We start from the raw sequence: 288,358 nt of genomic DNA, 5'->3' as shown, positions 1-288,358 counted from the left end.
ATAGAACACCAACATGTCAGAAAAACAAACAAAAAAAACAATCACAGAGTTGGAAAAAGGTTCACCCCCCCCCCCCCGCATCAGTATTTTTTTGGACCACTGTAACAGGAGTCACTTTAAGGGCACAGATTGAGCCAGGAAATAAGGGACATATGTTGGATTGTTTTAGCAGGGACAGTAATCCTCGATACATTCCTTAATGTCGGCAAAGAACTAATATTGTGACTCTACCGGTCAATAATGACTCATTCCTCTGTGTAGCACAGGCTGTTGAGATGGTAATTGAGTCTGCTCCAAGACCTGTCATTAAGTATGCTAATACTGTTTTATGTGTGGAATGTGACTTCTCAGCTGTGGTAATTAGGTCATGTTAGATCGGTGACATAGAAATGTGTATTCTGCAGGTGAATCACTTATTGTCGGAGACGGAATGTCTGGGGAATAATTAGCTCGGCTTCTTTCAGCATCTCGTGACGCGATGTATGCGTCGGTCGGATGCCTGTCCATCAATTAGAAACGCCCATCCCCACCATCGTACCCGGAAGTGGCGATGAGAACGCATATAGCAAACGGTACTTACGGAAGTTTTTTTTTTATAAAACCAGCCGATTCTAATTGTCATTAATGTGGGAAATGCAATGTTAAAAGTTTATTTTAAGGGGAACCACCCCTTTAATTGGAGTGCGGCTGTCCATCATCTCCTCCCTCTTATTAACGCCACGAGATGGCGTCTGGTGTGCCCATCTCTGACAGATGAGGCGAAACACATCCGGGTGCAGAGATCATTCTCCCAGAATAATCACTCCACGAGCCAGCAGATCCTGAACTGCCCCGAACAGGGCTGCCAGACGCTTCGGCTGCAGCTGGAGGGAAAAAAATCTGCTCGGAGGACGAGAAAGAAACCATCTTGTACCCTGAAGAAACCACTTCGCAAACCCATCGGTCGGAGATCAGAGACGACCACCGAGTCGCGGTTTCGCGAAGACGTCCCCCCCCACCCGAGAGATGGGCGGGGGCAAACCTTCATGCAGACTGTGGTTTTGCCACAGGTTTGCAAAACCAAGGTCGCTTCTGACCCTCAGCAGGCGCTTTGTCAACCTGGGAGTGTTTACCCGCAGCACTGGGTGGACGAAAAAAAACACGATTGTTCGCAGTGAAAGAGGGGCCTTGCCTGCGGCGTTGCTCCTGACTTTTTTTGGATTGTGGGAGCAGAATGCGCTTGTCCCCGTAGCATCCCTGATAATATCATAAAGAGAAGTACCAAACAGTCTGTCACCCTTAAAGGGCAAATCCATCTCAGATTGGTCCGCCGACCAACACTTAAGCCAGATCAGGCTTAAGTGTTGGTGTTGAGAACTGCGGTCTCCCCCGCTGTTTCTATAGGTTTAAATTGTGCCATTGAAATGGTATCTCCCAGAGAGATACCTCCTACAATAGGCGCGTTACATTGGAGCAATGTAACTCTGTATTAAACACCATACCTGACCAATTGCCCCCGGAAGCTGGAAATCACTGTATACAGTGCCATGAAAAAGTATTCATACCCCTTGAAATTTTCCACATTTTGTCATGTTCCAACCAAAAACGTAAAAAAAATGTTTTTATTGGGATTTTATGTGATAGACCAACACAAAGTGGCACATAATTGTGAAGTGGAAGGAAAATGATAAATGGTTTTCAAAATTTTCTACAAATAAATCTGTGAAGTGTGGGGTACATGTATAAGGCGCCCCCCGGAGTCAATACTTTGTAGAACCACCTTTCCCTACAATTACAGCTGCAAGTCTTTTTGGGGATGTCTCTACCAGCTCTCTACCTTGAGCCTTTAGAACAACTTTAAGTTGCAAAGGCAGTCTGATGAGGATTTGCACATGCTGCAGCATAAATTATACCCCGCCACTTTTGGCAGGCAATACCGACACTGGACACGACTAATTGAAGTGATTGACGTTGTGCCACAACCACGTGCTTTACATGGTTAAAACAAGCGGTGAGGAGCTGTATCACTTCATCACCTGTTAAATGCCTTTGAAAGCAATCCACCACAGATAGCTTTTCAAAAACAGGGAAAAGCCTGCTGCATGTGTACGCTTGGTCCAAGAGTGTAGTTACCCTTCCAAAGGAAGTTGCTTTCAATTACCTCAATTGGAAGGATCAACAGATTTCTTTTTACAGAGAACAAAAAAAGATCTGTACGCTCTAGAACAGTGGTTCTCAACCTGGGGGATCGGGACACCCTCTGGGTTCAAATGACAATTTGCCAGGGGTCAATTAATCCTGGGATGTTCCTAAAGCACGCACCACTCTTCCAGCCTTTTCGCGGCCGCCCAGCTGCTCTGTTCCTTGAGCCCGCGGCCGCCCACTCAGCTTCTTCGCAGCCGCCCATTCAGTTAACGGCATGGGTGGGGGGCAGAGGCTAGAGGTCAGCTGACTGGTGGAGAATGTGAAGTGGGAGGAGACCCCACCTCCCGATTTCAGCATAGGTGTGAGACACCACAAGGCTGGAGACACCGTGAAGCCAGAGACACAGTGAGTAACACTACCTGCGATTAGAGTTGCCATTAAAACTCCTCACTTCAGTTCTCAGATCAGCAGATGACCTTGATCAAGAGCACCTAAGTTTGCTGATCTGAACTCCCCCCAGCATTGCCACTCATCCCAACTTCCCGCCAGCACTGCCACTCATCCCATCCCAGGAACAAAGGAAAAAGGAGAGAAAGAATAAGAGAAAGAACAAGAAAGACGGCTAGCGAGAGTAATGCGAAAAAAATTTATAAAAAGGAAATTGGGATAAAGAAAGAAAGAAAGAAAGAATGGTACATCCGAAAATGTACCATAAGGGGATTTAATACTGTACGAGTGGAAGAGACTCAGGGAGCGCTAAATGTCCATGGGTTAGGGGCGCAAATAACTTGTCTTGCCTTGGGGGTGCGGACTACGAAAATAATTTTACTGTTAGGGGTCCCTACAACTTGGGAAATTTTATCAAGGGGTCACGGCACAAGAGAGGTTGAGAACCACTGATCTAGAAAGTTTAAAAAACATTTTAGGGAAAGAGTGGAAGAGACTCAGGGAGCGCTAAATGTCCATGGGTTAGGGGCGCAAATAACTTGTCTTGCCTTGGGGGTGCGGACTACGAAAATAATTTTACTGTTAGGGGTCCCTACAACTTGGGAAATTTTATCAAGGGGTCACGGCACAAGAGAGGTTGAGAACCACTGATCTAGAAAGTTTAAAAAACATTTTAGGGAAAGATGGCTGGCTTCCTCAAGCCACAACAGAGTAAAAGTTGCTTTAGCCCCCGATCCCCAGTAGCACGTTTTTTTTTCCCCCATCTGCCCTGCCTCTCTGTTCAGCTGCCCAGAGCAAAAAAAAACCTCAGTACTTCTGGGTATGTGCACTGCATACAGGGCGAGTCCAAAGTACTGTGTAAGCTACCCTCAAGTGGGCCACGGGTTACACAGGGTGGCTTCTGCTCCTGGGAGTCAAGGACAATGGAGGGGGGGGGGGGGGGGGAGGAAAGAAGCATATGGTGCTGGCAGAAGAGAACATGTAGCTCTGCATGGGCAAAGTACAGGTTCATATTACAATAGAAGAAAGGGCTAAACCATAAACCAACTTTAAATGTTGCCTCCCTATTGACCTGCATACATTTTATTGCCTAAATTGTACTTGCATGCCATTTTTTAAAATGCGGTCTGGCTCCTTGGTGTAAAAGCTCATCTGGTGGCTGGGAACACTCTTTCCCATAAACAATACCCAGAGCATTATGATATCATCAAAGGCACTGCTGGCGTCTGAAGATTTGGTGAGGGCACTACTGTGCTGCTCATTGTTCTTGTTGGAGAGGAAGCTGCACCTGAGGACCTGCGGTGCAAGTCACACCCCCCCCCGATTCATCCATTCTGTGGATCTGTGCTCCGTCTACCCCCTACCCCGTTCTGCTTCTTGAATTTTCCCCACCAGTTATCCAAAAGCCAGTTCTGACATGAGGAAGCAAAGCCCTGCCTCTGCTGTGATGTCCACCTCCATACAGAAACAGTGCAAAAAAGAGATTTTTAATACAGCTTACCTGTAAAATCTTTTTCTTGGAGTACATCACGGGACACAGAGCGGCATTCATTACTATATGGGTTATATGGAGTACCTTCAGGTGTAGACACTGGCAATCTCAAACAGGAAATGCCCCTCCCTATATAACCCCCTCCCATAGGAGGAGTACCTCAGTTTTGTAGCAAGCAGTATGCCTCCCAAAATGGTCCTCAAAAAAGAGGGGTGGGAGCTCTGTGTCCCGTGATGTACTCCAAGAAAAAGATTTTACAGGTAAGCTGTATTAAAAATCTCTTTTTCTTTATCGTACATCACGGGACACAGAGCGGCATTCATTACTATATGGGATGTCCCAAAGCAATGCTTACAATGAGGGGAGGGAGAACATCTCCAAGACAAAAGGATTTAATTTAGAGATATACTCAAATCATAATAAATCCAATTTAGTTGAGAAAAATAATTTTAAATTTTAAATTTAACTCAAAAAAGAGGAGCCCCCGGAATCCGAGGGTCTCAAACTGCAGCCTGCAGCACTGCCTGCCCGAAGGCAGTATCAGTATTCCTTCTTACGTCCAACTTGTAGAATTTTGTAAACGTGTGGACAGAAGACCAGGTTGCCGCCTTGCAAACTTGAGCCATAGAGATCTGGTGGTGTGCTGCCCAGGAGGCGCCCATGGCTCTAGTAGAATGAGCCTTTAATGATACTGGAGGAGGCAACCCTTTCAAGCCGTAGGCCTGAGTGATTAATTGCTTAATCCACCTAGAAATGGTGGACTTTGCAGCTGCCTGCCCCTTCTTGGGCCCATCCGGTAGAATGAACAGCACATCTGTTTTTCGGATCTTCTTTGTAGCTTTAAGATAGGCCTTCATGGCCCTGACAATATCCAAGGTATGCAGCAACCCTTCCTTTCTGGAAGTAGGTTTAGGGAAGAAGGATGGTAATACCAAATCCTGGTTCAAATGAAAACTGGATATGACCTTCGGTAGGAAGGAAGGATGAGGGCGTAGAACGACCCTGTCCTTATGAAAAACAAGATATGGTTCCTTACAGGATAAGGCCGCCAGCTCCGAAACTCTTCTTGCGGAAACTATGGCAACCAAAAATACTAACTTCCTTGTCAGTAGAACCAAAGGAATATCAGCCAACGGCTCAAACGGTTGTTTCTGTAAACTTGACAGAACAAGATTTAAATCCCACGGACAAAGCGGGGATTTAACTGGAGGTCTAATACGTAAGACCCCTTGAAGGAAGGTCTTAACCAGCGAGTGGGTGGCCAGCGGCCGCTGAAACCACACTGACAGAGCAGAAATCTGTCCTTTGATTGTGCTTAATGCCAATCCTTTATCCACTCCTAGCTGGAGAAAACTTAATACTCTATCGATGGTAAATTTGCGAGAAAGCCATCGCTTGGACTCACACCAGCCTACATAGGCCTTCCAGACCCTGTAATAAATCACCCTAGAGACCGGTTTCCTGGCTCTGATTAGGGTAGAGATTACTTTCTGAGACAGACCTCTACCCCTGAGAATCAGGGATTCAGCTTCCAGGCCGTCAAATTTAGATGCCGTAAGGCAGGGTGGAGGATCGGACCTTGCGATAGCAGGTCTGGCCGTAGAGGAAGAGTCCAAGGGTCTCCCACTACCATCCTTAAGATTAGTGAGTACCCTGCCCTTCTGGGCCATGCTGGAGCTACCAGGATGACTGGTATGTGCTCCACCCGGATCCTGCGCAGCAGGCGGGGTAGTAACTGGAGCGGGGGAAACGCATAAAGAAGTTTGAACTGATGCCAAGGGCAAACCAACGCATCGGTTCCGCAGGCCATCGGATCCCTTGAGCGGGATATGAACCTGTCTAGTTTCTTGTTGAGTCTCGATGCCATGATATCCACGTCCGGCACTCCCCATCTTTGGCAGAGTGCTTGAAAGACTTGTGGATGCAGAGACCATTCCCCCGGCCATAGAGTCTGGCGGCTTAAGAAGTCCGCCTGAAAGTTGTCCACTCCTGGAATGAATATTGCCGATATGCAGGGCACATGAGCCTCTGCCCATAGGAGAATCAAGCTCACCTCTCTCTGAGCGGCTTGACTCCTGGTTCCCCCTTGGTGATTTATGTATGCCACGGCCGTGGCATTGTCTGATTGAATTCTCACCGGGAACCCCTGCAATTTTGACGTCCAAGCCCTGAGGGCTAGTCGAGCAGCTCTGAGCTCCAAGATGTTGATGGGCAACTGCTTCTCTGGCTTTGCCCAAGTACCTTGGCGAGTGCAACCATCCAAAATTGCTCCCCAGCCCGTCAGGCTGGCGTCTGTGGTCACTATCTTCCAAGCCACTGGGCTGAAAGACTTCCCTTTCAGTAGATTCTGAGGGTCTAACCACCAACACAGACTTTGTCGGACTCTTGATGAGAGCGGCAACGGGATATCCAAGGCCTGTGGCCTTCTGCTCCATGCTGACAGGATGGCTGCCTGTAGGATGCGAGTGTGGCTCTGGGCGTATGGTACTGCCTCGAATGTGGCCACCATCTTGCCTAGTAACCTCATACATAGGCGAATAGTCGGTTCTTTCTTGCTTAGAACCAGTAGGATTAATTCCTTGATGGCTTTTACCTTCCTCAGAGGTAGGAACACTCCTTGTTGTTCTGTGTCTAATCTCATGCCGAGATATTCCAACTGCCTTGTGGGCTGGAAAGCTGACTTTTCTCGATTTAGGACCCAGCCGAACCTCTCGAGGTATTGGACCGTGAGGGCCACTGCTCGCTCCAAGCCGGGAGACGAGTGGTCTATGACTAGGAGGTCGTCCAGGTATGCTAGGATCGTGACCCCTTGGATCCTTAGCTTGGCTAGGATCGGAGCTAGGACCTTCGTGAACACCCGGGGGGCCGTAGCCAACCCGAAGGGAAGCGCCACGAATTGGAAGTGACGCGAAGCCACCATGAAGCGTAGATATCTTTGATGTGGCTGATAAATTGGAACATGAAGGTAGGCATCCTTTATGTCTATGGACGCCATGAAGTCGTCCTTCTGGAGTGTGGCAGCTGCTGACCGCACGGATTCCATCCGAAATGAGCGGATCTTTAGATATGCATTTACCATCTTTAGGTCCAAAATTGGCCTGACATCTCCATTGGGGATGATGAATAGGTTGGAGTAGAAACCCAGCCCCTGTTCCAGGCTGGCCGGAATCCGAGGCGGATCGTTTGGAATCCTCGACTCCTGGAAATGAGGAGGAGGAAACCTTAGGAAATCTAATTTGTAGCCTGTGGCCACGGAAGACCGTACCCACTCGTCGGGAATGCTGGCTTCCCAAATCTCTGAAAAGAGTCGCAGCCTTCCCCCCACCTTCGTGGGTGGGGGCGCCCCTTCATAAGGTTGGCTTGGGGGCTGGTTTTGCTGGTTTGCGAAACCACTGCCTTTTGCCTCTAACAGCCTGTCCTTGTGACTTGCTGTTGAAGCCGAAGTTTGCTTTTGCAGGAGGCCGTCGATACTGCTTGGCATTAGAGGGCCCCTGCCCAGGGGAATACTGTCGTTTAAACGCAGGCCCCTGAACCTTCTTCTTAGTTGGCAAGAGAGTACTCTTGCCGTTTGAAATGGTCTGAATGTATTTATCTAGGTCTTCTCCGAAGAGTCGTCCTCCATGGAAGGGGAACCCTACCAGGAGCTTCTTGCATGGGGGCTCAGCCTCCCAGCTTTTTAACCATAAGAGTCTTCTCATATGGATAAGGGATAACGATAAACGTGACGCTTGCTGGATAGAATCCTTGATTGCGTCTACCGTAAAACATATGGCCTTAGGGACATCCGAAAATTCTTCTGCCTGCTGGGCAGGAATAAGTTTAAGCATCTGCTTAAATTGATCCGATAATGCTTGAGCGACCCCAATCGCAGCCACAGCTGGCTGTACTACTGCCCCTGCAGTAGTGAAGGAGTTCTTAAGTAGTGCTTCCAAGCGCTTATCAACTGGATCCTTGAACACCTGTATGTTTTCTACAGGGCATGTTAACGATTTGTTAACACATGAGATGGCTGCGTCCACTGCAGGAGTAGCCCATCTTTTGGAAAATTTTTCTTCCATAGGATATAGGACAGAGAACTTCTTAGGTGGTAAGAAGATCTTATCTGGCTTGTTCCAATCTTGGAACAAAACTCCCTCTAATAGAGGATGGATCGGAAACACAGCATTGCTTTGAGGCGCCCTCAGTGAACCCAAAGCTGAAACCGTCGATACCTGGAGATCTGGTACTGGCAAGTTGAATGCCCTATGGACCAAGTCCGACAATCCTTGAATCCACCAGCTCTCCCTCAGGGAGACTGCCCCAGACTCCTCTGTATCCGGATCTTCGATTCCTGAACCTACTTGGTCCTTGTCCAAGAGGTCGTCCAATTCCCCTGAGGAAAGGACCTCCTCTTCTGAGGGTCCGCGCTCGGGCGACGGAGATCTATTCCGCTTACTGCCCCGCATAGCTGCGGATATCATTTTTCCCATGCTTTTCTGCATCTCTTTTAAAGAGGTGAGTAATACCTCCTCCGTGACCATCTTAGGGTTGGACTGACCCGCGTCAGCTCCAGCCCCAGATCCCGATGGCCCCAAGGCTCCCTGTGGGGAAAGCAGCGGCATAGCATTGTCCGAGACCTCAGACTCTCTGGGGGAATCCCCACCTCTTGTACCCTTGTTTTTTGATGCCATGGTACAATACCGAGGTACACCTGCTACTTATTGGTACCTGGGACTTATAAATAGTTAAATGCCCAAACACCTGTTTGGGGGATAAAAAATGCTTCCTCTCCCCTAGATGACACTTCTCTTTTTTTTTTTTTTTTTTTCAAAAAAAAAAATCTTTTTTTTTTTTTTTTTCAAATCTAGGAAAGAAAAAAACATTCTGTCCCCCTGAGTAGTATTGCAAGAAAAACTATGAGATGGAAAAGAAACAGCCTATTCCTAGGCTTGAAAACAGTCTTTCTGAAGACTGCAATATTCTTTCTGGCCACTGTGTGTCCTCGGCGCCCCGTGCTTGCCGTTCTGGTCTTTCCTCCTCAGTTCCAAAGTATTGAATGAGCTATATGGAACAAACAAGGAAGGGCCGCCCCTTCCTTAAGCCACTGACCCGCCCTTCCCCCCCAGCAATCTCAAACAGGAAATGCCCCTCCCGACAGGGGGGGGGTGGGGTTGGGAGGAAGGGACCTCTCTGCTCCAGCAAACTGCAGCCATGAGGAGGTCAGCGTTTTGCCTGCTTTGCAGGCCGTGAGGAGGAAGACTGAATGGAGCATCGCCTGGAGGCTTGCAGGTAAGCACAGCTCTCTGACACACACATATATTTTTATATAACACAGGCCCCACTCAATGCTTTTCCAACACTACAAGGGAGGTCACATCTTATGGGGAATAATACATATAGAGCCATCCTATCTTTATGATATGTGACTAGTTTGCCAGATGCAGTGCATAACTTTAGGCATGTCCCCTGTGACCCCCCAGAAAAAACCTGCTAAGAACCAAGTTCCGCAAGTTTTCCCCTCACTTACCTGCTCCATGCCGCAGGACTTTGCCAAGCAAGAGGCCCAATCTTCCCCCATCTCGGTGGGGATGTCTAGACCTTCAGGCCCTGGGTTCCTATGAAGGATCCACTGTCCTGGGCCCATATAGCACTCTGGCAACAGAAACATTAGGCACCCAAAGGTTTCTAAGTTCTGGGCCCAGGGTCCAGCTCTCTAAAAAGACAAGCATTATGGGCTATACCCCAAGGGTTTGGGGTCCGGTTACTGACCACTTTAGCGCTGAGGCTTTTTTGGACAGAACCGGTTAGCTCACCTAATCCCAAGGATGTGGAGGCAAGCTAAACCATGACTAACACCTAAGACACTGGCGGAAAAACTGAGGTACTCCTCCTATGGGAGGGGGTTATATAGGGAGGGGCATTTCCTGTTTGAGATTGCCAGTGTCTACACCTGAAGGTACTCCATATAACCCATATAGTAATGAATGCCGCTCTGTGTCCCGTGATGTACGATAAAGAAATGAGACATGGTGAGTAATGGGGAAAAGATCAGCTGCGGAGAACCTCTAGGCAATACTGGAGATTGGTCCTTTACCCTCAGCTTGTTTCTGTTGGGGGCTCAGCTTTCCGGTCCTCTTTGAGCTGAAATAACCATTTATGATATAGAACACAACTAATTATTTTTTTATATTAAGTTATGTTTAATAAAAAAAAAAAAAAGATCTTCACCAAAAAAGCACATTAAATATTTTCTAATGAGTTCACATCTGTCAATCCAGAAGCAAAAATAGAAGACTAATACGGTAACGTCACAATGGATGGTTCTGAGACGGTTATCTGTTCCGGGATATCGCAGTGGATGGTGTATTGGGAATGAGAGTCAGGATGGAATGTCATTCTAGAATTATTTCATATACTTTTCTTGTTGCTCGGCAAGTATTTTGGCAGACGATTTGGCATCGTAGAAGAGTTCGCTGATTTCTTCCACGTGCTCTTTTTCGATGCTGTCTTTGCCATTGATTTTGGCGAGGAGGTTAGCTGGGGTCAGTAGCTGTACGGAGTACCTAAAAAGGGAATAAAAAAAAAATATGAATATTTTTTTTGTCTGCATTGTTTTTATTTGAACGTTAGAGACCTCAAAAGAACCTGAATGGAAGTCTTGTTGCTCTGCAGGTTTCAGAAGCCACAGCATCCACATCTTGTACTGACAGCTAAGCTAGAAACATCTGCATGCCAGTTAACAGACTATCGGTGCGATTCAGTAAGGTTTTTCTGACACAACTGGTGGTGCGGATGCTGCCTGAAGCAGTGTGTCAATTCAGGAAGGCCATGCTAAATTCAAGTAGTTCATAAAAGCAATAATTTTATCAATTGCCTGTAATGCTGCAACAGATTCCATAAGGTATATCGCCATATCGAATGCAAGGAAAGTGGAGTACATTAGGGCATCTTTCATGTTGGCGGTAACCGTGTGAACTTGTTCTTCCAAGATTATACAGTAATGAATAAAGTACCCAAATATTGTGTATATATATATATATTTGTGTGTGTGTGTGTTATATATAAAATAATAAAAAAATAAAAATGAAATATTAAGTACCATCATCTCCACCCCAAGCTCTCACCTTGACAGGAGTCCACCCAAGTACCGCCCCCTTTCCACCCTGAGATTTTTCCTTATTTTAAAGAACAGGTTTACCTTTATAAAAAATAAATAAAAATGCAGGTAAAAAGGCCTGCAAAGCATTGTATTCGTGATCAGCAGATCACAGATGCAATCCCAGGCTCCTGCTGACTGTCAGTGTAGCCGTCTCTACCTGCACCTTGTACGGGCAGGCAGTTACTAAATGACAGCGCTTATCAGCTCCCTGGTAGTTGATTGAGAACTGCAAACCGTCAGCCGCAAAGGCTGTGGGTAGTTGTAGTGCATTCCTTCCCAGAACTCTGAATGAGTGATGCGGATGGGTGGGCAGATGCCCCGCACGGCTGCGTTCTTTTCAAATTGTGACAGCGGGTGCGGGGAGAAGATCCCCAGCCCGCTGTCAAAATTAGAAGGGAGATTGGGGAGAGGCTGCAGGAGCAGCAACATGTTCCATGATAAAAACGGGTGGAACATGGTACCAAAGGTTAACTTGTCCTTTAAGCCTATACAAGTACCACCCCACCCGGTACACTCTCCTCCTTGTAAGCCTACCCAAGTACTGTTTGTCCTCTCCATCCCTGAGCTCTCTCCTTCCTGTAAGCCTACCCAAGGAACTCTTCCTCCCAACCCTTCAAAAGAGAACCAGTCACTTTGTCCTGAATTTAAGGCACATGTAAACTTTTTTTTTTTTTTAAGTTTTGAATGGAGTGCAATGAGATTAGATCCCCGTCACATTTTTATTGCTGTATTTATTTATTGCTTTAACTCTGGGGAGAATTATCCTCTCCGTCTTGGAAAACAATGTCTACGTCCACAGAGTGACAAGAAATCCAACATTTTGCGCAAAACAGCAACAGAAGGAAAAAACTTGTTCAGGCGATAGATAACCGACTACACAAGGGGTTTACCCTCAATATAAAGAGATTAATTTTGCCTTTCTGGTGTGTCTACAGCAAAGGAGGTGAAATCCCCTGAATGTGACAGGTTTAAAAAATATATATATATATATATATATATATATATATATATATATATATATATATATATATATATATATATATATATATATATATTACAAATTTTTATATATAAAAATAAATAAAAAATAAAATATATATATATATATATATATATATATATATATATATATATATATTTTATTTTTTTTTATATATAAAAATTTGTAATATATATATATATATATATATATATATATATATATATATATATATATATATTCGACAAACAAGAAAAAGAGAAAAAGACTAGCTAAGTAGACTAGCTAAAACAAAGTAATTTTCTGAATCTATATAGGGTGTGGTTTTAGTTGTTGGAACGCTCCTTTAAGTTAGATAAACATTAGAAAGGAAACTATGTGGTGGGGAATCTGTCGGTGGTTTCACAAAGTAAAAGAATGGCACTCAGGCCCGCTGCCATCAGATGAGGAGGATAACACACCTGAGCTGTTCCTATCACTGACAGCCAACATCTGTCTACCTGAGTGGTGGGGTGATGCCGATGTGTCTCAGCTGCCTTGTCCTCCTGTGTCCCCTGTTGTAGGAGAAGAACGACCCTGCGGGGCCGAAACATTACTAACCTCAATGTGGTTTTAGTGCCGATCTCGCCCAGGTGATTTAAGGCTTCTTCGCTGATGTTGATGCCCTCAGTCTGCGCTCGAATCTTTATAATCTGGATGGAGAAACAAGGAAGCAAGATGAGATGGCGGCTTTACTCAGCGGGTGGTTTAATTCTCTCTCCCACTCCCTTTAACTTTATTTATAGAAGGACGCTGGCAGTGAATACCTCTAATAAAAAATGCAACGATCCATAATGACAGGTGGGAGGGAATGAGACTGAGGTCTGACCGAAGGGGTCCGAGAAGAGCTTCTAGATTACTTCAAAAATATTCTTTAAGTTCCATCTTGTTAAATGGAATCCATAGATTTTTTTTGAAATACTATATACAGTGGAACCTCGGATTACGAGCAAGCATAATCCGTTCCAGGAGAACGCTTGTAATCCAAAGTGAGTTTCCCCATTGAAGGTCAATGGAAACAAAAATAATTAGTTCCGCATTGACTTCAATGGCATGCAATTCCACATGCAGCCAGAGGTGTGTGTGGCTCTGGGGCACCAGAGAGCCTGGGAAATGGCCGGAAAGGCCCGAGGACACCTCGGCTGAGCTCGGAAAGACTCTAGGCCTGAGACTTGGCGAGGTCAGCCGAGCTGTCCTGGGGCCTTTCTGTGCATTTCGGAACGGCGCCGTTGGGCTCTGCCCCCCCCTCAGGCGAAACGTGGTACTGCACACTGCTTTGGCCTGAATCGTGCACAGAGTTAGGATTTTTAAAAATACAGTGATCGTATTACGAAACGCTTGTTAACCGCGTTATTCGCAATCCAAGATGCCACTGTATTCTGTACTAAAAAGGTAGTTATTACCTCCCAAAGGATTTGTATTTCTGTCCTTAGTTTTGAGATTTACACAGCTCTATCTAGCAAGGTGACCTTTTTCTCTGCGGCAGCTCAGAAACCCTTACAGGTCTAGCCCCTCCCACAGTCTGGGGGCATAGAAATTATATATATTTTTTATTTTTTTCCTTCTCTGAACATTATGTTTGCTGCCATCTAGTGACCCTTTGTGATAATGCACCCGTTTTTAGATGTTTCTTTCTGCTTGAATGTCACCAAATACTACTAGTTATGAGCTTTATGTTTGCCCTCTCTTAGGCCCCGTTCACACCTTTGCGAATTGGTTGCGGCTTAAACCGCATCCAATTCGCATAACATTATAAAATACATTGATTTTAATGAGGCTGGTTCACATATGTGCGATGCATTTACACTGCGCATTGCCCAAAAATCAAGTGCGTTTTCTAGGCATTGCGGTGCGGCTCAGGTGCGAATTCAGGCCCATTATCTTCTATGGGCACGCATCTGATTCGCAGATTCAGGATTTCTCTCATTCACCTTAATACACTTCCCCCCCCCCTCCCCTCTCCCAGGTCTCCAAATTCGCAGCTAAAACGGAGATGATCTGCTGAACAGCTCTCTTATCTCTTTGCACAAGTGTGAACCCAGCCTTAAAAGAGAAGTATGTTTTGTTTTTTGAGGTGGATGCAGCATCAATCCCCTGGCGCCTCTAAGGCTGCATTCACACCTTTGCGTCGGCGATATGCGGCGACATTAAATAGGCGTTTTGTCCCGCGATTTGCTGCGACAAAACGCGTCGTTTTTCAGCCTTGTTTTTTGCTGGAGGGGTGATTTTACACTGTCGGCTATGCCCGAACGCCGAAGCCGCCCAAAAAAAAGGGTCCGGTACTTGTTTTGAGCTTCAGGCGTTTCGGCGTTCGGCGTGGAGATGTGAACCATCTCCATAGCCGACATTGTAAAATTCCCCCTCCAGCGTATTGCACGCTGCAATAGCGGCGGGCGTCTGGTGTGAAAATGCCTAGATGTGAATGGAGCCTAAAGCTGAGAACCGAGCGATCAAACACTGCTGATCACTCAGTTCTCACAGCTCCAAGACAGTCAGCAGCTCTCTACTCTGCCCCGCTCACTGGAGCACTAGGCTGTGGAGGGAGCTGCCGGCTCGCTAAGAGGCTGAGCTGGGTGTCGGTCTAAGGATCTGGAGGGACCCCGATTCTATGGTCGTGATGGCGCCCGAGCCTGGACCAACTCTGACGTCAGCAGAGTTCAGACTTCAGCCCGCTCTCTGCTGGAAATTGGCAACATGCATGCAAAACAAACTGCACTCTTGGGATCCTTAGAAGCACAGCCAAACGAGCTTTGGCTGTACTTCTCATTTAATACAATACACGACTATTTGCCGACTTAGGCTACATGAAAACAATAGTACCTCTATTAACTACATTTACGGATATAAACTACTATAGGGGGAAATTTACAAACTGTATATACTGTAAAATGCAATCATATAAATATGGCACAGCAAGTGTGAAAAAAATGTAAAAGTCGCATCCAATCAGTCTTTGGTACTCCAAAATGTGTACCAAAAAAAGAAAAAGAAAAAAAAAAAAACCACTGCAAAATACCTTTAACATCTGCATAAACTGCATGACAAGGTGCTGTGCATGGAGCGCGGGGAAGCTGGCACCATGCGCTGCCTCTCTTCGCTGAATGATAAGGGGCAGCTTGGATAATAGTGTTGTGTGTTGTACTGCTGAGATAGCAGGTCTCATATAATACAGGTATTTTTCACTTTGGCAGCTCTGTAAACAAGATAGCGTGAGGCGCCTGCATAGATGAAACCTGGGAATGCACAGCCAGCAGACCGGCGCAAGCTCTCCTGAAACTTTACTGACAGCCGTTCAAGGATGAGATAATGAATGCAATGGTCTTCATTCATTCCCAGCATTTGTGAAGGAATTTATTAGCTAGAACTGAAGGTTTCTTTTATATTTAAAGATACAGTGACCCCTTACAATGCAAGAGGTGTGAAAGAATGGATGCACTGCAGCAACATTTAAAATATCAATGAAAATCAAGCTAAATACCAATAGACAATGCTTTTTTCCCCCTTTGGAGATATAGCAGTATTAATCCCAAAAGCCCAAAAAAGAACAATAAAATAAATAATATATATTGTAGCTTATCAAAACCTAGATGTGATGGCTGAATTTTTTTTTTTTTTTTTAGGCTTTCTTCCATTTTCAGAAGCTCAAACTCTCCAGCAGAATGCATCCGTTTACAGGAATGAGACAAACCACTAAACACTGACAGGGGTGATTCAAAAAATCTTCTTTTCTTTATCTATGCAAAACCTTTTTTCACCAACAAGGAAACCTGCTGCTGTAACTGATTATAAAGTGTGAGCTGGATTTTGGCTTCAGTTTTAGTCTAAATATGCTAATCTATTTAAAAGGAGAAGTCCAGCCTGAGCTTGTTTGGCAGGGCTTCTCCTATGGGTCACAGGAGTGCAATTCGTTTTGCACTTGGTTACCTGTTTTCAGTAGAGAGCGGTTTGAAGTCCACTCTCTGCTGGTGTCACAGGTATCCGCCCAGCCACCCAGTCATTACGACAAAGTCTGGACCTGCCAGGTGCCTGGACTAACACCTATCGTGGCTCCCTGCACTTGGTTATGGCTACAACAATCAAAACAAATTAAACAATTATCACACAAACCATCAAGCTGTCCTTACCTGCTTCATTTCCTGTGGTGTGTACAGCATGGTCCGGATAATCATCACTCTGTCCAGGAGATCCAGGGGTATCCCATGTGGGGAGAGGATGTCTTCTGTCCCCCTGAAAAGCCATAACAGTGCACGGGATCAGAACACTGCACACAGTAATATTAGTTCACCAAAACACTTTTCTTGTATGAAAGTGTCTGGCAATCATAGTACCCAATCAGCATATAATGCTGGTATGCAAATGGTTTGATTGCGAGCAGATAGCAGTTGAACAAACATGCGGGTAGGTAAGAAGAAGCAGCTTCCGGTTCCACCATTAGTGGAACCAGTGGCTTTGACCTGCATGGACAAAGCACAGGTTCACTTTGACTGGCACCAGACCAATCATTTAAACAAGAATCTATGTTTTGGGGCTTTTGCATAATCTTCAGGGAAAAAATTATTTAAGCATGTGTGCAAAAATGACTTTGGCAGCGAAAAGGCTAAATAAATACTTGATATATTTCTTTGCTTCTACCTGATATATTTTGAAATCGGTAACAAGGTCTCAAAGGCTAAAAATATATATATATTATACACACACTTTTTTTTTACACATAAAAAAAAAAAAAAAAAAAAAAGGACATACATTTGCAACATAAAAAACATTTTGATCAGTAGATTGTAGACAGGGATGCAATTTGGTCCACTTGCAACCAGGTTTCATCTCAAAGATGGGTGTAACACAACATGGTCTAAAAGGTGACGTCATCCTTTAAAGCCTTCTGATCCAAGCCACCTGAGTTACAAAGACTCAAAAATATCCCTGATCTTAAAGGGGTAAGAAACCTAACATTTAGAGTGTGTGTGTGTCAAAAATATTGTGAAACACAAGTCATAACTTTAGAAAACAAGGGATTCTCTCTAGAATCTATTGGCTGCACCCCCTTAGCAAGAATAAAAAATATGAACTGGAGAGAGAATATTATATTTAAAATTTTTCATTCTTGCCAATGCCCCTTTGACACAGGGGCAAGGGTAAAGCGACGCTATTTTTAGCGGCGCTTTCCCGTCAATTATGTAATCCTATTCAGCAGCTAGCGGGGCGGTTTTACCCCCGCTAGCGGCCGGGAAAAGGTTAAAAACCACCGCAAAGTGCCTCTGCAGAGGCGCTTTGCCGGCGGTATAGCCGCAGTGCCCCATTGATTTCAATTGGCAGGAGCGGTATACAAACTGCTCTAAAGATGCTGCTAGCAGGACCGTCCTGCTAGCGCAGGGGCTTTCACACTGGAGAGACAGCAGCGGCTGTTTCGGGTTGGTTTGCAGGCAATATTTTTAGTGTTATAGTGCCTGCAAACTGACCCAGTGTGAAAGGGGTCTAAGGGGGTGCAGCCAATAGATGTCAGAGATAATCACTTGCTTTCTAAAGTTATAGTTTGTGAAACACAAGATATAGATGGATATCAAAGATAAAGTTGAGACAAGATCTTATATTTAACCCGCCCATTCCTTTTAATAGGCACCCAGTACCTGATGAGGCAGTTTCCTCTGTTAGTGGCGAAAATGACAATGGGGGCAAGCGATGACTCCAGGGCACGATGGAGGTAGGTGAAGCATTCAATGTCCAGCATGTGCACCTCATCAACGAACAGGACGCCAGGAACCAGTTCTGCAATGCCCTGATCGATGTATTTATTTACCACCTTGTTGATTTCCCCTCTTAGTTTGTCTGGGGAAAAAAAAAAGAGAGCGTCTTATATAACACAAAACACTGACACGGCATACACCAGCCTCTCTCATCACCTTTAACTTGGACAAACCCTTGAAATAATTTTTAGCCCACAGGGAACCTCAAGTAAAAATTGTGTCTACAGTTTCTGGTATATTGGTACAATCAGTAAATTGTAGATATAAGAAGATAATAAACAATGTGCTGTCCCTAGAGAATTTCAAACCAAGAGCAGATCATTTTTTTACGACACCCACTTGTTCTTTATGACAAATTATTTTCAATAATCATTAAAATCTTGAAGGGCAGCCAGAAAAGGATTGATTCCTCCTCCTTTGTCAATCTGTAACTTAGCTGCACTTCCTCCAGCCAGATCTCTACCTCTATACAAATCCAAAGCTGGAGGTAAACATCGACAGAGCCCCTGAATTACACACCCATGATGTACTGATCTGATGTGCAAATGCATATATATAATTTTTTTTTTGTATCAATGATGATGAGCTTTAGTTTGATACCATATAAAATAAGAGAAATTCTTGGAATTACCTGTAATCTCAGTTTTCTTTGGTTTCATCAGCTGACCCATCATCGAAAGAATGTCTTGGCCTCCCTGTAATCAGAAACACCAATGTGATCAGGACCACATCATTCTGCTTTACACTTTGTCTTTCGTGAGATGTAGTTGTCTCGTCATATCCTAGTTAAAAGGCAGCATCAATGGGCTTTTGTACTGCTTTTATTCCCATACAAGTCTATAGAAAATCAAAAGCAGGCGAAATACACCTGCAAAGAATGTTTAAAGTGACTGTAAAGTCTCTTTTTTTCTATTAAAATAACAAACATGTTATACTTGGCTCCTCTTTGCAGTGGTTTTGCATAGGGTAGCCTTGATCCTCCATTTCTCGGGTACCTGGCACGAGCTCCTGGCCCCTCACTCTTGTTGAGTGCCCCCACAGCAAGCAGCTTGCTATGGGGGCACCCGAGCCGAACTGCAACTCCGTGTATCAATTCAGACACAGGGCTGCAGTTCTTCCCCGCTCCCTCTCTCTCCTGGCTAACTCCCGTTGCTGCGTTTCAGCTAATCAGGGGGGAGAATCCCAGACTAACGAGGCACTTGTGGACATCACTGGATCAAGATGGAGCTCAGGTAAATATTAGTGGGGCTGAAGGGGGGAGCTGCACACAGAAGGCTTATCTCAAACAAAGAAAGCATTAAGATAAACAAAAAATCTTCTGACTTTACAACCACTTTACAGAATAGGTTTAATTTTGTATATCTCCAAAACAAAAACAAAAAAAAAAAGTTTTACTTTTCTGCTCCGTTTAATGATTTTGCACTGAACTGTGTCAATCCTCCTCTGAGGTCACCACCAATCCTCCTCCTCTGCATCCCCCCTAGCAAGCCTCTTGCTATTGGAGCACATTTGTGCAGGCTCGATCCTGAGCCGCACTGTGTGCGTGCATCTATTGACAAACACAGTGTAGCTCAACTCTGCACCCACACTGCTTACAGGATTTGATAGTCGGCAGCAGAAGCCAATTACTCCTGCCTCCGCCAAGCCTCCTGTGAGAAGACAGGCACAGTGCTGATTTGAAGGTTGGGCTAAGGCAAGTATTTCAGGGGGGAGTCGACATGAAACGTTTTTTTTTTACCTTAATGCTGAGAATGCATTAAAGGTGAAAATTCAGTCTTGAAGCCCATCGACACAGACCTCAAAACACGTTTGCTCTAACAGAAGCCACGGAGCCTCGGATGAAATCAGTAAAATGGTTCCGTGCATCACAGCGCCATCTACAGATAAGCCTGCTGAACAACACATCCACTTATCTCCGAGCTGCTTTACACCTGATCACTCATAGCTTAAAGTATAACTAAAAGGCAAAAACTTCTTAGTTTTGGATAAAGGGAAGAGGGATTAGAACATCCAAGTTTGTATTGCTGTCTGTGCCCCCACTAGGGAGACTCACCCTCTGTTTACCGTTATCATTGGAAGGGAAAGTAAAAGAAATTCCCCAGAAAGTAATCAAGGGTATATCTTCCAATGGGAACACTAGTTCTGGTTACCTGGGACCAAGGAATTTCCTATTTTGCAAGGATTTCTCCTCACTTCCTGTTTAGCTATGGGAGAAGAAGTAAAGTGAAATCTCTGCAATAGGACACAGATGGCAAAATAATAAAAAACTGATAGGCGCTACTTGCCCCAGGATAGTCACCCGGGGGCCCCACCCAATTCTGGGCCACATGACACGGCAAAGAGTATGAACACGATCCACCGCAGAATGTGTTATTGTGTACTGATACCTATTGTACCAATGATTTGTGATGCTATACTCATCTAAATCTTATGTTTATGTATATGTTTACTTCTTCGATTTGTATTGCATGTACTATTTTCTAATGAAAAATTTAATAAAAAACTATTGAAACTAAAAACTGATAGGCGTTTATATCCCTCCCTTACGCCTAAAGGGGATACAAAAAAAGTTTTGTCTGTATTTCTACTTTAAATCACTGTACTGCTTCCCGATGTCCATATCACTATAAAACTCCATCTGTGTTTCCATCTAATAAAACCGCCCCCTCCCAGCATGTTCCACAAATGAAAAGACAAAAAATGTCCCCAACACCAACCTGAGGCCTTGCATTGGCCACATCCAAGTCATGCAGCGTGACATCCTGAATCACTTCTTTCTTCTTATGGACGTCTCCCTTCGGGAGCGGGACGTACTCCTCAGCTTCAAGGTCAAACTCGGTGGCATAGGTGTCACACCTGCCCTGCCTCTGTTGGGTGTAGAGAGAACAGTGTTAGAGGAAGGGAACAGGTGCGCTGTCCGCATGGCTGCCAAATCCCCAACTGACAGGCTGCTGATAACAGCCAGAGGGAGCCGTGCACCAATTACTGCCCTGTTGAAAGCTAAGAAAAAAAGAAAAAAAGGACTACAATGCTTCTGGGCCTCTCTGGTGAATGCCAAGACACCCAAAGCATGTGTCACTGTGCAGGATAACAAAAAACTAGAATGCTGCAGAAATATTGCTGGGAGGTAAAAACACCACCACACAGATGATTACAGTCTAACTTTCTATTTTAATATTTTATTCAAGTACAGTGCCCAGCATTGCCAGCCATAATCAGTGTTTTAGCCACGGAGATGGTCTAATAGACGTCTTTAGAACAGTAATGTGCATGGAGAGGGCAGTGAAGACTTGTGGCCCTTGATGTAAACATACAGCACAATCACGGCCACTGGACTAAGGTGCAAGTATGCATCTGTGGTGGGGGTGGCTGAATTAGCTTAGGGGGACAAAAAAAAAAAAAAACTGCAGCTTGTTGTAAAAAGTGTGGTTATCCTTTAACTTAAATTTTATGGGTCACAATGTTAATGAACTGGAGATAAAATTTAGTGTGGAAAATATGCAATCTGCAGCCATTTATTAGTGATGCATTGCTAATGCTGGAAAACAAATTGAAATATCAGATTGGCCTAAAACAGGTGAAATCGCAAACATGTTTATAAAAAAAAAAAGTTCCTCTCCGCATAAAAATGAAAAGAAAAAAGTTAAACATTTTACCTTCACTGCTCCGCTGTTTGCCTCAATGTAGATGACATCCCCAACTTCTACTCTCTCCTTCTGTAGACTTTCATAGATGCTGGGGTCCAACTGGGGGTGAAAAAAGTGCATTTATGAACTCTGTTGCAGCACATTGATTTTTAGAGCAGATGTAGGCGAGATCTTACTATAATTTTCAAGTATGCACTGTATACATGCACTTAAAAAGGCACACTTACCTTACAAGTGGAGTGTGCCTTCCTCCAGTGCTTGGTCAAACCTCCCCGCCACATTGTCCTCTTTGGACAGTTTTTTTAAAACTGAAAAAAGTTGATGATTGGCACAGAGCAGACTAGATCCCCCTCTTTGGCTCTCATGGCCCCTCCCTCCTGACAAGTGACCCCACAGCAAGCGGCTTGCTATGAGGGCACCCGAGCTAGGCTGTAGCTCCGTGTATCCATTCAGACACGGAGCTGTAGCCTGGTCTCTTTCTCTATTTGGCTGGCCAACTTTGACTTACAGCAGCGGGAGCCAATGGCACCGCTCTGCTGTTTCAGCCAATGAGGAGGGGAGTCCCGAGCAGCCAACACAACATTGCTAGGGGCTGCTGCACAAAGAAAAAGCTGATACATACTTTATTTCATCACGTACCCCGGCGCTCACATGACTCCTTGGCTCTCTCCTCTCCCCGTCTAACAGATACAGTGGGGAGGGAACTCCCACTGACGTCAGCTGCACGGAGAGAGCCAAGGAGTCATGTGAGCACCGAGAGATGCTCTGAAATAAGGTAGATAGCCAATAAAAGACATACAGTGGGGCATGTTATTATCCAACAGAGGGGATTGTAGAGACATAACACTATTTTACCAGCAGGAGGTGAGGATCGTGGAGTGGCCGGAGCTTACAGGGGATGGCGAAGGCACGTAAACTGACCACGGTGTCAGGGCTCAGCAGCCACAATAAACCCTGATCAGTTTACTGGGGGGCTGGGCAGAAACTGGCAAGAGCAGACAGATTTTTTTTTTTTTTATTTGGTGACACAAGGGGCCAAATTATACAGCACAAGCACGGTGCTGTATACAATGCTTTAAAGGAACGGGATGCAATGTTTTTTTGATTTTAGGATTACAAACACTTTTATTCAGTTGTAAAGTTCCTGCAGTTTGCTGACCTCAATTTCCCCGCAGAATTTTTTTTTAATGCTAAATTCTGAACGTGGACCCCATTACACTCACCTTCAGCTGTTTGGTTCCCTTGGCGGTTTTCAGGCCTATAATAACATGGCTGATGGTCTTGCCATAACCACCCATTGGATTCTCAGTCTCGCAAGGGGTTAACTCTGTCACTTCTCCTTCATACACTTCCTTGGTCTCTCTTATTCTCAGTCCTACAGAAAAGAATACAAATTAGAGATTTATTTTTTTACTATAAAAAGTAATGCAAGATTTTCATTGTGTAAAGTAGGCTTAACTTTGTGGAGATTTCTTGGAGAAAATGCACATCTAAAGGATCTTATTCCTCTACTGGCACATCACTGTGTGCTCATGATCATTGTTATGTCTGCATTGGATTTGGAAGCAAAATGAGAACACTGAAAGGCATACTACTCTTGTCTGCCAGTGCATCCTGGGATCTCTCATACCTCCAAAGCAAAGCTCTGAATAAATGCCCCTGAAATTCTGCAGATGCTGTTAGCAAGTGTTGCGATAGACATCTATGGAGGCTTTGGAGATGCGTTGAAGCACCAAGGCGACAACATTGCACAAAACAGTAAAAACTGTAATGTAACCATTTAGTGTTAAGTGCTCCGATTGGCTTTCAGAGTGCTTTACAAAAAAAAAGTGCCACATTTTGCAGCAAGTGTAAACAAGTCCTTGGTGCGAACAATAGGGGGCGGTTGATATGAACTTTAAGGAATGGGCTCCCCAGTACTACAAGGGAAGTCATGCTGGTACTGGTAGTACCTCCACAGTTGGCTTACATACTTGTTCAAAAACAGAATCAAAGTTTAAAGTTTATTTTTTATAATGCCGGTTTATTCAAAGCGTTAAGACGAACGAGATAACAAGGGCCCGACAGAACGCGCCACCTGAGTTACAACTGCTGTAAAATTTCTGAGGGTAAATAAGACCGTGGACCAGCCTCCAACAGACAATTCATTACTGGCGCTTGAAAGAGGCTTAAATCATTGGCGAAAACAATTTTCTGTTGCCCTTGTGGAGAAGAAATACATCCCCATATTGGAAAAGAATAATCCATGCATGAAGTATAGAAAATTCTGATTTGTTCGACATTTAAGAGGCACCAGCTCCCCCCCCAACATTGTTTAAATATCACAAGAACCATTATGTTTTTCAGTTTTATTATGTACCTCCAGCGCACAGGCTTCTCCAAGCAAGCAGTGCAGTTAGATCAGATAAGGAAAAAGTCCCCAATAATGAATGTGAACATTAATAGGAGGCTATAAAGAGAGAAGAGATGGGGATACAGCCTAGAGAAACAAAAACTCATGAAAGTTAAAGCATTAAGGGAAATGCCAATGTGCAAGGTGCAGTAACCCATAGCAACTTAAACCCGATACATTATTACAGGATGTGTATGGGGTATACCTTTGGCTTAAAAAGGACCTGAACATCTTTACGAAGGTCCTCTCCCTCCGCTTAAACGTAGTCTTACCCTCCCTGGTCCATAAAGACCAGGTGGGCTTTGTCCCCCTCCGCCAAGCGGGAGACAACACGAGAAAGGTGATTGACCTAATTGACGTGGCGGGCAGGGAGGGCTCGGAGTCCTTGCTCCTGAGTCTAGACGCAGAAAAGGCGTTTGACCGCCTTGGCTGGCCCTTCATGCTCGCCACGTTAAGACACATGGGTTTTGGGGGACCTTTCCTCCAGGCGGTCCGACACCTCTATACTAATCCGATTTCACAGGTGAAAACTCCCTTTGCCACTTCATCCACCTTCCCCGTTACTAATGGCACTCGCCAGGGGTGCCCTCTGTCCCCCCTCCTCTTCGCCCTTTGCATAGAACCTCTAGCAGCAACGATTCGCGGCAACCCGGATATTCGGGGTATCCCAGTAAGGGGAAGGGAATTTAAAATTTCCCTCTTTGCCGACGACATCATTCTGACCTTGACGCGTCCCCGCATCTCCTTACCCAACTTACAAAGGGAACTGGAACGCTACGGGGTCCTTTCGGGTTATAAAACCAACACGTCCAAGTCTATGGCCATGCCAATTAATATGCCCGGACCCGAGGCCTTGCACTTACAGTCCGTTTTCCCGTACCACTGGGAGCGAACCTCCCTGAAATACCTGGGGGTCCAGCTCACCCCGAACTTCGCATCCTTGTACCAGGCCAATTTTCCCCCCCTATACAGCTCAATAAGGGCGTTGATCCATAAATGGAAGTCTCACCAGATATCCCTTTTGGGCCGGATAGCAGCCATAAAGATGGTGATCCTGCCAAAACTGCTGTACCTTTTCCAGACCTTACCAATCCCGGTCCCGTACGCTCACCTGCGCGCCCTACAAGCGGACCTCCTCCGGTATGTGTGGAACTACAAGCGCCACAGGATCCCACGTTCGGTCATGACGGCCGCGCGCACCGAGGGAGGACTGGCCTTCCCTGACCTGGTCAAATATTACCAGGCCTCGCAACTTCGAGCGGTGGCATCTTGGTTTCCCCAGAAGTCCTACAACAGGTGGACGGAGGTGGAAAAGATTTGGCTGGCCCCAATACACCCCAATAATCTTTTATGGAACGCAAACGCGACGGTGGAACCCGGACGCTTGCTGGGTTCCATGCGGCAGCTGCAAAGTACCTGGAGGAGGCTAGCCCAAGACTGTCGACTCACGTCTGATAGCTCCCTGCTGACCTCCTTCCTCTATAACCCTAAACTACCGACGAGTCTCACCCACCAGATGTCATGGCCCTGGGCATCGCGAAATCTGTTTCACTTTGGTCACCTAGTAGACCCCAGATCCCGCACCCTGCACTCCTTCACTGAGCTCCAAGCCAAACACGACATTCCACGACAAGCCTTTTTCAGCTACCTACAGATCCGCCACTACGCCCACACGATGGCCCCCCGGCTCCTTTTCTCAAAACCGACCCCATTTGAGCGCATCATACTCGAGGGCACAGCCCGCAGGGGCCTCATATCAGATATCTATCAAATTCTAAATGAATACCCCTTACAAACTAAAGGCAAACACACCTACATGCTCCGTTGGGAGAAGGAGCTGGGAGGGGAGCTCGAAGAGGATGAGTGGAGGGCGGTCTGGAGGCAGGCGGCCAAGAGCTCAATCTGCACCCTCTATAAGGAAAATACATATAAAGTGCTGTTCTTTTGGTACCTGACCCCAGACGTCCTCCACAGGATTTATCCTTCCACCTCTGACCGATGCTGGCGGTGCAACCAGGCCAGGGGCACATTGTTCCACATTTACTGGACCTGTCCCTTGATAGTCCAGTTTTGGACTCGGGTGCAAGAGCTCCTGACCCGCCTCGTGGAGGCACCCATACCCCTCTCCCCGAAGCTGTTCCTACTGGGCCTATCCCAACCCCGCATAGCTAAACCCTATAAGAAACTCCTGAGACACATAACCACAGCTGCGAGGTGCCTGATAGCACTTTATTGGAAGAAACCAACGCCCCCACCCCAGGAAGCCCTTTATGCTAGGGTCAAGGATGTAGAGCTTATGGAAAAAATGACAGCTAGGATTCGGGATAGGCTGGAGGACCATGACCTGGTCTGGGAGAGGTGGCATTCGGTGGAGGACCCGCCGTGAGCTGACAACAGACCACCAAGGTACACTACCTCACCCGACACTCCTGCCTGCTCCCCCCCCCCCTCCCCTTCCCCCAGTCTCCCCCCTTCTCTTTCTTTTTTCTCTCTCTCCTCCCCCCTTTTTTTTCTTTTCTCTTCCTTCCCCATCTTCTTCTTCTACTCTACCCTCTCACTTCTTCTCCTCTCCTCTTTGCTACCTAGTTGTTTTATACGTTACTGAATGTATAACCAAGGATGTGGCCGCTGTGTAAGCACATTCAGCTGGAATTTTTGTATTACCTCTATTATCTTACACTTGAAATGCTGCTACATTTTGTATTGACCTTTTTTCGAAAATAAAAAATTGTTATTTGGAAAAAAAAAAAGGACCTGAACTCAAAAAGTGAAGATTTGTCATGTTATAGCAAACATTTAGAAGTGTTCATTGTGCTTAACCAGTACCCTGAAAAACCTACCCTTGTCTGCAGATTCCTGTACCTAGAGTCATAGCAGTTTATCCACATTGGGAGATGCAAGTCTCTGCTTCCTCTGACTGCTAGTCTCACCAGATTTGGAGTTTAATTTTGGCGAAGTCACCACTGTGTTGCTGTTTTTCTTGCAGTAGGCTCTGATACAAAGGAAGCAAAGCCCTGCTTCTACCAAGATGACTGCCTCCATACATGGCAGAGTAAGGCATGGTGAGCCAATAATTGGGAAAAGGGTCAGCTGCTAAGAGGAGAGGAAAGGGAGAGAAGGGAGGGAGGGAAGAAGAGAGGGAGGAAGGGAAGAAGAAGAGAGGGAGGGAGGGAAGAAGAAGAGGAAGGAAGGGAGGGAAGGAAGGAAGGAAGGAAGGAAGGAAGGGAGGGAGGGAAGGAAGGGAGGAAGGAAGGAAGGAAGGAAGGAAGGAAGGGAGGGAGGGAGGGAAGAAGGAAGGGAGGAAGGGAAGGAAGAAGAGGAAGGAAGAAGAGGAAGGGAGGGAAGGAAGAAGAGAGAGAGAGAGGGAGGGAGGGAGGGAGGGAGGGAGGGAGGAAGGAAGGAAGGAAGGAAGAAGAGAGGGAAGAAGAGAGGGAGGAAGGAAGGAAGAAGAGAGGGAAGAAGAGAGGAAGGGAGGGAAGGGAAGGAGAGAAGGAAGAAGAGAGAAGGAAGGAAGGAAGGAAGGAAGGAAGGAAGAAGAGAGAAGGAAGGAAGGAAGGAAGGAAGGAAGGAAGAAGAGAGAAGGAAGGAAGGAAGGAAGGAAGAAGAGAGAAGGAAGGAAGGAAGAAGAGAGAAGGAAGAAGAGAGAAGGAAGGAAGAAGAGAGAAGGAAGAAGAGAGAAGGAAGGAAGGAAGAAGAGAGAAGGAAGGAAGGAAGAAGAGAGAAGGAAGGAAGGAAGAAGAGAGGGAAGAAGAGAGGAAGGGAGGGAAGGGAAGGAGAGAAGGAAGAAGAGAGAAGGAAGGAAGGAAGGAAGGAAGGAAGGAAGGAAGAAGAGAGAAGGAAGGAAGGAAGGAAGGAAGGAAGGAAGGAAGAAGAGAGAAGGAAGGAAGGAAGGAAGGAAGAAGAGAGAAGGAAGGAAGGAAGAAGAGAGAAGGAAGAAGAGAGAAGGAAGGAAGAAGAGAGAAGGAAGAAGAGAGAAGGAAGGAAGGAAGAAGAGAGAAGGAAGGAAGGAAGAAGAGAGAAGGAAGGAAGGAAGAAGAGAGAAGGAAGGAAGGAAGAAGAGAGAAGGAAGGAAGGAAGGAAGGAAGAAGAGAGAAGGAAGGAAGGAAGGAAGAAGAGAGAAGGAAGGAAGAAGAGAAAGGAAGGAAGGAAGGAAGGAAGGAAGGAAGGAAGGAAGGAAGAAGAGAGAAGGAAGGAAGGAAGGAAGGAAGGAAGGAAGGAAGGAAGGAAGGAAGGAAGGAAGGAAGGAAGGAAAGAAGAGAGAAAAGGGGAGGAATGGGGAGGGGCAAAAAAATAAATACAATTAAAAATATGCCCACATACGGCCACTGATTTCTATGGGTGGTTCTACACAGCACCCGTGGCTCCCAGGCAGGGAATTAGACCCCAATTTTACATTGTATGGCCACAAGCATCCATGTGCTCCACACCTAAAACAAATCCTTTTATAGCAGAAACAATATTTAGATTTAAAACTTCAATTAAATAAATTAGTAAAACGTAAAAAAAAAAAAAAAAAACAGACCCAAAACCATTATGGTTTCCTTTTAAATTGGTATTACAGCACATTACAGCCAAATCTGATAGCAGTTATATTCCTTGCGGGCCAAAAGGGGACTGTATATTTTTCTGATCCATTATTTGTATAATTTATTAGAATGCCCACAACTGATTTTGAAAAGCCTTGCAAGTACACCATGCCAGCAGCAATCTCCCCCCCTTGTTTTTTTTTCTTGCCACTTGATCAACAAGTCTAAAAGAGACTGTGCCATCGCTTGAACAGATCGGCTTAACGGCCATTGCTGCAATTAAATGTGTTCCAGACTCTGCTAGCACTGAAGGCTTTCCCCAGAATGAGATGCTTCATTTACAAAGGCAGGAAGAATCCTATTAGGATGTTTGCTGCTAATCCCAATCCATGTAAGAAATTGAAAATTCCAGAAGAGAGTCCCCCCAGTCTTTCAGTAAATCCAATATTTGTTTAGAATCTTCCTGTGTGCTGACATTTAGAGAATGTACCGCGGCTCACAATAGCGGCGGCTGTTAGTGATGATTTAACTCTCGGGCTCTTATCTCGCCGAATGACAACGGGGATGACATAGGTTTCAACTGTTGGTTCAAATTTCCACCTGCTTGACAGGCAACTTCATCACACGAAGGAAATATTGCAGACGCCTTTCATTTGTGCTCCAGAGGTTTTTCTCTGCTGCGTTCCCTCCCCGCCTTGGCCCTGACTTGACGGAATTTAAAGGCTAAGATAATGTTGACTGCCCCTTTCTTTGGTAAAAGGAAAAAAGAAAAAAAAAATCAATAAAGGGTCAAGCTTTATTTGACTTTGGGATTAAAAAGGGGGAGATTTGTCTCCTGCAGCTGTGCTCAGAAAACGATCGCCTGTGATTTCAATAATAAAACCTGCTCAGTGATCCTCTTCGATCGATGTGCCGGCGCAACACCTTTTCACGGCTCATTACTTTTAGCTGCCTCGTCACCTCCTGTTGCCACGCTGCCTTATGGCAGGCCATGAAACGACGCAATTTTTGGATTTAGAGAGACACTATACCAAAAAACAGATCTCTCATGTCAGGGTGAAGCTTGACAGGGTTCAATCATCTTAGATTTGCCATTATCTGTATATACAAATGTGTTCTGCCCCACTTTTATGCAACAGTCCTGTGTTTTATTGAACTGCATGAGGTTTTTTAGTATTCTGCCAACTAGTGGCGGTTTTGGGCCACTACAACATGTTTACTAACGTGATTCCGGTTTCTCCTGTCCTTCTCTCCCATTTAGCACTCATAAGTTCAGTCTTAGCTAGACCCCCTCCATTTTTCTTCCATGTTCTCTCAGTCAGTGTCAGTACTTTGCAGAGACAGGGCTCAGGAAAGTCATTTGGGTTGATTTACTAAAATTGGAGTGCAAAAATCTGGTGCAGAAACCAACTTCAGCTTTCAGGGTTACTAAACCAACAACAGTAAAATCAGTCTATATATGCAGTAAAGCATGCTTGTTATACTCACTGTGGAACCCAAGGGGTTAATCCTCTACATCGGGGATATACAATTAGCGGACCTCCAGCTGTTGCAGAACTACAATTCCCATGATGCATAGCAAGACTGACAGCCACAAGCATGACACCCAGAGTCAGAGGCATGATGGGACTTGTAGTTTTGCAACAGCTGGAGGTCCGCTAATTGCATATCCCTGCTCTACATTGTGTAAAAAGGCTGTTAGATCCTGTCTTCCCTGAGCCTCCCCTTCAACTGACCCCTGATAATTTCCTGATAACACAGAGCCTATGTAGACAGGCTGCACATGCTCAGTTTGGCGTGTATTGCTAAAAAGGATTTTTTTTTTCTCTTGGTGATCAGCACAGGGCCAATCAGCACTGTCCAGAAAGAGGATCAGGGGCCTCACAGTCTAATAGGACAGCGAGAAAACTCATACAAGCTTTAACCGGTACTTGGCTGGACACTGATAGAAGTCACAAGACTGCTATATATACACCGCTAATAAGAAAAGGTACTTTGCAGTTTATATTTACAAAAATAATTGCATTTCCATGTTCTGTGTACTGTGGGAGACCAAATATAGTGAATGCAGACTCTTTACCGAGATCGGGGATGCACCGTGTCCAAAAGACACAGCACGCTGTGATCACTGCGCTGCGTGCCGAGAGTGGGATGATGTCATCCCAGAACGAGAGAGCCACCTACCCCCCGCTGTCATTTGTCTACATGTTGAGCAGGTGGTGGTTAGTTGGACTTTGACGGAAGGGTCATAATGCTAAGAGTGAAAGGACCACAGCAAGTCTCTTGGGCATTACTTACCAATAGCTCTTCGGAAATTCTCCATTAACACTTCTGTTTTCTTAATTTCTGTAGAATAGACTTCGCTGCCAACCATGGGACAAAATGGCACTTTGCTGCCCAACTCCTGTGCAATAGCAAGGGCCAGAGCGGTCTGCAAACAAATAAAAGCATCAATTAAAACCGAGTTACAAAGAACGGTTCATCTACAGTAAGAGCCCTGGAGTCCAGCTTTACAGGAACAGTCTCTACTTCCATTTAAATACGATCTCCAGGTTTTAGTGAAGTTTAAATATTTAGTTTGAACCAAGCTGGTCCAAATCATATATATAGTTCAGTGACTGGGAGCACTGTATAATCCTCCGCTACATACAGTTCTGTGCTCTGGCAGTGAAATGCGAACTTCCCGTCCCACTCCCAGAAAAAAAAAATTGAGTTGGGCTGAGCATGGCTCAGCCAGTCACAGCAAGCTTTGTATTCTATGAATGAAGACAAAGCTTCCTCTAATTGGTGGAGTAAGAGATGACAACGCCATCTGCCCTCCTCAGCCAATCAGAGGATACTTTGTATTCATTCATAGCTCTCTGTTAATGGCTGAATAATGTTCAGACCACATTGATTTTGTTCTGGGGTGGGTCGGGAAGTGCCCCAGCCCACTGCTAAACACAGCGCTCTATACTACACGTAGCTGAGGCTACATACAGGTAACGCAGCACTAACAGACACTGGCTGGGAGGGTCACTAGTGACATTAAAGCGGGGGTTCACCCTAAAAAAAAAAAAAAAATTCTAACATTGCATGGAGCCGACCTATGAGACAGACAGTATGCTTTTTTTTTTTCGTACATACCATTTTAGGGCTATTTTCACCCCCAGCTTTCCCACAGGAGTGGGCGTTCCTAATCACAGGCTGTGATTGACGTGCTTCCGACCGGCGCATACTGCTCATCACGAGTTCCCGAAGGAAGCCGAACGTCGGTGCGGCTCTATACAGCGCCTGCGCACCGACGTTCGGCTTCTTTCTGCAACTCGTGACGCGCAGTATGCGCCAGTAGGAAGCACGACAATCACAGCCTGTGATTAGGAACGCCCACTCCCGCGGGAAAGCTGGGGGTGAAAATAGTCCTAAAATGGTATGTACCAAAAAAAAAAAAGCATACCGTCGGTCTCATAGGTCGGCTCCATGCAATGTTTTTTTTTAGGGTGAACCCCCGCTGCATTCTATGGCTCTCCCAGCCCCCCCCCTTTATTTTTACCTGAGCCTGAATATCTTCCAGCGATGTGCACGAGTGCCTCGGCTCTCCGGAGGACACTCCCTCCTCATTGGCAGAGACAGAAGTGGAAGCCATTGGCTCCCGCTTCTGTCAATCACCGCCAGTAAGGAAAGTTTGTGGGCCGAGCTGCGGCTGTGTGTTAAAAGACAGAGCCGCTGCTCAGGAGTGAGCCTGCTTGGGTGCCCCCATTGCAAGCTGCTTGCTCTGGAGGCACTTGGCAAGAGGGAGGAGCACCGACTGAGAACCCAAGGAGAGAATAATGGCAGCGCAGCCACTGGCTCCCACTGCTGTCAATCAAATCAATGATGCGGCAAGCCACGTCATTGGGAGAGCGCTTCCCAAGAAGGCGGTTAGCCGCCGAGGGGCCCCAGAAGACTAAGATAGGGCCACTCTGTGCAAAACAAACTGCACAGTGGAAGTATGGTATGTTTATCATTAAAGAAAAAAAAATAATGTATCTTTACAACCCCTTAAAGGTTACGTTAAAAAAAAAATTCAATAAAAAACTGCTCAAAGCTATAGACATAGCAAAAAAAAAAAACTATGTAAGGCCCAACATGCAACAGAGACAGAAGGCAGCTAAAAGAGAAAAAAAAAAAAAAAAAAAAAACACAAAACACACAAACAGGAGACATCTGTCAGTTTTACTTTAGAAGCCATTATTATTATTATTATTAGACAGCTTGTCTCTGTTTCAGGATACAACCAACCTTGAAGCCTTTCACAATGGGCAGAGAAACCCTTTAAGACAACAGAATGATGTTCCCTGGAGGGAATCTGCATTTTCACAATGTGGAAAGCCTAAACAGCGTATCATCAATCACAGCGCTGCCCCCATGGTAATTTTATTCACATTAATGTCCTTTAATAAGCATGGATCAGTGAAACGTCAACTATGAGTTCTGTAACGAAAGCACGCTTAATTGTTCTCATAAACGCAGAGCTGATTCAGAGGACGCGGTGGAAGGGGAACATTTCAACACATGGGGGCATTGCCAGCACTTGTACTTGTGATGAACATTCTGACTTTCATGCTCGACATTTTCCACGGCTAAATAGGATGCAGGTGAAATCGCCCGTTACCTTGCCAGTTCCAGGAGGTCCAGCCAGCAGAACCGCTCTCCCGGCCATTTTCTTGCTTTTAATTAGCTCTACTATTACGCCACACGCCTGCAATTTGAAGGGAAAAAAAAAAGAAGACATGGTTAAAAAATGGTGGATATGCAAGAAACATGAGCTCTGAGTGAGTGAGAAACTTATATAGCGCAACACATGCGAACTAAATCGCCTCTGGGCTCTGATTGACCAAAAAAGGTTAAGGCAAAATAAAAACAATGTTTTGACAGCTCGCTATTGAAGCCACTGGTAAGGGTGCAAAGATACCCAAAGAAGTAAAAAATAAATGCTGTGATGGCTTGCTGTCTTTACAAATGACCCTTTCACTGCCACAAAAACAAAGACCAAGCATGCAAAAAATAAATTGTATAAAATTAGAATTCCAGCTTGTCATACACTTTTCCAGGTTAACCCCAACAAGGGATGCACCGATAAGATTTTTCTTTTACCAACACTTTTTTTTTTTTACTCCTCGCTGATACCAATTATCGATACCTACTGCAACGGTTTTGTTTACACTTCAGCTGTCAAGCATTAAAAAAATAAGTCATTTACAAATACATTTTATTTTGTTAAAGCGGATGTGCCACGGGAAAAATATATTAAAAGCCAGCAGATACAAATACTGCAGCTGCTGACTTTTAATATAAGGACACTTACCTGTCCTGGAGTCCAGCGCCGATCGCAGCAGATGACGAGCCGATCGCTCGTCACCCTGCTGCTCCCCCCTCCATCCTCGGTGAGGGAACCAGGAAGTGAAGCGCTCCGGCTTCACTGCCCGGTTCCCTACGGCGCATGCGCGAGTCGCGCTGCGCCCGCCGATTGGCTCCCGCTGTGTGCTGGGAGCCGAGTGTTCCCAGCATACAACGGGGGACGGACGGGAAGGAAGGAAAAAACCCGTCCTTTGCCCGTATCGTAGGGCCGGAAGTGGGTGCAGATACCTGTCTGTAGACAGGTATCTGCACCCCCCTCCCCCCTGAAAGGTGTCAAATGTGACACCGGAGGGGGGGAGGGTTCCGATCAGCGGGACTCCACTTTAGAGTGGAGATCCGCTTTAAATTCTGTCCTTTTTTCAAAAGGTGTAAAAATATTAAAGGGGTTGTAAAGGTAAAAAAAAAAAAATCCCTAAATATCTTCCTTTACCTTAGTGCAGTCCTCCTTCACTTACCTCATCCTTCCATTTTGCTTTTAAATGTCCTTATTTCTTCTGAGAAATCCTCACTTCCTGTTCTTCTGTCTGTAACTCCACACAGTAATGGGAGGCTTTCTCCCTGGTGTGGAGTGTCGTGCTCACCCCCTCCCTTGAGGGGGCGATCAGGACACTCTCTACATTGCAGATGGAGAAAGGAGCTGTGTGTTAGTGGGCGTCCTGACTCACCTGTAGTCCAAGGGAGGGGGCGAGCACGACACTCCACACCAGGGAGAAAGCCTCGCATTCCTAATTTACAGGCTTGTTTTCCACACCTGCCTAAAACTTTTGCACAGTACTGTATATAAGGTGGTTATCATTTTTAGGGGTTATTTTTTTTTCATACCGTTTGGACCAAATAAATGATTGCGCCGGTTTCATGTTTGGTTTGTTCTGGCCGGCACGCCAAGCGGTGCGGTTCTTGCTTGGGTTGATGTTTATTAATACAGTACAGGTGCTCTTTATGATCTACTAGGACACCAGTCCTATTTATATATTGACTTTGATGCTCCTGCTCCTGTCCGCTGACATTTGAATTCCACCTTGAACGGCCCCGTGATACTCGCACAGTTATGAGGACGAAGCTTGAACTGTATACATAAAAGTATCAATGGAATATGCTGGTGGAGCTTTGATCTCCCTCGAAATAGAAAGCCTCCAATCACTGGTTCACGGCAAGTTTTCTGCCGCAATCAGATAACCCCACAGCATGGTCCACATGGGCTAGACTTGTCAGAGGCCTTTCCAAATTGCGCACTGCTCCACTGACAGCGTTCCCACACATAGCACATCAAATGAAAACCATGCCACAGGAACAGCTTGGCCAGTAAATAAAAATAGCTGTGAAAAGCAGCCAAAAAAATGGAGAATTTCTAAAAGAGACTTAACTCATTCAGTGGGGAAAGGATTACAGATCTCCTGCAAGAGCTCTAGAGATGAGAGCCTGGTACATAGTGCTGACCAATCACGTGTCCTTGTGTCGTCACATGGGATAGACTTTAAGTAAATCATATCACATCTACTGTGTTTCCCTGAAAATAAAACCCCTTTCACACTGGGTCGCTTTGCAGGCGCTAGAACACTAAAAATAGCGCCTGCAAAGCGAACTGAAACAACCGCCGCCCTCACCCCAGTGTGAAGGGGGCCTAAGCGATACCCCGAAAATAAGCCCTAGTTTAAAATGCTTGTAAAATCCACTCTATTACGTATTATATAATGTACAATGTGCGTGTTTCTGCAATATAATTGGGGGGAAGAGAGCTCCGGAGGAGCGCAGAGCGGCGCTATAACGAAGGTATTTGGCACAATTATATTACAGAAACACACATTGTACATTATATAATACAGTAATAGAGTGGATTATATAATTTTACAAGAACTCAGGCTTTCACACTGAGGAGGCATGAGAGGCGCTTTTCACGTGCTATTTTTAGCACTAAAAAGCCCGAAAACCCCCGGTGTGAAAGGGGTCTAAAGGGTAGTGTGTAAAGGTCGGCCTATATATCGGCCATTTTGGATAAATCGCATTGGCCGATTTTTATTCAAATTAGGCCAATATTTAACAATGCCCGCTAGTGGTGCAATGGATTGCTGCCGCGGCCATAACATCAGGAAAGGCCACGGCTTCGGCCTAGCTCCGGAGCCGTGGCCATCTTGGTACACCCGGCGGCGGTCCTACTCTCTGTTTACACCCACAGAGGAGGAGGAGCCCGCGCTCAAGGGACACACACACACCGCTGTCTGAGGTCTGTAAGGGGGGTGTCTGCCTACAGAGAGGGGGGTTGTACAGAGAGGGGGGTTGTACCGAGAGGGGGGTTGTACCGAGAGGGGGGTTGTACCGAGAGGGGGGTTGTACCGAGAGGGGGGTTGTACCGAGAGGGGGGTTGTACCGAGAGGGGGGTTGTACCGAGAGGGGGGTTGTACCGAGAGGGGGGTTGTACCGAGAGGGGGGTTGTACCGAGAGGGGGGTTGTACCGAGAGGGGGGTTGTACCGAGAGGGGGGTTGTACCGAGGGGGGGGGGTGTACCGAGGGGGGGGGTTGTACCGAGGGGGGGGGGTTGTACCGAGGGGGGGGGGTGTACCGAGGGGGGGGGGGCTGTACCGAGGGGGGTGACACCATTTTTTTTGCACCAGTGCCACCATCCAGTGCTTACTAAAGCCATCCAGTGTCACCTGCCAACCATTGCTATTTGCCAGTGCCAACTATTGCCATCCAGTGCCACCTGCCAATCAGTGCCACCTGCCAATGGTAACTAGTGCCATGCAGTGCCACCTGCCAGTGCCAATAAGTGCCACCTGCCAATAAGTGCCAACCAGTACCACTTGCAAGTGCCACATGTTAGTGCCTGCCAGTGCCATCTCCCAATCAGTGCCAATTAGTGCCATCCAGTGCAACCTGCCAGTGCCAATTAGTGCCACCTGCCAAAAATAAAAATCGGCCGCAAAAATCGGCATCATATATCGGCCATCAGCCGCCCTGATTTCTAAATATCGGCCAGAGAAAAAAAAACATTGGTCGACCTCTAGTAGTGTGCAGCGCAATCCGGCTAAGAACAGCACAGTGATGAGCTTGGCGGATCGCACTTTTTTTTTTTTAACTATCTTTATTGAAATATCACCCTGACATCTTAAAGATCAACTACTGGCCGCAAAGTGTGAGGCACTGGAATGCTTAGCACTGCACAAAAAAAAAAAAAAGTACTTTTCTTTTCAACGCAATGATCTGAAGCGGGTACATAGGAGACATGCATGTGGTGGAACTGCGCTGGAACAGCTGCCCAAAGCAGACCCAATGCATCTGGTGTAAACCAGACATAAGACGTACTTGAAAGTGAATGAAACAAAATAAAATGCAGTGCTCCCTCTAGTGGTCAGTTTAAAGATTTCTATATTAATGCCCAAAACATTTTTATTTTTAGTTTAAAACAAGAGCTTCAATTTCAGTCTACATTGTACTGCTATCTATAGAACAATTTGGGAGATTTCTCCTCATTGTCCTATCTGATGGGTGTCGAGGGGAAAATCCTAAGACAAAATAAAGAGCAAAGTAAATATAAAAGCCATCTCAAGAACCTCTCCAGAGTCCCAGAGCGGCTTTTCCCCTTCTACTGAGACTACGTCGTTTTGTTTTCCTCCTGTCGTTCCCTTTACCTGCTGTTGGAGTACCTACCTGGTACTTCTCAGTATGGTAGAGCAGGTTTGTGTCTCCCACAATGCAGTTGCTTGTCTTTTACCAGAAAGTTGGGTATTATATTATGTCTGTGTGCGATAAAATTCATGTGTTTAACCACTCGCCAACGGCCTTCCGCACCTATACTGCGGCAAGGCAGTTCAGCTGCGCATCGAGGTACCTGTACACTGGTCAGTACATTGTGGTACCAGCGGGCGGGAGCTTGCCCGCGGGTCGGCAGACTCAATGTCCGCTGGACACCAGAACAGGGATCTGCCAATTTAAAAAAGCAGATCCCCGTTCTGACAGCAGAGTACAGCGAGATTGTCTGTTCCTAGTGATTAGGAACAGCGATCTTTCTCTACTCCCTGCCAGTCCCCCCCCCACAGTTAGAAACCTCTCCCTAGGACACAGTTAACCCCTTGATCGCCCCCTAGTGTTAACTCAGGGCTTGACAAATTTGCTTGGAATCTAGGAGCCAGCTAATAAAGTTAGGAGCCAGGAACGCACCCCGTCCCGCCGAGCTTGCGCGCAGAAGCAAACGCATACGTGAGTAGCGCCTGCTATGTAAGAGATCGCCACGATTGGTAGAGCGAGAGCAATAATTCTAGCCCTAGACCTCCTCTGTAACTCAAAACATGCAACCTGTAGAATTTTTTAAACCTCGCCTATGGAGATTTTAAAGGGTAAAAGTTTGTCGCAATTCCACGAGCGGACGCTGGGTGTTGGGGATTAATTTACTCGGCGTAACATTATCTTTCACAATATAAAAACAATTGGGCTAATTTTACTGGTGTCATATTTTTTAATTAAAAAAAAGTGTATTTTTTCCCAAAAAAGTGCGCTTGTAAGAACGCTGCGCAAATACGGTGTGACAGAAAGTATTGCAATGACCGCTATTTTATTCTCTAGGGCAGGTATATGCAATTAGCGGACCTCCAGCTGTTGCAAAACTACAAGTCCCATCATGCCTCTGCCTTTGGGTGTCATGTTTGTGGATATCAGAGTCTTGCTATGCTTAATGGGACTTGTAGTTCTGCAACAGCTGGAGGTCCGCTAATTGCATATCCCCGCTCTAGGGTGTGTGTGTATATATATATTAGAGGGAAGGAGGTGGCAGTGAAAACAGACAGGGGAAGCCCCATTAGCATTGCTAGTTGTCTTGTCATACCAACGGCCACCACAAGATGGCGCCAGATCACAAAAGGAACCATAGGCCTGCAGAAGGCCGCGGCCTCAATTACCAGCCGGTGCGGGCGCTAATTCTAGTTGCAATTGCGACCTGGCGCCCAGGGTTTGTCGAACCCTGCGTTAACCCCTTCCCTGCCAGCGACATTAATACAGTAATCAGTGGCTATTTTTAGCTCTGATCGCTGTATAAATGTCACCGGTCCCAAAAAAGTGGCCGATCCATCCCCACAATGTTGCAGTCCTGCTAAAAATCGCTGGATTCTCCCCCCACCCCCCATTTTTTTCTTGGTGGAGCTCCGCTTTAAAGTGATGCAGTGCTGTATCCCAAAAAAGGGGCCTTGTCATAAATCCTTCCGGATTTAAGTGATTAAAGCGCAGTTCCACTGAATTTTTATTTTTTTTATACAAAGTCAGCCGCTACAAATACTGCCGCTGCTGACTTCTAAAATAAGGACCCTTACCTGTCCTGGGTAAGGATGAGCTCCAGCGTGTTCGCGTGGTACACGTGCAAAGCCCGCCAGGAAGTCTGCACGGCGCTGGGCTAATCACAGCCAGGGAGACATTTCCCGATCTCTGCAGTGAGCATCGGGACAATGTCTCCCTGGCTGTGATTAGCGCAGCGCCGTGCACACTTCCTGGCGGGCTCTGCACGTGTACCACGCTGGAGCTCATCCTTAGTTCAGGGCACCCGAAGCTGATCTCTCCCTTGGCTCCGATCCTCGGGAAGGCAATCAGGCAGCAAAACCTTGCGCCTTCACTTCCTGGTTCCCTGCTGCGCAATTCCACTAGTCTTCTGGGACCTGTGTGTCTCCCAGAAGACAGCGAAGGGGGAGGGTACATACCCGCGGGTGGCTCGGGTATCTATGCCCAGAAGTGGGAGCAAAATACCTGTATTACACAGATATCTGCTACCCCCTCCCCCTTAAAGGTGTCAAATGTCACACCGGAGGGCGGGGGGGGAGGCAGGTTCTAAATTTTTTTGGGTGGAACTCCGCTTTAAAGCGACACAGCACTGTATCGCAAAAAATGGCCTGCTTATTGGGGGGGGGGATCCTTCCTGCACTTAAGTAGTTAATAAGCTGCTGTGTAAATATTGTTCCACCATTTTATTCTCCAGGGCCTCCGATTTCATGGTTGGAGGGGGTCTGATTTTCTAGTTCAGATTCTACCCATGTGTGCGAGAACTGATCTGATTGGCTGTTCTAGTGAATGGAGCCCAGGCTGTAGCAGAGCTCAGACAATGCGATCTCCATAGAGAAGGGAATGGCCTTTTGCTCACCTCCCGGGCGTTCTCCTGTCCCACCAGCCCGGCGGCCGCCTGCTTGGCCATGCCGCTCTCATCCAGGCCCAGACCCTTCACATGGCTGTGTGCGGCGATACGCTGCGTCTTCGTGGTGCTCTTCACCTCCTCGATCTTCATGGTGCCGGTGCTCTAGGTGGTCCTGCGCGCTCTCGGTTCTCCTCACTTCCTCTATGCGCACACCGGAGCGAGATTCCCGGGCTCCAAGGCGCCCTAGCATGCGGTTGCCAGAGAATCTGTCAAAGCCCGCCCACCCCGATGTCTGATTTGTCAGCGGCTGCTCGTTCTGAGCGCTGATTGGGCCGATCAAGTGTCAGTCTCCCTGGAGGCAGCGACTTCCGCTTGTGTTGCTGTTGAGCACCTTTTGGCCTTAGCAACGAGGCCTAGGGGGGATACAACAGCCTGAGCTGTAGTGATGGGGGGAGGGAGCTTATAGGAGGCAATACACAGAATGAGTTTATATTGTCCATCAGAAATAAATGTAAATAAAAGTTATAAATCCATAAACTGCTTCAATAATCATCTACTGCTCTATTATACCTCATGAGACTCACATGTCATTGACTATTTTTTTTTTTTATAAACGAATTAAAGAGGAACTGCAGTCCGCTCACATAATTTTTAATAAAAACATCTTTGCCATTCTGAAGCTTCCCTCCAACCACTTTGCATATTATTTTATATATACTGTGATTCTGTACTTGCCAAATATGCTGCAGAAATCTCCCTCCACTGATACTGGCTGCAGTAGGGTGACCACACTTCCAAACTGCCATTCAGGGACAACCCCCCCCCCCCCTAAAAAAAAGATAACTTTTATAAAAAAGAATTGTGACCCCCCCCCCCCCCATAGCTTTCACTGGTTCATCCTGGGACCTGTAGTTCCTCACTAGTTGGGGGGGGGGGGTCGCAACTTCATGGAGGGGTTCATGGTGGGACCTGTAGTCCTTCACTTTTGGGGGTCACATTTCCCCCAAAAGTGAAGGACTACAAGTCCCAGAATGAACTCCTAATATCTAAATATGTGACCCCCCCCCCCAATTTGAAGGACTAAGACACCCAGCATGAAACCCCTGAGATCTAAGGGTGTGATCCCATAGATTTCACAGGTTTATGCTGGGACCTGTAGTTCTTTACTAGTTTGGGGGGGTGTCACAGCTTAAGCTCTGAGGGGTTCATGCTGGGACCTGTGTCAGTTTCATTCCGGGACACTGTATTGTCCCAGAGTGAAGGTGCCCGGTACAGACCTGCAGAATGCGGGACTGTCCCGGGCAATCCGGGACATGTGGTCTCCCTAGGCTGCAGCCATTTTAACTGTGGGCAGCTGAAGCTGCTGCCTGTTCACTTCCTGGATTTACACAGACACACCTCCAGCTCTGCAGCGCTCATTAGCCCTCTTATCATTTCTCATCCCCTCCCTTACTGGCAAACTCTCACAAGAATGAGAGAGAGAGAGAGAGCTGTGCATGATGTCATAAGCCTAGGATAATTACCAGACAAGCAACAGGAAGTGGGCTGTATGTATATATATATATATATATATATATATATATATATATATATATATATATATATATATATATACTGTGGGTATAAAAAGTCTACACACCCCTGTTAAAATGTCAGATTTCTGTGATGTAAAAAAAAAAAAAATTAAAAGAAGATAAATCATTTCAGAACTTTTTCCACCTTCAATGTGACCTATAAAATGTACAACTCAGGGGGAGTAAAAATAAAATGTGGTTGTATAAGTGTGCACACCCTCTTATAACTGTGTTCAGAATTAAGCAATCACATTCAAACTCATGTTAAATAGGAGTCAGTACACACCTGCCATTATTTATAGTCCCTCTGATGAGTGGCGGTGCGTCCATAAAGGGCGCAGGAGCACCGCCCCTCTTTCCTGCACCGCTCTATCACCAATAAATAGATTCATGCATTGCATGGATCTATCTACTGTCACCGCTGCCGCCCCCTATTCAGGTGTCCGGCCCCTTGCCGGGGGCCGGGCATCTGAATTACAGCTGCTTTTTTTTTTTGAGGAGCCTGATTAGAACCATGGGCTCTAATAGCCGTCCTGATTAAAGCCATAGGCTCTAATAGGCTTCCAAATTAGTAAACAGTGGGCACAATGCTGTGCGGTCACTGTGTTCTCAGTGTTGTGTTAGGTAAGCAAATAAATCGCTTTCCGAACACTGACCCACCTCTCAGCCAATCAGGTGCTCGGGTCTGGTTACCTTTCACCTGATTGGCTGAAGCGACAGGCGCTGTGATTGGACGCCTATCAGGTGTCCAATCATAGCAGAAGACAGGAAAAGGACGGGAGAAGACATCAAGGACTCGGAGCGTGGAGGACAGCGCCGTGACTCAAGACAGGTAAGTGCCGACGGGCCGGGGATGCACACTGGCAGTATTTGATGGGGCACAGTAGTGGCAATTGATAGGGCACACTGGTGGCAATTGATGGGGCACACTGGTGGCAATTGATGGGGCACACTGGTGGCATTCGATGGGGCACACTGGTGACAATTGATGGGGCACACTGGTGGCAATTGATGGGGCACATTGGTGGCAATTGATAGGGCACACTGGTGGCAATTGATGGGGCACATTGGTGGCAATTGATGGGGCACACTGGTGGCAATTGATGGGGCACACTGGTGGCAATTGATGGGGCACACTGGAAAACCTGCACTGGAGTGGGAAAAAAAACCTGGACTGGAGTTGAAAAAAAAAACCCGGACTGGAGTTGAAAAAAACCCGCCTGTCAAATACTCTCTGAAAAGCAATCTGAATAGCTGATTACAGGCTCTGTTTACATCACATGATCAGCTGTCATTGGCTGTCAGCTGATCACGTAGTGAGGGGTCGGGACCGGCCCCTTACGCCGATCTGTGATCAGCCGAGTCTCATAGACTTGCTAAACACAGAGCGCGCTGCGGACGGGAAGTGGTTTAGGAGGTGGTGGGCGGTCACCCGCTCCTTAATAACTGGCTATTCAGTTTGTTAAGGAGCCTTTCCTTTTAGGGGAAAAAAAAAGCAAAATGCATCAAAAACGCAACACTTTCGGTGCGGGTCCATTGAAGTCTATAACACGCAAAACGCAATCTGCTGCAGGGAAAGGGAGTCCCTGGCCCTTTCGAAAAAATGCAGCTCTGAAAAACACATAGATGGGAAAATGTCCCATAGGAAACCATGTTAAACGGACTCTAATGTGTTTCTGCAAAAAACGCATTGGTGTGAACCACGTCTTAATGCACTCAGAATGTTTGACCACATATTTGAAACGTATTTTGATGGAGCCACACATACGCTTTGTTTCAATTGTACTTATGCGATATACAGACAGCCACTAGAGGGGGCAGCACTCTAATTAAATCTGATGATGAAAATATGAAAGACAAGCAATCAAAAATGACGACACCAAAGCCGGCCATATACTCCGGTTGTACAATTTCTGCACAATCTCTGTTATGGCTGTATTAGGGCCAGGGCAGCCATCACAAACTGTGGGGCCCCTTACACAGGTTTAGGCAGGGCCCCCCTGGAGCAGAGAACCGATGAAAAAAAAGTGTAATCTCTTATCTCCTGACGCGAGATAATAAGCGGGGTCCAGAAGTGCGGGGGCTGTGTAATGTAAAGGGGTCCAGAGGTGCGGGGGCTGTGTAATGTAAAGGGGTCCAGAGGTGCGGGGGCTGTGTAATGTAAAGGGGTCCAGAGGTGCAGTGGCTGTGTAATGTAAAGGGGTCCAGTGGTATGGGGGCTGTGTAATGTAAAGGTGTCCGGAGGTGCGGGGGCTGTGTAATGTAACGTGGTCCAAAGGTGCGGTGGCTGTGTAATGTAAAGGGGTCCAGAGGTGCGGGGGTTGTGTAATGTAAAGGGGTCCAGAGGTGCGGGGGCTGTGTAATGTAAAGGGGTCCAGAGGTGTGGGGCTGTGTAATGTAAAGGGGTCCAGAGGTGTGGGGGCTGTGAAATGTAAAGGGGCCCAGAGGTGCAGTGGCTGTGTAATTTAAAGGGGTCCAGAGGCTGTGTAATGTAAAGGGGTCCAGAGGTGTGGGGGCTGTGTAATGTAAAGTGGTCCAGAGGTGTGGGGGCTGTGAAATGTAAAGGGGCCCAGAGGTGCAGTGGCTGTGTAATTTAAAGGGGTCCAGAGGTGCGGGGGCTGTGTAATGTAAAGTGGTCCAGAGGTGCGGGGGCTGTGTAATGTAAAGGGGTCCAGAGATGTGGGGCTGTGTAATGTAAATGGGTCCAGAGGTGCGGGGGCTGTGTAATGTAAAGTGGTCCAGAGGTGCGGGGGCTGTGTAATGTAAAGGGGTCCAGAGATGTGGGGCTGTGTAATGTAAATGGGTCCAGAGGTGCGGGGGCTGTGAAATGTAAAGGGGTCCAGAGGTGTGGGGCTGTGTAATGTAAAGTGGTCCAGAGGTGCGGGGGCTGTGTAATGTAAAGGGGTCCAGAGATGCGGTGGCTGTGTAATGTAAAGGGGTCCAGAGGTGTGGGGCTGTGTAATGTAAAGGGGTCCAGAGGTGCGGGGGCTGTGTAATGTAAAGGGGTCCAGAGGTGCGGTGGCTGTGTAATGTAAAGGGGTTCAGTGATATGGGGGCTGTGTAATGTAAAGGGGTTCAGTGATATGGGGGCTGTGTAATGTAAAGGGGTCCAGTGATATGGGGGCTGTGTAATGTAAAGGGGTTCAGTGATATGGGGGCTGTGTAGTGTAAAGGGGTCCAGTGGTATGGGGGCTGTGTAATGTAAAGGGGTCCAGAGGTGCGGGGGCTGTGTAATGTAACGTGGTCCAGAGGTGCGGTGGCTGTGTAATGTAAAGGGGTCCAGTGGTATGGGGGCTGTGTAATGTAAAGGGGCCCAGATTATTATCCTAATTCATTAGCAGGTAAATGCGGCCCTCCATGCATTCACATACATTGAATCCGGCCCGTAGGTGAAAAAAGGTTGCTGACCCCTGACCTGGATGATGTTGGACTTCCTCCAGCCAGGAAATGAGGCGGGGCTTTATCTGACTTGTTGCAGCTTCCAATGCACAGTGTAAGAAGCTCACAGTGTGCAGTGTTATATGAGTAAGTCATTTCCATAAAGTAGAGGATTCTGTACAACACTGAAGGGAAGGAAGTCTTGCATTCCGATTCAAATTGTCCCATGTGACCTTATCCTATCTCTGAGCAGCCAATCAGATTCCAGCTGTGGTTTTTCAAGCGCAGGTAACGAACGAAAGCTAATAAGATGGTAACTAACCAAACCAATCGAGTAATTAATTCAATATGGAGGCACACATGACGAAACGTGTTCTCTTCCCTCGGTCGGTTTTCCTGCGTCCTCATAAACCGCCTCGTTCCCCGCTCTCCCCGTCACGTGACCCCGGCGTGGGACTAGGGGGTCTCGGTTGTTTTTAAAGTGGAAAATGGTCGGATTTTCCCGGCGCGCTCGAGTTCCACTCAACAGTTTAAATATTGTTAAAGGGTGATGGATTTAAACTGTCAAGAGCGCTGTTTTCTTTGGAGTGCGTCTCGCGTCTCGAAAACTCGGAAAAGTGCGTGTGTGAGACCTGAACGTTTAACCCCGAACGTTTTCCTGGCAGTATCACTTCCTAACTCCCCGAGTGTGATTATCCTCTGATTGCTGGAGGAATGAAAACAAAGCCTTGATGATAAAGGGAAATCGTTTTTACAGGTCGGCTTTACATCTCTCCCGGGGTGAGACTTTTTCACGGGCTAAACATTTCCAACGTATCGCCGTCCCCGGGATCGGATTTCCACCAAGGAAAGGTCCGATCGATGGACGTGGACCAAGGTCTTCGGTGATACTCCTGAGTAATGAATATTGCTTATTTAAGGGCAAACAATTCAACTTGGATGTCTCTAATGCGTTTCACTTAGTCGTGTTCTTGCTTTAAAGTGCCAAAAGTTTTTGGACGGAGTAGCGAATGTTTAAAGCTAAACTTCAAACACGAAAAACTTTTAATGAAATATTCCTCAAAAGTCGCAGAAGATATACACCGACTTATATACACTATGGGCCGGATTCAGATACATTGGTGTATCTATCCGCGGGGCGTAATGTATCTCAGATACGTTACGCCGCCATAAATTAGGGCGCAAGTTCCGTATTCAGAAAGAACTTGCGCCCTATGTTACGGCAGCGTAACGTATGTGGTCTGGCGTAAGCCCGCCTAATTCAAATGTGGAGTGTGACCCCACGTATTTGACGTTTTTTACGAACGGCGCATGCGCCGTTCGTGAAAGAATCCCAGTGCGCATGCTCGAAATTACGCCGCAAATCGTCAATGCTTTAGACGTGAACGTAACTTACGTACAGCCCTATTCGCGAACGACTTACGCAAACGACGTAAAATTTTCAAAATTTGACGCGGGAACGACGGCCATACTTAACATAGGATACGCCTCAATAGAATACATTTTTATTGGAATAGAATACAAAAGGATAGAATAAAATAGAAAAAAAAAACAATAGAATGAAATTCAAAATTTGAATAGAATAAATTCAAATAGAATACATTTGAATTCAAATAGAATACATTTGAATTCAAATAGAATAGAATAGAAGAAAATAGAAATTATTATAATAGAATAGAAAATAAAATAATAGATTAGAATAGAAAAGAATAAAGCAGAACAAAATAGAAAAATAAATAAAAAGAACAGAATAAAATAGAATACAAAATAAAGGTTTACACATTAATAAAATAAAATAGAAAGAATATAACCATCTTCTGAAATTTGAATTTCAAATAGAATACATTTTTATTGGAATAGAATAGAAAAGGATAGAATAAAATAGAAAAAAAACAATAGAATAAAATTCAAAATTTGAATAGAATAGAAAAGGATAGAACAAAATAGAAAAAAAACAATAAAATAAAATTCAAATTTTGAATAGAATAAATTTGAATAGAATAAATTTGAATTCAAATAGAATAGAATATAAAATAAAATAATAGAATTGAAAATAACATAATAGAAAGGAATAAAATAGAAAAGGAAAAAACAATAGACTAGAGAATATAACCATCTTCTGAAATTTGAACTTCAAATAGAATAAATTAGAATTTGAATAGAATAGAAAATAATAGCCTAGATTAGGAAAACAATAGCATAGAATGGAATAGAAAGAATATAACCATCTTCCAAATAAGACATTTGAATTAGAATGGAATTCAATTCAAATTTTAATTTCATTAGAATTTAAGAGTTCCTTCAAACTGAGCTCAGTTCAACCGAATGCAGACAATTCAAATTGAGTTTGAATTCTAATAAAATAAAACGAATTCCGAAAATTACCGTAATTAAATTAATTTACTGAATTTAACTAAATTAATTTATGCAAATTTATATCAGTGTCCATCAGTGCCCACCAGTTCAGCCTATCAATGCCCTTCACTGCCACCTCATTAGTGCCCACCAGTTCAGCCTATCAATGCCCTTCACTGCCACCTCATCAGTGCCCACCAGTTCAGCCTATCAATGCCCTTCACTGCCACCTCATCAGTGCCCACCAGCGGAGCGCTCACGGTGTTCTGTCATAAAGTCCAACCTGTCAAAAAGGCTCAGTTCCGGCCCCTCCCCTGGCTACAGACAGAAGAGGGAGCTCCATTCATACCCTGTCGTCAGCAGACAGCGGCCGTTTTTGTCATTGAAGGTAGGTGGCCTGGGGGGAAATTTCCACCCTGCCCCCCGGCCCAGCCTGCCCCTAATGTGCATAATAATCGGCCGACGCGGATTTCTTAAAAAAGGCCACATGTCGGCCAAAATATCGGTCGACCTCTACTCATGTGCTCATTGCAGTCACTTTTGGTTGTGGATACAGGTCAGCATGGACACCCTGACCGGTTTTTAGCTGCACAGCCCCATATACAACAAACTGCGATGCCCATTTTTTTCTGCTTTCAAAACATCAACTTCAGGGACAACATGTTCAGTTGCTGCCTAATATATCCCGCTCACATTCAGAAGCCATTATAATGAAATAATCAATGTAATTCACTTTACCAGCCATAAAGTCGAGGCTGATTGGGGACACCTGGTGACAATTGTCTAAGAGGGGATATCATTTTACTTTAAAGAGATCTTCACTTACTTCCTGCTCTGTCTCTGAAGCAGGAAGTGAAAGGAAATCTTGGCGAGACATAAACACCAATACAAATCCGGGCAGGGGCCTGAACCATTCCCTTCTCCACCCAAAACAACACCCGGACAACCTGGACTCAGAGGAAGTGGATTTAATAATCCTAGCTATCAGACGAAGGACATCTAGTGGTAGAAAAAAAAATTGCGCAAGAAATTCTCTGACATAAAGGTGAATATTGCAGCAAAAGCTGTTTTTTTTTAAATATTATATCTTTTAATGAACTATTCATTTTTTATCTTTTTTTTTGGCTGCAGTTCTGCTTTAAAGTGAAAAGCCGACTGTAAAACATGCCAGTCTCCAGAAATATAACTTTTTGTTTACAATAATAACTCACAATGAGTAGTCACTGAAAATACACAGGAGAGAAGGAGAGAAGGTCTTTGCAGTTCATAAAATTGGAAATATCTCTGACATGATCTGCATCTGATGTCCGGGGAGTTCTCCGATTACTCCATGGCCGTGTTACAGGAAATGCGCGTGGAATTCCAATTTCATATTATTGAAACAATTGTTGTCCGTTTTATAGATGAGTTCGGAATGTTTATCATTACAACAAAAAAGGTTGGATTTCAGTAAAAACAGCCCAGCGCGGGAGATTTGCGTTTTAACACGTGTAACACAAAGGTCGCATGAGAATGGGCATTCTGGGCAAAGATGAAAACGTAACTTGTACTTGAACCCAGAGGGCGCCGTGCGTCACTGTGATGTGTGTGATGTCACTGTAATGTGTGTGATGTCACGGTAATATGTGTGATGTCACTGTGATGTGTGTGATGTCACTGTGATGTGTGTGATGTCACTCGGATCTACCCTGGTTCTCCTCCTTTTTGGAAAACCAATCACAGATAGTGAAACTAGGTCCTTTCACTTCTGAAAAACGCATGGTGTCATGCGAAGTCCCTCAGGGGTCACCCTTGTCGCCCGTACTATTCAATATTTATCTCCGCCCTCTCCTCTAACTCATCAGTAACCAGAATCTACTTTACCATTCCTACGCGGATGACACCCAACTCTATTTCCGTATCAGCAACAAAAAGGATCATTATCTCGGACTAGAGAAATGCCTTACTCTGATAGAGAATTGGATGACGAAGAGTTATCTTAAACTCAATGGCTCAAAAACAGAACTCCTTCTGTTCCACGCCAAACGGAAAAGACTCGCTACAACAACATGGATGCCCCCGCCCATTTTGGGACAAATCATCACTCCTAGCACCAAAGTCAAAAGTCTTGGAGTCACTTTTGACTCCGACATGACAATAGATGCACAAATAAGTTCAGTAGTCAGCGGATCCCACCATCTGCTGCGCCTACTACGTAGACTTATTCCCTTTATCCCAAGAGAAGTCGTGGTGGGAACCATAATCAACTCCAGACTTGACTATGCAAACGCCCTTTACCTCGGACTCCCAAAATACCAAATTGCGCGTCTACAAGTCGTCCAGAATACAGCGGCAATCTCTCCCTCACTTAGGTCCCTTCACTGGCTGCCCGTAAAAGATCAAATCACGTTTAAGGCACTCTGCCTGACGCACAAATGTGTACAAAACAGTGCACCCTAATATCTATGCGAAAAATTAAAATCTCATAACCCAAACCACGTCCTCCGATCTACCAACCAAAATCTACTCCAAATTCCCAAGGCCCGATACAAGTCCAAAGGAGAACGACGATTTGCAGTCCAAGGACCTCGAATATGGAACTTTTACCAACCAGCATCTGAATGGAAGGGAATCATCAGGCCTTCAGAAAAAAACTCTACTCTATTCTGAAGGCAAAAAATAGTAGGAAATGGATACCAAGCACCTTGAGGCGATTCAGTTTGCATATGTAGCGCTATACAAGTTTTTCACTCACTCACTCACCGTCATGTGTGTGATGTCACTGTGCAGTGTGTGATGTCACTGTGATGTGTGCATTGCTGCAAAGCACGGCAAAGTCGTTGATGTGATGCCACTCATTGTGAATGGCACTAGATGTGTTGAATGCTGGTGAACTTTACTGAAATTCAGGTGCCGACTCCGAACCCCATTAAAGTCAAATGAAAAAAAATAGAAATTGTTAATTACTAGATTCTAGAATAATAGGCAAGGGATTGTCAAACAATTGGCATGATGGCTGGGCACTGCCCTAGGGGGACATGTTCCGAGGGGGGGGGGGGGGGGAATCCTAGCTGAGGATTTGGTATACATGTTAATGAGGAACTCATACAGCATTGTCGTTTGGTATATTGCAAACAGCATTTTTGGTTGCTAGGATGCAGGCAGCTAGGCCATTAACACTTGCTATGGTGCTGGCTGCTGCACAGTATCACTGGTTGCTAGGATGCAGGTGGCTGGACCGTACAGAGTCATTGGTTGTGATGTGCAGGAAATACCAGCGTCTTAGCAACCAGCTTAGAGATGGTAGTGGGGTCTTACAGCATTGTTGGTTGCAGGCGGCCGCACAGCATCATTGATTGCTATAATGTAGGCGGTTAGGCAATGCAGTTTTATTGGTTGTTATGGTGCAGGTGGTCACATAGCATCATTGGTTGCTAGGATGTAGGCGGTTAGGCAATGCAGCACTGTTGGTTGTTATGGTGCAGGCGGCCGCACAGCATCATTGATTGCTAGGACGCAGGTGGCTGGACTGTGGTTGTTAGGCTGTAGGCAGCGTCAGCGTCCTACCAATGAGCCCAGTTTGGCTACCCTGTGTATACAGGACAACATTACTGAGCTGTGGTGAGGATGGAGTGTTTATGAAGGACACTCCGGCCTCATTGCTGCCCCTCACTCCACGATTGCCACCTAGGGCAGTTGCCCCATTTTCCTTCACTGGCAGCACGCCCCTTCGTGAAGAAAGTCTCTTCAATGGGGTCACATAAACACAGAAATGTTAATTCCTTCTCACTATTCAAAAACAAAGTGTCTGGAGTCAGGCTTACATTAAAATAATAGATTTAACCAGCCTGTGAGGAACTGAGTGTAGGAAATTCTCCTTCACACTACGCGGAACCAATATTCACCTCTACGGTACCTGGGAGGGGAGATTAAGCAGCGCACAACGCGGAAGTGCCCTGCAACCACGCTGAAACGCATTGCCGCTGCTCATGGCTTCTGCCGAAGGGAAGACCCTGAACTTCAATGTCGGGGTGCTCGGCCACATAGACAGCGGGAAGACGTCGCTGGCCAAGGCGCTGAGCACCACCTCCTCCACCGCCGCCTTCGATAAGAACCCGCAAAGCCGGGAGAGGGGCATCACCCTGGACCTGGGCTTCTCCTCCTTTACCGTGCCCGTCCCCGAACACCTGACACACACCGGATACTGCCGCCTACAGTTCACCCTAGTGGACTGCCCGGGACATGCCTCCCTCATTAGGACCATCATAGGAGGTGAGTGCACCCTGCTGGAGGGGGGAGGGCAGCATGGTCTGATAGGGAACTACAAGTCCCAGCATGGCCTGAGAGAGCACCACAGGACCCAACATGGTCCAAAAGAGCACAACAGGACCCAACATGGTCCAAAAGAGCACAACAGGACCCAACATGGTCCAAAAGAGCACCACAGGACCCAACATGGTCCAAAAGAGCACCACAGGACCCAACATGGTCTGATAGGGAACCACAGGACCCAACATGGTCTGATAGGGAACCACAGGACCCAACATGGTCTGATAGGGAACTACAAGTCCCAGCATGGCCTGAGAGAGCACCACAGGACCCAACATGGTCTGATAGGGAACCACAGGACCCAACATGGTCTGATAGGGAACCACAGGACCCAACATGGTCTGATAGGGAACCACAGGACCCAACATGGTCTGATAGGGAACCACATGACCCAACATGGTCCAAAAGAGCACCACAGGACCCAACATGGTCTGATAGGGAACTACATGACCCAACATGGTCCAGCAGAGCACCACAGGACCCAACACAGGATCCACCGTGGTCCAAAAGAGCACCGTGGGATCCACCTTGGTCCAAAAGAGCACCACGGGATCCACCGTGGTCCAAAAGAGCACCGCGGGATCCACCGTGGTCCAAAAGAGCACCATGGGACCCAACTTGATCCAAAAGAGCACCACAAGATCCACTGTGGTCCAAAAGAGCACTATGGGATCCACTGTGGTCCAAGAGAGAACCATAGGATCCACTGTGGTCCAAAAGAGCACCATAATATCCACTGTGGTCCAAAAGAGCACCATAGGATCCACTGTGGTCCAAAAGAGCACCATAGTATCCACTGTGGTCCAAAAGAGCAACATGGGACCCAACTTGATCCAAAAGAGCACCACAAGATCCACTGTGGTCCAAAAGAGCACTATGGGATCCACTGTGGTTCAAAAGAGCACCATAGGATCCACTGTGGTCCAAAAGAGCACCATAGGATCCACTGTGGTCCAAAAGAGCACCATAGTATCCACTGTGGTCCAAAAGAGCACCATAGTATCCACTGTGGTTCAAAAGAGCACCATAGGATCCACTGTGGTCCAAAAGAGCACCATAGGATCCACTGTGGTCCAAAAGAGCACCATAGGATCCACTGTGGTCCAAAAGAGCGCCGCAGGATCCAGCGCGATCCAAAAGGGAGGGCAGCATGGTCTGATAGGGAACTACAAGTCCCAGCATGGCCTGAGATAGCACCACAGGACCCACCATGGTCTGATAGGGAACCACATGACCCAACATGGTCAGCAGAGTACCACAGGACCCAACGCGGGATCCACAGTGGTCAAAAAAAGCACCGTGGGATCCACTGTGGTCCAAAAGAGCACTATGGGATCCACTGTGGTCCAAAAGAGCACCATAGGCTCCACTGTGGTCCAAAAGAGCACCATAGGATCCACTGCGGTCCAAAAGAGCACCGCAGGATCCAGCGCGATCCAAAAGAGCACCACAGGATCCAGCGCGATCCAAAAGAGCACCGCAGGATCCAGCGCGATCCAAAAGAGCACCACAGGACCCAACATGATCCAAAAGAGAACCGCGGGACCCAGCTAGAACTACAAGTCTTAGTGTGCTTTACCAAAGAACAACAAGTCTCCAGCATGTTCCATCATCTGAGGGGTTCTTTGACTGTCAGGTCACAGTGGGACTACTACTTCCTTATCCAACAGCCCGCTGGTACTTGTAGTTCCCCATCTGTCAGAGCACACTAGCACTAGTAGTACTCCACAGGTTGGAGCACACTGGAGCTAGTAGTGCGCAATTTTAAGTTACAGTAACGTGGTACCGTATCGCAAAAAATGGCCTGATCATGAAGGGGATGGTAAATTTTCCGTTGGTTAAATGGTTAATTCCGCCTTAACCACTTAAGACCCGGACCTTTAGGCAGGTAAAGGACCCGGACAGTTTTTGCGATTTGGCACTGTCGCTTTAACTGACAATTGCGCGGTCGTGCGACGTGGCTCCCAAACAAGATTGGCGTCCTTTTTTCCCCACAAATAGAGCTTTCTTTTGGTGGTATTTGATCACCTCTGCGGTTTTTATTTTTTGCGCTATAAACAAAAATAGAGCGACAATTTTGAAAAAAATGCTATATTTTTTACTTTTTGCTATAATAAATATCCCCCAAAAATATATAAAAACATTTTTTTTCCTCAGTTTAGGCCGATACGTATTCTTCTACATATTTTTGGTAAAAAAAATCGCAATAAGTGTTTATCGATTGGTTTGCGCAAAATGTATAGCGTTTACAAAATAGGGGATAGTTTTATTGCATTTTTATAAATTTTTTTTTTTTTTTTACTACTAATGGCGGCGATCAGAGTTTTTTTTCGTGACTGCGACATTATGGCGGACAATTTTGACACATTGTTGGGACCATTGTCATTTTCACAGCAAAAAAATGCTTTAAAAATTCACTGATTACTGTGAAATGAACAATTGCAGTTTGGGAGTTAACCACAAGGGGGCGCTAAAGGGGTTAAGTGTGACCTCATCTGTGTTTCTAACTGTAGGGGGGCGGGGCTGGACGTGTGATGTCATTGATCGTGTTTCCCTATATCAGGGAACACACGATCAATGACAGCGACACAGTGAAGAACGGGGAAGGTGTGTTTACACACGGCTCTCCCCGTTCTTCAGCTCCGGGGACCGATCGTGGGACTCCAGCGGCGATCGGGGTCCGCTGGTCCCACGGCCGCGGTCACGGAGCTTCGGACCGGGTTGCGGGCGCGTGCCGCGACCCACGGCTGGGCACTTAAAGAGGACGTACAGGTAGGTGCATGTGCCCAGCCGTGTCATTCTGCCGACGTATATCTGCAGGAGGCGGTCCTTAAGTGGTTAAGTTACAGTATGGCAAAATATGTGTCACAATTGTTCTATTATTATTATTTTTTATTTGCCAAAGTGGAGTTGCCCTTTAAAGCGGAGTTCCGCCGAAAAAAATAAAATAAAAGGTAGCTGCTGACTTCTAATATAAAGACACGTACCTGTCCAGGTCGCCCGCTATGTCGGCACCTGAAGCCGCTCTGTCCCTCGGGCTCTCAGGTGGATGTGCCGCCATCTTCGGTAAGGGAATTATGAAGTGAAGTCGGCTTCACTTCCTTGTTCCCTACTGTGCATGCGTGAGTCGCACTGCCTGATCCCACTGGTCCCTGCTGTGTTCTGTGACCTGTGTGTCTCCCAGAAGACAGCAGGGGTGACCTATGTCCGGAAGTGGCAGCAAATACCTGGGTTACACGGGTATCTGCTCCCTCCTCCCCCTAAAAGGTGCCAAATGTGACACCAGAGGGGGGTAGGAATCCGAAAAGCAGTTTTTGGGTGACTTTATTTTTTATAAGTGTATTTTTTTGGTGCGTGTACTCGAGAGAGGAGCCGGACTGCAGGAGTTGGGAGTAGGCAGGCCTCCCCCAGAGGCAATCTGCCACCTTTCTCCATGCCCCGGGTGGCAATGGCGGGTGTGTGAGGGGGTCCTACCACACAGCCCGCCCTACCTGCTCCGCTTTGAAGCCCAACGGGGCAGAGGGACTCCCCCTATAAGGGAGTGAGAGGATTAGCCCGCTCAACCAGCCCCGTTAGTCCTTCGCCTCTCTTTTTAGAGACCGCGTGGTCAAAGTGCGTGCATGTTAACCCAATTTCGAGTGCGTGTAAGTGTGGTGGTTTTTGTGGGAGGGGGGTGGGCGTACTAACCGCAGGCTTACTTCGCATAGCACACCCACCGGGAGCCGGGCTGAGACCACCAAACTCAATTCACATGTAGCCGAGACCGGGATCCGAACCCCTAGCTGCAGAGGTGATTGGCTTGTCGGCGCAGTGCCAATCGCGTTGAGCCACCGCAGCTCCCGTTGGGTGACTTTATTTTTTATTATGGATAATGGGTGGAGCGTTGAACTCATGCAGACTTGCAAAGTTACTAAAACGTCCACGTTAAGGACTTGGTCCGTTATGTCATACTCCAGCTTTATTAATGCCGTGTTTTTATTGACATTTTTTCTGACACCGATTTGTAGCAGAGATGCGGATTTGGCTACTAACTGGCAACTTGCTGCCGTCCCATGTCATTTTTTTCTTTTTTCCCACGGAAATAAAATGCGCCCACACGATGAGACAATGGGCCATTCTCCGGAGCAGCCCGTCTCTCCTGAGTGGGTGCAGGTCACAGTGACACATCAATGGGACCTTCTTGCTTGCTGGTTCTCTTCTTTGTTTTTTCCTGCATGTGATTGAATTTTAATCAGTTTCAGCCATCTTATTTTGTCATTATTTTTAGTTTTGTTCTTTCTGCCAGCGTCGGTTTAAATCGTTTGGGACCGGGGCTGGACGGGTGGCATGCAACGTTGGCGCTCCCTAGCCTGCCTGACTCTTTGTCTACTAAGATTAATTATAGAGGCCTTAAAGGGAAAGCTGCTATTGCTTACATTCATGTAGTTTTTAAAGCAGAAATCGGTGATAAGAAAATATTGTCTGTATACAGAGGGGAAAATAATTTTTTGATCCCCCTGCAGATTTTGTAAGTTTGCCCACTTACAAAGAAATGAAGGGTCTATCATTTTTATCATTAAGGGTTGTCCCAATACCACTTTTTTAGGACTGAGTACAAGTACCGATACTTTTTTTTATGTACTCGCCGATACCGAATAACGATACTTTTTTTAAATGTGTCCCCAAATGCAGCCATGTCCCCCCCCCCCCATATGCAGCCATGTCCCCCCCATATGCAGCCATGTCGGCCACATATTTCAGCCATGTCGGCCACATATTCCAGCCATGTCGGCCACATATTCCAGCCATGTCGGCCACATATTCCAGCCATGTCGGCCACATAATGCAGCCATGTCGCCCACATAATGCAGCCATGTCGCCCACATAATGCAGCCATGTCGCCCACATAATGCAGCCATGTCGCCCACATAATGCAGCCATGTCGCCCACATAATGCAGCCATGTCGCCCACATAATACAGCCATGTCGCCCACATAATACAGCCATGTCGCCCACATAATGCAGCCATGTCGCCCACATAATGCAGCCATGTCGCCCACATAATGCAGCCATGTCGCCCACATAATGCAGCCATGTCGCCCACATATTCCAGCCATGTCCCCCACATAATGCAGCCATGTCCCCCACATAATGCAGCCATGTCCTACATACCTTGATGATGCCGCACATGCCGCCGTTAATCAGCGTGCGGGGAACATTACAGCTTTCATTTGAATAGCTGTATCCCCGCCGCGTATAGACACTCCCCCTTGTGCGGGATTGGACAGATCATCCGTCCAATCCCGCGCAAGGGGGAGTGTCTATACGCGGCAGGGATACAGCTATTCAAACGAAAGCTGTAATGTTCCCCGCACGCTGATTAACGGCGGCGGCTTTGCGGTTTGCGGCGACGGGTTTGTGGCGGCGGCGGGGGAACAAGTATTCTATTTGAGTATCGGGGGTATTTGCGGGAGTACGAGTACTCCCGCAAATACTCGGTATCGGTCCCGATACCGATCCTGGTATCGGTATCGGGACAACCCTATTTTAAATGATAGAAACAGAATATTAACCAAAAATCCAGAAAAAAAACTCATGATACCAATGTTATAAATTGAGTTGCAGTTCAGTGAGTAAAATAAGTATTCGATCCCCAAGCAAAACATGACTTAAAGGAACACTAAAGGCAAACTTAAAATGTTTTAATAAATAACAAACATGTTATACTTGCCTCCACTGTGCAGCTCGTTTTGCACAGAGTGTCCCCTAACCCTGTCTTCTGGGGTCCCTTGGCGGCTGTCTCGGCTCCTCCTTGCAAAAGCTTTCCACCTTCATGCATGCGAGCGAGCGAGCGAGCGAGCATGGTGGAAAGCCTTTGCGAGCGCGCTCCCGTGATACGGCGGCGGGCATAGCTGCCGACTGTATCACTCGGCCCCGGCGTGCCGCGTTATCCGCTGTGATTGACAGCAGCGCCAGCCAATGGCTGCGCTGCTATCAATTTGTCCAGCCTAGCCAATCAACGGCCAGGCTGGGAACCGAAGAGGATCACGTGGACGCGCGCTGGACTTTCGAGGGGTCGGGTAAGTAAAACCTGCAGTTGGAAAATGTACAGAAGCAAGTCTGTCAGAGGCAGCTCATCACTCTCTACTTTCTCAGAAGCTTTTCCTGCACCTATGGCTGGTTCTATTCATGAGTGTGGCTATATGGGGTGGTCATGTAGATATACAGCACAGCTGACCAGAGGCATGGACACTGACAACCCAAAAAAAGTACAAGTTTCTCTCCTTTGCCGGCCTGCCTGTGTCCGGGTTACAGTTCTGTTTATCTCTAGAAATGAATAAATCTGGAGTTCCCCTTTAACCACTTGCTTACTGGGCACATAAACCCCCTTCGTTCCCAGGCGAAATTTCAGCTTCCGACACTGCGTTGCTTTAACTGACATTTGCGCGGTCGTGCGACTTGGCTCCCAAACAAAATTGACGTCCTTTTTTCCCCACAAATAGAGCTTTATTTTGGTGGTATTTGATCACCTCTGCGGTTTTTATTTTTTGCGCTATAAACAAAAAAAGAGCGACAATTTAAAAAATATATATATTTTTTTTACTTGTTGCTATAATAAATCTCCCATTTTTTTTTCTCAGTTAAGCCAATACGTATTTTTCGACGTATTTTTGTAAAAAAAAAATCGCAATAAGCGACTGGTTTGCGCAAAAGTTATAGCGCCTACAAAATGGGGAACAGAATTATGATTTTTTTTCATTATTTTTTTTTACTAGTAATGGCGGCGATCTGCGATTTTTATTGGGACTGCGATATTGCGGCGGACGTATCAAACACTTTCGACACAAATTTGGGACCATTCACATTTATACAGCGATCAGTGCTATAAAAATGCACTAATTACTGTATAAATGTGACTGGCAGGGAAGGGGTTAACACTAGGGGGTGAGGAAGGGGTTAAATGTGTAGCCTGGGTGTGTTCTAACTGTGTGGGGGGAGGGGGGTGACTGGGGGAGGTGACCGATGCTGTGTCCTTATGTACAAGAGACACAGATCGGTCTCCTCTCTCCCTGACAGCACGTGGAGCTCTGTGTTTACACACAGAGCTCCACGTCCCTGCTGTTACCGGCGATCACGTGTACCCGGCGGACATCGCGGCCGCCAGGTACACGCATCGGGTCCCCAGTGGCGCGCGCGGGTAATGCATTTCAAATGACGTCCAAAGACGTCCACTTGGCACCTGAGGACCGCGCTGTTGACGTCTTTTGTCAATAGCGCGGGTCTCAAGTGGTTAACCATGGCCAAATTACATGGCGTTGGCCTGCACAGTAACCAATATTTGATGCTGATATCTGAGGGAATCCATTGAAAATTGATGCCAATTCAGCCTTTTTTCTTTTTTGCAACAAGTCTCCAGTGATCTCGGCTCTATAAATCCAGTAATGTCTCTGTAGTCGCTGCCTGCAAGAAATTAAGATTTAAATGGAATAAAGGACAACTGAATCAATGGCCTCCGTGATTTAATTTCTCATATCTCCTGCGCTGTGCAGAATCGCCGTCTGGCTGTTCACCGGCAAGGCTACTTCTTGGCCGACGATCACAGGGTCTCTTGATTAGAGCATATGTCTCGGGGTAACTTAATTTATCAGAGTTTTTGTTGTGCACAAGTCATGTTTGCCTGTAGGCCGGATGTCTGGGCTCTCCTGTCTCTGTCAGAAATTACTTTCTTTTTTTCTTTTAAGATCCTTTTTTTTTTTTTTTACTGATGCATTTTAAGAAATATTACCTTATCTGCAAATAAACTGGTTTCAATATGCTCAAAGTACATTGGTCTTTCTGCAGTGTTAAACCCCCACTTCAGGCAGAAAAAAAATACCCTTGTAGTTTGCCTATTTACAAAGAAATGAAGGATCTATCATTTTTATCATGGGTGCATTTTAACCACTTAAAGTGGGAGTTCACCCGAAATTTTTTTTTTAACATTAGATTGATGCTCATTTTGTGAAGGGGAATCGGGTGTTTTTTTAAAAACGAAGCAGTACTTACTGTTTTAGAGAGAGATCTTCTCCGCCGCTTCCGGGTATGGGTTTTCGGGACTGGGCGTTCCTATTTGATTGACAGGCTTCCGACGGTCGCATACATCGCGTCACGAGTAGCCGAAAGAAGCCGAACGTCGGTGCGGCTCTATACGGCGCCTGCGCACCGACGTTCGGCTACTTTCGGAAAATCGTGACGCGATAGATGCGACCGTCGGAAGACTGTCAATCAAATAGGAATGCCCAGTCCTTCAGCCCATACCCGGAAGCGGCGGAGAAGATCGCTCTCTACAACGGTAAGTACTGCTTCCTTTTAAAAAAAACTACCCGATTCCCCTTCACAAAATGAGCCTCAATCTAATGTTAAAAAAAAGGTTTTCGGGTGAACCTCCCTAAGCCCCGGACCATTATGCAGCTAAATGCCCAGAGGTGTTTTTACAATTTGGCACTGCGCTGCTTTAACTGGTAATTGCGCGGTCATGCAATGTTGTACCGAAACAACAAAATTTGCGTCCTTTTCTTCCCACAAATAGAGCTTTCTTTTGATGGTATTTGTTTGCCTCTGTGATTTTTATTTTTTGTGCTATAAACAAAAATAGAGCGACAATTTGGAAAAAAATGCAATATTTTTTACTTTTTGCTGTAATAAATATTCCCCAAAAATATATAAAAAATGTTTTTTTTCCTCAGTTTAGGCCGATACGTATTCTTCTACATATTTTTGGTAAAAAAAAATTGCAATAAGTGTTTATCGGTTGGTTTGCGCAAAATTTATAGCGTTTACAAAATAGGGGATAGTTTTATTGCATTTTTATAAAACATTTTTCTTTATCGTACATCACGGGACACAGAGCGGCATTCATTACTATATGGGTTATATGGAGTACCTTCAGGTGTAGACACTGGCAATCTCAAACAGGAAATGCCCCTCCCTATATAACCCCCTCCCACAGGAGGAGTACCTCAGTTTTTACGCCAGTGTCTTAGGTGTTAGTCATGGTTTAGCTTGCCTCCGCATCCTTGGGATTAGGTGAGCTACCGGTTCTGTCCAAAAAAGCCTCAGCGCTAAAGTGGTCAGTATCCGGACCCCAAACCCTTGGGGTATAGCCCATAATGCTTTTCTTTTTAGAGAGCTGGACCCTGGGCCCAGAACTTAGAAACCTTTGGGTACCTAAAGTTTTCTGTTGCCAGGGTGCTATATGGGCCCAGGACAGTGGATCCTTCATAGGAACCCAGGGCCTGAAGGTCTAGACATCCCCACGGAGATGGGGGAAGATTGGGCCTCTTGCTTGGCAAAGTCCTGCGGCATGGAGCAGGTAAGTGAGGGGAAAACTTGCGGAACTTGGTTCTTAGCAGGTTTTTTTCTGGGGGGTCACAGGGGACATGCCTAAAGTTATGCACTGCATCTGGCAAACTAGTCACATATCATAAAGATAGGATGGCTCTCTATGTATTATTCCCCATAAGATGTGACCTCCCTTGTAGTGTTGGAAAAGCATTGAGTGGGGCCTGTGTTATATAAAAATATATGTGTGTGTCAGAGAGCTTTGCTTACCTGCAGGCCTCCAGGCGATGCTCCATTCAGTCTTCCTCCTCAGAGCCTGCAAGCAGGCAAAACGCTGGCCTCCTCATGGTTCCAGGCTGCAGGCCGCAGTTTGCTGGAACAGAGAGGTCCCTTCCTCCCAAAATCCCCCCCCCCTCCCCCTGTCGGGAGGGGCATTTCCTGTTTGAGGTTGCTGGGGGGGAAGGGCGGGTCAGTGGCTTAAAGGAAGGGGCGGCCCTTCCTTGTTTGTTCCATCAATACTTTGGAACTGAGGACATAGACCAGAGTGGCAGCACGGGGCGCCGAGGACACACAGTGGCCAGAAAGGATATTGCAGTCTTCAGAGGACTGTTTTGTCAAGCCTAGAAATAGGCTGTTTCTTTTCCATCTCATAGTTTTTCTTTGCAATACTACTCAGGGGGACAGAATGTTTTTTCTTTCCTGGATTTGAAACAAAAACGAAAAAAAAAAAAAAAAAAAAAAGTCATCTAGGGGAGAGGAAGCATTTTTTTATCCCCCAAACAGGTGTTTGGACAATTAACTTTTATAGTTCCAAATACCAATAGGTAGCAGGTGTACCTCGGTATTGTACCATGGTATGCCGCTGTTTTCCCTACAGGGAGCCTTGGGGCCATCGGGATCTGGGGCTGGAGCTGACGCGGGTCAGTCCAGCCCTAAGATGGTCACGGAGGAGGTATTACTCACCTCTTTAAAAGAGATGAGAAAAGCATGGGAAAAAAAAAAAAAAAATGATATCCGCAGCTATGCGGGGCAGTAAGCGGAATAGATCTCCGTCGCCCGAGCGCGGACCCTCAGAAGAGGAGGTCCTTTCCTCAGGGGAATTGGACGACCTCTTGGACACGGACCAAGTAGGTTCAGGGATCGAAGACCCGGATACAGAGGAGTCTGGGGCAGTCTCCCTGAGGGAGAGCTGGTGGATTCAAGGATTGTCGGACTTGGTCCATAGGACATTCAACTTGCCAGTACCAGATCTCCAGGTATCGACGGTTTCAGCTTTGGGCTCACTGAGGGCGCCTCAAAGCAATGCTGTGTTTCCGATCCATCCTCTATTAGAGGGAATTTTGTTCCAAGATTGGAACAAGCCAGATAAGATCTTCTTACCACCTAAAAGGTTCTCTGTCCTATATCCTATGGAAGAAAAATTTTCCAAAAGATGGGCTACTCCTGCAGTGGACGCAGCCATCTCATGTGTTAACAGATCGTTAACATGCCCTGTAGAAAACATACAGGTGTTCAAGGATCCAGTTGATAAGCGCTTGGAAGCACTACTTAAGAACTCCTTCACTACTGCAGGGGCAGTAGTACAGCCAGCTGTGGCTGCGATTGGGGTCGCTCAAGCATTATCGGATCAATTTAAGCAGATGCTTAAACTTATTCCGGCCCAGCAGGCAGAAAAATTTTCGGATGTCCCTAAGGCCATATGTTTTACGGTAGACGCAATCAAGGATTCTATCCAGCAAGCGTCACGTTTATCGTTATCCCTTATCCATATGAGAAGACTCTTATGGTTAAAAAGCTGGGAGGCTGAGCCCCCATGCAAGAAGCTCCTGGTAGGGTTCCCCTTCCATGGAGGACGACTCTTCGGAGAAGACCTAGATAAATACATTCAGACCATTTCAAACGGCAAGAGTACTCTCTTGCCAACTAAGAAGAAGGTTCAGGGACCTGCGTTTAAACGACAGTATTCCCCTGGGCAGGGGCCCTCTAATGCCAAGCAGTATCGACGGCCTCCTGCAAAAGCAAACTTCGGCTTCAACAGCAGATCACAAGGACAGGCTGTTAGAGGCAAAAGGCAGTGGTTTCGCAAACCAGCAAAACCAGCCCCCAAGCCAACCTTATGAAGGGGCGCCCCCACCCACGAAGGTGGGGGGAAGGCTGCGACTCTTTTCAGAGATTTGGGAAGCCAGCATTCCCGACGAGTGGGTACGGTCTTCCGTGGCCACAGGCTACAAATTAGATTTCCTAAGGTTTCCTCCTCCTCATTTCCAGAAGTCGAGGATTCCAAACGATCCGGAAAAGGGAGCCGCATTAAGATCGGCATTAGATCATCTACTTTCCCAGGAAGTAATAGTAGAGGTACCAGTCCTGGAACAGGGGCTGGGTTTCTACTCCAACCTATTCATCATCCCAAAATCCAATGGAGATGTCAGGCCAATTTTGGACCTAAAGATGGTAAATGCATATCTAAAGATCCGCTCATTTCGGATGGAATCCGTGCGGTCAGCAGCTGCCACACTCCAGAAGGACGACTTCATGGCGTCCATAGACATAAAGGATGCCTACCTTCATGTTCCAATTTATCAGCCACATCAAAGATATCTACGCTTCATGGTGGCTTCGCGTCACTTCCAATTCGTGGCGCTTCCCTTCGGGTTGGCTACGGCCCCCCGGGTGTTCACTAAGGATCCAAGGGGTCACGATCCTAGCATACCTGGACGACCTCCTAGTCATAGATCACTCGTCTCCCGGCTTGGAGCGAGCAGTGGCCCTCACGGTCCAATACCTCGAGAGGTTCGGCTGGGTCCTAAATCGAGAAAAGTCAGCTTTCCAGCCCACAAAGCAGTTGGAATATCTCGGCATGAGATTAGACACAGAACAACAAGGAGTGTTCCTACCTCTGAGGAAGGTAAAAGCCATCAAGGAATTAATCCTACTGGTTCTAAGCAAGAAAGAACCGACTATTCGCCTATGTATGAGGTTACTAGGCAAGATGGTGGCCACATTCGAGGCGGTACCATACGCCCAGAGCCACACTCGCATCCTACAGGCAGCCATCCTGTCAGCATGGAGCAGAAGGCCACAGGCCTTGGATATCCCGTTGCCGCTCTCATCAAGAGTCCGACAAAGTCTGTGTTGGTGGTTAGACCCTCAGAATCTACTGAAGGGGAGGTCTTTCAGCCCAGTGGCTTGGGAAGATAGTGACCACAGACGCCAGCCTGACGGGCTGGGGAGCAATTTTGGATGGTTGCACTCGCCAAGGTACTTGGGCAAAGCCAGAGAAGCAGTTGCCCATCAACATCTTGGAGCTCAGAGCTGCTCGACTAGCCCTCAGGGCTTGGACGTCAAAATTGCAGGGGTTCCCGGTGAGAATTCAATCAGACAATGCCACGGCCGTGGCACACATAAATCACCAAGGGGGAACCAGGAGTCAAACCGCTCAGAGAGAGGTGAGCTTGATTCTTCTATGGGCAGAGGCTCATGTGCCCTGCATATCGGCAATATTCATTCCAGGAGTGGACAACTTTCAGGCGGACTTCTTAAGCCGCCAGACTCTATGGCCGGGGGAATGGTCTCTGCATCCACTAGTCTTTCAAGCACTCTGCCAAAGATGGGGAGTGCCGGACGTGGATATCATGGCATCGAGACTCAACAAGAAACTAGACAGGTTCATGTCCCGCTCAAGGGATCCGATGGCCTGCGGAACCGATGCGTTGGTTTGCCCTTGGCATCAGTTCAAACTTCTTTATGCGTTTCCCCCGCTCCAGTTACTACCCCGCCTGCTGCGCAGGATCCGGGTGGAGCACATACCAGTCATCCTGGTAGCTCCAGCATGGCCCAGAAGGGCATGGTACTCACTAATCTTAAGGATGGTAGTGGGAGACCCTTGGACTCTTCCTCTACGGCCAGACCTGCTATCGCAAGGTCCGATCCTCCACCCTGCCTTACGGCATCTAAATTTGACGGCCTGGAAGCTGAATCCCTGATTCTCAGGGGTAGAGGTCTGTCTCAGAAAGTAATCTCTACCCTAATCAGAGCCAGGAAACCGGTCTCTAGGGTGATTTATTACAGGGTCTGGAAGGCCTATGTAGGCTGGTGTGAGTCCAAGCGATGGCTTTCTCGCAAATTTACCATCGATAGAGTATTACGTTTTCTCCAGCTAGGAGTGGATAAAGGATTGGCATTAAGCACAATCAAAGGACAGATTTCGGCTCTGTCAGTGTGGTTTCAGCGGCCGCTGGCCACCCACTCGCTGGTTAAGACCTTCCTTCAAGGGGTCTTACGTATTAGACCTCCAGTTAAATCCCCGCTTTGTCCGTGGGATTTAAATCTTGTTCTGTCAAAGTTTACAGAAACAACCGTTTGAGCCGTTGGCTGATATTCCTTTGGTTCTACTGACAAGGAAGTTAGTATTTTTGGTTGCCATAGTTTCCGCAAGAAGAGTTTCGGAGCTGGCAGCCTTATCCTGTAAGGAACCATATCTTGTTTTTCATAAGGACAGGGTCGTTCTCCGCCCTCATCCTTCCTTCCTTCCGAAGGTCATATCCAGTTTTCATTTGAACCAGGATTTGGTATTACCATCCTTCTTCCCTAAACCTACTTCCAGAAAGGAAGGGTTGCTGCATACCTTGGATATTGTCAGGGCCATGAAGGCCTATCTTAAAGCTACAAAGAAGATCCGGAAGACAGATGTGCTGTTCATTCTACCGGATGGGCCCAAGAAGGGGCAGGCAGCTGCAAAGTCCACCATTTCTAGGTGGATTAAGCAATTAATCACTCAGGCCTACGGCTTGAAAGGGTTGCCTCCTCCAGTATCATTAAAGGCTCATTCTACTAGAGCCATGGGCGCCTCCTGGGCAGCACACCACCAGATCTCTATGGCTCAAGTTTGCAAGGCGGCAACCTGGTCTTCTGTCCACACGTTTACAAAATTCTACAAGTTGGACGTAAGAAGGAATACTGATACTGCCTTCGGGCAGGCAGTGCTGCAGGCTGCAGTTTGAGACCCTCGGATTCCGGGGGCTCCTCTTGTTCGAGTTAAATTTAAAATTTTTTATTTTTCTCAACTAAGTTGGATTTATTATGATTTGAGTATATCTCTAAATTAAATCCTTTTGTCTTGGAGATGTTCTCCCTCCCCTCATTGTAAGCATTGCTTTGGGACATCCCATATAGTAATGAATGCCGCTCTGTGTCCCGTGATGTACGATAAAGAAAAAGAGATTTTTAATACAGCTTACCTGTAAAATCTTTTTCTTGGAGTACATCACGGGACACAGAGCTCCCACCCCTCTTTTTTTGAGGACCATTTTGGGAGGCATACTGCTTGCTACAAAACTGAGGTACTCCTCCTGTGGGAGGGGGTTATATAGGGAGGGGCATTTCCTGTTTGAGATTGCCAGTGTCTACACCTGAAGGTACTCCATATAACCCATATAGTAATGAATGCCGCTCTGTGTCCCGTGATGTACTCCAAGAAAAAGATTTTACAGGTAAGCTGTATTAAAAATCTCTTTTTTTTTTTTTTACTATTAATGGCGGCGATTAGCAATTTTTTTTCGTGACTGCGACATTATGGCGGACACTTCGCCCAATTTTGACACATTTTTGGGACCATTGTCATTTTCACAGCAAAAAATGCATTTAAAATGCATTGTTTATTGTGAAATTTACAATTGCAGTTTGGGAGTTAACCACAGGGGGCGCTGATGGGGTTATGTGTGACCTGAAGTGTGTTTACAACTGTAGGGGGGTGTGGCTGTAGGTGTGACATCATCGATTGTGTCCCCCTATAAAAGGGATGACACGATCGATGACGGAGCCACACTGAAGAATGGAGAAGCTGTGTTTACACACAGCTCTCCCCGTTCTTCAGCTCCGGGGACCGATCCGCGGGTCCCGGAGCTTCGGACCGGGTCGTGGGCGCGTGCCTGCGACCGGGCACTAGCAGAGGACGAGCCTCAATATTTTTAAGTAGGCAGATATAAAAGACAAAACTAATGCTGCAATGGCGCAGGGGATGGGGGTGTCCTCATGCTGCACTTGCAATGCTTTGCGCCTGTGCCAAAAATGATCCCCCCTGTTGCATTAAGCAAGCAGTACAGCAGCCGAATGTTCCCTATTCAAGTGAATAGGGACACACCTCAACTGCGCACAATGCAGGGGGTTGAAGCATGGTGGAGAGGCACTTGCAGTGTCTTGAAAAAGTATTCATACCACTTAAAATGTTCCACTTTTTGTCATGTTAACCAGAATAACATAAATGTATTTTATTGGGATTTTATGTGATAGACCAACACAAAGTGGCACATAATTGTGAAGTGAAAGGAAAATGATAAATGGATTTTTTTGTGTGCTGAAAATGCCTCCCTCGGCTTATACTCGAGTCACCTTTTTGCGCCTGATCTCGCGGCCTTTGGGGACCCGATGCTGGCCGTGGGTTCCCTGGATGCCAAACTTGTCACACATGTAGCCGCACTCTTCCTCTACAAGTGTGCAAAGGTTGTTGTCCGGGGGACCTACGGCTGAGGAGCACCGATTTCTTTTTTTTTTTTTTTTTTTTTTTTAAAGCCAGGCACCCCTTCCATAGACTCCCATGTTAATCGTGAGGCATGGGCATGGACACAGTGAGGCATGGGCATGGACACAGTGAGGCATGGGCATGGACACAGTGAGGCATGGACACAGTGAGGCATGGGCATGGACACAGTGAGGCATGGGCACAGTGAGGCATGGGCACAGTGAGGCATGGGCATGGACACAGTGAGGCATGGGCATGGACACAGTGAGGCATGGACACAGTGAGGCATGGACACAGTGAGGCATGGACACAGTGAGGCATGGACACAGTGAGGCATGGACACAGTGAGGCATGGGCATGGACACAGTGAGGCATGGGCATGGACACAGTGAGGCATGGGCATGGACACAGTGGGGCATGGGCATGGACACAGTGGGGCATGGGCATGGACACAGTGGGGCATGGGCATGGACACAGTGGGGCATGGGCATGGACACAGTGGGGCATGGGCATGGACACAGTGGGGCATGGGCATGGACACAGTGGGGCATGGGCATGGACACAGTGAGGCATGGGCATGGACACAGTGAGGCATGGACACAGTGAGGCATGGGCATGGACACAGTGAGGCATGGGCATGGACACAGTGAGGCATGGACACAGTGAGGCATGGACATGGACACAGTGAGGCATGGACACAGTGAGGCATGGACACAGTGAGGCATGGACACAGTGAGGCATGGGCATGGACACAGTGAGGCATGGGCATGGACACAGTGAGGCATGGGCATGGACACAGTGGGGCATGGGCATGGACACAGTGGGGCATGGGCATGGACACAGTGGGGCATGGGCATGGACACAGTGGGGCATGGGCATGGACACAGTGGGGCATGGGCATGGACACAGTGGGGCATGGGCATGGACACAGTGGGGCATGGGCATGGACACAGTGAGGCATGGGCATGGACACAGTGAGGCATGGGCATGGACACAATGAGGCAAATTGAGGCACAGCAAGGCATGCAGGTGGACACCCTAGGCTTATACTCGAGTCAATACGTTTTCCCATTTTTTTGTGGTAATATTAGGTGCCTCGGCATATATTCTGGTCGGCTTATACTCGAGTATATACGGTAATTGTTTTTCCCCGAAAAATTGCTGCGCAAATACCATATTCATAAAAAATTTCAAATTCCACCAATTTATTTTCTAAGGCCTCTGCTTTAAAAATTATATATAATGTTTGGGGGTTCCAAGTAATTTTCTATTGAAGAAAAAAATAAGAAAGAGAGATTTTTACATGTAAAAAAAAAATTGACAGAAAAAGCGTGGTCTTCGAATTGTTAACACTAACTTTTTTTCCTTTTTTGAGTATAATTTTTTTTCTTTTTGCAGGACACATCTGCGCCTGTTATATTTTTTTGTAATCCATACATCCGGGATTCTGCTAAGCCGGCGACACGTGCAAAAGCGTTGGATGTTATTCCAGATCTTGTCTTGCGAATACGAGTTCAACTTTTGCCCTTTTTTTTTTTTTTTAATATCTGTAGGAAGGACTTCCTGGCAGGGAAAGGGTCAATGAAATCTAGATTAGAAATTCCTCGAATAATTGAATCTGCCCCCCCCCCCCCCCACTGTCCCCAAATGATTCCCTCGCGTCGTATTCACCAGACGGATCTGTTTCCACTTTCCGGCGAAAAATCTCCAAAAGCCGCGCGTTGTTTTCTGCCCGATACCGGCGGTGGGTTTTGAACTCGTGCGAGCGCTCGGGGGAGACGAGATTAGGGGGGGGGGAGGGCAGCTGATGTTAGCCGGTGCATCTGTGTGTTCGTTGTGAACCGGGTGACGCAATGAACGCCGTGCCTCCAGATCAAGGGATCAGCGGCCTCATTAGAGGAGTTCAGGACCAGGCCGCATTAGGAAAGCTGAAGATATTCAACTTTTTTTTTTGGAGAATGAAGTTGTATTTCGTGAGGTCACAGAGGAGCCAACTCCGCAATATTGAACAATCTGATTGTGTAGGTCAGGGGTCTTCAAACTACGGCCCTCCAGTTGTTCAGGAACTACAATTCCCATCATGCCTAGTCATGTCTGTGAATGTCAGTGTGTTACAATGCCTCATGGGATGTGTAGGTCTACAACAGCTGGAGGGCCGTAGTTTGAGGATCCCTGGTGTAGGTGCTCAAAACCAAGTCAATAGACTAGTGCCAGACTATCGCAGTCACTTCAGACTCAACTGAACCTTCGTTTTAAATCGGCTAAATGCGTTTCAAGTGTTTCAAACAAAAGGTGCTCAATGGCTTACAGTTTTCTTCCTAAAGCTGCCATGTAGAAAAGCCTGTCCCCTGCCAGCATGCTGAAAAAAAATGTGACCATTTCTGTCTGTAAGTGGGTAAGCAGTTGTCTCTCTGTAGAGGTACAACACGTCCCCAGGTGAGGCAGAACAAGAGCTCTCCAATCGACAGGTAGCAGAAGATTTGTCTGTAAGTGGGTAAGCAGTTGTCTCTCTGTAGAGATACCACCCCCCCCCCCCCCCAGAATACAATACAGAACCCCCTCCCCCCTACAATACAGAACCCCCCTACAATACAGATCCACCCCTACAGTGCAGACCCTCCTACAATACAGAACCCCCTCCCCCCTACAATACAGAACCCCCCCCCCCACAATACAGAACCCCCCCCCCCCCACAATACAGAACCCCCCCACAATATAGAACCCCCCGCTACAATGCAGAACCCCCTCCCCCCTACAATACAGATCCACCCCTACAGTGCAGACCCTCCTACAATACAGAACCCCCTCCCCCTACAATACAGAACCCCCCCCCACAATACAGAACCCCCCCCCACAATGCAGAACCCCCCTACAATACAGATCCACCCCTACAGTGCAGACCCTCCTACAATACAGAACCCCCCCCACAATACAGAACCCCCGCCACAATGCAGAACCCCCTCCCCCCTACAATACAGAACCCCCCTACAATACAGATCCACCCCTACAGTGCAGACCCTCCTACAATACAGAACCCCCCCCACAATACAGAACCCCCCCACAATACAGAACCCCCGCCACAATGCAGAACCCCCTCCCCCCTACAATACAGAACCCCCCTACAATACAGATCCACCCCTACAGTGCAGACCCCTCTACAATACAGAACCCCCTCCCCCCTTACAATACAGAACCCCCTCCCCCCTTACAATACAGAACCCCCTCCCCCTTACAATACAGAACCCCCTCCCCCTTACAATACAGAACCCCCTCCCCCTTATAATACAGAACCCCCTTTCAAATGCCATGCAATTTATTTATTTTTTTGCCTGTGCGATTTACGCCTATTCATTTTGTATTGATGCAAATCGCACCGCAAAGTATCGGTAGCATTTGAGCGAGTATCGATAATTGCCCAATTGCTTGGTATCGGCCCTCGGTGCATCCCTGGTATGCAAATATCAAAACGCCTTAATGGATGGGGGGGGGGGGGTCAGTCTGGAGGAGTGGTGCATCCCTTGTACTGAGGCCGGGTGATGTGATGTATTCGGGAGGTTATGTACAGCACCCTGCTGGCCCCTCCCACCTGCCCTGCATAGAGAAGCACAGAGAGCTAGTTATGACATCACTGTGACTAAAATAATGTATGTAATAAAGACATAAAGTTTTTTTCTTTTTAAATGTCATTAGCATGTTTTTTTGCGGAGGGGAGGAGCCAGCTTTACCAAAGTGAATGGGAGGGGTGCAGAGAAGAGAACTTTCTGGCACTTCTGGTGTCTAATATCGATCAGAGAAATTTACTTTTAAAGGTTTAAAATGGCTGACAGGTTCACTGTACACCCGACTCCTGTGCAGGGGCCGCCGCCGAAATCTCAGACGCTCCTAAAATGCCGCTGACAGTAATTGCTTCCTCTCCATTGCTGATCATCAAAGGCGGAGGTGACAGCGAGGAATCCCCCCCGCCCTCCCCCGCTCTGACCTGGAGAGTGATTACCGCCACATTCCCTCCCTCACTCTGAACTTGGTTCTCTTTAGGGCTCATTCACATGTGCCCGCAGACCTTGCTGCCCCCCTCTGAAAAGCGATCCACAGCTGATCACTTTTCAGAGGCTTTTAAAGAGCGATGAGCAGGCGATAGGTCGCCTCCTGATTAAGGGCCCATTCACACCTGAGCATAGCATCTTTGAGCGCATTTCCGGAATTTTTTCGCGCAGTTGTCGTTTTTGGACTATTTTTTTTATTAGCCAATAGAGAAAACTATTATCTGTTGCATCATTTGTTGCCGGGTATTCCAGCTATTTTTTATTCTTTTATTATTATTCATTTATTATAATGTTTTTTCGTTGGGGTGTAAGGGAGTTCAGTTCAGTTTAGGTTAGGGTTAGGGTTAGGGGTTATTTATTGTTGTTTTATTTCGTTCAGCCTACATCTGACATTCGGAAAACGCACATGCTCTATTGCACCTGCATGGTCTGAGCGGAACCTAGAGAAGAATTTGTGCAGGCTGAACGATACATCACCGTAAGATGGTTAAAGCGGGAGTTCACCCGAAATTTTTTTTTAACATTAGATTGATGCTCATTTTGTGAAGGGGAATCGGCTAGTTTTTTTTAAATCGAAGCAGTACTTACCGTTTTAGAGAGCGATCTTCTCCGCCGCTTCCGGGTATGGTCTTCGGGACTGGGCGTTCCTATTGGATTGACAGGCTTCCGACGGTCGCAACTATCCCGTCACGAGTAGCCGAAAGAAGCCGAACGTCGGTGCGGCTCTATACGGCGCCTGCGCACCGACGTTCGGCTACTCGTGACGCGATGTATGCGACCTTCGGAAGCCTGTCAATCGAATAGGAATGCCCAGTCCCGCAGCCCATACCCGGAAGTGGCGGAGAAGATCGCTCTCTAAAACGGTAAGTACTGCTTCGATTTAAAAAAAAACACCCGATTCCCCTTCACAAAATGAGCCTCAATCTAATGTTAAAGTGGAGTTCCACCCATAAATATAACATTACATCAGTAGTTTTAAAAAAATGTCATTAGTCCTTTACGATTTTTTTTTTTTAGATGCCTTCAAAGTGTTGTTGCTAGGCAGAATAGTTAATCTTCCCACTTCCTGCACCTAGGTGCTTAATGCTTCCTAACCTACACCGCACAGACTCCTGGGAATGTAGTGGGTGTAACTTTCCAGGAGTCTGTGCACTCCCCAGTCTCAAAGAATCATGTGACTTGGACAGCACAGGTGCTGAATCCTGATCTGACACTGCTTGTGCAGCACTGAGCATGTGTGAGATCTGCAAGGCTGAAATCCAGGAAGTCATACAGTCTGGCTTCATGATGCCCACACTTAAGATGGCCCCAGTCAATTTCTATTTTATAAAGTGTCTAAATGCTGTAACAACCTAACAAAACGGACCTTAGTTTACAGACTAACTTTACTAGAATACATTAAGCTTGTGTATTACAGGGGTATTTATATTTAAAAAGTGAAATTGTGGCCAGAACTCCGCTTTAAAAAAAAAAGGTTTTTGGGTGAACCTCCCCTTTAAGAGATGAATGCCTGTATCATCAGCTCCATCTAGTGGCCACTTGAGGCCAATCCCTTCACTGGGTATAGGTAAGGCTCCATTCACACCTGGGCGATTTGAATCGCAGGTGGAATCGCTGTGATTTAGAACAGCGACAAAACACAGGACGCGTTTGCACTGCTATTATTTTTTTCAATGGCACCCGGTGCTTTGACCGTCCAAATCGCATAACAAATCGCAACCCTATTGTTAATTTCAGGTTTCCCATCAAGATCCATACCAGACTCAAATTCGGGTCCCGTTCATTGAAGTCGCATTAAAGTCGGACATGAAGTAGCACGGGGGCAAAGTCACATCATGTCGGAACAATGTGAACCTAAAACCTGGAAGCTGATTGGTTTCTATGCAGAGCTGCACCAGATTTTGCACTCTCTAGCAGGGATCGAGAAATCCCGGGCGCCAGGTCGCCATGGCGACTAGAAATAGTGTCCTGGCGACTTGGCTTGGAAGGTGGGCAAAAAAAAAAAAAAATTGTTTTTTTTTGTGAGCTGGTGCCACCTGGTGGTGAGCCGTTGGTATTAAAAATGATTACCACCAGATGTGAGCTGGCGCCACCTGGTGGTGGCCGTTGGTATTACAAGTTAAGCATTACAAGTTAAACAGCAATTCTAATGTCGTCATTTTTCACTATTTTCACTGCCATCTTCTTCCCTCTAATTAGAACCCCCAAACATTATATATATTTTTTATCCTAACACCCTAGAGAATAAAATGGCGATTGTTGCAATACTTTCTGTCACGCCGTATTTGCGCAGCGGTCTTACAAGCGCACTTTTTTGGGAAAAAAATTACACTTTTTTAAATTTAAAATAAGACAACAGTAAAGTTATCCCCATTTTTTTTTTATATTATGAAAGATAATGTTACGCCGAGTAAATTCATACCCAACATGTCACGCTTCAAAATTGCGTTTGAACACCGTTTACATATGCGGGCGCTGCTCACGTATGTGTCCGCTTCTGCGCGCAAGCTCGTCGGGACGGGGCGCGTTTTCTGGCTCCTAACTTTTTTAGCTGGCTCCTAGATTCCAAGCAAATTTGTCAACCCCTGCTCTAGTATTAGTAAATGGACCCCCACTGTTGGAATACATCCATCCTGTGTCTTCTTCCTGGAATCTCGGTGTGTTTTGTGTATTTCTTCCAGATCTGTCCAGTAATCCAGTGTGAGACTTCCTGTAATAAAGACCGCTCTTTGCTGCCCTCTTCTTGTGCAGAGCGACTGGTCTTGTCTCCGCCCCCTCCTGCGTTTTTCTGCTGGGGCCACTCCCACAGCTCTGCTCTCTGCACAGTGATGATGTCACTGCTACTTCTTTACAAAGTAATTTCTGGGTTTGGTGCACACAAAGGGCCAGATTCAAGAAGCAATTGCGCCTGTGTAACCATAGGTTACACAGCGCAATTGCTTACTTGCTCCGGCGTAGCGAATGCTCCTGATTCAGGAACATCGCTACGCCGACTGCAGCCTAAAATCTGCGTGTCATAAGGCTCTTATGCCACGCAGATTTTAGGCTGCATTCTTGCGTTGGCCGCTAGGGGGCGCTCCCATTGTGATCTGTGTATAGTATGCAAATTGCATACTAACACCGATTCACAACGTTGCGCGAGCCCTGCGTACGCAAATTACGTAGTTTGCGTACGTCGCGTTTCGCGTAAGGTTACACATCCTAATAGCAGGCGCAGCCAATGCTATAGGATACCCACGTTCCCGCGTCGCAATATTTAAAATCTATGTCGTTTGCGTAAGTGAATCGTGAATGGCGCTGGACGCCATTCACGTTCACTTTGAAGCAAATGACGTCCTTGCGACGTCATTTGCCGCAATGCACGTCGGGAAAGTTTCCCGACGGAGCATGCGCTCTACGTTCGGCGCGGGAGCGCGCCTAATTTAAATGATTCCCGCCCCAGGCTACTGCTCCGTGAATCGAGGGCAGCGCAAAATATTTGCAGGGGCGCGGGGCAAAATCGTTGCCCTGTGCCTCCGCAAATAAAGCGCAAATGTACCTGAATCTGGGCCAAAGTGGATTTATATCCTTGCTGGGTATTGAGAAATATATTTCCTTTTTTTTTTGCATTTTTATTTCGGCTTTAAAAGTTTGCAGACGGATATTTATTTCTCATAGTGGCTGGAGAACGCTCGTCTCGCCGGGCTTTGTGTGCGACCGTCCTGCAGCCGTGTCGCCAGCCTGTCCTGCTTCTCGCAGGCCCCGTCCTGTCCTAACAATGAGCACATTCAGGTCTCACTCGTGTTTTCACTTATTAAGAAAACACTCCCCTGTGTCTGCTGCTGAGGCTGGATTTCACTCTGACCCCCCCCCCCCCCAATTACAATTGTCTGGCAAGAGTGCTGGAAAATAATGCCTGGACACCGGCAGCCGCGAACTTCACAAAGCACAGCGAGCGTCTGTCCCTGGATTGTAACGTCAGGAAGCGGGGGGGCCCTTCTGTGTGATTGTATGGAGGTCCCCCGCGGCTCGAACAGTCCTACTTATATGGGGACACATTTATAATCTCAGCACCTGTAGGTGACCGCGCCTTGTCTCCAAACCTGGGCAGGTGCAACGTCAGCGGGAGCGAATCTCTTTTTAACCACTTCGATACCGGGCGCTCTCACACCCCCGTCCTGCCCAGGCCAAGTTTCAGCTTTCGGCGCGGTCACACTTTGAATGACAATTGCGCAGTCGTGCTACACTGTACACAAATGACACTTGTAACACAAATAGAGATTTATTTTGGTGATATTTAATCACGACTATGTTTTATAACTTTTTGCTAAACAAATTAAAAAATACATTTTCTTTTTTTTCTTTGTTTTTTGTTATAACATTTTGCAAATAAGTTATTTTTCTTCTTCACTGATGTGCACAGATAAGGCTGCTCTGATGGGCATTGATAGGCACCATTGATGCACACTAATAAGTGGTCACTGATAGGTGGCATTGATAGGCGCCAGTGATGGGCATTGATAGGCGCCAGTGATGGGCATTGATAGGCGCCAGTGATGGGCATTGATAGGCGCCAGTGATGGGCATTAATAGGCGCCAGTGATGGGCATTGATAGGCACCAGTGATGGGCACTGATAGGCGCAGATTAGGCTGCTCTGATGGGCGCAGATAAGGCTGCTCTGATGAGCACTGATAGGCGCCACTGATGAGCACTGATAGGCGCCACTGATGGGCACTGGTAGGCGCCACTGATGGGCACAACTGATGGGTGCCACTGATGGGCACAACTGATGGGTGCCACTGATGGGCACCACTGATGCGCCACTAATGGGCGCCACTGTTGGCTAGTGATGGGCGCCACTGTTGGCCACTGTTAGGCGCCACTGTTGACCACTGATAGGCGCCACTGATAGGCATCACTGATAGGTGCTATTGATGTGCACTGATAGGCGCCACTGATGGGCGCCACTGATAGGCACCACTGATGGGCACTGATAGGCAACACTGATGGGCACCGATAGGCGCCATTGCTGGACACTGATGAGGCACCACTGATGGGCACTGATAGGCGGCACAGGTGGGGCTGCACTGATAATCGGGGGAATGATGATTAGTGTCCTGATTATCTGTGTAAATGTCCCCTTTTAACACTGTACAGCTGGGATGGCGTGTGAGAGCAAAAAGCAGTTCATGTGCTGACAAGAAGCATGCTGATATGTGGAGAGAGCAGAGTGACAAAGATCTTATCACGGTGCTGCTTCTACTTTCACTGTGCTGTCTCAGGCTGGGAGTGGCTCCAGGATGGCTCAGAGTAATGCTGGCCTTTAGACTGAGGAACATCTAGTGGCTGAATAGAAGTACTGCGGGGGAAATCTCAGAAGGTGAATATTGCAGTAAAAACGCATTTTTTTGGTTCGTTTAGCTTTGAATAAACTGAGTTCCATCTGATTTCCTGCTGGAGTTCTGCTTTTAAAAAAGGTTGCAAATGGCTTTTGAATTTCTACTTTTAAACCCTCCAGTCCAAAAAAAAAAAGCATCAAATTGGCTATTTACATTCTTGGAATCTTACGTAAACTGCACTAATGTGGCATTACAGCAAATAAACATTGATTTGGCCGAGAGCAGCTTTGCCTTTTGTAATTTCTTCCATAAGTGTAAAATCAGAGACTACAACTAGAGGGCAGGAAGGTTATCCACACTCCATGGGGAAGATTCAGGTATGAATTACGCCGGCGTATCCATAGATACGCGGCATAATTCAAAAGCTGCGCCGGCGTATCTATTTTCTGTATTCAGAAAGCTAGATACGCCGACTGTAGCCTAAGATACGACTGGCATAAGTCTCTTACGCCGTCGTATCTTGGGGTGCATTCTGACGCTGGCCGCTAGGTGGCGTTCCCGTAGTTGTCAGCGTAGAGTATGAAAATTGCATACTTACGCCGATTCACAAACGTAACGCGCGCCCGGCGGAAGCTTTTTACATCGTTTGCGTACGTCGATTTCGTCGTAAGGCTGCTCCTGCTATTAGAAGGCGCAGCCAATGGTAAGTATGGACGTCGTTCCCGCGTCGCGATTTTCAAAATTTACGTCGTTTGCGTAAGTCGTTCGTGAATGGCGCTGGACGCCATTTACGTTCACGTCGAAGCGAATGACGTCCTTGCGACGTCATTTGCCGCTATGCACGTCGGGAAATTTTAGAGACGGCGCATGCGCAGTACGTTCGGCGCGGGAACGCGCCTAATTTAAATGATCCGCGCCCCCTACGGGATCATTTGAATTACGCGCGCTTACGCCGGCTCTTTTTACGCTACGCCGTCGCAAATTACGGAGCAAGTGCTTTCGTGAATACAGCGTTGCTCATGTAATTTACGGCGGCGTAGCGTAAAAACGATACGCTGCGCCGCCGTATCAGTGCGCGCCCCTACCTGAATCTGGCCCCATGTTTATTCCCAGATATACAGCCGGCTCTCTGCATCCTTAAAGGAAATCTCCACTCAGAAAAGAAACCCGCTCAACGTCAAATTATGAGCACTTGCTTTGTAAGCTAAAGAAACTCGCAGGTTCATTTTGCTGCAGGAGATAGCATCTACGTTTTTTTAGAGGGTCTTTTCCTGTTACCAAGGGAAGGGCTTGGTGCCAGGGGGCGGGGCCAAACATAACTTTTACAGGAGACATTGAAATTGCGTGGACTGTAGGGGCTTATATCTGTGGATCTACAAATCATTTTTTTCTTACTGCAATTCTTACCTAAATCTGCAGCTGTCCCCAGCAGTACTTCTTGTCCACCACAAGATGTCCCCAGTCTTCTTGGTTGAGCGATCCCGGAAGACTGAGAACAATACTGTGAATGCAGGGCGTCATGGACCCTCCGTCCATTCTAGAAGATCCTGGTGACCGATGCTCCAGATCCTGTGCTTGTTTACATCGGACTGCAGCTCCTCGATTTTAGTAAATGGGGCCCAAAATATATTTTTCTTGCGTAAATTGCATAATCTGTTGGCAGTCGTATTCATTCCACATTTTGAAGTTGCTAAGTGAACGTTTAAAGTGAATAATTAATGCAAATTGTGTAAAAATTGATTAATCTTTTTCTGGTTTTGAAGTCCGCTTTGCTGTTTGAAGTGAAAATTATTCTTATTAATATATATATATATTTTTTTTGTTAAACAGAAAATTAAATTAAAATTTTGCCCAGCATCCACCACAAATAGACTTGCTTTATATATTGTATTCATTTGCATAGTGCTGACACATTATGCAATGCTTATTTTAAATCAACAGTTTGATGTTTTTTTTTTTTTTTTTTATTTAATCTGAGCACTACCCTATTCAGAGCCCATTTTTATTTTTCAAGAATGAAGTGAAAGAATTAAAGATCCAGCTTTGTGCAGGAAATGCAGTACATTAGTTGAGAGAGAAAACCAGGCTCTTGATGGGAGTGTATGCAGTGTACACTGATGGGTAATGGGCCGTACAGACGACCGAACATGTCTGCTGAAACTGGTCCGCGGACCAGTTTCAGCATACATGTTCGGTCGTGTGTAGGCCCGAGCGTGCAGGATTCCAGCAAACATTTGCCCGCCGGGCCTTTTCCCAGCGGGCAAATATTTCTGGACTTGTTTTAAAACAGTCCGTTGGAATCCTGCCCGCTCGAACATGTTCGGTCATCTGTACAGACCTACCGTACATGTCCGAGCGCCCGCCATCCCTCGCATGCGTCGAATGACTTTGACGCATGCGTGGAAGCATTTAACTGGCAGGCCCGCCCACGTTGCCGCGTCATCGTCGCGCCGACGGCGTGGCCACCCCCCATGTATTGTTTACGCGCGGATTTCTGTACGATGGTTAGTACAGCCATCGTACAGAAATCCCCGGGCAGACATGTACGGTGAAAACGGTCCGGTGGACCGGTTTCATCGTACATGTTTGCCCGTGTGTACGCGGCCTAAGAGGAAGGGGTGTAATATGGAGAACCCGGGATCACCAGCCAGCCACTTGTAAAAGTAAGCAGTCTTTTATTGATCTTTCTAAAACAGTATAGCGAAAACAATAGAATGGCTCACTGCCAGTGTATCAGTCCTACACTAGGGTCTGGGGGTCCCCGTCTGCTTCAGTGTACCACAAAGTCTGCAGGAGTGCAGCAAAACAATATCTTGCACGTTCTCACAGCTGTGAACCACTTCACTCTACCCTACCAACAGGGGCTGACTCATGTCTGCTCCTTTTCAAGCCTCCCTTGCAGGTGGGTAACCCTCTTGGGACCAAAGTCCCTGTAATCAGGGTTTGTAGGCTCTTTCCTATTCAAAAACTCTCTGAGCCTCTAAATTCTGGATCCCAAATAAGAACTTGCCAATCCTGAGAGAACTGACAATCATTCCTTTCTTCTCCAATCAGACTACCTTGGAACCCCTCGCCCTGTATGAGTGAAATCCCTTGGAACCCCTCGCCCTGTATGAGTGAAATCCCTTGGAACCCCTCGCCCTGTATGAGTGAAATCCCTTGGAACCCCTCGCCCTGCATGAGTGAAATCCCTTGGAACCCCTCGCCCTGTATAAGTGAAATTCCAAGAGTACACAAAATGTCGCTTATTCTCCCTTGCAGGCAGGTTACCATTTTGGGACCAAAGTCTCTGTAATCAGGGTTTGTAGGCACTTTCCCACCCAAAGTCTCTCCGAGCCTTAAAATTCCGCGTCCAAAATGAGAAATTGCCACTCCTGAATGAACTGCCAATGATTTCTCTCCTCTTCAACCAGACTACTCTGGAACCCCTCACCCTGTGTGAGTGGGATACCTTGAGTACACAAAATATTGATTATCCTCCCTTGCAGGTGGGTAACCCTCTGGCGACCAAAGTCCCTTTAATCAGGGTTTGTGCGCTCTTTCCCATCCAAAGTCTCTCTGAGCCTCTGAATTCTGGACCCCTAATGAGAACTTGCCAATCCTGAGAGAACTGCCAATCATTCCCCCTCCTCTTCAGCAAGACTACCCTGAAACCCCTCGCCCTGTATTAGTGAGATCCCCTGAATACACAAAATGTCTCCTAGCACCCCACAACCCAAATAACGGGGAAATATACCTGCTGTCCAGGAACCATCCCTGGCGTCCTGTATATGGGATACTTAGATGAGCTTTCCAGAATTAAGTGAGCTCTTCGTGAGCATCACCAGTTCTAAAGCGATACAAAGAGGCAAGCAAGAGGTTGGGCAATGGCACAACAGTATGTGTATTTCTTAAACTGGAAAAAATAAATACAAATGTTTTCCTTCAAAGAAGATAGTCAATACTTGCCTATCCTGCCACCCATGTCACTTATCTATGGTGTACTGAAAATAATGGTTCAATCCACAGACTCTACTTTGACTGCTGTGTCCTATAGTGGCCGCCACAGGGCATTATCGGTGACCAGGAATCCAGCACTCCTGAAAATGTACCTTTCCTAAGAGTCTTAAAGGCATTTTTTTACACCGTGCAGATTGACACTTCAAGTGGCAGGAGAGTTGGGTAACTACTATCTTCTTGGCCTTACTAGATTTCACTCTACTGCTTACACTCACCCAGGCTGGACTTTAAATGAGTCTTCCTCTCTATATCCATTACATGTGGCGTGATTATTAGTTTGCAGAAGAAATATAACATTGTTTATGCTTTCAGATCAGCTCACGGGAACAAGAAATCTGTGGCCAATGCGTTGGCGTCCAGTATTCCTGTCGATGGCTTTTCGACACCCAGAGACCCTTGCCAATGGCACACTGGTGTCTGTAGTGTTTGGCCTATGGCACACCAGTGTCCAGAGTCTCTTGGCAATGGCAGATGTGCACCTGAAGTCCCTAGCCAATGGCACACCTGCCCCTGGAGGCCCTAACCAATGGCGCATCAACTCTTGGGGGCCAGTTGCACACTATAGGGCAGCATTTCTCAACCTTTTTAACACTGAGGAACCCTTGCAATAACCTTCCAGTTTCAGGGAAACGCAGGTAATTATTGCTAAATCTACAGTTCGTGTAACATTACTGTGATGGTCATTGGGAAGAATGCTCCTTACATTGGTCCACAGTCTCTGGCCATCTCTTGTAGAAGGTCCACAGTCTCTGGCCATCTCTTGTAGAAGGTCCACAGTCTCTGGCCATCTCTTGTAGAAGGTCCACAGTCTCTGGCCATCTCTTGAAGAAGGTCCACAGTCTCTGGCCATCTCTTGTAGAAGGTCCACAGTCTCTGGCCATCTCTTGTAGAAGGTCCACAGTCTTTGGCCATCTCTTGTAGAAGGTCCACAGTCTCTGGCCATCTCTTGTAGAAGGTCCTCAGTCTCTGGCCATCTCTTGTAGAAGGTCCACAGTCTCTGGCCATCTCTTGTAGAAGGTCCACAGTCTCTGGCCATCTCTTGTAGAAGGTCCACAGTCTCTGGCCATCTCTTGTAGAAGGTCCACAGTCTCTGGCCATCTCTTGTAGAAGGTCCACAGTCTCTGGCCATCTCTTGTAGAAGGTCCACAGTCTCTGGCCATCTCTTGTAGAAGGTCCACAGTCTCTGGCCATCTCTTGTAGAAGGTCCACAGTCTCTGGCCATCTCTTGTAGAAGGTCCACAGTCTCTGGCCATCTCTTGTAGAAGGTCCACAGTCTCTGGCCATCTCATGTAGAATGTCTCTAACCATTTATTGTAGAATACCCAGCACAACTGTCGCATCCATTCTTTTAGTTCTCAATGGAGCACTTTTAGGGTCCATGCACATTGGCTTAAAAATCGCTGCTTCTACAGGAGTTTTGTGTTTTGTCTGTAGAAGCAGCTCACGTGTCCATGGACATTAGGACGATTAGAGGCATATTTTTTAAGCTCCGCTTTTAGAGGCATAGAAAAAAACCTTCTGGTTTGCATTTCTGATTGGAGCTTTCTGGCAGAAAAAAAGGCAAAACTCTCCTAAACTGTGTACAAAAAAATCCTATATAAGCGTTATATTCTGTAATAGGAACTGATGTTTTTTTTTAAGCCCAGTGCGCATGGAGCCTTAGTATGACATAACTGGTGTAGACAAACGTACACAAGCATGTACACAGTTTACTCAATTTGGAAAGCTTGAAAAAGAGTTCAGACCAGAATCATCTTAGCCAGGAAGGAATTAAAAATTGATCTGATTTTTAACATATATAATCCTAAGAAACAATAAGAATGACAACGCTGCCCAAAGGATTACAAAGCTTGGGTACTATATTATGTGAAAATGTTACATACTATATTATACATTTGGTAGAACTGATTATTCTTTGCTGCTCTGTTGCGAAGAGAAATTGCCTTCCATTGTGTCTTACTTTTGGCTTTTGTTGGTTTTTCGTAATAAAACTTAAACTGTGACTCGTGCTTCAATGAACCATAACTAAGCCTTATAACCCGCATTGATTTGCTGCGCCGTGCCTTGTAAGGGAAGTGCCACAAAGGCTCAGAAAATTAGAGAACAGCGTTGGAATGATCTGAACGACAGAAATATTATCTGTGGATCTCCATTTTGTGTTTTTTTTTTTTTTTTCCTCTCCTTTCCCCGTTTTCAAAACCATTACAACCTGGCGACTGTGCCAGGGCATCATTAGCAGAGCGTGGTCTGTTCCCAATTCCCCTTCGATCAAGAGGATTATCTTATTTCAAGGCTGGTAGTCATGGATGGTTAGGAAGGAATAACAGAACCGGGACTGCATTTCACCAGACCTCTGCTTTCAATCAGTAGAGGTTTCTCAGTTTGGAATTTGTTTTGCTGTAGAAATTAACAGCCGTGTACTGTTATTAAGTGGTTGACATGACCCGGGCAATTTTGGCTGTAGTATGGCGGCTCATGCTTGGCAGTGCATTGTGGGTAAGCTGCAATTTACATAGTTAACCTCATTTATCAAAAGTATGTTCAGAAAGGGCTGTTCTTCCTCCCCAAAGTAAGCAATTTGCATCTTAGGGCCAGATTCACAGAAGAAATACGCCGGAGTATCTACTGATACTCCGGCGTATTTTCAAATTTGACGCGTCGTAGCCTTAGTTTGAATCCTCAAACCAAGATACAACGGCTTCTGGCTTCGTTCCAACAGGCGTACGGCTTCGTACGCCTTCGGATCGTCCGATGGGTGGAGTTTGCGTCGTTTTCCACGTCGGGTATGCTAATTAGCTTTTTCCGGCGATCCACGAAGGTACGCGAGGCCGTCGCATTCTCTTACGTCGTCGCTAGTCGGCTTTTCCCGGCGTATAGTTAAAGCTGCTATTTCTTGGCCTATATTTAGACTTGCCATGTTAAAGTATGGCCGTTGTTCCCGCGTCGAATTAACATTTTTTTTTTTTTGCGTAAGTCGTCCGTGAATAGGAAAGGATGTAACTCATGTCGACGTTCAAAAAATTACGTCGGTGCGACGTCATTTTGCGCAAAGCAAGGCGGGAAATTTCAAAACGGAGCATGCGCAGTACGTTCGGCGCGGGAACTCGCCTAATTTAAATGATCCACGCTCCATTTGAATTAGGCGGGCTTGCGTCGGAGGGATTTACGCTACGCCGCCGCAACTTTACAGGCAAGTGCTTTGTGAATCAAGCACTTGCCCGTAAAACTTGCGACGGTGTAACGTAAATGCGATACGTTACGCCGACGCAAATGTCTGTGAATCTGGCCCTTAGTTTTATTATTCTTGGTTAGACTGCACCATCCTGGGATCCCAATGTCTGTGTGCCATTGTCCTAGAATGGCATATGGGTTGCGTTGCTGATGCTGTTTGACCCCATGTAGGTGTACAGGGTTTCTTTTGATATCCCCCATATCATGATTGCTGTAAAACAGAGTTTCTCAACCAGGGTTCCTTCAGAGGTTTCTAGGTGTTCCTTGAGCAATAAGACATTTCTGCCTCTTGGATAAGTTCCCACTGACACAGTAGGGCTCAGATTGAGATACAAATGTGTATCTTTATGCGGGCGTAGCGTAATTTTGTGAGCCGCGTATGGTATTCAGAAAGATTCTGCGGCCGACGTTACGGCGGCGTAGCGTATAAGGGCCGGCATAAGCCCGCCTAATTCAAATGTTGAAGATGTGGGCGTGTTTTATTTAAATTAGGTGTGACCCCACGTAATTGACGTTTCTAACGAACAGCGCATGCGCCGTCCGTGAACACATCCCAGTGCGCATGCTCCTAATTACACCGCAAATCGTCAATGCTATCGACGTGAACGTAACTTGCGCAAAGCCCTATTCGCGAACGACTTGCGTAAACGACGCATAATTCGACGCGGTCCCGACGTCAATACATAACATTGGCTGCGCCTCCTATAGCAGGGGTAACTATACGCTGGAAAAAGCCTAACGTAAACAACGTGAAAAAATGCGCCGGGCGGACGTACGTTTCTGAATCTGCGTATCTACCTAATTTGCATATTCAACAAGTAAATATACGGAAGCGCCACCTAGCGGCCAGCGTAAAATTGTAACTAAGATACGACGGCGTAAGAGACTTACGCCGGTCGGATCTTAGTCAGATCAATGCGTAACTGATTCCAAGAATCAGGCGCATAGATACGACGCCGCACACTCAGAGATACGACGGTGTATCTGGAGATACGCCGTCGTATCTCCTACCTGAATCTGGCCCTTGGTCTTTTTAGCTGTCCTTTAACTGGGTAACGACCAGCTCACGCACTTATACGTCGGCAGAATGGCACGGCTGGGCAAAGTGACGTATATTTTTGTCACTTTGAACTTCCTGCCAGCGGTGCACGTGCACCCCTGCCGCGAGCTTCGTGACGGTGCCTGCGGGACCCGCGGACTCTATGTCCACTGGTATCCTGCGATCGGGTCACAGAGCTGCAGAACGGTGAAAGGCCAGTGTAAACAAGGCCTCTCCCTGTTCTTCCTAGTGGCACAGCACTGATCGTCTGCTCCCTCTCATCGGGAGCAGCGATCAGTGACGTGCCACTCGTAGCCACGCCCCCACACAGTTAGAATCACTCCACAGGACACACATAACCCCACCATAGCCCCCTAGTGGTTAATCACTTCACTGCCAGTCACATTTACACAGTAAGCGGAGCATTTTTATAGCACTGATCGCTGTATAAATGTCAATGGTCCCAAAATGGCGTCAGAAGTGTCCGATATGTTCGCCATAATGTTGCAGTCACGCTGATTGTCGCCATTGCTAGTAAAAAATTTTTTTATAAAAATGCCATAAAACTATCGCCTATTTTGTAGACGCTATAACTTTTGCGCAAATACATATCGGCCTAAACTGAGGGATTTTTTTTTATATATATTTTTTGGGGATTTTTATTCTAGCAAAAAGTAAAAAAAATTGCCTTTTTAAAATTGTCACTCTATTTTTGTATATAGCACAAAAAAAAACAAAAAAACGCAGAAGTGAGTAAATACCACCAAAAGAAAGCTCTATTTGTGGGAATAAAAGGACGTCAATTATGTTTGTGAGCCAGGCCTTCTCATTCAATATCAGTGCCTGGCCTCACAAATGCTCTTCTGGAAGAATGGTCAGACATTCCCATAGACACACTCCTAAACCTTGTGGACGGCCTTCCCAGAAGAGTTGAAGCTGTTATAGCTGCAAAGGGCGGGGCCAACTCCATATTGAACCCTACGGACGAAGACTGGGATGCCATTAAAGTTCATGTGCGTGTAAAGGCAGGCGTCCCAATACCTTGCTTATGTTTATCCTTCCCCCTAATAGATTTTTTTCAACACATTTGTTGATTTTTTTCTTTTTTTTTACGCTTGTTGGCATTCTGTTCTGTTCATTTATTCTTTATACACATGGAGGGTTTAGGCAATTATGGACTTCATATCATGTCTGTGACAATTTTTAGTATGTCAATGGCCTAGATCCCCCAAGAATTTGTTTGCCATTCGCCATTTGACGTCATGCACTGGTGTGCCATTGACTAGGGACCTTGGTGCCAATGGCAGGGTACTTTTAGTGGACGTCTACCACAGGCAGGTTACTCCTGGCACTGGTGTGCATTGACTGGGGACTCCGGATGCTGGTGTTCCATTGGCTAGGGACAAAAGTTAGCCATTGACTGGGGATCCCTGGAGGCAAGTCTGCCAAAGGCAGGTTACTCTGGACACTGATATGTCGCTGTCTAGGGACATCGGCACCAGTGGACTATTGGTTGTGTATTTCTGGCGGATGTTACTTTGGTACTGGTGTGCAGTTGGTTGGGGACTCTGGATGCTGGTGTTCCATTGGCTAGGGACAAAAGTTAGCCATTGACTGGGGATCCCTGGAGGCAAGTCTGCCAAAGGCAGGTTACTCTGGACACTGGTATGTCGTTGTCTAGGGACATCGGCACCAGTGGACTATTGGTTGTGTATTTCTGGCGGATGTTACTTTGGTACTGGTGTGCAGTTGGTTGGGGACTCTGGATGCTGGTGTTCCATCGGCTGGGGACAAAAGTTAGCCATTGACTGGGGATCCCTGGAGGCAAGTCTGCCAAAGGCAGGTTACTCTGGACACTGGTATGTCGTTGTCTAGGGACATCGGCACCAGTGGACTATTGGTTGTGTATTTCTGGCGGATGTTACTTTGGTACTGGTGTGCAGTTGGTTGGGGACTCTGGATGCTGGTGTTCCATCGGCTGGGGACTCTGACAAAGGTTAGCCATTGACTGGGGAATTATAGATGCCAGTGTGCCATTTACCACAGACTCCTTGTGCCATTGCTTTGTATCTCCAGTGCCAATCAGTCATTGTTCCCGGGTTGCAGCAATTTTCCTTTACTCTGGTCCTAGTTTTGTAGAACTTTTTTTGTGTTTAAAAAAAAAAAAAATTGGTCTTCTCAAACCAATGTCTAACTTAAGGCACATCGAAGCTCAATTAATTAAATTTTGATTTTCTGGGATACTGTGTGTAATCCTCTCAAAAGCTGTTTTTCACCTGCTACAAGAGAAACAAAAAAGCCCCCTTTGTACCGGTGTCCTCCACTATTTCTGCTCCTGAAAAGGTTTCATTTTCTTTAATCCCGCCAGTGCTGCTGTCAGCGAGGGAAGTGGTTTTCGGATGCTCTAAGCAGGTCACTGAATGGGATGTGTATTATAGTTATCTGTGTGGTCAGCAGTTAAAGGCTGACCTTAAGCCGTTGCTCTATCCTACTCCTAGAGCCTTATCTTCTCATGACTCATGAATTTTATTCTCTATGATGGATCTCTAGAAATTGGGAAAAAAGCCGCTGTGAAAAGTGAAACCAGAGGTGAATCACTCGGTGCATCAAATACAAGTAATTCACAGCTGATTATATATACAGTATATATATATATATATATATATATATATATATATATATATATATATATATATATATATAATTACACACACATACACAGGCCTGGATTTACAAAGGAGTTACGACGGCATATCTCCAGATACGCCGTCGTAACTCTGAGTACGGGCCGTCGCAACTCGGCGCCTGATTCATAGACTCAGATACGCCTCACAGTTGCCAAGATACGAGCGGCGTAAGTCTCCTACGCCGTCGTATCTTAGGGTGCATATTTCCGCTGGCCGCTAGGTGGCGCTTCCGTATATTTCCGCGTCAAATATGCTAATTAGCTAGATGCGCCGATTCACGAACGTATGTGCGCCAGGGGTATCAAGATACGTCGTTTACGTAAGAGATACGCCGGCGTAAAGTTACCCCTCATAAAGCAGGGGTAAGTCATGTTCGGTATGGACGTCGGAAACGTACGAACAGCTTCGTATTTTACGTCGTTTGCGTTAGTCGTCCGTGAATGGGGCTGGACGTAAGTTACGTTCACGTCGAAAGCATTGACTATTTGCGGCGTAATTTTGAGCATGCGCACTGGGATACGTTCACGGACGGCGCATGCGCCGTTCGTTAAAAGCGTCAATTACGTTGGGTCACGATTCATTGGCATACAACACGAGCCTACTTTGAATTACGCGGGCTTACGCCGGCACAGTTACACTACGCCGCCAAAACGTAGGGCGCAAGTTCTTTGTGAATACGGGACCTGCCTCACTAAGTTACGGCGGCGTAGTGTATCTGAGATATGCTACGCCCGCCTAAAGATAGGCGAGTCTATGTGAATCTGGGCCCCAGTGTCCAGCATAAATGAGTGCACCCCCTTTGAAAGGTAAGATTTAACCACTTCAGCCCCAGACCATTTGGATGCCCAAAGACCAGAGCACTTTTTGTGATTCGGTACTGCGTAGCTTTAACTGACAATTGCGCGGTCGTGCAAACAAAATTGTCGTCCTTTTTTTTCCCACAAATAGAGCTTTCTTTTGGTGGCATTTGATCACCTCTGCAGTTTTTTTATTTTTTGCGCTATAAACAAAAATAGAGCGACAATTTTGAAGAAAAAACAATATTTTTTACTTTTTGCTATAATAAATATCCCCAAAAAAGATATACATTTTTTTTTTCTTCCTCAGTTTAGGCCAGTGTTTCTCAATTCCAGTCCTCAGGCCCCCCCAACAGGTCAGGTTTTCAGGATTTCCATTATTTTGCACAGGTGATTTGATCAGTTTCACTGCCTCAGTAATCACCACAGCCTTTTCATCTGAGGGAAATCCTGAAAACCTGACCTGTTGGGGGGGCCTGAGGACTGAAATTGAGAAACGCTGGTTTAGGCCGATACGTATTCTTCTACCTAAATTTATAGCGTTTACAAAATAGGGAATAGTTTTATGGCATTTTTATTTTTTTATTTTAATTTTTTTACTACTAATGGTGGCAATCTGCGATTTTTTTTTTTTCATGACTGCAACATTATAGCGGACACATTTTTGGGACCATTGTCATTTTCACAGCGAAAAGTGCTATAAAAATGCACTGTGATTACTGTGAAAATGACAATTGCAGTTTAGGAGTTAACCCCTGAAGGGGTTAAGTGTGACCTCATATGTGTTTCTAACTGTAGGGGGCTGGGCTGGACATATGAAGTCAGTGATCGTCTTTCCCTACATCATGGAACAGACGATCGCTGACATTGCCACAATGAAGAATGGGGAAGGTGTGTTTACACACACCTCTCCCCGTTCTTCAGCTCCGGTGACCGATCGCGAGACACCAGCGGCGATCGGGTCCTGCGGGTGCGGTCACGGAGCTTTGGAGCGGCATGCTATTCCATCCGGTTTGCGTTTAGTTGGACCATCATTTATTTTTCAACAGGACAATGACCCCAAACACACCTCCAGGCTGTGTAAGGGCTATTTGACCAAGAAGGAGAGTGATGGGGTGCTACCTCTTGAAGCTCATCAAGAGAATGCCAAGAGTGTGCCAAGCAGTAATCAAAGCAAAAGGTGGCTACTTTGAAGAACCTAGAATATGAAATATATTTTCAGTTGTTTCACACTTTTTTGTTATGTATAATTCCACATGTGTAATTTATAGTTTTGATGCCTTCAGTGTGAATCTACAATTTTCATAGTCATGAAAATAAAGAAAACTCTTTGAATGAGAAGGTGTGTCCAAACTTTTGGTCTGTACTGTGTGTGTATATATATATGTGTGTGTGTGTGTGTGTGTGTGTATATATATATTGTTTTGTTTCTTCTTTGATTAGACTGGTAAAATAAGTACCGTAAAGGGCATTACCAATTTTTAATTCAGTTTCCCTTATGAAAGTTCAGTTTTAGACAAGAAGCAGATGTCACAAAGAACGATAGTCGTTAAAACACCTGTCTGTCCTGAGGTGACCATTGGGTCTTGCTGCCACCCTGTGTGCTCAGCCATTAGTTGAATGCAGTTCACACAATTACAATAATTGCCTTTGGAGCCCTGGATGGATTTAATTGCAAGATGTTTTCCTGTGCCGTGGGGAGAGAATGAATTTTAAAAGCACACGGAAGAAGAAATGTTATGCTTGCCCGTCCAATGGGTGGTGAGTTAAATCTTCACTCTTTTGCAAAGCTCCAATCGCTGCTGCTCTCTAAAATCACAGGACACAGTAGTGACCAGGGGTGGACTGACAACTCATGCCCCCCCCTGGGCAATAGAAGATTATAGGGCCCCTGGGCTTACAGATGGCCACCACACCAGGAGGCAGTGCAGAGGCAGGGCAGCTAAAATCTCAGGATTTTCACATCAAAAGCATGTCGATTTCGGACATATCAGGGACAGATGTAAAAAAAACACAGATTTTTACATACTGTCCCTGGTTTTATTGAGCCTGGCAACCCTGATGGGGCCCCCTAGTGGCATGGGGCCCTCGGGCAGTGCCCGAGAGCCCCAATGGTCAGTCCGCCCCTGGTAGTGACGTAGGGGTTGACAGGAGAAACCGCAGCTCTTATAGAGGGGCACACTTTCCAACACAGTGTATCACCTGTGTATCACCTCAGGTGATACACAGAGATGAAGCAAATCCTCCTACATAAGTTTTACCTGTTTTTCTGAAGGCCTTCTCTTCTCTGTATCCATTCAATGTGCCAAATTATAAAGCTTGTCTGAGAGTTTAGGAAAAAATGGGCGGAGAGCTGAAGTTACAGTCTGCAGAGCTTAGCGAGGAGAGCTCTGAGAGCTGATTGGAGGGAAGGGAAACGCCCCACTCCACACAGGAACAGAGATGAGGCTGTCACTATTTTGGCGTCAGCATGGTGTAAGGGAAAACTTGTCAGAAGTGATTCATGCTCATAGCAGAGGAAGGAGGCAGGAGACAAAAGTGCCACTTAGTGCTCTTAATTGAGACAAGTACACACTATAGAGGGATATGCTTTGTTCATATTTCATGTCTGACGTTTACAATCACTGTAGATTTCCTGCCACATGCTCTGGACAATGCTGCTCTATTGCGAAGTCTGCAGGGAAACCTACGAATTAAGGATGAGCTCCTGTGTGTTCGCACAGCCCATGTGCAGAGCCCGCCAGGAAGTCAGCGCTGCGCTGCGCTAATCACAGGCAGTGAGACATTTCCCAATCTCTGCAGCCACGGATCGGGACAACGTCTCACTGCCTGTGATTAGCGCAGCGCCGACTTCCTGGTGGGCTCTGCACGTGGGCTGTGCCAACACACAGGAGCTCAGAATTAAAAATCAATGGACTGTCTGGAAGCATCATACATGGCACAAACACTATGCACCAACAGACCAGGGATGTACAAAGTGGTTCTTAGTCTTAACTTGTTCCTCTTTACTAATGTTGGCAGATCTAATCTCTTTCGGACCAGTTTTTTAACCAGATAAATGAAGCCTAAAAAAAAAAAATCTATATATATCAGTGCTTGTAGATGTCCCTCACAGAATTTAGGATGGTAACTAAACCTATTTTTCATCATAGTATAGAACTCTGAGAAGGTTGCTCCTTACTGCTCCTTGTGATATTTCCACATTGTCTCCTTCTGTAGCTGAAGTTCTGACAGTTCTTATTGTCTCTCTTCCTGGGCAGGTGCACAGATTATCGATCTGATGATGCTGGTCATCGATGTGACAAAGGGAATGCAGACGCAGTCGGCTGAGTGTCTGGTCATAGGTCAGATTGCCTGCAAAAAGATGGTGGTCATCTTGAATAAAATCGACTTGCTTCCAGAAAACAAGAGGCAGGCAGCTGTCGAAAGGATGACCAAGAAGATGCAGAAGACACTGGAAAGTACAAAGTAAGTAAAGCTTATAGAAACGATTGTGAGAAAATGGTGGGGGAAAAACTGCGCTAAACCACACAAAAACTGCACTAAACCAAACAAAAACCTGTAGCTGCTAACACTCAAACAAAGTCAAAGTGAAAATGGAGAACAAATAGTGTAGCGCTAAATAATCAAGTAAAAACAATAAGCGAGTGAAAACTAAATGGTGATAGACCACTAGTGGTCAATATTGTGAACAAAATAGGGTGTTATGCCATTTAAATAACAATGTAAATACATGAGTGAGTATAAGTTCAAGTTCAATCAAAAATATGAGAAAATGGTATGAGTCCACAGACAGTAGATACCAAAGTCCTGTGGGACACAAAATGTAGGGGAAAAAGAGGTTCCCAAAGTAAAGCTGTGTACTCTTAGGCCTCGTACACACGACCGAACATGTCTGCTGAAACTGGTACACGGACCAGTTTCCGCGAACATGTTCGGTCGTGTGTAGGGCCGACCGGACAATTTTCCGGCCGACCGGACAGGTTTCCAGTGGACAAATGTTTCTTGGCATGCTAAGAAACATGTCCGCTGGAACCATGTCCGCCGGACATGTCCGATGGTCAGTATGACTCATCGGACATGGATGCTGGCCCGAGAACCCGCGCATAACGTCGAAGTGATTCGACGCATGCGCGGAAGCATTGAACTTTGGCATCAGAGAACGTTGGTGTCGTATACGTCACCGCATTCTCTGTCCGCTGGGATTTTGGTTTGATGGTGTGTACAACCATCAGACCAAAATCTGCTAGCGGACATGTCCGATGAAAACGGTCCGCGGACCGTTTTCATCGGACATGTCCGATCGTCTGTACGAGGCCTAACCGGATCAGACGGACACATATACCATACGGCAGTGTGTCAAACAGACACTGAAACCTTGGTTCCTTACTCTCCATGGCTGTGTAGATGAAGAGGCCAAGTGGGGCCGGATGCTGGATCTCAGGACTCCAAACCACACAGGGAAGCGTTGATGGCAAACCAGGCAGAAGGGTCAATCCCAGGGAGATGATGATGTTCTACCCAAATCCATGGTCAAGTAATGCACTGGTTATTAAAGATGAAGTGTAATCTGATCAAAAAAAAAAATGCTTTCCCTCAACCCCCCCACCACCTACCTAATGCTATACCTACCTGTGCTACAATTGGATTAATTATATTTGTTAGCATCACTTTTATCTTACTTTTCAACCTTTTTTCCTTCAGTCAAGACTCTCCACTACTGAAGTTGTTCCCTCTGATTGCAACTATCTAGCATGGCCAGCCTCAGTCTGGCTTTTGGCTCGCCACATCCAGACCATGCTGTCCAGAATCTATCTGGGTAACAAGTTAGCTGCAGTAAGTTTTTTCAGGTCCAGAGCCACTGCCATTGCCTCAGCACTTACCCTGTCTGTTAAGACACACTTTGTGAGTCGGCCAGTAGGCCAAACAATAGCATCTACCTCAAGTACATAGGACTTTGGGTGCCTTTTTGAAAATTCATGTTTCCTGTCAGCTTTCACTGTGGAAGGGGTTAGAAGGACTGAGTGCTGACGTCTACTGCTGGGGGAAATGTTGCCCGTGATTTTTGTGCTTATTCCTGGTTTACGGCATTGACAAAGTATCTCCTCAGTTGCTGGTCTTTCTTTTCAAACAGCTACTAGGAATTTCAATCTTCAGTCCATTTCTGTTGCCCGCCTATAGTAACTTTGGTCACCTTCAGCCGTCCAACATCCACCTGCTACAGCTATCTAGGTTTCATGAATACGTGAGGTTTTGCCTTGTATACAGTCTTTTTTATTGCTTTACTGCCATGTGGTTGCAGCACTTCAAATCCTAGACATGACAGGGGAAAGGCAGTCCCACTGTACCGGGTGCCCTAAGCCTACACTTTACTAATGACTTCAGGGCTGCTTGCAGGGTCCTTTCTAATGCAACCGGCGTCTGCGTCATGGAATCCTGTTGTCTTCTGCTAAAGTCTATTCCATCTTTGTTGTCTTCCTTATCTTGTTGTGTGTGGTCAGTTCCTCTTCCCCCTTGGCTGAAGCTTCGACTACAGTCATACAAGACTGTGGCCGAAATCAACCAGTTATTTGACTCTGACCACAGAGGCAACAAGTGTGCTCCTGCGTCTTCTCATTTCTCATGATGGATGCCAGCTTTTTGGGCCGAGGAGGAGTTCTGAGCAGCTTATCAGTGCAGGGATATCCAGGCAGGGAACTTGGTTGTCATTGAAGTCTTGTCTCACAATCAACATCCTAGAATTTCATGTGGTTTGGTTTTCTCTGCAGCATTGGACCATTCTACTGAAGGGTCATCTGATCCAGGTTCAGTTAGACAATGTCACAAGGTCCCTACCATTAGGTAGGGACCAGACAGAGCCTTGCTGTGGCAAGACAGGAGAATTGCATTCTTTGCTGGGCAGAGCTTCAAATTCCAGCCTTGTCCCAGGCATAGACATTTCAAAAGGGGCACATCAAAGAGGCTACAAATCCTATTTATACAAAGCAATGAAGGGAACATCACTGACTCTGGTGAGGCAACTCCGCATGAAACAGCACTTCCCTTCAATGGGTTCCGAGAGGCGACTCGAAGCATAAACAATTTAGGACAAATCCTCTTCTTGCTGCAGCCTGATCTGGTTTGGCTCTCAGTACTATCAAAGGTCAAGTTTCTGCCCTCTGTCTTGTTTCAGAGACCAATGGCCTTCTTGGAGTCTCCCACAAAGCCCCCCCCCCCTATCCATTCCTCTGTGACTCTATGGGATTTAAATTTGGTTCTCTCTGGGTTAAAATGTTGGCTTCTAAAACAATCGAGACATTCCTCTCTCTACTCTTACCCACAAGGTGTTTTTTCTTTTAGACATCACCTCTGCGATGTGAGTGCCTGAAATGATGGCCTTATCCTGCAAGGAACATGTTCTAGTTTCTTTATCGTACATCACGGGACACAGAGCGGCATTCATTACTATATGGGTTATATGGAGTACCTTCAGGTGTAGACACTGGCAATCTCAAACAGGAAATGCCCCTCCCTATATAACCCCCTCCCATAGGAGGAGTACCTCAGTTTTTACGCCAGTGTCTTAGGTGTTAGTCATGGTTTAGCTTGCCTCCGCATCCTTGGGATTAGGTGAGCTACCGGTTCTGTCCAAAAAAGCCTCAGCGCTAAAGTGGTCAGTAACCGGACCCCAAACCCTTGGGGTATAGCCCATAATGCTTTTCTTTTTAGAGAGCTGGACCCTGGGCCCAGAACTTAGAAACCTTTGGGTACCTAAAGTTTTCTGTTGCCAGGGTGCTATATGGGCCCAGGACAGTGGATCCTTCATAGGAACCCAGGGCCTGAAGGTCTAGACATCCCCACGGAGATGGGGGAAGATTGGGCCTCTTGCTTGGCAAAGTCCTGCGGCATGGAGCAGGTAAGTGAGGGGAAAACTTGCGGAACTTGGTTCTTAGCAGGTTTTTTTCTGGGGGGTCACAGGGGACATGCCTAAAGTTATGCACTGCATCTGGCAAACTAGTCACATATCATAAAGATAGGATGGCTCTCTATGTATTATTCCCCATAAGATGTGACCTCCCTTGTAGTGTTGGAAAAGCATTGAGTGGGGCCTGTGTTATATAAAAATATATGTGTGTGTCAGAGAGCTTTGCTTACCTGCAGGCCTCCAGGCGATGCTCCATTCAGTCTTCCTCCTCAGAGCCTGCAAGCAGGCAAAACGCTGACCTCCTCGTGTGTTCCAGGCTGCAGGCTGCAGTTTGCTGGAACAGAGAGGTCCCTTCCTCCCAAAATCCCCCCCCCCTCCCCCTGTCGGGAGGGGCATTTCCTGTTTGAGATTGCTGGGGGGGGAAGGGCGGGTCAGTGGCTTAAAGGAAGGGGCGGCCCTTCCTTGTTTGTTCCATCAATACTTTGGAACTGAGGAGAAAGACCAGAGCGGCAGCACGGGGCGCCGAGGACACACAGTGGCCAGAAAGGATATTGCAGTCTTCAGAGGACTGTTTTGTCAAGCCTAGAAATAGGCTGTTTCTTTTCCATCTCATAGTTTTTCTTTGCAATACTACTCAGGGGGACAGAATGTTTTTTCTTTCCTGGATTTGAAACAAAAACGAAAAAAAAAAAAAAAAAAAAAAAAGTCATCTAGGGGAGAGGAAGCATTTTTTTATCCCCCAAACAGGTGTTTGGACAATTAACTTTTATAGTTCCAAATACCAATAGGTAGCAGGTGTACCTCGGTATTGTACCATGGTATGCCGCTGTTTTCCCTACAGGGAGCCTTGGGGCCATCGGGATCTGGGGCTGGAGCTGACGCGGGTCAGTCCAACCCTAAGATGGTCACGGAGGAGGTATTACTCACCTCTTTAAAAGAGATGCAGAAAAGCATGGGAAAAATGATATCCGCAGCTATGCGGGGCAGTAAGCGGAATAGATCTCCGTCGCCCGAGCGCGGACCCTCAGAAGAGGAGGTCCTTTCCTCAGGGGAATTGGACGACCTCTTGGACACGGACCAAGTAGGTTCAGGGATCGAAGACCCGGATACAGAGGAGTCTGGGGCAGTCTCCCTGAGGGAGAGCTGGTGGATTCAAGGATTGTCGGACTTGGTCCATAGGACATTCAACTTGCCAGTACCAGATCTCCAGGTATCGACGGTTTCAGCTTTGGGCTCACTGAGGGCGCCTCAAAGCAATGATGTGTTTCCGATCCATCCTCTATTAGAGGGAATTTTGTTCCAAGATTGGAACAAGCCAGATAAGATCTTCTTACCACCTAAAAGGTTCTCTGTCCTATATCCTATGGAAGAAAATTTTTCCAAAAGATGGGCTACTCCTGCAGTGGACGCAGCCATCTCATGTGTTAACAGATCATTAACATGCCCTGTAGAAAACATACAGGTGTTCAAGGATCCAGTTGATAAGCGCTTGGAAGCACTACTTAAGAACTCCTTCACTACTGCAGGGGCAGTAGTACAGCCAGCTGTGGCTGCGGTTGGGGTCGCTCAAGCATTATCGGATCAATTTAAGCAGATGCTTAAACTTATTCCGGCCCAGCAGGCAGAAAAATTTTCGGATGTCCCTAAGGCCATATGTTTTACGGTAGACGCAATCAAGGATTCTATCCAGCAAGCGTCACGTTTATCGTTATCCCTTATCCATATGAGAAGACTCTTATGGTTAAAAAGCTGGGAGGCTGAGCCCCCATGCAAGAAGCTCCTGGTAGGGTTCCCCTTCCATGGAGGACGACTCTTCGGAGAAGACCTAGATAAATACATTCAGACCATTTCAAACGGCAAGAGTACTCTCTTGCCAACTAAGAAGAAGGTTCAGGGACCTGCGTTTAAACGACAGTATTCCCCTGGGCAGGGGCCCTCTAATGCCAAGCAGTATCGACGGCCTCCTGCAAAAGCAAACTTCGGCTTCAACAGCAGATCACAAGGACAGGCTGTTAGAGGCAAAAGGCAGTGGTTTCGCAAACCAGCAAAACCAGCCCCCAAGCCAACCTTATGAAGGGGCGCCCCCACCCACGAAGGTGGGGGGAAGGCTGCGACTCTTTTCAGAGATTTGGGAAGCCAGCATTCCCGACGAGTGGGTACGGTCTTCCGTGGCCACAGGCTACAAATTAGATTTCCTAAGGTTTCCTCCTCCTCATTTCCAGAAGTCGAGGATTCCAAACGATCCGGAAAAGGGAGCCGCATTAAGATCGGCATTAGATCATCTACTTTCCCAGGAAGTAAGAGTAGAGGTACCAGTCCTGGAACAGGGGCTGGGTTTCTACTCCAACCTATTCATCATCCCAAAATCCAATGGAGATGTCAGGCCAATTTTGGACCTAAAGATGGTAAATGCATATCTAAAGATCCGCTCATTTCGGATGGAATCCGTGCGGTCAGCAGCTGCCACACTCCAGAAGGACGACTTCATGGCGTCCATAGACATAAAGGATGCCTACCTTCATGTTCCAATTTATCAGCCACATCAAAGATATCTACGCTTCATGGTGGCTTCGCGTCACTTCCAATTCGTGGCGCTTCCCTTCGGGTTGGCTACGGCCCCCCGGGTGTTCACGAAGGTCCTAGCTCCAATCCTAGCCAAACTAAGGATCCAAGGGGTCACGATCCTAGCATACCTGGACGACCTCCTAGTCATAGATCACTCGTCTCCCGGCTTGGAGCGAGCAGTGGCCCTCACGGTCCAATACCTCGAGAGGTTCGGCTGGGTCCTAAATCGAGAAAAGTCAGCTTTCCAGCCCACAAAGCAGTTGGAATATCTCGGCATGAGATTAGACACAGAACAACAAGGAGTGTTCCTACCTCTGAGGAAGGTAAAAGCCATCAAGGAATTAATCCTACTGGTTCTAAGCAAGAAAGAACCGACTATTCGCCTATGTATGAGGTTACTAGGCAAGATGGTGGCCACATTCGAGGCGGTACCATACGCCCAGAGCCACACTCGCATCCTACAGGCAGCCATCCTGTCAGCATGGAGCAGAAGGCCACAGGCCTTGGATATCCCGTTGCCGCTCTCATCAAGAGTCCGACAAAGTCTGTGTTGGTGGTTAGACCCTCAGAATCTACTGAAGGGGAGGTCTTTCAGCCCAGTGGCTTGGAAGATAGTGACCACAGACGCCAGCCTGACGGGCTGGGGAGCAATTTTGGATGGTTGCACTCGCCAAGGTACTTGGGCAAAGCCAGAGAAGCAGTTGCCCATCAACATCTTGGAGCTCAGAGCAGCTCGACTACCCCTCAGGGCTTGGACGTCAAAATTGCAGGGGTTCCCGGTGAGAATTCAATCAGACAATGCCACGGCCGTGGCACACATAAATCACCAAGGGGGAACCAGGAGTCAAGCCGCTCAGAGAGAGGTGAGCTTGATTCTTCTATGGGCAGAGGCTCATGTGCCCTGCATATCGGCAATATTCATTCCAGGAGTGGACAACTTTCAGGCGGACTTCTTAAGCCGCCAGACTCTATGGCCGGGGGAATGGTCTCTGCATCCACTAGTCTTTCAAGCACTCTGCCAAAGATGGGGAGTGCCGGACGTGGATATCATGGCATCGAGACTCAACAAGAAACTAGACAGGTTCATGTCCCGCTCAAGGGATCCGATGGCCTGCGGAACCGATGCGTTGGTTTGCCCTTGGCATCAGTTCAAACTTCTTTATGCGTTTCCCCCGCTCCAGTTACTACCCCGCCTGCTGCGCAGGATCCGGGTGGAGCACATACCAGTCATCCTGGTAGCTCCAGCATGGCCCAGAAGGGCATGGTACTCACTAATCTTAAGGATGGTAGTGGGAGACCCTTGGACTCTTCCTCTACGGCCAGACCTGCTATCGCAAGGTCCGATCCTCCACCCTGCCTTACGGCATCTAAATTTGACGGCCTGGAAGCTGAATCCCTGATTCTCAGGGGTAGAGGTCTGTCTCAGAAAGTAATCTCTACCCTAATCAGAGCCAGGAAACCGGTCTCTAGGGTGATTTATTACAGGGTCTGGAAGGCCTATGTAGGCTGGTGTGAGTCCAAGCGATGGCTTTCTCGCAAATTTACCATCGATAGAGTATTAAGTTTTCTCCAGCTAGGAGTGGATAAAGGATTGGCATTAAGCACAATCAAAGGACAGATTTCTGCTCTGTCAGTGTGGTTTCAGCGGCCGCTGGCCACCCACTCGCTGGTTAAGACCTTCCTTCAAGGGGTCTTACGTATTAGACCTCCAGTTAAATCCCCGCTTTGTCCGTGGGATTTAAATCTTGTTCTGTCAAGTTTACAGAAACAACCGTTTGAGCCGTTGGCTGATATTCCTTTGGTTCTACTGACAAGGAAGTTAGTATTTTTGGTTGCCATAGTTTCCGCAAGAAGAGTTTCGGAGCTGGCAGCCTTATCCTGTAAGGAACCATATCTTGTTTTTCATAAGGACAGGGTCGTTCTCCGCCCTCATCCTTCCTTCCTTCCGAAGGTCATATCCAGTTTTCATTTGAACCAGGATTTGGTATTACCATCCTTCTTCCCTAAACCTACTTCCAGAAAGGAAGGGTTGCTGCATACCTTGGATATTGTCAGGGCCATGAAGGCCTATCTTAAAGCTACAAAGAAGATCCGGAAGACAGATGTGCTGTTCATTCTACCGGATGGGCCCAAGAAGGGGCAGGCAGCTGCAAAGTCCACCATTTCTAGGTGGATTAAGCAATTAATCACTCAGGCCTACGGCTTGAAAGGGTTGCCTCCTCCAGTATCATTAAAGGCTCATTCTACTAGAGCCATGGGCGCCTCCTGGGCAGCACACCACCAGATCTCTATGGCTCAAGTTTGCAAGGCGGCAACCTGGTCTTCTGTCCACACGTTTACAAAATTCTACAGTTGGACGTAAGAAGGAATACTGATACTGCCTTCGGGCAGGCAGTGCTGCAGGCTGCAGTTTGAGACCCTCGGATTCCGGGGGCTCCTCTTGTTCGAGTTAAATTTAAAAATTTTATTTTTCTCAACTAAGTTGGATTTATTATGATTTGAGTATATCTCTAAATTAAATCCTTTTGTCTTGGAGATGTTCTCCCTCCCCTCATTGTAAGCATTGCTTTGGGACATCCCATATAGTAATGAATGCCGCTCTGTGTCCCGTGATGTACGATAAAGAAAAAGAGATTTTTAATACAGCTTACCTGTAAAATCTTTTTCTTGGAGTACATCACGGGACACAGAGCTCCCACCCCTCTTTTTTGAGGACCATTTTGGGAGGCATACTGCTTGCTACAAAACTGAGGTACTCCTCCTATGGGAGGGGGTTATATAGGGAGGGGCATTTCCTGTTTGAGATTGCCAGTGTCTACACCTGAAGGTACTCCATATAACCCATATAGTAATGAATGCCGCTCTGTGTCCCGTGATGTACTCCAAGAAAAAGATTTTACAGGTAAGCTGTATTAAAAATCTCTTTTTTTCACAGAGACATGGTGCTGTTTGGACCCATGACTTCCTTCCTGCTTAAGGTAGATTCCGCCTTTCACCTCAACCAGGACATAATTCTTCAGTCCCTCAGTCTGCCTCCAATTTGCCAAAGGAGATTCCCTCTGTCCAGGTGTGGTTCAGACTGTTGCGTCTTTCAACCCCTGCTTCTTCCGGAAGGACGCTTTTTCTTTTTTTGGCATTCCAGATGGTCCCTTAGAGGGTTCTAGCTCCACCATCTCTAGTTGCTTCAGACAAACTGTCCTAGAAGTTTATGGTCTCAAAGCTCAGGTTCTTGTCAAGGCTCACCCTTCTAGAACGCCTGAGTGCTTTTTGGGCTTTTCGGCGTCAAGCAACAGTTTCCTTAATTTACAAGGCTGCAACCTGGTCTTCTGGTCACATATATTAAGTTCTACTAGGTCAATGTAGAAGCCTCATCTGATGGCAGCTTGGGACGTAAGGTCCTTCAGATGGTTGTTTTAAGCTGCGGTCATTCCCCCGGTTTTCTTTTGGGCCTGGTAGCAATTGTTTGCTTTGAAGCCCATCTTCAGATGGACTGCTTTTGTACTGAAAGTAAAAGATTTCTTGTGTTCTTCAAAGAACGAGGGGAGAAAAAAAGTATTTTTGGACATTCATTGATATCCTTTGGATTACATTGAGAGTCCCACCCCTTGTTCTCGATACTGCTTTGTGTCAGGGCTGGGCTCGTCCCTTCCTTCTCTGAGCTGGCCGCATAGCTGTCGGCTAATTGCCAGCTCCTATCTCTTCACAGTGACTCACCTGTTGATAATCCTGCTCATCAGTCCTGCCTACTTAAGCCTTCCAGTTCAGATAATCGATGCCTTCACCTTGGTCAACAAAACAGAGACTTTCTCCTGCGTTCCTGTTGAAGACTTTCCTTGGCTGACATCCCTTCTGGCTCCTGATCCTGCTTGCTGTTCTACGTTCATCTCTGGCCCCCTAATGTTTGGCTTGTCTGAGTATCTGATCCGGTTCCTGAACTCTGGCTATGTTTTGAATATGTTTATTCTGTTTATCTTTTTATTTTTATTATTGTTAATAAACAAGTGTGATTTAAGAGTTGGTTCACACTGGGGCGACACGACTTCCAGCGCGACTTTCAGAGGCGACTCCGACACGACTTGAGCATGAACCACAGGGCGATCTGGGGCGATTTACAACACGACTTGAAGTCGTCTCCAGGACAGGAGACTTTCCAGTGGCCAATCAAACAACAATCAGCTCTGGGGGAGGGAGGGGGAGGGAGGGGGAGGGAGAGGTTTGCCTGAGAAATGCATGTTATCTTCCTGGAAAGTCGCTTCAGTTAAGACAGTGATCAGACTTGGATCAGACTTGGATTAGACTTCCATTGAAATCAATGGGTACAAATCGCCTACAAGTCGGATTGAAGTAGTACAGGAACTTCTTTTGAAGTCGTGGCGACTAGAGTCGTGTGTATTAAAACCGCTCCCCTTCACTTGCATTGTTTTTCTCGACGGCGCGACTTGGGACGACTTGAGGCGACTTCAAGTCGGATCCCAAGTCGCCCCAGTGTGAACCGGCTCTTACTGTACTTCTGTCTCGGTCTGATTCATGGTTTCTGACACTGCTACTAAACTGAGACATGCTAGTAGGAGGGGTCATCCTTGGGTGTCCTACACTTGTTGTTTTAATTCTTTATTTATAGTAACACATACACACAACAATGATGGCGAACCAAGTTAACAAGGTCTTTTGTAGCAGTTACATGGCATAAAATATAAACAAAGGAAGCTAGAGGAGTAAAATAACCCAGAGAATAGAGCATAGCTAAAGCACTGAGAACGCAACCAGGAGGTAGACACTTGCTTAAAAGTCATGAATTTAAAAATGGTAGGCTGTTGAGTCACTGAGGAGAAAGCCTATGCCGTTAACGGGGAACCACGAAGGGTCAAGTGGCCTACACTTTTTAGTTTTGCCAGCGTCCAATCCTTCTGTAAGCAGCAGTATGGACCCGTAGGTAACAGACTTCCTGTGTCCCTCAACAAAAATGAAACGCTAAAAATAAAAAAGATTTTGCGGTGTGTGTACAAAAATCCTATTTTTGCTTTTTCGATATACTTTTCAATAGAAGTGGCTTAATATCAGCTTTATAGAAAGTCCTAAAACCCTTTATAATGGAAATATCTGATCTGTCGTCTTTTTTTCCTGCTGAAGTACAGTTGATCTCGTCCTCGGTGGCAGAAAAGGATTCTGAATACTAAATTAGTTTTTGGCAGTCCCTCTAAAGAGCAAGTCTTCGTCGTACGAGCGCCGAGCATCACCTAGCTCCAGTCATTCTTCCCCGAGTCCGTTCAGCGGCTTGTTATTATTATTTGTTAAAATGAATACACCTGTTTCAACAATTGTTCCTCTTCACGCAATGTTCGTTTTTTTTGCTGTTTGGATTAAGTGTAATTGAATTTCCCCAAGCTTTGTGGTTAATCTCTTTTGACTCTCCGTATGAATGTTCCCAATCAGAGCCGTGGGCAAACGGATTACACTCACTGGAAGTCACTGTTGTAGGCTCACGCTAAAAAATTCAATGTGTATCAGAGAGGCTGAAGCCTGTGGAGACCCCCCTCCAAATCACAGGGGATATTCTGCTCTTGCTCGGACACAGGAAGGGTGACCCCCCTCAAGTTCACTAGAAGCCTTGACACTGGGAAGTAGTGTTTAAACCAATATTACTACAATTTCTGTAATCTAAAACCCAAACCTGGGGCCAAACAATATTGATTACCACCTATACAGCACTAAAGTATACAAATTGTAAATAAAACAAATAAATGTCGCCCAAAAAGATCCAAACCATTCAGCGTTCAGACCAAGACACTTCACCTAGCATCGTGGCAAGTAATGTTGAGCGTGATGCAGCCCTCCTCAGACTGGGTAATCTTCAACACATTGTAAAAAAACATGCATAGGAGGGTGCAAACACCTAGGGCATTACCACCATAACCATTTATTAAAAATCATGAGCAATAATATACTCACAAATGTGAATAAAAACAGGCTCATCGAACAACAACTCCAACCGTAGGCCGCGTCTTTTGTTTCAGAGCCGCACGGTTCGGGGTTTATGTGTTTTAGGGGACAAGCCCTCTTCCTCAGAGCTTCCTCAGCGTATTGAACAACAACTCCATCCGTAGGCACTGTCTTCTGTTCCAATGCCATACAGAGGTTTACGTATTTAGGGGGATAAACCACCTTCCTCAGAGCTTCCTCAGATTATTGAACAACTCATCCAATGGGCACCATCTTCTGTTCCAATGCCATACGGAGGTTTACGTGTTTCGAGGAGATAAAACCCCCTTCCTCAGAGCTTCCTCAGCTTATTTAACAACAAATCCAGCCATAGGCACCATCTTCTGTTCCAATGCCATACGGAGGCTTACGTGTTTCGAGGAGATAAACCCCCTTCCTCAGAGCTTCCTCAGCTTATTTAACAACAACTCCAGCCATAGGCACCATCTTCTGTTCCAATGCCACACCGTTAGAGATTTACATGTCTCAGAGGGACAGTCCCCCTTCCTCAGAGCTTTCTCAGCTTATTGAACTACTCCAGCCTAGGCACCATCTTCTGTTCCAATGCCACGTGGTTGGTTTACATGTTCCCGGGGGGTAAACCCCTTCTTCAGAGCTTCCTCAGCTTATTGAACAGCTACTCCAGCTTTAGGCACCGTCTTCTGTTCCAGTGCCACGCGGTTAGAGATTTACATGTTTCAGGGACAACCCCCCTTCCTCAGCTTATTGAACAACCTCAGCTATAGGCAACATCTTCTGTTTCAATGCCACGCGGTTGGAGGTTTAAGTATTTTGGTCTACAAGCTCCCTTCCGGGGGTTCCTTAAGCTTATTGTAAAACAGCTCCAGCCATAGGCACCAGCTTCTAGTGCCACACGGTTGGAGGTTTACATGTTTCAAGGGAAAAAGCCCCCTTCCTCAGAGCTTCCTCAGCTTACTAAAAAACTGCAGCCATAGGCCCCGTCTTCTGTTCCAATGCCACACGGTTGGAGATTTTCATGTTTCGGGGGACATCTCCATTCCTATAAGAAGTTTCCATAGAAAAAACAAAAGCCTCTATTATTTTTATTATTATTATAATTGTTATTATGATACAGGATTTATATAGCGCCAACAGTTTATGCAGAACTTTACGACTTGAGGGTAGACCGTAAAAAATCAATATATTTTAATACAAAAGGGCTCAGAGGGCCCAGCTCCTTAGAGCTTACAATCTAAGACTATAGTGTGCAACCGTGGTATATTTTTTTTTTTTTAAACTCTCCCATTTAAACACATAGGTAATACCCACTCACATTATAAAGTGCTTTTCCCTGCACAAAGGTAAAAAAAAGCGCCATCTCCTGCGGGATGCCAGCTCAACAATCATCCTCTACGAGTGGCTTCCTATTCGCTACTTCCAGGTTTACCAGCGGCACTTCTGGGAGTACCATGCTGGATGACATCACCTGTTTCGTTGTCCTGACGTTCTAAAGAGACGTCATACTTTGCATGGACAATATTTATGCATGGACGTTTTTTTTTTTTTTTTTATGGTACCATTTGTACTACAAAAAAAAGCAAAATACATGTGCAAAATCCTAAATGCCCCCTTCCACAGCTCTGCTATGCGGTCACGTGATCCCCCTCCACTTTCCCTACCTGGTCTAAGTTGAGCAGCGGGAGGGGCTGAGATTCTCCTCTGATGTATGCCAGCCAGCAGAGGATGGTTACGTGACTGCATGGAGGCGCTGTGCAAGAAGGTATTTAGGATTATATTTTTAAAAATAAAACTAACATACTGTGCTTTTTATCTTCATTAAACAGAGGGTATGCAATTGTTTTATATACATGACTTTACAGCCATGACAGAATGGCGGCAGGAGGAGAGGAGCGGGGTTGGGGATTAGTTCTCACTACATGGACTACTGAGCCGACAGTCAAGGAGGGGGTAGAAGGAGAGACTGACCCTGACCACACAGCGGGATGATGGAGGGACATAAACTGACCACGGTATCATGGATCAGCAGCCATGATTACCGTGGTCAGTACACATAGGGGGACACAGAAACAGGCAGTATCAACCAGGTCTTTTACAGCATAGAATGGGACAAATTACACAGCACAAGCACTGTGCTATAGATCACGCTCTAAAAAGAACAGGAGCATTTAATTATTTTTATTTTATTTTTTATTTATTTTTTGTTTTATGGTTACAACTGCTTTAGTTCACAAAATTTATGTTTTTGTAGGAGTTTATATATCGAAGTGGCGTTTTCCTATTTCAAAATGGTGCCTTTGACTGTTGTAAATATAGTCGGGTAACTTGAAGCTCCATACTTAGTTTAGAGTGACTCAGCCATGTTTCTTTTTAATAAGAAAGGCCATGAGGTCCTAGAGGATAACAACGAGCCTGACATTGGAGACAACATTCACATGCTGAGCGCAAATCATCATCTGATACCGAACGTGGCTCCCTCTCGTCTCCGTTAATATTGTCAGATAAATCCACATGTGGAGTCAATAAGATGCAGAGATCCAAAAATAATAATAGATTAGAGGTTTTGACCAATGTGAACAAGGGCTTATCTTTCAGGGCTTTGTCACAGCACAATCCCCATTTTTTTTTCTTTTCTTCAGTAACGTATATATGTTTATATGTGTTGACATGCATTTTTAATGTGTTTTTTAAATGCATTTTTTAGGGTTGCACCGATACCGTTATTTTACCGGCATGTATGAGTATTGATACTTTCAGTAAAGTACTTGCCGGTACCCAATGCCTATTGCGGTGCGATTCCTGTCTGAATCACATGAGGTTTTCCCCACCGCTCCTGTGTGAACCCAGGCTGAAGTCACTATTGACAAGCTTGGGTGGACACAGGAGGGGTGGGAGAAACCGCAATCACACCGCAATCCTGTTCAAATCGCATGCAATTCTTTGCAGTACGATCTTGAGCCCATTAATTTTATACGGGTGCAAATCGCACCGCAAATGTTTTGGTTTTGGATCATTTTCAAAAGTACGGGCACTTGTAAAATTACTCGGTATAGGCGCATGTCGGTCCCGACTTCGGGGGGCGATTTCAGAGACATCTGTGCAGAGTGCAGAGTTTCTGCACAGACGTAAATGGAAATCACACCCCAAAATTAGTACAGAAACTACTTTTGGGAATCGGTGCGGTGCCCCAAATGCAGCGTCTCACCGATTCGGATGCTGCCATTGCCGGCAATTGCTGCCGATTTGACATGTCAAATCGCATGCCAAATCGCATCAATGTGAACCAGGGCTCAGGAACCTGCAATCCTAAATTCCTAAAGAGCAGTGACTGATGTAAATACACAATGGCCCGGATTCACAAAGCACTTACGCCGACATATAACAAGTTACGCCGACGTAAGTGCAAATGTGCGCTGTCGTATCTGTGCGCCGGACCCACAAACTAAGATGCGCCTAAAAACAGGCTTCACCCTGCCGACGTAACTTGCCTACGCCGGCGTAGGATGGGCGCACATTTAGGCTGGACGCATGGTGGCGCTCCTATTGATTTAGCCATTCAAATATGCAAATGAGGGAAATACAGCGATTCACGAACGTACGTGCGCCCGACGCAGGCTACGCGAGGTGCGCGTACGTCCGGCGTAAAGTTAATTCCCCATAAAGAAGGCGCAACCCAGCAGCAGACATGCAAAGGTCTGCACCAGGGAACACAAGCCAACGTATTTTGCTTTGGACGTGTGTCTGGCTGGGCGTAGGTTACGTTCACGCCGTACGCAGTGATCCAGGGTAGTTTAGGCAGTTGTTCCGACGTGGTTGCGAGCAGGCGCAGGGGGATGCGTCCACGTCACGGCACATGCGCAGTTCGTGATACGTATCTGTCTGGCGCTCGGCCCATCATTTGCATGGGGTCACACCCCATTTGCATGGGTCACGCCCAATTCCACGTACGCCTTCGAAACCCAGGCCACGCTGGCGCAGCGTTGGGAGCACTGGCTTGCTGAATTCCATGCTTGCCTCTCTGCGCTGCGTTGGCGTAGCGTACAGTGTTTACTCTACGGCGGCGTAATGTGCGCCGTGCTCTCTGAATCTGGGCCAATGTTTTTACCTTAAAAAAAAATAAAAACGTTGTTGCATCTCAATGAACATTAAAGTAGTCAATATTTATCCAAATATATATCGAAGTTATAAACTTTTAATTAAATATTGCAGGAACGGAATAGGTAAAGGGGGGGGGGGGAGGGTGTAACAAGGTGGCCTAATTCTATGGGAATGACAATAAATAATACTGAAACATACTAAAGTAAAAAAGTTACAACAAAATTGTATTGTATATAAATATATAATAAAACAACAAAGGTAAAAAAATAAATTTTAAGGAAGAAGTTATTAAAGGTGATTAAAAGCAGTTGAATCTTCTGACCATTTTATATTTGTGGGTTCCTAAAGACAGCCAAGGGGTCAATTTATAAATGATTTCACATGTGATTCACACACTTTTCACGCAAGATTCTTACATTTTTCTTCTTAGATTTAATTGTGTAAATCCTGTGTGGAAAAATAATGTATAAATGGACCACCAAGGTTTATGCTAATTTTATATTATATCAAAATATATTATTATAATAATTAGGGTTGTCCCGATACCACTTTTTTTAGGACCGAGTACAAGTACCGATACTTTTTTTCAAGTAGTCGCCGATACCGAATACCGATACTTTTTTTAAATGTGTCCCCAAATGCAGCCATGTCCCCCCCATATGCAGCCATGTCCCCCACATATGCAGCCATGTCCCTCTAGCCATGTCCCTCACATATGCAGCCATGTCCTTCTAGCCATGTCCCTCACATATGCAGCCATGTCCCTCACATATGCAGCCATGTCCCTCTAGCCATGTCCCTCACATGTGCAGCAATGTCCCTCTAGCCATGTCCCTCACATATGCAGCAATGTCCCTCTAGCCATGTCCCTCACATATGCAGCCATGTCCCTCTAGCCATGTCCCTCACATATGCAGCCATGTCCCTCACATATGCAGCAATGTCCCTCTAGCCATGTCCCTCACATATGCAGCAATGTCCCTCTAGCCATGTCCCTCACATATGCAGCAATGTCCCTCTAGCCATGTCCCTCACATAAGCAGCAATGTCCCTCTAGCCATGTCCCTCGATGCGGCGGCAGCGGCGGGGGGGGGGGGAAGGGGGGGGAAAGTATTCTATTTAGGTATCGGGGGTATTTGCGCGAGTACGAGTACTCCCGCAAATACTCGGTATCGGTCCCGATACCGATACTGGTATCGGTATCTGGACAACCCTAATAATAATGTTTTATTATATATTTCCTTATGTTCGGTTCTCTGCATTAAAAAAAAAAAAAAAAAAAACGCATAAAAAAAAAAAAAAACAGTTGGTGCAATTTTGAGTTAAATAACCAGGACAAATACCAGGGTAAAAATAAGTCATACTGTTAATGAGCGCTATATACGAAAAAGAGATCAAAACAGTGCAATGGAAAGGTAATGTAAATGGTACTCAAAAAAACATTTTTGATGCCATTTCAGTGATCACTGGTACAGTGGGCCAGATCCACAAAAACCCGGCGCAACGTAACTTTTTCAATTTAAGTTACACCGCCGGAAAATTTCTACCTAAGTGCCCGATCCACAAAGCACTTACCTAGAAATTTTCGGCTGTGTAACTTAAATCTGGCCGGCGCAAGGCGTTCCTAATTTAATGGGGCGAATCCCATTTAAATTAGGCGCGCTCCCACGCCGGCCGTACTGCGCATGCTCACGACGTCATTTTCCCGACGTGCTTTGCACTGTTTTACGCTGCGCCGGGTTTTGAGAATCGCGACGAGCGTAAAAAAAAAAATACGAGTTGCGGCGGAAAAAAAAAAAATTTGAAGAAAAAAAGACGGCGACGCGGGATAGAAGGGTCTACTTTTACAAGGCCTAAACAGTTTAGGCCTTGTAAAAGCAGCCCTAATATTGCGACGGCAAACTAATACTTACGGAGAAAAAACGAAGCGTAAAAGCTTTGTGGATCTCCGTAAGTGCTAATTTGCATACCCGAAGCGGCATTTCGACGAGAAATGCCCCCAGCGGCGGCTGCGGTACTGCATCCTAAGATCCGACAGTGTAAGTCCCTTACACATGTCGGATCTTCTCCCTATCTATGTGATTCTGTGGATCAGTTCCATAGATAGAAACAGGGATACGCCGGCGTATCAGTAGATACGCCGGCGTATCCCTTTTGAGGATCTGGCTAAGTGTGTGCAATGCCTTAAAAGTACACTTTGAAAAAAATAAAAAGGCAGAGGTGGTCATGGGCCCTAAGTAGGATTGACGAGATTGCTTCTTAGAATATTGCATTTTTATTTTATTTTTTTATATAATTTTTTGCCCATTTTTTGTAAATCCTTTTTTTTTATTTTATTTTTCATTTTCTTTCAATCATCTATTGCTGTGCACACTCCCCCCCCCCCCTTTCTGGCTGGCAGAAGCTTACTAAAATCCAATCATTGTGCGTTTCTCCATGATAGATTCCACGGGTCTCCTATCATTTCTGTTGCTGCTAAACCAGGAGGACCCGAAGCTCCGGAGTCTGCGACTTCTCAGGGAATATCCGAGCTTATCGAGGTGAGTCAAGAGACTACTAAAGTGTTGCATTTTTATTTATTTTGTTATGTTCTATAGCTGGAGTACCCAAATTTTCTGTGCAAAGGACCAATTTACTGTCCTTCAAGCTTTAGGGGGGCTAATGGTTGTTGAAATTGATCTGTCATCGGCACCCCATTATTGGTTTTCATGGGAGAATAAGTGCCGCATTAACCACTTAAAGCGGAAGTAAACCAATCGATTTGATGGTTTAAAAAACAGTTAACATTCCAGGTATGCCAGAAATGTTAGCTGTCACATGGGTTGTGCTCTCAACCAAACTTTCACACCATCCAATGATTGGTGTCATAACTTAATCACATGTGCAGCATCATGGCAGTTGATGGTTAAACAAAGGTCTAGATGGCAGCTTCCTTGGCTGAAAACGATATGAGGGTTTACTTCCACTTTAACCACTTGCTTACTGTGCACATATACCCCCCTCCTGCCCAGGTGAAATTTCAGCTTCCGGCGCTGCGTTGCTTTAACTAACAATTGCGCGGTCGTGCGTCGTGGCTCCCAAACAAAATTGGGTGTCCTTCTGCGGCTTCGGGTGTCCCTCTTCGGCGGGTCCGGTGTCCTCTTCGGCGGGTCCGGCGTCCTTCTGCGGCGTCCTCGCTCGTTTCCCGCGCCGAGTTTTGAATACTGCGCCGACATATACAGAGCGCAGTATAGTCGGGCAATCTCGGCAACTTCCGCGCTCACATCCTGGACGTACAGGACGTCAGAGCGGGGTAGCCGAGCATTGCCGACAATACACGAGTGTACAGCGCTCTGACACTCGTGTATTGTCGGCAATGCTTGGCCACCCGCGCTGATGTCCTGTACGTCCAGGACGTGAGCGCGGAAGTTGCCGAGACTGCCCGACTATACCAGAGTGTACTGTGCTCGGTATATGTCGGCGCAGTATTCAAAACTCGGCGTGGGAAAGCGGGTATCGGCGTATACCGCGCACCCACGATTTTGCCCTGATTTTCAGGGCAAAAAAGTGCGCGGTATACGCCGATAACTACGGTAAGTTAATTCAGTTCACCGACTATAGAGATGTAGAGGACCCCGGAGGCCGATGGCCATGGGGTCTGTACGTATATACTGTATATTGACATCTGTCCCTGCCCCCAAGGAGCTTCCAATCTAAGGTCCCTAACCCACATTCATACATACACATACTAGGGCCAGTTTAGACAGGAGACGATTAACCTATCAGCATGTCTTTGTCATATCTATCTATCTATCTTGATTTCTATCTTAGCACTCGATTTCTATTTCTATCTATCGATTGATCTCTATTTTCATCTACCTATTGATCTATATTTTTATCTATCTACCAATCTCAATTTCTATCTTATTCGTTTATTTTTATTTCTATCTACCTATCAGTCTTTATTTCTATCTATCTATTGATCTTAGATAGATACAAAGATCCATAGATAGATAGAAATAAAGATTGATAGGTAGATAGAAATAAGGATCAATGCATAAGATGGAAATAGAGATCGAGAAATAAGATAGAAATCAAGATGAATAGATAGATATAATCTACTTGTATATGTTTCTATCTATCTATCTATCTATCTTGATTTCTATCTTCTCTCTCGATCTCTATTTCCATCTTATGCATTGATCTTTGTTTCTATCTTACCCATCTATCTTTATTTCTATCTGTCTATTAATCTTTGTATATATCTAGGATCAATAGATAGATAGAAATAAAGACTGATAGGTAGATATAAATAAAAATCAATGGATAAAACAGAAATTGAGATCGGTAGATAGATGAGAATATAGATCAATAGGTAGATGAAAATAGAGATCAATCGATAGATAGAAATAGAGATTGAGCGCTAAGATAGAAATCAAGATAGATAGATTGATAGATAGAAACATATATAAGTAAATTGTATCTATCCATCTTGATTTCTATCTTATCTCTCGATCTCTATTTCCATCTTATGCATTGATCTTTATATCTATCTATCTATCTATCTATCTATCTATCTATCTATCTATCTATCTATCTATCTATCTATCTATCTATCTATCTATCTATCTATCTATCTATCTATCTATCTATTTACTTAGATAGATAGAAACATATATAAGTAGATAGATAGATAGGTAGGAACATATCTATCTACTTTTATATGTTGCTATCTATCTATCTTTCTATCTTGATTCTTTCTTATCTCTCTCTATTTCTATCTTATCCATTGATCTTTATTTCTATATATCTATCTACTTATAAATGTTTCTATCTTATCTCTCGATCTCTATCTCTCTAGCCATTTACCTACCTATATATCTATTTACTTAGATAGATAGATAGATAGATAGATAGATAGATATATAGATATGTTTCTATCTATCTATCTATCTATCTATCTATCTATCTATCTATCTATCTATCTATCTATCTATCTATATCTATCTTATGTGTTTCTGCTGAATCAAACCCCATTATCTGATCAAATCACCCCAAGGTGGTAATAGTTGTTACTATTTGCAGCTTTGCATTAAATTAAACAAGCCTGGTGGTCTTTTTATATTGATCCCCAGGAGAGTCAGGGAGCAGGCAAAGGTCGCCGACCTTTCCAATTACACCCCGGCTGGTGCCCTGCACTCTACAAAGAAAGTCACAACTGTTCTTGTGTATCACGCCTGGATCTGACATGAGCCACGTATAGCCCCCCCTCTGTGTGCTCAACCCATTGCAAAGCATTCTGAAAAAAAAAAAAAAATGGCCTCAGGGAACCAAATGGCTGCCATCTTTTTATTATACAGGATCATCCTAAAAGCTTTAACAAGTTAATGTAATTTCAAATTATGATTATTTTTACATCTGCAGCTTTTATTATAATGAAAGCAAGATAGATAATCCTGCCATGAAGCTCCTTGTTCAGGCACTTCCTGTTATAGGGTGACAACGCGCTGTCTCTGTCACCCAATTGCTTCACAGTGTTGCCACACTAAGGCCGCGTACACACGGTCGGTCAAAACCGATGAAAACGGACTGAAGGACCTTTTCATCGGTCCAAACCGATCATGTGTGGGCCCCATCGGTCAGTTATCCTTCGGTCCAAAAATGTAGAACTTGCTTTAAAATTGAACCGATTGACGCCTAACCGATCGGTCAAAACCGATGGTTAGTATGCAAAAGCATCGGTTAAAGGTCCACGAGTGCTCGGAGTCGAGTCGACGCATACTTGGAAGCATTGAACTTCGTTTTTTTTCAGCACGTCGTTGTGTTTTACGTCACCGCGTTCTGACACAATCGGTTTTTAACCTATGGTGTGTAGGCACATCAGACCATCAGTCAGCTTCATTGGTTAACCGATGAGAACGGTCCTTAGGACCGTTCTCATCCCATGGACCGACCGTGTGGACGCGGCCTTACGTTTTTTTCTTGAAGACCTGCTATGATTTTGTGAGAATATTCGGTGTTGCCACACTTGTCACATGTGCTTCTAGTGGACATTATACTGATGTACATGACACAGGATTTTTCGTCATTGTCCCCATCAGGAAGCCGGTGTTTCGTCAGATTTGGCGGCCCATTAGAATTGACGTTCCGTCGCCGCCATCTTGCTACACCCCGCACTCCTCCATAGTAAGGATACCTTGAGAAGGGGGAGAGCGGACATCTTGTTACACCCACCGGAGTTTTCCATTTTACACGTATTTTTAACAGTAATGTGAGTTTATATAGTGAAATGCAGTACTTAGAAGTCCGTCTGACTGGTTAGATATTGAATTTAAAGCGGTGGTTCACCCTAAATAACAAAATTCTAGCATTAAATCAAGCATACCAGCGCGAGCTACCGTATGCCTTTATTTATTTTTTTTGGCGCAGTACTCACAGTTTAATCCCATAGTGAAGTTTCAGACTTTGTATAGCGCCGTAAAGAGCCGAGACCTACTCCGGCTATTTTCGGGAAGCGTGACGCGCCATAGCCGGCCGTCAACAATCTTCCCTCTCCATAGGAATTGGCGTTCCTATGGAGAGGGAAGATTGTTGACGGGCGGCTATGGCGCGTCACGCTTCCCGAAAATAGCCGTAGTAGGTCTCTGCTCTTCACGGCGCCTGCGCACAGACTAGGCGCAGGCGCCGTGAAGAGCCAAGTCCTATTTCGGCTATTTCCGGAGAAGCGTGACGCGCCAGAGCCGGCCATCAATCATCTTTCCTCTGCATAGGAACGCCCATTCCCCGCGGGGAGTCTGAAACTTCACTACGTGATTAAACTGTGAGTACGGCGCCAAAAAAAAAAAAAAAGGCATACTATAGCTCGCGCTAGTATGCTTGATTTAATGCTAGAAAGAAAAAAAAATCTTTTTAGGGTGAACCCCCTCTTTAAAAAGCGGCAAACTTCTGACAGATTAGCCACCCTGTGAGATGAGCAGGCTTGCCGCTGCTTTTAAAATTCAACATCATAACAGTCAGACGGAGTTCTAAGTCCTGCATTTCACAATATAAACTCACTTTACTGTTAAATATAAGTGTAAAATACAAAACTCCGGTGGGTGTAACAAGATGTCCGCTTTTCCCTTCTCCGAGTATCCTTACTATGGAGGAGTGTGGGGTGTAGCAAGATGGTGGCGTCAGAACGTCACTTCCGTTACCAATTCTGACGGGTCGGCATATCTGACGAAACACCTTCCCTGACCGGTGACTGCAGCCTGTGCTGTAGCACATGCATGTAGACAGGAAGTGACTCGCAAATGATGTCATACATCCCAGGAGTCTTCAGTAGGGAAGGGGGGGCTTTCTTAGCCAAGCACATCCTCTCCTGCTTGCATGCCTGAGCTAAGCGCAGGTGGATTCCAGGAAGTAAATGCTACATGAATCACCTGCCCTTACTCAAGATGGCCACGGCTAGAAGTGCTAGGTATTTTATTATTTTTTTTTAAATTGATGTTTTAACAAAATAAAGCATGGAGAACATGGATGGATGGGGAAATTGCGTTGAATAACAAAAATTAATTAAATCGCATTTTTGGTTTGTGATGCTCAGATGAAGTGTAGTTCCACTTTAAGGGCCAGATTCACGTAGAATCGCGGCGGCGTAACGTATCCTAGATAAGTTACACCGCCGCAATTTTTCATCGCAAGTGCCTGATTCACCAAGCACTTGCGATGAAAACTACGCCCGCCATGCTCCGTTTCCTAACTCCCGCCGTGCTTCGCGCACCGTGACGTCATTTTTTCGAACGGCGACGCGCGTAGCGTACTTCCGTATTCCCGGACGGCTTACGCAAACGACGTTAAATTTTGAATTTCGACGCGGGAACGACGGCCATACTTTAGACAGCAATACACTTGCTGACTAAAGTTAGGGCACCCAAAAAAACGACTAACTTTGCGACGGGAAACTAGACTAGCGGCGACGTAGCGAACGCGAAAAACCGTTGTGGATCCACCGTAACTGCTAATTTGCATACCCGACGCTGGTTTACGACGTGAACTCCCCCCAGCGGCGGCCGCGGTATTGCATCCTAAGATCCGACAGTGTAAAACAATTACACCTGTCGGATCTTATGGCTATCTATGCGTAACTGGTTCTATGAATCAGTCGCATAGATACTCTGAGAGATACGACGGCGTATCGGGAGAAACGCCGTTGTATCTCATTTGTGAATCTGGCCCTAAGTTTGTATTTTATTCTATGCACTAGAATTCTTTTTTTTTTTTTCCAACTTTTTTGAGACTTGTTGCTGTCATCAATTTCAAAATTCCTCTTTTTTTTCCTTAAAATGTTACATGTTCTCAGTTTAAACATTTGATACGTTTTGTAAATAATATTATAAGATTTGCCAAAAAATATAAAAAATATTTTTTGGCACTTCTTGTAAGATGATATTGCGGAGCTCCTGGCGGCGACGTCGCTCATTTGGCCTTGCTCTCTTGCACTCTGAATGAACTCTTGTGTGTTTTCTGCCTTCTTTTTCTGCAGCTCTTGAAGTCTCAGGCCTATCTTCCCCGCAGAGATCCCTCGGGGCCTTTCCTTATGGCAGTTGACCACTGTTTCTCCATCAAGGGTCAGGGCACTGTGATGACAGGCACCGTCCTCTCCGGCTCCGTCAGTCTAAATGAGAACGTGGAAATTCCAGCCTTAAAGGTAAGAAAAAACTCTTCGGCCACTAGTGGGCGGCATCGTACAAGTAGATACACCCGCGGGGAGGATGTAGTCACTGCCATGTCCTTGATACTATTATTCATGTTACATATAGGCACAATGTTTTTGTAAGGCATTCATAACTGCAATTTTAAAACTTGCCTCCCAGGTTTTTTTTTAAATAGTTTTCTAGTCTGGATCTCCAAACTGTGTCGCTCGTGAGCCCGATGTGGCCCTTTGCTTGCCTTTATCCGGCCCTTGGTGCACTACTCCAACAGACACCATTTATTATTATTATTATTATTATTATTATACAGGATTTATATGGTGCCAACAGTTTGCCAGTGTTAATTTCGTCGACTAAAACATTTTAGTCAACTAAAATACGACTAAAACTAATATGCCATTTTAATCAAAAGACTAATTGAAATTTGACTTCAAAATGAACACTGGTCTAGAGTGCATGTTCATACCTCAATACCATAAGGGCTCTTTCACACGTCCGTTCCGTTCATCCGTTTTTTTGGACGTCCGTTAACGGACCGCAATGCTTTCCTATGGGTTAGCGGATGAGCATCCGCTAACGTCCGTTAACATCCGTCTCCGTTAAGCTCCGTTTTTTTTCAACGGAAGAAAACCCTATTTTTCTTCCGTCAAAAAAACGGAACGGACGAAAAACGGACGTTAGCGGACGATCCGTTTACCATCCGATCCGCTAACATCCGTTTTTCATCAAAATATGTAAGGGCTCTTTCACACGGAGCGGACCGTTTCCGGGTCCGCTCCGTGTGTCTTCGTCGGCTCAGCGGGGATCCCCGCTCAGCTGTCGGCGGATAGGGCGGTCCCCGCACACAGTGCAGGGACCGCCCTGTCTCTGCTCCGCTGTCCCCTATGGGGAACCTGATGCAGACGGACCGTCTGTCCGTCTGCATCAGTTCCGCTCCGCCGAACGGAAGAAAAATAGGGTTTCTTCCGTTCGGAAAAGCGGATCCCGACTGACGCGGACGCTAGCGGATGCTCCATCCGCTAACGGACGCGTCCCCATAGGGATTCATTACAAGTCCGTTAACGGACTTGTAATGAATGGACAGACGGAGCGGACGTCTGCAAGGGGCCTAAAAAGCCCCCCCAAAAAAAATGGATGGAAAAACGGACGAAAAATGGATGTTAACGGACGAAAAACGGACCGGAAACGGATGTAAACGGACGAAAAACGGACGAAAAAACTGATCAACTGATGAAAAAAAAAATGATCTAAAAAACTGAGCGGACGTGTGAAAGAGCCCTAAGTAATAGGGTTATCCCGATACCACTTTTTTGAGACCGAGTACAAGTACCGATACTTTTTTTCAAGTACTCGCCGATACCGATACTTTTTTTTTAATGTCATGTGACAGTGGCAGTATTTCTTTTAAATAAAATAAAAATAAAATAAAAATCGGATTTAAAAAATGAATAAAAAAAAAGAGAACTTTTTTTCTTTCGTAGTATTGTTTCTGATCTTTCATAATACATTGAAAAGCAATGAATGATTTTGTTCTTTTATGGCTTGAGATACAGAAGCGTACGAAGGCCAGACTCCCCGACCCAGGTCATACAACGTCACGGCCCCCCCCTGTGTTTACCAAACACCCTGGACAGTGAGTGACAGGAGGTGCCCACTGGGCATTGGGACGCAGCTTTTATAAAAAGAAACTATTTGGGAAAGGAAAACAAACCAAAGCGTCCGCCATGGAAAGTGGTTACCTTTCCCTCAACAGTCGCTAATAGTTTGTGACATCTCTGACCGTCTGAACCCGAGTATGGAGAGGTCAGCGTGAAATTTCTCCTCCTGACTCCCACCTAGTCTGCGCTTTTAAAGGGTAAGAACACTTATAGCGCACTTATCCTTAATGGGCCCTCCGTCCCGGTGTTACCACTTCCTCTGGAGATTCCCATCGTGCAACATTGGACAAAACCCGACATTGCACAGCGTTCCCAACCGGAGAGTTTGCTCTTTTGCATGTGAACGACTTGAACATCATTCATCATATATAAAAAAAAAAAAAACTTTTAGCTTTGTAGAACGCCACAACATCAAAAATCATTTTAAAAGCCATTTCAGTATTTTTGATTTTGTAGCCTTCATTAAAATAATACATTTATCGTGGTATAACGCGCTCCCGCGTATACCGCGCACCCCTAAAGTTGCCCCCAATCCTGTGGAAAAAAAGTATTTTTTTGTACTTACAGTTTTGGTGTCTTGCGCGGCGTCCGTCGGCGGCCTCATCGGGTCCGGCGTTCGTCTGCGGCTTCGGGTGTCCTCTTTGTCGGGTCCGGCGTCCTTCTGCGGCTTCGGGTGTCCTCTTCGACGGGTCTGGCGTCCTTCTGCGGCTTCGGGTGTCCTCTTCGTCGGGTCCGGCGTCCTTCTGCGGCGTCCTCGCGTCCTCCCCGCTCGTTTCCCGCGCCGAGTTTTGAATAATGCGCCGACATATACAGAGCACAGTACACTCGTGTATTGTCGGCAATGCTCGGCTACCCGCGCTGACGTCCTGTACGTTCAGGACGTGAGCACGGAAGGAGCCGAGACTGCCCGACTATACCCGACTGTACTGCGATCGGTATATGTCGGCGCAGTATTCAAAACTCGGCGCGGGAAAGCGGGTATCGGCGTATACCGCGCACCAACGATTTTGCTCGCGCGCAGAAGCGAACACATACCTGAGCAGCGCCCGCATATGTAAACGTTATTCAAACCACACATGTGAGGTATCGCCGCGATTGGTAGAGCGAGAGCAATAATTCTAGCCCTAGACCTCCTCTTAAACTCAAAACATGCAACCTGTAGAATTTTTTAAACGTCACCTATTTCATGAGCGGACGCAATTTTGAAGCGTGACATGTTGGGTATCAATTTACTCGGCGTAACATTATCTTTCACAATATAAAAAAAAAATTGGGGTAACTTTACTGTTGTCTTATTTTTTAATTTAAAAAATTGTATTTTTTCCACAAAAAGGTGCGCTTGTAAGACCGCTGCGCAAATACGGTGTGACAGAGTATTGCAACGATCGCCATTTTATTCTAGGGTGTTAGAATAAAAAAAATTATATAATGTTTGGGGGTTCTAATTAGAGGGAAGGAGGTGGCAGTGAAAACAGTGAAGAAAACACATTAGAACTGCTGTTTTACTTGTAATGCCAACGGCCACCACCAGATGGCGCGAGGTCACAGAAGTAAGCTTGGGTCTTCACAAGTCTGCAAAGCTTCGGCCTCAATTACCTGCGGGCGTGGGTGCCAGGTCACAATTTCTTGTCGCAATTGCGACCGGGCGCCCGGATAATGTCGAGCCCTGATTAAAGGGGTTGTAAAGGTAAATTTCACCTTTCACCTGTCACTGCCAGAAGTTTTTCACCCTAATGCATAAGATGCATTAAAGTGAAAAAACACAAGGGTTTACAACCCCTTTAACCCCTTGCCGACTGCCTCACGCATTTATATGTCGGCAGAATGGCACGGGCAGGCAAAGCAACGTGTGTTGTGTCTATCACACAAGCTGGTCTAGGAGGAGGGCGGGACTTTTATCACAGCGCGCCCAAACCTTTAACAGTGAGCTCCGTGACACAGCAGTCTGCCGCTGTGTTACAAGTGGCCCGCCCCAAAGCCTGGCCTGTCAGGAATCCATCCCTGGGTGGGGTGGGCCGGATAAATGTCCTCGGTGGGCCGCATGTGGCCCGTGTCAATACTTGTGCATGAATTACTGCATCAATGCAGCATGGCATGGAGGTGATCAGCCTGTGGCACTAATAGCACACTGGTCCAATGCTGGCCCGGAGGCTGGACTTTGTTTGACATCGGCTGGCTATTCATATACAAGCCGGGTCTCAGCGGGAGATCCCAGCTCTGTGTCCTCCGGATGCATGATCCTTCTGACCGTTTCCTGGCTGATTGCTTCTGCCAGAAGTGGTGCTGACTTTTTTTTTACAGGGCATCAGAACGGCCCGGGGGGGGGGGGGTCAGGGAACCCCCCCTCTGGGCCGTTCTGATGGCCGCACAGCTTCTGGCAGAAGTGATCAGCCAGGAAACTGTCAGCCTGGTCTGTCTGTCATTTGCCCTTCGCTAAATTCCACTCGCAAAATGCGAGCAGGCGAGTGGAATTTATGAGGGCTGATAATTCTATACACTGTCACTGTACTAATGACACTGGCTGGGAAGGGGTTAACATCTATGGCAATCAGGGGGTTAAACGTTTGCCTAACTATGTGCAATGTGTGTGAAGTGTGCTGCAGCATATAGAGATTCGAGAACCCCAGTGGGGGGGGGGGGGGGGGGGTCCTGGCAAATAGCTATGTGAGGCAGTCTAATTTTACATAATGGTAGGCTGTAGGCTCCTGCAGCTAATTGCGCCCGCTCACATGTTCTTGCTATGCAGCGACCACCTGCATGCAACTGGCCGTGGATGCAGACTGGGGTCAATCACTCCCAAGTGATCGTTGCATAGTATTTACATGCAGGTGGCAGTGAGGTTGACGGCCTTCTATTGCTTTTATTGGGGCTGCCTCCTGCGGCTAATCGCAGGGGCCCCCCACAAGAGTTCTCGCATCTACACTCTGTCAGGTCAACATGCAATTGTGAATGTAGCCTTACCTGCCTGCTTGTTTCCCTCATTAATTGGACATTACCCGCGGTTGGTCAGTTTCTATCACATGTTTTAGCTGTCATCATATATATTTAAAGTGCGTTTTCTTTTGTATTAGCCATGACTAAGCACTAATTGGAGTGTGAAACGCGTAGGCTGTTTTCCTTGAGTTCTGCTTGTTTTGTAGTGCATTTTTTTTTATCCTTTTACAATAAAGACAACCTTGGGGCAGATCCACATACATAGACTGCGCCCGGCGCAGATGTGAGATACGCTACGCCGCTGTAACTTACCTGGCTTTGGTTTGAATCCTCAACGAATTTGCGCCGTTAGTTACGGCGGCGTAGTGTATCTCTCGCGGCGAAATTCAAATTGGGCGGGTAGGGGGCGTGTTTCATTTAAATGAATCGCGTCCCCGCGCCGAACGAACTGCGCATGCGCCGTCCGTAAAAACTCCCAGGGTGCATTGCTCCAAATGACGTCGCAAGGACGTCATTGTTTTCAACGTGAACGTAAATGGCATCCAGCCCCATTCACGGACGACTTACGCAAACGAGGTAAAATTTTCAAAAATAGACGCGGGAACGACGGCCATACTTAACATTGAGTTTGCCACCATATAGCAGCTTTAATTATACGCCGGAAAAAGCCGAACGGAAACGACGTAAAAAAATGCGACGGCCGGTCGTACGTTCGTGGATCGTCGGAAATAGCTAATTTGCACACTCGACGCGGATTACGACGTGAACGCCGAAGTATTGCATCTAAGATCCGACGGCGTACGAAGACGTACGCCTGTCGGATCTAACACAGATGCCGTCGTATCTTGTTTTGTGGATACCAAAACAAAGATACGACGCGCAAAATTCGAAATTACACGGCGTATCAAGAGATACGCCGCGTAATTTCTTTGAGGATCTGCCCCCTTATGTTTTTTTTTTTTTTTGGAGTGCGGCTGTCCATCCCGTCTTTCCTCATATCAATTGCTTCGTGCATTGCCAGTACCCTTGATTTCCTGAACTGTTGCTGATCTTCTCAACATACCAACCTGGAGCGGTTACTCCCTTCTCTTACCTGCCTGCTTGCGGTTTTCTATGTAAGATGCACTGAGCTGCGACTTCCTGGAACACTCTGGCCATGCCGGAATGGCTGACTCCAGTGCGCATGCATGGAATGATATCACCCCCCCACTGGCCAATCAAAAGGCCAAAAACCCACCACCCGGGAAAGTGAGCATCTTCAGAAGTTTAGTTCCACTTTATTAAACATGTAGGGCCAGATTCTCTAACATCCTGCGGCGGCGTCGCGTAAGCCATTTACACTACGCCGCCCCAACTTAGGAGCAAGTGCTGTATTCCCCAAACACTTGCTCCGTAGTTTGCGGCGGCGTAGTGTAAAAGGCCCGGCGTATCCCCGCGTAATTCAAAGGGGGCGGCTTGTATTTAAATTAAGCGCGTCCCCCGGGCCGATCGAACTGCGCATGCGCCGGGCTTTAAATAGCCCAGTGCACATGCTCCAGTTCTCGACGGAAAACGTCAATGACGCCGACGTGTGCGTCATTGACGTAAAGTCGTATTCAAGAACGACTTCGAAAAACTGCGTACCCGACAGGAAAAGACGACGCGGACCCGACGCCATACTTAACATGGCATACGGCGGACTGGCGTAAGGTTACCCCTCATATAGCAGGGGTAACCTTACGCAAACGACGTAATCGACGGCTATGCGATGCTAATTAGTTCGGGAATCGGCGTATCAGGCTCATTTGCATAAACAAATGAGACCTGTACGTAAACGCCACCTAGCGGCCGGCGGCGAATTACATTTAAGATCCGACAGTGTAAGTCACTTACACCTGTCGGATCTTGGCCGTATCTATGCGAAAATGATTCTAGGAATCACTCGCATAGATACCCGGGCCAAAAAACAGAGATACGACGGTGGCCCATATTCTCTCTAAAAATCCGCGGGCTGCGCTTAAGGCACTTACACTCCGCTGTCCCAACTTACAGGAGCAAGTGTTGTATTCCCCAAACACTTGCTCCATAAGTTGGGACGGCGGAGTGTAAATGCCCCGGCGTAGCCTGGCGGATCTCCAAGGGGGCGGCTTGTATTCAAATTAAGCGCGCCCCCGATTCTAATGAACTGCGCATGCGCCGGGCTTCAAAAAGCCCAGTGCGCATGCTCCAGTTCTCGGCGGAAAACGTCAATGACGCCGACGTGTGCGTCATTGACGTAAAGTCGTATTCAAGAACGACTTACGGAAACGACGTACCCGACGAAAAAACACGACGCGGACCCGACGCCATCCGTAACATGGCCTACGTGGGACTTGCGGAAATTTACTCATCATAATAGCAGGACTAAATTTCCGCTTACGCAAACGACGTTAGCGACGGTTACGCGACGCGAACTCGTTCGGGAATCGGCGTAGAAGGATCATTTGCATACGCAAATGAGTCCTTCACGTAAATGCCATCTAGCGGCGGCCGGCATCATTACATTTAAGATCCGCCAGTGTAAGTGACTTACAGATGGCGGATCTTAAGTGTATCTATGCGAAAATGATTCTAAGAATCAGTCGCATAGATACACGGGCCAAAAAAGGGAGATACGATGGAGTATCCTGAGATACTCCATCGTAACTTCTATGAGAATATGGCCCGGTGTTTTCTGAGTTACACCGTCGTAACTCTGCTGAGAATCTGGCCCGTAGCCATCTGAGCCCGTCCGTCAGCATGAAGCTTTTTCACACCACCGATTGGAAAGGTCATAATGTGTCATCATCACCCTATGCCACGCCGGGGTCACAGTTCAGTGGCGTCAGAAGGGTTAAGAGTGTAAAATTGGCGTCCCCTTTAGGCACGTCGATTGTCTCGGGCCTTTGAAGACCCAACGTAACGAGCAACGTTATAAGGTTTCTGAATCTTGGGAAACAAAACTCTTGCTTGATGAGATAAAAGCAGTGATGACCCGCTAATTGGAGCCATTACAGAGGAAAATGATTTTCGCCTCCTTCACATCTCTGTCCACTGCCAGTTTGGGGGGATTAGTCGGAGGGATGAACTCATGCGAGCGATTATACAACTCGTAGCCTTGACAAAAGGAGCCGGAGCTTGCGGCCCGCTGCTCTCCAGAAGTTAAAATAAAGCTGCGCGAGAGAATGGGGTATTGTATGAGCGTTCCGGACATGAAAGGCAGATACAATCAGATACAATCACAAATGATAGGAGCATTTTGAAAGATTGATTGTCCATCTATGGGAGAGGATATGGAGGAGGCAGGCCGGTCTCACTCCTTCCTTTGTGTTCTGGACTGGAGATTACAGCAGAAGCTCTATCTGGTTACACCGCGGCCTCGGGATCAAGCCGCACAAAATGGCCTATTTGCCCTTCCGATGGGTCTTGCGGCGTCTCGACATCCGTGCCAGCACGCAATGTAGAATGATGCGGAAAAAAAAAAATTACTAACTGGCCGAATTTCCTGCGCCCATTTAGACGTCTCTGTTATTATTTCAATTAGCAAATTGTGTTTAATTTAATATAATTTTAGTCCACAATGGCATATAGGGAAACTGCAAAAAATGTTCATACTGTAGTTTTCTTTTTTTTTTTTTTTTTTTTTTTTAAGGATAGTGGATAGCTATATTCCCAAACTCAACAGGCCACAAAGCATCCAATGTGACTTCAGACCAGCAGCAACCTTTCCTGGTCAATAAACATTGGTTCCATTGGTTGCAGATGAACTATTTTAACCACTTAAAGTGGAAGTAAACCCTCCTATAATTTTCAGGCAAGGAAGCTGCCATCTTGGCCTCTGTTTAATCTTCAACTGTCATGATGCTGCACATGTGATCAGTTATGACACCAGTCATTGGATGGTTTGACAGTTTGGTTGAGAGCACAACCAATGTGAAAGTTAGCAATCCCGGCATGCCAGGAATGTAACTGCTTTTTGAAACTGTTAAATTGATGGGTTTACTTCCGCTTTAAGGACCCATTCACGCCGATATACGTCGGCAGAATGGCACGGCTGGGCACATCCACGTACATGTACGTGGCTCTTTAAGCCCAGCCGTGGGGTCGCGGGTCCGAAGCTCCGTGGCCGCGGGGCTGGCGGACCCAATCGCCGCTGGAGTCCCGCGATCGGTCACCGGAGCTGAGGAATGGGTAAAGCTGTGTGTAAACACAGCTTCCCCGTTCTTCACTGTGGCGCTGTCATCGATCGTGTGTTCCCTTTTATAGGGAACCACAATCGATGACGTCACACCTGCAGCCACACCCCCCTACAGTTAGAAACACAAATGAGGTCATAAATAACCCCATCAGCGCCCCCTTGTGGTTAACTCCCAAACTGCAATTGTCATTTTCACAGTAAACAATGCATTTTTTATGTATTTTTTGCTGTGAAAATGACAATGGTCCTAAAAATGTGTCAAAATTGTCCGAAGTGTCCGCCATAATGTCGTAGTCACGGAAGAAAATCGCTGATCGCCGCCATTAGTAGTAAAAAAAAAAAAAAAATAATAAAAATGCAATAAAACTATCCCCTTTTTTGTAAACGCTATAAATTTTGCGCAAACCAATCGGTAAACGCTTATTGCAATTTTTTTTTTACCAAAAATAGGTAGAAGAATACGTATCGGCCTAAACTGAGGGAAAAAAATAATGTTTTATATATTTTTGGGGGATATTTATTATAGAAAAAAGTAAAAAATATATATAGATTTTTTTTCAAAATTGTCGCTCTATTTTTGTTTATAGCGCAAAAAATAAAAACCGCAGAGGTGATCAAATACCACCAAAAGAAAGCTCTATTTGTGGGAATAAAAAGGACACCAATTTTGTTTGGGAGCCACATCGCACGACCGCGCAATTGTGGCCCATGTGTACGGGGCTTAAAGGAACACTAAAGTTAAAAAAAAAATAACAAACATGTTATACTTACCTCCACTGTGCAGCTCGTTTTGCACAGAGTGTCCCCTAACCCTGTCTTCTGGGGTCCCTCGGCGGCTTTCTCGGCTCCTCCTCGCAAAAGCTTTCCACCTTCATGCGAGCTCACATGGTGGAAAGCTTTTGCGAGCGGGCTCCCGTAATACAGCGGCAGGGCATAGCCACCGACTGTATCACTCGGCCCGGCGTGCCACATCATCCGCTGTGATTGACAGCAGCGCCAGCCAATGGCTGCGCTGCTATCAATCCGTCCAGCCTAGCCAATCAACGGCCAGGCTGGGAACCGAAGAGGATCACATGGACGCGCGCGGGACTTTCGAGGGGTCAGGTAAGTAAAACGGGGGTTCGGAGGGGGGCCGGTACCGTCGGATGTTTTTTCACCTTAATGCATAGGATGCATTAAGGTGAAAAAACATTTACCTTTACAACCCCTTTAAGCCTTGAATCTAGAAAGTCCAGTTCTTGGTAAGTAAGGTGAATTGCTGTAAAGCTTGCCTTTAACAAGATTCCAACTTCAAATTAATTTATGTTCAATACAAGACTAATCCATTTATAATAACCTTGGATCTAGCTTACTGAAAATTCCTGGAACCCCTTAAAACCTTATTTCTCTATTTCCTGTATATATTTTTATTTTTTCCTGAACGTAGCACTTATGAAATTCGCTGTCCATATCAGATAAACCAGCGACACCGCCGACTGGCGCAAGCTTCAAAACAAGACAAAAACCATCCATCGCTGACATAAAACAGCTAGATGAAAACAGCTGCGGGAACACAGGACCCCCCGGTAATTAAAGCACTGTCATAGATCCATGGATCATTATTTTATTTACTCCTCGCTCCCATTTTTGTCTTTGCTGCATTTTAAGATCCATTAATTTTATACAACACTGAAAACTCAAAGACGTGAACTTCAAAGGCCGACGTCCCATGTTTTCTTGTTGCTCTGTTCGTCCTTTCTTTTTGTTTTTTCCTTAAGTGGTTTCTTCCTTTTTAATTCATTTTTGTAATAAATTGACTTACTGTCCGGTTCAGGCCTTTTAGATTTTCTCTTTGGGGTTTAACATTTTCGGGTTGAAAGTTCAATTTTTTTTCATACGCTTGATGGTTTGCACCAGTCATTAATATAGTAGAATGTTCTATGTATTGGGCTTGATTAAAACACTACTCAGCCTGACCTCTGATTGGATGTAATTGCAGTGGCATTCCGTAAAATTTTTCTGTTTTCTGCTTTTTTGTAGCTCGCAATGAACATAAGGGGCGATACTTGATACTGCTAAAGTTTTAGAGCAACTCTACCTTACAGAGACATTTGTTCATTTATTCCTTAATTGGTTTCCAGTGGTTTAAAGTGAACCTGTCATCACGGGGTCACTTCTAAAAGAAGGTTGGCCCCCGTAAAAGAAGTCTGTTATACTTACCTTTCTGAGTGAGTGAGAAACTTATATAGCGCAACAAATGCGAACTTAATCGCCTCAAGGCGCTTGGCATCCAGAGTTGTACAGGTCTTTCAGAAGAGGTGGGTCTTCAGTTTTTTCCTAAAAACCTGATGGTTTTCTTCCAACCGGATGGTCGTGGGTAGAGCATTCCAGAGCCGTGGTCCTTGGTCTGAGAATCTACGTTCTCCCTTAGATTTGTAGTGAGATTTGGGGATTTGGAGAAGGTTTTGGTTGGTTGATCGGAGCACGCGCTTGGTGACGTAGGGTTTTATTTTCTCGCTTAAATATTGAGGAGCTTTACCCTGTGTACATTTGTGGGTGAGGCAGAGTGTCTTGAATGTCACCCGGTCCTGTACGGGCAGCCAGTGGAGGGACCTCAAGGCCGGGGAGATTGGTTCCCACGTTTTTTTACCAGTTACCAGTCTGGCTGCCGTGTTCTGGACGACTTGTAGACGTGAAATCTGGTATTTCGGTAGTCCTAAGTAGAGGGAATTTGCGTAGTCGAGTCGTGAGTTGATGATTGTTCCAACCACTACTGCTGTGTCCTGTGATTCTGGTGGCCCATGTCTTCAAACAACACCACAGCTTCCTGGCTGTTTGCAGGTATTTAATACTTCTGGGTGTTTTAATACCTGTTCTTCCACATTCATTGGTTCCTCTCTCTGGTTCATACATTAACCACTTAAGGACCCCTTCACGCGATATACGTCGGCAGAATGGCATGGCTGGGCACAAGCACGTACCTGTACGCGTCTCTTTAGGCCCGGCCGTGGGGTTGCGAGCGGTCCGAAGCTCCGTGACCGTGGGACCCGCGGACTCGATCGCCGCTGGTGTCCCACGATCGGTCAACGGAGCTGAAGAACGGGGAGAGGTGTGTGTAAACGCACCTTCCCCGTTCTTCACTGTGGCAGTAATCGTCTGTTCCCTGATATAGGGAAAAACGATCACTGATGTCACACGTCCAGCCCAGCCCCCCTACAGTTAGAAACACATATGAGGTCACACTTAACCCCTTCAGCGCCCCCTAGTGGTTAACTCCCAAACTGCAATTGTAATTTTCACAGTAATCGGTGCATTTTTATAGCACTTTTCGCTGTGAAAATGACTGGTCCCAAAAATGTGTCAAAATTGTCTGAAGTGTCCGCCATAATGTCGCAGTCAGGAAAAAAATCATTGATCGCCGCCATTAGTAGTAAAAATGACAATGGTCCCAAAAATGTGTCAAAATTGTCCGAAGTGTCCGCCATAATGTCGCAGTCACGAAAAAAATCGCTGATCGCCGCCATTAGTAGTAAAAAAAAATATATTAAAAATGCCATAAAACTATCCCCTATTTTGTAAACGCTATAAATTTTGCGCAAACCAATCGATAAATGCTTATTGCGATTTCTTTTACCAAAAATAGGTAGAAGAATACGTATCGGCCTAAACCGAGGAAAAAAAATAAATTTTATATCTTTTTTGGGGATATTTATTATAGAAAAAAGTAAAAAATATAGCTTTTTCTTCAAAATTGTCGCTCTATTTTTGTTTATAGCACAAAAAATTCAAATCGCAGAGGTGATCAAATACCACCAAAAGAAAGCTCTATTTGTGGGGAAAAAAGGACGCCAATTTTGTTTGGGAGCTACGTTGCACGACAGCGCAATTGTCAGTTAAAGCGACGCAGTGCCGAATCACAAAAAGGGGCAAGGTTCTTAACCTGCATAATGGTCCAGATCTTTAGTGGTTAATACAGGACACAAAAGGGTTGAATACCTGCCAATGCCAGACTCCCTTTTGCCTAACAATGCACTTGAACTCAACCTTTGGAAATTTAAAGGGGTTGTAAAGGTACTATTTTTTTTTCCTAAATAGCTTCCTTTACCTTACCAAAATGGAAGGATGAGGTAAGTGAAGGAGGACTGCACTAAGGTAAAGGAAGCTATTTAGGAAAAAAAAATAGTACCTTTACAACCCCTTTAAAATGTACATTTATCCAGTCTTTTATCTTTATTTTTTACCAATGAAAGTAGTATTTAGTTTGCCTACTAATGTTCTTTTGCCATAAATACAATAAATAAAGTAGAATGAAGAGTGCCAGACAATATGGTTGACAGTCCAGTCAAATTTTTATTCATCATAAGAATAAAAAAGATAAAAAGAATAAACAAGTTATTCAACATGTTTCAGGGGCTTCACTTATCCCTCTTCATCAGGGCTTGTGCAGGTGAGGGTTGGAAAAGATCTGGACAAAGAATGGGAGTGGAATTTAAAGTGAAAAGTAAACTGTGATAAATTGTAACAATACGAGGATAATACAAGCATTACGCTAGCGCGCCTGCTGGTGTAATGTGGCCCTTAATGCTTTTAAAGGTTTTATTCATGCCGCCTCCTCCTTCTGTTTTTTCTTTAAAGCGGATGTGCCATGGGAACAAAATATTAAAAGTCAGCAGCTACAAATACTGCAGCTGCTGACTTTTAATAATAGGACACTTACCTGTCCTGGAGTCCAGCGCCGACCGCAGCAGAGCACGAGCGATCGCTCGTCACTCTGCTGCTCCCCCCGCCATCCACGCTGAGGGAACCAGGAAGTGAAGCGCTGCGGCTTCACTGCCCGGTTCCCTACGGCGCATGCGCGAGTCGCGCTGCGCCCGCCGATTGGCTCACACGCTGTGTGCTGGGAGCCGAGTGTTCCCAGCACACAACGGGCGACAGACGGGATGTGACGGAATGCCCGTCTTTCGCCCGTAGCGTGTGGCCGGAAGTGGGTGCAAATACCTGTCTTTAGACAGGTGTCTGCACCCCCCTCCCCCCTGAAAGGTGTCAAATGTGACACCGGAGGGGGGGAGGGTTCCGATCAGCGGGACTCCACTTTAGGGTGGAGGACCGCTTTAAGACTTGTTACATACGGAGTACCTGTCGTCTCTCCTCATATGCATTATTAGTGCTTTCACAAGTTGTTTGCCTATCTCGTCTTATTTTTTCAGTATGTTTTTGTAAGTAAGATCTCCAGACCTGGACACCGTATTCGAAATGAGGTCTAACAAAAAAATCTATATAGGGGAATCAGGACCTCCTCCTTGCTGCTGGGGATCCCTATATTGATCTATATAGAGGAGTTTAGGACCTCCTTCCTCTTGATGAGGATCCCTCTAGTGATAACTAAAGATCCATATAGAGGAATCGGAGCCTCCTTCCTCATGCTGTTGATCCTCTAGTGATAACTAAAGGTCTATTTAGAGTCAGGATCTCCTTCCCGCTGCTTAGGATCCCTCCAGTGATAACTTTAGATCTAAAGTATATAGCGGAATCGGGACGTCCTTCCTCCTGCTGGGTATCCCTCTAGTGATAACTGAAGATCCACATAGAGGAATCAGGACCTCCTTCCTCCTGCTGGTGATCCCTTTATTGATAACTAAGGATCCATATAGAGGAGTTAGGACTTCCTTCCTCCTGCTGGTGATCCCTTCATTGATAACTAAGGATCTTTTGAGAGGAGTTATGGACCTCCTTCCCCCTGCGGATACCTCTATTGATAACTAAAGATCTACAGTATATAGAGGAATCAGGACTTCCTTCCTCCTGCTGGTATCCCTCTATTGATAACTAAGGATCTATTGAGAGGAGTTAGGGACCTCCTTCTCCCTGCTTAGGCTACCTTTTATTGATATCTAAAGATCTACAGTATATAGAGGAGTCACCTTCCTTCTGTTGGGGGTCCCTCTAGTGATAACTGAAGATACACATAGAGGAATCGGGACCCCCTGCCTCCTGCTGGTCATCCCTCTATTAAAGTGGTTGTAAACCCTTTTTTTGTACTTTTACCTACAGGTAAGCCTATAATAAGGCTTACCTGTAGGTAAGGAGAATATCTCCTAAACCTGCACGGTTTAGGAGATATTCCCCTAGCAATGCGGCGCATGCGCAGGGGAGATCTACGGCGAAAGGACCGGCAGCCGCCGGACCTTGCCGAATTTAAATCTCCCGCGCGCACGCGCGGGAGTGACGTCATCGCCGCTCCAGCCAATCACAGCGCTGGAACGGCGATACCCGGAAGACACGCCAGGCAAGAGGACATCTCGCTCGGCGTGGACCAGGTTAGTGCTACAAACCTCGTTCCGAGGTAAGTATTTCATAATGAGCTAATATGCGGTGCATATTAGCTCATTATGACTTTTGCCTTGCAGGAGAAAAAAAAAAAAAATTTTTTAGGCGGGTTTACAACCGCTTTAATAACTAAAGATCTATTTAGAGAAGTTAAGGGTCACCTTCCTCCGGCTGGTGATCCCTCTAGTGATAACTAAAGATCTATATAGAGGTGTTAGGACCTCCTTCCTCCGGCTGGTGATCCCTCGAGTGATAACTAAAGATCTATATAGAGGTGTTAGGACCTCCTTCCTCCGGCTGGTGATCCCTCGAGTGATAACTAAAGATCTAAATAAGGGAATCAAGACCTAATTTCTCTTGCTGGTGTGCCCTCTAGCTTTGACCAATTTTCCAGCAATGCCAAAATCATGTTCCATTATATAAACACCTCCAAGAATATCAACCCTATTACACACCTTTGTGTCATCAGTAAAAAGAAATGCCTTGTCCACCAAACCTTCAGTAGGATTAAAGGTAATCACTAAATTTGGACCATGAAATGCACATCAGGGGCTACTATAAACATCTTCAGTACTTCAAGCTGTAGACTTTGTGTTGGAATTTTACATCACTATATTGTTCAGTTCCATCTTTAACTGGTTCTTTCTGAGAGGCTGCGTGTGTAACATCTGAACTCCCTTAGGGGCTCCGTGTAACCTTTTTGGTTGAACTGACTTGTTAAAAAAACTCTTACTGAATGTTCAAAGAATGTGAGCAAAATCTAAACAATTTGGAGAAAGTAGTGGGACGGTATAGAGAGGGGAGAAGGGGTTATGTAGGGGTTGCCCTCATGGCGACACATAGCCCACAGGCAGCAGTTGACCTCAAGCATGGAGACAAGTCTAAGTACAATTATAGAAGCTAAAGGTTGTCCAGCTCCTTAAGGGTTATACCACTATATGTGACCACAAAACTGTGATAGCGGGGCTTTGGGGAGTAAAACTGAAGGAGAAATGTTACCTGTTCTGTACATAGACTCTAGTTAGTCATAATTTTCTTGGTAGTCTCCATTTGTTCTAGAAGCTTTATCTTGTATTTTCTTTGACTACACATAGTCACCCATTGTTAAACACTGACTTTGGAATGGATTTCCACATTTAATGCATTTTTGGCTGTTTTTCGATAATTATAATTCCTAGACACATTTATAAATAGTAATTAAGGAAGGAACACGTCATTATGCCCAAAGAACAAATATGGCAGGCCAGGGACGGTGCAAATTTATTTCCTGCAATCATGGGTAGCCAAGGCTCTCGTGCACATCGCTGGAATGATATCGGGCTCAGGTTAGATGCTATACCCATTTTCAGGGTGTAACATGTAACGAATGGAGCGGCACCCACACCTCCCCATTCCCTGCTGTGATGGCTAGCAGGGTTCTTCTCTCCCCCCACTAGCTGTCACAATTTGAAAAAAAAAACATGGCCGAGCGGGACTCCGCCCGGCCGCGTCACTGACTTACAGGACTATGTGCATTGAAAACTTCAAGGTCTAGCAGCCTTTGCGACTGGCAGCTTGTAGTTTTAAATGAACTTTCACAGCGCTATGGAGCCCATGGTAGTTCATTTATCCTTCCTCTCTTATATCTGCTTGGCCGTATGGGATGTACTGGGAAGCAGATACACTGGCAGATCAGCAGGAGACCTGTATGGCACCAGCGATCTACTGATTGTTGGTGCAATGCTTTACAACAGTGGTCTCCAAACTATGACCCAGGGGCCAGATGAATCCCTTTTCTTGCTTTTATCCGGCCCTTGGGGCACTATTTCATAAACTGATATGGACAATGGGGCATAATGAAGGGGCACAGTTCCTCCCAATGGTACCAACAACGGGACACCATTCCTCCCAATGACACCACTGATGGGGCACAATTTCTCCCAATGACTCCGATGATGGGGCACAATTCCTTCAACTGACACCAACAATGAGACCCACTGACACCAATGATGAGGCACAATCCCCCTCCCTCCCCATGATGACACACCGTTCCTCCCCATGACCCCAATAATGGGGCACAATCCCTCCTCCCCAATAACATCAATGATGGGGCACAATTTCTCCAAATGGCACCAACAATGGGACCCAATGACACCAATGATGGGACACAATTCCTCCCACTAACCCCAATGATGGGGCACGATTCCTCCCACCGACACCAAAGATATGGCATTGTTTTTTCCACTAACGTTGAAACCTTTTCTAATTCCACAGTCCGGCACCCCTAAAGTCAGGAGGACTGTAAACTGGCCCTTTGTTTAGAAAGTTTGGAGACCCCTGCTTTACAGGCTCGAAAAATTTTAAAAAATGCATGTTTTTTTTTTACCTGCAAAAAAAACGGGCATTTTTAATTTTTTTCCAAAAAGTGAACTTCTCCTTTTAAGATTTACATTTACTCTAATAAATACTTAGACACAAGTTGTAAGACTTCTGACTGCGAGAATCGAAAATGATGACATTGTTAGTAATTGTTGAACGCCACATGAACTTTGTGAATGTCCTCGGTGTTATTGGGTGTATTTGATCAGTAGTGACGAACAGACCAACTTGTCATTCTTGAGTACCAAGGCTGGAGGACAGGAATGCCGATTTGTTTAAATTTTTGCAAACATGTGTTGGGGCGAAAACAGGACCTGCCATAGAGAATATCATAGTTGGCTGTTGCATGCTATGGACTAGACTTGATTTGAACAGAATGGAACAGCTAAAAGCTTGGTAGTACCGGGTCCGATATGCTACCTTATGCCTGGTTAAAGAGGGATTTTGCACTGAAATTAGATGGTTGCGGAGTGGCCCCCATGGGGCATGGCATAGTGGCAGACAGTATCACCTACCAACAGCATCATGTTGTTCTTTATTTCTTTCTTTATTTTTTATTCATTTTTTTTTGCTGTGCTTCTTGGCCCACAACAGTGCCTGGTTTTGACAGGCGGCTGAAGTGAGTTAAAAATGCACTGTTGGGCATTGTTGCCCAACAATGCCCATGTGAAGGGGGCCTAAAATCTCTTATAAGTTTCAGCGCGTTAATATCATCTCAGAAGTCTTTTTGAATCTGCAGCTTTCTCCTGCCATGAATGGCCCTTGTTAAAGCACTGCCTGTTATTGGGGCGACAGTTGTCTCCCACAATATACAAGGGTTGCCTCCTTTTCTTCTAGCCCAACCCAAACACTTGAGCATCACATGGCAATTTATTATTATTATTTTTTTGTAGTAAACACTATGCATGAATTTTTTGTGATTAAATAAAATGTTCTAATCATATGGAGTTAATCCCAATTTTCCAAATAATTTACTGTAGAAAGACACTATTTGGGCTTTGAAAGACTGTCTGTATACAGGGGTCAGTATCACCCCCCCTCCCCCATAATACAGGGGTCAGTGTCGCCCCCTTCATAATACAAGGCCCCACCCCATAGAGACCACCATTAGAGACCCTTAAATCAGTGACCCCCCTTTCCTTAGAGACCCCCCATTAGATCAGAGACCCCCCTATATCAGTGCTCCCCCTTAGAGACTGCATTGGATCAGAGTCCCTTATATCAGTGCTCCCCCTTAGAGACCCCCTCCATTAGATTAGAGACCCCCTATATCAGTGCTCCCCCTTAGAGACCCCCCCATTAAATTAGAGACCTCCCTATATCAGTGCTCCCTCTTAGAGACCGCATTGGATCAGAGTCCTGTTATATCAGTGCTCCCCCTTAGAGACCACCCCATTAGATTAGCGACCTCCCTATACCAGTGCTCCCCCTTAGAGACCCTGATTAGTTTAGAGACCCCTTATATCAGTGCTCCCCCTTTAGAGACCATCCCCTCTATATCAGTTCTCCCCCTTGGAGACCCGCATTGGATCAGAGTCCCTTATATCAGTGCTCCCCCTTAGAGACTCCACAATTTGATTAGAGACCCCCCTATATCAGTGCTCTCCCTTAAAGACCCCCCATTAGATTAGGGACCCCCCTATATCAATGCTCCACCTTAGAGACCCCCCTATATCAGTGCTCTCCCTTAAAGACTCCCCATTAGATTAGAGACCCCACTATATCAGTGCTCCCCTTAGAGACCCCCATATATCAGTTCTCCCCCTTAGAGACCCCCCATTAGATTAGTGACCTCCCTATACCGGTGCTCCCCCTTAGAGACCCTTATTAGTTTACAGACCCCCTATATCAGTGCTTCCCCTTTAGAGACCCCCCCCCCTCTATATCAGTTCTCCCCCTTGGAGACCTGCATTGGATCAGAGTCCCTTATGTCAGTGCTCCCCCTTAGAGACCCCACCATTAGATTAGAGACCCCCCTATATCAGTGCTCTCCCTTAAAGACCCCCCATTAGATTAGGGACCCCCTATATCAATGCTCCCCCTTAGAGACCCCCATATATCAGTTCTCCCCCTTGGAGACTCCCCATTAGATTAGAGACCCCCCTATATAAGTGCCCCCCCTTAGGGACCCCCTATATCATTGCTCCCCCTTAGAGACCCCCATATATCAGTTCTCCCCCTTAGAGACCCCCCATTAGATTAGAGACCCCCATTAGATTAGAGACCCCCCCTATATCAGTGCTCCTCTAAGAGACCCAACAAAATTTTTTTTTTCAAAATGCAGTACAACCTCCCCCTATAACTATAATATTTCATATGTGAAAAAATTGTTGTGTATGATGGTGGAAAGCCCCAAGGATAATCCCATATATTAATACACTCCAAATCTTATTTAAACATATATACTGTGCAATTTTGATACACATACTACTATAAAAATAGTGGTGGTAACCTCCCATCCATTCCAAAATGTCTTGTGCTAATATCCAACTTATAAAGTCCTTTTGAGACTCCATCCTCGGGACAGATCAACTGGATGGATGGGACTGGAAGCACCCATGTCTGTGTCACAGGCAGACAGAAACCCGGGCACAAGTGTCTAAACCCGGACTGTCCGAATCAATACCGGACAGAATGCATGAAGGTAAAAAAAACTTGTGCCTTTACAACCACTTGTTGTAATTTGTATTGTAACTGTACTTGTGTTGCAAAGCGCTGCGTATACTGTTGGTGCAAAAATAAATCCTGAATAATAATATAATGCCCACCCTTCTAGTGACCACCAGCTGGTAAAGAACTACAAGCCCCAGCATAAGTCCCAGACAGCAGGGTTATCCAGGCACAGAACCTGGTTCTCGTACAGAGCTTGGCTCCTGTCTCCTCTGGCTGCAATAATTCAGGCCTTGTTGGCATTGGTGTGTGTAAGCATGTTTCTGCATTAGTACAGCAAGGAAGGTCACAGGTTTTACAAGCTCTGGGTCCTCGGTGAATAGGACAGAGCCAGCTTAGAGTCTGGGTGGTTGTAGGAACACAGGATGAAAAGGTAACCAGGAGATTCGGAGAAGAAGGGGGGGTTGGGGGACCGAGGGAAGAGGGCCAGAGGCAAAAAGTCAAACTCTAATGCAAACCATACGTCCTCTCCCTCTCTTCAGTCCGTGTGGTACGGATGGCCTAGGAACTCGCAGGGGTTTCTGACTTGGTCACTGCTGGTTTAAATAAGCGAGAAACACAAGACTTTTGCCGTTCAAAGCCGCAGCTTACCATTTCGCATTGTTTAATTTTTCGAGCCGTTAATCTGCTAGGCCGCTTATTTTGCAGGAGCGACAATGTTTTTCATTACGGAGTTCCTTCCTCAAACTTCGGAGGAGAAACTGGAAGGCCTCACGGGGTTGAGGACAATAGAAAGACTTGGCTGATTTTGTTTAAAGAAGAACTCTGGCTTGGCTAAGGAGCGTGATATCGTTTCGAAAAACAAAGCGTTGTTCAAATCGATATATATATATATACAGGAAATTAACACTTCTTTGACTTTCATTAGAGGAGCTGGTAATATGTTGTCCATGGTGACAATCTGAGCTCCCATCTGCTTGGGACATATAGCAGTGAATAAATTGAGGTCAGGTCTGCCTTGGAAAAATCCCCATCCTCCGTGTTTGGCAGGGTACAGTATAAAGATTCTTCTTTACAGGGTATGCTTTTCTCTGAAAGTGTACTATAGTGACAGGGGGCCATATTCTGAGTAAAGTTACGATGGAGTATCTCAAGATACTCCATCGTATCTCTCTTTTTTGGCCCGCGTATCTATGCGACTGATTCTTAGAATAATTTTCGCATAGATACACTTAAGATCCGCCATGTGTAAGTCACTTACACTGTCGGATCTTAAATGTAATTACTCCGCCGGCCGCTAGGTGGCGTTTACGTTCAGGTCTCATTTGTTTATGCAAATGAGCCTGATACGCCGATTCCCGAACAAATTTGCGTCGCGTAACCGTCACTTACGTCGTTTGCGTAGGCGTAAGGTTACCCCTGCTATATGAGGGGTAACCTTACGCCAGTCCCACGTAGGCCATGTTAAGTATGGCGTCGGGTCCGCGTCGTGTTTTCCCGTCGGGTACGTCGTTTTACTAAGTCGTTCTTGAATACGACTTTACGTCAATGACGCACACGTCGGCGTCATTGACGTTTTACGCCGAGAACTGGAGCATGCGCACTGGGCTATTTTAAGCCCGGCGCATGCGCAGTTCGTTAAAATCGGGGGCGCGCTTAATTTAAATAGAAGCCGCCCCCTTGGAGATACGCGGGGATACGCCGGGCCAAATGCACTCCGCCGCCCCAAACTACGGAGCAAGTGTTTGGGGAATACAGCACTTGCTCCTGTAGGTTGGGGCGGCGGAGTGTAAATGGCTTACGCGCCGCCCGCCGGAAATCTACGAGAATATGGCCCAGGGTCGCTTTAAAGGTACAACACACCTGAAGCCCATGGCCTAGCTCCAAGGTACGCCAGCTCCCGATGTATTCTATCTTTTGCTAGGAAAAAACTCATTTTTTTTTACCCTAAAGCTGAACTCCAGGCTTTTCCATTCAGTCTTGCACAGTTGTAACAGACTCCTCTCCTGAACTGAAATGGTTTACTCTGATTTCACTGCACAATGTGAGCTTCTAGGGTTTTGTTTTATTTTTATGGAAATAAAGAAAAAAATACTGCGCTAGTCTGCGCTTATTTTATTTTTACACTTTATTGTTACAGTGATGATTGTTACAGTGATGATAAAATTATTAACAGCTGTGATTTTTTATTGTGTGATTGGCCCACAGCTATCACATAGTGTACAGGGTGCCCAAGTACCATTTGATAGCTGTGGGACAATCCCAGCATCAGAATAATAAGCACAGCTGTTATGAATCAAACCCATTTGTAACCTTTGTGTTTACATTGTGATCACCTGATTGCATAGCAACCACGTGATACCCCGGCCAGTTTGAGGGGGAGCCACAATCTAGTGGACACAGCGGTCACGGGAGGGGCACGCTGCATGCCCCAGAAGGCGTGCTACGTGGCATTAGGCTGGTGACATACATGTACGTGATCCAGCGTACATATTGTTTTATCTCCTGGAGTTAATCTCCTTTTTAATGCATGCAAATGGTCTGTTTGATTTCCAAGCAGCAGCTTGGCATTGCTATTGCTGAGCCTGTCATCTACTAAGACCTTTACCATACTAGATTCTACCAGAGGTTCTTCCCCCCCCCCCCAGTGTATAGATTGCATTAGTATTTTTGCCACCCAAATGCATTATTTTACATTTTTCTACATTGAACCTCATTTGCCATGTAGTTGCCCACCCCATTAATTTGTTCAGATCTTTTTGCAAGGTTTCCACATCCTGCGGAGAAGTTATTGCCCCGCTTAGCTTAGTATCGTCTGCAAATGCACTGTTTACCCCATCCTCCAGGTCGTTTATGAACACATTAAACAGGATTGGTCCAAGCACAGAACCCTGGGGACCCCACTACCGACCCCCTGACAATTCCCGTACTCCCCATTTATCACCACCCTCTGAACTTGCCCTTGTAGCCAGTTTTCAATCCATGTACTTACCCTATGGTCCATTCCAACAAACCTTATTTTGTACAGTAAACGTTTATGGGGAACTTTGTCAAATGATTTTACAAAATCCAGATACACCACGTCTACGGGCCTTCCTTTATCTAGATGGCAACTCACCTCCTCATAGAAGGTTAATAAAGAATGAATGAATCCATACTGATTACTGCTAATGATACCGTTCTTATTACTAAAATCTTGTATATAGTCCCTTATTCCCTCCAAGAACTTACATACTATTGATGTTAGGCTAACTGGTCTGTAATTCCCAGGGATGTATTTTGGGCCCTTTTTAAATATTGGTGCTACATTTCTCCAATCAGCTGGTACCAGCTGGTTCAATTGTTTTCATTTATTTTTTGTGATGCATGAGACCAGGCCGCTGTTCACAGCTGATATTTTGTGGCACAATATTTGCATAGCACATAAAATAATGCATACTGGTAGATACACTTCATGGCCAAGTGTTTGTGGACACCTGACCACCACACCTACTATGTGGCCAAAATTAAGTGGAAACCCCTTAAAATGACTGGGTCCAGGTGTTTCCAGTGAAAGGTACTGGAAATGCTACAGCATACAAAGTCATTTTAGACAAGTGTGTGCTTCTACTCCGACCCTAACCATATACATTTAATAAACTAAAATAATAAATAAATTAAATTAACCCCTAATCATAACAAAATAAATAAATAACAATAAATAAAACAAATTAACCCACAACCTTAACCCTAACACCTAGCCTTAACCCTAACCCCTAACTCTAACCACTTGTGGCTTGGTTTGTTGTAGGTCCTTTTCTGTTCCAGCATGACTGTATATCTGTGAAGAACGTCGGCTCCATACATCCAGACATCATAAATTGTGTGACTCAATCATGTGGAAGGCAAATTCCTGCTTACTTTTATTTCACACAATTGGAGAATTCAGTTTATTGTTTGTTGTCAGCTTAATTTAGTAAAGCACCCTAGAGGTTTGATGAGTTTTGGTGTAGAGAATCTTGACCTCAACCCTACTGAACAACATTTACATGAATTTGAATGCCAATTGTGAGCCAGGTCTTCTCACCCAACATACCTGACCACACATATGTTCTTTTGGTTGAATGGGCACAAATTCCCACAGACATATTCCAAAATGTGGTGGTAAGCCTTCCCAGAAGAGCGAAGGCTGTTATAGCTGCAAGGGAGAGGGCATGGCCATGGTTTTGAAATGGAATGTCCAACAAGCTCATATACAGTAGGTGTGATGGCCAGGTGTCCATTAATATTGGCCATGTATCCAATATATAGCTTTGTAGGGTAATATGAATTTTATGAATTTTTCTTAAAGTTTTCAAATTGCATTAGACTGAAACCATTGGCGTCCAATTTTTTTGGGGGAGAAAACACAACCACATTTATATAATTCCATCCTCAAATATAACATGTTTTTCACTCAAACCTCTGCTAGAAACTCCGAGACACCTTCTCTACCATCTCATTGAATTTTACCAAATTTTCAATTTTCTAATCAAATTCTAGGGTAATATGAATATTTTTTTTTTTTTACAGTTTCCAATTTGCATTAGAATGAGACCATTGGGTCCAGTTTTTTTTGGAGAACACAAACCCATTTATTTAATTCCATCCTCAAATATAACATGTTGTTCACCTAAACCCGAAACTTTGAGGCACCTTCTCTACCATCCTATTGAATTTGACCAAATTTAAATTCTCTAATCAAATCAAAGAACCTGTAAAATGTTCTTCTGGGATGTGTAGAATTAAAAAAAAGTTGTTGCAAGGGGTTTGGAATTTCCACTGAACTCGCAAAAGGCTAAAGCACACGAATCAAAAAAATAAAAATAAAATGCTCCAACACGATCAAACTTTCAATTTCAAAATACCGCTGCAACATCTCTGCATGTTTGAGGAAAATAAAGTGATGGCGAACAATATTTGTATATGTCGTTGTCGTGAATGTTTGATCCTGCCCAGATATCCAACACAACTAAACCCTAACCCAAAAGTAGAAGAGAAAACTGCAGATAGTTGAGAGAAAATTCGCTCTATCACATGCATTATGGGAAAGGATAAACAGTTGTTCTAAAAATTGGACGTGGGGGGAGTCTGGCGCAGTTTGTTCTGTAAACAGATTAAATGGATTCAAATCTTTGAAGATTGCCGTACTGTGGGGCAGAGGGCGAAGCTCTGGAAGTTGTTTTCAGGGAGGTAAAAAAAAAAATGAAGCGCATTTGTAAAATTAATAAGAAAAAATTCTTTAGAGATGACAATATACAAATGATTGGCTATTAACATCTCGCTGTCCAAGTAAGTCACATGTGCAGCGGCAAAGAAGGTGGGCTTTCTGTGCTTAGAGTGCAATCACAGCACAGTGACAGGCTCCCAATCATGTGACAACTGTGGCAGCCAATCACAGTGGGCACATTGACTACCCCCCCCCCCCCCCCCCCGGCCTAAAGACCCTGTAAAAGGGTTGCCGCGGACATATGAGAAGTGGTTAATGAATTACCTGCTCTTTGCAGTGGTTTTGCACAGAGCAGCCCAGATACTCCTCTTCTCGGTGACCCCCACCGGCGCTCCTTCCCCTTGACCAGTGCCCCCCCCAATAGCAAGCCGCTTGCTATGGAAGTACTGGTGCATGCTCGCTCTATGCGTTAATAAGACGCATAGAGCAGTTGCTTGGCCCTGCTAATTGCTCTCTCTCCTCATAGGCTCGCTGGCTGTGATTGGCAGCAGTGGGAGCCATCCCAGCCAATAGTCCTGGGTCAGCTGAGCTCTCGTGCATATCGCTGGATCGAGAGGGGGCACAGGTGAGTATTAGAGGGGGCTGTTGGGGGGGGGGGGCAGCACACAGAGAATTCATGGAGGTTAAAAAAAAACTTCAGCCTTTCCAACCACAAAGCAATATACCTAAAGAAGGATTCCAGGTAATGGTCAATCCAGCTTGGATCAACTTAACTTTATATATGCCACGTGTGCCATTTCATTTGGCCCTGGCATCCCCCCCCCCCCCCCCCCCTCGTCTCCTACCTCACCAGTTAAAAAGAAGCTTGGGCTACGTAGGAAGAGGTTAATAATTATTATATTTAGATTATTAGAGGCTATGTGAGTTACACTCTTGCCTTGCAGCGCAGGGGTATCGGGTCATTATAAACATGGGGCGTGTGCATTCTCCTTTTGTTTGCAGTTCTTTGATCTGACATTGTCAGAAAATAGAACATTAAATGTGTTGGCTCCCAAGCAAACTGGTCCTTGCGTGCGATGGTGCGAGCCCAATGAGCCAGCGTGCGATGGTGCAAGCCCAATGAGCCAGCGTGCCATGGTGCTATCCCAATGAGCCTGCATGCCATGGTGCTATCCCAATGAGCCTGCATGCCATGGTGCTATCCCAATGAGCCTGCATGCCATGGTGCTATCCCAATGAGCATGCATGCCATGGTGTGAGCACAATGAGCCTGCATGCCATGGTGCTATCCCAATGAGCCAACGTGCCATGGTGCTATCCCAATGAGCCTGCATGCCATGGTGCTATCCCAATGAGCCTGCATGCCATGGTGCTATCCCAATGAGCCTGCATGCCATGGTGCTATCCCAATGAGCCTGCATGCCATGGTGCTATCCCAATGAGCCAGCATGCCATGGTGCTATCCCAATCAGCCAGCGTGCCATGGTGCTATCCATGAGCCTGCATGCCATGGTGTGAGCCCAATTAGCCTGCATGCCTTGGTGCTATCCCAATGAGCCAACGTGCCATGGTGCTATCCCAATGTGCCATGGTGCTATCCCAATGAGCCTGCATGCCATGGTGCTATCCCAATGAGCCTGCATGCAATGGTGCTATCCCAATGAGCATGCATGCCATTGTGCTAGCCCAATGAGCCTGCATGCAATGGTGCTATCTCAATGAGCCTGCATGCAATGGTGCTATCTCAATGAGCCTGCATGCCATGGTGCTATCTCAATGAGCCAACGTGCCATGGTGCTATCTCAATGAGCCAACGTGCCATGATGCTATCCCAATGAGCCTGCATGCCATGGTGCTATCTCAATGAGCCTGCATGCCATGGTGCTATCTCAATGAGCCTGCATGCTATGGTGCTATCCCAATGAGCCTGCATGCTATGGTGCTATCCCAACAAGCTATTAGAGTTCCTATTGGGAAGAAAAGAATGTTAATATTTCTTTGCAATCTGAAAATTTTATACAATATATCAGCACTATACTGGATAAATGAGCTGCAAGGTAAAATATTCTTGGATTTTCAGCACAGTTCTCTTAGGTCTGTCTTGAGAAATTCGTCCAGCAGATGGCACCAGAGACCTGAGTTTGCACCCTCGCCATCCTGCGAAATTAGCTGTCACAGCCCAGGAGAGGAAAATCTCTTTGCGGTATTAATCATGCGTTTCATGCTCGGCTGCCCCGGCACAATGCTGTTTATACTATTAGAAAAATACTGAAGAACATCGGCAGAAATTAAATTTACCACTTCATTTCTTTCAAGGTGTGTTTTAATCAATGACCGGGAGCGCTTGTGGCGCAGCCTCTGCCGCGTGCGTCCTTTGTAGGCGATTTGTTACGTCGTCCAGTAACATCCGTGTTGGTGGAAGAGTTTCACAGCAAAATATGCAACATTATTCTTTATTATTTTTATTATTTTATTTTTTAATACACGTAATATCTGAATATATATCGGTATATATTTTTTCACTTCTGATAATTTTGGGGCAGATTTGAGCGCAATCAGCGAGTGTCAGCGAAGAGATTATTCAACCCTGAGAAAGCAAAATGTAATATTTACTAACCCTTTACCTGAATAAAAGAATATAACTAAACCTAACGCTTAGGGGTCTGTTTATAATGCAGCGAATATGACTTTCATCAAACATTCTCCAGTGGTGAATCAATCACAGGGACACTAAAATTTCTGATAATATATACCGTGTATATATATATATAGATTTAATTTCTGGTCAAGAAAAATAAATAAATATATATATATATATATATATATATATATATATATATTAGTGTGTATAGACAGTATGTATACAGTATATACTGTGTGTGTGTATATGTGTGTGTATATATATATATATATATATATATATATATATATATGTGTGTGTGTGTGTGTGTGTGTGTGTGTGTGTGTGTGTGTGTATATATATATATATATATATATATATATATATATATATATATATATATATATATATATATATATATGCACACATACATATAATAACCAATGTTTGCCACTACACACATATCAGAGATACACACATACACGGTGCATACATATATACACAGTATATATATATATATTTTTTTTATTTACAGTATTTTATTGACCAGAGTTTTTCATTTTTTATATATATATATATATATATATATATATATATATATATATATATATATATATATATATATATATATATATATATATATATATATATATATATATATATATATATATATATTATAGAGTGAGTGTGTATGTATACAGTATATAATGTGTATAAATGGACAGTATACAATATATACTGTGTGTGTAATATATATATTTTATTTAAACTCTGGTTAATAAAATAAATAAAAAAAGATATATACTGTTTATATTTGTATACAGTGTATATAGTATATATTGTGTATGTGTGTATCTCTGATATGTGTGTAGTGGCAACCATTGGATATTATATGTATGTGTGTGTAATATATACATACTATGGCCCAGATTCTCGTAGGAGATACGACGGCGTATCTCCAGATACGCCGTCTTATCTCTGAGTCGTCGTATCTATGCGCCTGATTCTTAGAATCAGTTACGCATAGATTTCCCTAAGATCCGACCGGCGTAAGTCTCTTACACCGTCGTATCTTAGGGTGCATATTTACGCTGGCTGCTAGGTGGCGCTTCCGTTGTTTGCAGCGTTGAATATGCTAATGAGCACGATACGCAAATTCACGAACGTACGCCTGGCCTAAGCAGTACAGATAAGCCGTTTACGTTATGCTTTTCCCGGCGTAAAGTTACCCCTGCTATATGAGGCGTAGATGCGGCGTACCAATGTTAAGTATGGACGTCGTTCCCGCAGCGAATTTTGAAAATTTTACATAGTTTGCGTAAGTCATTCACGAATAGGGCTGGGCGTCATTTACGTTCACGTCGAAAGCATTGGCTTCTTGCGGGTTAATTTGGAGCATGCGCACTGGGATACTTTCACAGACGGCGCATGCGCCGTTCGTAAAAAGCGTAATTTACGTGGGGTCACAGTAAATTAACATAACACACGCCCACATCTACCACATTTGAATTAGGCGGGCTTACGCCGGCCTATTTACGCTACGCCGCCGCAACTTACGGAGCAAGTGCTTTGTGAATACTGCACTTGCCTGTCAAAGTTGCGGAGGCGTAGCGTAAATAGGATACGCTACGCCCGCACGCAAATACGCGCTCCCTACCTGAATCTGGCCCTATGTGTGTATCTACAGTATATGCGTGTGTGTGTATGTGTATGTGTATGTGTGTATATATATATATATATATATATATATATATATATATATATATATATATATATATTTATATTTAAAATGCGTGGTCAATTAAAGAAAAAATAAATATTATAATAGAAGTTATACATTTAAAATTTGTGGTCAATAAAAAAAAAAAATACAAATAAAAAAAAAAAAAAAAAAAATATATATATATATATATATATATATATATATATATATATATATATATATATATATATATATATATATATATATATACATAAAAACAATTCTGGTCAATAATGAAATAATTTAAGATATGTAGTGTGTGTGTGTATATGTATACAGTATATACCATGTGTGTATCTCTGATATGTGTGCAGTGGCAACCATTGGATAATACATATACATCTGCAAATTTCCTCCTAAATATTATTTAGATAAATGTTTTTTTTTTTTTTTTTTTTTAAAGTGACCCTGCCTTGGAAGTCCTTTCAGCCACGTCCTGTTAGGGGGTGACAACTCTATTCTAACTGTGCTCCTGCGTTGTCACTCTATCACACAGTCTTCTGATGCAGGCGACAAGTGGCCTTTCAACACACAATATACAAGCATGGCCCACTGTTATCTCCATCAGGAAACCCAGCCTGAGTAATGCCACTGAGCCATTGCTGGAGCGCATGTAGATGAGAAGTGGCTGCAAAGAGGTTACGGGAGATCAACATCACTTGGATAAAAAATTGTTGAAAACAAGAATTTTCAAAAAAAAAAAAGGAAGGCAACTGTTTGTGATTCACGGTGCTTTAGCAAATGTCAGGGTAAACATCAACATTACCACAATGGCAATGCCAAGGCTGGCATTTAAAGTGGGCCTCATGCTATTATTAGATGGACAAAATGATTGTCATCACAAAGAAAATACAACTAAAGACAAAACTTGCGGTCGCTCTAAAATGAAAATTCATAAGTGTAATAAGTGAGATCTATGAATAGAAATGTGGATGTGCCACAAAGGATTTCTGAGAACTTGTGATCTGTTCTGTAATATGAATGGTAATGATGACAGCATATTGGAGAGAAATGAAACCCCAAAGTTACATTTTTAAGCGACCCCATTGTCTTAAATTCTTAAATCCTGACCTTTGTATCTCTCGGGGGTTCCAGTGACAGAGTATCTGACCACTCAGAATTTTACAGACTGCAAAAAAATATTTTTTTTTTATTTTTTTTATTATTATTATTTAGGGCACAGGGATTTATGGTGGATCGCTTTTCAAAGGGCTTTTGACAAGCGCCTGGGAGGGGTTATGTTGCCTCCTCACCGCTTGTTTGAAACCCTAAATGCCCACAGCACTGCGCTGATCACATGAATGGGTTGTGTTGGGCGGGCAGCACCCAGTCATGGTCGCGGCACTGCCCCTTTTACTTGAATCGAACAACATAAATATTACCAGCACACCACGGATCTTCAAATAAATTCCAGAAATTGGAGTCACGTCATCACGTGCCTGGTGAAGAGGGGGGAGGGGGTCCTGTGCGGCTCCAATATGTTGCATTCGTCCGCTGTCATCTGATCATCTTGAATACAACTTTTTGGAGGTTATGTAAAGATTCTCGATGTACCGCCAATTTGTGCGCTGTTCCATCATAACGGTAACAAAGATTCAGAGCGCTACCACCCTGCGTCAAACACGGCTAGATATGTTATTGGTGCCCCAGTCAAAGCCTCTGCACACACTCAGGTAGTACCACTTCCTGTGGGAGGGAGTTCCACATTTTTACTGCTCTAACAGTAAAGAACCCTTTCCACAAACAAAGGTTAAACCTGCCCAGGTCTTTTGACTGTCGAATACCTATGGCTTTTAGGTATACAACAGTCAAAGCAGCCGGCAACTGAAAAGGTTAAAATCCAATCTTCTTTATCGAAACGATGTTGAGGTAAAAATCCAGGAACAATTTAGTCGACGCGTTTCGACCTATACAGCTTGTCCTTAGGTTGAAATGTGTCAACTGTCTTGTTCCTGGATTTTTACCCCAACATTGTTTTCAATAAAAAAAAATATTTTTACCTTTCAAATTGCCAGTGTTCTGTCGAATAATGCCTCTGATGGGTCTGCGCATGTGCAGTACGCAACGTCACTCCAGCTGATATGTTGATTAGGTGGCGTGACTTCAACACGGCGCATTGCTTTGATCGTCGGAGGCAGTATCCGAGGATCTGCAAAGAGCCAAGGGAGAACCTAGTTGTCAGATTCTGCCTCACTGTTGCAAGATGGGTTTTGTGTGTGTTGCAACCCGCCCTTACACAAAGCCAAAACCCGCCATTCAACACGGTGAACATGCCCTGCAACAGACAGAAAACCCGCCCTACAACAGACAGAAAACCCGTCCTTCAATACACCGAAAAACCCGCCCTGCAACAGACAGAAAACCCGTCCTTCAATACACCGAAAAACCCGCCCTGCAACAGACAGAAAACCCGCCCTGCAACAGACAGAAAACCCGCCCTGCAACAGACAGAAAACCCGTCCTTCAATACACCGAAAAACCCGCCCTGCAACAGACAGAAAACCCGCCCTGCAACAGACAGAAAACCCGTCCTTCAATACACCGAAAAACCCGCCCTGCAACAGACAGAAAACCCGCCCTGCAACAGACAGAAAACCCGTCCTTCAATACACCGAAAAACCCGCCCTGCAACAGACAGAAAACCCGTCCTTCAATACACCGAAAAACCCGCCCTGCAACAGACAGAAAACCCGCCCTTCAATACATCGAAAAACCCGCCCTGCAACAGACAGAAAACCCGCCCTTCAATACATTGAAAAACCCGCCCTGCAACAGAAAGAAAACCTGCCCTTCAATACGTCGAAAAACCCGCCCTGCAACAGACTGAAAACCCGCCCTTCAATACATCGAAAAACCCGGCCTGCAACAGACAGAAAACCCGCCCTTCAATACATCGAAAAACCCGCCCTGCAACAGACAGAAAACCCGCCCTGCAACAGACAGAAAACCCGCCCTGCAACAGACAGAAAACCCGCCCTGCAACAGACAGAAAACCCGCCCTTCAATACACCGAAAAACCCGCCCTGCAACAGACACATGCTGGGGGAGGAGACAAGGTATGTAAATGTTACTAAACCTTTTGGCGGCGAGCGCACGTAAATACGTGGCCTCTCGGCGACCGGGCCATGGGGCCGAGCGGTCGCATATTTGTATGCAAGAGCGCACACTCCCAGCACAGTGACCGTGGACTCATGGAAAGCTCTTTTCTGATCATGTGACAGCCAATCACAACAGTCACATGGCCATAAGCCCCGCCCCGCATCCCGGCATAGAAAACCCCTTAAAGCGGAAGTAAACCCATCCATAAAACGGAAAAGTAACACTCCCATTGGTTGTGCTCTCAACCAAACTGTCAAACCATCCAATGGCTGGTGTCATAACTGATCACATGTGCAGCATAGTGGCAGTTGTAGATTAAACAGAGGCAAAGATGGCAGCTTCCTTGGCTCAAAACGATAGGAGGGTTTACTTCAACTTTAATGGGCTGGCGGCAAGGGGCTAAAGTGGTTGTAAACCCTTACCGATATCCATTGAAGTGACTGGCCTCAGATGGTACACAGAGATGAAACAAATCTTCTTACATAAATTGTACCTGTTTATCTGCAGTCTTCTCTTTTCTACATTGCTAAATTTATAAAACTTGTCTGAGCATTCAGAAAAAAAGGGGGCGGAGAGCTGAAGTCACACTCTGCAGAGCTCAGTGTGGAGAGACCAGAGAGCCGATTGGGGAAGCTGGAGGGGTGCTTACAAAAAAAGTGTCCTGTACGAGTTCGGTGCAATTTGAGCCATACAAATCAATGGCTGAAATCGCACCCCAGAGACACCGCATGCAATTTGCACAGGAATGTGCTGCGATTCCTGTGCGAAATACATGCAGTGCCCTGCACCGCATTAAGTGTGAACCCGGGCTTAACGCACCAAATGGGGGGGGGGGGGAATCTGGTCTACTGCCCTGTGCTGTGTGGCAGAGCTGTGTAGATCTCAGGACTGGACAGACATATATACAGGTGTATTGGCATTTAAAGCACCTGTCCTTTATGTATTTATCCGGAGTCCCACTTTAAGCCCAACGTTCTCCTGACTTTGTTACCCTCGGGCCAACGATTAAACTTGTCGCTGTCCCAGCAGCTCGCGCAGTAACCAAAGAATATTTTGTCTCTCTTTGCTCCGGCGAGAGACGAGGGCACAGGCTGACATATAGCAGAATAGACAGTCCCAGTTAATAAGGAACAGTTGAGAGACGCGTTGTACCCCGGCGGGGGCCGCCCGGCTCTGTTCCTGCGCCAGCGTATTGTTGGACAGGCACCGATGCCCGCCTAGATGTGATATATTTCACCAAGGCCAGGGATTCATTAAGGCCTGGATGAGTGGAGGAAGGCGGCGGCGGAGGAGGAGATCCCGTACAAGGCTCGTCACGCCTTGCTGGGCTTTGTGCGTTTTATTACACTGCGTGCGAGACGTGTACCCGTCCCCTGTCATCTCTGATCTGCAGGGCGCCCACCGGGTCACAACAACGGGAACGTTTTACATGCAAAGTACAACGCCAGCCAAAAAGACGTTTTTTTTTTTTGTTTTGAATAGTGAGGAAGAGTTATTACTAGTGGTGACCTGAAATAAAAAAATTCTGGATGCACTTGGCCGAAACCGAAATTGACGGTTTAAAAAAAAAAAATATATATATGCCGTATTTATCGGGGTATAGCGCGCACCCCTAAAGTGGACCCGCATTCCTGTAAAAAAAAAAGATTTTAGTACTTACAGTTTTGGTGTCTTGCGCGGCATCCATCGGCGGCCTCGTCGGGTCCGGCGTCCGTCTGCGCCTGGTGTCCTCCTCGTCGGGTCCCGCGTCCTTCTGCGGTGTCCTCCCCGCTCGATCCCCGCTTCCTGCGCTGAGTTTGAACTACTGCCCTGGCATATACCGAGCGCAGTACACTCGTGTATAGTCGGGCAGGCTCGGCTTCTCTCGCGGTCACGGCCTGTACGTTCCAGGACGTGACTGCGAGAGGAGCCGAGCCTGCCCGACTATACACGAGTGTACTGCGCTCGGTATATGCCGGCGCAGTAGTTCAAACTTGGCGCGGGAATCGGGTATTGGCGTATATCGCGCACCCACGATTTTGCCCTGAATTTCAGGGCAAAAAAGTGCGCGTATACGCCGATAAATACGATATATATATATATATATATATATATATATATATATATATATATATATATATATATATATATATATATATATATATATTATATTCCACTTTTTCGTAAAATCATGAATTTAACACCACCTAGCCCCCGCTATACCCGAATGACAGCTACAGCGCAGGCCTACCCTGCCGGGAGGGTGTCTATTGATGTCCTCCCTTGATCGTACTTCCCACGTGGCGTGCGTTTGGCACGCTCTCTGATCGGCAAGTCCTTCGGACTCGGTTGATCACAGATCGGGGGGCCAATCACAGCGGCCCTTTACCCACGTAATCATCTGTGTCCAATGACAGCTGATCACGGATTTGACAACACAAGCCGGTTATCGGCTTTCGTTTCCTCACACTGACAGCGTGAGGAGAGAAGAAGAGAGCCGATAACCAGCTTGTGTTAGGCCCCTTTCACACAGGGCGGATCAGTAATGATCCGCCCCGTGAACCTCCGTATGCTCATCCGTTGATCCCCGCTGAGCCGGCGGATGACAGGGCGCTCCCCGAACACTGTGCAGGGACCGCCCTGTCTTTTCTCTGCTCTCCCCTATGGGGGGATCGGATGAACACGGACCGTCTGTCCGTGTTCACCTGATCCGATCTGCCAGATGGATGGAAAAGTAGGGTTTTCCTCCATCACACTTTGGCAGGTAGGATGTCAGCGGACATGTCACTGCTGACATCCGCGGCTCCTTAGAAGAGCACGGAGCGCCCGTTCAGGTCCGCCTAAAAAAATCTGACAAGCGGACTTGTGAAACAGCCCTTAGAGGGACATTGACACTGATAATGAGGGCACTGAATATCAGTGTCCTCATTATCAGTGCCCACCAGTGCTGCCAATCCAGTGGCCATCAGTCACCTATCAGTGCTACCTATCAGAGCCCATCAGTGCAGCCCCATCAGTGCAGCCTTTCAGCAGATTTAGATACACTAAAGCTAAACTCTAGTTAATAATTTATAAGCAGTTACAGCAAGTTGTTTTTTTTTTTTTCTTTTCGCATAAACGTTTTACGTAAATGAAAGCTGACCATTATAAGCACCCCTGTCAATGGTAAATGGTTTGTCTCAACACTGTAACTGCTACATCTGCAGGACAGCTTGTTCTGTTGAAAAACAACAGACTTACTGGCTGGATCACCAGATAAAATTAGAAGGAAGAAAGCCTAAAAAAGAAAATAAATGCAGCCATCACTTCTAGAATTGGTAAGCTGCAATGTAATAAAATATTGCTTTTGGGTTTACTACCATTTTAAAGGGGTTGTAACGGTAAAAAAAATAATCCTAAATATCTTCCTTTACCTTAGTGCCGTCCTCCTTCACTTACCTCATCCTTCCATTTTGATTTTAAATGTCCTTATTTCTTCTGAGAAATCCTCACTTCCTGTTCTTCTGTCTGTAACTCCACACAGTAATGCGAGGCTTTCTCCCTGGTGTGGAGTGTTGTGCTCGCCCCCTCCCTTGGACTACAGGTAATCCTCTTAGACACGGATATATATACACCTACACAGGTTTAACTGGATGGATTATTGTATTTTTTCGGCCTTACCGACTATGTAACTATGCAGTTAACAGTAGGTGTATTGCCTATTAAAATGAATTGCACCACACTGCAGTTAGCTCAGCAACACACCACAATGCAGTTAACGCAGCAATACAGGTGTGTTGCCAATAAAATGAATTGCACCACGATGCAGTTAGCGCGGCAACACAAGGGTTTTTTTTTTTTTTTCACGAAAACCACATTCACTTTGCACTAAAAGTCGGGCCTACAAGTGCAAAGTGCACTTGAAATTGCACTTGGAAGTGCAGTCGCTGTAGCTCCGAGGGGGACATGCAAGGAATATAAAGAAGAGCATTTTAGGTTGCACACAATTGGAAAATAAAATCAGCATTTACAGCGAATGCACTTCCAAGTGCACTTGTAGTGCAAAGTAGATTTGCCTTTCGTAAATAACTCCCATGGTGCATTGCCATTGAAAATCAATTCCACCACAATGCAGTTAGTGCAGCAACACAAGTGTATTGCCATTAAAAATGAATTGCGCCACAGTGCAGTTGACACAATGTTGAAGTGTAGGTGTTTTCCAGCATAATTGCCCTTTGGAATTCTTGCACATGTACCTGACAGTTGGACATAATATCGATGAAAGGGTTACTTGTCGTCTTTACAGTAGGGATAATACATGGGCTCTGTAAATCCGGTTGGCACTTTCCAGAGTCTTCCTTTAAGGGAACGCTCCATTACATCTTTGCTCTGCCAGTGGCTGCGAGCGTCGGATTATCCCCCTCGCTCAGAGAGCGGGTTTGCTGCTTTCCCCGCCACCGGCTTGGCGCATCTTCAGTTCGTGACACCGTTAGGAAATTCTTCATCGCCACCAGGAACAAACAGCGTGTTTCCCTGTTTTGCAAACACAAGAAAGGCGCCGTGCGTCCGTATAAAAGGAGCCGGAGAGGCTTTTTTTTACTAGACAGCTGAAGCCCGGCCAAGACCCCCCCACTCCACCAGAGCTCCCTTTAATCAGGTTAATCCCCGGCGCTGTGATCACCCCGGGACCTCCCAGCCTTAATAAGGTGTTAAGTGCAAGGTCACTGCATGTTAGTTCATAAAATTTCAGCAAGAGAAGACAATAACAAGGTGAAATGATGTGTTTATTGGAAGGGTATGGAAGCGATTATCCGCATGCCGTTACAATGTTACTGCGACTCTGGATTTGTATTTTTTCCTTTTTAACCCCATTCATGTACATGCCTGCAAAACCGTGGCGGTTATTTCACAATTTTTATTATCTTTTATTTCTAAGAGATTTTCTACTTAAAATGTAACTCCACCTTTGTTGGAAAAACAAAATTAAATAGCAAATAAAAAATAATACAGCGTAATTGTTATCTCAATTGCTATGTGCTGCCAAGAATAGAAAAAGTCCATGTGCATAGCAATAAATAAACAAAGATATTGCCTAAATTCATAAAAATCCCCCAAAAATCTCGAATGAAGTGCGTCACAAAATGCATACAGATACACTATATTGCCAAAAGTATTGGGACGCCTGCCTTTACACGCATATAAACTTTAACGGCATCCCAGTTTAAAGGGGTTGTAAAGGTAAAAAAAAAATGTTTTCCCTAAATAGCTTCCTTTACCTTGTTGCAGTCCTCCTTCACTTACCTCATCCTTCCATTTTGCTTTTAAATGTCCTTATTTCTTCTGAGAAATCCTCACTTCCTGTTCTTCTGTCTGTAACTCCACACAGTAATGCGAGGCTTTCTCCCTGTCAGGGAGAGTGTCAGGACGCCCACTAATACACAGCTCCTTTCTCTATCTGCAAAGTAGAGCTTGTCCTGACACTCCTGCTCGCCCCCTCAAGAGGCTTTCTCCACACCAGGGAGAAAGCCTCGCATTACGGTGTGTAGTTACAGACAGAAGAACAGGAAGTTTACCTTTACAAACCCTTTAATGCTGCGTACATACGATCGGAAATTCCGACAAGAAAAGTTCTTTGTGAGCTTTTGGTCGGAAATTCTGACCGTGTGTAGGCTCCATCTGACTTTCTGTCAGAATTTCCGACCGCAAAAATTTGAGAGCTGGTTCTCACTTTTTCCGACAAGAAAAGCTCTTCTTCCGACGCGCAAAAAAACATGCATGCTCAGAATCAATTTGACGCATGCTCAGAATTAAGGATGAGCTCTGGCTTGTTCGCATAGAACACGTACAGAGCCCGCCAGGAAGCGTGTACAGCGCTGCGCTAATAACAGCCAGGGAGACATTTCACGATCCCTGCAGCCGAGCATCGGGACAATGTCTCCCTGGCTGTGATTAGCACAGCGCCGTGCTTACTTTTTGGCGGGCTCTGCACGTGTTCTATGCGAACACGCCAGAGCTCATCCTTACTCAGAATCATTGAACTTCATTTTTCTCGGCTCGTTGTAGTGTTGTACGTCACCGCGTTCTTGAAGGTCGGAATTTTGTGTGACCGTGTGTATGCAACACAAGTTTGAGCCAACATTTCGTCTGAAAAAAATAGACTGTTTCCTTGTCGGAATTTCCGATCGTGTGTACGCGGCATTATGCTGGATTCACACCTATGCAGTTTTGATGCTTTTTGCATCTTGTAGATTTGTACTACAGTCCATTTAACATGGTTTCCTATGGAACACGTTCTGTAGTGCAAATCTTCAAAATGCAAAAAGCACTAAAAATGCCATAGGTGTGAATCCAGTCTTTTCGGGTTCTAAAAAGTGACTTTTTTTTTTAATGTCATTAAAAACGATTGTGTGTGGGCTCCAGAGCATTTTTCCGGTTCTGGAAAACGGGCAAAAAAAAATTCGAACATGCTCTATTTTTTAACGTTTTTAACGTTGTCGTTTTTCGGGTTGTAAAAAATGGTCGTGTGTGGGCTTTTACGACGTGAAAAATCCGCGCATGCTCAGAAGCAAGTTATGAGACGGGAGCGCTCGTTCTGGTAAAACTAGCGTTCGTAATGGAGTAAGCACATTCATCACGCTGTAACAGAAAAATTACACTTTTTTTTATAAAAAAAGAAGACAACAGTAAAGTTATGCCCAGTTTTTTTTAATATTATGAAAGATAATGTTACGCCGAGTAAATTCATACCCAACATGTCACGCTTCAAAATTGCGTCCGCTCGTGGAATGCCGACAAACTTTTACCCTTTAAAATCTTCATAGGCGACGTTTAAAAAAATCTACAGGTTGCATGTTTTGAGTTACAGAGGAGGTCTAGGGCTAGAATTATTGCTCTCACTCTACCAATCGCGGCGATACCTCACATGTGTGGTTTGAACACCGTTTACATATGCGGTCGCTGCTCACGTATGTGTTCGCTTCTGCGCGCAAGCTCGTCGGGACGGGGTGCGTTTTCTGGCTCCTAACTTTTTTAGCTGGCTCCTAGATTCCAAGCAAATTTAGTTCTCTTTGCTGGAACTAAGGGGCCAACCACAACCCCTGAAAAACAACCCCACACCATAATCCCCCCTCCACCAAAATCTTTGGACCAGGGCACTAAGCAAGGTCCATAAAGACATGGATGAGTGAGTTTGGGGTGGAGGAACTTGACTGTCCTGACCTCACCCACTTTCGTCCACTTTTCTGCCGCACATATGCGTTATGTTGGCAGCAGGAAGTTAGAAAATCACTGGTTTTCTGGCAGGAACGCAATGTTTTCTTAAATTCCATCCTGGCAGCTTTTAGTGTACCAAGCAAGTTTGCAAATATACCTGTTTACCTGAAGACTCTACTGGAAACCTTAAATGCCCCATCCAGTCTTATTTTCTGTGTGATAAGGATGTCTACCGAAGTTTCCAAATCTATACAAGCATCCTGGGCATCCCTCTGGGTATTCAATTCTCCCATCCTCCAATCACATGCCGGGATGAGAAATCGCAATCTCATCTGAAAGTTTCCCAGCCAAGCCGTCCATCACACAGCAGTAGAAGTGCGGGCACGCGCCTTTCCTAAGGGTCTTCTCAGGATCTTTTTCTATATAAATCACACCGTGTAAAGAAGAGTTGGGCTGCAGAAATTCTTCTAATAATGGTTCAGCTAGGTATGAGGAACACAATATGAGTTCTTATTTTTATTGTGAAGGTGTTTTGTTTGGCATCAGCATTTATCTCACAGGGGTTCTAGCAACGTCAGTAAAGCTAAATTTCCACTGCCATTGCCAGCGATACACGGGCTTCCTGGGAGATCGGTGCTGGTCCTGTTTAGTCCTGAGATCCCAGTGCAAGAAGCAGGGCCCTACCTCAAGCTCTCTGCTTATTTTAAGGCCCCTTTTACACGGACGGCTGTTTTGCCGCATGTAAAATGTTTCGTGAAATTCAAGGCTCCAGCCTCTGCGATTAGCTGCATTTGTACATTGCGATTACATGCGTTTACGTGCGGTTACATGCGGCCGCGTTTAGCTGCGGTAGTCATTCCCATAGCAACCCTTTTTATTTTTTTGATTATGATGTGCTTCCTGTTTGTTTTTTTTCTCACGCTGCTATCCACAGTAGACAAAAAAGACTGCGATTACCTGCGGTTATGTGCATGTAGCTGCGCTACATCGCACCTGGACGCATTCAATTCTATTTTTTCAATTCACACCAAACCGCATTTAACAAAATCGCAGCTAAACGCTGTGTGTGAATGGGGCCATAGGAAAGCATTGTGTGCTTTTAGCTGCGGTAGAAAACTAGAAAATCCGCAGCTAAAAGCACCATTTGATCCGTCCGTGTAAAAGGGGCCTTACCCTCCGCGTAACCGTAACACAACATCTCTTGTAACCCTTCCTGAAACCTCAACCCTCATCCCTGTAACCATAACACAACATCCCCTGTAACTCTACCCAAACACAACCCTCCATATAACTCTAACACACTTACCCTTCCTGAAACCTCAACACTCATCCCTGTAACCATAACACAACATCCCCTGTAACTCTCCCCTAACACAACCCTCCCTATAACCCTAACACTACCCATAACACTTACCCTTCCTGAAACCTCAACACTCATCCTTGTAAGTGTAACACAACATCACCTGTAACTCTACCCTAACGCAACCCTCCCTATAACCCTAATACAACCATAGCACAACCCTCCCTTCCATACAACCCTAGGGCCTTGTACACACGATCAGACATGTCCGATGAAAATGGTCCGTGGACCGTTTTCATCGGACATGTCTGCTGGGAGGTTTTGGTCTGATGTGTGTACACACCATCAGACCAAAATCCCCACGGACAGAGAACACGGTGACGTATACGACACCGACATTCTCTGACACGGAAGTACAATGCTTCCACGCATGCGTCGAATCAATTCGACGCATGCGCGGGATTTCGGGCCGCTGGTTATACGTCATAACCAGCGGACATGTCCGATGAGTCATACTAACCATCGGACATGTCCGACGGACAGCTTTCCAGCGGACAAGTTTCTTAGCATGCTAAGAAACTTTTGTCCGCTGGAAACCTGTCCGCTCGGCCGGAAAACTGTCCACTAGGCCCTACACACAGTCGGACATGTCCGCGGAAACTGTTCCGCGGACCAGTTTTAGCGGACATGTTCGGTCGTGTGTACAAGGCCTTATACTACCCCTAACACTAACCCACTCTGAAACCTCAACACTCATCCCTATAACCGTAACACAACATCCCCTGTAACTCTACCCTAACACAACTCTCCCTATGACACTAACACTACCCATAACACTTACCCTTCCTGAAACCTCAACCCTCATCCCTGTAACGATAACACAACACCACCTGTAACTCTACCCTAACACAACCCTCCCTATAACTCTAACACAACCCTAGCATAACCCACTCTGAAACCTCAACATTCATCCTTGTAAGTGTAACACAACATCACCTGTAACTCTACCCTAACACAACCCTCCCTATAGCCCTAACACAACTCTCCTTATAACCCTAACACAACTCTCCTTATAACCCTAACACTACCCATAGCACTTACCCTTTCTGAAACCTCAACACTCATCCCTGTAACCATAACACAACATCCCCTGTAACTTTACCCTAACACAACCCTCCCTACAATGCAAATTCTGATAATCCTATCAGAAATTACGTTCATCTGTATGAAACTCCGACGGAGAAAAAAACATGCATGCTCAGAAACAAGTCAACGCATGCTCGGGAGCATTGAACTTCATTTTTCTAGGCTCGTCGTAGTGTTGGATGTCACCGCGTTTTGGACGCTCGGATTCACACTGGAGCGGCACGACTTGTCGCGCGACTCGGCAAGGCAATCTGCAGACGACTTCAGAGGCGACTTGCAAAATGATTTCTGTATTGAAGTCAATGATAGTCGCCCCCAAAGTAGTACAGGAACCTTTCCAAGTCGGAGCGACTTGAGTCGCTCCTATTAGAACGGTTCCATTGTACAGAACAGGACGCGACTTGTCAGGCGGCTGAGTCGCCCCTGTGTGAACCGGCTCTAAGTACTAGGTCAGCCTTACCACTGACCCCCCGCCCCCCCACTTAAATTTTTGGACAAGTGAAAAGTTCCTTCCTGGGGAAGCCCACATGTGAGCTCTCTGAATTGCCACCCACTCCCCCGCAGCATCTTACCCACTCCCCCGCAGCAGCTTACAGAAAAGCACTCCCAATCACTCAGATTGTGACAACTGGGTAAAAAACAGACTTCAGGTAATGACAAATGACGACGCAAGGTTTGAAAGGAAATCATCTAAGCGAGCAAAAAAGGTTTTCTGTGCTTTTGAATGGAGTGCTTCTTTTAAGTGAAGACAGTGAAGTTTGTACATGGCTGGCTCTTCACGGTGACCCCCACATCTCATCTTTTAATACTTTCCTTTTTAATCTGCAACAACCCTATTTCATTAGACGGCATACAGTAATAATTAGTTCAGCTACAATGCTCAAGAACAAAAGCCGGCACTTCGTTCTGATTTTCAGCTCTCTGTCTCCCTTTTTTTTTTTTTTTATCAATCTCGGCACATCTGGGATTTTTGGGAAACGCTGAAAGAAAAAAAGCAGAGGAGATGGAGAGAGGCGCTCCCCCGGCGCAAAGAGACGGGAGCCGATTTACAGCCTCTGATAGGTCTCACCTGGATTGCTTGGTGCGCAGTCTCCACCCTGCATCAAAATAGGGTGCCCATACGCTCCCCGATAAAACGGCACTGCGTCACTTTAACGGACAATTGCGCGGTCATGCGATATTGTACCCAAATAAAATGTATGTCCTTTTTTTCCCCCACAAACAGAGCTTTCTTTTGGCGGTGGTTGATTTTGAAAACAAAACCATATTTTGTACTTTTTGCTGTAATAAATATCCAAATTTTAAAGTGCTTCAAAACCTCAGACATGAAATGTGAACAAAGCCTATCCCTCTATAGCAGTGGTTCTCAACCTTTCTATTACCGTGACCCCTTGATAAAATTTCTCAAGTTGTGGGGACCCCTAACAGTAAAAAAAAAAAAAATCGTAGCATGGGTGGTCAGCACCTAAGCCAAGACAAGTAATTTGCGCCCCCTAACCCACGGACATTTAGCGATCCCTAAGTCCCTTCCAACTCGTACAGTATTAAAACCCCTTATGGTACATTTTAGGATGTACCACTCTTCTCTTTGTTCTCCTTTTTTCCCCTTTTATCTCTCTATCCTAATTTCTTGTTTCCCCCCATCCCTCTCTCTCACCATCTTTCTTTTTCTTTCTCCACCTTTATCTTTGTCCCTCCCCCTCTTTTCATGTATTCTTTATTTTTTATTCCTTATCTTACTCCTTGGTGGGGGGAATCGGATCAGTGACAGTGCAGGTGGGGGGTGGGATCAGTGGTAGTGCAGGGGGGTTCTGATCAGCCAACTTTGGTTCTCTTGATCAAGGTCATCTGCTGATCTTAGAACTGTAGTGGGGGCTTTTAATGGCAACTCTAATCACAGGTAGTGTTACTCACTGTGTCTTCGACTTTGTAGTGTCTCTCAGCAGTGACACCTATGCCGAAATCCGGAGATAGGGTCTCATCCAGCCCCTCCCACTTCACATTCCTCACCAGTCAGCTGACCTCCAGTCTCTGCCCCCCAGCCATGCTGTGAACTGAATGGGCAGCTGCAAAGATGCTAAGTGGGCAGCCGCGGGATCCAGGAACAGCCTAGCTAGGCAGCCGCAAAAAGGCTAGGGAGAGCAGAGCGGGATTCAAGAACAGCCCAGGATTTGGGGACCCCTGGCAAATCATCATTCGACCCCCAGGTTGAGAACCACTGCTCTATAGTGTGTTCTTGTCTCAATCCAGAGCACTGAGTGCCCTTTCTGTCTGCTGTCTCCTTTAACCACTTCAATAACGGGCATTTTCACCCCTTCCTGCCCAGGCTTTCAGCGCTGTAACATTTTGAATGACAATTGCGCGGTCATGCAACACTGTAACCAAATGAAATTGTTATCATTTTTCCCCCACAAATAGATCTTTCTTTTGGTGGTTTTTGATCACCTCTGCGGTTTTTATTTTTTGCGCTATAAACAAAAAAAGAGCGAAAATTTTTTTTTTCTATAATAAATATCCCATTTTTAAAGAAATAAATTTTTTGCCGCTGCTTCTGTGTCTCAATGGCGCTGCTGCTGTGTCTCATCCAATCAGGAGTGTCCCAGACGTCTTAAACATTTATGGACATCGCTGGAGAGAGATGGGACTCAGGTAAGTAATTAGGGGGGTGCTTGGGGGGGGGGGCTGCTACATACAAGTTATTTTTTTATCTTAACCATTTCAGCCTCGGAAGAATTTACCCCCTTCCTGACCAGAGCACTTTTTGCGATTCGGCACTGTGTCGCTTTAATTGACAATTGCGTGGTTGTGCAACGTTGCACCCAAACAAAATTGACGTCCTTTTTTTCTCACAAATAGAGCTTTCTTTTGGTGGTATTTGATCAACTCTGAGGTTTTAATTTTTTGCGCTATAAACAAAAAAAAAGCGAAATTTTTGAAAAAAAAAAACACATTTTGCTATAATAAATATCCCACATTTAAAAAAAAAATAAACAATTTTTTCCCTCAGTTTAGGCCGATATGTTTTCTTCTACATATTTTTGGTAAAAAGAATCGCAATACGCGTATTTTGATTGGTTTGGCCAAAATTTAGAGCGTCTACAAAATAGGGGATGGTTTTATGTCATTTTTATTATTATTCTTTTTTTTTACTAGTCATGGCGGCAATCTGCATTTTTTTTTTATTGGGACTGCGACATTATGGCGGACACATGGGACACTTTTGAGACTATTTTGCGACCATTGTCATTTATACAACGATCAGAGCTATAAAAATACACTGATTACTGTGTAAATGACACTGGCAGGGGTTAAACACTAGGGGGCGATGAAAGGGTTAAGTGTGTCCTAGGGAGTGATTCTAACTAGGGGTGCAACGGATAAAAAAAATCACGGATCGGATCGATCCTCGGATCAGGAGTCACGGATCGGATCATTTTCGGATCAGCAAAAAGAAAAATAAGCCAAATCTTGTTACACCCACCTAATCACTATCATTACCCTGGCGTCACCCCCCTCCACCCTGGCATCACCCCCCTCCACTCTGGTGTACAGACATGCTCCCCAGGTGATGGTGTAGCTCCTACCTGCAGGTGCAGAGCTCACCGATGCTGTCTCCACATGTCTGCAGGCAGTTCCGGGTCTGTAGTGAGCGCGCTGAGGCGGGGAGGAGTGTCACGCTGTGCTCTGACAAGCACACAGGGGTGGAGCAAGATGGTCGCCGCTCCGGAGCTAGGCCTAAGCCGGGGACTTTCCTACGGCCGAGGCTCCGGAGCGCTCTGCGGATCGCGTCGTGTGCCGATCCGAACAGGGTGACCCGTTCGGATCACGGATCGGTGACGATCCGTTGCACCCCTAATTCTAACTGTGAGGGGGATGGGCTACCGCTGACATGACAGCGAATCACTGCTCCCGATGACAGGGAGCAGTAGAACACTGTCCTGTCACTAGGCAGAACTGGGAAATTACTTGTTTACATAGGCATCCCCCCCCCCCTGTTCTGCCTCTCCGTGAGACGATTGCGGGGCACCCGGCGAACATGGAGTCCGCGGGGCACGCTCACGGAGCTCCCGCACGCCAGCAAATTCAATGCAACGTTGCTTTGCTCAGTCGTGCCATTCGGCGGACGTATATGTACAAGTGGTTAATGCATTAAGATAAAAAACCTTCTGCCTTTACACCTCCTTTAATTGTGGATTATGTTGAATAGAAGAAAAGGGTCAAAAGTGGAGCTTTCCTTTTTAAGGGTCACATTCACCATGGGCGAGGAGCAGTGTACACTCCATGCTCAAAAGTGTATGACGTGACCTTCTCCTGACCTATGGCCTTTTTCTTTTCTTTTTTTTTAAGTCCTTTTTGACCTCCTCCCCATAGCAAAACAAAAATAACCCGTCAAACAGGAGCCCAAGATCACTTAATACCTCATCCAGGGAGCCAGCAGCCTGTAGGACGCTGCACTTTAATCTCCCCATCCACACGCTGCTCATTTTAATTTGCAAAATTGAACCCAGGTTGGAGTGCATTAAGCCGGGCCTGGGTAAATATTCATGCATCGCTGATCTAACATGTCTCCATTTCATTTGGCCGATTGGAAGAATTACCTCTCCCAGCCTGCGTAGACTCACAGGCTGATTCCCATTTGAGATAGGTCGCCGCTCGCACTCCTGTACGTGACACAAGGCAAACATGAATATATTTTTAGACCTGCTTTCCATACCCAAGGGGCAGATCCATCACCGGAGTACTGCGGCGGGGGCCAGGCACGGAAGAAAACCGCCGGCTGCTAAGAGGGTTCTGGATGATAAAACTGAACCGTAATTTGTGCCGCCGCCGCCGCGCTTTCCTCCGTTCTCGGTCATATCGATGTATTAGGAGAGGAATTCTTATTTATGTGCGGGGCTTATTGCTTATGCTGTGTGAAGGAAGAACAGTCGGTATTGCTTACAGCAACCAATCAGGTGCTTCCTCCATAATGAAGATAGGAAACAAAAGTATCTGCTTGTTGGAAGCAACGCAGAACTCATTAGGTAGGAAATGTCTCCTAGGCATAGGTGTGCGCAGCCTATTGAATTAGGGTGTGCACCCCAAAGCTCAAACACACATGCATGTGTGTGATTTATATATATACATATACACACACTCTTATGGCAGAACCGGTACGGTGAAAGAATTACAGTAGCACTTCATTAATAACCGAACTGGTCAGAGGAAGATATTTGCCATCTCTCCACTGGCACACAGAATGATAATGCTAATGTGCACTGGGTCATTAGGGTGTGCCTAGTCACCCCTGGCACACCCCCTGTGCACACCTATGCTCCAATGTAGGCTGCTATTGACACCTCTCCTTATGAAAAAGCTAGATGTTAACCTTGAGGCCCCGTACACACCAGAGGATATGCGCTGGAAACGGTCCGCCGGACCGTTTCCAGCGGATAAATCCTCTGGCGGATTTGGATCTGATGGCTGTGCACACCATCAGATCGAAATCCGCGCGGAATACATCCGCGGTGACGTGTCGCGCCGTCGCCGCGACAATGACGCGGCGACGTGCGTGACGCTGGAAGGTAACTACTTCCACGCATGCGCCGAATCATTACGACGCATGCGAGGGATGGAAGCGGACGAATTGATCCGGTGAGTCTGTACAGACGACCGGATCAATCCGCTGGACACGATTCAAGCGGATAGATTTCTTAGCATGCTAAGAAATTTATATCCGCTTGAAATCGATCGGCTGGACGAATCTCCGCTAAGCCGTACAGACGACCGGATTTGTCCGCTGGAACTGATCCGTGGATCAATCCCAGCGGATAGATCCGATCGTCTGTACGAGGCCTAACATTAGTGGTGGCTAGTGGATTTTTTTTTTTTTTCGGGGGGACGGTACAACCCCCCTCCACACCACAGGGATGGTCGGTAGCACTTACCCCATCGGCGGCGGCGGCTTTCCCTGCTCGTGGCCTCCCATTCTCCTGCTGTATTCCTGCGGCCTCCTGTTCTCCCGGGACATCGCGGTGGCGGCGGCAGCAGCAGCTTCCGTTTCCTCCCTCCTCCTTGGCGGCCAATCAGGAGTTTTTCTCTTTTCGGACAATCGGAAAAGGGGTCCCTCACCCGCTTCTGATTGGCCCGATTGAGGATGAGTGTTTCAACAGTGAATATTCATTTGGTAAGTTGAGCTTGGAGATTCTTTGGTTTTATTTGGCATGCGTTTGCCCTTCCAGTGCTCCTTGCCTTGCAGTTATAGGTGAGGGCAGTGCCCTTTTTTGGATTGTTGACATATTGGTCAGGCAACGCACCGACACCTTTGCTGCCATTGTGCAATGTGCTGGGTGTCTAGTGTGTTCCTGCGCCTTTAAGGAGGGTTGGGCTCCCTCCAGTCATCTGCCCTTCATCTATCCATTAGAATACATGCGCTCCCACTGTGGAGACTCTTCAAATTTAGATTTAGGCCCGGATTCTCGTACGAGTTACGCCGGCATATCTCCAGATACGCCGTCGTAACTCTGAGTCCGAGCCGCCGTATCTATGCGCCTGATTCTTAGAATCAGTTACGCATAGATTTGTATTAGATCCGACCGGCGTAAGTCTCTTACGCCGTCGTATCTTGACTGCATATTTAGGCTGGCCGCTAGGGGCGTGTACGCTGATTTACGCCTAGAAATATGTAAATCGGCTAGATACGCCAATTCACGAACGTACGCCCGGCCGACGCAGTACAGATACGTAAAAAGCGTCATTTACGTGGGGTCACATAAAATTTACATAACACACGCCCACATCTACCACATTTGAATTAGGCGGGCTTACGCCGGCCTATTTACGCTACGCCGCCGCAACTTTGGTTTGAGAATACGGCACTTGCCTGTCAACGTTGCGGAGGCGTAACGTAAATAGAATACGTTACGCCCGCACAAAGATACGCGGTTCTACATGAATCCGGGCCTTAGACCCCATTCACACCTAAGCGACAAAACGCCCGACGCGGGACGCTTCTGTCGCTAGAGGGGAGAATTCCCATTGCCGTCTATGGAGATGGTTCACATCTCATAGACGCGCAACGCCTGTCGCCTGAAAAAAAGTCCCGGACCCTTTTTTTCACGCGACAGGCGCGTTTTCCCATAGACAGCAATGGGAATACTTTAGAAAAAAAAAAAAAGAAACATTTGTAATCGCGGCAAATCTGCCGCTACACGCGTACGCGGCTGTCGCTTAGGTGTGAATGCAGCCTTAGGGTCTGCAGGATACAGGGTGCCTTGGCAGGGCCTGCAGCTTATGCATGTATTTGCAAATGTGTGCAACTAAACCCCTGTTTTTAACGCATACTGTTGGACAGGTTATTTCGGTTGGTCGGAGGCTTGTTGGTGAGTTGAGCTTGGAAATTCTTCTGTTTTATTTGGCATGCGTTTGCCCTTTCAGTGCTCCTTGCTGTGAAGACCAGTTATAGGTGGGGGCAGTGACCTTTTTTTTTGGGGGGAATATTCATTTGCTGTTGCAACACACCTGTTTGGGATCAGAGCGCATCCTCTGCGACCCAAGCCCATCCGATTTTGAAGCCTATTGGAGCCTCTGGCTCTAATCAGGTGCTTAAAAAAAAAAAGGGGTTAATTGGATCCTGTCCAAATTAACCCCTCACACGCCCATCGATCCCGCTCCACAGGCTTCCATACAGCTGACTCGGATTAACCCCTCAGATTAACCTCTCACACGCCGATAGATCCGCGGCTACACACACAAATATACGGGCTCCATGCAACTGACTTGGATTATCCCCTCACTCGCCAACGATCAATCCGGCTACACAGAGAAAAAACAGGCTTCCCTGCAGCTGACTCGGATTAACCCCTCACACGTCGATCGATCGGCTACACAGAGGAAGACAGGAGCTCCCTTGATCCATATGGATCAACATTACAAAATAAATAAAAATCCTGGCAGCTGTAATTCATGCACCCAGTGCCCTGAAAGGGGCCGGACGCATGAATGGGGGTGGCCGCGGTGGCAGCCATGGATAGATTCATGCTATGCTATGCCGCCACTGCTAACATTGATGTGTTAGTGACTTAGGGGTCGATTCATTAACGTTTACCGCATGCGATAACACTGTCACATGGCTCATTTGCATAAAATGATTGCATGCGATAATAAAAGTCAAATTCACAAAAAAAATACGATTATGCTGGCCGCAAAATGAAAAATGTGTCAGTCAACATCGTTATATACTGTGAATTTCCTCTGGTTCCTGAAGAACCTTCTGAAATTCACTTTGTGGGTGGCCCTGTTGGCCCCCTTCTGCTCAACATCTATCGACTGCAAAATCAATGGAGCTTTGCAGAAAATTGTTGGCTTACAGCAGCTACTTCCAATCAGATGCAGTCGCAGTTCAGATATTCTAACACCCGGCACTGTCGCCTGTGAGAATACAATCGCCCAACAGGAGGATTTGGCCATCAGCACCATATAGTGTAGATGGAAGAATCCCTCAATGTATGGGCAGCCTTAGTCCTTGTCTCCGTAATGTCTGGGTGCATCTGTACAGTCATAAAACACCTGGCGATCCTGCCAGTCCCCTCCGGAAACAACCTCTTCCTGTGTGTAACTAATCATGCTAGGCACATGAGCAGATCCATCCTAGCATGGTCAGTTTTCATAATTTTTTCTGACACAGGGATACTGGACACCATACTGACGGACAGCATACCTATAGTGCCATAGTTACAGCTGCTACACCCCGTCCTGCCCCTCACAGTGCAAGTACTAGTGACCTTTGGCAAGGATGGCAAAGGGTGTCACTCACCCCTATATACCCAGCAGCGTTGGGTTTCCATGATGAGAGAGATCCTCTCTTGGATCTGTGATATCGTCAGGAGCTGACAAGCTTCTTGCACATTCTCCACTCCTCGGCCAGCTGAGCTGTGGGGGAAAAGTGGGACTGAGAGGTCATGTGACCACAGAATCAATTAGTAAAAAAAAGTTAAATACAATTTTATTTTTATTTTTTAAACTAGAGCTTTAGTTTACCATGTCTTTTCTCTCTGTATGGAGGCGGCCATCTTGGTAGAGGCAGGGCTTTGCTTTCTCATGTCAGAGCCTCCAACAAGGAGGACAGTGAGCAGCAGAATACATGGTCTAGTCCGATGGTTCATTAATCTGATTGTTTTGATATTCAGTTCTGTGAAAAAACAAAGAGTTTGTTGGCAAATGAAGATTTTTCAGTTCAAATTTGCTTACCATTGTTCCATTGATCTTCCACTGACCTTCTCTGCTGTAGTTTCACTTGCACTTACATCCACTGAATATCTCACAATCTCACCCTCCAACCCTCCCAATACCACCCAACTCCAACCAACCCTATTCCACACATCCCACCCTATCCCACCGCAACCATTGAATCCATCCATCAAGTCCATCCATCTCACCCTGATTCACCCCATTCAATCCCACCCACCCATCCGACCCGATACCACCCAATTGACTCTAACCCCATCCCACTGCAACCAACCCCATCCCACTCCACCCATCAAACCTATCCATCCAACCCTATCCCATCCTTCTCCACCTCCAGCCCACCCAATCCCATCTATCCAACCCCAACCTATCCCATCGCAACCAATCCAATCAAATTCCACCCATCCAACCAACACTATCCCACCATTATCCACCCCATGCTTATCCACCCCCATCCCACCTATCCAACCCCAACCTATCCCATCCCACCATATCCCATCGCAACCAACCCCATCCCACACTATCACACCCTTCTCCACCCCCATCCCACCCAATCCCACCTATCCAACCCCAACCTACCCCATCGCCATAGGTGTACGCAGCCTATTGCATTAGGGTGTGCACCCCAAAGCTCTAACACATATGCATTTGACATATTTACCGGCCTCTTCCCCGCTCTCCATCCTGAAACAATGGGAGGAAGGGGGAGCAAGGGAACACATGGGGGACCCGGGCAACAGAAGGAAGAGGAACAGGGAAAGGAGGGGTGGAATATATTAGTATTGATCCCCTATATTTTCCTCCTGTGGCAGCTGAATGTTGACAATAGGAAGAGGAGGAGAAGCCTAATTTCAGCTGCTACAGGAGGAAAAGACAGATCGATATCACTATATTCCACCCGCACAACCTCTCCTGTCCAGGTTCTGAGGGTCGGCAAGTTAGGATTGCGGTTTACCTGTCACCTGCCCACCATTGACAGGTTGCCAACCCCAGGATAAGAGTGTGCCCAGGCACACCAGGCACACCCCTTGCGCACGCCTATGCTCATCGCACCCTAGCCCATTGCAACCATCCCTATTCCTCTCTACCCAGCCAACCAACTCCAATCCACTCTTATCCAACCCATCTATCCCAACCACCTACTCCTCAAACCACCATACCAACCACAGACCGTCAAAGGAGTAGCGCCGCCCACTGATGAGCTCATTTATCCGTCTTTAGGCTCTCTCCTCCTATCGGCATGTTCCTTACACGGCAGCACACCCAATTGGCTCTTTGTGTTGCTTCTTCCTCCCCACCTCTGATCTCTGCTGTATAGGCTGTACAGTAAACTGAAAGAGGCTGATACTAAGCCAAATTCAGGCACTTGCACTGTTTCCATTAAAAAAGAAAAAAAAAACATTTAAAATGTAATTATGAATACAGAGATTTAACTTGTGTCTTTTCTCTCTTCCTGGAGTTCAGCTTTAAATTTATAAACGCATCTCTATTATCTCCAGAGAGAAGTAGACGGTTGAGTCCCCCGGCATTTAACGGGTGAAGCGGAGCCGCAGACGAGAAATGCGTATCCGGTTAATATTGCGCCCCGTTTGGTGTCCCGCTGTTCTCTCCCTCTCTGGAATTTCCTAAGGAATGTTCCAGTTTGTATCCAGCTTCCTCTCTTTCTTTTCGCTGACTCTCTCATTTTCTCTCCCTGACCTTGAAAGGTGATCCACTGAATTAATGTCGTTTCCCCTTGTCAAGCCATTCCTAGGGATGCCATTTTCTCCTGCGTTCAGGCGGCTGTATTAGCGCGTTACATTAACACCAAGGGGGCTGGCAGGCAGATTGCAATTACCCTTATTAATTGCGGTTTGGAAAGGAACCCGCGGTGATTGTCCATACAATAGTTTCTTGATGAATGCCAGTTTAACACCACACAGAGAGTTCTGCTTGGCATACAAAATATTTGGATTTTTTTTTTTTTTGGCTCCAAGAGTGAATTAAAAAGTTCTTAAAACTGAACGCCATTCTTGCCTTTCAGTCTTTCAGGTTCCTTTCCTGTACTGAAATGTCTTACTCTGATTTCACTGCACAATGTGAGCTTCTCAGAGAATGCAGCAAGTCAGATAGGACCTGCTTAATTTCCTTCCCAGCCTAAATGATTAGTACCGTATATACTCGAGTATAAGCCGAGTTTTTCAGCATCAATTTTTCAAAGCCGGGCACCCCTTCCATAGACTCCCATGTTAAACATCAGTCTAGTCATGGGCACAGTGAGGCATGGGCACAGCGAGGCATGCACATGGGCACAGTGAGGCATGCAGATGGACACCCTAGGCTTATACTCGAGTCAATAAGTTTTCCCATTTTTTGTTGTAAAATGAGGTGCCTCGGCTTATAATGTCCTTATTTCTTCTGAGAAATCCTCACTTCTTGTTCTTCTGTCTGTAACTCCACACAGTATTGCGAGGCTTTCTCCCTGGTGTGGAGTGTCGTGCTCGACCCCTCCCCTGGAAAACAGGAGAGTTATGACGCTCTCTACGTTGCAGATAGAGAAAGGAGCTGTGTGTCAGGCCTCGTACACACCAGAGGACATGTCCGATGAAAACGGTCCGCGGCCCGTTTTCATCGGACATGTCCGCTCGGAGATTTCGGTCTGATGGCTGTACACACCATCAAACCGAAATCCGCGTGGACAGAGAACGCAGTGACGTAGACGACACCGATGTTCTCTCTCGCGCGAGTTCAATGCTTCCACGCATGCGTTGAATCAATTCGACGCATGCGCAGGATTTTGGTCCGCTGGTTAGACGTACTAACCAGCGGACATGTCCGCCGGACAGCTTTCCAGCGGACATGTTTCTTGGCATGCTAAGAAACATTTGTCCGCTGGAAATCTGTCCGCTAGCCTGTACACACGATCGGATCTCTCCGCTGAAACTGGTCGGCGGACCAGTTTCAGCGGACATGTCCGGTCGTGTGTACGAGGCCTTAGAGGGCGTCTTGACTCTCCTGTAGTCGAAGGGAGGGGGTGAGCACGACACTCCACACCAGGGAGAAAGCCTTGCATTACTGTGTGGAGTTACAGACAGAAGAACAGGAAGTGAGGATTTCTCAGAAGAAATAAGGACATTTAAAAGCAAAATGGAAGGATGAGGTAAGTGAAGGAGGACTGCACTAAGGTAAAGGAAGATATTTAGGGGAAAAAATTGTACCTTTACAACCCCTTTAAGGTGAAAAACCTTCTGTAGTGCAGCAGCTCCCCTTTTACTTACCTGAGCCTGATCTTTCCAGTGACGGGTACGAGCACAGCAGCTCCAGCCGCTGTCTCAGGTTCTTATTGGATAGATTGATAGCAGTGGAGCCATTGGCTCCACTGCTGTCAATCAAATCCAGTGCCACGGGTGGCGGGGCCAAGTCCTGCTGTCTGTGTCAATGCCCCCATGGAAAGCGTCTCTCTGTGGGGGCACTTGAGAAGAGGAGGAGCCAGGCGCTCTGCTGGGGACCCCAGAAGAGGAAGACCGGGGTCACTCTGTACAAATATCTTGCACAGAGGAGCGAAGTATAACATGTTTGTTATTTTTAATTTTTTTATTTTAAACAAACCTTTACACAATCCCTTTAACTTGTCAGCACTAGAACTGATAGGCTACTGGTGCTGCTTTTTCTTTTTACAATCCAGCCCTGCTGTACAGGGACTGACATCAGGTCACATTTAGGTACTTACACTGCTTGCATTTAGAAAAATAAATTTGCCAACGTATTTATGATTACAGAGCTGAATGAAGCTGCCTGGAGTTTAGGAAAAGGAGCTCTTTATTGAATAAGCTGAATGCTGACTATACGCTTCAAAGCCACCAATCAAATTTGAACTTGTCCACAGCAGCCAGTAAACGGTGACCTATGATGAAAAGTGGAATCTGATTAGCCGTTATGGATTGCTGCGCTGTGTACATCATCTCTTCCTGCCTGAAATTGACCTTGCCATCTGCTCGCTGGAGTAAATATTTGCGGTGATTTGCCTCGGACCACTTAAACAGCTTGTATGTCAGTAGTAGATATTTTGCAATTCCCCGCAGACAGCTTGATAGTGTCTTATATAACAAGTACTGAAAATAAATTGCTCTAATCACGTCTCGGACTAGCGCAGTCTGGCCGAATACGAATCCCGACACTTAACGCAGTCTGCTATCGATTGTGGCCGCTCCGGAGGGGGACTGGCTACACGCGTCTCACATATTCCCGATGTAATTTGCTGAGAGATAAATGGCACTTAGTAATATTTATATCTAAAATGGCCGCGTGACGCGACCCCATTATGATGTCAGAAATACCGCAGGACTTTCCGTTTACAAAGCGGAGGGCTCTAGCTTCCAGAGACGTGGGGAGTTATGTTGAATTTTAAGTGGGTACTTCTGTACTTGTCGTAGTTAAGTAGCTAAAAATGTGCAATCGTTAGATGTAAACATGAGATGGAGGACATTATGAGCTCATTGACATGCGCGTTGCTTTGTGGTGCCTACGTTTTTAGTAATGCACTTTATATGCGCTGTATGTTTTTTTTTTTTTCTTGCTTGCAATGCATTGCATTTATGCGCTTTTGTGCATGTTTGCATGCAGGCATTTGAATGCATGGCGTTGTAAAAGAGTAGTGCATGCTGTACTTTTTGCTGGGCAAACGCAGTATGCTTATGGGAACTGCATCCATAAAACCAGGGCTGTGGAGTCGGAGTCGAAGTCGGGGGAAATTTTGGGTACCTGGAGTCGGCAAACAATGCTCCGACTCCTACTAAATTTAGATTGGAATTAATGACTTCTCTACTGTAAGAATAAAGACCAATGCATGCAGTGCCTCACGTAACCGCAAAACGAACACGTTAAGTGACCGTGAAGACGCATGCTTTTCATGTGCTTCACTATATGGCACGCAACGCACAATTAGGAGCTGCAATACTTATACTTTCCATAGTGTTGTGTTCTGCTTTTACAGGGAACGCATGTTAGAGAACCAGTAAGTGTCCAAATAAAAAAATTCCAACAGGAGTTTTATAAAGCACTAAAAGAAGTTGAAAAGTATGATCGCTCATCAAAACTTACTGTTGAAGAAGCCATCCTTGTTTATCCAGAGATCGTTAGTGATGTGGCCAGAATAGTTACTGCAATGCCACCCACCCAAGTCAGTGTCGAAAGATTATTTTCAGCCCTAAAAATAATAAAGTCTGACTTAAAGGGGTGGTTCACCCTAAAAACTACTTTTTCTTATTACACTGGCCCCCCACATTACAATACGATTAAGGCTCTTATTTTTTTTTTTGATGCTGTACATACCTTGGTACAGCATATTCACCCGTGGCTTCCGGCTTCCGAGTCCCGTGGGAGTGGGCGTTCCTAACATGTCTGTGATTGACGTTTTTACCAAAAACGAGCTCCCCCCCGTCGCGCAAGACGCGTCACGATTGGCGAAAGGAGCCGAACGGCGATGCGCATGCGCAGTATAGCGCCCACTCGCCGTTCGACTCCTTTCGCCAACCGTGACGTGGCTTACGCGACGGGGGGGAGCTCGTTTTTGGTAAAAACGTCAATCACAGACATTTTAGGAACGCCCACTCCCGCGGGACTCGCAACCCGGATGCCACGGGTGAATATGCTGTACAAAGGTATGTACAGCATCAAAAAAAAAAATAATAGCCTTAATCGTATTGTAATGTGGGGGGGCAGTGTAATAAAAAAAAAGTAGTTTTTAGGGTTAACCTCCCCTTTAAGAGCCTCTATGAAAGAGGATCTGGCAGAGGCAATTCTCTTCCTTAGAACTCTACATTGAATTGATTTGCATTTACTAAGCCTATAACTACATTTCAAGATTAATATAAACCATTTCTAGGTTTTACAGATTTTGTTTTTGGTTCATTATTGATAATCTTTGTTTTTGTTCTAAAACAACCAAATAATGTGGTTTGTCTTTTTGAACTGGTAAAGATCCTGTTCCTGATGTTTATGCCTGCTGCTACTATCCAGCCACTTGATTGTTTTCATTGTGTTTGTCTTTTGCTTAAACTGTGCAATACAGTAGACTGTTGGCTTCCCAGCCAGTAGTCCTGTGGTAGGTTGCGTTTCTTTCCCTCAAGGAATGTATAAAATACATTCGCATATTAATACAGAGGAGTCGGGGAGTCGGAGTCGGAAGTACATAAAACTGAGGAGTCGGAAAAATTTATCTACCGACTCCACAGCCCTGCATAAAACCATTATTTTTCTTTGCCATGTGTTGGTAATGGGTTCACAAATGCACCCTAGCATACCTGGTGAGAATGAACCCCGGCCTAGGGCAAGGGTAGGCAGCCTCGGCCCTCCAGCTGTTTTGAAACTACAAGTCCCATGAGACATGGCAGGACACTGACAATCACAGGCATGACTCCTAGATGCAGAGGCATGATGGGATTTGTAGTTTCACCACAGCTGGAGGGTCAAGGTTGCCAACCCCTGTCCTAGGGCTTGTTCATTTTCAGCATGTTGCGCTACGTTTTACTAGATATTAAAATCTGATTTTTTTTTATATTTTTTTATTGCATTTTTCCTGTACAGGCGAAGGCATTGGGCTGGATTCTCGTAGAGCCGCGCATCTTTCTGCCGGCATAGCGCATCTCATATGCGCTACGCCGACGTAAGATAGAGCGGCAAGAACAGTATTCACAAAGCACTCGCTCCCTACGTTGCGCCAACGTAACGTAAATTATTCGGCGTAAGCCCGCCTAATTCAAAGTAGGTGGACAGTGGGTGTGATCCATTTAAATGGACCGTGACCCCATGCAAATGATGGTCCGAACGAACAGGTCATGCGCCGTACCGTGGACGCATCCCAGTGCGCATGCTCAGAATCACGTCTAAAATACTCCATAAGATACGTTGAATCACTGCCTACGACGTGACGTAAGCTACGCCCAGCCTTATTCACGTAGTCCTACGTAAACAACGTAAAATTTGACAGCTGTTCTGTCGTCCATATCTTTGCAAGGGATGCGCCTCCTTTAGGTGGAATAACTTTACGCCGGACGTACGCCTTACGTAAACGGCGTATATTACAGCGACGGGCGCAAGTACGTTCGTGAATAGACGTATGCCGGTCATTTACATATTCGGCGCGTAAATCAATGGAAGCACCCCTTGCGGCCAGCGTAAATATGCGCCCAAGATACGACGGCGTAGGAAACTTACGTTGGTCGTATGAAGCCAAATTTCAGGCGTATCTTGCTTGCAGACTCAGGCGCATAGATACGATGGCGCATCTGTGCACTTACGCGGCGTATCTGTAGATACGTAGGCGTAAGTGTTTCAAGAATCCGGGCCACTGTGTTTAATGCTAGTTCACATGCACTTCTGGGAACTTGTATGGTGTGAACAAGGCACCTGTTTTTTTTTCAGTGTCGTTGCTTTAAGCCTGAGTTAATCAGTGCACCTTGTTTGAGTGAGCCCTAACGGCCCGTTCATTCCAGGGGGCGCACATAGTTTATTTTTTATTTATTTTACGCAGCACTTTACATATACATTGAACCCTACAGTCGAAGACTGGGATGCCATTAAAGTTCATGTGCGTGTAAAGGCAGATGTCCCAATACGTTTGGAATTATAGTGTATGTACATAAAGTCTAAAGTGCAAAAGTACAAAATGAATATCAATTACCAAATGTCAATAAGGACATAATCTATGAACATGAAGAGATTTATCCCATGACAAGTCCGACGTGGAAATCCATTACGTCTTCGCTCTACTATACTGCCAGTTACCGGCCTCTGTGTATATTTAGTCAGATACCCAATTTTCAGATCATAAAAGGGCAAAGGGTACAGAAAATGGAATATAGATGGAAAGGGAGAAAAGGAAAAAAAATGAAACAACACTATGCTGGGGAGCTGATGTTGAAAGGAAGCACAGAAAGAAGTCTATCCCCAGAACAGGTTTCCAGTAGGGCCTTGTCTTCATCTAAGTAGACAAAAATGTTCCAGTTGAACTTTGTTTTGGTATATTGTTCCCAATGGTTCTGTTCCCTTAGGACTAAATCTTCCATCTGGTTGAATTCCTCCACCTTGTTGAGCCACAACGAAATGGAAAGGGAGTTTTGATCTTCCCATCGGAAGGCGATACATTTGGTGGCCTTAAGTAAGTAACCAATGACTGACTTCTTGTAGGTCCGGCGCCGGCGTAAGCGCGCCTAATTCAAATGAGGATGAAGGGGGCGTGTTTTATGTAAATGGATGGTGACCCGACGTGATTGACGTTTTTTACGAACGGCGCATGCGCCGTCCGTGTACATATCCCAGTGTGCATTGCTCCAAAGTACGCCGCAAGGACGTATTGGTTGCGACGTGAACGTAAATTACGTCCAGCCCTATTCGCGAACGACTTACGCAAACAACGTAAAAAATTCCAAATTTGACGCGGGAACGACGTCCATACTTAACATTGCGTACGCCTCATAGAAGCAGGAGCAACGTTACGCCGGAAAAGCCTTACGCAAACGACGCCGTTCCAGGCTCGGGCAAGATCGCGTCACTGGAGTGGGAATTCGCCCACATGCCTGGACCGGCACCTGGTTAGCCTCTCAGCAAGTTGCTGAGAGGCTGTGCCGGCCGCTCCCACCACCTCCATAGCTCAGCGCTCCTGTGAGCAAGGGGGGGGGGGCAGAGAAGAGAGCAGTTGCTGACAGTCAGCAGCTCCCTGCTCGGGGAGCTCAGTGTGTTAGAGCCGGAGGGGGACAAACGCAGCATTGGACTGATGCTGTTTCCACCTAGGTAAGTATAAATCTGCAAAAAAAAAAAAAAACTATACTTCTCTTTTAAAGTCAACTACAGAAAGCATGAAAAGAAAGGAACCTTGTTAACCACTGTTAGTATGTAATACTGCAACATAACTTTGTTGTAGCATTAGAAAAAGTGCAGCGGTTTCAGTGGAAATGCTTTCTTTGCATGGTGTCCCCCGTGACTTTACCCCAGATGACGTCTGGACGAAACACGCCGGGATGAGCCCTGCTGATGTCATTGCGTTGCTTAGATTGTCATTGGAATATTCCTACAAGCGCAATATGTTTATGTTCCTGCATTTTTTATAAATTTGTCTACATCAATGGTTTTACACTGTGTGGAGCACTTTTCTATTTGTTGGTTATACCATTTGAGTGTATGGGGAAGACTCTGTCCATTCTTCGATTTGAAGCTGGCGATCTGGATTAGACAGGCATATATTGAGCGGTGCCAGGGACGAAGGGATCATCTCCCATTGTGGCCAGGATCAAGTGACGTGCAAGCCTCATCACATTGGTGTACACACAACTCAAGCCTTGTTGACTCATTGGGTAAACACCTTATTGAGTACACATGTTCCAGTAAGCCTCTTGGTGGTGGCTGTCTCCTCTACACACACTTTGTTGGATCTTTTTTTGCAGATATTGGGACTTAATCCCCCCCCCCTTTTTTTTTGGATTCCATTTGTCCTACCTGTTTCACATATTTGGACTTATTTGGACTTTTCGTCACTTTTTTTTCTTCTTCACCCCTTTAACTTTGTGCCAATTGATTTCTTTTGTTTATCACATATGAATTTATTCACCATTTATTATTAGTCTAATTTCATGTTTATACGATTGATGTTTTTTTACCTGCAAAGTTCACTGGCTGTTCTATACAGATTAATATCTTTAGGGTCCACTGTCTTGGACCTGTATAGCGCCCTGCCAGAGCAAACCTGTGGTATACTAATGTGACCAAGGTGCTCGATCCCTTGTTCTTCCATAACAAGGTCCCCCAGGGAACCATCCACTTTTGCCTTGTTTCTGGCTTATTGAATGGATCCAATTTTGTATAGCTCCCAGACCCTGGCTAGAGTCATTTATGGAGCATAATCTTAAACGTGACCAATACCTTAGCCAGGCATGTCCAAAGTCCGGCCCAGGGGCCAATTGCGGCCCCCATTCCAGTTTAATGTGGCCCCCTTGGTAATTTGGATATATACTGTATTTATCGGCACTGCTTCGGAGGGGACAGGGAGGGGCGGGGAACGAGTGCTGTCAAATTACATACAGGAGAATCTCTTGTTTACTCTGCGGCATCTGTAATAGGAAGTCTCGTCTAATGGGCTGCCATTGGACGACTCCTCTGTCAAACATAGGAGGCGGGACATTGTATTAAAGAAGCTGCTGTGTAAACAGGAGATTCTCCTGTATGTAATCTGTTGGCACTCGTCCCACCCCCCCCCCCCTTTTTGCTTCACAGTTCTTTATTTACATTTTTTTCCCCTGAAACGTCCCTCCTAAAGTGAAGGTGCGTGTTATACGCCGATAAATATGGTATATCCAAATAACACGCCCAAGCTCATCTCTTCACCACACACAGCCACAAAGGCAGGAGAATTCTTGTTGTGCCGTGTATTAGTGCTCGGGCAAACACACTTAGACCAAATTTTAATGGTTCAAAGAATGTCAGCAAAATGGTCGGCCCTTACGCATGTTCACTTCATCAAATCTGGCCCTCTTTGAAAACAGTTTGGACACCCCTGCCTGAGCCACTGGCGAAAAGACTGAGCCACTCCCCATGTGGGAGGGGTTATATAGAGAGGGACTTCCGGCCTTTGATTATGCCAGTGTCCATCACCTGAAGGTGGCCCATAACCCATGTAGTAATTACTGGTGTTCTGTGTCCCGTGATGTACAGTAAAGAAAATATTTTGTATATACACAGATATTTTTTTCACTTTAGTGCCGCACGTATCTTTTTCATATTTGCTACACAATTTTGTCCCTTGCTGTGCTGGCTGCTTCTAATACATTTGGAGCATCAGTGCAGTATCCCTTTAATTTGTAACTGCCAGGAGCCTGTGCAGAAATTTTATTTTTGTGTCTTTGTATACCTGCTCTTTCAGCTGTCAAACTTTGCTATATCATTAGACTGGAGTTTACCGATTTTTTTTTTTTTTGTTGTTTTTACTTTTTGTACAACAATCTTCTGTCTTAAAAGAGGTGCCAAGGATAGGCATGTAGACGTTGTATCACAGTGTGGAAACTTCACCTTGCCCGGCGTGGTGTGTGTGCTTTTCTGTACGGGGATCACTTGGAACTTTGATACAGACAATGGTGTATTTTCCTACATGTTACAGTCCAGTGGCTGATAAACAGCTTACTAAATCATTCATAGTGTCTCTACTTGGGAACAAGAATCCTCCAGACAGGGCGGCTCTGTGGCTCTCTCAAGTCTTTGCCAAAGCTGATGACTTCTATAGGCGATTTCCTTTTAACTTTCAATAAATTTCACACAAAGGATAAAATGTGTAATCCATAGCTGCACATGTAGTTATCAATACAAATCAAGAGAAGGGACAATAAAAAGAACATATTAAATTACATGTAAAACATTTGTATTTTTTTTTTTTTTTTTTTTTTTTTAAAGTGTATTTTGTGCATGTACTCGAGAGAGGAGCCGGACTGCAGGAGTTGGGAGTAGGCAGGCCTCCCCCAGAGGCAGTCTGCCACCTTTCTCCATGCCCCGGGTGGCAATGGTGGGTGTGTGAGGGGGTCCTCCCACACAGCCCGCCCTACCTGCTCCGCTTTGAAGCCCAACGGGGCAGAGGGACTCCCTATAAGGGAGTGAGAGGATCTAGCCCGCTCAACCAGCCCCGTTAGTCCTTCGCCTCTCTTTTTAGAGACCGCATGGTCAAAGTGCGTGCATGTTAACCCAATTTCAAGTGCGTGTAAGTGGTTTTTGTGGGAGGGGGGTAGGCGTACTAAGCGCAGGCTTACCTCGCATAGCACACCCCCTGGGAGCCGGGCTGAGACCACCAAACTCAATTCACATGTAGCTAAGACCGGGATCCGAACCCCTAGCTGCAGAGGTGAATGGCTTGTCAGCGCAGTGCCAATCGCGTTGAGCCACCTCAGCTCCCATAAAAAAAACATTTGTATAATATATATATATTAAACATTAAAAAGGAAGAACATTCTATGTCATGAAAAATCATTGAATAACGCATTGTTCTACTTTTATATAAAGGATAACCTGGTTATTGCATAGTTGTACATGTAGTGATAAACATCCAGAGAATGAGCAATAAAAAGAACATATTAAATGTTTAATGAAATTTGAAATATTTGTAAGAGTTAAATATTAGAGCTGCACGATTCTGGTCAAAATGAGAATCACAATTTTTTTGCTTAGAATAAAGATCACGATCCTCACTGCGTAAAATCTTTCACATTGTACAAAAAAAAAAAATTGGGCTAACTTTACTGGTTATTTTTTTTTTTTATTAATTAAAGTAATTTTTTCCCCAAGAATTGCATTTGAAAGACCGCTGCTCAAATCCAGTGCGATATAAAATACTGCAACAACCACCATTTTATTCTCTATGGTCTCTACAAAAAAAAATATATATATAAATAAATGAATTGCAATAATGTACATACCAGGTGCCATGATACGGGATAGAGCAGGCTACAGCATGGGCAGACCTGGACCGTTTTTCCTGGGACGGGGGGGGGGGGGGACGGGGGGGGGGGGCGACGGGGGGGGGGGGGCAGAGAGGACACGTGCCCTGGGCGCAGCTGATGTAATGTGGAAGGAAGGGCACCAATAGCATTGCTAACACCAGGCATCCAGCCGGCATCCCTTACTGCCTGTCATGCTAGTCAAACAAAGAACCTCGGCTCTCAGGTGGAGGAGCCGCCATCTTCGGTAAGGGAATCGAAAAGTGAAGACTTGCGGCTTCACTTCCTGGTTCCCTACTGCGCATGCACGATCCCACTGGTCCCTGCTGTCTTCTGGGACCTGTATGTCTCCCAGAAGACAGTGGGGGGGCGGAGAAGGCGCCGGAAGTGGCATAGATACCCACGGGTGGTTTGGGTATCTATGCCCGGAGGTGGTAGCAAAATACCTGTATTAGACAGGTATCTGCTCCCCCTCAAAGGTGCCAAATGTGACACCAGGGGGGGGGGGGGTGGAATCTGGACAGTGGAAGTAAAATTTTTGGGTGGAACTCCGCTTTAATGAGAGTCAGCAATACGGTATTCAAGTGGTCACTCCACTCTAGTACCCCCCGGGGGTACAGGTGTCATCTAAACTGTGGGAAACTTTGCATTCCATTGTAAATTGCAGAGAAATGTCTCACTTTAAAAAGTGTTTTTACACTTTATTTTTCTTCAGCTGTGTTCAACCTTCCTATTCAGATTCTGTTTTTGTCTTACAGGTGACCAAAAAAGTGAAGAGCATGCAGATGTTTCACCGCCCCGTAAACAGTGCCATGCAAGGGGACCGGCTGGGGATCTGTGTCACTCAGTTCGATCCTAAACTGCTGGAAAGAGGACTTGTCTGCACCCCAGAGTCCCTGCACACCATCCACGCAGCCATAATATCGGTGAACAAGATACTATACTTCAAAGGATCGCTCAACACCAAAGCCAAGTTTCACATCACAGTTGGCCATGAAACCGTCATGGGGAAGGTTATGTTCTTCAGTCTCCCTCCTCACCTCAACCAAGAAGAATCCACGGATGGGTTTGACTTTAGCAAAGAATACTCATACCAGGATAGCTACCTTACCAAGGAATCAACAAATTCAGAACAGGACAAGGCAGATGGTCAACACGGGTGTGATCTCCTTCCCAAACAGCAGTGGGCCCTATTGGAGTTTGAGAAGCCAGTCACGTGCCCCAAGTTGTGCCTTGTCATTGGCTCAAAGCTGGACACTGACATTCATTCCAACACCTGCAGGCTGGCTTTCCATGGGGTCCTTCTGGAGGGGGTGGAAGACAAAAATTATGCAGAAACCTTTCTTCCCAAGTTGAAGGTCTTCAAAATGAAGCATAAAGAAGGGCAAGTTGAAAGGGTAAGGGCTGTTTTTCATTTGTCTTAATCAATCTTCACAATGAATATGACTTTTAGGCTTTAAAAAAACAGACTGGCATGTATACCGTCCAGTCAAAAATGTTTTACTTTATCGGCACAACATTGAAACACTACCAATGTAAATAAAAATCACCTGAATACAGCACTACGACACTGTGGGAGCCAAGAAAAAGGTCAACGCCTTTTGCTACACTCATGAATAAATGCAGCGATAGAGCGAAACATGTTGACCCTTTTTCTTGGCTCCCACAGTGTCTTTGTGCCGTATTCAGGTGATTTTATGCTTTAATAAATTTGGATGTTTTCTTGGAGTGCGACTGTCCGAACCTTTGGATTTTTTCTATATATATGCAGTTATGCGAACTGGGCTGGAACCCGTATGAGTGAGAGGTTGAAGGATAACGGCATCGGCGGCGAACTCCCCTTAAGCAGCGACTTGCTGTCAGCTAATTTTCAGTGCTGGGAATGCAACAGTGAGCGTGCAAAGAAACACCTGTCATCCGTAGACATTTATGTGCAGCATATGGGCATTAAAGCCCACCATTTTTGCGTCGCACAAAAGGTTGTTACGCGGGTGGCAAGATGTTAACGTGTATCTGAAAACAAAACAAAAATGTAATTTACGTCAGCTTAGTCACATGACTAGGCCAACCTTCCTTTCGTCCCCTGGGCATACGAGCCCAGTAACAGGGACACTGAGGCAAGGGGGAAGGGTTATGATTACATTAGAATTGCCCCCCCCGGCCCCCTTTTCTTTTAAATTTTATTTACTGCTCCTAAGCCGCAGCCATGTTTTGTAGTGTGTACTCAAACATCTCATCGCAGATCCATGCGCTCTCTTTTCTTCATCCTGGGCCTTGCATGCAATGTTCTCTCCACGGCAGGCTGCCCCGAGCCATTGACTTTTATTGCCGGGCCCACCGGGAGAGCGTATGAAAGCCAGGTGGAAGTGAGAGAGAACCCAGTGCACTTCGACTTCCAGCGTCTGTGTGAACTCTGCCAGTAACCGCGACGGGGACTCTACAACGTATACTTTGCTGCAGCTGGCAGACTCCGCGGGACACGGAGAGGTTTACAAGGTTTACTCTCGTAAAAGTTTCCTTTTTACTTCTATCAGACGTGATTTATTTGTTTCTCAAAGCAGAGTCTATGTTGGCAATGAGGAAATGTGGAATTGCAGTGAAACTACAAAAAAAACAGAAAGAGATTAAAGAAGAAGCATTGCCTAAGTGTATACGCAGAGATTAAACAGGTAAAGGGACGCTCCAGGCAAACATCCAGGGGCCACGACCTACCTGGGGCTCCAATGTACCTCTAGATTCTTACTGCCACTGGATCGACTGAAACTTCCCACTCGCTGCCACTGCACTGCCGCTTGCTTCCCCATTCTTTGCCACTGAGACAGCTCGCACTTTCCTACTCCACGCCACTGCTCCAAAGGTGCACTTTTCCAATCTCAAAGTTCACTGCACTGTTGCACAATCCCCCCACTGGCTGCCATTGGACCAAGGCACACTCCCCCCACTGGCTGCCATTGGACCAAGGCACACTCCCCCCACTGGCTGCCATTGGACCAAGGCACACTCCCCCCACTGGCTGCCATTGGACCAAGGCACACTCCCCCCACTGGCTGCCATTGGACCAAGGCACACTCCCCCCACTGGCTGCCATTGGACCAAGGCACACTCCCCCCACTGGCAGCTACTGCTCCAACGCACACTTCCCCACTTACCAGCACTGCACCATTGCAGTCTGTCTTTACTGGATGCCACTGCACGGACACACACACTTTCCCCACTGACTGCCACTGCATTATTTATAAGACACTTCATCACTGGCCGCCACTCAACAGACTCACACTTCCACCCTGCCGTTCACTGCACCCATGCACACATCTTCATTGGCCGCCACTGCATGGACGCACACTTCCTCACTGGCTGTCAATGTACCAATGCACACTTCCACCACTGCATTGACGTGCACTTTCCCCACTGGCCGCCACTGCACCAATATTCACCTCCCAAACTGGGCTCCCCTGCATCGATGCACAATTTCTCACTAGCAGGCACTGCATAGATGCACACTTTCTCACTTGCCACCTCTGCACCAACACGTGCTTCCCCCACTGGCCACCTCTGCACCAACACGTGCTTCCCCCACTGGCCACCACTACACCAACACACGCTTCCCCCACTGGCCACCACTGCACCAACACGTGCTTCCCCAACTGGCCACCACTGCACCAGCACATGCTTTCCCCACTGGCCACCAGCGCATGCTTCCCCCACTGGCCACCACTGCACCAACACGTGCGTCCCCCACTGGCCACCACTGCACCAACATGTGCTTTCCCCACTCACCACCATTGCACCAACTCGTGCTTTCCCCACTGGCCACCACTGCACCAACACGGGCTTCCCGCACTGGCCACCAGTGCACCAACACGTGCTTCCCCCACTGGCCACCAGTGCACCAACACGTGCTTCCCCCACTGGCCACCAGTGCACCAACACGTGCTTCCCCCACTGGCCACCATTGCACCAACACGTGCTTCCCCAACTGGCCACCATTGCACCAACACGTGCTTTCACTACTGGCCACCATTGCACCAGCGCGTGCTTTTCCAACTGGCCACCATTGCACCAACACGTGCTTTCACTACTGGCCACCATTGCACCAACACGTGCTTTCCCCACTGGCCACCATTGCACCAACACATGCTTCCCCAACTGGCCACCATTGCACCAACACGTGCTTTCACTACTGGCCACCATTGCACCAGCGCATGCTTTCCCCGCTGGCCACCATTGCACCAACACGTGCTTTCCCCACTGGCCACCACTGCACCAACACAGGCTTTCCCCACTGGCCACCACTGCACCAACACAGGCTTTCCCCACTCATCGCCATTGCACCAACTCGTGCTTTCCCCACTGGCCACCACTGCACCAACACGGGCTTCCCGCACTGGCCACCACTGCACCAACATGTGCTGCCACCACTGCACCAACACGTGCTTCCCCCACTGGCCACCACTGCACCAACACGTGCTTCCCCAACTGGCCACCACTGCACCAACATGTGCTTTCCCCACTGGCCACCATTGCACCAGCACGTGCTTTCCCCACTGGCCACCATTGCACCAACACAGGCTTTCCCCACTGGCCACTATTGCACCAGCACGTGCTTTCCCCACTGGCCACCACTGCACCAACACAGGCTTTCCCCACTGGCCACCACTGCACCAACACAGGCTTTCCCCACTGGCCACCACTGCACCAACACAGGCTTTCCCCACTGGCCACCACTGCACCAACACAGGCTTTCCCCACTGGCCACCACTGCACCAACACAGGCTTTCCCCACTGGCCACCACTGCACCAACACAGGCTTTCCCCACTGGCCACCATTGCACCAGCACGTGCTTTCCCCACTGGCCACCGATGTAAACTTTCACCACTTGTTGCCATTGCACCGATGCACACTTTTCCAACTGACTCACATTGCAGTGACATGCATTTCCCCCACTGCACTGACTTGCAATTCCCCATTTACCATCACTGCACAGGTGCAATTTATCGTATTCATCTCGTTCGTTGGTTAAAGCACACTTTTGCTAGTTTTCTATAAACTGAGAAAGTAACTACTTGTTTTTTTTAGGCAGTCCCCTATGAAGCATGCTGGGACTCCTAGTGCACCTGCAATCCGGAGGCCTCAGGTTAACCCGCCTGCTGTAGCTAGCCAGCGACGTGTGTCGGGAGAAGCGATTCGCCGCTCGCCGTGTTTTGTCCTGTATTTCTATTCTGTTGTGCGGTGAGATGTTATTATTTGGGCTGCTTGCAGTCACTTCGCCGAAGCATGTCATGGAATGCGGCAGAGTTATCTCTTATTTGGGTTTCTCACCTTAGCAGCAGTCACTTTCTGCAAGAACAAACAGTAATTGATACCGGGAGACGCCAAGAAGTTGCAGAGATTAAAAACAAGAGAATGGCGGCATTGGAGAGGGAGCGCAGATCGGGGGAGATGGCGCACTCCTCCGTAATGACACGTTTCTTGTTTTGTCCTCAGAAGAGACTTTATAATTACAAAACACCTTTTTAAGGGGTAGTCCACCCAGAAATTATATTTATACGCGGAATCTGGTGGGCTGTATCATGTGTTGGATAATGCAACATCGATATTCCCCTGACTCTGTTCCAGTCCACCTGGGAGACTCTTTGGGTGTTTCCACCCACATTTTGTGCAATCATGCTTCTTCTGTTACATTTTTTCATAGTATAAAATCAATAATCCAGCAGAGATGGTGGGAACCGCACAAAATGAACACACAGGTGTGCACTGTGCATACTCGGGGGACCTAGCAAAGGAATGATGGGAACCCCTCATAAGGGCACAGCAAATGTGTAGACTTGGGAGCGCGGCACAGGGATGGTGGGAACCCCTCACAATGGGCACAGCAGGTGTACAGACCTGGTAATTAAGTGAAGGGATGGTGGTAGCCCCTTGTAATATATATATATATATATATATATATATATATATATATATATTAGGGCTGTTACTGATTAAAATTTTTGTGTTCGATTAACCAACAAGCCCCGTACCAATATGCTGCCTAAAGACCCAAGGTGTTTTTACAGTTCGGGACTGCGTCGCTTTAACAGACAATTGCGCGGTCGTGCGACGTGGCTCCCAAACAAAATTGCCGTCCTTTTTTCCCCACAAATAGAGCTTTCTTTTGGTGGTATTTGATCACCTCTGCGGTTTTTATTTTTTGTGCTATAAACAAAAATAGAGCGACAATTTTGAAAAAAATGCAATATTTTTTACTTTTTGCTATAATAAATATCCCCCAAAAACATATATATAAAAAAAAAATTCCCTCAGTTTAGGCCGATACGTATTCTTCTACCTATTTTTGGTAAATAGTTATCCACAGGTGGCGCTGTAGGATTTAGTGTACACTTAGTGTGTGTTTACAACTGTAGGGGGGTGTGGCTGTAGGAATGACGTCATCGATCGAGTCTCCCTATAAAGGGATCACACGATCGATGCAGCGCCATAGTGAAGCACGGGGAAGCCGTGTTTACATACGGCTCTCCCCGTTCTTCAGCTCCGGGGAGCGATCGCGACGGAGCGGCTATAAACAAATAGCAGCGCCGTCGTCCCGGATCGCTCCCCGAGGGAACCGACCGCCGCGTGTAGCGGGGGGGGGGTCCCGATCGGACCCCCGACCCACGTCTAGGCAGGCACGTACAGGTACGTTGATGTGCCTGTCCGTGCCATTCTGCCGACGTATATCTACATGAGGCGGTCGGGAAGTGGTTAATTGATTTTTTTTTTTAATCGATTAATCGACTAATTTTGATTAATTATAACGCACATACAGATCCAACTATTTTTAGCTGATCTCCTTGCAGGCTGATTCCCAGTGCAGCTACCAACCACTGGAAAAATGGATAGCAGGATACAAAAAAACACACAAAGGCAGCGCCCGATGGGAATAGCATTACAACTTTTATAGTCTTCAAGTAGGTAACACAATAAATATTGCACTGGAGATGAAATCGATGTAGCTACATAAACTGTAAAAATGGTGCGAGTAATACCAAACGGTAGCAAAAGCAGTCCTAAAAACATGTAGCCAAGAATGATACTGGTATAAAAATGTGTACAACGATACCACTGCTGAATCCAGATGAGGAGAGGTTAACATCAGTCCGTCGGCATGTAGATGTCCCGTGAAGGGAACTATCACAACTCCCAGTGGATGGCTGTAGAATCCCAGGATGACAGAGGGAAGTGTAACAGCCCTTGCGTGTGGCAGATAGGAAGGTCCCGCCGGCATGCAGATATGAAGGCACAGCAAAGGAGCCCCTCAGATGGACACGGCAAGCCCCGCCGGTGTCCGTGACGTCACCGGATCTCCGACGGAACTCCCTAAAGGCCCACAAGCTGGCGGAGAGGTGAGCACCAATCAAAAGAATTTTGATCGATCAAAAAAATTAAAGATTAATCAAGGAATTAATAGTTAATTTCCACAGCCCTAAAAAAAAAAAAGTATCGGTATTCGGTATCGGCGAGTACTTGAAAAAAAGTATTGGTACTTGTACTCGGTCTTAAAAAAGTGGTATCGGGACAACCCTAATCAAAAGAATTAAAGATTAATCGAGGAATTAATCTTTTATTTCCCCAGCCCTAATATATATATATATATAATGTGTGTGTGTGTGTGTGTATGTGTGTGTGTATGTGTATATATATATATATATATATATATATATATATATATACACACACACAATTTCTATTCACCCTTGGCCAGTTTGCTTGCATATTATATATATATACAGTATATATACTGTATATATAATATGCAAGCAAACTGGCCAAGGGTGAATAGAAATTGTACAGGTGCCGAAGTAAGAAACAGTGACGCTTGTTCTTATACCCCCCCCCCCCCCCCAGCTCATCTACACTGCATTATATAATGATTTACTGATGTCAGTCGAGTATCTCAGAATGAACAGGTTGCATATCATTTGAAGCAGCTCACTGTTGCAGTCTTTGTGACTTGTTGCCCTCCATAGACTGCTATGGCTTCTGCTTTCTTTCTGCTTTGAGGTGTGACAAACCTATTACAGTATTTGTTTATCAAGAAATAAACAATATAATTAGGAAAAATAAGAATAATCCTCCTCCATCGTTTTGCCCATTTATCTTTTTCCTCTCTGACATTTGTATCTGTAGCTCAGCCAGTGTTTTGCAGATGTCGGTATCGTTCCCGGTGAACCCTCAGAAGTGTCTGTGCGCCCGTACAATACCCCGTGCCTCAGGTGCCCGCTGTTACCTGCGCGGACTCACCCAGACGCCAGTATAAATATGTTTACGGCTTTGATGTCTGCCTGGCTCTGTTTGGTTTTGGCTGGACGGCGCAGACACACTAAGTGCAGTCCGGACAGTGCGGGAAGGAGTCGTGTTGCGCTCACGAGGTTGTAAAGAGTCACCGGCTGGGAATAAAAGCTTCCATCGTGTTGACCTAACATATTTATGAGCTCTCAGTGCATGTGTAATTGTGTATAGACATACTTTTTTATTGCACAATCGCCTGTTAATATTGTTTCAACTTTCAACCTTTGTTTTGGCAGAATGTACATGCCTGACCAGTTCATGGGAACTCGGCAAGACGGCACAGGACGGATAGGAGATGCTGAGCTTCGGATGTGCCACAGCGAAAGTCACCGAAATACAATTGTCAGACTTGGCACTAACTTTCCTGATCCAGCAGTTGTGCAGGGAGTCTAGGGCCGGCCATGTGTGGGCAGGCTGAATGTACCAAGCTGATCGATCGACTTGGGTACAACCAACCTGCCGGATTTTAAATGTGATTATCGCTAGCGGCTGGTATAGCCGTTAGCAATAATCACTGGCCCGGATTCAGTAACAATTGCGCTTTTTTTACGGAGGCGCAGGGCAACGTTTTTGCCCTGCGCCCCCACAAATTTACTGCGCTGCCCTTGATTCTCGGAGCAGTAGCTCCGTAAATTGCGTGGGCGCGCCGGCAAAATGCCCGGCCTAAGCGCGCGCAATTTAAATGATCCCATAGGGGGCGGGAATCATTTAAATTAGGTGCGTTCCCGCGCTGAGCGTAGAGCGCATGCTCCGTCTGGAAACTTTCCCGACGTGCATTGCGGCAAATGACGTCGCAAGGACGTCATTTGCTTCAAAGTGAACGTGAATGGCGTCCAGCGCCATTCACGAATCACTTACGCAAACTACGTAAATTTCTAATTTCGTGACGCGGGAACGACGGGTATACGTAACATTGGCTGCCCCCGCAAAAACCGCCGTACGGAAACAACGTAAACTGCGTACGCAGGGCTCGCGCAACGTTGTGAATCGGCGTTAGTATGCAATTTGCATACTATACGCTGAGCACAACGGGAACGCCACCTAGCGGCCATCGCAAGAATGCAGCCTAAGATATGCGGGCATAAGAGCCTTATGCCACGCATATCTTAGGCTGCAGTCGGCGTAATGAGGTTCCTGAATCAGGAGCATTCGTTACGCCGGGGCAAGTAAGCAATTGCGCTGTGTAACTATGGTTACGCAGGCGCAATTGCTCTCTGAATCCGGGCCACTGTGTTCTCCCGGCGGGGGTCTCCCGGCGAGGTCCCTGTGTTGGCGGTGCATCGGTCTGTAAACTGCAATATACAGCCCTGGAGTGAGAATCCATCATAATGCTCATTATTCAGCATGGATTTACGTATCCTTTAACCACTTAACCTTTAACCACTTAAGACCCGGACCAATATGCAGGTAAAGGACCTGGGCAGTTTTTGCGATTCGGCACTGCGTCGCTTTAACTGACAATTGCGCGGTCGTGCGACGTGGCTCCCAAACAAAATTTGCATCCTTTTTTTCCCCACAAATAGAGCTTTCTTTTGGTGGTATTTGATCACCTCTGCGGGTTTTTATTTTTTGCGCTATAAACAAAAATAGAGCGACAATTTTGAAAAAAAATGCAATATTTTTTACTTTTTGCTATAATAAATATCCCCCAAAAATATATAAAATAATTTTTTTTCCCTCAGTTTAGGCCGATACGTATTCTTCTACCTATTTTTGGTAAAAATAATCGCAATAAGCGTTTATTGATTGGTTTGCGCAAAATGTATAGCGTTTACAAAATAGGGGATAGTTTTATTGCATTTTTATTGATATTTTTTTTTTTACTACGAATGGCGGCGATCAGCGATTTTTTTCGTGACTGCGACATTATGGCCAGGCCCGTCGGAACAGGACAGGCAAAACAAGCAACTGCTTGGGGCCCCGAGCTGGCCTGGGGCCCCAGCAGAGCGCCGGAGCCGCTTCCTATAAATGCTGCAGCCTGTAGCGTGGCCGAGCTTCTTTCCTAATTCCTCCTGCAGTCCGGCCGGGTACCGTAACCGCATGGTACAGGAGATTCAGTTTCCTGTTCCCGGCCGGACTGACAGGAAGTGCACACACTTAGTGCTCACTTCCTTTCAGTCCGGCCGGGAACAGCAAACTGAATCTTCTGCAGTGCGGTATGCGGTAAGGGGGGGGTAAAAAGAACATGGGGGGGAGTTGGGGAGGCAGTCAGAAGAAGTACTAGCTGACGTTCGGCAGCAGCAGCAGCTGTATGCGGCGACATGCGGTAGGGAGGGGGGCAGCAGCTGTATGCAGCGGTATGTGGTATGCGGTAGGGAGGGGATGGGGGGGGGTTAAAAAGAACATGGGGGGGAGGCAGTCAGAAGAAGTACCCCCCCGTTTATCTAGTTTATAGCAGAATAATTTTTTACTCTTGTCAAATTACCCCACCCCCCGCTTCTCAACTTGAAACTCAGAAACACCCCCTCCCCTGCTTCTTGCTTGGGGCCCCCAAATTCCTTTAAACGGCCCTGATTTCGGCGGACACATCAGACAATTTTGACACATTTTTGGGACCATTGTCATTTTCACAGCAAAAAATGCTATAAAAATGCATTGTTTACTGTGAAAATGACAATTGCCGTTTGGGAGTTAACCACTAGGGGGCGCTGTAGGGGTTAAGTGTGACCTCATATGTGTTTCTAACTGTAGGGGGGCGGGCCTGGACGTGTGACGTCATTGATCGTGTTTCCCTATATTAGGGAACACATGATCAATGAAGCTGCCTTTGTGAAGAACGGGGAAGGTGTGTTTACACTCACCTCTCCCCGTTCTCCAGCTCCAGGGACCGATCGCGGGACTCCGGCGGCGATCGGGTCACGGAGCTTCGGTCCGGGTCGCAGACGCGAAGGACTGGAAAGGGCAAGGACATTTTAACGCAAAATATTTTTTATTTTTTTGGTCAATATACTTCAATGGAGAAGCTGCAGAAAAGCATGTAATGTGTTTTTTGCGGGAATTTGTGTTTTGTAATCTGCCCAACAACAAATTGGCCCAAATTTTTTTTTTAAAATATTATCTGATTAATCAAAACTATATTCGGCCAATTAATCGATTATGAAAATAATCGTTAGTTGCAGCCATACTGCTATGCACTTTCCATATAATGTCTTACAAATTTGTAAATGTAGGGGGAAAATAGGCAAGAAATTCTCTTAAATAAACACCGCGGGTAAGAAGTCGCTTTGCCAAGACTAAAAATAGTCGAGCAAAAATTCCCTCTATGCAGCCAGAAGAAGGTGAATTCCGCCAAGTTTCTGAATCAGGAACACCTGTGATCGGGGGGGGGGGGGGGGGGGGGGTCGGTGAAGCCGGACGGGTGGACGTTCCTGGGATCCTGGCTGGAGGGGCTGCATTGCTTTTTCTTTTGTCTGTGATCCTGGGCTCGGGCGGCTTTTACCTTCTTTCTTCTTGTTGTCGCAAACAGGGATTTTCCAAATAACATATTGCAGATGTGTGTTGTGTTTCCCTGAGCCAAATTTTCTTTGAGAATCTAAATACCGTATTTATCGTGCTATAACGCGCCCCGGCGTATAGCGTGCGCACCCCCGAACTTGAAGGAAAATTCCTGAAAAAAAAAAAATACTTACAGTTTGGATGCCCCTCGTCGGTTTCTTGCCTGACGTTAATCGCGTCCATCGGCAGCCTCGTCCGGTCTGGCGGCCATCGTGGTGTCCTCCCCGCTACCCGCGCTGTGTTTGAACCACTGCGCTGGCATATACCGAGCGCAGTACACTCAGGTATAGTCGGGCAGGCTCGGCTCCTCTCGCGTAAAGGACGTACAGGACGCACAGGACGTGACTGCGAGAGGAGCCGAGCCCGACTATACCCGAGTGTACTGCGCTCGGTATATGCTGGCTCAGTGGTTCAAACACAGCGCGGGAAGCGGGTATCGACGTATATCGCGCTCCCACGATTTTGCCCTGATTTTCAGGGCAACAAAGTGCGCGATATACGCCGATAAATAGGTCCCCATCATATAAATATGGCTAAAGTCAGGCATTTCCTTTTATTTATTTTTTTCCACCATATAAATGTGGCTAAAATCTGTCATTTTCTTTTATGTTTTTTTTTTTATTTATTTTTTTTCATGATATTAAAGCGGAGGTCCACCCAAATTTATTTATTTTTTAAAAGCCAGCCGCTACAAATACTGCAGCAGCTGACTTTTAATAAAGGGACACTTACCTGTCCAGCGCGCCCGCGATGTCGGCAGCCGAGGCCGAGCTATCACTCGTCTCTCGGCTGCCCCCGCCGCCATCCTCATGAGGGAATCAGGAAGTGGAGCATTGCGGCTTCACTGCCTGGTTCCCTATTGCTCATGCACGAGTCGCATGGGACCTGTGTGTTTCCCAGAAGACAGCGGGGGGTGACGCGAAGGGGCGTGACTCCCGCGAGAGCCTGTTTCCGGAAGTGGGTGAAAATACCTGTATTATACAGGTATCTGCACCCCCCTGAAAGGTGCTAAATGTGACACCGGAGGGGGGTTCTAAAAAGTCGAGGTTCACTTTTTGTGTGGACCTTCGCTTTAATAAAGCTAAGGCCTGTCCCTTTCTTTTATAATTTTTGTATTTTTTTAATCATATAAGGCTGCTTTCACATTGGGGCGTGCAGCCGCGGTGACGGTATAGCCGCGCTATTTGTAGCGCGGCTATACCGTCGTATTTACCGCGATATTCGGGCGCTAGCGGTGAGGTTTTAACCCCCGCTAGCGGCCGAAAAAGGGTTAATACTGCCCGCGTTGCGGGCGGTATTATCGCGGTATTACCGCGCTTTCCCATTGATTTCAATAGGAACACACCGCTCCTATACCGCGGTAAAGATGCGGCTAGCAGGACTTTTGGTGCGCTCCTGCTAGCGCACCGCTTCAATGTGAAAGCCTTCGGGCTTTCACATTGAACACTACAGGGCATGAGTTTTCATGCTATATAGCAGCGCTATTTTTAGCGCTGTACCGCATGAAAAACGCCCCAATGTGAAAGGGGCCTAAATATGGCTGCGTCTGCATTGTTGGGTCTGGTATCTTTCATCTTCCGCTTGACAATACCCCACAGATACTCTATGGGGTTTAGGTCAGGTGGGTTTGCTGGCCAATCAAGCACAGTGATACCATGATCATGAAACCAGATATTGGTACTTTTGGCAGTGTGGGCAGGTGCCAAGGTCCTGCTGAAAAATGAAATTAGCATCTCCATAAGGCCCCTTTATCACGGGCGGACCATTTCGGTGGACCTGAACGGGCGCTCCATGCAAGTCCATGGAGCGTCGGATGTCAGCGTTGACCATTTCCGCTGACATCGATCCGGTCGGATCGGATCTGCTAAAATCAGATATATATATGGCGATACATTCGCCATCCGTCTGGTCTGTACTGTAAGTGCTCTAGACGTTCCTGGTAGAGGGCTGCACTGACTTTGGACTTGATAAAACACAGTGGACCATTACCAGCAGATGAACTTCACACTGGACCTCATCAGGGCTGGACTGGGACAACAATTTGGCCCTGGACTTTATCCAGACTGGCCCACTTCACCCCCCGGCCACCCAAGCCCCCTCTCCCCCTTCACTAGCCACTAGCCATTCTACTTTATTAGAGTAGACCAACTGGTACTGGTACTCTTATAGGCAGTACCAGTGGGGCAGCTAGACATCATTTCACCCGGGGCAAAGAATCAGTTCGGTGCCCCCCCTTATGGGACAGGATTAGGCAGAAGTGAGAAACTCCCAGGCCATAGCTGTTGAGTCAGCTGTCTGTCCCCTCCCCCATGCTCCTCTGTCGTCCCCCATGCTCCTCTGGTCCTCCCCCTGCTTCTCTGTTCCCCCCCAGGTGAGCGCTGCGGGAAGGGAGAGACAGAGGAGCAGAGGGGGGCGGCGGTCCGCTGTCACTGAAGCCGGCCCACTGAGCCAATCGGCCCACCGGGAAACTCCCTGTAGTCCCAATGACCAGTCCAACCCTGGACCTCATGCAACTTGGGTTCTGTGCCTCTTCCTCCAGAATCTGGGACCTTGATTACCAAATGAAATGCTAAGTTTTCCACAGTCCGTGATGATTTGAGGAGCCGTGTCATGTGATGTTGTAGATCTTCCTTGGCCGATCCTCACTTTAAAACATATGTCTGATCCGGTGTGTCTCCTCCTTCTTACAGGTGAATGACGATTACAGCGTGATTGGGCGCTCTCTCTTCAAAAAGGAGACCAACATCCAGCTGTTCGTCGGGCTGAAGGTCAAGCTGTCGAGCGGAGAAGACGGAGTGATCGAAGGGAGCTTTGGACAGAGCGGAAAGTACAAAATCAGAATCCCCAGTGAGTACAAACTTTTCACTCATTTACATTGGACACCAAATTGGCAAATGTATTGAAATAAAATGAAACAAAACTGAAGGGTAAACAATTTTCTTTCCATTTTACTTTTCTTGGCCCGGATTCAGATACATTTTCATATCTATCGGCGGGCGTAGCGTAACTTAGGGCGCAAGTTCCGTATTCATAAAGAACTTGCGCCCTAAGTTACGGCAGCCTAGTGTAAATGTGTCAGCGTAAGCCCGCCTAATTCAAATGTGGATGATGTGGGCGTGTTTTATTTAAATTACTTGTGACCCCACGCAATTGACGTTTCTTACAAACGCGAATGCGCCATCCGTGAACGTTTCCAAGTGCGCATGCTCCAAATTACGCCGCAAACTGTCAATGCTTTCGACGTGATCGTAACTTACGTACAGCCCTATTCACGTCCATACCTGTGATTTTAACTGTTAGGGGCGTGGCTTACTGCTACAGGGCGGCCGATCTGCGCAGAATCGCATGTGTGTGTATATATATATATATATATATACGCGATTCTGCACCTTCGGGTTTTGGACGCAAACGTCTGCTGCTGGCAGCTTGCTTCTGCTGTGATTTTACAGAACGGGAGCTGATCAGCGGGTCCCACGGACCCAATGTCTACCAGGACCCACTGTTTGTTTGATACTCTGACAAAATTACAGTTTGCCTATGTTAGGGTTGTCCCGATACCGATACTAGTATCGGGACCGATACCAACCATTTCCCCGAGTACTTGTACTCGGGGGGGAAAATGCTCCCATACTTTACCGATACCTGACTCTCCTTCCATGCTCCTGTGTCCCCCCTCCGTGCCGCTGACGTTCTGCTCTCCCCATCCGTGCCGCTGCCATCCTCTTTTCCCCCCCTCTGTGCCGCTGACGTCCTTTGTTCTCCCCCTCTGTGCCGCTGACGTCCTTTGTTCTCCCCCTCTGTGCCGCTGACGTCCTTTGTTCTCCCCCTCCGTGCCGCTGCCGTCCTTTGTTCTCCCCCTCCGTGCCGCTGCCGTCCTCTGTTCCCCCCCACCGTGCCGCTGCCGTCCTTTTTTCTTCCCCTCCGTGCCACTGCCGTCCTCTGTTCCCCCCCTCCGTGCCGCTGCCGTCCTCTGTTCCCCCCCTCCGTGCTGCTGCCGTCCTTTGTTCTCCCCCTCCGTGCCGCTGCCATCCTCTGTTTTGCTCTCCCCCTCCATGCCGCTGCTTCCCCCCTCCATGATCTGTGTCCCCCCTCCGTGCCGCTGCTTCCCCCCTCCGTGATCTGTGTCCCCCCTCCATGTCCTCCTCCGCCCCCTCTGTCTGGATGGAGAGCGGCGGTAGGAGCCGCTAAACCCGGCTCCTACCTTTTCAGTGTCAGTGATCACGGACTCTGTCCATTTATATGACTGAGCATCGTAACCTGTGTTTACGATACTTCAGTTTATGAATGGATAGGAGCCTCTGTCTCCTGTCCATTCATTTCCAGTGCAGCTGAGAAAGGGACTGGGGAATCTGTGTCCCTAGTCCCTTTCTCTGTCTTAAAGGTGAGATGTCAAAGGTCTGTTAAGACCCCTGATATCTCACCAAAGCCCCCCAACAGGGCTAATTAAAAAAAAGAAAAAACATTTCCAATAAATAATTAAAAAAATAAAATGTAAATAATAATAATAATAAAATAAAAAAACACACACTGACAATCCACTACCCCCCCCCCCCCCCCAAAAAAAAAAAATCGCTGTAAAAAAAAAAAATACTGTCACATGACATTAAAAAAAAAAGTATCGGTATTCGGTATCGGCGAGTACTTGAAAAAAAGTATCCGTACTTGTACTCGGTCTCAAAAAAGTGGTATCGGGACAACCCTAGCCTATGTAAACAAGGCAGACTGTCATTCTGTGAGTGCAGAAACACAGATCTGTGCGCACGCCTATGCCTGTATAAAAATAATATACATTAAACTGCATTTCACATTAAAGATCAGTCTGGCCTTGTATTTTCTGTAGACCTTTTTCTACACATGGCTGTAATTCGCACATTTTATGGAAACAGCTGTACGCCGGTACAGTGAGGAAGGGGTTTCGGATGTAGCGCACAGTCTTTGGGGGTCATAAAGGGGAAGTTTAGACTATTAGGGAAGCTTAGTCAGACTATAGTTTGATTTTCTTTGCTGTGTATTTGTTTTTGGACGGGGAGGGGGGGCGGCGAGTGCCCACATATCCATTGCTGATTTTACTGTTAACAAGAAGCGAGGTGGGGGGGGGGGGCGGGGGTCTCCGTATGACAGCTCATGTGAACTGAAGTTCGCATTCCATTGCCGGGTCAATGTTGTCTCTTAATGTGCCTGCATCCTGTTTGTGGCTTTTTTTTTTTTTACTTTTAAATTTCATTAAAAGCAACTGATCGGATTCCTCTATCCCGCAAAGCTTCAGCCTGTCTTGGCCCACAGATTACTTCCATAAAGAATTCTGAGCAACCTTTGATGGCTGAGTATTCCATAGAAGGGTAAAGTCTGCACAGGCTGAGCGCTCTGTGGTCTCCTGTGTACATTGGGGGGGGGGATGTTTCCTTTTCACTTCCTCATTTTTTTTTAAAGTGCTTTCAATGTGTTTTAATGACTTTGGAAAGAAGTAGTAGAGGCCGGAGTTGGTGAGCGCATGCTATAGATGAAAGTCAGAAGATATGTACACCCGTGGGCACATTTATGGTAGGTGATTGACTGCATGGGCTGTGTTAGAACCCAACTCGGGGCCACTAAGGAATTGCCCCTAACATTGGGGGATGTGCTTGTATTGCGGGTTAAGTACTCATCTTGGTGTTTAAAAAGGTGCGCAATCTCTTTTAAAGCAGATCAATAATCATAAACAATATACAATTGTGAAAAACCCGCGCATGCTCAGAATCAAGTCGACGCATGCTTGGAAGCATTGAACTTTATTTTTCTCTGCACGTCATTCTCATCGGGCGGACCGTTCTCATCGGATGGACCAACCGTGTGTACGTGGCCTCACAGTAAGCCACGCCCCTAACAGTTAGAATCACTCCCTAGGACACACTTAACCCCTTCAGCGGCCCCTACTGGTTAACCCCTTCCCTGCCAGTGTCATTTATACAGTAATAAGTGCATTTTTATAGCACTGATCGCTGTATAAATGTGAATGGTCCCAAAATGGTGTCAGAAGTTTTCAATGTGTCCACCATAATGTCGCAGTCACGATAAAAATCGCCGATCGCCGCCATAACTAGTAAAAAAAAAAAATAGAAATGCCATAAAACTATCCCCTATTTTGTAGACGCTGTAACTTTTGCGCAAACCAATCAATATATGCTTATTGCGATTTTTTTTATTTTTTTTTTTACCAAAAATATGTAGAAGAATACGTATCGGCCTAAACTGAGGAAAACAAATGTGGGATATTTATTATATGCTTTTTTTTTCAAAATTGACGCTCTATTATGAGGCCTCATGGTGGAGTTTCGTGGTATGCCGTTTGGTCGCAGCCAGAGCCGCCAGTCACGGCGCGCGATCTCCTTTAGAAACGGCACGATTGCGCAAAAACTAAAAACCGCAGAGGTGATAAAATACCACCAAAAGAAAGCTCTATTTGTGGGGAAAAAAGGACGTCAATTTTGTTTGGGAGCCATGTCGCACGACCGCGCAATTGTCAGTTAAAGCGACGCAGTGCCGAATCGCGAAAAAGTGGCCCGGTCATTTGGCAGCCAAATGGTCGGGGGCTGAAGTGGTTAAAGGGAGACAGACAATTTAAAATACAGTTCAATACAGGAAGCTTATGAAGGGTTCTATCCCTAAGAGCTTACAATCTAATATACACTTTTTTTTTAAGGTTTTAACTAATTCCTGTCATGCTTATCATTCGTGTCATACGTGTGTCAGGGACATGATTCTCCTCATTACAGTTTACTGGTGGGTAACGTTCGATACGAAAAATGTTTTCTCCGACGCTCCTCTAGGCAATACAAATGCGGCGCCTTTCATGAGCTGCGTCTACGAGGAGCGCCCGAGTTCCCCATAACGTTGTCACTTGTGGGGATATTGTTCATTCAGCCGCGTTACTTCTGCATCATGTATCTGTTCAGCGAGCAGAGAGATTATCCGCCGTCCCGCTCTAACGATAAGTGAGTGGATAACTGCCGGCTGATTGGTCTGTGGTCTCCTGTGCACATTAGGGCTTAGACGTTTCCTCCTCATTTCCTCTTTTCACCAAGTGTTTCGGCATGTTTTATGACCTCGTACATTCGCATCAGAAGCTTGGATTGTACAGCAAGAGCAGAGCAGGGTGAACGCATGTTTGAGGCCGTATTCCCATGGGGGGAAAACGTTGTCTTATTGCTCATTCCACCAGAATCGGCCCCTCGGTACCCCAGTCCGTTACAATCCACGAATAGGGAAAAAATCTACCCTTAAAGTGGGGCTCCACCTGGGTTGCAAGGGTTAAATGTTGGTTATGTCTAGGACAGGGGTAATGAATTAAAGTTCAAGGCGGTCCGGTCGCTAAAACGTTCTTCCAGCTGAGGTCCGAATCTCTCTTTAATATAAAAGTAGGCCAATCACATCCACTTTTTAAGTAAAAGAAAATAGAACCACCTTACATAAGGTGTCTTCATCAGAGTACCTCTTAGATTGATTGCCCCCATCAGAGTGCCCCCCTTACATCAGGTGTCCCCATCAGAGTGCCCCCCTTACATCAGGTGTCCCCATCAGAGTGCCCCCCTTACATCAGGTGTCCCCATCAGAGTGCCACCCCTTACATCAGGTGTCCCCATCAGAGTTGCCCCCCCCCCTACATCAGGTGTCCCCATCAGAGTGCCCCCCTACATCAGGTGTCCCCATCAGAGTGCCCCCTTACATTAGGTGTCCCCATCAGAGTGCCCCCTTACATTAGGTGTCCCCATCAGAGTGCCCCTCTTACATCAGGTGTCCCCATCAGAGTGCCCCTTTTACATCAGGTGTCCCCATCAGAGTGCCCCCTTACATCAGGTGTCCCCATCAGAGTGCCCCCCTTACATCGGGTGTCCCCATCAGAGTGCCCCCCTTACATCAGGTGTCCCCATCAGAGTGCCCCCCTTACATCAGGTGTTCCCATCAGAGTGTCCCCCTTACATTAGGTGCCACCCTTATATCAGGTGTCCCCATCAGAGTGCCCCATTACATCAGGTGTCCCCATTAGAGTGCCTCCTTACATCAGGTGTCCCCTGATCAGGTGTCCCCATCAGAGTGCCCCCCTTACATCAGGTGTCCCCATCAGAGTGCCCCCCTTACATCAGGTGTCCCCATCAGAGTGCCCTCTTACATCAGGTGTCCCATTCAGAGTGCCCCTCTTGCATCAGGTGTCCCCATCAGAATGCCCCCTTACATCAGGTATCCCCATCAGAGTGCCCCTCTTGCATCAGGTGTTACCATCAGAGTGTCCCCCTTACATTAGGTGCCACCCTTACATCAGGTGTCCCCATTAGAGTGCCCCCTTACATCAGGTGTCCCCATCAGAGTGCCCCCCTTACATCAGGTGTCCCCTGATCAGGTGTCCCCATCAGAGTGCCCCCCTTACATCAGGTGTCCCCATCAGAGTCCTCTTTAAGGATATCTCCTCTTTTGTCTTGAGCACATTGTTGTGTTTCAAATCCTTTTCCCTCTCTCTACTTTCTATAGTATCACTTCCTGTCCTGTGCTCATGCACCAGTCCAACAAGTCTATTGGCATATGAATAGGGGAAGCCAAGCTACTAAAATAAATAAATAATACATTTAACTAAAATAAATCTAAAATCTTATATTTATGCTATTCAGTTTTAGTTTCGGCACCAGAATTTTCATTTCGGTGCACCACTAGTTGTCACCCTATTACAGGAAGTGCAGTGAGAAAGCTGAAACTGGCAGGATCTCCCGGTATTTACTACATTACTCACAGAAAAAGTGTAGATGTGTTTTGGACGGAATTTTATTTTTGGGTTTATAGACCACCAAAAAAAGACCCCCTGGGTTAGACTACAGAGTGGAACAAAATAATCTTTTGTGACGTTTACCGAAATTGATGTGATTGGGGAGTGTTTTTCCAGAGCTGGAGATCTTTAGGATAAAGTTGTCATTGGTGACATATTGACTTCCTGTTGAGTAATCCATTGAAGGACGCGGCATTGCGGCTTTTCTCAGCCTGGAATAGGTGGTAACATAAACAAATGACTTACTCAGCTACATAGCAGTGGGGAGCTTTACTAAAATGGGGAATTCTTTTGCAGATGACAGCGGATTATGACCACACTAAAAAACAATCGCCTTTAAATAATAACCCATCACTGCTGAATAAAATGACATACCCGAGTAATTAGTGACACACCCTTGGAGTCTGCATTCTCTGTATACATTCTGTTCTGGGATATACACTATGGGCCGGATTCACAGACAACTTACGCCGACGTATCTCGAGATACACCGCGTAAGTGCAAATATGCGCCGTCGTATCTGTGCGCCGTGCCCACAAAACTAGATACGCCTGAAAATAGGCTTCCTACGACCGACCTAACTTGCCTACGCCGTCGTATCGCGGGCGCATATTTACGCTGGGCGCATTTGCCGCTCCCATTGATTTTCTATGCACATATGCAAATGAGGGAGATACGCCGATTCACGAACGTACGTGCGCCCGGCGCATCATATACGCGGTTTGCGTAAGCCGTACGTCCGGCGTAAAGTTATTCCCCATATAGGAGGCGCAACCCATGCAAAGGTATGGACCAGGGAACACAAACCGTCGTATTTTACGTCGTTTACGTTGTACGTGAATATGGCTAGGCGTAGGTTACGTTCACGTCGTAGGCAGTGATTCGACGTATCTTAGGCAGTTGTTTTGACGTGATTCTGAGCATGCGCACTGGGATGCGGCCACGGGACGGCGCATGCGCCGTTCGTTTTAAGTACTTCTATGACGCTTGGCCCATCATTTGCATGGGGTCACGCCTCATTAGCATGGCTGACGCCCACTTCCACCTACGCTGGCTTACGGCGAGGGAACCCAGCGCAGTTTGGGAGGCAAGTGCTTTGAGAATTCGGTGCTTGCCTCTCTGCGCAACGTCGGCGTAGCGTATATTAGATGCGCTACGCCTGCATAAAGATGCGCCGATGTCTGTGAATCCGGCCCAACATTGGCAAAAGTATTGGGACACCTGCCTTTACACGCACATGAACTTTAATGGCATCCCAGTCTTAGTCTGTAGGGTTCAATATTGAGTTGGCCCACCTTTTACAGCTATAACAGCTTCAACTCTTCTGGGAAGGCCGTCCACAAGGTTTAGGAGTGTGTCTATGGAAATTTTTGACCATTCTTCCAAAAGCCCATTTGTGAGATCAGGCACTGATGTTGGACAAGAAGGCCTGGCTCACAGTCACCTCTCTAATTCATCCCAAATGTGTTCTATTGGGTTGAGTACAGGACTCTGTGCAGGCCAGTCAAGTTCCTACGCTCCAAACTCCCTCATTCATGTCTTTATGGACCTTGCTTTGCAAATGTATCCTGAATTTTTGGTTTCAGCACTTAACTCAATTTTAAATTTTTAGTGACAATATTGTTTTGACATTTTCAGAGGTGGGGGTGGGGGAAGGCACAGTCAGCTAGCCTGTCTGGGGCCCCGTGATTTCTAACGGCAGCCCTGCTTAATTGCCCCATGTCCTAAAAACTAAGCTACATCTTGACGTCATCACGTTATTGGAAGTCATACCAGTACCTAGCAGGATTGGTGATGGGGGCATGGGGACATATTGGGCAATCCCCTGGATGTATGTAGTTGTTCAGAAAATGTATTTTGTGGATCAGATGTTTTTGTTAATGATATTAAAGCGGAGTTCCGGACGATATATGACTTTTAAGATAAAAAATACCCCTTAGAATACTCATGCCTCGTGCAATGTACCAAAGGTATGCTGAAAACTATGCCCAGTTGCATTGTTTTCTTACTTTGTGAAGTTCCTGCACAGCGTGGCCATCTCCAGCCACACTGTCCTCCTTCCTGTATTCCATGCATGCTGGCTACCCAGCATGCACCTGCTGATCACACGCATGTGCAGTGCGGTGCAATCTTGGTCATCTTGCCATGCCAAGCTGACCAAGATTTTCCATAGATGCCAATGTTAAATGTTACTGGAGCCGCGCCATGCCAAGCTGACCAAGAATTTTCATAGATGCCAGTGTTAAATGTTACTGGATCCGCGCCATGCCATGCCAAGCTGACCAAGAATTTCTATAGATGCCAATGGTAAATGTTACTGAAGCCACGCCACGCCATGCCAAGCTGACCAAGAATTTTTATAGATGCCAATGGTAAATGTTACTGGAGCCGTGCCATGCAAAGCTGACCAAGAATTTTCATAGATGCCAATGTTAAAAGTTACTGGAGCCGCTCCATGCCAAGCTGACTAAGAATTTCAATAGACACCAATGTTAATTGTTACTGGAGCCGTGCCATGCCAGGCTGACCAAGAATTTCCATAGATGCCAATGGTAAATATTACGGGAGCAGTACCATTCCAAGCTGACCAAGATCTCCCAGGAGCCAATGCAAAACCGGAAATGACAGCTGCGGCTGCTAAAGGAGGAAGTGAAATTAGATATAGGCTTAAATCAGGTAAGTGAAAATAAAGAATAAAAATAAATTGCCAATTTATTTTAAGGATGCACATTAGTGCTGCATGGTGAGGAGTGAAACATTTGGGTGGAACTCCGCTTTAACAGACTAATTCTGCACATCACAGTAATCAATTGAACTAGACTCACTTGATAAAATGATTCTTCGCAACATCGTCCTTCTCTTTTGTCCGAATCCATTCCCCCCCCCCCCCCTCTCTTTTTTTATTTTTTTTATCTGTCCTGTCTGATGCTCGTCAGACTAATCATGCAATCCTGCATACAATAGCCCTTGTAAAAAAGAGCTTCATATCCAGATGAATGCAGCCTTTACAGCTCCTATAATCCAGGTTTAAAAATAGTTAGACTGGCGGAAAGTCACGAGTCAAATGATTAAATTGCAAATGTGTGGCGAGCCAAATTATGTCACTATAATACGCATTGTGGGCAGATCACGGATTTCTGGGGCCCCTTTATTGTACCACGAAGACGGGATAAGTAAGATGAATTTTTATTGCCGTGGCGGGATCAAACACTTCTCGGGTACGATTGCGGTTGTACAAATTGTCTTTGCTATACAGTTAAGATAGTATGACATGGAAGGAGATAAGTTCATTAGAGGCTTGTTGAACTAGCTCATGAACATCATCCTTCAACATACGGCAGCTACTTTTCTGGCGGCAGACGTTTAACCATATTGACTTCCCGACCGAAGAGATATTCCCTGTGCACCCAAGGTAAAAGAGGAACGTCAGCCGTAGAGTCAGCGGTAACCCCCGCTTATCAGCTTAATAGGGACACATCATATTACCTTTAAAAAAAAAAAATAGATTGAGTAACTGTTTGCATTAGTACATAATTCTCTGTGCGCAATCAGCCTTTGTCTTATGGGAAAACGGTACCCTAGCATGACCTTGGAGCCATCAACTGATTTATTGCTTGGGTGGAGAAGGTGGCCTCGGAATCTGTGGATGACTTGTCTGTATTTTAACGTGACAACTTGACGGTATGCTTCAGCCTTTCTCAACCTTGGAGGAACCCTTGAAATTAAGTTCTAACCCTTGAAATAATGGGGGTAATCCACAAAGTTTGTGCGTAACTTAATTTTTTCCATTTACCGTATTTATCGCGGTATAACGCGCTCCCGCGTATACCGCGCACCCCCAAAGTGGCCCGAATTCCTGTGGAAAAAACGTTTTTTTGTACTTACAGTTTTGGTGTCTTGCGCGGCGTTCATCGGCGGCCTCGTCGGGTCCGGCTTCCATCTGCGGCTTCGGGTGTCCTCTTCGGCGGGTCGGGCGTCTGTCTTCGGCGGGTCGGGCGTCTGTCTTCAGCGGGTCGGGTGTCCTCTTCGGCAGGTCGGGTGTCCTCTTCGGCGGGTCGGGCGTCTGGCTTCGGCGGGTCGGGCGTCCTCTTCGGCGGGTCGGGCGTCCTCTTTGGCGGGTCGGGCGTCCTCTTCGGCGGGTCGGGCGTCCTCTTCGGCGGGTCCGGTGTCCTTTCCGGCGGGTCTGGCGTCCTCTTCGGCGGGTCGGGCGTCCTCTTCGGCGGGTCGGGCGTCCTCTTCGGCGGGTCGGGCGTCCTCTTCGGCGGGTCGGGCGTCCTCTTCGGCGGGTCGGGCGTCCTCTTCGGCGGGTCGGGCGTCCTCTTCGGCGGGTCGGGCGTCCTCTTCGGCGGGTCGGGCGTCCTCTTCGGCGGGTCTGGCGTCCTCTTCGGCGGGTCTGGCGTCCTCTCTGGCGGGTCAGGCGTCCTCGCGGCGTCCTCCCCGCTCGTTTCCCGCCACGAGTTTTGAATACTGCGCCGGCATATACCGAGCGCAGTACACTCGTGTAACGTCGGGCAGGCTCGGCAACTGTCGCGCTGATGTCCTGTACGCTCAGGACGTCAGTGCGAGAGGCGCCGAGACTGCCCGAAGTTACACGAGTGTACTGCGCTCGGTATTTGCCGGCGCAGTATTCAAAACTCGTGGCGGGAAAGCGGGTATCGGCGTATATCGCGCACCCACGATTTTGCCCTGAGTTTCAGGGCAAAATATTGCGCGGTATACGCCGATAAATACGGTAAGTTACACTGCCTTAAAATTTCTACCTAAGTGCCCGATCCACAAAGCACTTACCTCGAAATTTTGGGCTGTGTAACTTAAATTCCGCCGGCGCAAGGCGTTCCTCTTCAAATGGGGGCGATTCCCATTTAAATGAGGCGCGCTCCCGCGCCGGCCGTACTGCGCATGCTCGTGACGTCATTTTCCCGACGTGCATAGCGCGAAATTACGTTACGCCGAGCTTTGTGGATCGCGTCGGGTCAATAAAGTTGATCGCGTTGCTGGACAGAAGGGTCTGCTTTTACATGGTGTACTAACTTTACACCTTGTAAAAGCAGCCCTAATTTTGCGTTTGCAAACTAAAACTTACGGAGAAAAAACGAAGCTGAAAAGCTTCGTGGATCTCCGTAAGTGCTAATTTGCATACCCGAGGCGGCATTTCGACACGAAATGCCCCCAGCGGCGGATGCGGTACTGCATCCTAAGATCCGGCAGTGTAAGTCCCTTACACATGCCGGATCTTCTCCCTAACTATGGAAAACGGATTCTGTGGATCAGTTCCATAGTTAGGAACAGGGATACGACGGCGTAACGGCAGTTACGCCGTCGTATCCCTTTTTCTGGATTTGGCCCAAAGATCTTAAAGTGGTTGTAAAGCTTCGTGTTTTTTCACTTTAATGCATCCTATGCATTCCACTGCTGGCATACTGTGGCCGAGTGCAAGGTGTACCAAGATGGGCGTCTCTGACAGCAACGCAGAGCGTCACTTCCGCGACCGAATGTGACGGCTCCGGTCGCCCTGAACTCTGCACTCCCTGCCAGCTCTACGCACCGCCCTCCGCTCCGCCCGCTACTCCGCCAGGTATCGGCTGAGGCATCGGGAGCATTTGTGCGGGTACAAGTACTCGCGCAAATGCTCGGTATCGGTCCCGATATCGAAACTAGTATCGGTATCGCGACAACCCTAATTCTAAGGGTCTATGAAGGAAGATCAAGGTGATGTCATTATTGTCATCCCCTCCCAGCTTGGAAAATCCTCACAGAATTGTTTTTATTGAACTTATTTAAAACCGTTCTGCCTGTACAAATTAGAATATTTTTTAACAGAGTAGTTCTTTAACCTCTGCTCCTTCCTGTTGTCACTTGCTGAAAAATAGTCACATTAAAGTCTCAGACTTGGAAGGGACTATTAGGAGCATAGCCGGCCCCTGGCCCCCGTGGGAATAATTATCGGCCCTCGTGGCACAGCTGTGGTTGTGACCTTGCCAGGTGTAGCGCAGTCTGTGCTGGCGCAGGATCTCCTTCCTGCACCTGCAGATTTTCAGACTCCGTCCAGCCCCCCCTCCCCCCCCCTTCACTCGCTCTCACTTCCTGTTCACCAGACAATTGTTTCAAAACATCACATACTTCACTTTGGTGTTAATGACAGCAATTGAGATAATTTTAGGAAATGGTTTCTCCGATTCTCACGACGGAGAGCGCCTCAAAGCGTTTCCCAGTGCGCACAGCACAGACGGTTTGTGTTTAGTGAAAATAAATGTTTCTGTGAATGGGACGGTAATGCGCTCATTTATTTTCACCTTCATTATAGTATTGTAGACAAGGGGTTTAGTATTGTAGACAAGGGAGGCATGATGCATTGAGATGCAAAAAACAAAAAGCTGCAAAGGGCGGGGCCAACTCAATATTGAACCCTACGGACTAAGACTGGGATGCCATTAAAGTTCATGTACTTGTAAAGGCAGGCGTCCCAATACTTTTGGCAATAAGGTGTATTTTTGTTGACGAAATTAACACCATTTTAGACTACTAAAATATGACTAATACTAAAACAATTCAGATGACTAAAATACGAGTAATACTAAAATTGGCATTTAAGTCAAAGGACTATGACTAAAACTAAATAGAAATTTGATCAAAATGAACACTGGTTATTAGGGATGTCCCGATACCGATACTAGTATCGGTATCAGTACCGAGCGCATTTCCCCGAGTACTTGTACCCGGGGGAAATGCTCCGATGCCTCAGCCGATACCTGGGCAGTCAGGGGAGTTGCAAGTCTTCTACTCCGTGCTGTCTTTCCTCCCCCCGTGCTCCGTGCCGCTCTTCTCTCCTCCCCCTGTCAGTGCCGCTCTTCTCTCCCCCCGTCCGTCCGTGCCGCTCTTCTCAGTGATCACTGACTCTGTCCATTCACATAACTGAGCATCGTAACCTGTGTTTACGATGCTTCAGTGTATGAATGGAGAGGAGCTTCCCTCCATTCATTTCAGCTGAGGCTGCAGAGAAAGGGACTGGGGAATCTGTGTCCTTAGTCCCTTTCTCTGTCTTAAAGGGGAGATTTCAGAGGTTTTTTAAGACCCCTGATATCTCACCAAAGACCCCCAACAGGGCTGATAAAAAAAAACAAAAAATTGCAATAAATATTTTAAAAAATAAATAAAAATAAAATGTAAATAAAAAAAACAAACACACTGACAATTCACTCCCCCCCCAAAAAAAACAACAAAAACAAAATCACTGTAAAAAAAAAAAAATTGTAAAAAATATATAAAAAAAATACCCCCACTGTCACATGACATTAAAAAAAAGTATCGGTATCGGTGAGTACTTAAAAAAAAAAGTATCGGTACTTGTACTCGGTCTCAAAAAAGTGGTATCCGGACAACCCTACTGGTTATATATCACGACGACTAGATCTGTGTCTGTAGTGCATGTTCAAACCTTAATACCTTAAATAATAATATGTTATTAGATTTTTACTCCGGGAGTATATAATGTGTTTGGAAAGAGGAACCCTTGAAAAAATGATCCAGTCTCAGGGAACCCCTGCAAAAATTCCTATATCTACAACTTATGATACATTAGTGTGATGGTCGGTGGGAAGAATTCTCCTTACACTTGTAGTCATTGGGAAGAATTACCCCCCTTTACAGATAGCTAAAAACGTATCCGAGAGCCAGAAATTGCTCATTGCTGATGGAGGAACCTGAGTGAACCCTGGTTGAGAAACCCTGTTAACCACTTCAGCCCCGGACCATATTGCTGGTCAAAGACCAGGCCACTTTTTGCGATTCGGCACTGCGTCGCTTTAACAGACAATTGCGCGGTCGTGCGACGTGGCTCCCAAACAAAATTGGCGTCCTTTTTTCCCCCACAAATAGAGCTTTCTTTTGGTGGTATTTGAGCACCTCTGTGATTTTTAGTTTTTGCGCTATAAACAAAAATACAGCGACAATTTTGAAAGAAAATTATATTATTTACTTTTTGCTATAATAAATATCCCCCAATATGTTAAAAAAAAAAAATAAATTTCCTCAGTTTAGGCCGATACGTATTTTTCTACATAAGTTCCTAAGAAAAAAATCAAAAATAAGCGTTTGATTGGTTTGCAAAAAAGTTATAGCGTTTACAAAATAGGGGATAGTTTTATGGCATTTTTATTATTTTTTTTTTTTTACTAGTAATGGTGGCGATGAGCGATTTTTATCGGTACTGCGTCATTATGGCGGACACTTATGACACATTTTTGGGACCATTTGCCGCCGTTATACGGCGTCTGGTCGGCAAGCGGTAAAAGAGCATAGTGGACCTTGGGACATGGGCAGACCCAGGCAGACATAAGACACCTTTAACCACTTCAATACCAGGCACTTTTGCCCCTTCCTGCCTAGGACAATTTTCAGCTTTGCGCGGTCATGCTACACTGTACCCAAACTAAATTTTGATAATTTTTTTCCCACAAATAGAGCTTACTTTTGGTGGTATTTGATCACCTCTGGGGGGGTTTTATTTTTTGCTAAACAAACTAAAAAATACCAAAATTTTTGTTTTCCCCTTCACTGATGGGCACTGATATGTAGAATTGATGGGCACTGACGGGCAGTGATTGGCACTGTGGTGGGCACTGGCAACAATTTAATGTTGGGACATTGCTGGGCACTGGTTGGCAGGTGATTGGCACATCTGAGGGCAGGGCAGGGCCGGTGCTACCACTAGGCAAACTAGTCGGCCGCCTAGGGCACAATGCTGCGTAGGGCGCCCAGCCACTGGTGCTACTACTCTCTTCTCGCGACAGAAAGCAACGAAGTTTCAGCATCAGCAGGCAGCCACTGCTCTGTTCATACAGAGTGACAGAGGCGCAGCGGCAGAAGAGGACTGTGTTTGTGTCACGACTCCGGAATGAATGGAAGCAAGCAAACATTCATTGATGGGCGCTGTTAGGCTGTATTTGATGGGCGCTGGTAGACTGTCTTTAAAAACGTACAAGCTTGTACTTTTAGCAAGACAAGGAAACAAACCATTTAACCACAATGGGCCAGATTCACAAAAGAGATACGACGGCGTATCTCCTGATAGGCCGTCGTATCTCTGAGATACGATTGTCGTATCTATGCGGCTGATTCATAGAATCAGTTACGCATAGATAGCCCTAAGATCCGACAGGTGTAATTGTCTTACACCGTCTGATCTTAGGCTGCAATTCTAGGCCGGCCGCTAGGTGGCGATTCCATTGCGGTCGGCGTAGAATATGCAAATGACTAGTTACGGCGATTCACGAACGTACGCTTTACCCGTCACTTTAAATTTACGTTGTTTCCGTCGAGATACGCCGCGTAAAACTAAGGCTGCCCTCTAGGTGGCCTAGCCAATGTTAAGTATGGCCGTCGTTCGAGCGTCAAAATTGTAAAATTCACTTTGTTTGCGTAAGTCGTCCGTGAATGGCGCTGGACGCCATTTACGTTAACGTCGAAACCAATGACGTCCTTGCGACGTCATTTAGCGCAATGCACGTCGGGTAATTTGACGGACGGAGCATGCGCAGTACGTTCGGCGCGGGAACGCGCCTAATTTAAATGGTGCCTGCCCCATTTGAATTAGGCGGGCTTGCGCCCCGAGCGGATTTACGTTACACCGCCGCTAGTTTACAGGTAAGTGCTTTGTGAATCAGGCACTTACGCTGTAAACCTGCGGCGGTGTAACGTAAATGGGATACGTTACGCCACGGCAGCGTAACGTATTTGTCTGTGAATCTGGCCCAATGTTCTCAGTTGCGGTTCTTTTCTGTTTACCAACACAGTCAAACTTTTTTTTTTTTTTTTTTTCTTGCACATTTGACTTTGGCGTTTCCAGTTCTTCCTGTCTAGGCTGTAGGTTCCTCTTCGCTTTGTCTGGGACAATGGCACTTCTGTACCCAATTGAGGGTGATAAAGCTCCCTTGGTTTGTCCATTGTATCGGGGGAGCCTTTCTGGAGAGTATCAGTCTGCGGTGTGAACAGGGATACCATACCGGCTACAATAACTTCACAACACCAGCAGTTCTCATCTCGACAAGCCGTGAGATAAGTGTCTCCTCTGGCAGCCTGAATAACATGACCTGTATATTGATACTTTAGTCTAGCGAAGTTCTCTAATTAAAGCTGTCTGAGTTTATCCTAATACCACTGTTCCTCGCAGTCACAGAGACTTTCTCTTATTTATAAGACATGGCCCATCAGAACTTTCTCTGACCTCTGCATGGTTGTAAATATGCAGGGGGAGCCGGGCTGCTCAAAAGCCAGTCCGGATAGTGAGGTCTTTCTTTAATAAGTGTGGGATTGATGTCTCTCACAGTTCAGGGGTTAGGTAAACAGCGGGCCCACGGTTCAAGGCTCTCCATGTTCAACTGTTTATTTATATGGATAGAAAAAGGTTAGGAGAGCCTTTCTGTCATCTCTGGGGAGGCTTCCTGACCAGGCTGTAACCTTCCTCTCTTGTCCATAGGGCCGGACTTATGGTGCCATTCTCTTTAGCCGATCCTGTTTTCCGATTCTGTGTTGTGCCAGCTGTTTCTGAATTATTTATTTTATTTATTGATATAACATCGACTTATGATGTAGCACTTTGCAGAATAAGTAGGCCCATTTACACCAGCCTTGACCCCACAGTCTAAAGCCTAGTACACATAGGTTTCTTTTTCTGTTTTACTGTCCGCTCCGGTCGGAGCCGCTGTACTCGCTATGCAAAGTAGGTACAGTGATCTCCCCCGCTGAGCTGTTGTGTTCTGATAGGGGGCTCCCACTTCTGTCAATCACAGCCAGACAGCCAATGAGGAGAGAGAGGGGACGGGGCTGAGACGGGGCTTTGTGTGAATGGACATGCAGAGCAGCGGCTCGGGAGCACACCAGCCGGCAGGGGACTCGAGAAGAAAAAAAATTGCCTTTAATATCAATCAATTTCAAGTTTAATCAAAAATGAAAAGAAAAAAAAATCAACACAAGGGATGGTAAGTAGCATTAAAGTGGAGGTTCACCCGAAAAGTTAATTTTTAAGATTAGATTGATGCTCATTTTGTCAAGGGGAATCTGGTGGGGTTTTTTTAAATCGAAGCAGTACTTACCGTTTTAGAGAGCGATCTTCTCCGCCGCTTCCGGGTATGGGCTGCGGGATTGGGCGTTCCTATTTGATTGACAGGCTTCCGACGGTCGCATACATCGCGTCACGATTTTCCGAAAGTAGCCGAACGTCGGCGCGTAGGCGCCGTATAGAGCCGCAACGACGTTCGGCTTCTTTTGGCTACTCGTGACGCGATGTATGCGACCGTCGGAAGCCTGTCAATCAAATAGGAACGCCCAGTTCCGAAGACCATACCCGGAAGCGGCGGAGAAGATCGCTCTCTAAAACGGTAAGTACGGCTTCGATTTAAAAAAAAATACCCGATTCCCCTTCACAAACTGAGCATCAATCTAATCTTAAAATTTTTTTTCCGGGTGAACTCCCGCTTTAATGCAAAGTGTCCCTTGTTCTGCTGGTTGATTTTTTTGGTTGAAATCCTCAATCCCCTGATCTCCTCTACCCCCGCAGCGGTAATCTTCTAGCGCGGGGGGGGGGGGGGTTTAACACAAGGCCCTGTTACGTGCTCTTGTCAAAAGTGTTAAATGAGTTGTAAAGGAAAAACATTTTTTTGCTGAAATGACTGTTTACAGGGTGTAGAGACATAATAGTTAACTGATTCCTTTTAAAATTGATTAAAAATAGATAAAAATCAATCATATAATGTACCTCTAGTTTCGTTTTTGCATCTAGTTTCGTTTTTGCATGTTATCCTGCCTGTGTGCATGTACAGAGCCATAGAGCAGTGATGGTTTGGAAAATGAAACTAGAATCTCCCAGTACTGTGGTCATCAGGAAACAGACAACCAGGAAGTGACCAGAACAGAGAAGAATTACAGCAACATCAGAGCAAAAAACGAACAATGAGGACATGAAACCAGGACTGCAGTAAGGTAAAGGAAGCTATTTAGCTAAAAAAAAAAAAAAATCCTTTAGTGACCCTTTAACTATGCCCGCTCTTATCTTCCAGTGCCTCCGAGAATCTTATGGTGCCCCTCTCCTTCATTTATAGGTGCTGTACTACAGGTTCCATAAATAAAAAGCGATCTTTGAATGGAGGAGGCACTGTTCATTCATCTGCCCATCCTCCAATCATAGAGTGCTTTCCATTAATGGAAGCTGTAGTACAGCTTTCTATGAATGGAGGGGTGAGGGACACAAAGGGCGGGCATAGTCGGCACTCTTGAGGAGTAACTATAACAGGTTCTTTGGCTTGTTTGAACCCCTATGCCACCAAGGATTACAACTCTTGGGATCAGGAGGAGGATTTCACCTAAAACCACAGAGGGACACTTCTCATCGAAAGACAAAAGCTGAGACTTCATGGACACCACCCACCATTCTTGGACAGATGATCACCCCCAAGTACCAAAGTCAAATTTCTCGGAAGTCATCTTTGACTCTGAAATGTTGATGGTTGCACAAAAAGGATCAGTAGTCAGCGGATCTCACCATCTCCTCCGGCTGCTGCGTAGACTCATCCCCTTCATCCCAGAAGAAGACATAGCAGTAGTAGTTGGAACTATCATCAATTCCCGATTGGACTACGCAAACTCCCTCTATATTTGGACTACCTAAATATCACATTTTGCGTCTACAAGTAGTCCAGAACACGGCAGCCAGACTGGTAACGGGGGAAAAAACCCTGGGAATCCATCACCCCTTCACTGAGGACCCTTCACTGGCTGACCGTAAAGGATAGGGTCACATTCAAGACCCTCTATCTTACCCACATGTGCACACAAGGAAACGCTCCTCAATACTTGTGCGATAAAATAAAGCATTACCCCCCAATCGCATTCTCTGATCAACCAACCAAAACCTCCTCCACATCCCCAAGTCCCGCTACAAATCAAAGGGAGAACGAAGATTTGCAGTCCAAGGACCACGGCTATGGATCACTCTACCCACAAACATCCGCATGGAAGAAAACCATCAGGCCTTCGGAAAAAGGGGTTGTAAAGGAAATTTTTTTTTTTTTTCATAATAAGCATCCTTTACCTGCAGACATTCCTCTTTTCACTTCCTCATTGTTCGTTTTTGCTCAGAAGTTGCTCTATTTCTTTTCTGTTCTGTTCACTTCCTGCTTGTCTGATTGTTACTGACCACCGTGAAGGGAGGCTTTACTGCGGTGGTCAGTGACGTGCTCCCCCCCTCCTGGGAACTACATCTGTGCGGCAGGACGCTCTCTAAGTGTTAGGCCCCGTACACACGAGAGGATCGATCCGCTAAAATTGATCAGCGGATCGGTTTCAGCGGATAGATCCGCTGGTGTGTACGATCCTGCGGATATTTATCCGCGGATGTATTTCGGGCCGACCGATTTCCAGCGGATAAAAATTTCTTAGCATGCTAAGAAATCTATCCGCTGGAATCGGCTCCAGCGGATCGATCCGGTGGTCTGTACAGACTCACCGGATCGATCCGTCCGAACCCATCCCTCGCATGCGTCGTAATGATTCGACGCATGCGTGGAATTCCTTATATGACAGCGTCGCGCACGTCGCCGCGTCATCATCGCGGCGACGGCGCGACACGTCATCGCGATGGGAATTCGGCGCGGATTTCGATCCGATGGTATGTACACTCCATCGGATCAAAATCCTCAGAGGATTTATCCGCGGAAACGGTCCGGAGGACCGTATCCGCGGATAAATCCTCTCGTGTGTACCCGGCATTAGAGACTTCAAGGAGGTGTGAATCACTGGGCATGCCGCAATGCATACTGGGAAATGTAGTTCTTACATGAACGAGCGATGCAAACCAGGAAGTGAATGAGAGAGCAGAAACTAGAATGCCGGAGGTGATATAGATGAAGGAATTTAATAGGTATTTACTTGTTTTTTAACAGAATCATTACACTATTCTGTCTGTCTACCTTGCAGACATTCATTTTAGGCAAAATTAAAGCAAAATTATTTTTTCCTTTACAACTCCTTTAAGACTCATCTCTTCTGAATGATCAGGATGACATTGGATGGAAATAAGCGCTTTGAGGCGATTCAGTTCGCATTTGTAGCGCTATACAAGTTATTCACTCACTCATTGACTGCAAGTACTATCCCTTGCGCTGATTTATTTAAATTTTTGATTAAATTCGGCTTTAAAACATTATGTAACTTCAATGTATGCAGCTATAAGACCCATGATAACCATGTACAGCCTACTAGGCTTTAAAAGAACAATAAAGAAAAAAAAATATTTCCAAGTGGAATCCACTTTTAATTCAGAAACGCCCATAGCCTTAACAACGAAGTGTCTGACGAAAATAAAAGTGAAGTAAAAAAAAAAAAAGCCCCCCCCCCCCCCCCCCCCCGACCTTTCAAAGCAGCTCCGCACTTAATAGAAACTTATATTTGTAAGCTAATGCAATCACTTATCCGTAAAGATAAGGCCTGCCTATTCCCTTCTCTCTCCTTGTTCCCGCTATCGCGTGAATGCTGATAAAACCAAAACAAAAGGAGCAGGTTGTTCTCAGTAGAGCGCACATATTATATTTCCTAAATATTGCCTATCTTGAAGTGGGGGTTTGGGGGGGGGGGGTTGGTTGAGGTGTTTGCGGTTTCCTATGAATGCTGTATCTGTATATATCATCTCGCGAAACAAAACTGAATATTAAACCGCACTTCTGAAAAGAGTAGGAGCAAAAAAATCGCAGGCAACCAACTGCTCATGGCAGCTGCTGATAGCAACAAAGTTTTCCTTTTTTTTTTTCATTTTGCTTGTATTTATTTGTTCACAAAGCCATTGAAAAGTTTTAAAATGTAATGAAAGTTGTTACATTAAAAGACGCTTACAAGGGATTGTTGAGGCCGAACTCCAGGCAGATATTAAAGCGGGGGTTCACCCTTAGAGGGCACTTTTTCCCCTTAGCTTCCTGCTCGTTTTCTCTAGGGGAATCGGCTATTTGTATTAAAATATGTGCAGTACTTACCCGTTTTCGAGCTGCATCTTCTTCCGTCGCTTCCGGGTATGGGCTTCGGGAATGGGCGTTCCTTCTTGATTGACAGTCTTCCGAGAGGCTTCCGACGGTCGCATCCATCGCGTCACGATTTTCCGAAAGAAGCCGAACGTCGGTGCGCAGGCGCAGTATAGAGCCGCACCGACGTTCGGCTTCTTTCGGCTACGAGTGACGCGATGGATGCGACCGTCGGAAGCCTCTCGGAAGAATGTCAATCAAGAAGGAACGCCCGCTCCCGAAGACCCATACCTGGAAGCGACGGAAGAAGATGCAGCTCGAAAACGGGTAAGTACGGCTCATATTTTAATACAAATAGCCGATTCCCCTAGACCGAACGAGCAGGAATCTAGGGGAAGAAAAATTTTTTTTTTAGAAATGGGTGAACTCCCGCTTTAAAGGCACAAATGAACACTTAAAGTTGACCCTAAAAACGTTTTTTTTTACAATAAAAGTACAATAGTAAGGACATTTCATTTCGGCAGTTTTTTTTTTTTTTTTTTCTGTACTTACCTTTATATCTGGATTTTGTCCAGGGCTTCTGCGTTCTGACGACTCCGGGACTGGGCGTTCCTATCCCAGCCTCAGGGTTCCGATGACTGCGGGACTGGGCGTTCCTATTCTTCCGTTCGATGATTGACGTCTTGTGAAACAGGTGACCTGTCGCACCACCAGATTTCCGGGAAATACCCGAGCTAAGAGTCGGCACTATACAGCGCCTGCGCCCGCCGTGTAGAGCTGACTGCGCAGGCGCCGTATAGTGCCGACTCGCAGCTCGGCTCTTTCCCGACATCTGGCGACGCGCGTTGTGCGACAGGTCACCTGGTTCACAAGACGTCAATCATCAAACGGAAGGAAAGGAACGCCCAGTCACGCAGTCATCGGAACCCAGAAGCCCTGGAAAACATCAGGATATAAAGGTATGTAACGACAAAAAAAAAAAAATGACCTGCCGAAAATTTAATCTCCTTAGTATGCTGGCTCTGCTAGATGCAATTTAAATTTTTTTTGGGTGAACATCCGCTTTAACACTTAATAAAAAAATGTATGTCGGTTAAAGCGGAGGTCCCACAAATTTTTATTTTTTTATTAAAAGCCAGCAGCTACAAATACAGCAGCTGCGCCCGCGATGTCGACAACCGAAGCTGAGGATCGGCTGCTGGCGCCGCCATCCTCGCGCCTTCACTTCCTAGTTCCCTATTGTGCATGCACGAGTCGCGCTGCGCATTCTCTGGGACCTGTGTGTCTCTCAGAAGACAGCGGGGAAGACAGAATAGGCGCTGGAAGTTGCGTAGGTCATCTCAATCACCGAGGTGATCTATGCCAGGAAGTGGGAGGAAATACCTGTATTAGACAGGTATCTGCTCCCTCCTCCCCCATGAAAGGTGCCTAATGTGTCACCCCGGAGGGGGGAGGATTCCAAAACATTACATTTTTGGGTGGAAATACTATCAGCACTTCTTATCTACCTGCACTCCAGCAAAGGTCGCGTGACACTTGATGGTGACAACAGTGAATTATGCCCGTGTGATGTACAGTACTGTGGAAAAGTTTTAAGCAAGTGTAACGAAATACCGTAAAGTAAGAATGATTTCTCTTCATCATTGGAAGATGTCCAGCAGTGTCATCAGCACAGAACTGAAAGAAACCAATGGGATCCAGGTACACCTATCTGCTGTCCGGAGAAGTCTGTCCAGAAGTGGTCTTCATGGAAGAATTGCAGCCAAAAAGCCATACCTCCGTCGTGGAAACAAGACTAAGCGACTCAACTATGCATGAAAATATAAGAACTGGGGTGCAGAAAAATGGCAGCAGGTGCTCTGGACTGATGAGTCCAAATTTTTTTTACATTTTGGGCTGTAGCAAGAAGGCAGTTTGTTGGTGAAGGGCTGAAGAGTGGTACAATAGTGTGTGTCTGTAGGCAACTGTGAAGCATGGTGGATGTTCCTTGCACTTTTAGGGCTGAATTTCTGCAAATGGAGTTGAAGATTTGGTCAGGATTAGTGGTGTCCTCAATGCAGAGAAATGCAGGCAGATACTTATCCATCATGTCATACCATAAGGGAGGTGTGTGATTGTTCCTTAAAGGGGTTGTAAACCTACGTGTAATCCTATGCATTAAGATGAAAAAACACCTTGCAGTGTCGGGCCCCCCAGTTTTACTTACCCGAGCCCTGAATTTCCGGGGGCGCGTCCCTGCCGTCCTTCTCTCCACAGAGTCCTGGCTTTGATTGGATAGATTTATAGCCATTGGCTCCCGCTGCTGTCCATCAAATCCAATGACCGGGGGGGGGGGGGCTGAGTGTATGACTCGGGAGCGCGCCCACAAGGTAACCCCTTCGGGAGAGACTTTTCCAGAGGGGGTTATCTAATGCGGGGAGGAACCAGGAGATGCGCCGTGGGATCCCAGAACAGGTGGACCGGGCCACTCTGTGCAAAACAAACTGCACAGTGGAGGGAAGTATGACATGTTTGTTATTTAAAAATAAAAACAAAAACCTTTAGTATCACTTTAATTAATTCTGCAGCAGGACAACGACCCTAAACATACAGCCAATGTCATTAGGAACTATCTTCAGTGTAAAGAAGAACAAGGAGTCCTGGAAGTGATGGTTTGGCCCCCACAGAGTCCTGATCTCATCATCATGAAGTCTGTCTGGGATTACTTGAAGAGATAGAAGGATTTGAGGAGGCCATCATCCACAGAAGAACTGTGCTTGGTTCTCCAAGATGTTTGGAACAACCTACCTGCCGAGTTCCTTCAAAAACGATGTGCACATGTACCTAGAATTATTGATGTTGTTTTAAAGGCAAAGGGCGGTCACACCAAATATTGATTTGGATTTCTCTTCTATTCATTTTCTTTCCATTTTGTTAATTGATAAAAATAAACTAATAACATAGCTCACTCGCATGAAGGTGGAAAGCTCTTGCGGAGGGGGAGCCATGACAGCTGCAGAGGGACCCCAGAAGACGTGGATCGGGGCCACTCTGTGTGCAAAACGAGCCGCACAGTGGAGGTAAGTATAACATGTTTGTTATTTAAAAAAAGAAATCTTAACTTTAGTTTCCCTAGATAAAAAGCCTTCTGTGTGCAGCACCCCCTAATACTTACCTGGGGTCCCTCTCTGTCTAGCGATGTCCACGAGTGTCTTAGCAGCCCGAGATTCTCCCTCCTGATTGGCTAAGACACAGCAGGAGCGCCATTGGCTGCTGCTTCTGTCAGTCAGCCAGCTAGCCAATCAGGGGAGGGGGCTCCATGTCTGACTGGACACAGGCAGCTGTGACTCGGCTCAGGTGTCCCCATTACAAGCTGCTTGCTGTGGGGACACTCAACAGGAGGGAGGGGCCAGGAACACAGAAAAGGGACCCGGAAAGGAGAGGATCAGGACTGCTCTGTGCAAATCCACTGCAATAGAGCAGGTAAGTATATCATGTTTGTTATTTGTATCGAAAAAAATAAAATAAGACTTTACAATCATTTTAAATTGTGACAGCGGGTGCAGGAAAAGGTTCCCCTGCCCACTGTCAACATCCCCCAGGGGAATCGGAGGAACTGGTGGCAGATGCTGGAACATGTTATATATACTCTAAATATGAGTGGAACCTGTAATGTGTTCCAAGAGGTGAGAACTTATCCTTTAATACCCCTTTAAATTATTCCAAAGTGTATCGGTTTGTGTTTTTTTTTTTTTTATACCTGTCCGGAGTTCAGTTTTTAATAATCATTTCAAAAATCAAAAGCCGTTTATTTATTCTAGCCTCTAATGCTCCATTAAACAAAAAAAAGGAACTTTTCCAACTTCTTACAAGTGAACTTTATTCTTGGGATTAGCGGAGACGCTCGTCATCCTTGTTTTTACATATGTAGGTCAGAGGTTTTGGTGGTTATAAAACATCACAATGGAGAGAGAGTGCCATCAACGTCTCCGCGTCCATCACTCACATTTACAGTTTGGCTTTCTCCAGCCCCCCCCCCTCTCTCTTCTCATATTGAGAGTTCTAGAAACAAACATCACATGACGTGTTGAAACGTCTTGTCCTCCCCTCCGCTCTGGTCTGCTGACACCCTCTTGCTGCACTTTGTTTCTTTGAAGATAATTCAGTACGATATTCCTTCATAACGAAGGCGGGAGTAATAAAACATGATTTACAAGCTCCCGGCGGACACGACTATTCTTAGAGGTTTTTTCTTGGAAGTAAAACTAAAAACCGATTTTTCAGATGGATGGTGAACTTGGTTCGCCTTGATAACAGCTGACGCATATATATATATATATACACACACACACACACACAGTGGGCTAGATTCAGGTAGGGGCGCGCATTGTTACGGCGGCGCAGCGTATCGTATTTATGCTACGCCGCCGTAAGTTAGAGAGGCAAGTGCTGTATTCACAAAGCACTTGCCTCCTAAGTTACGGCGGCATATCGTAAATGGGGCCGGCGTAAGCGCGCGTAATTCAAATGAGGATGAGGGGGGCGTGTTTTATGTTAATTCTTGGTGACCCGACGTGATTGACGTTTTTCCTGAATGGCGCATGCGCCGTCCATGGAATTTCCCAGTGTGCATTGCTCCAAAGTACGCCGCAAGGACGTCATTGGTTTCGACGTGAACATAAATTACCTCCAGCCCTATTCGCGAACAACTTACGCAAGCAACGAAAAAAATTTAAAATTTGACGCAGGAACGTCGTCCATACTTAACATTGCGTGCGCCTCATAGAAGCAGGAGCAACGTTACGCCGGGAAAGCCTTACGCAAAAAAAATTCGCCGGGCGCACATACGTTTGTGAATCGGCGTATGTAGGTCATTTGCATATTCTGCGCCAAAAACGATGGAAGCGCCACCTAGCGGCCAGCGTAAGTATGCACCCTAAGATACGACGGTGTAAGAGACTTACGCCAGTCGGATCTTAGTCTAATTCTGGCGTATCTTGCTTTCTGAATACAGAAAGAAGATACGCCGGCGCAGCTTTGAATTTACGCGGCATATCTATAGGTACGCCGGAGTAATTCAATGCTGAATCTAGCCCAGTATATATGCATTCACGTATGTGCCATAAGCATAAAGCTCGCTCATACAAACGCATTTCTGGCAAATATAGCCAAGGTTCAATCTGCTTCTATTTAAAGTTATACTAAACCCAGGAGCCTGCATTCTCTATATCTGGTCCCCCACAGTACACAGAACATGGAAATGCAATTATTTTCATAAATATAAACTGCTAAATACCTTTTTCTCATCAGCAGTATGATTTCTATTGGTTCCTGGCTTCATCCACACTTGACCTCTTTTTCCTCCCCTGAAGCAAAGTGTCCAGGGGAGAAATAAAAAGGTAAAGTGTGGACGAGGCCTTAAATAAATAAATCAATGAAAATTATTAATTATTTTTCCATTTATTTTATTATTTTTTTCCATATTATTTTTTAATATTAATTTTCCCATTATTAATTATTATTCATTTTTGAATTCTTTATGATTTATTTATTTTTTCCATTATTTATTATTTTTCCATCATTTCATATTTTTATTTATCATTTTTTATTTTATGAAAAAATAAATTAAATTTCTAAAGCAGTTTGGCGCCTTCCATCTTTCCAAGTGGGAAGTGACACATTTTGCTGCTCTCACACTAATTTTGCCTAATTTGTTGTCAACGGTCATCAATTTCAAAGACTACGACTCACTGAAAAACTTTTTGAACTTTTTGATTTTGTTCGGCTCTCTTTTGTACCCCCCACCCCCAAAAAAAATATCACAATAGAAACCTTTGTTCATGGTGTTTACCGAATGCCCATCTATCATGATCTATATGTCAGTCATGGTGTCTGGAGCATTGACAGAGCCCCGAAGTCTGAAGCCCCCGTCCATTAACGCTCGGCTTCTGTTGTGTATTAAACTTTTCCCTGCCAGAGGGCCTTGGTGCGATTCACAAGTTTATTTTCTTTCTATACAGTAAACTAACCTCACTCCGTCTATTATTGAATGTTTAATTGTACAAGCTACTTCCTTGACTTACAGCGCGACGTATACAGTTGTGTTTTTGTTTTCCTTCGTACTAGTAAATCCTTTGAGCTCTTTTCCTTATACTATATTTAACCTATGGACCCTCGCGGCCCCTAAACATTGAGCCGGCTGATATTAAGAGTCTCCGCTAATGCGGGTGGAATTTTTTTTTTTTTTTTTTTTTTTGCAAACCTGCGTGTTTACTTTTCCAAGGGCATCTGAAGGACATCCAGGGATATTATGGTTTCCTGAGAGCAAATAAGCAGAACTTTTGGCTTTCCCCATCTCCATCCGCTTTTACAGTGTTGATAGTTTGCAAGTTATTTGCTTATTCTGGACACCAAAATAAGCATTAAGGGCCCGGTATGGGAAGCTCTTCCCTCGTACGGAAGGTAGGTAGTGGGAAAAGTGGTGGAAAGCTCAGACACTAATTATTGAGCATTTGACATCTGACCCCCTCTTTTCTTGTAGAGTCATTTTTCCTGACAGCTAGTCTAAATGTCTTGCCCACGCAAGTCTGGTACAGCTGTTGGTCAAGTCGGTCGTTGCCACTTTCTGATGGGAATGTGCGGGGAGCAGACCGGTTCATGCTCTAGACGTACAGGCCGGAAGTGCATGAACAAAGGATGGACTTCTAACCTCAAGCCAACTGATCTTGTGTGACGAAGAGCCTAATGAACATTTGGAGAGCAGTTAAACAGTTCGGCCTTCTGAAGTCAACGACTGGTCTCATCAGAAGCTTTCTGACACGTTTTGATGGATGCTGGAGGATGTTAGTGAAGTGGGTGGAAAAAAAAAAGAAGAAAAAAGCAGAGGCTATCTTGTAGATTAACCCGTTTTGACCCAAGGTTTGATGCCTAGAGCAAATCTACAACCATCAGTATACACCAATTAACTTCATCTTCAAGTGACACTAAAGGATTTCCTTAGTCTCCAAAAAATTATTCACCACTACGTGATGGTCTTGTCCATTTCTTTTTTCATGAAATGTTTTCTATTTCCTCGTAACTTTCTCAGCGAGCTCCCAAACCTCTCCTTGAGTTTGAAACCAGCATTGTAATTTAGTTGCAGTCACATTCATCGGTCTATGCACATTACAAATCCCATAATCCAGAAGCAACCATGGGAGTGAGCAAGTTCCTTCATACAATGGGACAATGGAGAATGCCCATAGCCACCCTCTACCAGAAAGTTGGTTACAGCAGCAAAAAAAATAAAAACTGTAGGATGCTGAGAGCAATAGAAGGGACTTTTCTAAGTTAAAGGGGTTGTAAAGGTTTGTCTTTTTTTTTCTAAATTGGTTCCTTTAAAGCGATGGTTCACCCTCATTACCAACATTCTAGCATTAAATTTAGCATTGTAGCGCGAGCTACAGTATGCCTTTATTTTATTTTTTTGCCCCGTACTCACTGTTTAATCCTATAGTGAAGATTCCGACTCCCCGCGGGGAATGGGCGTTCCTATCCAGAGGGAAGATGATTGACGGCTGGCTATGGCACGTCATTCGTTAAGTCCTGTAAGTTGCAAGATGGGACCCACATAGATTGGACTTGTTTTTCCAGCTCATTCCACAGATGCTCGAAATCTGGAAAATTTGAAGACCAAGTCAGCACCTCAAACTCATTGTTGTGTTCCTCATTCTTGAGTTCATCAGACCAGGCCACCTTCTACCATTGCGCCGTGCTGCAGTTCTGATGCACACATGCCCATTGTAGGCACTTTTGGCTGAGGACATGGGCCAGCATGGACACCCTGACCAGTCTGAGGATACACAGCCCCATACACAACAAACTGTGAGGCCGAGTACTCACGATCAAACATGTCCGATGAAACCGGTCCGCGGACCGTTTTTATTGGACATGTCTGCCCGGGGACTTCTGTTTGATGGCCGTACACACCATCGAACAGAGGTCCGCGCGTAAACAATACGCGGGGCGTGTCCGCGGTGTCGCCGCGTCGATGACGCGGTGTCGCCGCGACAATGACGCGGTGACATGGGCGGCCTGCCTTTAAAAGGCTTCCACGCATGCGTCGAAGTCATTCGACGCATGCGAGGGATGGCGGGCGGCAGGACATGTACAGTAGGTCTGTACAGACGACCGTACATGTCCGGGCGGACAGGTTTCCAGCGGACTGTTTTAAAGCAAGTCCAGGAAACAGTTGTCCGCTGGAAACCTGTCCGATCCGCGGACCAGTTTCAGCAGACATGTTTGGTCGTGAGTACGGGGCCTTATGCTCTGAGTGTTCTGACACCATTAAAAGCAGTATTCACTTTTTCAGCAATTTGAGTTAGTCGTTTTTTTTTACTGGACCGGACTATATGGGCCAGCCTTCATTCCCAATGTGAGCCTTGGCGGCCCATGACCCTTTCAACAGTTGGCTGTTTTTTCTTCTTTGGACCACTTTTGGTCGGTCCTAACAACTGCAGGCTGGGAACATCCCACAAGAGCTGCAGTTTTGGAGTTGCTTTGACCCAGTCGTCCAGCCATTACAATTTGTCTCTTGTCAAAAGTCGCTCAAATCGTTACGCTTGCCCATTTCTTCTACTTTCAAAACATCAACTTCAGGGACAACGTGTTCACTTGCTGCCTAATAAATCCCAGATGTCATTGTTAACGAGACAATCAATGTTTTTCACTTTAGCTGTCAGTGGTCATGTTGTCATGGCTGATCGGTGTACACTGCCAAAGTCCGAAAATAATTCATCATCAGTGCTATTCAATTGAAAGAAAGGCTTCCATATATTTTGTAAAAGGGCATCTCCACTTTCGTGGGTGAAAAATGGCAAATAAAGAAAAAATAATCTAGCACACATATAATTGCGACACTAATCATATTGTTATGGAATGTTATTAAAAATTACCTTTCCCTTTCAATCTGCAGCCATTGTAATTTTCTGAGAATACATGGCTACCTAAAGGTGTTCTGTACACTAAGGGCCAGATTCTCTAAGATTCTGCGTTGGCGTAGTGTAAGCCATTTACACCACGCCACCGCAACTTACTGGAGCAAGTGCCGTATTCCCCAAACACTTGCTCCGTAATTTGCAGAGGCGTAGTGTAAATGGCCCAGCGTATGGCCGCGTAATTCAAAGGGGGCGGCTTGTATTCAAATTAAGCGCGCCCCCGCGCCGATCGAACTGCGCATGCGCCGGGCGGAAAAAGAGCCCAGTGCGCATGCTCCAGCTCACAACGGAAAACGTCAATGACGCCGACGTGAGCGTCATTGACGTAAAGTCGTATTCGCGGACGACTTAGTAAAACAACGTAACCGACGGAAAAAGACGCTGACCCGACGCCATACTTAACATGGCATACGGCGGACTGGCGTAAGGTTACCCCTCATATAGCAGGAGTAACCTTACGCTTACGGAAACGACGACTACGCGACGCAAATTTGTTCGGGAATCGGCGTATCAGGCTCATTTGCATAGTCAAATGAGAACTGAACGTAAACGCCACCTAGCGGCCAGGGGCGAATTACATCCAAGATCCGACGGTGTAAGTGACTTACACCTGTCGGATGTTGGCCGTATCTATGCGAAAATGATTCTAGGAATCACTCGCATAGATACCCGGGGCCATCATTTAGATTTCAGGCATCCCCTGCAACAAAAATTTCATTTTTGGAGAGATACTGTATATATTGGCGTATAGCGCGCACCCCTAATCTGGACGTGAAATTCCTGTTTTTTTTTATTTTTATTGCTTACAGTTTTGGTGTCTTGCCCGGCGTCCATCGGCGGCCTTGTCCGGTCCGGCGTCCGTCTGCGGCCTTCATGGTGTCCTCCCCGCTTCTTCCGCGCTGGTCTCTGAGCCGATCCCCGCTTCCCGCGCTGTGTTTGAACGCCGCAGTACACTCGGGCACGCTCGGCTTCTCTCGCATAACCGCGAGGGGAGCCGAGCATGGCCGAGTGTACCCGAGTGTACTGCGCTCGGTATATGTCGGCGGCCGCATTCAAACACAGCGCGGGAAGCGAGTTTCGGCGTATATCGCGCACCCACGATTTTGCCCTGATTTTAAGGGCAAACAAGTGCGCAGTATACGCCGATAAATACGGTACTTTCAATTGGAGCATGTCTAAAGGGATGCAGGCCCAGAAGATTTCCTTAGCTGCACACCTGACAGTTAATTATGAAACCACTCCCATTAGACCCACTAGGTAAAGAGGCACAGACAAACACACAGGGATTTCTTCAGAATAACAAAAGGTAGGAATCTGCAACAAAGGTTGTTCTAATCCTTGCAATGTACATAGATCACCCAGAGGGGAATGTTTTTTTTTCTTAACAAAAGTGGAGTTACGTTTTAATAATTTACATTTTATTCTTATGCCTCGTACACACGGTCGGACTTTTGACCGTGGAAGTGTCCGCCGCAAGTCCGACGGGAAGAAAGACAACAGGTTCTCTATCTAAGGTCTGTCGGACTTCCGCTAATAAAAAGTCAGATGGAGGCTACACACGGCCGGACTTTCCGAGAAAAAACACCGTCTGACTTTTTTTCTCGGAAAGTGCGGCCGCGTGTACGAGGCATTAGAGTTATTTTCTTCTCTTCTATACAGACATTTGTTTTATTGATATTTTTAACAGTAAATGGACATCACAGCATGCAGCTCACAGAGAGCCAAGGAAGGTTCTTATCGCTGCATCTGATCCACAAAGAAGGAAGAATCTTCGAAATGTGCCACGTCTTGTTCCCACAAGATTTCATAGACTGGCCGTGGGTGCAGAATACACTCATTGTGATCAATAAAGTTGTCTTTTCATCAGCACAGAGGCTGAGTTTCTCACCCCGGCCCCGTCCTCTCCCAGTAGACGGGCCGCTATGTGCTCTCTTTGTAGTCGCCTGTCCCCGGGGCACCCTGAGCAGTTTGCATTGACAAATGCCAATGTTACGGGGCTGTGTGCGATGAAATGCTTCCCCTTTCTCTTTACCATTGTGTCTGCCCGCGTCTGCGCTCCGTTTTTATTTTTAGCCTGCCGAGTTGAGTACTCGAGTTGTCAACAAGCCATTGTGTTTTCTTTTTATAAATGGGCTTTCTTGAAAGCGGAGAAAGCCAACCTGCGTACAATTATACTGTTTATACGGTTTATTTTTACTGCATGCAGAGCAGATTGTTTATTTAAAGGTGAATTCCAGACAAGTGTTAAATCCCTTTAATGCAGTCTTGGGGGGGGGGGGGGATAACATGAGTTATTAAAAATAACTAGTATAGGGTACATTATACAATGCCTTGAAACAGTACTCATACCCCTTAAAATGTTCCACATTGTGTCAAGTTATAGCGTCTACAAACTATGGGAAAGATTTATGGCATTTTACTAGTAATGGCGACGATCTGCAATTTTTAGCGGTACTGCGACATTGCGATGGACAGATCGGACACTTTTGACACATTTTTGGGACCATTGATATCTATATAGCGATCAGTGCTATAAATATGCACTGATTACTGTGTAAATGTCACTGGTAGGGAAGGGGTTAACACTAGGGGGCTATCAAGGGGTTAATTGTATGTTCCCTCAGTGTGTTCTAACTGTATAGGGATAGGACTGACTAGGGGAGGAGACATATTGTTGTTCGTACTTACTAGGAACAAACGACATGTCTCCTCTCCCCTGACAGGACAGGGATTTTCCCTCTTAAAGGGAACCCCGTATATATACGGGCTTTCCTGCAGGGGTGCCATTCTGCCCCCTGTAAAAAAAAAGACATGAGTCAGTCGGGAACTGGTTAAGCTAGCCATTCTCACCCTTTTTACTTTAGAGCAGTGGCCATTTGCTTGTTTTATCCAGCCCTTGAGGCATTAATTCTGCTACTGACACCAACTATGGGGCATAATTCCTGCCACTGACATCAACAATGGGACACTATTCCTCCCACTAACACCAACGATTGGGGCAATATTCTTTCCACTGACAACAAAAATATGGCACTATTCCTGCCCACAACCTCAATTATTTCTCCTCCTAATACCAAAGATTGTGTATTGCTTAACCACTTGCCTACCTCCTCATGTAAATATACGTCAGCAGAATGGCACGTACAGGCACATGCACGTACCTATACGTCCTCTGCTTGACGTGGGTCGGGGGTCTGATCGGGACCCCCCCCCCCCCCCCCCCCCCCGGTACATGCGGCGGTCGGTAAGCCTCGGGGAGCGATCCGGGACGATGACGATCGCCCCCGGAGCTGAAGAACGGGGAGAGCCGTATGTAAACACGGCTTCCCCGTGCTTCACTATGGCGGCGCATCGATCGAGTGATCCCTTTTATTAGGGAGACTCGATCGATGATGTCAGTCCTACAGCCACACCCCCCTACACTTGTAAACACACACAAAGTGAACCCTAAATGTTACAGCGCCCCCTGTGTTTAACTCCCAAACTGCAACTGTCATTTTCACAATAAAGAATGCAATTTAAATGCATTTTTTGCTGTGAAAATGACAATGGTCCCAAAAATTTGTCAAAATTGTCCAAAGTGTCCGCCATAATGTCGCAGTCACGAAAAAAATCGCTGATTGCCGCCATTAGTAGTAAAAAAAAAAAAAATGCAATAAAACTATCCCCTATTTTGTAAACGCTATAAATTTTGCGCAAACCAATCGATAAACGCTTATTGCGATTTTTTTTACCAAAAATAGGTAGAAGAATAAGTATCGGCCTAAACTGAGGAAAAAAAAAATTATATATGTTTTTGGGGGATATTTATTACAGCAAAAAGTAAAAAATATTGAATTTTTTTCAAAATTGTCGCTCTATTTTTGTTTATAGCGCAAAAAATAAAAACCGCAGAGGTGATCAAATACCACCAAAAGAAAGCTCTATTTGTGAGGAAAAAAGGAAGCCAATTTTGTTTGGGAGCCACGTCGCACGACCGCGCAATTGTCTGTTAAAGCGATGCAGTCCCGAACTGTAAAAACCCCTTGGGTCTTTAGGCAGCATATTGGTCCGGGGCTTAAGTGGTTAATCACACTGAGCACAGTCCGCCCCCTCTAAAGTCTGAAAGACGGTAAAATGGCCCTTTTTTTTTTAAGAAAGTTTGGAGATCCTTGCCTTTAAGGAACCCTTGAAATAGTTCTTCATTCTTGCATATCCCCTGTTAAAATTTTTTATTAAGGGTCAGTGGGAAAAATATGGCTTACTGTATAGTGGTAGCCATTAGAAAGAATACTTCCCTTACAGGGGTGGTTAACATGCCATCTTTTTAAACGGGAAGATCATTGGTGTGCTGCAGGTGGCACTACCAAGTGGAGTTGCCTGCAGAACTATGTAGGAACCATCAAATGAGATTTCAATCAGTCATGGCCCCTGACAACCCCTGAAGGAACCCCAGTAGAGAATGGCTGTTCTAAACAGAGTGAGGGCAGAGTTCCCAATCTCTTTATACACCTTGGCCATTGTGCCTGGATTTCGACAGCTCTGAACTTGGAGTCAATCTCAGCGGGGGTGTTCCTCGATCTCTACCCGCTTGACAATCCTGTAAGCCCCTGTATCCTTCAATGGCCCCAGGATCATGAAGAAACGAGGTCAAGTCCAGAAAGGTAGGGGCGCCACTGCACTCTCCCAGCCACAAGTTGTGATCAGGCGGCTGTACTGCCAACTAGATTATGTCTACCGAAAAGCTATTGGCCCGATTAACATTAAACAAATCCATGGCGATGGGTGTGCTTTCATCTGGTCTTGTACAGAAAGTCAAAGGTGTCAGTGGCGGCCCGTCCATAGGGGGCGCCGCCCCCCCCCCCCTTCCTGTAGTCATAAAAAAAAAACGGGCCTTTTAAGGCTTTTAAAAATTCGTTTTGCAGCGCCGCGCCAATAACATACACTCATGCAATGCATGAGTGTATGTTATTGTGGCCAGCCTATTCAGATAACCGGACATTGGGTGCCGATTATCTGAATAAGGACAGCTGGTTGGCTGTGCGGAAGCTGCCTATCAGAGCCAGCGGCTTTCCCAGTACAGCCCTTCAGCTCCCGGATGTCTTATCCTCGGAACATAGTGGGCTACGTCCCTTGGATAAGACTGACGGCCGTCTCAGCCAATCAGGTTCACTCATTCTGGTTATCAGTAACCTGATTGGCTGAAGCGTCATCGAGGGCGGCAGAAGACATCGAGGGATCGTGGAAGGAGGATGGCGAACCCCAGAAAGGTAAGTGCCGGGCGGGGGGGGGGGGCAATCTGACAGGCAGCATTTTACCGGGCACAGTGGGGACAATTGATGTGGGGACAATTGATGTGGGCACAGTGGGGGACAATTGATGTGGGCACAGTGGGGAACAATTGATGTGGGCACAGTGGCGACAATTGATGTGGGCACAGTGGCGACAATTGATGTGGGCACAGTGGCGACAATTGATGTGGGCACAGTGGGGGACAATTGATGTGGGCACAGTGGGGGACAATTGATGTGGGCACAGTGGGGGACAATTGATGTGGGGACAATTGATGTGGGCACAGTGGGGGACAATTGATGTGGGGACAATTGATGTGGGCACAGTGGGGGACAATTGATGTGGGCACAGTGGGGGACAATTGATGTGGGCACAGTGGGGGACAATTGATGTGGGCACAGTGGCGACAATTGATGTGGGCACAGTGGGGACAATTGATGTGGGGAAAATTGATGTGGGCACAGTGGGGACAATTGATGTGGGCACAGTGGTAACAATTGATGGCATGGCACAGTGGCTACGTTTGATGGCACAGTGGCTGCGTTTGGCATGGCACAGTGGTGACAATTGATGGCACAGTGGCGACATTTGATGGGCACAGTGGCTGCCTTTGATGGGCATAGTGGCTGCCTTTGATGGGCACAGTGGCTGCCTTTGATGGGCACAGTGAGGCTGCAATTTTTTTTATTTTTTTTTTCATTTGTTTGCGCCCCCCTAAAAATTTTGAGCACCAGCCGCCACTGGTGTCTATAACCCTATATTGGAACTTTGTCTATAACCCTGTATGAAAAACAGTCCATTGATCGAACATGTTCCTGCAGCTGCATGGGCCATCTATGTCCATGACGCGAACCCCAGTTCAGCCATCGGGATAGCAGCAGTCACTGCTTCTCGTTAAATTGCTTCCTCATCTTCCTTTGTTCACCTTCATTATTTCTGAAGATTTTTTTTCCCCTCAAAACATAAAGATGACATTTTTAATATGCAGAAATAAAGTCACACGGGCAAGAATTTGCTAGGTCAATAAGCTTTTTCTTGTAGTCGGTTATCAGAGTTTTCTGCTCTAGGTGTTTTAATTGAAGATTAAATACTGTTAAAGAGTGTGGACAAATTTAGGTAGTGTATGTTTTAAGTATTAAATGGAAGTTAATAAAAGGCTTCGGATTGGCGCCCTTGTCGTTTAATTTTTGTTCCTTTTGTTGGGAGGGCCTGGCGTTAAACTAGAAGTAACCTCTTCATTAAAGCTCACTGGACCTGGAATGGCACAATGCACATTTTGTGTTAATGAAGACTCCGCTTAGAGAATTATGTAAAATCAAAAAGGCTTTCTACGTTTCTGAGTTAAATTACACTCTCGCATTTCTTCTTTTATGTTCTAAAAAATTCACTAATTTGAAAAAAAAAAAAAAAAATGATTGAGAAATGTATGATTACTGAACAGTCATGCTGCAAGTAAGCTAACACAACAATGAAGGTGAATGTTAATTGCAATAGTTAATAACAGGGACACTTTTCCTCTGAGATAAAGCATCTAAGCTTCTCACCCTGAACCCTGACTTTAAAGCTTAACCACTTAAGACCCGGACCAAAATGCAGCTAAAGGACCCGGACAGGTTTTGCGATTCGGCACTGCGTCGCTTTAACAGACAATTGCGCGGTCGTGTGACGTGGCTCCCAAACAAAATTGGCGTCCTTTTTTTCCCACAAATAGAGCTTTCTTTTGGTGGTATTTGATCACCTCTGCGGTTTTAATTTTTTGCGCTCTAAACAAAAATAGAGCGACAATTTTGAAAAAAATGCAGTATTTTTTACTTTTTGCTATAATAAATATCCCCCAAAAATATATATATAAAAAAAAATTCCTCAGTTTAGGCCGATGCGTATTCTTCTACCTATTTTTGGTAAAAAAAATCGCAATAAGCGTTTATCGGTTGGTTTGCGCAAAATGTATATCGTTTACGAAATAGGGGATAGTTTTATTGCATTTTTATAAATTTTTTTTTTTTTTACTACTAATGGCGGCGATCAGCGATTTTTTTTTTTCCTGACTGCGACATTATGGCGGACACTTCGGACAATTTTGATACATTTTTGGGAACATTGTCATTTTCACAGCAAAAAATGCATTTAAATTGCATTGTTTACTGTGAAAATGACATTTGCAGTTTGGGAGTTAACCACAGGGGGCGCTGAATGGTTTATGTGTGACCTAATATGTGTTTACAACTGTAGGGAGGTGTGGCTGTAGGTGTGACGTCATCAATTGTGTCCCCCTATTAAAGGGATCACACGATCGATGACACCGCCACAGTGAAGAACTGGGAAGCTGTGTTTACATACAGCTCTCCCCGTTCTTCAGCTCCGGGGACTGATCGCGGGACTCCAGAGGCGATCGGGTCCGCGAGTCCCGTGGTCACAGTCACGGAGCTTTGGACCGGGTCGCGGGAGCGCGCCCGCGACCCCACGGCTGGGCTTAAAGGACAACATACATGTACGTGGATGTGCCTAGCCGTGCCATTCTGCCAACGTATATGGGCGTGAAGGGGTCCTTAAGTAGTTAAAGGGGTTGTAAAGGTTCATGTTTTTTCACCTTAAAGGCTCGTACACACGATAGGTTAAACTGATGAAAACGGTCTGATGGACGGTTTTCATCGGTCCAAACCGATCGTGTGGGCGCCATAGGTTATTTTACCTTAGGTTAAAAAAAAGCAAACTTGCTTTAAAATTTAACCGATGGATTGCTAACCGATAGGTCAAAACCGATCGTTAGTATGCAAAACCATCGGTTAAAAACCCGCGCATGCTCAGAATCAAGTCGACGCATGATTGGAAGCATTAAACTTCGTTTTTTCAGCACGTCGTTGTGTTTTAGGTCACCGCGTTCTGACACGATCGGTTATTTAACCTATGGTGTGTATGCGTGACGGACCATCAGTCAGCTTCATCGGTTAACCTAAGACAACTGTCCTTCAGACCGTTTTCATCGGATGGACTGATCGTGTGTACGAGGCTTAATGCATCCTATGCATTAAGGTGAAAAAACATCTTATGATCACCGGCTTACTTACCTAAGCCTAGGAAAGTCCCACATCGCGAACGTTGCCTTCATTGGATAGATTAATAGCAGCGCAATGACGCGAGGGTCGGGGTGCGGGGCCGAGTACTGTAGTCGGCGGCTATGGTCGACAGGTGGTTGGATCTTTTCCCTCCGCTCCTTCAGGCAAACCGATGAATTGGAAATTGCATCTCCTAAGTCTGTTTTCCATGTCGTCCTGCTAATGTGCAAGCTGGGAAATATGCAACTGCATGCGGTCGGAGCCTGCCCGGATTGGAGGTATGGTGTCCTTAACATCTTCAAGGCGAGTCTCAGCCTCTGTGACCCTCTCAGAGCTTCTGAAGATCTTGCCGCATGAGAGAGATGTCGACTTTGACCTCCTCAATTTGAGTAGTTAGTGAGGTACAGCAGAAGGTGATCGCTTCCAGGAGCTTTTCAGTGTCCCTTCCCGGCGAGGCCTGGTCAGCGTACGAGCGGCCGTCGCATTCTTTTACGTCGTCTCTAGTCGGCTTTTTTCGGCGTATAGTTAAAGCTGCTATTTGGTGGCATACGCAATGTTAAGTATGGCCGTCGTTCCCACGTCAAATTTTGAAAATTTTACGTCGTTTGCGTAAGCTGTTCGCGAATAGGGCTGGGCGTCATTTACGTTCACGTCGAAAGCATTGGCTTCTTGCGGGTTAATTTGGAGCATGCGCACTGGGATTCTTTCACGGACGGCGCATGCGCCGTTCGTAAAAAGCATCATTTACATGGGGTCACATAAAATTTACATAACACACGCCCACATCTACCACATTTGAATTAGGCGGGCTTACGCCGGCCTATTTACGCTACGCCGCCGCAACTTCCGTTTGAGAATACGGCACTTGCCTGTAAAAGTTGCGGAGGCGTAACGTAAATAGGATACGTTACGCCCGCACAAAGATACGCCATTCTACGTGAATCCGGGCCTTTGGGTTTACATACCTTGCTGTATTGTATATCTACACGTTGACATTGGAAAATAAACATTATTTTCAGAAAATGAATGTACAATTATACGTTTACCACAAAACTGCAGTTTGCTTTTGGTGTTTGTCACATTGCAGTGATTTAGTGTCCTGCGTACGACCTCCGGCCTTTTGAAAAATTACAGTTGCCTGATTCCGGCTCATGCCGTAAGTTCGCCTTGTGGTTTTGGTAAAAAGAGACTAATTTATTTTTTAACTTGTTTATATGTTTTTTTGGCTGGTTACATTACACTGGCCTAATCTAATTTCCTGACTTCCTAAGAAGCGCAGCCCCCATTCCATCCAGTATTGCGCATGGTTTATATTCTTCCACAAACAGGCCAAACCGATTATGTGCAACTCAATCATTCTCATGCTGTGTAAGGTAAAACGCAAAACAGCGAAGTCCTGTTATGTATACGCTGTACGCTGCTGCAGAGGATCTTTGCATGTAAAGCCAAAACTTTTTTACTTTTGTATAGGGTCATTTTTTTTTCTTTCATTTTCTGTCTGTGTCTCATCGGGACGATATCCTGCAGTTCCATGTCCCAGAGACAAAGCAGGAAGGGCTCGTTCACACTTCCTTTGGTCTCTCAAGATCTTCTGACCGCTCTCCAGAGACTTGACAGGCGGCGAGGAGGTGTTGCATGGGCTCCTCTCCGCCTGCTTTAACCCCTCACTATTGCGCCGTAACTGCAGATGCATTGCACATGATTGCTGGGCATTTGCAAAGTGGCTCCTTTCACTTGAACGGGTCACGCTCGTTTGGCGCTACACCTGCTATGAGCAACCAGGAGTATAATTTCTGTCGTAGTGCAATTGGGGGGGGGGGGGGGGGGCAGTAAATGAGCCAAAGGAAAGCAAGAAGCGATCTCACATTTAAAAATTCTCTCGTTCAGCCAAGAGGGCTGAATAAGAGAGATTCATAGGTTCCCCAGTCCGCACAAAACAACATGGCTGGACGAATCTATGGCTGCTGGCTATTGTATTCTGATAGCAGGCACGTGCGGCTGTCAGAATACCCAAACATTGATTGCAGATGATTGCCGCAGTCACGGTATGGCAGTTTTTTTCTACCTGGGTCCTTCAATTTCTTTTTTTAACAAGACACAGGTCCTTCAATTTCTAATTCAGATTTTGAAGAGCCAGGTGGATTCTGAATTTCGGATGAGTCACAGGAATGGCCCAACATTGGAGGCGTGTATGGTCAGCTTTAAACAGTTCTCAACAGAGCAGGATTTACCTTCAATTTCTGCTTTTCTGGCAATATAAAAAGTTGACATTTGAGTCTTCTGCTGGCTTCTAACTCTCTTTTTGACTTCAGAAGTCAAAGCTCCCTGCCATAGTTTTCCTGCCCTTTTCCTGACCACCTTGGAGTCTCTCCTCCTTTTGACAAGAAGCCCCACTCCTCCCGTTATGTTCTACTATCAAAGCACGACGTCGACCAAAGGGCACTGGAAACTTTGCACCGCCATGCCTACAACACATATGCAAGTCTAAAGCCTCGTACACACGGTCGGTCAAAACCAATGGAATAGGACTGAAGGACCTTTTCATCGGTCCAAAACGATCGTGTGTGGGCCCCATCGGTCAGCTATCCTTCGGTCCAAAAATTTAGAACTTGCTTTAAAATTGAACCGATGGATGCCTAACTGATAGGTCAAAACCGATGGTTAGTATGCAAAAGCATCGGTTAAAAATCCACGCATGCTCAGAATCAAGTCGACGCATGCTTGGAAGCATTGAACTTCTTTTTTTTCAGCACGTTGTTGTGTTTTACGTCACCGCCTTCTGACACTATCGGTTTTTAACCTATGGTGTGTAGGCACATCAGACCATCAGTCGGCTTCATCGGTGAACCGATGAAACGGTCCTTCAGTCCGTTCTCATCGAATGGACTGATCGTGTGTACGCAGCCTGAGAAGTCAGGGTCCTCATTACTCCCGCTATTCTTATGAATAAGCAATACGCCACTGGATGGATGGAGGCCGCCATGAGTACTGCTTACCCATAGGAATATGGGGCTATGGTGAATATGCAGTAAAACATTTCCTGTCAAGTGCCTGTAATAGTGAACCCTTTTAGATTGCCAAGGACGAAGTCTAAAGCTGGCCATAGATGGTTCAAATTTCATCCAGTTCAGCAGGGACTGGCAGAGATTTGATCCATGTATGAGCAGACTGAGTGTACCAAAGTGGATCCATTGATTGATTTGGGTACAACCATCATGTTAAATTTGTTATGCCGTGTACACACGATCGAAAATTCCAACAACAAAACCGTGGTCAAAAAGTTCTAAATTTTTTGACCGAAGGTTAATTGACCCATGGGGCCCACACACGATCGGTTTGGACCGATGAAAAGGTCCTTCAGTCCGTTTTCATCGGTTTTGACTGATCGTGTGTACGCGGCCTTATTTCCAATCCTTACCAAAAAATGATTTCCTTCACAAAGAAAATCTTATGCCCCGTACACACGAGTAGAATTTCCTTTGGAAAAAAGTTGAATGTTTTTTACGACGGAATTCTGCTCAAGCTTGGCTTGCATACTCACACAAAAGTTCTCTGAACTTTCGACTGTCAAGAACGCGGTGACGTACAACACTACGACGAGCCGAGAAAATTAAGTTCAATGCTTCCAAGCATGCGTCCAATAGTTTCTGAGCATGCTTCGGAATTTTGCCACAGACGTTCGGAATTTCTGATCTGAATTTTTTTTGTCTGAAAAATTGAGAACCAGCTCTCAATCCGAAATTCCGACAGCAAAGTCCGATGGAGCCTACACACGGTCAGAATTTCCGACGAAAAGCTCACATCAGACTTTTGCTGGCGGAAATTACGATCGTGTGTACGGGGCATTAGTTGACATTGCTCCTTCCTCTTTTGTAGGTCTAAACATGGAGGTTTGGCTGATCTAAAGATGCATGTTGGTTGACAGATTGTTCTCACAGATTGTTTCTATGGATGGATGTACATCTGACCACCTTATAACAAAGCCTGTGGGCAGCTTAAGGCCTCGTACACACGACCGAACATGTCTGCTGAAACTGGTCCGTCGGACCAGTTTCAGCAGACATGTTCGGTCTTGTGTAGGGCCGACCAGACAATTTTCTGGCCGACCGGACAGGTTTCCAGCGGACAAATGTTTCTTAGCATGCCTGTCCGCCGGACATGTCCGCTGGCCCGAGAACCCGCGCATCGCGTCGAAGTGATTCGACTCATGTGTGGAAGCATTGAACTTCCGGGTTCGCGCACGTCGCCGCGTCATCGCCGCCACGTCACCGCGTCTGTCCGCGGGGAATTTGGTCTGATGGTGTGTACAGCCATCAGACCAAATGATCCCAGCGGACATGTCCGCTCGTCTGTACGAGGCCTTAGAGGTACAATGTATCGCTGTTCTAATTCCACCATGTCTAAATATTAGCCGTACTACAGTTAGCGTTATGTTTCGCGAGCAGCTAGGTTTTTGTACTTTTCGTATTCTGGACTTCCCCAATCTGAGCTGAGAATGTGGCTTATTACCCTCTCTGCAAATTCACGCTGTAAGAGAACACAATCCGGTTTGTCAGCGGGGCTTCTGTTTAACATGCGAGGAAAAGAGTAGCAGTTGCACAGCAAAGACCTCTGTGTCTTCACAGCAGGGACCTGTGTGTCCAGTATTCTATAAGCAGTCGCGGCTCCCAAAGGAATGTCTACCCCGCTTAACTTCTGGTTGCCCTTGGAATCCAACTTCATAGAGATGCAGAAATTAAGAGGGCATTAAGCCAGTGGGCAAGAGCAAAGACAACAGCCGTTTTTTAGATGTTGTCCATCCTCTATGGGCTTGCCAGCTTTTCTAGAAGTACATGTTTTTTTGGAAATATGTTTGGAGTTTTTCTAGGCAGCAGAATCTAGGAAGTAGCATGGAGTGTTAAGAGACAAAGAGAAGTTCCACTGCTTGTGTTTGCATTGGGTTTTTTTTTTTTTTTGCTTTGCAAGGTTCAGGGAATGAAAACATTAGACTGAGACTTGGGCTCTGCAGGCAGCCTGGAACAAAACCAGCGTATGGTGCTGATTCGTCTGTCCCTGTATAGGTTGACCCACGCAGAATTTCTGGCAGCAGAGAGACCGTATAATGGAAACTGGCCCTGGGTGATGAAATGCAAACAGCTTTTTTTGCTCTAGATCTTTACAGAAACTAAAAAATATACTAGGAAAATTCAGCATTTTTACATTAAAGTTTATCTAAAGCTAAAACTTTTTTTGCACAAAATGCAGTAGGGGGTAGAACCTCTGTCAGGTTTTATTGCTGTCTATGTCCCCTCTGGGAAGATTCACGTTCTCTATTTCTCCTTCTGACAATTATCACTAATACTTTAAGTTGAATTCCAGGAATTCAGCTCTTTTGTAAAAAAATAAGTAAAGGTACACTATGAGTTAAGTCCAACGAGTTGCATGACATCTCCTGGGCTTATCTCTACTATTACTTTTATTGTACTCCCAGAAAACAGCTATTGCTGTATTTTTGGGAGCCTGATGCTACTGCATCCTAAGCATCCTCAACATTAGAGTCGGTGCAGCTGCTATGCCCACTCCTCCCCTCCTCTTGCCCAGTCTCAGAAGCCTTTGTATTATGTGAACTCATTCACAAAATACAAAGGCTTCTCTGAATAGGCAGCAGAGGGGAGGGGTGGGCATAGCTGCTCTGTGTGCCTCTCTCTCCACTCTCGCCAGCCCTCCGTGTATACTCCAGAAGAGCCAAAAAAACTCTTAGATATAAATAATCGCAATAAATTCAGGAGCTGTCATGCACCTCCTTGGATTTAACTCATAGTGGTCCTTAACGTTTTACAGAGTGGTTGAATTTCCGGAATACAGCTTTAAAGTGAGGGGAAACCCTACATTTTGAACTGTATCTTGAAAAAAGAATACAAGGGAAATCTTCCAATTTCAATACTTCTGCCTGTGGCAATATTTTACAGGGCATATCCCTTGCTTTGGAGAGATATATTCTCAGTTCCTGTTTTGTCTTCGTAAAAAAAAAAAAGTTAAATGATATGAAAGGCTACATTTTATTTAGATTTTTACACACAAAAATAAGTTATGCTTACCTGCTCTGTGTAAAGATATTGCACAGAAAGATCGCTTTCCTCCCCTTCTCACAGCCCCCCATCATTGCTGTTATCTTCTCCCTACTCCAGGTGCCTCTTGTAGCAAGCCAAACGAATCGTCAAGGTAAGACTCGAAGGTTGTTAACTGACGATAAAAATTGCTTCCATGACCTAATGATCTCATAAAATGACTTAATTGCATCGCTTGCCACGTATTAACTTCAAAGGGGCCTCCTATTTGTGTTAATATTTTAATCAATGGCCACATCGGAATTCTGACGGAATTCCATCGGAGTAAAAGGTGTTCTCCATCTAAACTCCGACGGAATTCAACGGAATTTCCGATGGAAATAATCCGATGGGGCATACACACAGTCGGAATTTCCAATGGAAATAATCCGATGGGGCATACACACAGTCGGAATTTCCGATGGGGCATACACACACGGTTGGAATTTCCGATGGGGCATACACACAGTCGGAATTTCCGATGGAAATAATCCGATGGGGCATACACACAGTCGGAATTTCCGATGGAAATAATCCGATGGGGCATACACACAGTCGGAATTTCCGATGGAAATAATCCGATGGGGCATACACACAGTCGGAATTTCCGATGGAAATAATCCGATGGGGCATACACACAGTCGGAATTTCCGATGGAAATAATCCGATGGGGCATGCACACAGTTGGAATTTCTGATGGAAAAAGTCCATCTGACTTTTTCCATTGGAAATTCCGATCGTGTGTACGGGGCTTAAAGCGGGGGTTCACCCGTACATAACACTTTTTTCCCTTAGATGGATGCTCGTTTTGTCTAGGGGAATCGGCTAGTTGTTTTAAAATATGAGCTGTACTTACCGTTTACGAGATGCATCTTCTCCGTCGCTTCCGGGTATGGGCTGCGGGACTGGGCGTTCCTATTTTGATTGACAGTCTTCCGAGAGGCTTCCGACGGTCGCATCCATCGCGTCACGATTTTCCGAAAGAAGCCGAACGTCGGTGCGCAGGCGCAGTATAGAGCCGCACCGACGTTCGGCTTCTTTCGGCTACTAGTGACGCGATGGATGCGACCGCTGGAAGCCTCTCGGAAGACTGTCAATCAAGAAGGAACGCCCGCTCCCAAAGACCCATACCCGGAAGCGACGGAGAAGATGCATCTCGAAAACGGTAAGTACGGATCATATTTTAAAACAACTAGCCGATTCCCCTAGACCCGTGGTCATCAACCCTGTCCTACAGGGCCCACTAACAGGCCAGGTTTGCAAGATAACTGAAATACATCACAGGTGATATAATTTGCTGCTCAGTGATTGCAGTATTCCAGACTGCATCTCCCCATGGTAATACATAAAACCTGGCCTGTTAGTGGGCCCTGTAGGACAGGGTTGATGACCACTGCCCTAGACAAAACGAGCATCCATCTAAGGGGAAAAGAGAAAAAAAAAACATCATTGGGTGAACTCCCGCTTTAATAATCTTGAAACATTTATCATTGATTCCCCAGAATCTTCCCACCATGTCGTCTTGCGGTGAGGGTTTTCATTTCGTACATTTGGGCACAGCAAAGGGCGCGACACCTCCCAGTAATTAAGCAAATTGTCTTGCAACTTTTTATAGGCGCGAAGCGAAGTTCAGCACAGACAACTCCGGCCTTTTTCTTGCGCAAATCCTTTTTGCAGCCTTTTTGTTTTCGCAAATTCGTCTCCCGCCATTTAAGGAGCTTAGCGAAGGTTAAACAAGGTATTAAGCAACATTAAGACATCAGAACAGGCCGCATTCGCCTCTCTTTGTGTAACAGTAAAAGCACGCGTATTGCATCAAAGACAATCAAAGGCTTGTTTGAGAATATTAAGTATCTCTACAGCTGTGCTGTGAAGAACCTTGCTATGAGTACGGAGATGCCTGTTTTTCTTAGTCTTAATTCGCTTTGTTGTGATGACAACGGAGAACAAACCTGATTTCGAGAAAATGAAAAATGTAATCTCCTTATCGTTTGCAAGCCAGCTGCATATTTTTGTTTATGCACAATACGGGCTGCATACAAGTGAAATAAAGGAACTCTCCATCCTCCCTTCTGCTGTCTTGTAGCGTTCTTGTCTTCTATTCTCGGTTTCCACTCCTGATGATTGGGATGTGCTTAGAGGCCAGCGTGACAACAGGACAAACAATGAACAGGCAGCGGTCGGCCTCAAGTAGCATATATGTAGGAGAAGTTAGGAAATGAGAGAACAGTTGGCGCCCTATGTGTGTGCTCTTCAGATATGGAGAGCGCTGGGTACAAGTGATTTGTAGGCTTGCCTGCCAGAATCCAGAAGCATCCCCATCCTTCTCAGATGTAGAGCACATCTGGCACAGGTAAAACAAGGTCCTGGTGCTATGGATGAGACATGCCAAGCTCCTTCTATGGGACACTAAGGGGATCATAAACCTCTTAATCTTGGCCTTAGATTGATGGCTCAGTGTTGTGCTTGAGCAGCATTTTGGCTGTATATGGCTATTCCTTGCTGTCCACAGAAAGAGGTTCATTCTGTTGAAATTGTTCATTAACTCCTTACCAGGGCCTTCTTTAGGCTGCATTCACACCTGAGCGTTTTGTCGCCTGAAGCGCGACGCTCCAAAACGCTAGAGGGGAAAAAATACATTATTCTCAATGGAGATGCCAGCTGGATGTGGTCCATTGCTTGCCTTTATCCAGCCCTTGGGGGACTGTTCCCTTTCCCTTATATGAGGCACTCTTCTTCCCACTGACACTGTGAGACACTATACCTCTCACCGACCCCAACGATGGAGCAAAATTCCTTCCACTGAGCACTGCGGGTGACCCGACTGCAGGGCCACCATCAGGGGGGTACAGGCAGTACACCTGTAAGGGGCTCGGAGGTCCCCAGGGGCCCGGATGGCAACCCCCCTTAAAAAAAAAAAAAAAATATTTTTTTATTATTTTTAGGTGTCCGGAGGTACCCAGGGGCCCGGAGGCCCCCAGGGCCCCCGGATGGCAACCCCCCCCCCCCCCTTTTTATAAAAAAAAATTATTTGATCACCTCTGCGGTTTTTAGTTTTTGCGCTATAAACAAAAATAGAGCGACAATTTTGAAAAAAATGCAATATTTTTTACTTTTTGCTATAATAAATATCCCCCAAAAACATATATAAAACATTTTTTTTTCCTCAGGCCGATACGTATTCTTTTACCTATTTTTGGTAAAAAAAAATCGCAATAATCGTTTATCGGTTGGTTTTTCCCAAAAATGTATAGCGTTTACAAAATAGGGGATAGTTTTATTGCATTTTTATTTTTTTTACTACTAATGGCGGCGATCAGCGATTTTTTTCGTGACTGCGACATTATGGCGGACACTTCGGACAATTTTGACACATTTTTGGGACCATTGTCATTTTCACAGCAAAAAATGCATTTAAATTGCATTGTTTATTGTGAAAATGACAGTTGCAGTTTGGGAGTTAAACACAGGGGGCGCTGTAACATTTAGGGTTCACCTAGTGTGTGTTTACAACTGTAGGGGGGGTGTGGCTGTAGGACTGACATCATTGATCGAGTCTCCCTAATAAAAGGGATCACTCGATCGATGCGCCGCCACAGTGAAGCACGGGGAAGCCGTGTTTACATACGGCTCTCCCCGTTCTTCAGCTCCGGGGAGCGATCGCGATGGAGCGGCTATAAACGAATAGCCGCGCTGTCGTCCCGGATCGCTCCCCGCGGGAATCCGACCGCCGCATGTCGCGGGGGGGGGTGGGTCCCGATCGGACCCGCGGAAAGGCAGGGACGTAGAGGTACGCCAATGTGCCTGTACGTGCCATTCTGCCGACGTATATGTACATGCGGCGGTCGGGAAGTGGTTAAAAGGCCCAGAGGTCCCCAGGGCCCCCGGATGACAACCCCCCTTTTTTTATGTATTTTTTATAAATGTTTATTTTTTTGTAAAGGGGGGCCCCCCCCCTGTTTCTCAATTTACGGCAGCCCCCCCCGCTTCCTCTTCTCAATTTCAGAGGCGGCAGCACCTTCCCCCCCCAGTTCTCTGCTCCAGGGGGCCCATGCCTGAAGCTGTGTAAGGGGCCCCAAAATTCCTGATGGCGGCCCTGCCTGACTGACAGTGTGTGTGGGGGGGAGGGGGTGGTGCCACTGATCGATCAATCCAGGGGGAAGAGTATGCCCCCCCCCCACAAAAAAAAAAACACCAGCTGCCAATGAGTCTGATTGATCTAGCAGGTGGAGTGGAATACTTTGCAAATGGCCAGTGCAGATATCCAGACCTGAGAAAGCAGTCAGATTTCCCCTTATTGCCTGTGGGCAATAAGGAATCCATTGGGTGTTGAAGCTCTGTACCATCTACCAAAGAATTGCAATATCAGCCTGGCAAAAGAATGGTGATATTAAAAAAAAAAAAAAAGCTAAAATGTGTCAGTTTTCAGGAGTCTGAACAGTGAAAAATGAGTCCTGGTTGGTTGCTATGGGTTATTGCACTAAATAAGCAACAACTGTTTCTATACGGCATCAGGCTTGCAGACGTGTGGGAACTGGGGACGTGGAGATGCGGAATGTCCGCGTCGTCGTCTTATTACGCTCTTCGCTTTTACTAAATATGAACTGAAAAGAGGAAAAACAACAAGACTTTTGAATGATGTGTAATGTGTGCCCACCGGGACCCCATTACAGAGAAAATGATCTGAAGCGCTGAGTTCCCAGTCTACGACACAAAGGTTAGCGCAGCCCTCTCAGCCAACTACAGAGATGCTCTTTTATAGTCTGGCATGCGACATGAAAGTGACGCCGGCAATTGGAAGCAATTTCCAGGACCGTTTGATGGCTCTTTTAATTATGGCACCAGTGAGCAGTGCTTGGGAAACAGTTGTGTTTTCTCGCATTCCTCTGTGATTGTTAGCAGCAAGGTCCACGTCCGAAGACCGGCCTCTCGGGGACGCTCAAAGCAGCCAGCGTTGTGCAGGGTGATTACCCCCGCTTCCTTCTGCAACCAAATGTGAACGGGAACCCAGCTGCTGCCCAGAGTTCACCTGCACGGCCTGCAGAACACAGTGATTACCAGAGCAGGATGAACTTTTGCAGAGCTTTTGTAATTATTTCTGCCGGAGTTGATATACTGTACTTTAAAGCTGAACTCTAGGCAAAAAACGTAAATTAAAGCGACACTAAAGTAAACATTTTTTTTTAATTAACAAACATGTTGAGTGAGTTGCCTCCAGTGTGCGGCTCGCTTTGCACACAGTGGCCCCGATCAACGTCTTCTGGGGTCCCTTGGCGGCTGTCATGGCTCCCCCTCCGCAAGAGCTTTCCACCTTCATGCGAGCGAGCTCGCATTGTGGAAAGCTCTTGCGGGCGCGCTCCCGTGATACAGCGGCGGGCATAGCTGCCGACTGTATCACTCGGCCCCGCCCCCTTGGGTACTCTCATGGGCTGCAAAAGGGGACTCCGTTACTGTGGCTGGAGACAGGTACTTGGATACTCTGATGGGCTGCAGATAGGTACTCTGATGGGCTGCAGATAGGTACTCGGGTACTCTGGGATGGAGACAGGTACTTGGATACTCTGATGGGCTGCATATAGGTACTCGGGTACTCTGGGATGGAGACAGGTACTTGGATACGCTAATGGGCTGCAGATAGGTACTCTGATGGGCTGAAAATAGGTACTCTGGGATGGAGACAGGTATTTGGGTACTCCGATGGTCTGCAGATTGGTTCTCAGGTACTCTAGGCTGGAAACAGGTTTTTGGGTACTCTGATGGCCTGGTGACATGTATTCGGGTACTCTGATGGGCTGGTGACAGGTACTCTGGTACTCTGATGGGCTGGTGACAGGTACTCTGATGGGCTGGTGACAGGTACTCGGGTACTCTGATGGGCTGGTGACAGGTACTCTGGTACTCTGATGGGCTGGTGACAGGTACTCTGATGGGCTGGTGACAGGTACTCTGGTACTCTGATGGGCTGGTGACGGGTACTCTGGTACTCTGATGGGCTGGTGACAGGTACTCTGATGGGCTGGTGACAGGTACTCTGATGGGCTGGTGACAGGTACTCTGATGGGCTGGTGACAGGTACTCTGATGGGCTGGTGACAGGTACTCTGATGGGCTGGTGACAGGTACTCGGGTACTCTGATGGGCTGGTGACGGGTACTCGGGTACTCTGATGGGCTGGTGATGGGTACTCGGGTACTCTGATGGGCTGGTGACAGGTACTCGGGTACTCTGATGGGCTGGTGACAGGTACTCGGGTACTCTGATGGGCTGGTGACAGGTACTCTGATGGGCTGGTGACGGGTACTCGGGTACTCTGATGGGCTGGTGACGGGTACTCTGGTGGGCTGGTGACAGGTACTCTGATGGGCTGGTGACAGGTACTCTTTTTTATATTTTTTTGGGGCAATCAGTGTGCTTTGGTGAGCACTGTAAGCAGTAACTAGCTAGTGCCGCAATCTCCTCACACAGCATCGGTGTGTAAGGAGGAGAGCCCGGTAACTGCTAGTTACCACGGTTTGTTGACATTAGTGACCGGCTGTAAATTTGGATACAGCCGGTCAAGTGGTAAAGAGCCAATTTAATTGGCCCTTTACCCTAATCGGGGATGGGCTGTGTCAGAGTGAGCACTTCCTGGGTTTCCTCCATGCATGATGATATCATCCAAAGGCCCCGTCTCTACGTGTTTCGTCACAGGGGTACATAACTTCCTCATAGAATCACAAGCTGTCTGACCTTGCATGTATACTGTATGTGTGTCATATCTTTAAGGTGGAGGAGAGTTTATGAACACATTGTTGTGTATAAAGCAAGGCACATAGAGGCTTTTTGCACATAGGACATTTTGTTTCTTGCATGTTTTTGGATTTATTATCCAAAACAAATAATGTGACACATGAGTTCATGTATTGATAGCGCTACACCAATTTGAAATATTACAGCTTGAATTTCATGAGCAATTTTTAGTCCGTATAATAAAAATGGAAATTGCAAAACACATCATTTTCTGTCAAATTCATTTTGTTCATGTTTTACAATCAAGTAAAGAAGATAGCAGACTTTGGAGTGTGATCATTTATTGGATTATATGTAAGAGGAGGAATCCTGTTGAACACAGCTTAACATCACTGGAAGGCTGCAGCTTAACAACAAGAGCATTCGGTTTCTAATCCTCTACTAATCTTGCAAATTATGGGGGTAGAACTTCCGATTTTACCACGTTCTAAATGCAACAAAATATAAAAGATGTGTGGAAAATGGCAGTATCTCAAGGTGGTGAAGTAAGACGTAAAAATGCTAAGCAAACTGTCAAATAAAGCTTTGAGAAATAAAGTAATGTGAAAATTGGTTAAAGCTGTGCTCCTGCAAGAAATCCCCCCCCCCCTAAAAACCTAAATGCACCCCCTAGGTACCTAGACCCATGGTCGTTTGATGGATTGTTTCCCAAGACTTCTCTCTTTCTCATCAGAGTGGGGGCAGTGCCGGCCCAAGACATTGTGCTGCCTGGGACCAGGAATGAAATGCTGCCCCTCCCCCCCCCCAAAAAAATAACGTCATGGCTCTATACATGTATAAAGGAGTATAAAGAGGACCTGTCATGGCTCTATACATGTATAAAGAAGTATAAGGAGGATCTGTCATGGCTCTATTCATGTGATGAAGACAAAATTGCTTAAGGAAAGCAACCAATGGTCGGACTTTATAGGCAACACAGACAGGAATAGCAAAACATATATCATTTTATTACAAAGTAGTTACATGAAACAACATTAAAAAGAAAACCATACAAGATGTCAGACATGAAAAATGTTCCCTGTGCGTCTACATGTTTCACCGTGAGGCTTCTTCAGGACGGACAAGAGAGGAAAATAGTCAAAGTCATCCGAACCACATAGGCATAGGCATAGATATATCCTGTACACAGGCTGTCTCCCGGGGGCAAACGCTACTATCCAATCTGCCATAATGAGTAATAACATTGTACCGGGGACGCGCACGGGGACAGGGCGGTATTAGGATCATAAGAATTCGTGGGTAGAGTAGGAGGGAGCGGCAATGCAGAGGGCTAGAGAGGCGGGCGGTAATAGGATCATTAGCATTTGAGGGTAGAGTAGTTCCGATCGGAGCCGAGAGCTAGGGGGAACAGATTCCGACTGGCAACCATTCTCGGCACAACAGGTTCCTCAGAGGGAACGGCGCCTGCCTTTCTCACTCGCAGACTGCTCCCCTCCGGCTGCGAGTGTCCTCACAGGCAGCGGAGTGGGCTGTCTGGTGGGCGGCAGAATGCTGCCCCCCTAAAAGTGCTGCCTGGTACCCATGGTACCACCCGGTCCCATCATAGGGCCGGCCCTGAGTGGTGGGATCCTATTCTGCATGCCCACATCATTGCACTGTCTTTAGAGTGGCCAATGTAGGGGGGTTGGGGAGGAGGTTCCGGTAGAGATGGCCCTCCTGTACAGGTTTTTGGTCCTATGGTCCTCTCAGCTCAGCACGGGGTCCAGAAGGCAAAAAGGGGACTCCTCTCCTCCTTTGGGTGCATACACTGTAATTTCAGGGGCTGCAGTTCCCAGTGATTAAATAAAAGCTCCCTGGGGTGTCAAAATATGAACGTGGTATATCAATAGGTAGATGCACATTGCTCCAAACAACGTAACAGACCTGGCAAGACACTCTTTTTCCCTTTTCTGCAATATAAGTCTGTATACGGGACACATGGTGAGGGGTGTGGCTGCTACTCAGCTCTGCCAGTACAGAGCACAGTAGTGAGAGAGGGATGTGTGCAGAATTTTTAATAAGAGAATCATATGTTTTAGGCTGGGTTCACACTACGGTTTTCCCGTCCGTCAGCCGCATACGATTTATATGAAAAAACGTATGCGGCTGAAACGGACGGGAACGTATGGCACCGCACATATGTGCGTTTTCCATTAACATTAATGTTAAAGGAAAACGTATGCGGTTGCCATACTGTTTTAAAAACGACCGCAAAACCGTGGTTGAACACGGTTTTGCGTACGTTTAAAAAACGTTTTGCCAGCAAATCGTACGCACCCGGATGCATCCGAGTGCATACGATTTGCAATGCATTGTCTATCTCTACGTTTTCCCGTCCGGGCCCGTACGTTTTCAATACTGAAATCGTATGCGGCTGACGGACGGGAAAACCGTAGTGTGAACCCAGCCTTACAAAGGTTTTATTAATGTTTTAATACGTTTTGTTATGGTTTGTGACTGGTTTTATCACAAACCATAACATGCGTGGGTACAGGACTGCAAAAAGAAAGAGAATCTGGTGTGAGATTTCAGTTGTGTTTGTAATTTTTATGTTTATTGGATGATAGAAAGCAATATGAAGCAATCAAACGTGTATGACTTCTCGAAATGTTGGTTGCTTACAGGGCACTTAATCCCCCCTTCCTGCCCAGGCCAATTTTCAGCTTTCAGTGCTGTCACTCTTTAAGGCTGCATTCACATCTAGGCGGACAAAATCGCGGTGTTTTGTCCTGCGAATTGCGGCGACAAATAGCGGCGTTTTGTACCGCGATTTGCGGCGACAAAACGCCGCGATTGTCCGCCTAGATGTGCCCCTAGATTGTCCCCCTATGGAGATGGTTCCCATCTCCTATGCCGAACGCCGAAAGCTGCCTGAAAAAAAGGTCCGGGACTTTTCTTCAGGCGGCAAGCGTTCGGCATGGAGATGTGAACCATCTCCATAGAGGGCAATGTTAAATCATCCCTCTGGCGTGTCGGGGCAGCAGTGGGCGTCACACTACAGGCGACAAAACGCCTAGGTGTGAATGGGCTCTTAATTGCGCGTACCCAATTGACATTTTTATATATACAAATAGAGCTTTCTTTTGGTGGTATTTATTCACTGCTTTTTTTTTTGGTAAAAAAAAAAATGAAAAGACCGAAAATTTTGAAAAAACAAAATCGTTTTATAGTTGGTTGTAATTTTTGTCCTTTATTGATGTGCGCTTATGAGGCTGCACTGATGAGTGGCACAGATGGGCATTGATAGGTGGTACTGATGGACACTTCTAGGTGACACTGATAGGCAGCTCTGATGGATGGACACTGATTGGCAGCACTGGGCATTTTAAGGTGGAATTGGTGGGCATTGATAGGTGGCACTGGTGGGCACTCATTTGTGGCATTGCTAGGCACTGGCAGGTGACACTGGTGGGCACAGATACTCTGGTAATGTCTCACCCTCTTCGGGACCGCTGTCCCTCTGACACAAGCCGGCGATCTGCTTTTATTTTTCAGCTCACCCTGTCGGCACAAGCAGAAGAAAAAACGATTTACCAATCTTTTGTTTACATCACGTGATCAGCTGTCATTGGCTGACAACTGATCACATCTCGATGACTCTGCGATCACAGAGCGCACCTCGCAGGGGGCAGCTCATGTACGCCATGACAGTACAGTTCCCTGTCCTGGTAATTATCACCCAGGATTCTCAAATAGGCAGGTTGAGGGGCTCCAGGGTTGTTTAATGTGGAGGAATCTGATCATTTTCCTCCAAAGTTTGTAAAATCCACTTGGGGACCTGGAGCCTGGAGATTCCATAGCGATATGGGTGGGATTGAATCTCCAATCCTGGGACCGGGTTTTGGAAACAGACAGGAGTCTGGCTGGTTGATTGAGCAGGTGGGTCCTGGGCTTATAGTAGGGTCACCCGCCCAAGGAGTCCAGGCAAGAAAGGGAGAAGCATGCACGTCTGCATGGTGTAGTCAGAGGGCCCACGGCTGTGGGCTGAGCGGCACGAAAGCTGAAAAGAGGTACAGTGGTTGTACGGGAATTGTGTTGTATGGCCAAGAGGGCTGAAGTGTAAAGTCTAAGCGGCAGTATTTCTGAAGAGAGCCAGGTGACTCGGCATCTTCCATTGATTTTTATTTTACTGCTGTAGCAACCTGAAACCCCCTGCGTGGGAATTCTGGATGGACGTTTTTTCTTTCTTTAATAAAAGTGGGCCAACAAGCCCTTAAAGCGGTGGTTCACCCTCCTTCACGTCATTAGACCATTACATTCGGCATCGTAGCGCGAGCTACGGTATGCCGGTCTTAAATTTTTAATCCCCGTACTCACTGTGCTATCGCTCATTGAAGAATCCGACTCCCGCGGGGAATGGGCGTGCCTATGGAGAGGGAGGATGATTGACGGCCGGCTCTGGCACGTCACGCTCCCCGAAGACAGCCGGAGTAGGTCTCGGCTCTTCACGGCGCCTGCGCACAGGCTATGCGCAGGCGCCGTGAATAGCCAAGCCTATTTCGGCTATTTCCGGAGAAGCATGACGTGCCAGGGCCGGCCGTCAATCACCTTCTCTCACCATAGGAACGCCCATTCCCCGGAATCTTCAATGAGCCATAGCACAGTGAGTACGGGGATAAAAAATGTAAGACCGGCATACCGTAGCTCGCGCTACGATGCCGAATGTAATGGTCTAATAAAAAAAAAAACATTTTTTTTTTTTTTTTAACAGGGTGAACCCCCGCTTTAAAAAGCACAACTGTAGTGGACTCTGCTCACTGGTATGCTCTACACCAGGGGTCCTCCCCCTAGACTAGCTTGTGTGATAGAGCCAGTGTTCTGTCTATCACACAAGCTGGTCTAGGAGGAGGAGGGCGGGACATTTATCATAGCGCGCCAGAACTGTTACCAACACTGTGAGCTTTGTGACACAGCGGGACCGTGACAGCAGTTTGGCACAGTAAGGAGTAAGGCTGTGAGGGGCTTACGATGGTGAGGTGAGGGGGGCTGGCTTGCGATGGTGCTGGGGGCTGATGATGATGATGATGGTGGGGGGCTGATGATGATGTAATGATGATGATGGTGAGGGGGGGGGCTGATGATGAAATGATGATGTAATGATGGTGGGGGGGGCTTGCAATGAGGGGCTGATGATGTAATGATGAAGGTGGGGGGGGGCAATGAGGGGCTTGCAATGGTGAGGGGGGGTTGCAATGAGGGGCTGATGATTGTGAGGGGGGTTGCAATGAGGGGCTGATGATGTAATGACGATGGGGGGGCTTGCAATGATCTTGATCGGCTTGCAATTAATAATTGTGAGGGGGGGCTTGCAATGAGGGGCTTACAATGATGATGGCGAGGGGCTTGCAATGAGGGGGATGATGATGATGTAATGATGATGGTGAGGTGGGGGGGCTTGCAATGATCATGATCAGTTTGCAATTAATGATTGTGAGGGGGGGCTTGCAATAAGGGGCTTATAATGATGAAGGGGGAGGGTTGCAATGATCGTGAGGGGCTTGCAATGGTGAGGGGGGGGGGGGGCTTGAAATGATGGCTTGAATTTGAAATGGTGGTGAGGGTGGGCTTGCAATTATAGGTCTGAAATGACAATGAGGGTGGGCTTGCAATAATGGCTTGAAATGACGGTGACGGGGGGCTTGCAATGATGGTCTGAAATGACGGTGAGGGTGGGCTTGCAATGATGATCTGAAATGACAGTGAGGGTGGGCTTGCAATAATGGCTTGAAATGACGGTGACGGGGGGCTTGCAATGATGGTCTGAAATGACGGTGAGGGGGGGCTTGCAATGATGGTCTGAAATGACGGTGAGGGTGGGCTTGCAATAATGGCTTGAAATGACGGTGACAGGGGGCTTGCAATGATGGTCTGAAATGACGGTGAGGGTGGGCTTGCAATAATGGCTTGAAATGACGGTGACGGGGGGCTTGCAATGATGGTCTGAAATGACAGTGAGGGTGGGCTTGCAATGATGGCTTGAAATGAGGGTGAGGGTGGGCTTGTAATGATGGCTTGTTCTTCATTTTAAATATTGTATTTGTTCCCATTTTGTTTTTTCACTTCAAAATAACATATGTGCAGTGTGCATAGGAAATTGTTCATAGTTTTTTTTTATAGTCCGGCCCTCTAACGGTCTGAGGGACAGTGAACCGCCCCCCCCCCCTGTTTAAAAAGTTTGAGGACCCCTGCTCTACACAGAAGCTAAACAGCCCCCAACATTACAACGGGAAGACTTCTATTGATGGCCTCCCGGCAATTAAGGCCTACACTGTAGCCGTCATTCGGCTATAGCGCGGGCGCAAAGCAGTTAAAATAAAAAAACACAGCAATATCTGGGCACAGATATAAGGAAAGGTTCTTCCAGTGCTTATACATTATTACTTCCAAAATGGGTAACTATCAGACCTGTCGTCGTTGTCAAGGAGTCGTCGCTCATGTATGGCCAGCATTGGTAATTGCTGCACGTAGACTGTAGCGTTTTGTGGTGTTTGTACACACAGCTGTTGGCGGGGGATATTACATTTGTCTCTCTGGGCCGCAAACCTCCAACAAAATAAAGTAATTGTTTTCCGAAAACAAAAGCAAGAAAAATCTATTAATGGCGTGTGTGACTGAGCGCAAGAACCCACTTAATTAATGGTGAAGATTTATTTATTTATTTATTTTATTTCAGCGCGCATTTTGAGCTGGCGTATTGTTCGGCGGAGATTAAACCATAATGCAAGTTAAACAAGACTTCCATCTAAAAATACCCATCAGCCCCAGCTATATTAGGTATCCGCTGTCGTCTTCAGTGACAGATATATTTCACTTCATTTCCCTGCACTCAAGGAACGCGAGGCATGTATCATGTAACGCGAGAATTCCTCGGAGAGAGATGGAAGTTAGATTGGAGCTGCGTCTGGCTCTCGGGCCTCGGCTTTTAGGAGCTCGGTGTAACCGCGCGCACAGACCTGCTGGCACCACCAAGAAAAGGGAGCGCTCAGAAGCATTTTGTCAGGGTGTGATGCCATTCACCTGGCCGGCTGGGGGGGGGGGGGGGGGGGGACGGGCGAGAGTCGGGGAGTGAATAAGAGTGCATTGTTTTCTCTGTGCTCACTGGAACTGTAATGCTTGCTAGACATGTTACAATTGTTTTTTAGCTCGGTCTTCAAGTATATATCAAAAACAAAAATTTCATATATTGCTTCTGGATTTGTTAGTTTTTTTTTTTTTTTTTTCACCTGCTGATCCTGCCAATAGCACACTTCCTGTTCTCTGGTGACTATAACATACAGTCATGGACAAAATTATAGGCATCCCTGCATTAGATTTCTAAAAATAAATACAATTTATCCCTGCGCTGATGTCTATTCAGCAGCTAGTATAAAATATAGGTAACAATATAAAAAAAAAATGATAAAGATATGCAGCGCTAGAAATACAAATAACATGAACTACTGTATGTAAATAAAAGTCCACAGTCATTGAACGTAAAGAGTCCATGTTCCAAGAAATGGCATCACCCACAGGTGAAACTATGTAGTCCTCCTACGCACACCAACACACCGGGCCTCTTACCACAGAAAGTGGACCACTAGATTATAGGTGGTCAGATAAGCATGATATATCCACAATAGCACGGCTCCACTCTGGTATCAGACAGCTGAATATCATAGGGCAGTGATGGCGAACCTTGGCACCCCAGATGTTTTGGAACTACATTTCCCATGATGCTAAGCTAGACTGCAGTGTAGTTGAGCATCATGGGAAATGTAGGGCCAGATCCTCAAAAGGGATACGCCGGCGTAACTGCTGTTACTCCGTCGTATCCCTGTTTCTAACTATGGAACTGATCCACAGAATCAGTTTTCCATAGTTAGGCAGAAGATCCGGCATGTGTAAGGGACTTACACTGCCGGATCTTAGGATGCAGTACCGCAGCCGCCGCTGGGGGGCATTTTGTGTCGAAATGCCGCCTCGGGTATGCAAATTAGCACTTACGGAGATCCACGAAGCTTTTCAGCTTCGTTTTTTCTCCGTAAGTTTTAGTTTGCAAACGCAAAATTAGGGCTGCTTTTACAAAGTGTAAACTGTTTACACCATGTAAAAGCAGACCCTTCTGTCCAGCGACGCGATTTTTTTTTTTGTTTTGAATTTTTTTTTTCCGCCGTATCTTTTTTTTTTTTTCCCGACGCAACTTTATTGACCCGTCGCGATCCACAAAGCTCGGCGTAACGTAATTTGGCGCTATGCACGTCGGGAAAATGACGTCACGAGCATGCGCAGTACGGTCGGCGCGGGAGCGCGCCTAATTTAAATGGGAATCGCCCCCATGAAAAGAGGAACGCCTTGCGCCGGCGGAATTTAAGTTACACAGCCAAAAATTTCTAAGTAAGTGCTTTGTGGATCGGGCACTTGGGTGGAAATTTTAAGGCAGTGTAACTTAAATGGGAAAAATTAAGTTACGCCGGATCTTTGTGGATTACCCCCGTAGTTCCAAAACATCTGGGGTGCCAAGGTTCGCCATCACTGTCATAGGGTCATAACATGGACTGAATTCACAGGTTCATATATATAGGATAAAAGAGAAGTAGCTCCTCATAGTGTAGTATGTTTAATCAAAATGATTTTATTAAGTAAAAAGCGTACAGGGTGCTCACATTTAGAGAATTAAAACGAGCGTGTCAGGAACACAAAAGGTCCTTGGTTAAAATTTGTTTCCAACCAGCAAGATGGCCGCGGTCAGCATGTCGTGACGTCAGATCTCCGGGCTCCACCCTACGCAGCGTTTTGTCCAATAAGGAACGTCATTGTTGCAATTACAAGTGTTTCGGCATTCTCGTGTTTATTTCTTTTGTTTGTATTGGTATGACACAAGAAAGTGGAGAAACAAAAATCTGACACATTCCACGCAAAACTCCAAAAATGGACTAGACAAAATTATTGTCACCTTCTCAAAATTGTAAGAAATAATTGCATTCCAAGTTTGTGATGTTCCTGTAATTGGTCATTAAACTCACCTGTATTAATTAACAGGTGCTGACAATATAGAAATCACACCGGCAACCAGTTAAAATGGTTAAAATAAATCGACTCGCGTTCGCCATTCGTCTTGAAGGATCGGATGAGATCTGATAAAAAACAGACACGCTGTTCGTTTTCATCCGATCGCGCCATAAGAATCAGTGGCGCTCTGACAGGCCCCTCCCTGCTCATTGAGCAAAGAAGAACCTGTCATCCACCGGCATAGCGGAGATCAACGGAGCGATCTCCTGCTGAGCTGGTGGACTCCACTAAATTGATCCGCCTCGTGTGAATGAGGCCTTGGGTCTCATGCACACTGGAAGTTTTTGGAAGTTATTACAGCAGATGTTTTTTTCGACAGTCAATAAACTCTCTCCCATGTTATCCTATGCACACATAGGCTTCGGACAAAATTCCATGGCTTTGTCCGATGGAAATCCGATCGTGTGTATGAGGCTTTAGGGTGCTGAGGCAGAAAGCTCAGGAATTTATAAACTGATGATTTCTTGCGGAATTAGGTGTTGAACCCGTATAACAAAACACTTCCAATTGTATGTTTAACAGACCAATGGCTGCCCCGTTGTTTGGGGTTTCGAAATAGGTTTCATGTATATTGTTATATTTTAATAAAATGGGTAATAAACGACCTTGGATGAGGACATTTATATATATATATATTTTTTTTTAGGATATCTTTTTTTTTTTTTTTGGTTTATATTTTTATTATTTTGTATTATTTATTGTAGTTGATATATCGTATAGAGCTTATTTGTGTCCATAGTAGTCTATAGACAATTACCGTATTTATCGGCGTATACCGCACACTTTTTTCCCCTAAAAATAGGGGGAAAATCATGGGTGCACGCTATACGCCGATAGCATACCTCGGAGGGGAAAGAGGGGGACGAGCGCCTGCCGGAAATCACCGAGCCATCATCTCCTTTCGGCTCTCACTCGGCTGTCACGTCACACACGTACAGTCCCGCCTCCGCCACCAGCATTGAACCAGTGTTCTGTCTGTCACAGGAGATGGTCCAATGCCGATGGCGGAGGCGGGACTGTGCGCGTGTGACGTGACAGCCCAGTGGAGATGACGGCTCGGTGATTTCCAGGAGGTTTTCCGGCGGGCGCTCGTCCCCCTCCTTTCCCACCCTCCCTGCAGCAACTGCTTGTTTTCTCTCTGCCCCATAGCTTCACCCATCAGATTAAAGACTGAAAATTCCCTCTTAAAATTAGGGTGCGCGTTATACGCCGATAAATACGGTAAATAGAGGGTTTACATACCCTTTAACACAGACATTCCTCCACCCTTTAATTGTAGTAAGTTTACAATAAATGACAGCATTTTTCAATATAAATGTAATGAAAGGTCCATGGTGTTCTATTACAGTTGTTTGTTCACTCGATGCAAAGATGATGCATGTCTGACTTCAATTCAAAATGTTAAAAAGAAAAATGAATCGATTATTCCACAGTTCATTACACACGCAGTCCATTATGATCACAGTCCATTTTCAAGTGGGATCATCTACTCAACCTAAACTGGTTCATCACCATGTAGCCGCTGCATGGCGTCCCACTCTCTTTGAGATATGATACCAGCACTTAACAAAGTCCAATTTTTCATCATCAAGCAAACTACATGGAAGTGCAGTCTACGTATCTATGTCACACGTGCCATGATAGAGTCCTAATGTGACATTACAGTGCGATTTCCTTGATGCAGTAAATTAGACTTTGCTGATGAATTAGGGTTTGCTAATTACATAAATGTTTGTTGCCTGATAGAACACCACTAAGCAGTTGCTACATCTCCCTTATGAATAGGGTTGGATTCAGTATGACAATATCCTAATCCACTAGACATTCCACATCTTCCAGCCCGATGGTAACCAACTTGCTGGCCTTTGGTATATGATATGCCCTCAGCCGTCTGTAGTGGAAACACTGATTAGGGCAATAGCATTAATCTCTACTAGCTTTATGTAACATGTTCTCTGTTTCGTATTGTCTTCTGTAGCATATCCCCAGCCAAAAATGTATCATATCCACACTTGCTGACCCTCATTTCCTCTATTAGGTCTGCAGATTCTGACAGGGTTCCTCCTGAGATCGCTAATGCCTTGTACACACGAGCGGTTTTCCCGTCGGGGGAAAAAAAACAATGGGTTTCCCGACAGAATTCCTCTCAAGCCTGCCTTGCATACACACGGTCAAACATAAGTTCTCTGAACTTTCGAGCGTTAAGAATGTGGTGGCGTACAACACTACAACGAGGCGAGAAAAAGATGCGTGTTTTTTTTCCTGTCGGAATTCCATACAGACGAATGGTTTTCCCGCTAGGATTTTTTCCTGGCAGGAAAAAAAAGATCCTGCTCTTTTTTTTTCCGCCAGTTTTCCTGTAGGAAATAGTCCGATGGAGCATACACACGGTCGGAATTCCCGGCCGAAAGCTCTCATCTGAGTTTTTCCTTGCTCGTTCCTTGAGCAATGAGCAATTTTTGCCCCATAGATAAATTTCCACTGACACCATGGATCTTTTTATCTGTAAGGGGGAAATTCTTTCCAATGACCACAAGTGTTAGAAGTTTTCTTCCCACTGACCATCATATTAATGTATCATGAGTTGTAGATTTATAGCTAGATTCAGAAAGCTTTACGGCGGCGTATCAGTAGATACGCCGACGTAACTCTGAATCTACGCTGTCCTAAATTTAAGCGTATTCTGTAAACCAGATACGCTTAAATTAGGCTAAGATACGAGCGGCGTAAGTCTCCTACGCCGTCGTATCTTAGGGTGCAATATTTACGCTGGCAGCTAGATGGCGCTTCCGTTGAGTTTGGCGTAGAATATGCAAATGCCTAGAAACGTACGTGCGCCCTGGCGCATTTTTTTTACGTAGTTTACGTATGGCTTTTTCCGGCGTAAAGTTAGTCGAACAAATAGCTGGCCTAGTCAATGTTAAGTATGGCCGTTGTTCCCGCGTCGAAATTTGACATTTTTACGTTGTTTGCGTAAGTCGTCCGTGAATGGGGCTGGATGTAATTTACGTTCACGGCGAAACCAATACGTCCTTGCGGCGTACTTTGGAGCAATGTACACTGGGATATGTACATGGACGGCGCATGCGCCGTTCGTAAAAAACGTCAATCACGTCGGGTCACCACTATTTACATAAAACACGCCCTCCTCATCCTCATTTGAATTAGGCGTGCTTACGCCGGCCCCATTTACGCTACGCCGCAGTAACTTAGGAGGCAAGTGCTTTATGAATACAGCACTTGCCTCTCAGATTTACGGCGGCGGAGCGTAAATACGATACGCTACGCCGCCTCAAAGATGCGCACGGCTACCTGAATCTAGCTATCAGTTAGCAGGGGTTCCCTTAGATTGAAAAGTTATTTCAAGGGTTCCTTTGTGTTGAAAAAGGTTGAGAAAGACTGTTCCTTTAGGGTTGTAGCTTGTATAGTATAATCATTGTGATCTTTTTTTAACATTCCCCCAAAATATATTGCTAAAGAAACTTGATTAAAACCCAAAGGACAGCAGCTGCTTTTAGAACCTAAAAATAAGAGCAAAATCGTTTGGCTTATATAAACTTGCCTGTAGATTGGATAGGTATCATGTTAAAGCCACCTGACCTTACCCTCACCTATAACGGCTCAAAGTTTTGTTGTTTTATCCCTTATCTCTCATTCGCTAAAGCATCACACGGAATTAACATTTACTTTCCTGCAGGGAATATACACCGTCACCTATCTGGGTCTGAATGAGGCAGCCTGAAATGTCCCATGGTGGACTAATAGAACCATAGGCATCTGTGTGCAGGAAAAATTTTCCCCCAAAACCACAACTTTATCTCCGTTATCTTAAGTTCTGATAAGAGCCTGGAATCGTATATCTCTTAAGTGATATTAATAGCCTGTCCGTATAAGATAACTCGTGTTTTACAAGTATTAATAATTGAATACTTTTTTTTTTTTACTGTATCCTTCACATCTCAACGGTCTCATTGCTGTGATGCTTTGTTCCAGTTGCACTTTTCTGCCATTTATTCTTGTGACAGGTCTCTTCAATAGGTTGGAGAAGGCTAGTGGCACTCATTGCAAGCCAAAGAGAACCCTAATGGCGCGTACACACGATCGGAAAATCCGTCAAGAAAACTGTGGATTTTTTTCTGACAGAATCTTGGCTCAAACTTGTCTTGCATACACACGGTCACACCAAGTTATGACGTACAACACTACGACGAGCCGAGATAAATTACCGTATTTATCGGGGTATTGCGCGCTCCGGCGTATAGCGCGCACCCCTAAAGTGGACCCGCATTCCTGTGGAAAAAATATTTTTTGTACTTACAGTTTTGGTGTCTTGCGCGGCGGCCTCGTCGGGTCCGGAGTCCGTCTGCGGCTTCGGGTGTCCTCTTCGTCGGGTCCGGCGTCCTTCTGCGGCGTCCTCCCTGCTCGTTTCCCGTGCCGAGTTTGAATACTGCGCCGGCATATACCGAGTGCAGTACACTCGTGTATAGTCTGGCAGGCTCGGCTACACTCTCGGAAAAATTGAGAATCAGCTCTCAAATTTTTCTTGGAAAAGAGTACTGCTCCAAGCCCTGCGACCTATGCTGTGCTCCCGCCCTGTAGTACTGACAGGTGCATACTCTGCGCTGATCCGTGGAAAAAAGAAATGTTCCTGGACTGCCGCACTCTGATAGGCGATTTATTGAAACAAAATGTACAAAGGATAAAATCCAATGCTGTATAACATCCAAAAATTCATACAACACTGCAATCAATGGTAGAAAGTGGACATAGGGGACAAAAAAGCTAACATGTTTCACATCATGGATAGATGCTTAGTCATAGCCTACACACAGTCGGAAATTTCCGGCCAAAAGCTCACATTGGACTTTTCTTGTTGGAATTTCCGATCGTGTGTACGCGGCATAACAAGCCACCAGCATCCTCCACAGTCCACGGCATAAAGAAGAATTAACAAGTCTTTTGTTTATACTGCCTGATATATTGGTCCCTACATTCCCATCACCCAATTATTGCTCCATTACCTGGAGCAGCCCCAAAATGTATTCAAGGCCTAGATACAAGCAATGATGAAGAGACAGTCGTAGAGAGACTTGTCATTCTGAACCTTTTACTCATAAACATGAGTTGACAAATGCTGAACTAGCCATTCAGGTGATGATCTAACTTCCCAGGGTCCAATCTGCAGCCCAAGGGCCCCGTGTGATCCGTTGCTACATATTTTGTGGTTACCAGCAGCCAGTACCAGGAATGCAATCATTGATATGTAAGGGGTGACCTTGCAATCTCATGTAATATGTCTCCAGTGTCTAATTGTACACATACAAGATGAACAGCAGAAATATAATAGATTCCTCCATCCCATGTCAGTGGAGGACTACTCCCTGCCGGCTACTGTATTCAGACAGCCACACTGCCCGTAGATGTCTGTATACCTAACCAGTGACTGCTCCTGATTGGATGCAGTCACTGTTCAGCTGACATATTTCCACCGGGTTCCTTGGTGATGCCAAGGAGGCTTCTTTTGGGTCAAATTTCCAGAAATTCAGCAGGAATTGGCAGGAAATGTAACCATGTATGTCTCCTGCAGCATATCGCAGCCAAACACTACTGTAGCATGTCTCCTGTTCCAGACCGACTGTTGAAGTACATCCATAGTTGCTGACGGTCTTCTGTAGTTGGTCAGAAGTCTTCTATAACCTTACATATACTATGTTTTAGGTGTGGGCCCCCTAAGGAGTTTAAGGGCAGCAGTTGAGACTTCCAATTTCTACACATTTTTAGAAGTGATGCGCTGTGAAGATGTTGTGTAATTATCAACTGTGTCCACAGGTCTGACTTTGCTATAGTTTCTATGCAGGTGTGTGCAGCCTAAGTGTGGTTTAAAGTAATGCTAAAGGATTTTTTTAAATATTGTGTATAATATATCATACTTTACTGCTCTGTGCAATAAGTTTGCAGGAAGAACCCCCATACCTACTCTTCTGTGATCCCCCTAAGGGCGCCCCTCCTGGTGCCCCTATAGCAAGCCACTTGCTGCGGGGGCACTCATGCAGGCTCGCTCCCGTGCCCCGCTCTGTGTGTCCATGGACAGCATTGCTCGGCCCCATCCCTAGCTGTCGCCTCACCGGCTTTGATTGAAACAGCAGGAGCCAGTGGTTCCTGCTGCTGACTGTTGATCTCCAGGGAGGCGATAGAGAGAGCTGCTGCTGTCGGGCACAGCGCTGGATTGAGACTGGGCTCAGGTGAGTGTAAGGGTGGGGCTAGGGGGTGTGCTGCACACAGAAGGTTTTTCACCTTAATGCAGAGAATGAACTCTGCGCTGCCAAAATACACTGATCGGTGACTGCAGCCTATTGGCTGCAGCCGCTGGTCAAGAAATATGTTCCAACAAGCTCATTCTGCAAAAGTTAATCATTAGATTGACTTTTGTTGAGCACACATGGATCACAATTTAGCCGGGACAGCTCAATCCTTAAGTGGCCAGCTTTAGAGCCTGTGGCGACGGGCTTTTGTTTGCTTCAAACAAGTTTTGCATTTCCATGCAACTCTATGGGAATGAAAATTACACTTAAAGTGGTTGTAAAGTCAGAAGGTTTTTTATCCCAATGCATTCTATGCATTAGGATAAAAAACCTTATGTGCAGCAGCCTCCCTCAACACCCTAATGTTTACCTGAGCTTCATCTCGATCCAGTGATGTTGCATGAGAGTCTTGGCTGTCTGGGACTCCCATAGACAGATTGGCTCCCACTGCTGTCAATCAAAGTCAGTGAGCCAATGAGGAGAAAGAGGGGGCAGGGCCGAACCACAGCTCCCTATCTGAATGGACACACAGAGCAGCGGCTCCGCTTGGATGCACCCATAGAAAGCCACTTTCTGTGGGGGCACTCAGTAGAAGGGCGTGGCAAGGAGGGTCGGCGAGGGACCCGAGAAGTGGAGGATCTGGGCTGCTCTGTGCAAAATCACTGTACAGAGCAGGTAAGTATGCATGTTTATTATTTTTAAATGAAAAAGAAAAGAGACTTTAGTATCACTTTAAAGCAGGTCAGAATGAGGTCAAGTGCTGGTCAAATGCACCCGTCAATGGTTTCTGAATGATTTCAGAAGTGTCCCAAACTGATGCCAAAGCCCATTGACATAGGCCCTTATTACCCTTCCCTACAACACCTTTGAACCTCATTCATAAGCAATGGCTTTACGTTCATAAAACTTCACAGGAGGATGAAAGAGTCAGTAGCACTGTGTTATGTTTTCCACGAGTACTTTACTATCTGCAAAAAAAAAAAAAGCCTAGAATTTTATCTCGAAAAGACAAAACATCCTACAGCAAAGCGTGTAAACAAGGCCTCCAGCACACATGGGTTAACCTTTGTGCCTCTTCACATCTGACACTAGAGGATGCCTCTACCCTTACACACAGCCACCAATAACCCCCCTCGCGTCTCCGTAACTAAGCCGATCACCTGAGTTCGCAGACCTCCTGTCTCCACTGAATCACGAACATCGGAATCTTTTGTCATGTCCCGAAACGTGAATGCCTATCACAGTCTCTCTATGAGGGCAGAGAGGCTGATAAAGTGTTTCAGATAAGGTTATGTGACACCGCCGGTTTAAAAATACCAGAAATGAAATTGTCCCTCCATCTGCAGGCTTCCATTTCACAGCCCAGAGCCGACGGTGGCACCGTATACCTTTCTTGGGTTCTGTCTTGAGCTATCGGAAAAAAAGAGGAGGTAGAGTCCAAGACGGTGCTCCTTGACCCAACCGCGCCGGGGACTCTGTCTTCCGTAAGGCAGCCGTGCAATACTAGACCGTCACTGCCCCTTATCTCGTCTGTCTTTTGCTACAGCAGTCCGGGAGCGACAATGTGGCAAGTTAAAAGGGAGATGAATGATATTGAGTGGAACATGAGAATACAGTCTGAAAGGCCGGTGTCTCTATTAAATATGGCTGCAGGAAAGGGCCACAAGACCTACTGAAATAATTGCTAACATTTAAAAATGTAAGATACTAAAGCATGTGAAATTAGTACATATTTATATGTCCACATAATCTGAACTTAAAATAAATCATGTTTCTTGTTCAATTTGAATTTTTCCTGAAGGTTTTCAAATTTTAAAACAGTTTTTTTTGTAAAACTGCTTTTTATAAAGCTTTTGGAGAGAAAATACATACATGCCCTGTGCCACCCTAACTTGCTCTATACCACCCCAACCTGCCCAATGCCACACTAACTTGCCCTGTACCACCCCAACCTTTCCCATGCCATCCCAACTTGCGCTATGCCACCCTAACTTGCACTATACCACCCCAACCTGCCCTGTACCACCCTAACTTGCCCTATACCACCCCAACCTGCCCTATGCAACCCTAAGGCCCCATACACACGGGAGGATTTATCCACGGATACGGTCCAGCGGACCGTTTCCACGGATAAATCCTCTCGAGGATTTCCGCAGATTTCTATGCGATGGAGTGTACTCACCATCGCATTGAAATCCGCGCCGAAATCCTCTGGCGATGACGTGTCACTCTGTCATATAAGGAATTCCACGCATGCGTCGAATCATTACGACGCATGCAGGGGATCCCTTCGGACAGATGGATCCGGTGAGTCTATACAGACCAGCGGATCCATCCGTTGGGATGCATTCCAGCAGATAGATTTGTTTGGCATGTCAGCAAATATTCGATCTGCTGGAATCCATCCCAGGGGAGAAATATCCGCGGAAACAGATCCGCTGGAGTGTACACACCATAGGATCTATCCACTGAAACCCATTTGCTGGGATTTTTCAGCGGATGGATTCTATCGTGTGTATGGGGCCTAACTTGCCCTATACCACCCCAAACCACCATATATCACCCCAACATGCCCTATACCACCTTAACCTATACCACCTTAACCTGTCCTATACCACCCAACTACACCAACCTGCCACTATACTGCTCTATACTACCCTAACCTGCCACTATACTGCCCTATACTATCATTTACAGGGGATGGTTTGGGGTGCGCCCCGTGCCCGTGCGCTGCCTGCTTGGTGCTGGGCAGCCTAGACAGGGGGGGGGTGACACCATGTTTTACCGCACCGGGTGACACCAACCCTAGTGACGCCACTGAGGAGACATACAACATTCCATGCTATCAAAATACAGTTTGCCCACTTATAAACAAATGAAGGGTCTATATTTTTTTATCATAGGTGTACTTTAAATGATAGAGACAGAATAATAACCAAAAATCCAGAAAAAAAAAACATGATACAAATTTTATAAATTGGGTTGCGGTTCAGTGAGTAAAATAAGTGATCCCAAAGGAAAACATGACTTAGTACTTGGTGGGGAAACCCTTGTTGGCAAGCACAGCGGTAAGACCCCTTTCACACTGGGGCGTTTTTCAGGCACTTTTGGGCTAAAAATAGCGCCTGTAATGCGGCTCCCCTGCAGTCTCCGTGTGAAAGCCAGAGTGCGCTGGTAGGGCGTTAAAAAAAACTCCTGCAAGCAGAATCTTTGGAGAAGTGAAGGAGCAGTTTATACACCGCTCCTGCCCATTGAAATGAATAGGCAGCGTTGCCAAAGCGCTTCGTCAGCGGCACTACACGGGCGGTATTAACCCCTTTATCGCCCGCTAGCGGGGTTTAGACCGCTAGAGGCCGAATAGCGCCGCTAAAATTACGGTAAAGCGCCACTATAACTAGCAGCGTTTTACCGTCAATGCCCGCCCGCTCCAGTGTGAAAGCAGCCTAATGCCGCGTACATACGATCGGACATTCCGATAAGTTCTCCAAACTTCAAGAACGCGCTGACGTACAACACTACGACAAGCTGAGAAAAATGAAGTTCAATGATTCCGAGCATGTGTCAAATTAATTCCAAGCATGCGTAGGATTTTTGGCGTTGGAATTGGCTACAGACGATCGGAATTTCCGACAAGAACTTTTGTTTTTGGGAAAAATTGAGAACCAGCTCTCAAACATTTCTTGTCGGAAATTTCAACAGCAAATGTCCAATGGAGCCTACACACGGACGTTTTTTCCAAAAACAAGCTACACATCGTGTGTACGCGGCATTAGAGTTGGTTACCAGGTTTGCACACATCTCAGGAGGGATCCACTCAGGGCTGGACTGGGACAGGAATTTGTCCCTGGACTTCATCCAGACTGGCCCACTTTGACAGGTCTCTCCCATGGGGGCCGGACAACTCCCGCCTCCCCAGCCACCCAAGCCCCCTCTCCCCCCTTCACTAGCCACTAGCCGTTCTACTTTATTAGAGTAGAATGGCTGGTACTGGCACTCTTGTAGGCAGTACCAGTGGGGAAGCTAGACATTTTTTTACCCAGGGCAAAGAATCAGTTCAGTGCCCCCCTTATGGGACAAGATTAGGCAGAAGTGAGAAACTCCCAGGCCATAGCTGTTGAGTCAGCTGTCTGTCCCCTCCCCCCATGCTCCTCTGTCGTCCCCCCTGCTCCTCTGGTCCTCCCCCTGCTTCTTTGTTCCCCCCAGGTGAGCGCTGCAGGGAGGGAGAGAGAGAGGAGTGGAGGGGGCAGCAGTCCGCTGTCACTGAAGCCGGCCCACCGGGAAACTCCCAGTAGTCCCAATGGCCAGTCCATCCCTGGATCCACTCTTCTTTACAAATCTTCTCTAATACCTTAAGGTTTCTTGGCTGTCGCTTGGCAACTCGAAGTTTCCACTTCATGGCCTTTATGTGCTACAGTTTTATGTGAAATATTGCTAAATTTTAGTCTTTGCTGTTGAGTTGCTGCTTTTGCCATCACATCCACCTAGATTAATTCTTGTTTTATTTGCAGATGGGCTGAAGCCTGAGACGAAGCAGATTCTCAATTCCTCCTCCAAAAAGAAGTCCAAAGCAAAGAAAGAAGATGGAGAAAACCAGAAGGAGGAGGAAGCCCGTTCAGATGGCCAGGTGGTGCTCATCACACTGGGGTTTAAGAGATACGTATTTGACCCACAGAAGAAGATGACTCAGTCATGAATCCATGCCTACAATGGCATGGGGATGGCAGGGCACGATGCACAGTGATTTGTGTGGAAGCTCCCACGCTAGACATGAATAATGTCACCCAAACTATGGCTTTATTTTTGCCACAGAGGGCCTTAACTTTTTTTAAGAAAAGGTTTTAATTTTGAGGAGGGGAGTTGGGTTTGCAGAATTAAACAAAGTTATACGAATATTATTGGTTCTAAACTTGTCATTTGTTAATTTTCTAAATGATAGGTAAGAAAATTATTTAAGAAGTATGTTTGTACTAGTGGTGCACCACACTGAAAATTCTGAACCAAAAACTCAGGATGGATAGTTTTAAAATATGTTTTATTTTTATTTTTTACATATAACTATAATATTCATCTTTTTAATTAATGTAATTGTTTTTGAAACGCTTTTGTGTTAAAAAAAATTAAAAAGCTCAAGAAAAATGCATCTTTTTAAAGTCTATATATGTCTTCACACTGGTCGGTTGCACTTCCGTTGTGGTGTAACGTACCTACCCATTTAGATGCATTGAAAAAAAAGTTGCGTTTTTGATGCGATTTTTGAGTCAAATGACATCGTAGTAAAATCACATGCGTTTTTCGATGGCCATTATCGGCAAATGGCGATAACTCTATTTTCGGCCAATGATTTTCAACGGCCGATATATTGGTGCATCCCTAGTTTGTACAAGTGCTTAGAGTGCCAATTATGGTCATTTAGATATTTACATAACCTTTATCAATCCCTTAAACAAGCCATCCCAACCTCCGTAGCTAGAGACACTACAAAGTAATTCATCTTCAAATTACAAAACCTGTGCACTGTAGAAATATAGGCACCTTTACAAATGTTAAACCAAAGTTCCAGGCTTTTTTTGTTTATTAAAATTCGCGTTTACAAGCTGTCACAGGCATTTGGCGTTTCAAATGCCTGTGACAGCTTTTAAACGCGGTAACTCGCGTTTAGCAGCAGTTTGTTTACAGACGTTTTTCATTTTAACTACTTCCCACCCAGCCACTGTACATATACGGCTGGGTCAGAGCTCCTTCTGAGTGGCTGTTCAGGAACGTTACTCAGAGGGAGGGGGGTCGCGCGCCTGCGTGCCCACGGAGCGGCGCAATCCAGATGCGCTCGTGTCACGCGGACATGAAGCATCTCCGTTCGACAGGAGGGCTCTGTGATTTGGCCCTCCTGATCACATGACGGCTGTGTCCAATCACAGCCGTCATGTGATGTAAATAGAGAGCCAGTTGTTAGGCGATCGGCTCTCCTCTTCTCACATAGAAGTTGTCAGTGAGGAGAGGAGAGCAGATCTCTGCAGCTGGCCGGTGAACAGTGAGTATGAGCTGTTTTTTACAGCTTTTTACACACTGATCACCAGCCTAGTGTCCCCACACATGTCCCCACACAATGTAAACACACAAGTCCCCACAATAGTGTCCCCAAAACACTGTCTCCACACACATGTCCCCAAAGAGTAAAAACGCCTGTCCCCCACATATGTAACAGTAAAATCTTATGTCCCTATGATCATCTGCACACATATGTCCGTGATCACCTGTGCACATCTGTACATGATCATCTCCGTACATCTGTCTGTGATCACACAAACCAATTACTATACACTTCACGTTTTTTGTTTTTTGTTTTTTTACCAAAGTCATGTAGCAGAATACATTTTGGCTTAAATTTATGAAAAAAAACGATTTTATTGGATTTCTTTTCAAATAGAAAGAAGAAAATATTGGGCCAGATTCAGATACATCGGCGTATCTTTAGTGCGGCGTAGCGCATCTGATATGCGCTACGCCGACGTAACATAGAGAGGGAAGATCACTATTCACAAAGCACTCGCCGACAACGTTGCGCCGGCGTAACGTAAATAGGCCGGCGTAAGCCCGCCTAATTCAAAGTAGGTGGAAGGTGGGCGTGATGTATTTAAATGAATCGTGACCCCATGTAAATGATGCGCCGTTCGTTCGGCGCTTCATTTACATGGGGTCACGATTCATTTAAATACATCACACCCACCTACTTTGAATTAGGCGGGCTTACGCCGGCCTATTTACGTTACGCCGGCGCAACGTTGTCGGCGAGTGCTTTGTGAATAGTATCACGTCAAATTTACTCCCTAACATACGCCGGCTCAATGCCTGTGACGTGAACGTAACCTACGCCCAGCCCCATTCACGTACGACTTACCTAAACGACGTAAAAATTGACGGCTGTTCCGATGTCCATACCTTAACATGACTTACCCCTGCTTTATGAGGGGTAAACTTATGCCGGACGTAAGCCTTACGTAAACGGCATAGCTTAATACGACGGGCGCAAGTACGTTTGTGAATCGGCGTATCTAGGTCATTTGCATATTCGACGCGTAAATCGACGGAAGCGCCCTTTGCGGCCAGTGTAAATATGCACCCAAGATACGACGGCGTACTAAGACTTACGTCGGTCGGAAGAAGCCATATTTCAGGCGTATCTAGTATTGTGAATAAGGCGCATAGATACGACAGCGCATCTCTACACTTACGCTGCGTATCTGTAGATCCGCCAGCATAAGTGTTTTCTGAATCTGGCCCATTGTTTTTTTTGTTTTTTTTCAAATTTCTGCTCTTTTTTCACTTATATCGCAAAAAAAAAAAAAAACTGAGTTGTGAATAAATACCACCAAAAGAAAGCTCTATTTGTGCAAACAAAATGATAAAAATGTAATTTGGGTACAGTGTCGCATGACCGCGCAATTGTCATTGAACATGCGAGAGCGCTGAAAGCTGAAAATTGGTCTGGGAAGGAATGGAGCAAAAATGCCTGGTATTGAAGTGGTTGACAAAAAAAATAAAAAAATAGCTAAACGGACGTTTTTAGACGTTTTCAAGTTAAACCGTTCAGGAGAGGTTAAACAACGTCCCGTGTACATGAAACCTAATGTGTCAAAAGCATTGAAGAATGTCTACAAACACAAGAGTGCAAGATAACTAATGTCAACGGTTTACAAAGTTGATTATTGAGCTTTCCTGTCTTACAACATTGGGTTTGACCTGAAAGTGAAGTCCTTCAAAGGTCACCCGATTAAATACCGGAACATGTTCCGGTGGCGTACAACTACTTAAGCAAAACAAAGATAAGTTTTGAATTTTTCAGAAATATTTTTCTCTTCAAAAAACAAAACAAAAGAAATCTTGATAGGGTATGCTTCTATAGGAGACGTAGTACTAAGTCGTCCCTTCAGCTTTGAAGATCCGTAACCGGGCTCCTTGAAATGAAGAGGGCGTGAAGTGGAACTTGGCACAGCCTAAACAATTTATTGTTACCTGTTCTTCAGCTATGTACACAATATGCACCAGCAGACAAAACACGGCACGCACGGGAGTGTGTCCTCTGGATGGGACTGCCTGCATGGGGCCAGGTTTGAGGTTCTAGCATCAAATCACCTTCTACCTTTCTAGCTGTTTGCATTGATTTCAAGCTGTCTTCTTTGGTAAAGTCTAAAGTCTGCCTCGTTAGGTCAAAAAGCCGGTATAGAGAGGTGCCGGGGAGGTAAAAAAAGATATGCACATAAAGCCTTTGGTGCTTGCTTTTTATTAGAAATTTGGCTGGTTAATAAAGTTACCTTAGCTGCAGATTCCCATTAAAGAAAGATAAGGGACCACAATCATAATGAACTCAAAGCAAACCGGTAGTGATATGGTCAAGGATGGAGACACCAGCAGAGATCTGGTCAAGAATGGAGACACAAGCAGAGACCTGGCCAAGGTCAGGGACACCAGCAGAGATATGGCCAAGGAGAGAGACTCCAGCAGTGATCTGGTCAAGGATAGAGACCCCAGCAGTGATCTGGTCAAGGATGGAGACACCAGCAGAGATCTGGTCAAGGATGGAGACACCAGCAGAGATCTGGTCAAGAATGGAGACACAAGCAGAGACCTGGCCAAGGTCAGGGACACCAGCAGAGATATGGCCAAGGAGAGAGACTCCAGCAGTGATCTGGTCAAGGATAGAGACTCCAGTAGTGTTCTGGTCAAGGATAGAGACTCCAGCAGAGATCTGGTCAAGGATGGAGACACAAGCAGAGACCTGGCCAAGGTCAGGGACACCAGCAGAGATATGGCCAAGGAGAGAGACACCAGCAGACACCTGGCCAAGGACAGAGACTCCAGCTAAGACCTGGTCACAGTTCGAACCCAAGCCCACATCTTCCAAATTTAACAGAGGCACACTGTCTTCACACACTGTCTTCTGGGATTTGTTCAGCACTACATGTGCCTCAGGACACTGATTTTCCTCTTGTGGTCCCCCATTCCACAGAAGTAAGGGGGAACTAAATTCAGCTTTGGTTTCTAAACTGTGTGCAGAACTATTTGTAAATGTTATTTCTAGCTGTTTCATATTAAGCCCCTTCTATTTTAATGTTTACCTTTTCCTTTAAACTTATTTTTGGATTGAGTCCCCCTACAAAAAAATGCAAGAAAGCTGAGAAAAGTTTGGAATCCTGACAGTGAAACTTCACTTCCTCTCCTGTTTTTCGAGGAACTGGTGGAGACAGAAAATCACTTAGCAGATGGCTCACTGCTATAGCTTGTAATGTGCAAAGAATTTATTTTTTTTGTCTTATGTCAATTAAAATTGTATCAAACTGAACCGAAATCTGTCAGACTAAAATAACTAAAAACAAGATTGCGCAGGGGAAGGCTTCTAATTTCTTCATACCTTTCTTCCACTTTTTTTTCAATAATGCAGTCGGACCGGGAATTTCTGTGGATGGGGCTTAGCTTGGAAGGGGGGCACTTTTTGGGACTTTTGCAGGACATCTGTTTTATCTAACCTCCTGTATCTGTCTTCGACACCAACTATGTACGAAAGCAGAACTCCTAGGCCCGGATTCGCAAAGCACTTACGCCGACGTATCTCGAGATACGCCGCGTAAGTGTAAATGTGCGCCGTCATATTTATGCGCCGTGCCCACAGAACTAGATACGCCTGAAAATAGGCTTCATCCGACCAACGTAACTTTTCTACGCCGGCGTATCGTGGGCGCATATTTACGCTGGACGCCTCATTGCAAATATGCAAATGAGGGACATACGTCGATTCACGAATGTAGTTGCGCCCGGCGCATAATATACGCGGTTTGTGTAAGGCTTACGTCCGGCGTAAAGTTATTCCCCATCTATGAGGCGCAACTCATGCAAAGGTATGGACCAGGGAACAGCCGTCTATTTTAGGTCGTTTACGTAGTAGTACGTGAATAGGGCTGGGCTTAGGTTACGTTCACGTCGTAGGCAGTGTTTCGACGTATCTTAGGTAGTTGTTTCGACGTGATTCTGAGCATGCCCACTGGGATACGTCCATGGGACGGCGCATGCGCCGTACGTTATTCGTATCTTGATGGCGCTCGGCCCATCATTTACATGGGGTCACGCCTCATTAGCGAGTGCTTTGTGAATACTGTGCACGCCGCTCTACGATGCGTCGGCGTAGCGTATATTCGATACGCTACGCCGGCATAAATATGCGCCGAGGTCTGTGAATCCGGGCCCTAGCGGGTATTTAAAATGGAACTCTGGGCACTAACCCTCCTCCCATATTATCCCTATGTTAGTTTAAAAGAATAAAAAATCCTAAGCTAAAAGCCCATTTTACCTAAATCTTCACTCCTCACATTTTTGTAAATATTTTATTATATCTTTTTGTTTTGTGACGACACTGAAGACATGCCACTTTTCTGAAAATGTACAACTTGTATACCACTGTAAATTTGCCGTCCCCTCAAAATTACTCAAAACACATATATTAATGTCTAAACCGCTGGCAACAAAAGTGTGTACACCCCCTAAGTGAAAATGTCCAAATTGGGCCCAAAGTGTCAATATTTTGTGTGGCCACCATTATTTTCCAGCACTGCCCTAACCCTCTTGGTCATGCAGTTCACCAGAGCTTCACAGGTTGCCACTGGAGTCCTCTTCCCCTCCTCCATGACGACGTCACAGAGCTGGTGGATGTTGGAGACCTTGCGCTCCTCCACCTTCCGTTTGGGGATGCCCCACAGATGCTCAATAGGGTTTAGGTCTGGAGACATGCCTGGCCAGTCCATCACCTTTACCCTCAGCTTCTTTAGCAAGGCAGTGGTCATCTTGGAGGTGTGTTTGGGGTCGTTATCATGTATGGAAAACTGCCCTGCAGCCCAGTCTCTGAAGGGAGGGGATCATGCTCTGCTTCAGTTTGGCATTCATGGTTCCCTCAATGAACTGTAGCTCCCCAGTGCCGGCAGCACTCATGCAGCCCCAGACCATGACACTCCCACCACCATGCCTGACTGTAGACAAGACACACTTGTCTTTGTACTCCTCACCTGGTTGCCGCCGCACACGCCTGACACCATCTGACACCAAATAAGTTTATATTGGTCTCATCAGACCACAGGATATGGTTCCAGTAATCCATGTCCTTAGTCAGCTTGTCTTTAGCAAACTGTTTGCGGTCTTTCTTGTGCACCATCTTTAGCAGAGGCTTCCTTCTGGGACGACAGCCATGCAGACCAATTTAATGCAGCGTGCGGCGTATGGTCCGAGCAATGACAGGCTGACCAACCCCCCACCCCTTCAACCTCTGCAGCAATGCTGGCAGCACTCATACATCTATTTCCCAAAGACAACCTCTGCATATAACGCAGAGCACGTGCACTCAACTACTTTGGTCGACCATGACGAGGCCTGTTCTGAGTGGAACCTGTCCTGTTAAACCACTGTATGGTTTTGGCCATAGTGCTGCAGCTCAGTTTCAGGGTCTTGGCAATCTTCTTATAGCCTAGGCCATTGGCCTCCAAACTGCGGCCTGAGGGCCAGATGTGGCCCTTTTCTTGGTTTTATCTGGTTCTTTGTGGCACTATTTCATCCATTGATATTTAACAGTGGGGCATAATTCCCCCCACTGACACCAATGAAGGGGCACAAACTCTCCCAATGACAGGTCACAATTCCTTCCCAACAACACCCAACGATGGGGCACAATTTTTCCTAACAACACCTGACGATGGGGCACAATTCTTCCCAACACGCCAACGATGGGCCACAATTCTTCCCAACAACACCCAACGATGGGGCACAATTCTTTCCACGTGCACCAATGATGGGTCGTTGTTTTTTCCCACTGGCATCGAAACCTTTTCTACACCCAATGACCAAAGTCCGGCCCACCTTACGTCTGAAGGACCATAAACTGGCCCTCTGTTTCGAAAGTTTGGAGACCCCTGGCCTAGGCCATCTTTATGTAGAGCAACAATTTTTTTTTTTCAGATACTCAGAGAGTTCTTTGTCATGAGGTGCCATGTTGAACTTCCAGTGACCAGTATGAGAGCGTGAGAGCCGTAAACCATAGATTAAACACACCTGCTCCCCATTTACACCTGCAACCTTTTAACACCAACGAGTCACATGACACCGAGGAGGGAAATTTGGCTAATTGGGACCAATTTGGACATTTTCACTTAGGGGTGTACTCACTTTTGTTGCCAGTGGTTTAGACATTAATGGCTGTGGCCCAGATTCTCGTACGAGTTACGCCGGCGTATCTCCAGATACGCCGGCGTAACTCTGAGTTTGAGGCGTCGTATCTATGCGCCTGATTCTTAGAATCAGTTACACATAGATTTGTATTAGATCCGACCGGCGTAAGTCTCTTATGTCGTCGTATCTAAGTTGCATATTTACGCTGGCCGCTAGGTGGTCGCGCTTCCGTCGATTTACGCGTTGAATATGGTAATGAGCTAGATACGCCGATTCTCAAACGTACGTGCGGCCGGCGCATTTTTTTACGTCGTTTGCGTAAGGCTTTTTTCGGCATATAGTTACCCCTGCTCTATGAGGCGTACTAATGTTAGGTATGGACGTCGGAACAGCGTAGAATTTTTCATGTTTTACGTCGTTTGCTTAAGTCGTCCGTGAATGGGGCTGGACGTAAGTTACGTTCACGTCGACTAGGCATTGAGCGGGCGCAATTTAATTTGAAAAATCGACGTGATACTGAGCAAGCGCGCATGCGCCGTTCTTTAAAAACGTCAATCACGTCGGGTCACGATACATTAACATAAAACGCGCCCACACTAGCCTAGTTTGAATTACACGGGCTTACGCCGTACCAGATACACTACGCCGCCATAACTTAGAGCGGAAAGTGTTTCTGAATACGGGACCTGCCGCTCTAAGTTACGGCGGCGTAGTGTATCTGAGATACGCTACGACCGCCTAAAGATAGGCGGTTTTTTTTAGTGAATCTGGGCCTGTGTGTTGAGTTATTTTGAGGGGACAGCAAATTTACACTGTTATACAAGCTGTACACTCACTACACAACATTGTAGCAAAGTGTCATTTCTTCAGTGTTGTCACATGAAAAGATAGAAGAAAATATTTACAAACTAACTTTTGTGAGATACTGTATATGTATTTTTTTGCATTATTCACATAGTTCCACCTTAAGGGATTTACTGCTGCATCATAAATCCATTTAATGTATAAAAAATCTACATTTTTGGTGGTAAGATTCCTCTATGCTCCAGAAGTGGAGAGCCGGTCACAAGAACGCACAAACACAACATGAACTCCCAGAATTATACAGACAATTAACATTATGGAGAAAAGACTTAATGACGGCTGAAAGAACACAGATGTTTATGATGGACATTCTGTAGTCCTTGGACACGTTATTAAAAGCGGATCATTTAGGAGGGAGCCCAAATTAGCTTTTCGGCCAAATTATGGTATATTTTCTGTAATTTCAGAAAAACTCCGGCTTTATTCCTCGGAAAAAAAAAACCATCATGGAAAATGAATTAGAAGTAATAGATCAAGGCAAAGTAAATGGGCTATGTGCAGACAGCTGTTTAAAGTGGAGCACCAGCCCGAACCCGCTTGGCTTTGGCTTGGATAGTGTAAAGGTTTAGAACCTTTGTGAGAATTTTATTCAGTCCATCCTGTTAGTGAGAAATAGTTGATGGGAAGAAATTGTACCACTGACAGCTACCATTGGGATAAGTGCCCCATTGCAAATGTTCCTTCTGGAATCCCAGCGGCGTCCAATTTGTATATCAGATGTTTTCCCACAACGTATTGAGGTCTTTTCAAGATTTACAAAGGAGTACCATATCTCCTCCCACAGATTTTACCAGTATCTCTAGATTTGACATGCTCTTTCTGTTAAAGGGGTTGTAAAGGTACAATTTTTTCCCCCTAAATGTCTTCCTTTACCTTAGTGCAGTCCTCCTTCACTTACCCCATCCTTCCATTTTGCTTTTAAATGTCCTTATTTCTTCTGAGAAATCCTCACTTCCTGTTCTTCTGTCTGTAACTCCACACAGTAATGTGAGGCTTTCTCCCTGGTGTGGAGTCTCGTGCTCGCCCCCTCCCTTGGACTGCAGGAGAGTCAGGACGCTCTCTACGTTGCAAATAGATAAAGGAGCTGTGTGTTAGTGGGCATCCTGACCCCAAATGGTCATTAATTTGGGACGAATTCCTCAGGGGGTTTTGTGTAGCAACAAAAAATTAATGCTATATATTATATCAAAATGTCTTCTTTTTATTACAAGAAATTCCACACAGAGGACATCTGTTAGTTTAAAAAAACAAAAATCTGGGATTTGAATTAAAAAATATATGCAACATGGTACAGCCAAGTGAGTACATATACAAATGACATAGCATGATAATGTTGTATTTTAATCATACTAGAAACTCTGACACGTTTCGACCTTGTCAGTAGAGGTCTTCTTCTGGGGGAAAAGGAGGAGAAACTCTAGAAAAAGATACATTGTACAGGTAAAATTGTTCATGGAACCAAGGCACTCTCAGAAGTGGTACATATACAATAATTATAGTATTTATAGATATATTTATCATTAATGGCTGAAGGAGGAAACCTCCAAGACTGCTAGGCTTGAAACCACCTGACAACCCAGTCGTTGCAGCAAGCACTCCGAGCCCCCCCCCCCCCCCCCCCCTGCGTGGGGAAAAAGGTGGTTTACTTTGGCTAAATTTAGCAAGGGAAAATAACAAACAGATCGGACTGAAAAAAGTAAGGAAGAGAAAAGAAAGGAGAGATAAAATTAGGTGGTAGAATTATATGTGACTTTTAGTGCATTTTTCCTTTTTTAACCAGTTAACAACTGCCCTATAGACGATATACGGCTACAAGGCGGTTGCTTAACTCTGGGAGGACGTCCATGGACGTCCTCCCAGAATCGCGCACACGGGAATGTCGGTGACCGCTGGGTCCTCCGGTCCCGGCGCATCACGGATCACGGTAAATCGCCGCTGATAGCGATCACTTGTAAACAAACCGGCATCATGTAATGACGCCGGTTCCTCCCTCCCCTCTCTGTACCGAACGGTACAGTGTGAGAGGAGAGGGGGGGGAGAGAGCAGATGCAGCACGAGTGCTGTGGGCTGGATCTGTGACACATGCAGTCACAGATCCATCCATCCCTGCTCAGCCATCCCTGCCCCATACTGTGCAATACTCCATACCCATACTCTGCAATACCCCACAATACTGTGCAATACCCCACACTACTCTGCAATACCCCACACTACTCTGCAATACCCCACAATACCCTGCAACGTCGCCTATGGGGATTTTTAAGTAGCAAAGTTTGGCGCCATTCCACGAGCGTGTGCAATTTTGAAGGGTGACATGTTGGGTATCTATTTACTCGGCGTAACTTCATCTTTCACATTTATGCAAAAGAATGAAGAAAAAATACAAAATTTGCTACATTTTATAACAGAAACAAAGAAAAGTTAATTTTTTTTACAGAATTTTTAGTCTTTTTTCTCTTATAGCGCAAAAAATAAAAATAAAACAACGGTGATTAAATACCACCAAAAGAAAGCTCTATTTGTGTGAAAAAAAGGACGGAAATTTCATTTGGGTACAGTGTTGTATGACTAAGTAATTGTCATTCAAATTGTGAGAGCACCGAAAGCTGAAAATTGGTCTGGTTATTAAGGGGGTTTACGTGCCCAGTGATCGAGTGGTTAAATAAAGACAACCATCAAGGTTTTTTGGAGTGCGGCTGTCCATATTTTCTTTTTCCATTTGTTCCCATGAGACATTGCAAGACCCTGACAATAACAGGCATGGTTCATAGAGGCAGAGGCATGAAGGGATTTGTAGCTTCACCACAGCTGGAGTGCCAAGGTTGCCTACCCCTGTGCTATGGGCTATCAGAAAAAACGGTCAGTTTTCCTTGAATAGGCAAAGTGATGGTGCCTTTAATAGTTAACTCATCTTGGATGGAAATGGTGGTAGAGTGTAAGGTCACTGTGATGATGATAGGGAACATCCCTGATGGGCCATCCTGAAAATGGTGATGGGAGATAAAGAACCACCTTTCACAGTGAATTCAGGCCACAAGTATGTCACGGGAAGCTGCACGTCATCGAAGAAGAGGGCGCCATTTCTCCAAGGCAAAAGCCAAAGAGTTCCACGAGACTCTTTTTGTAAGTAACGAGAAAACAGCTTTTCAGGAATGTCCTCCTGAGCTATATGGATCAGATGGAAGACCTTTATAAATGAAGTAATGGAGCCCATTTGATCACCGTAGATTATTCTGTCTAGGTAGAGGCCGATCTAAAATATAGGGCTTTTCAAGGAATTTTAGTTTAGAATGGAGGAGGGAAATATGTTATATAAAGAAACTCTTTATTGGGTTTACAGATCTTGGCAAAGTAGGCGGTAAGGGGGGTGGGCGTAGAGGTAAGTGTTGGATTTAAGGCTATTGCAAAGGTTGACATAATGTAAACTGAGGGTTTATGTAGGAAGTTGCAGAGAATCTGTCTGGACGGGGATTTTAAATGGTTTAAGTGACTGTTGATCAGTTAGAACGATATCTGATTTAAGGGCGTCAAATAAGCCAGTGAGTGTAGAAGGGAGATTTACATGTTGGAGGAAAAAGCCATCAGCAAGTGCAGATTAGGCGGAGGCAGACTTTCTGTAGAATTTCGATAAGTGATTCTACAGAGCCCAGCTGTGGCGTTGGGTGCAGAGCTAAGTGGGGGCTCTTTATCTCTTTGCGAATACGGTGTCGCCTTTGGCGCAGCACCTCTTGTCCAAAGTCAATGTGGTCACCTAACCACAGAAACAATAGATTCCAAACAGCGTGGATGGAGGAACCTCCTCTGGTGGCTATTGTATTCTGACAGTCAGAACCTGCGGCAGGTATCTGAATACCTGAAGATCTGATTGGCTGCAGTTGCTGTTAGGCCAAGAATTTCCTCCCTGAGGAGCTCATGTGACTATAGAGCAGGCATGTCCTTAGTCCGGCCCATGGTCTGGTTTCATACTGCCCCACTGGTAATTTGGATATATATATATCTTTTGTGCCCCACAATGAATCCCCGAGCGCCGCTCGGGGATTCGTTGGGGGGCCACATAAGATATTTACTGTATTTATCATTCCTTGGAGGGGGCGGGACGAGTGCCGTCAGATTACATACAGGAGAATCTCCTGTTTACTCTGTGGCCTCTGTAATAGGAAGTGGAGGAAGATCACTCTGCCAGGGAAGGCAAGGAGATAAGCAGGCAGGTGGCTGGCTAGGATTTGAGCCAAGGCAGAAGAACATGCGGGCGGAGCTGAATGGGCATGCACCCGAAACTGATGAAATATTCCCTCCGCTCCGACCAGCACACGATCATCAGAAAGGGGCACAGATAATGGAAAAAATACACCCCCCTAAGCTAGTAGGGAAGACGGAGCGGGGGGGTGTAATTCAGAATATTTTTTTATTCTGCATTGACTTGCTTTGAAATTGCCCCAGCCCAGGGCCGTCATCAGGGGGGTACAGGCAGTACACCTGTAAGGGGCCCGGAGGTCCACAGGGGCCCGGATGGCAACCCCCTTTAAAAAATATATATATATATATATTTCTTTAGGAGTCCGGAGGTGTGTATATATATATATATATATATATATATATGTGTGTGTGTGTGTGTGTGTGTATTTTTTTATTATTATTAAAGGGCCCAGAGGTCCCCAGGGCCCCGGGTGGCAACCCCCCTTTTTTTATATATTATTTTATTCCTTTTTTTTTTTTTATATATATATATATATTTTTATTAAAGGGCTCAGAGGTCTCCAGGGCCCCATGTGGCAACCCCCCTTTTAAAAAAAAATGTTTTATAAGTGTTTATATTATTTATATATTGTTTTTATTTATTTTTTATTAAAGGGCCCAGAGGTTTCTTTTTTTTTTCTTTTATCTTTTTATTAAAGGGCCCAGAGGTCCCGGATGGCAACCCCCCCCTTTTTTTTTATTTCTTTTTCTTTTACATTTTTACATATACATAGTTTTTTTTTATTAAAGGGCCCAGAGGTCCCCAGGGCCCCGGGTGGCAACCCCCCTTTTTAAAAAAAGAAAACTTTTTGTTTTATATATATATTTTTTACTTCTTTTTATTAAAGGACCCAGAATTTCCCAGGGCCCCGGGTGGCTACCCCCCCCCCGGTTCTCTGTTCCAGGGGGCCCATGCCTGAAGCTGTGTAAGGGGCCCCATAATTCCTGATGGTGGCCCTGCCCCAGCCCCTGTTCAAATCCAATCCGGGGGCAGACTTGGTCTGGGGACAGTGTCCTCAATCCAGGGACTGTCCCCGGAAACCGGGGATGTCTGGTCACCCTAGGCTCGGGGAGGGGGGGGCGGCAGGTGAGTACAAGGTGTCTTTTTACAGTGAAGTAGAAGACTGATGAGTCCATCTCTGCTCTCTCCTCATCTCAGCATGTTCCTTGTTGGCAAATGAGCGCTGTAGCCTCCTCCTCCTCCTGCTCCTCCTTCCTCCCCTAGACTAAGCTCTTCTGTACAGGGGGATTTCATTGGCTTGTACCAAGGAAAAGTCAGGTACTTACACTAATTGCTTATAAAACACACTTAATCATTTTTTTAATGAACACAAAACTGCAAGAATCTGTATTTTTTTGTAATCTTCCCATAATTCTGCTTTAATAACCATAAGAATGAGAGGTTTTCATTTGGCCGGAGGCCTTCTTTAACACTTGGCGGGATTAGTGACACAGCTCCCCCCCTCCTCTCTTTCCTTCCATTACACTTTATAATATTCTTTCCATATGCAACAATGTAATGTGACTGCTGCTGCAGGTGTGCAGAATATAAACACTTCACAGGATTTGGTTCCTTTGAGGCTCTGCGTAACAGTGCGCGGAATCTGGAAGAATTGAAGGGATTAGGATTTAGACGTGAATGTTAGGTGTCTTTTTTCATGCCTAAAAAAAAAAGAAGAAAAGTAATAATAATAAAAGCCTTTATTACAGATTCCTTCTATACAGCCTGTATAGCATGGCCCTATCACCTTCTCATTACAGAACATATGTCTTATAGATCCTAAGTCTGATATGGAAGACTCGACACTCTCACGTGTCCATCAAACAACCGTTTATCCTGAAGACTTTAGCATTGACCAAAACTCTAAAAACAATCTTGCACAGGGCCGGCCCTATGATGGGACCAGGTGGTACCATGGGTACCAGGCAGCACTTTTAGGGGGGCAGCATACTGATGCCCGCCAGCTCCGCTACTCAAATAAAATTACGTACTTCTGACCTCTCCACATCTACGGCTATGGAACAACTTTGCAGAACCTTTGACAAACACTCCGGTCACATATTATTAATCTATGGCCTATTGTCCTCCAATACTCAAAAGATGGTTTATATGCAAAAGTGGGAACATGATCTTGGCACGGAATTGGAAATGGCGGAATGGAGTAAACTGGTACAGGGGGCTTCTAGGTCTTATATTAATACCTCTTTAATTGAGGCTAATTACAAAGTATTGTTGCGATGGTACATGGTCCCTGCGCGAATAGCCACTTTTGTTCCGGGGGCGTCCCCGCGGTGCTTCAGGGGGTGCAATGAGGATGGCTCCATGTACCACATTTGGTGGACATGCCAAAAGGTGAGACGATTTTGGATACGCACTTATAACTTTATTTATTCTTTAACCCAGGTTAACCTGGTTAAGTCCCCTCTACATGCACTGCTGGGACGCCCGGTAGAGGGTACGTCAAAATACTTGAGAAAACTGATAGCTTTTATATTTGTGGCATCCAGAATCTCCATCGCCAAGTCCTGGAGAGCCCCCACTGTCCCCTTTTGTCTTCTGAAGTCTAAACTGTCATGGATTATGGTGAACGAGAGGTTGTTGGCCATTCTGAACGATAAGGTCAAGGTTTTTGACAGGGTGTGGGATCCCTGGATCACTTACCTCACAAATGTACATTGATCCGAATCAATGCAAGGGCTTTCCCCTTTTTGGATTAAGGTAGGGATGCACCATCCTTTTTCTCTCTCTCGCTTTCTTTTCTTTCCTCCTCTTCTATCTTTCTTCCCTTTCTTCCTTCTTCTCTGCTCTACTATTGTTATGATACTAATTCAGCTGTAGTTGGTTATTGTATGTTGGCCCTCCGGGCCTAGATAGCGCTCCAACCGGGCGATCCTGAGCTAGGTTGGCAGTTATCCCTGTTTGGGGATGGCTCTAGAGGAAGCGCTCATAGACATAAGATATGCAAATGTTATGTGTATACTTGCGATAATTTGTATCTGTTTAATAGCCCTCCAGATGCTGACTGTGAGTGCTTTTCTTCCCCTTCCCCCCCCCCCATTTTTTTTTTGTATACCCCTCTTCTCATATTTTTTTTGAAAACGTAATAAAAAATATTGGAAACGAAACACCAAACTGAGAATGTACAGCCTGTCCCCCAGCCTCTGTTCTATAAGGAGATGGATTAGGGACTGTGGAAGAAGGGGAGGATGAAAGAAGACAGGATCAAACACAATGTGGAGGATTAACCCCTTAGGTTCCACAGTGAGTATACCAAGCACGCTTTACTGCATATACAGACTGATTTTACTGTTGTGGGTTTAGCAACACCCTAAATTTGCGTGCATGTGCAAGAAACTTCAGTATCCTATATTTTCCATAGGCAACTCTTTAAAAGTCTCCTACAGGTCATCAGTTTAGCATTACGGAGGAGTCATGGTGCTAGAAATATTACTCTCCATCGTGCACGGCGATATGTAACGTGTATCCCAATCTGTATATGCGTATGTTTGCTTTTGTACATCCGTGTATGTAGGGCTGTCTAAAAAAGTTTTGTGGAGGTATTGTTATGTTCTTGGGTGTAACTTTAATTTTTGACAATTTACATTTTTTTACTTACCGTATTTTTCGCCGTATAAGACGCTCCGGCATATAAGACGCACCCAATTTTAAAGGAGGAAAATCTAGAAAAAAAAGATTCTGAACCAAAGACTGTAGTAAAATATTTGCCCCCCACTGGTCATCACCATCACACCACCCCCACATTAGTAATAGCCAGTAACATTGCCCCCACATTCATTAGTAATAGCCAGTAACATTGCCCCCACATTAGTAATAGCCAGTCACATTGCCCCCACATTAGTAATAGCCAGTAACATTGCCCCCACATTAGTAATAACAGCCAGTAACATTGCCCCCAACATAGTAATAATAGCCAGTAACAGCCAGTAACATTGCCCCCAACATAGTAATAATAGCCAGTAACAGCCAGTAACACTGCCCCCAACATAGTAATAATAGCCAGTAACATTGCCCCCCAACATAGTAATAACAGCCAGTAACATTACATTGCCCTGCCCCCTAATAGCCAGTCTAACACACCTCACTGTTCCTCCGATGCGCGCTCTGTTAGGATCCGCGCGCAGAGGGGTGATGACGTCAGTGCGCACCACCGCCGGGTGTACCAAGATGGAGGATGGGCTCTGGAGCTAGGCCAAAGCTGCGGTCTTTCCTAAGGCCGCGGCGGCGTTCTGTTCCCGTTCGGATCGCGGATCGCCGATCGGACAGGTAAACTTGTGTATTCACCGTATAAGATGCACCAACCCCCCCCCCCCCCCCCAGTTTTGGGGAAGAAAAAGTGCCTCTTATACGGCGAAAAATACGGTAACTTCTTTTTCATCACATGATTTTTTTTTTTTGGTGACAGGTTATTTTTATGAGACATTTGGGTTCTAAAATACCTCGTGCGGGTTGTGCCCAGGATGTTTGGGTATGGGAGCAGGACACCCCAGGTCGCCATGATGTACTTCTGTGTTGGAAAGGGAGAAAGGGAGATCCGCATGCCTGAACCACCAGGGTGAACAAAGGAAGACGCGGGAAGATGAAAAAACCTTGCCACCTTTGTCTAGCAGGTCTTGTTTCTTGGTTTAGGACGGCCTCAGGGCCTAAAGAGAAGCACCTTATGTGTGAGAAAGGTACATCTGACGTGTGATCCACCTGTGGGATGAGTCTGGTATGAGATGGGAAGATGACTGCAATGGTTCTCTGACTATTCCGAGTATTCTGAACTAAAGAGACAACCAACAGAAAGTCATATAATGGAGGTACTGTGTTCTACACTAGAGATTACTGTCAAGGAGTTGTAATAATGACTGTTGTGTTGTGAAGAAGTGCCGTTGTGCCAGAATGATTATCGGAATGGGTTGCAATAAAGTGTTAAAAATGGTTTTGGACTGGACATTCTTTATTCCAGATAACAGGCCTTAGACCAGGAGAAGAGTGACACAATATGGTGGAGGATCTCCAGAACGACAGGTAGGTGACTATCCCATCCTAGAAGAAGCGGGGTGGGTCCAGAGTAGGCTTGACAGGAACAGCCTTCCGATAAGGGACCCTTACACACGCAAAGCCCCCAAATGACACAATAAGCTGGAATACCCAAAGGTTGTCGGGAATACCCAAAGCTTCCAAGGAACAGAATGAGCTAGAACACACAAAGGTTGTTGGGAACACTCAAAGCTTCCAAAGGACAGGAGGAGCTGGAACACACAAAGGTTGTCAGGAACACTCAAAGCTCCGTAGGAACGGAATGAGCTGGAACACACAAAGGTTGTCGGGAACACTCAAAGCTCCCAAAGGACAGAATGAGCTGGAACACACAAAGGTTGTCGGGAACACTCAAAGCTTCATAGGAACGGAATGAGCTGGAACACACAAAGGTTGTCGGGAACACTCAAAGCTTCGTAGGAACGGAATGAGCTGGAACACACAAAGGTTGTCAGGAACACTCAAAGCTCCCAAATTACAGAATGAGCTAGAACACACAAAGGTTGTCAGGAACACTCAAAGCTCCTAAATGACAGAACGTGCTAGAACACACAAAGGTTGTTTTGAAACTCCCAAAGCTCCTAAAGGACAGAATGAGCTAGAATACACAAAGGTTGTTAAGAACAGTCGGAGCTTCCAAAAGAACTGAATGAGCTGCAACACACAAAGGTTGTCGGGAACACTCAAAGCCTCCAAAGGACAAAATGAGCTAGAACACACAAAGGTTGTCAGGAACAAGAATGAGCTAGAACACACAAAGGTTGTTAGGAACACTCAGAGCTTCCAAAGGTACAGAATGAGCTGGAACACACATAGGTTGTCGGGAACACTCAAAGCTCCCAAATGATAGAACGTGCTGGAACACACAAAGGTTGTCAGGAAACTCTCAAAGCTCCCAAATGACAGAACGTGCTGGAACACACAAAGGTTGTCAGGAACACTCAAAGCTCCCAAATGACAGAACGTGCTGGAACACACAAAGGTTGTCAGGAACACTCAAAGCTCCCAAATGACAGAATGAGCTAGAACACACAAAGGTTGTCGGGAACACTCAAAGCTACCAAAGGACAGAATGAGCTAGAACACACAAAGGTTGTTAGGAACACTCAGAGCTTCCAAAGGTACAGAATAAGCTGAAACACACATAGGTTGTCGGGAACACTCAAAGCTCCCAAATGATAGAACGTGCTGGAACACACAAAGGTTGTCAGGAAACTCTCAAAGCTCCCAAATGACAGAACGTGCTGGAACACACAAAGGTTGTCAGGAACACTCAAAGCTCCCAAATGACAGAACGTGCTGGAACACACAAAGGTTGTCAGGAACACTCAAAGCTCCCAAATGACAGAACGTGCTGGAACACAAAAAGGTTGTCAGGAACACTCAAAGCTCCCAAATGACAGAATGTGCTGGAACACACAAAGGTTGTCAGGAACACTCAAAGCTCCCAAATGACAGAACGTGCTGGAACACACAAAGGTTGTCAGGAACACTCGAAGCTCCTAAATGACAGAACGTGCTGGAACACACAAAGGTTGTCGAAACACTCAAAGCTCCTAAAGGACAGAATGAGCTAGAACACACAAGGTTGTTAGGAATACTCAGAGCTTCCAAAGGAACAGAATGAGCTGGAACACACATAGGTTGTCGGGAACACTCAGAGCTTCCAAAGGAACTGAATGAGCTGGAACACACATAGGTTGTCGGGAACACTCAAAGCCTCCAAAGGACAGAAGGAGCTGGAACACACAAAGGTTGTCAATGAATACTCAAAGCTTCCAAATCAAGAGCAGAGTCAGGAAATATGGCAAGGGGATCTCTTAGTTGGAGTTTCCAAGAAGCCAAGGGGGTGACGGAGCCCCCAAACGCCTGCTATTTCCTAAACTGAATTGAATGGGAGTTTGATGGTGTTTTAGACCCACAAAGAGTTAGTTGGCTGTGTCCTCGTGTGTCTATCTGTCCCAGGATCTGATGAGGAATTTTAGCTGGATGGATCAGAGATTTTTCTCCTCCGTGCTATGCCTCGCATCTCCCCACAACTGACCTCCTGCAACTCCTACTCTGGTTTTCTTTTAAAGATTGAGGATTTATAATCGCTGGCATGCTTCTCCACACCATGTTTATAAGACAGGGATTTTTTTTCTACTTAGTCTCTTAAAAGACAGTATATTATTCTTGGCTTATTGCTCTGTAGTCAAGCGTCTGTCCTGTGAAAACAAGATGTCTTGGCAGCTGTGAAGGATTCTACTATGTGCTGTCATGACTTTTATTGTGTTCATTGAATGCTGTCTCCGCAGATCGGCTCTGTCACTACGTTTCAAGCGCTGACCCAAACACTTAAAGGAAAACTCCACCTTCCTGATATACCGTAAACAAGCCATTTTATACTTACAAATGAATGTCAAGCCAAAATTTTATTTAGTTTTGTATAGACAAGGGAAAGGTTAAACCCTTTGTCAGGTTATTTTCCACTGTCCATGTCCTGCTGGGAAGATTTACCTTCAATTCCCAATCTGAAGACACAACAGGAAATGAGAGGAAATTCCCAGCTTAGAAATTTGTCCCCAGAACAAGTTTCCCCATTGGAGGATTACAGGGGCGGACTGACCACTGAGGCTCTCGGGCACTGCCCAAGGGCCCCATGCCACTAGAGGGCCCCATCAGGGTTGCCAGGCTCAACAAAACCAGGGACAGTACTGTATGTACAAATCTGTGTTTTTTTAACATCTGTCCCAGGATATGTCCGAAACCGACATGCTTTTGATGTGAAAATCCAGAGATTTTAGCTGCCCTGCCTCTGTACTGCCTCCTGGAGTGGTGGCCATCTGTAAACCCGGGGGGTCCCCATAATCTTCTATTGCCCGGGGGCCCCATGAGTTGTCAGTCCGCCCCTGGAGGATTACCCCTCACCGCTTGACAACTCAGAATATTTGAATGGTTACTAGCAGTGTTAATTATAAGGTCAATTTTCAATTTACAGTGCCTTGCAAAAGTATTCACCCCCTTGGCTTTTTACCTATTTTGTTACATTACAGCCTTTAGTTCAATGTTTTTTTTTAATCTGAATTATATGTGATGGATCAGAACACAATAGTCTAAGTTGGCGAAGTAAAATTAGAAAAAATATATACATAAAACTATTTTTCAGAAATAGAAAACTGATAATTGGCATGTGCTTATGTATTCACCCCCTTTGTTATGAAGCCCATAAAAAGCTCTGGTGCAACCAATTACCTTCAGAAGTCACATAATTAGTGAACTGATGTCCACCTGTGTGCAATCTAAGTGTCACATGACCTGTCATTACATGGACACACCTTATTGAAAGGCCCAGAGGCTGCAACACCTAAGCAAGAGGCACCACTAACCAAACACTGCAATGAACACCAAGGGACTCTCCACACAAGGAAGGGACAATGTTGTTGAGAAGTACAAGTCAGGGTTAGGTTATAAAAAAATATCCAAATCTTTGGTGATCCCTAGGAGCACCATCAAATCTATCATAACCAAATGGAAAGAACACGGCACAACAGCAAACCTGCCAAGAGACGGCCGCACACCAAAACTCACAGATCGGCAAGAAGGCCATTAATCAGATTTTCTGCGATATTTTTTTTTGCGCAACAACTAAAAAACGACCGAAATTTTTTAAAAAAATTAAGTTTTTATTTTTTTGTAAAAAAGTAAGTTTTCTTCTTCAATTATGGGCACTGATATGGCGGCACTGATGGGCACCGATGAGGTGGCACTGATGGGCACCGATAGGCGGCACTGATAGGCGGCGCTGGTATGCTGCACTGATGTGCATTCATAGGCGGCACTGATGGGCACTCATAGGCAGCACTGATGGGCACTCATAGGCGGCACTACTAGTGTATGAAGGAAAGCAAAGGAATTTGCTTTGCTAACACTGAACTGCCTCTTAGTCAATCAGGTTGTCAGGTCTGTTACCTGTCACCTGAGTGGCTGAAACATCAGGTGCTGTGATTGGATGCCTGAGAGAGGACAGAAGAAGACATGGAGGACGTGCAGGACACCGCCGCTGACCGACTCAGACACAGGTAAGTGCCGGGCAGCATTTGATAGGGCACAGTAATGGCAATTGATGGGCAAACTGGCAACATTTGATGGGGC

General features: G+C 46.0%; 2 protein-coding genes across 2 annotated transcripts; one reads left to right on the top strand and one right to left on the bottom strand.

The window, feature by feature from the left end:
• Positions 1 to 10,368: 10,368 nt before the first annotated feature.
• On the bottom strand, positions 10,369 to 40,296 carry RUVBL1 (RuvB like AAA ATPase 1). Its single transcript, XM_040358970.1, has 11 exons — positions 40,020 to 40,296; positions 33,159 to 33,245; positions 30,824 to 30,956; positions 22,831 to 22,982; positions 21,617 to 21,706; positions 20,678 to 20,827; positions 18,592 to 18,655; positions 17,844 to 18,042; positions 16,344 to 16,446; positions 12,781 to 12,872; positions 10,369 to 10,605 (listed from the first exon to the last, which is right to left on the bottom strand). Exons 1-11 carry the CDS (start codon positions 40,158 to 40,160, stop codon positions 10,446 to 10,448), a joined length of 1,371 nt encoding a protein of 456 aa, XP_040214904.1. The 5' UTR covers positions 40,161 to 40,296; the 3' UTR covers positions 10,369 to 10,445.
• A 10,934-nt stretch (positions 40,297 to 51,230) lies between these two features.
• EEFSEC (eukaryotic elongation factor, selenocysteine-tRNA specific) lies at positions 51,231 to 266,774 on the top strand. Its single transcript, XM_040358969.1, has 7 exons — positions 51,231 to 51,568; positions 91,819 to 92,026; positions 110,527 to 110,623; positions 116,590 to 116,754; positions 181,537 to 182,175; positions 195,293 to 195,449; positions 266,388 to 266,774. The coding sequence occupies exons 1-7, from the start codon at positions 51,286 to 51,288 to the stop codon at positions 266,570 to 266,572; spliced, it is 1,734 nt and encodes a 577-aa protein (XP_040214903.1). The 5' UTR covers positions 51,231 to 51,285; the 3' UTR covers positions 266,573 to 266,774.
• The last annotated feature ends 21,584 nt before the right edge of the window (positions 266,775 to 288,358 follow it).

The sequence above is a fragment of the Rana temporaria genome, chromosome 7 (assembly GCF_905171775.1).
Source record: "Rana temporaria chromosome 7, aRanTem1.1, whole genome shotgun sequence".
NCBI classification, from domain to species: Eukaryota; Metazoa; Chordata; class Amphibia; order Anura; family Ranidae; genus Rana; species Rana temporaria.
The sequence above is the reverse complement of the archived record's forward strand: the minus strand, read 5'-3'. Positions and strand labels throughout refer to the sequence as shown.

Excerpts from the sequence above, each read along its gene's own strand:
- RUVBL1 (XM_040358970.1), bottom strand. The coding sequence starts at position 40,160 with ATGAAGATCGAGGAGGTGAAGAGCACCACGAAGACGCAGCGTATCGCC. Across the intron at positions 20,828-21,616 it reads CAAACAGCGGAGCAGTGAAG|AGGCAGGGCAGGTGTGACAC; the intron begins GTAAAATGTTTA and ends TACACCCAACAG. Across the intron at positions 16,447-17,843 it reads AGAGGAAACTGCCTCATCAG|GGGGACAGAAGACATCCTCT; the intron begins GTACTGGGTGCC and ends ATGGCTTTTCAG.
- EEFSEC (XM_040358969.1), top strand. The coding sequence starts at position 51,286 with ATGGCTTCTGCCGAAGGGAAGACCCTGAACTTCAATGTCGGGGTGCTC. Across the intron at positions 92,027-110,526 it reads AAGACACTGGAAAGTACAAA|ATTCCACGGGTCTCCTATCA; the intron begins GTAAGTAAAGCT and ends TCTCCATGATAG. Across the intron at positions 182,176-195,292 it reads AAGAAGGGCAAGTTGAAAGG|GTGAATGACGATTACAGCGT; the intron begins GTAAGGGCTGTT and ends TCCTTCTTACAG.